The sequence below is a fragment of the Lepisma saccharinum genome, chromosome 18, assembly GCF_977018435.1.
Source record: "Lepisma saccharinum chromosome 18, izLepSacc3.1, whole genome shotgun sequence".
Taxonomy (NCBI): domain Eukaryota; kingdom Metazoa; phylum Arthropoda; class Insecta; order Zygentoma; family Lepismatidae; genus Lepisma; species Lepisma saccharinum.
The window spans coordinates 26,517,900-26,761,692 of NC_139246.1; the positions used below are offsets into that span (position 1 = coordinate 26,517,900).

A 243,793-nucleotide genomic window follows, 5' to 3' on the forward strand; every position below is an offset into this window, starting at 1 on the left:
GATGAGAAGACAGATGAGTGGAGAAGGTTACATAATTTAGAAGTACATAATTTGTATTCATGTCCAGATATTATTAGAATGATTAAATCAAGAAGACTTAGGTGTGTAGATCATGTGGTACAAATGGGAGAGGAAAGAAGAGTATACAGGATTCTTGTTGGGAAACCTGATGGTAAAAGACCAAAGCAAAGATGGAGGTATAATGTAGATATGGACCTAAAGGAAATTGGTAGGGAAGGAAAGGAGTATATAGATCTTGCTCAGGACAGGGACAGATGAAAGGCATGTGTTGCTGCAGCCATGAACATTCGGGTTTAAAAAGGCTAGAGAGTTAGTTAGTTATACATTAAATATCCATAATATTTCGATTGTAAGTAGAGAATGTAACAAATGTACAATGCATTGTGCGAAAACTGTCAACTTTGCATTATAAGCAGAAAATTAAACCAGTTTGCCCTAGAAATACATTTTAAGAATAGCCCAAAATAGCATGTAGTAATAGAAAATTAAGAAAACATTCTGATGCATAAAAGTACTGACTAATGCTGAATGAATCAAATACTGTAAAATATTATTCTCTGATTCAAGTAATTTAACTGTAAACATTATCTTTTGTGTGTAAAATATAATTGTTAGTTGAACTGATAAGTACAAATATTAACTTTATACGCCTTCATACACTCTAAATAACATAACTTTGATATATAAATTAGTGACAATTTGTTAAAATTAAGTTAAACTGTAGAATTGTTTTCTTAAATAAATATAAAGTAGTAAAAATACTAAACAAATAATTCCTTCTTTTCCTATTTAAAGGATGCCAAACAGTGTAAACCAGTTGTTAGTGGCTAAATAACATAACATTTGAAGGCAGTAACAATATTTTAAAAAAATACTGTTTTTTACCTAACTTTGTGAATTAAATACTAGTACATTTTATCAAATTATACCTATTTCTTTGGTATTTGTACTAAAGTGAAGAAAATGTTACTAAAACTTGGCTAGTACAGTAAATCTGAGAGTTTTAGCTTTATTTGTCCGTAACTGGATATAATTGTAACTTGTTAATCTTGCCAAACACAATCTTTACCTCAATTTTGGAAGCTAGCTGAACTTTAGCGTTTCGAATTACATATAGTGAAGGCCTCTATAGTGGAAAAATACACCCAGTCTGTAAAAATTTCGAAATGTTGTCTCCTTCTCTGTCGAACCAGACCAAAAGTGCTCTCAAATGTTTCAATATATTTCTTAACATAACTAACTTTTCAAAAAAAGAATACCTTGTGCCCAGATAGCTTAGTTGGTATAGCGTTAGGCTTTTAACCTATCTGTCCAGGGTTCGAGTCCCTGTCTGGGCGATTACAATTTTTAAATTTTGTCATCGGATCTTTTGCAGAATGGATATAAAATATGTTTAGAGTCTAACAGATTATTATTTATCTTAAAATTTTGCAAATAAGCTTTTAAGTTTCTCAAATATCAGCATCTTTAGCTAACAATACAGCATAACCAGTATTATTATGATAGAAAAGTTCTGGTGGTAGAACCTACACCTACTGTAATATCTCTGTGGTATTAACTTACATGCAGCCCATAACTTTTGGGACTGTTTCTCCTCCGTTACATTTCCTCGCCATTTACCCTTAGCTTCGCGATTAGCCTCAAAAGCAAAAAAGAAGTCAATAAAAATATACTTACATAGAAAAATCTGTTTTTCAGATACTTTAATTGGGTAATCTGCTTTTGCGTACTTCCTCAAAAATATACACAATCATAGTTCTTTATAAATTTAGCACCTGATATAGAATAAGTCGAAGTCTAGTTAGAGTTGGCCTGTAAATGCTTCTGGTACATGCAGTTACTTGAAAAAAGCAAATATTGGGTGTATAAAAAATAGCATTCTTGTAAAACAGTAAAATCAACCTCATTTCCTCGTAATTTTAGCTGTAAATGCTTCTTGCAGTTTAACAAACCTCTGGTGTGTGGTCCTACGTCACCTATAATCCTTTGTAAAATTCGTGTTTTCCTATAAATTGTAGATATACATACTAAGTTCCTAGTTACAGCCTAAGCTTTTAGTTTCAATCAGAGAATTTCAGTGTTCAGATAGTGATTGTAGCCTCGTATGATAAAGCAAATGGAAATAACCCAAATGTTGATGCAACCAAAAAACCAGTAATACTTCAAAAATACCTTGAAAAAGGCTATAAGGCTAAATTATTCTTCTAGCATAGAAAAAACGTTTAGCAACTGAACCTATGGTCCATATAGTCAGTCGTCTGTGAACTTCTTCTTGTCCTGTGAATTGTCAATATATTGAAAATGGTTATATTAAAAAAAAACTAAAAACAAAAAAAAACAATGTTGGTAAGCGTCCAGTTGTGGACCCTTCGGTAAAGGCATTTCAGTCTTTATAGACACACAATAATTTTCGTTACACTAAAAAATTAGGCAAATAGTCGAAATGTTAAACATTTCGTGTACTTTATCCAGTAAACCTTAGCTAGAAATACAATAACAGCGTTACAGACATAAAAATTAAGCAAGCTTAGATATTCTAGTGGCACATAATAAGTATAAAATATCCTTTAAAATAATAGTTGGGTTATCTGAGATCAAAATATTCAAGCCCTCTCTCCTACATAAATAGGCTCTAGAATTCACTAAGCCTCAAAATAATATTGGGTACATAAAATAAAAAGCAGATGGAGAGTGGTGCTGATCACATCACCAAAATATCAAAAAACAAAAGTATATGGAGCCCTATCTAATATATTTAGAAAACTTTTACCTAGTACAACAGTAACAAAATACTCAGCAAACTCTAAAATCAACAAACTTTCCGTGTTATTTGAGTAATATTAAGTCTAAACTTGTAAAATAAAAGGGTAAAACTTGCCAAAACATAGTTTTGCATCCAAAATATAATTGAAAACTCTTTCTTGAATAGACTAAGACGTCTTACTTTGGTAATATAAGCATAAAATTGAAAAATAAATGGTAAAACTTGACGAAACACACTTCGTGTGTACAAAATTTAATTCAAAACACATTTAAATTGTGTTATTTGAGTAAACTTGGAGAATAATTCTGTAAACTTGGAAATCTTTCTCTCTCTCTCTCTCTCTCTCTCTCTCTGTCTCTCTCTCTCTCTCTCTCTTTTTCTGTGTGTGTGTGTGTCCAAAATGTAATAAAAAACACGTTCAAATCGTGTTATTTGAGTAAATATTAGGCTAAACTTGTGAAATAAACAGATAAAAATTGAAAACTCACACTTTGTGTGTCGAAAATGTAACTAAAAGTCTTTCTTAAACAGATGGAATTGTATTATTTGAGTAAAAAATAGATATAAACGTGTAAATAATAAGTTAAAAGTTGAAAAATCTCTTTGTAAATGCAAAATATAATAAAAAATGTTTCCTGAATAGATAAAATTGCGTTATTTTGGTAAAATAATAAATTAAAAGTTGACAAGGCACACTTGGTGTGTCCAAAACTTGAAAAATAAACAATTAAAAATTGAAAAACGCAGTTTGTGTGTTGAAAATATAATAAAAACTCTTGCTAGAATCGTTTAAATTGTGTTATTTGAGTAAAAAATAAAAATAAGCTGTGAAAATGTTTGACATAAAGTCAAAGTTTGGTAAAAAATAAACTCAATATTATGTTAAATAGCACACAGTAACATAAATGTACTACCTAAATCAATAATCAAAGGGTCCTAGGTTCGATACCCCGTGATAAAAGCAAATGATGAAAACTGTAGGCCCCGTCCCTGATAGCTCTTCCTTCTTCATAGTACATATAAAAAACCTTACACTTCGTTCTCCTTGTTCAAAGTAAAATTCTCGCTCCAGTCTAATTGGGTATCCAAAAATCCTTTTCCTTGTGTTCTCGGTAACCTTGGCCTACTTAGACAGAAACCTGTTCTGACATGCAAGCGTTCTAGCCTAAAACCCACGCTAAAGCGTCCTATGCCTTGGGGCAACCCTGAGCGGAATATTAATTGGCGGGGAAACCGGTTCTACAAGCGACGCATAGCTTCAGAGATTTGACCTAGATCGCGCAGTCCCTGACATCCTTTGTTCTAGTGTTCTAGAAAATCTTGGCCTACTTAGACAGAAACATGTTCTAGCATGCAAGCGACGCACAGTTTCAAAAAATTTGACCCTTGCTGCGCATTCGCAGACATCCTTTGTTGTCTGGTTCAATCCCTCCCCTGCCCTACGGCATTGCATACCTTTCTCCTGTTCTTGCGTTATAGTTTACCTTGGAAAAAAACGGTTCTGATTGGTCAACCGGGTTCTTTCTTTGTTCTGGCGTTCTGACGTCATTTGACCTTGACCGCTTATCCCCCAAATTCATTTCTCCTCTACCTGCGCGGAGTTCACAGTCTCCTGTTTCAAACCATCGTCTTTTATACCATAATAACATACATTATTACATACATTGTACACTATAGGCCTAACCATTTATTACCGTTGCATATCGCGGGTTCGAGTACCTGGACCGTCTTCTTTCGTACCATTAACACCTTTCATAGCGGGTCATAAACCATAAACTCTTATTTTCATTATTATAAACATTAATTATTATCGATTGATACATTACATACTTTGCAGTAATGAATATAAAATCATATGCATAGCGTTTAGTACCTCTAATTACCTTCTATATACATATTTTTCATAAAATAAATAATTATATATTCATAAAAAGTTAAAAATAAATAATATACATAAATGTAAAGTATTATAATGATATGCAAATTTATTCATATTATGCAAATTAGTTCTTAATTATATGCAAATTAATTAACACCCGTGCACTAATTGCCACTGGCGGGGTCAACAACTACTTATGAACATTAATTAATTAGTACTTAATTTCTCTGATGCGTATGGAGTATTGTTGTATGTAACCACAGACTAAGAAACGGAGGAAAGACAACGTTAATACTATTTTGTTCTTTTTATCTTGACTAAAAATATTGTTACTACATAAATAGTAAAAAGACGCAATAAAATCACAGATAAAACATCAAATATTAATCATCTGGTTTACGTATAGTTAAGACCGATAAAATGTGTGTAAAAACAACAGTCATGGCATCGAAATTTATGTCAAAGAAGTATAAAATTGAATATTTATTGTATAACAAAAATATTGATGGTACGTACATTTGATGAAAAATAAAGTTCGTGATAAATATTTTATGTACATTATTGTAAGTAGTGGTGTACATAATTCTTTAGAGGGGCCTCTCTGATGGTGTAGCCGCCGCCTTGCAATCAATAGATCGCGAGTTCGATACTCCGTGAAGGCACATAGTGCTTCGGGTCTCACTTTAAAATGTAGGTCCAGTCCCGATTAGCTTATCTTTCTTAGTACTGTCATTCAAAGCCGTATGTTCCCAATCTAATCTAGGCGGAAATTATTGATTGACTGGTTCATTTGCTTTTTGTGCCACTTTTGGCTAATTTTGCGAAGATTGGGATGAGTGATGATGTGATGAAATTGATTAATGGACACCCCAAAACATCCATACCCAGGCCGGGATTCGAACCCTGGCGTTGTAGCGCGAAGTGCTAACCACTCCGCCACGGCCAGCTTTCCTCGGAAATAAATAGCCATCATTGGCCGATACCGGCAGTCACACGAAAGACAGAAGTGAAGAGGATAAGTATAAATTGCTGATTTCCCTTCGCACTTGAACGTAGATAAAACAAAGCTAATTTCACAGTGACCATTCATCCCTCTTTTCCAAGAACTCCGCAACTACCTGATCCGGCTTTAGCGTGGCGGGGTGTTAAAAACTTCCACCTATCTTACCACCACGAGCTTCAAGCAAGTATTGCCAATGCATTTCCCAGAGCGTTAACTAAGCAGATACATGCCTTCATGGTCACGTTTGGGTTCAGCTTTCACGCACCCATGTCTTTGATCTTACCATCTGCTTCTCAGGAGGTTGGTTATTTATAATCCAGTGTTTCTAGGAAAATCTATGGAACTTCTGTGCTGGTCTCCCAATCTGTCACAAGGAAGGGTGAACGAACTTTTAAAAAGAACAAATGTTGAGACGAGCTGTTTGGTATCGGATGGTATGGTAAGAGAAAATCAACCGATATTCACCGATGCCGATACCACCGGTATCGACTCAGCCCTATCTAAGGCTGTTGCGGAAATTCTGGTTTGGAGACTGAGAATTAATGTTTTGGAGGAGGCAATATCCACTCTTCAATATCTACAGTAAGTCTAAAATTGATTGAGTATTAAATTTAAAGGGGGAGATAGAAAGCTCTTTATAAAGTGTTAAATCTTAGATTGTCAAGGGATTTCTGTAGTGGAGAGAGAGAGTTCGAACATTAATTTTTGGAGACTGTATTTAGCGATATGGTATCCACACGTTTTCGACAACGAACGTGCCAAAGGAGAAGCTGGAAAAGACTAAGAAAGTATTGATATCCTATTAAATTAATGTTTTTGAAAGCCTGCAAAGAAATGGATGTAAACATTTTCTTGCTCGCTTCGCTCGCAATATTCTGTTGCTAGGATGCGTGTTTGGCGCTTTAATGAGGTGATTGTGGAGTTTTTATACCATAATTGCATTACAAGACAAGCTATATACTCGATTATGATGAACGATTTTAGGGGTGGTCTTGAATGTTTAGGGAGGAGGGGCAGATCAAGTGTAGTGTTTAGTAAAGCTAAGAAAAAAGTTACTTTGGGTAGACACGCTGTCGTAATTAAAAACTTTGTGTGGATTACGATATAGTTTGAGGACGCGAATGATATGATTCTGGGGGGAGGGGCGCATGACATGATTTTTTGGGGGATGCGCCATTGGCTTTGCGGGGGTGGGCACCCCTGTGACCCAAACTCATTCACAAAAAGAGCTTTGATACTATACTGAACGCAACTCCAAGTGGTGGGTGACCTTGACGGCTATTTCTGCCCCTTTCTGTCCCCCAATTGTCTTCGGGGGGGTGTGGCTCGATGGGTGTCAACAAACTCAGTTGCAAAGTAACTGAGTTTCCAAGATGGCGGATTTTCCCAAAACATTTGGATGGCGGATTTTTAATATATTATTTAATATATTATATTAAATATATTATATATAATATATTATATATATATTTAATATATTATTCACTATACCATTCCGCACAATCTGGCACAATAAACATTTGTGTTGCAATTATTTCCGGGTAAAACCGTATATTTCCTCTACTACCTTTGCTGATTTCAGTTTTAGAACCTAACATTGATTCAGTGGCGTGGCGTGACTTTTTCAAAAGTGTTACCTGCTATCAGTACAACAATTATGCCTCCTAGACGTTATCACCCCCCCCCTCCCTCCCGGTAAAGAAAACATGTCTTCGAGCTAGATATTTGTTCATTTCGTTCTTGTTTTGCAATCAGCACAGTGACTTAGCCACAAACACTTGTGGAAAGAACTACCACTCATGACACAGTTACCACGAAAATCCAATGAATAGTGGTAGACCCTTGTCAATTCTTCATCTGTCTCTGTTTCTTTGCAATGAGGTGCAAAGGGGAAGAAGAAGAACCACATTTTCTCGGGTCAGTTTGACGTTTGTGTGGTGAGCATTGAGCAGACGACAAAACTCCGCTCCTTTGTGGAAGGGAAGCGGCCAGTTGTACGTACGTACTACTGCTGTTCCCAACTTAGTATTTTGTAGCAAGGTTTGTCCAAATCACGAATCACACCAAAGAACTATATTTTCGTCTATTACCTAACTGGTCTCAGTTGTAGTTTAATCCAGCCTTGGCTCTGCAGTCTACTTCTAGTTGCTTCACAGAAATGGTATTCCTATTTTAAGCGGGATTTAGCTCTTTTCTGCCAATCCGATGTGACAACACTGGCTGATCCGGTACGTACGAACGGCAACAGGGCCCCTTAACAGGCATATGAACAACCCCATAAAGTCCTTCCCCGCTCTTTCCTTGCATGGGCGCCCTCTTCTCCCTTGTTGCCTCTTCATGGTAGCGGAACGGCCTGCCTCTTCGCTTCTGTCGGCTGCCGAAAAAATGTCCTAGGCAATATCTACTCGACGGCAACGGGGTTCATTAACGTATTTAACAATGTTGTTAATTTATTAAGAAAAAAAAAACGTTTTTAATTTCTTTACGTTTTGCTGTTACCTGCTGTAACACCGGCTACATGCACGCCACGCCTCTGCATTGATTAAAACAAAGCGAATGAACATGCAATGGAAAATTTGTCTACTGTTATGTATGCAAGCGACAGAAATCACGAACGTACACTCTTCCCTCATAATGAAGGAGAAATCGATGTCAAAAAAAAAATATATGTATATATATATATATTTATTGAATAACAAAAAATTAAGTTCAGTTGAGAATTAAAGTTCCTGATTAATATTTTATGCATATTATTACAAGTAGTCAAGTAGTAGTGTGCATAAATCTACATATTTTGGTACTGTCATTCAAACATGATCACAAACCAATCTCAGCGGATATAAATAAGCCTCGGCTGGCCGATACCAGCGGTCACACAAAAGACTTACATAGAAGGGAAGAGAACAAGAAGAAATTGCTGGATTCACTTCCCGCTTGAATGTAGATAAAACAAAGCTAATTTCACTGCGACCGTCGTCCCTCTTTCCCAAGAACTCCTCAATCGACTGACCCGGCCTTGGAGCGGCGTAATAGTAAACGTCCTCATTTGTCATGCCTCACGAGTTTTTGAGAAGGACTGAATGGTTTATTTTATTTCCACATAGCGTTTACCCAAGACCATCTTATACCCCGCGACAGGTTAAGTTTGCAGCAGGTTTTATGTATTAAACCGCGCGAGAACGGCGCTCAGCATCTCCCGTGCGAGTCTTGCCTCGATCGCCGAGCTGTTCATATCACAGACATTGAGAAAATCGGCAGTATTGCAGCGGAACTATATTCTGCGCGCACGTTTGGGTCTACATGGGCGAAAAGTTGCTGCAAACTTAACTTGTCGCGGGGCTTACAGACATGTCCAGATTGAGAAGGTACCAGGTTTACCAGGCAATCATATTACTTCACGGTCACGTTTGGGTTCAGCTTTCACTTTACCAGGGACACTGCGACGGATGGGCAACCGCCCACACAAAAAAATTTCTCTGCTCACCCGATTCCCATCCAAACATATTCAAAAAGCATTAGTAAGTAATTAGAAAAATAAATGCTTCAATAAAAATATATTCTTGTCTCGACTCCGACTATAGTTTCCTTATGAATATTGTCGATATGAGAAAGGCTCAAAAATTATCATCCCATAAAAGAAGTTTCGTTGCCTTTGTATTTATATTAGTTTACCGAATAAGATAGCGAAAATCGTAGCAAAATATGGTGAAGGATAATACCTATTATTTATAATTAATTTTATTCCATATTTAAAACATATTTATTCTTAGTTGTCGCATGAATTAAGCAATATACTCTAATCTGCCAGCTAAATCTTTCTTCCACGTTACACTCTGGACTGTATTTTGCAGACTAACGAGGCTATGGCGTCTCCTCTGTGTTCTTTGTTTTGTGATCTGCCCATGTGTGCCTGTCCTTTGATCTATTTCATCTTATCGCAATTCATGCTCACTTTCGCGATTAGCCAAAAGTGGAAGAGAAACCAAAGTCAAATAAATCAATTAATCTAATCTGCTTCGTTCAGCTAATTAAGTATAGTATTTGTTAAATTCCTTCTTAATTGAAAGGGATAAGACAGAATATCCACTGTACAAAGCGAAGCACACAGTGATCAATTGAGGGGAATCAGGAAAGGGACGCTTAAATGAGAGAAATATGGACGGTTATATCAAGATTGACACAGGGAAGATAGGAATAATAGCCAAGCGGCTTTACAACAGGTGACGACATGGCGAACGGATTACTCGTGCGCGCGCATTTATGTGTGTGAAAGCGAGAGAGCTTAATACGAACAGAGGAAAATGGTGGAAACAAGAGCAAAGAGAAAAGGCGAAAGATATACAAAAGAATGCAGGAAAGGGCGATAGAATATGTGTTTGTGAAAATCATACATTTTATATCTGCCCACCCTAATTCATCAATATTAAGATCCTGCTAAATTTTCTGGCGCCGCCCTTGCACTTTACCTATGCCTTTAATCTTGTCATCTGCTTCCCAAGAGGGTGGATGTTTACCCAGAGTTTCTAGCATAATCTATGGAACTTCTTGTGCTGGCCTCTCAACCTATCACAAGGAAGAGCGAACGAACCTTTGAAAAGGAGAAATGTTGAAACGAGTTTTTGATCTTAGCCTTTCGTCTACCACTCAAAATCATTTCGTATGATTCCATGGAATCAGTGGATCAGTATCAACCGATACGTTCCGATACCGCTGGTATCGACCGATGCATCGGTATCAGCCAAGCTGATATATTTACATTAAGGTAAATGCTATGTTGACTTACGTATTTGCACTTTAGTTCAGATTTCTCTATTTACAATTTTTCAGTATTTCTGTCATTTTTGAAAATTATAATTGGTATTAATGTAACTGCTGTTATTATAACCAGTTTATCATTACATGTGAATTTCTTTAGTTTTCTTTAGTATCCATTCGTCATTGTTTTCTTTGTTTATAGTCATGTCATTGTATTACATGTGTAACTCATAATAACTGTTAGGTTGTGCAGCAGTCTACAGTTGAACCTCACACACTAGGTAAGGGATTATTATTGCTAGATGTTACAGAGCTATGGCAAAATTCTCACAGCTCTTCATCATGCCTGTTCACGTAGTACACAGTTCCACCGGTAGATGCCACAGAAAGTCAATGCCTGAGACACCTATCGCGAATAGAGAGAGATACTTGAACGTGCATATTTTTACAGTGCAGAAGTCTATGGTGTAAATAAAAAACCCTGAGACCTTCTGTAAACAAACGGTCTCACCGATTCGATGTATCACTCCGCGTCAGCTGATTCATGACCGCAATCATCTGCTGTTACACTCATAGTTCGCCGCACTTATTCATTTTATATAAGAGCCTCTGAATGTGAGAACCCACTCTCAAAACATCAGACGAATATGCAGCCGCATACAATGTTACTCTCCCGGTCATTCTCTCTTTCATAACCCTTAAAACTGCAGACACTGACACACCACTGCACTGGGATACGAACTTAACCACTTCATTTACTGGTTTCTCAGGATACCACTGACAGAACGTTACATAAATATTGAGTAGAATCTGTTTCTCACCCCTTTTCAAAGGCTGTCCTTGCTGGTGTTTTGAAAACAAGCTCGGAGAACACGGAGACTTTCCCTCACGCATAGAACTCGGCATGTTATTTTTCTAACGATAAGTCAGGCAATATTACTAAGTTGCACTACTTCCTTGCTGTTCACATGATTATTTTTAGAAAATAACCAATGTTATAAAATATCATTATGTACACAAATCTCTGAGCTCATTGAAAGTTATATTACTACAAAATGTTCACACTTATCTTGCCTTGCCATGTCACCAAGTTATTTTACGAAGTGCACTATATTTGGCGGAACAAAAATCGTTATTAGGATGCTTGTCAAAGTTTCCAACCGCAATAAATTTACGAACTTTTTGTCTTGTTTTGATCATCATCAATATATTTATTGGACTTACAGCAATGCATATGGCTGTTTATGCCCATTATATATTTTATTTACATAAGATACAATTTACATAAAATGTACAAACAAATTTCAAATACACTCCTATCTATATCAAACCTTAAAAATATACATTACCATGTTATATCATTTTGTCTAAAAAATGCAAGTAAAATATATTCAAAGAAAGAAGCCAAATTTATGGGAAATGATTACTGGTGCAAAGAGTTAACCATAAAGGTGAAGCAATAACTAAAAAAAGAAAGAGCATTGGGTTTAAAGCGAGACGTCATTTGTGGCAGCGTATCCCATACTACAAATTGGCTGTTGTTTTACCTTACGTAATGAATCCTGTAACAACGCTGGATTTTCGTGTGGATTATTTTACTTCTATGAGTTTGCAATGCTTTCTGCATACAGGTGGTTTTGTTTACAGAAGGTGTCAGGGTTTGTGATTTGAACCATAGTAATCTCAGGCTATGTCCGAAAGGTACGACATATGTTCTTGAAGCATGGTTTTGGCGGAAGTGACGTCACCTAGTACAGTTCGAAAGCGCCAAGAACAGGAGTACGCAAGTGCATAGCTCGCAGTGAAGATGGAAGCTGACTTTGTCACGTGATTTCCACACTCGTTGTTCGTTTCTTTAAAATCGCGGAGGTAGAAAGCCAGCAAGACAGGTTAAATCATGGTTCTAAGAGTAGTAGGTTGGCTCATGCGCATCGCCGGGGGTTCCCCGGGGCCGCTGTGACGTCATCTGGTGAACAACTGGAGATTTCGTCCGCTACATTTCTTAGCGATACATTCATTGTCTCTTGATACCAAAAAATAGTTTGTTTTCCTTTACTAATAGCTTCCTTCACGGTTTAAATGTCTTGTACTGTCTTCGGGTGTAATAAATACATCAGAATGACTAAAGAAGGAGATATTATCTCAGAGATAAGTTGCGAAAACAATGGATTTCGCTTTGCTAGAGTCGACAATATTGACACTAACACAAGTAATTTTTCTTTGTTTTTTACTTTCTCGAATGCATAGAAAGACAGTATTTAAATATGATTTATGTTGTTCGTGAATGAAAATGCATTAAATATATGGGAGGTTCATACAAGTACAGCGCATGCACTAAAACAGTACATACTGTGTTTTGCACTGTGCCACCTAGTTTTCTCCAGTTCTCAATTGACTAAGTTGGTGCACAACCATAATATACAATGTTCAACGTAAGTAAACATTTATTTTATCCGTGTAATTCATAAATCTTTATGCATTTCCTCTTTTCAGCGCGAATGTGCTCTATTCACATTTCTGAAAAGTGTTTCATCAGGGAACGGATTTATATACGAAAAGTATTAGATATGTAAATTTATATATTTAGTTATTTTATGGGCCTCCCCGATGGCACAATGCTAGCTATTATCGTCGCCTCGTAATCAAGGAGTCCCGCGTTCGATACACTATGGCGGCACATAGTGGTTCGGATACCACTTTAAACTGTAGGTCCAGTCTCAATTAGCCTTACTGTGCATAAAGTGGACTTAAAACACAAACTCAATCCATTAGTTATTTTAATTAAAATATGGAGTTAAATATGGACTTACAATTGTGAAAATTGCAATTTTCAATAAGCAAGCGGCAAACCTGCTAAATGAAATGTATAAGGCTTATATAGCATTAATCCTAATGCAAAATTCAGTTACAAAATTTGCTTAGTTTACTGTTGCTAAAACAATGGATTACCAAACCAGGCTTAAGTGGCACAGTGGCATTTATTGCGTAATGCAAAATTCAAATAAAAAATATGCTTTACTTTTATTATCAAAACAATTCATTTTCAAATCTGATTTTATGTGCTGAAACGTTAATCTCCTCCTTTGATCCGAAGATTTATTTTCAGTAAACTATGTTTAAGACCATATGATGTAAGGGAGCATATTTAAAATATGCCACGGATTTCACCATGAAATCGTGAGCTTCTTTATTGTAGACAAGAATGTTAGAATAACGGATGCAGTGTCCATTGTCAAGATTTAAAATAAACAGAGTAAAGATGGATAAATATTACAGGAAAACTTTTGGTATTTGGCTAATCGCGACGGTGAGGATGAGTAATGATATGATGAAATTGATGATGGGACACTCACAAAGAACACTAATGCCCAGGTCGCGATCCCGGGTCCATTGGTGTCGTAGCCCGGTGTGCCATTTCGGTGGCCCGCTAAGAAGGGAACATGTAGTAATAACGTGGGTATGGTTCGGAAAATGTTTGAAAATAATGAAATTAAAAATTAACTAAAATAGGTAAAATCTTCAAAAATATATGGAAATTTGAATTTTCTGAGCTTACATACAACAATTCGCAAAAATATAGCAAAATAAATTGTTTTTAGCAATATACGAAAATATGTATTTACATATAAAGCTGTTCCCTGGTTTTTATAAAAATCTTAAAACAGTTATTGAATTAAGTCTTTGCTTTCCTGCCAACGAATGATCAAAAGATTCTCTGGGGCTATGGACTAGGTGAGTTGTGGAAAAGATTCCACGTTTTCAAGAGCTATCGTCACTCTCATTGAGAGAATATTTTCGTCAGTTATTGAATTATTCACCTGCGAAAACGAGAAAACTTAAAACTGATGTAGCGTTATCCTTGGTACAAGCCAGTGCTCAAAGTAGAAATTCCTGGTTGGAAGGATGCTTGGTCGAATTTGGGGATAAGAAGGGGATTTGATTATTGTTATTTAAGTTCATTTTGTGCACAGAAAGGCTAATCGGGACTGCACCTACAGCTTGTCTAAAGTGGGATCCGAACCACTGTGCCTCCACCGGGTATCGAACCCAGGACATCCTTGATTACAAAGCGACGCCGTTACCATTATTCCATCTGGGAGGCAGGATCAATATGGAGACAATGCAGCAGGTGGGAGAATGCTTACGCAAATTATTCTACTTCGGAGGATAGCATCCTCTCGCGTCCTAACCCCCCACCCCCCACCCCCAACTTCGAGCACTGGTACTACCGAAATGTAATTCAGTGGCAGTGGATGAAAGATGTTATCGTTGATATTTTAATATTTAATATTTCTTTCTTCCACCAGAAGAACTGTATCTGGGGATGACTACCGTGATAAAACCTGTGCTCAACTATCAGTGAATAATATTTAACGTTTTTACTATTGTTCAGAAACACAGACGTGTAAATCTGCAGGATTTTTCCAAGGAGGGGCAAGAAAAGTATTTTTTCCAGGGTGGGAAACTAGGCATATTCCCCTATAATAGTGTTAGTCCTTCAAAAAACACGCATCATGCTCCTACAAAGCCCTTAAAATAATTAACATAATTCAATGTAACTGAATTTAAATTGTATGTGTGAAATATAAACTTTAAGGCTGTCATTCGTTTTCCATTGGGTACCATGCCCTCTTCCTCCCCCTCCGGACGTCCGTGGTAACATTTATATTTTAGAAATATACATGGGGGTTTATTTTAAATGTACGTGTCATCGGATAAGACATCATGTAATAAACAGCAAGTAGTGTCTAGTGAGTTACGATGGTAGGGATTCTGGGTTTGAATGCAGGTTAAAACGTTCCTATATCTTATCTTTGAGAAATATAGAAGAAAACACCAACACCGAGGGTGAAAATACAGAAATATAACAATATTCAAACATTTATAAGGAACAATGCAACTTTGCGTGCTAACTTGAAGCACAGGTAAAAAGCAACTAAATTAGCTACAGGTTTTATGCCGCGCCATCCACTCATACCAGTGGCGTAGCAGCCGCCCCCGCAACCCACGCGGTGCGGGGGGCCCCGAGGTGTATGAACCCCGCAATGATCTCTTTGTGCTCTTGAAATTTTTAATAATCACACAAATTCAATAGATAGAACTATATACGAGACAGATGTGAGTCAACAATAACAATTCAAACTACCGAGGCGAGAAATAATTTTATTTATTTATTTACCGTTCGTGAACTTAGAATATGTATCCGCAGATTTCGCACTATTGTACGAGTCAACGGGCACCATAAATAACTTCCACGACTAAGTGTTCTTTATTATTAATTTTTAATGTGTGGTCGAATGGGTTTCCGGTAGAATATAAGACAATGTCTGCGTTAATAAGCAAGAATGAACTGGCTCGGCAAGAGGGGCTCCGGATAACTTGAATCCGAAAGGCTTAATTAATTTACTTACAAATAGCCAACGATTGAAAAAAAACAACATCCATACCTTTACACGCACTTTTTCTATATTCAAATAAGAGTTAATGTACAGTGGTGGAAAAAAGTTCTTCCCCATAAGACTTTAATGGCAGTAAATAATGCCGGAAGGGTAGGCAACACACATTGCACCATTAGGTGATCGGGTGATTCTGTCTGTCTCAAGAGCAACTCGTCTTTCATGCAAAAGCCAACAGGCACAGGAAATGTAAGAAAGTCACGTGACTTGTCAGGTGGAATGTTGTTAGTCAGATAATCGCCTTTTTTCAAGCCAGGTCGCAGAACCGACAAGAGCTACACGTTATATGTCCCAAAATGATTCGCCTAAAAACGTTGAACGAAACGTTAAAACAATTATTGCCTTAATTACATAGGCTACTATACTATATGTGCCGCAGTATCTCAGTCATTAGGGCGTTTTATTACCATGCGAGAGATCTGGGTTCGATCACCGACAGGGGAGAATCTAGATTTTGTCCACCTGTTCAAGCTGCTCCGGTGCCCACCCAGCGTCGTATAAAGTGGGTGCCTGGAGAAAACTGTGGGGAAGGGAGGGGGGTAAGGCGGCCAGGGGCGTGGTGCTGATCACATCATCCCCACCTTACGTCTGATGAAGAAAGCTTGGGGCCTTATTTCCACACTCCCTATACGCCTTCATGGCTTGGTGTAAAGCACAAGGTAGAACTTTGCTTTTTAATTTACTATACACCCCGATTTTGTCGGAACAGAACTTCCCAATCTCTACGTGGGGTTTCTTCCAAGTTCCGTAGGGATGTGAATAGGCTCCAATTTTTCTTGACACAATTCATACATGTTATATTTCGTTATAATAACAACAGCCGATATCTTTTTTGTGGGCGTGTGTGTGGGGGGGGCGGGGGGGGGTTATAATCCAAACATGTGAGGTGATGTTTCTCCCACTCAGAAAGAAATCTCAATTCCACAGACTGAAAATGTAGCACTTTCTACATCTTTGCATGCAAATATCTAGTAGCAAAGTAATGTGTGGAAAGAGAAAAATTAACGATTTGGAACGCCACAATGGAAATTTCGTATTTTTTTTTTCAATTTGTATTGACATTCATAATATTCATTAACAATCCCAATATTGACAAAATAATAGCTTAGTCGTTCTGCTACTTTCAATTCTTCATTACCGTAGTCAACGTAACTCTTTGTATAATACATATCGTTGTTGCAAAGTAGTTTCACGTTCACCACACTCTTCGATTGTTTAGAAATCGTAAGGAAGAAGGATCTCTAAATTTCTGCTTTCACATGTCAATGAAACTTTAAAATAAATTCAGTGTAGGTCACAAAAGAGATTTACATATTATTATGATATCTATTAAACGTCACGAAATCTAATTCCAATAGAATACGATACTACTCCATACGTTCCTGTAAATGTTCACCATTAGTCTGGCGAAAAAAGAAAGTAACGAAGATTTCCGTGTTTCCTTGAGCAGAGATAAGACGCCTGCTTGTAACAAGCAAGAACCAACTCCTTCGATCAGTGACCTTCATTGCCAGAGTGACTCACAGCAGGCCTCCGCTCGTTCCAGTGTGCGTATAAAACAGGTATTTTATTTCGTTCTTTCCAAACCACAGTTATATGAATCTAACGTTCTAATATTTTCGTAAAATATGTAGTAAACAAGTTGTATACATTATGGTCATCCAGAGTGTTGTTGCCTGCTATTTACACGCGGGAGATGGGGGTGTTGTAAACATTTCTGAACCCAAAGGTCGAGCACGAAGGAAAAATTGTGCAAGCATTGGAGGTAATAACAAGGTAGAAGTTGAAGGAATGCTGGAATAAATTATATCAGAAATTGAGTAGAAACCGTTCTCATCTCACAAAGGGCTATCAGATCAATCTTCAGCGGAAAGTAGGACAAATTGTCTCAAAATGTTGGACACGAACGTATTTGCAGTAAATATAATAGGTTACTAGGACATTGAAGCATATAACGAGAATGTGACACATCTTCAGCTCAAAAATTAATGTTGAAGTGAACGGTTGAGTTCAAAATTCCTCAACTGCTAATTAATAGCACGGCCTTATGTGCTTTCAACTTGTGTATGGAAGACAGAACGTTTTTCGTCGAGGCGGGGCCAGGAAGATAAAACAATTCATGAATTCGGGAAGGAAAAAGTTCACAATTTCATAAACAAAGTCTGGAAGTTCTTGTTTATTGAAATGTAAAAAACTAATATACACTGGGAAAAAACAGAATCGTGTGCCTTATTTCTCCAATAAGGACTGCTTATGTAATTTCTGGAATGAAACTTGTTACTTCGGACAAATTACCAACAGTTATAGTATCGATAAACCTTCACAAAGTAAGCATTTTTATACATATAACCGGACTTTTCCGGATCTAGAAAATCGGGAAGTAATTTCGGAGCTGGGGTTGTAATTATTTTTTCTGAACATCCAGTAGCAACCTTGCACACTCTTTGATTTAAACATACATCTCCAAGGAACCATGTTATCTCAAACTCCCCTCAGATTTTCTGTTTCTCCATCTAATTTGAAGTTACGTGATGCCCAAAATACGTATAAGACATTTAAGATTTCTTTCAAATTCCTTCCGGAAGCCAGACACAACTATAAAATCTAGGACACGTCCGGAAATAAGAATGATTCTTTTAACCTCTTTTTATTTTCTTATTTAGCGTCGTTTTACTTTCACCTTTTGCTAATCGCGACGACGATTGATGAAGGGCCACTCACAAAGAACACCCATACCCACGACGGGATTCGAACACAGCACATCAGACATCGTAGCACACTATGCTAACACTCCGTCACGGATGGATTTCTTATGTCCCTAATCGTTCCACAACAATTTTTCCTATCTTTAACTACACACGAAACATACAGAACAATCTAAATAAACAGGTGCCAGTTCACACTAACCGTAAAAAAACATATGCATGTGAAAATGCAAAATAATATTTATTTTTAGGTAGTTGTGATTTATTATTGTATATTAAAGAAATATATTAGTGATAAAATGACGGAAGTAGAGGAACATCTCCAATGGAACACTCATGCCTTATGGATATTTGTATTTTTTGCCGAACAAGGTTCCGAGTTCGAGTTTCGACCAAAACGGGTTCATTGCGTATGTTCATTCATGTCTTTAATGTAATCGTAAATCGTCGTGATGAATAATTTAACTTCAGAGGAAGAAAACTGAGGTAATTACTAATAATAACAAAAACAAAACAATTTTGATCTTAAAGCGCTGGGTTTGCACTACATATTCCATCACGGGGACCATAGGCGTGCGCACAGGGAGGCAGGGTGGGGGGCAAATGCCCCCTAATCATGGACGTCCGCAGATTGTTTTCCCACGAAGAAACAAGCAAGGTATTTTTCCATGTGGCATATTACCCCGATAATAGTGTTGCCCCCTCAAAAGACACCTCTTGAATTTGAAATTCTCGCATTCCTGCATCCTCATTACCATAATTAATGTAAATTATTATGACTGAAATCAAATTATACATGTGAAAACGTACTCTTTGGTTGACATTCGTTTTCTAAGGGGAAGATGTGGCAATTCTTGCCCCCTTCCAGACAACTATGCCTCTATATTATTATATTTTCACCTAGAAATTTAGGATAGATGAATCTTATCGCCGTTATTAAACGATATTATACTCTTAAACAAAATTCAGTATTTTCAAGGCGATGAAAGTTCAAAGCAACTACGGGGGAACGGGGTGCAGTGGCGCAACCACAGCCCCCTCCCTCAACCTTGAACGGAAATCATTTTTAAGGGGGCAAACATGGAAGTAAAGGAAAGCAAAACTAGCAGAATCTAAGAGTAGAAGGACAAAAGGATATTAAAGATGGAATTAGTTTTTACGTCTTTCTTGCATTATTTCTTCCAGACCGCCAAGAGCACCTGCGGGGGGAAGGGGCGAGGACAGAGCTGCAATTACCCCCTTGATTTCAAATTTTATACAAATATAAATACATTTTGTAAAATTCTCTTGTTCGCTTCGCTCGCAATGTCTGCTTTTCTTGCAGTCTTGTCAAGTTCAGAGCCGTAGCTAGGGGTCGGCGGGAGTTAACCCTGGACGCCAAATGATCTAAATGAAAAAAAAAGGTAAAGATAATAATATGGCGATTAAATCGATATTGTTGTCATTTTGCAAAAATTTGGATCTGAAAATTTATTGCGAGCGAATGCATTTTAAATTACCGAGGAGAGAAGTACTGCTGCTAAAAGGAACGCGCACATTTGAGAGACAATTTATATGATTTTTACTGTTGGTATATATGTATATGCATATGTGTGTGTGTGTGTGTGTGTGTGTGTGTGTGGGGGTGTGTGTGTGTGTGTGTGTGTGTGTTGTATATATATATGTATGTATGTATGTATATGTGTGGCGGGCGGGGGGAGGGCTGTATATATAAACACACCCATCAATGCAATAAAATTCAAACAAGTGAGATGAAATTACGTTTTTCTTTCCCGCCTGAACTATCATCAAGGCTCTTGACCCCCCTAATCAGTGGGTCTGCGCACGCCTCTGACGGGGCTGACACTTTACGTAGGTTTAGACACGCTTCGTACAATTTAATGATATCGCGATTACGTAATGGATGTGCATCCAGTTAACTGAAGCCCCCAAAAATTCCCATTTTATTACTAAATTCTAAATTAGCATAATATCACATAATTTACGTATTCATAATATGCGCTGCTTTGTTACACTTTGTGGATTGTTTCGTTGGTTGTTGTTTTTTTAATTAATGTTGCATTAATCAACATCAGGTTAATCGCGGCAGGCAAAGTGGAGGGAAAATGACAGTGAAGCAGAACGAGGGGGGCCCCTGGTTCCCGATTAATGAAACTTTGTCTACATGCAACTGAGTCGCTGCGTGAAATCGCTGGGAATGTTATTTATTAATATCTTAATTTTGTTTATTTTATATTGCTAGTCTAGCACTTGCGTCAACAAAGGCGATGAGGATGATTAATGAAGCTATGAAATGGATGATAGGACATGATGATCCATGCCTTACACAAAATTCTAAGTTGGGACTAATGAATATCGATTCGTCTTCTCATTTGTCAAGTAGTTGTTTTTAACTCCAATCTTTTTCAAGGACTTCTGGGTTGACAGCATGTGTGTTGCGCGATGATGATTCGATGAAAACCACCATTTCAGTGAACTTTCTTGACAATGACTCTAATATCAGTTAAGAGAAAATTTCCTTTCGAGTAGCTGTTGTTAAGAAACCAATTCCTAAAACTTTTTCTGGTAGTCTCACGGCAGTCAGCTGTTGTTTGTTGTGGCTGGGCCTGGGGGTGTGACTCACGGTGCTGTCAATACTCAATTGTTCCCGAGAATCCAGGTCCGCCAGGCAAAACTAAGCGACAATGTTGTTATTTGGGTTGCATAGACAACAGGCTTTAAGATGTTACGATATCGTAGGTCTCGTGGCCCAAGAACTACTTTCTCTGACTGTACATTTCCTACATATGCACACCTGCCAAGGGTTACACTTTATTCTCGATTCTTAGCTATAGTTTGAAAGGTTAGTTAATTTTTCTTTTAAACACTTCAAAGGAGTCCTAAAACTAAGTAAGATGTGTGGCCCATGGGGCTAGTACTGCATCTTCTGTCGCACAATACATGAATTAAGCGTAACCGTTATCTTAGGTTATTTTGTGAAGTTCATTTTACTTTTGCATTGAAATTGTCTGTCGAATCAGTTCTTCTTTTCCAGTTTGATATGATTTTGTAACGATTTACAGTCCTCGAAGTGTAATTTTTTTTAGCTGAGAGTATGCTTGATCAAGATTGGGGATAGGAGAGAGAATAGCTATTCGGATCAACATGGAGATATTGCAGTAGGTGGGGGATGCTTATGCAAATTATCCTAGCTGGGGGAATGCTTTATGAAAATTTTCTTAAATAGGGGGGAGGGTATAGCAACAACCTCCCTGCGTCCCAGTAATGATCTATTAAAAAATGACTTTGTTTAAAATAAAAGTCTAAAAAATATATGTTCAGTGGTATATCGAAAATTGCATTTAACATTATGATAAATAATATCGAGGTCCCTTAACATTAAACTTCCGTTACAACAATGTTTTTGGGCTCGTCTTTTCATTAAGTGACGCATTTTTAATTAACACATTCCCATCGGTGCTCAATTACCTTTCTCTCAAGACTTGGGAGTCCAAGATAATTTTTCTCTAGATTCCAACGGACCTTGGATCAACACCGACAATCTAGAGGTTCAGTTCAACACCCAAAACTTGAACTAGCTCAGCCACGGGAACTAAAGCCCCACCCACCTCGAAGTCCAAAGAGGAGTGTTTACTATCCTTTGAACATTTTCCCAAAACATTTTTTTTTAAATATCTGTATATGTACACATTTAACCTATCTGTCTTTTTAACAAATATGAAGCGAAAAATACAAAATATCATGCGCTACATATTTGCCACATGAAGCCTCCCTTATTCCCCTCTCAGTCTCCAAGAAAGAATCCTGTCTGCGCCAGTGCATTGAAAAGCTACCACACTGATACATTAGTGGATAACGAAAACTGAACGCCGGGTATTTGGGGCAAGAGCTAATTTCTTTTATTAGGTGACAAATACTTCAACTACCCAACCTTATAGTTGTGTGTACGTTAGTGGAGGGGGGAGGGAGTAGCTACTTTTCGCACATATTCCATGGTATATGCATTATAGAACTCTCGACAATTTTTTCACTGGGGGGGCCCCCGATATTTTACTTTCGGGGGGACCGCATAAAACTGCGCTACGCCGCTGACTCATACCTATGTTTTTTCTTTCCCTCTTTTACTGAGTTTGTGGACAAAGGACTGCCAGTCCTTTGAAGCCGTAAAGAAGGTTTTCAAACCTTCGCGGAAAGACTTTATTTAACAGGAAATGAACCCCCGCTATGTATTTCCTACCCTCTTGCTGCGACATTTGCTCACCAGATGACGTCATGTGCTGAAAGGAACGAAAGCCGTCCGCGGGAAGAGCCTACCAGGTAGTCTTTTAGTATCATGGGTTAAATATTCGTTATGGGCCAGCAAGCTGTTGGTTAGTGTTTCTAATGTGTGGAAACGTATGTGTACGAACATTTGAAAATGCAACGTGATTTCTATGGTGAAAAACAAGTGTTTAAAACGTGGGGAAAACAACGAGTACTCAGTTTTATCCACTGATCGTATTTGGTGCTGCAGTCGAAGTGCAATTCGAAAGACTTTCACTTCCAGTCCACGACTTGAAGACCGCACTCCAAGACCATACTCGGAGGATGCTCGCTAAAAGTACGGGCTTGCACCTTTCGGACACGGCCTCACACTCTGTTCCGCATTGGAGCAGGCGAACAAAAGCAAGTCTCTGCGCAAGTAGTGACGAGAGACGGCTCCATCAATGAACAAGTGGGAGGAACGGTATTGCGTGGAGTGGGGGCTGCAGTTGCCAGCCTTCCAAGTAGCATGTACTGCTGCTTCGCTCTGCCCACTCGATTTACCCCCTTCTCTGCCGCTATGTGTGGCCTTGCTCCAGAGATAGTTGGGACAGGATATACGCTGTGTGTGTAACGGAGACTGTAGAATATCCGTCAAACCGTGAGCTTAGCAGTGGCGTATGACATGTGTTGCCGCATTATACACTCGTTAAACCAACTTTTCTGATGTATATACGTATTTTCATGTACCTTTAGCTTTAAAATATGGGAAATATCTCATTATATATTATGCAAACTATTAGAACAAGCATTTATACTCGGATTTTAGTAAATTATTTAAGGAACCTAATACTGGTTTATGTACGCCACTGATCTTTCTCCACCACACCCTTCTGACCACCGGGTTTCCTCCCCTTCTGTGGCGGTGAGGGCGAGGGAGCCGAAGTTACAGTGTGCGGGTAGCTATAGTGTAACTAAGTGGTCAGTTCCAGCGCTTTCCTTTTTGTTTCTGTGTCGCGCTTGTCAGGGGCAGTGATGCTACACGAAAAGAACTTTTCCTTGGTGAAAATTCCAATTTTTGGTGAGAATGGAAATTTCTTAAAAAATACCGGAAATGTTGAAGTTCTGGTGCTCTAGCCTTTGTTTTACTTGCATGCCTGCGTTGGTGATTTATTTCTATTGTATCTAATTAATCTAGATGGAGCGTATATAAATATATACAATGAATAAATGTAACAATAATATTAAATTCTTACAATGAAAAATGTATTCGTCTCTGAATGAAGCTCAAGCAGACGGCGGAAAATTCATCTTAACTAGTTATAATTCTACAATTTCTTGCGATTAAATTAAATATTTCCTTTAAATACATTTTCAGAATCGATAGAACAAACATTTACATATTAATATTTCGAAAGCAGTTTTGGTTCTCGAAGTGGAAATTTCCAATGGGGAATGTTTGTTCGAGCCATCGGAAGGGGCTGCTTTGCATAAATTATCCTAGCCAGGGGGATAACACCGTCCATTTTTAATACCTAGAAATTAAAAAGGAAATATTAACCTCAAACAGCCTAATTATAACATAATCCAATAGGAATAGTCACTACATGATTGCAAGTGTTTTTAATACTTTTTAATGGGCAAATTTGTATTGCAGGTTCAAACTGTATGTATTGTAATATTATGATAGTAGCTATACTTGTGTGAAAACGAATAATATCAGTCGCTTACCTGACCCCCATTGTCACCACACGCCCCTGGATTCATTAGTAACGGAGGAACGAACAAATCTCGTCTGGGTGACGTTTTTGTTGTTGTTGTTGGTGTTGGGTTATTGTTTTCAAACGTTGTCTGAAACGTTGTCAAACGTCATATTTTCATTCTAATCATCAAGAAGGCTATCGTCATCCTTTCTTACATTACTTAACGACGTATCCTGGTTTTTGTGGAGGGTGCAATCCCCACCCTTCTTTCTCCATCATTTGTTCATGAAGCTCCTCTATTAACGAGCTCAAGTTCTATTAAGGCCTCTGCTAGAATATTCTTAACGGGCAAAGATTCGGACTCGTGCACTGCCACAATATAGAGTAATCGTTCTGGAAAACACAAAGTTTTCAGCTGAGAGGGTGTGGTAATCATCTCGCTGCTGCACCTTTATTCCATAGTGTTGCTCTCATGTATTCGCTGACGATATAGTCGAACCTCAGTTGCTCGTTGTTTTACATGCAGGAATCTGTGAGTCATCTCTCAACATTGGACTTCACAACTACCTATATCGTTATGGTGAGATGCAGGTGCATAGGCAGGATTTTCTTTCGGATGGGACCAAATATTCGATTACCTGTATAGGAAAATTGTAGCTGAAAGTGACATGACTTTGAAAATATTGCATTGTAGACTAGCATAATTTTGCAAAATTTCTGGCTAAGTATATGGTTACGCCAATAGCGAGATGATCCAAAAATATTAATTAGCGATTTTCTATAACAACACTTCCTACCATGTTTCATGTACACCTCTTTTATGTAAAATATTTTGTATTAGAACTGTACAAAAAAGATAACAAAAATTCTCCCAAATTAAATTTTAAAATATCCACTTCATTTTGATCTTAATATTATGACTTTGCTTCCATGTAAAATTAAATCTCTTAAGAGATGATTTTCAGAAGGGAACAGCGGTTCAGTACCGAAGTTACTGAACCGAAGTTACATGAATGTGGATACAAAACTAATCTTACCAAACTTATTTTGCTTAAGATATTAAGGTAAATGACGGAAATTGTTGCTATACAAGTAATTTATAGTTTAAAATAATCTAGCAGTGATATTGAAATACGTATCTTTTGTTCCAGAATCAAGTTTTGAGACTAGATGAAGAGATGAACGGAAACACCAGATCCCGAAAGCGGCCAAGAAAGAAGTGGAAATAGAAGGATAACATGCAACTCACAATACTCAACGTTTGTAAGAATAATAAGGAGACAGCGACACAATATCCACACTAACAGGACATGGACAGAAGAGAAAGTTATTCACAGATGAAGGCAAGACTCCTACCGAACACTAACATATATATAGTTTCAGGTGCCAGCAATATATCAAAAAATGTGAGTGGTGTGAGTTCATCAGATTTTGAGCAAAGACTGGAAAATATCGTAAGTCAAACAATGGGTCAACCCTTAGATGAAGGAAGACAGGTAGGTCCTAAACAAAGGTTGCTTCATAACGGATCAGATAACGAGTGTCGTGGAATCAAGACCATCAATTCATGTCGTAGAACACAAGAGATCAGAACGGGCATAGGTAGGGAGTGTGTATCCACTTGTCCAACCAAACTAAAAATACCGGTATATCCTGAAGATGTTGATAAGGGATGCAGTATGAGAGATGCAAGTGATTACATGTACTTTTGTAAAAATTCCAATGATTTTTACAGGAAATACCTCAACGACCATTCTGACTCCAAAGAGACATACATGCCTCCACTCAATACTAGCATGAGCATTGCTCGTGGCAGTGAAGATGTGATAATCAGGAACCCGTACATCAGCCCAGGTCTTGATGAAATTACTAAAATCAAATCCGCAGCTCAACCACAATCGACAGTCTTTCCTGCCTGCACAGGTATATTGAGAAAAGAAGGTAACAGTAACAATCTACAAGTCCTTGACAGTAGGACACTTCGGAATAAGGAATTAATGGAGGAACGTAGGATTCAATCTCAACCAAGAAATGAAGAAAGTTATGAGATAGCAGATTTACCTAGAAAGGAACTGCTTCCTGGTGATAATTACTTTACACTTAGGTCATATCAAAGAAATTTGTCGAGGCATTCAGCGAAATTAGCAGATGATTACAGTGTATCTTCTGATAGAACTACCTTGATGAGGAGTGAAGTAGAAAATGATAATGGTCAATTTTCTAGGTTTAGAGCTGTCCGGGGTAGTACAATTGTCAGCTCTCAGAATATTGACGAACGTACAATGGCAGGGGATTATATGTGTAGTTCTACTATAGACTTGCTGAGAGAAGGTGATAGAAACGAAGGCAGGAGTAAGAAGTTTATTAACCCCATGGCATTAGTTAGGATACTACAACCTCTCAAAGTTATAGAAGAATCCGATGACAATTGTACTGAGTATGCGGAAAGGGCAGATGAAATAATTCATGAGGAACGCAAAGCTGTAAAATCGGAAGCTGCCGATGGTAGAGACTTGATAATAGAGGAATGTAATGATAATGATTTTTGTAATGATATTGCATACAACAGAGTTGCATCCTTCAGAACAGGTCAGAACAAAATAGCTACCGTACAAGACAGGCGCTGCAAATATGAAAACATGATCAAAGAAATTGTATCTGATGAGAATTGTAGTGCTGACAGACCTGCATATTTGTCGTTGGGGCCATATGAAAGGATGGAAAATTATGAGAATGCAACTCCGTTGTGTAAAGACTATTTGAATGGAACCACAAATCATGATAATGGAAATTTTTCTCCGACGGAAGTTGCATACGTAAGAACAGATCACAACAATGAGTTTGTAAAGAGCAAAGTTAAAACAATGCCTTCAACTAGTTATAAAATGGAAGACGATTCGGATTCTTGTACATACTTGATAAGACCTCAGGTAAATGACGCTGATGACAAATCAAGAACAGACTACTATGACAAAATTAGGAATGCAAAATACAAGAGCAGGACTCCAAGTAGAGGAATTATGTTTGAAGGATCCCCTTGCATATCAGATGAAGAAATACGGGGAGTAGAACTGGAATGCGATGATAATTTAGTTCAACACGTAAATGCCTCATGTAGTACAGATCAGGATATGCAATCAGTAGTAAAGCTTGAAGGAAGAGAAAAAATGGTGAATTATGAAGACATTTCAAATGAACACATGCTCGACACGTTCAATGCGGACAAGAACATACTTAGCAGCAAACCAACATTGAAACATGCCATAACAGAAGCCAGAACAGATTTTCTGACAGAAGTTTCTGAATATGATAATGCTGCTCAAGACAATTATCCGAACAAAATGGCTAAGATCCTTCGCAATTCTTATTCAAGTTTGCGTATCGTACGCAAATCTCCAGTCAAGGAAAAAGCAATAGAGGACACTGATACTATTTCTTATGACAATATATTCACACAAAGATATGTCACAAGTAAAGACAAGAATCGAGTTTCTCAGGAAGTAGAAGTGTGTCCCAAGGAAGATCAGAATAACAGAACAAATAGCACACAGATTGTAGGCAAACCATTGAAGAAACATCAAACACTAGATGTTCATGAAATATATTCTGTGAGTAATACTGATGATGATGGTCAAAAGGAATATGAATACCATAGTAGTGACTGGGAAGGAGGCAACAGGAATACGAAGTCTACGGAGAAGCTTCCAAGCGCACTTGAAATGATATGGGGTTATGAGGATAGTTCTGATTCTGTGGAAGAAGATGATGAAGTTGATAAAATTCAGGGAAATAATAATGCAAACAAACTTCCAGACGAACGAGAAAATATGGAACATTCTTATTACAATTCTGAGAGTGAAGATCTCAAAGAGAATGACAGTTCAGAGATTTTCAATAAGTCATCAAACGTTCAAAATTATGAAGACTTTGACATCGAAAAGGCTTTCGAAAGAGAATCTGCTGAAGATGATCGCATGGAAGAAAGGAATAGTATCAATGCAGGCAAGCTTACGACGAATCGGAAGAATGTACATAATACAGAGAAAGAATGCAAGTATGATGGTTGTTCGTGTACAGATGAAGATACTGATCAGCTGTGCATTGGCCATGATGCTGCACGAAATGAATCGTTGATAGCTGAAGAAGATATTAGGAACGATCCTAATTACATTAAAGTACAAAGCGATAACAACAGAGACGACGAATCAGAGATTTTGCTTCAACCTCGAATCAAATTAAAACGGATAGATGAAATAATTGACTGTTGGGTTTCGACTGTGAATGTTCTACATCTAGAAAGTGAAACAAAGAAATATCGGAAAAGAAAGAACATGGCTTCACTTAATAAGAAGAAACCAGTACATGAGAAATCGGACAGATCATACTCAGAGAAATTTCCATTTTCGCCAAAACAATCTGAAGGAAGTTCCAGTAATACAACCAATGGAGTGAAACTGAGACTACAGGTGAGTAGCGCACAGATACATACTTAGACCCTACATATAGTGCAGCACGAAATTAATTTTACTGTAACATACGTTATGCGTACCACATGGCACTTTCCAATTATAAAGCACAGTTTAGCTGGGTATTCTATCAGACATCTCATTATCTGATATTTATTATTCTCATCAGTTATTTATTCATTATTTAAAGTTACTTGCATTGCAGTAGACGCCTCTCTCTCTCTCAATGTATTTATCATGGTATCCCTTGCACTATTTCTCCCATCACAGTAAAATAATAAAATACATTAGTTTTACGTGTATTGAAAGTCTTTCATCTTTTTTAATAAATTCTAAGAGAATATGGTAATGTAAAAATACTGATTTTTATAATTTTTATTGCTTTAAGCAGTCGACATAATTACAAAATTATTTTGAATTATAAATAAAAATAAGGACTTTCTAGATAATTATGTACATATTGTTGTTTAAACACTCAATTTTGACTTAAAGATTACAGTGCATAAACGATTCAGACTTGACGCTGTAAGAATAAAGAAATAAGTTTGGAAACATACAAACTTATGACTAACGATGATACATAATGGTAATATAATTTCCAAGAGCTTCAAAATATATTAGTCCTATGCCTAAGTTGTTTTTTTTTTACTCAAAGAAAAATAGAATGACACATACGTGCAAAAGCACGAAGTATTAAAACGTTGAGAATAAAGTTAGGTTGTTAATATACTTTTCCAAGTACGATTGTACTACGAGAACAAAATGTCAATAATTATACAAAGTGTAATTAAAATTGCACCCAATTTAATTACGCCCTGTGTGTGAGTGTGTATATATATATACACACACACACAAGAAATCTAATTTCAAAATATGGATGTGAAATAAATGTTTTCGGATGAAATGCATAAATGATAAAATCTCCCATTTGTGAAATGCAACGGATGATCACGTTTCTTTCGGGCAGTATTTTTTCACGTAGTTTCCCCTCTTACAGGTAGAAACTGACGATACAGGAGAAAAGGGAGATGATGATGATGATGCCGCCAGTTTCAAGGAGGACAAAGTGAGACGGTAAGAGTTCCTAAGTTATTGCAGGGAAGCTTTTCTTAATTTTTTATGTAAACTACCTTTGCTCAAAAAAAAATTCCCGTTCTAGAGAACTAGTTTTGGAAGCAGGTAGAGACGACTGTACTGATGTCAGGTAATCACCTGTACGGGTCCTGAAGTTGGAAAAACTGTGAGGAAGCGAATGAGTTGTGGAGTGGTTAGCACATTTCGGTACGACACCAGAGGTCCCGGTTTCGAATCACGGACTGGACATTGATGTTCTTTGTGAGTGTCATCTTTACACATCACTCATCCCCATCTTTGTGATTAACCAAAAGGTGGGAGCGAAACGAAATCAAAAATCAATCAATCAATGAGGTGAAAAGGGGTAAAGTAAAGTATTCGACATTAGGAAGCAAACAATTCAGGTCAACCGTCGTTAGATGTCAGTAACGTCGCCAGTGACATAGGCCACAGAATATAGCACACAGAGAGAGCAAATCTCCTTATACTAATTTATCGATGGCGAAGTGGTCAGTTTAGGTGAGATGTTGAGGTCTTCGGTTAACCTAGTTTACTTGAAGTTTCAGTTCAGTTTAGAGATTCATAATTTTAATTTTTCCAAAGGTAAAAAATACGAAGAAAATCCTAACAAAAAAAATTGAAAGAACTTTTGTCTTCAAATTAAAAAAAACACTTTTTCCGACCACTTCCAGTTCTACCTAAACTGGACGATTTTTCTGTGTAAAAAAATTTAAATATGTCAAAAGAAGGACACCATACTGCAACGCATCATTTATACATTGAAATGTATGAGCTTACTCGATTGGTAACAATCGAACTTGCACAGACAGTGTATTCACTGTATTTGACAATGCATTCTAATGTAATATATTCTGATTCTCGCCCCACCCACCTCGCACATATGTATTGCAGCATGGTGCCAAGATGTATACTTCTCTTTACACATAATTTAGAAAAAATATATCAGGGGTTTGGAAATAAAACTTGATAACCTACACTTCGTTCAAAATTGAGTTAACATTGTATGCAGTTGCCTGTAGGGTCAACGAAGTTAGTAATAACTTGTTTTATACAGCGTATATTGATACACTTGTATTTTAAATTGACTCTTCTGCAAATATGCTGTATAAAGAAACAAACTGCCGGAGTACTAATTGAGGCGAGTGTACAGTATAAAATTTCCACTGATGGTCAGAAACGCACGGGGACATCTGGGTAACCCATAAACCACAATGCAATGGACGAACTTTCACATGCGTTTTTCTCGGTTTCATAATTTGTGGTTTATCAAGTTTTAACCCCGAATCGCTCACATACAAGTTGATTTTCATATTATTTTAAAAATCTCCCACCCTCCTCATATTTTAAAGGCTCGTTCCGAACCCCTCTGTGGGCAGCACTGAATGTATCGGTACATTTTACATGTCTAAATGAAAAACGAATTAAATTATTAAATTATATTATAAAAATTAATTATGTGCTTTCTCCCTTTTATCTTTATCAGAACACCACCGAAAGTCCCTGCTTTGAAGAAGCTGATGTCGAAGCAGGCCAAGGTAGCCAAGAGAAGCCAGCGATCAGGTAAAATTTTGTGTTTTATTTTACATTAATTTCTTTATGTACGTTCAGTCATATTTAGAATTCATCTAAATACAACTAAACCAAACCGCATGGCAAGACAGGCCTTTGAGGGTCAAAGCCTGCCAAGCGATATTTATTTGGATGACGCGTCATAAGCCATCGAGTCCCATCGCCGCTGTTTCCTGGCTTTTGAGACAAGAGCCTGTCAACAAATAGTATCTAGTTGTCCTTTGGATGCTGGATCAACACTGATATTTTGGAGACTTCCACAGAGAATGGAAACCATTACCCTTCGCACGAAAGGCGAGAGTACTGTTGGTAAAATAATTGAACGTTACAAGGTAGTTGCGGACACTTGTCGGTTGTTACAATCCCTCTGAAGTGAAATGGATCGTTAAACCCATGAATGTCTGTGACTGTAAAACCATATTAAAAACAAAATTCCAAATCTCGCATAATTTTCTTGAGGCCGCTTGAAGTTTCCAAACACACAACACAGCAGGCAAAGAAAGACAGAGGGACAAAACAATATGTCAAATGCCGAGTCAATAAGGCTGAAAAGAAATTTGAAAACATTAGTACCAATTGTCTATCCAAAGCCATACACATATACATAGGGGACTTTGTAATGAAGTATACATCATCAGTGAATCCTTAAAGAAACCAAATCGGCTTAATGAAGCAAGTGGCTTTAGAGATTATGAAAAGAGTAGTTTGCACTGTGAAGAAACTTCGAAATTTAATGGTAAGGGTGAATCACATCAGATGAAGAAATACTGAATCAAAGCGAAACCCAGTCTGTTAAATATCGAAGGTATGAAAGAAGATGGTAGTCCAAGACAGAAGCATGAAGTGGAAGAACAAGGCAGAGAGAAAAGCAGATACGAATGTGCTCAAAAAACAAGCAAGAATTACAATTTGATAAGCTTGCATGCAAAGACACTAGAGCAGAGGAATATGCGATAAGATTTATCAACGAAGGACTTTCTGGCAAGACATTTGACAAGTTTTCAATTAAGTGAGAGGCTTTTCGAATTTGGAACCTGTTAACGGAAATTGAGTCAGAAATACGATCTCAACAGGCAACTTATATATAGCTTCAACGCACCACAGTTACACTGATGTGAAAAATCTACACTTGTAACGAATGCGGATAAAGCAACTGCTGCCTAAAGACAATCAGCCAAAAATCCAAACTTAATATCCCTCATGAACAGGGGTGCCCACAGGAGGGGGAGAATTTTATATAAATTCTATATATATTCACACAAAAATGAGGGGGTCGTATCGTTTGGTTGACTTGTTATTGATTTTTAGTTTTGGTTATTATGTATAGTTTTTCTACTTACCAGTGGGTGATCGCAGCAATAGGGTTGAAATGAAACACCACCTCTTATGTCTTTAGAATCGGTTTGGATGGAAGGGGGGCGTGGTATTCGCATTAATACAAGGTTAGTCGGGCAGACAAACTGTGCAGAATAAGGTTGACTAACAATGGTAGTGAGCCTAAAGTATCTAAAGTAATCATAAATTACTGAAATATGTCTGTATTATACAGTGACGTCACCACAGGGGGTCATTGCCCCCCTCCCCCCAACCTTCGACGGAAGTCAATTCTAGGGTAGCAAGGAGGGAAAACATTGACGGCCAAGGTCACCTGCAAGGGGGGCACAGAGGAGCAATTACCCCTTCGATTTCAAATTTTATGCAAATGAAAATTCATTTTGTAAATTTTTCCTGCTTTAAAAAGTTGTCACCAAGATTCCTTTGCACTGAGAGTCAGAGCGTTTTTTGGATCAATGTCTGACGTTACTAAAATTGCATTATCACTAAAAGGCACTACAGTTTTCATGTCATTTTTTTTTTCAAATTGAAGCTTAGAGTGTGTTCTAAAAGGCTATAAAATAAAATTAGTAGTTTTTCACTGCTTCTATTAATGAATCTTCATTAAAACAAATTTTATGTAATACATACATATGGGTATATTCCATGCCAAATCATCACACAAAAAAACGAACTTTTCAACCATACCATTTCAGATTTTCATGAAATTTGGTTGGATGGTAGAAGGCATGAAGTAACTTACATACGTAAAAGTTTAGCTCTCAGTGATACACGGTATTCATGCAGCAGGGTTACCAACCTGCAACCATTTTTTTTCTGTCTCCAAAGTAATCCCAAAATGAAATTTACACCAAACAGTGATTGCATTTAACTATGTAGCATACTTTTTCCTCCACGAAATTGAACTTACTGTGGTATGTGTGACGCTTATTGCGTAAATAGTCTGTATGGTTTATAAGACCTTTGAAGTTGTCAAAATGTAGGTAAAAACAGATTGTGTTTTGTCTTGTATAAATGGCGTTCATTATAGTTTGTTGAATGGAATTTTGTGATTAATTAAATAATGTTGATTTATGCGTGCATATCATTTATAATGTATTCGACACCTTGTGTGAGATCTGCGTGTGTTTCAAATACACAACAGATGTATTAAATGGCGACGAGAAAAATATTTAAGGGCGTAGTACAGATTTAGGTGAGTTTTGTCTATGATTAATTGGATTTAATCGTTGCTGTAGGCATCATGTCATATGTGCCAGGATTTGACAAATATGATCCAGATGAAGGAACCATTAACTCTTATTTAGAAAGATATGATAATTATTGCCGAGTTTTTAACATATCTGAGGAAAGCAAAGTTCCTAGATTGATATCTGTAATTGGCCCCAAACCTTATGAAGTGTTACGCGAGTTGTTCTCTCCAATATTACCAGAGAAGAAATCGTTCAAGGAAATTTCTGATAGGCTCATTTCTTATTACAATCCAAGTAGTAATTATATAGTGCAACGCCTAAAACTAAGAAAATGTACACAATTGGATGTGGAGAAGGTTGAAGATTTTACAAGAAGGCTCCGAAAGATAGGTGAAGCATGTGGATATGGTGAGTTTTTACCTATTGCATTGTTTGACACGTTCGTGAGCGGTTTAAAGTCTGACGTTATTAGGAAGAAAATAATAGCAGAAAATATCATGGAATTCCAGAAAGCTTTTGAGTTAGCTAGACAAATAGAAAAACTCGAGTGTGATATGAAGGATTATTGCCGTGAAGTGAACTTAAAAGGCACAATGAATAATATTAAGTGCAAGGGCAATGACAGAAGATTTCATGAAACGAATAACGTTTCACGTAAAAATGAGATTGATTCCAAATTTAGCAATCAGCAAAGTAATCTTCATGGTCAAGGTAATAATTCAAAATCATATAAATCAAAGTCCAAAGTGCAAGGGCATTATGAAGGAAGTTTTTGTTCGTTTTGTGGGAAGCAAGGACATAATTATTTGAAATGTTATAAAAGGATTAACATTGAACGCAGAAAATCCACAAATTATGAACTCAATAACAAATTTGTTGCTCATACAACTGAGTTAGAATCCGCACCTAACTCTGAAGCTAGTCCAACAAACACAGCTGCAACTCAAGATTTATTTATTGCCACTATTTTTACGCATTCTAATGATACTCAAATCAACTTTAATAGTAAAGTTGATAAAGAAGAAATCGTGGATCATGCATCCAAACTTCAATCATCACAACATGTGGTCAACGATTCGGAAAATGATATAAAAGTGTGTACAAGGGAACTAGATTCCAACATTAACCAGCGTACATATTTAATAGATATTAATGTACATGGTCATGAAGCCACGTTTGAGATTGACACTGGATCCTATGCATCTGTAGCTAGTAAAGATTTTTATCAAAAGTTTTTGCATAATGTACAAATGTCTGAACCTAACTGTACATTGAAAGGTGCTGATAATAATGTAATACCTTTACTGGGAAAAGTTAATGTGAATGTTGCGTGGATAAATCAGTTCTATTGTCTAGATTTGTACATAATTAACTGTCATTTAGAATATCCGCTTTTAGGAAGAAGTTGGATTCAAATTATGATACCCAAGTTACATTGTGAGTTGACTGAAATTTGTGCAAGGGGAACTTGTTCTCCGCAGTCTGATATTATTGCACACAATGTCACAGGAAATAATGCAATGAACTCTGATGTTCGTAATGTCAAGCATATATTAAATAAATGTGACAATTGTATAAAAACTAATAATGTACAAGGGATCGTTGATATTATAAAGGAAGAATTTCATTCTACATTTGATGGCGATTTAAGCTTGCCTATAAAAGATTTTAGAGCTGATATTCCATTAAAACCTGACGCAACTCCAATTTTTAAGAGATTTTACAATGTACCTTATGGAATTAAAGATAAAGTAAAATCAGAATTGGATAAATTGGTACAAAATGGCATTTATGAAAGAGTTGACACTAGTGAATGGGCCAGTCCGATGGTTGTCATTAAAAAGAAAAATGGAGATTTGCGCATTTGTTGCGATCTAAAAAGTACATTGAACAAATATGTAGAAAATGCTTCTTATCCCCTACCACTGTTAGAGGATATTTTCCAGAAAGTTAGAGGAAATGCCGTATTTGTTAGTTTGGATTTACAAAAAGCTTATTGGCAAATAGCTTTGAGTGAAAAAGCAAAAAGGTTGCTTGTAATGAACACGCCATGGGGATTATTACAACACACAAGATTACCATTTGGAGTTAAAATTTCGTCTCAAATATTTCAGAGAGTAATTGAACAGATATTGCAAGGTCTGCATTATGTAATTCCATATCAAGACGATATTCTAATTTGTGGATCTGGACTGAATGAAACGGTTAGCAGATGTATTGAGGTCATACACAGGTTAGCACAATATAACGTGAAGGTTAATTTGGAAAAGTGCAAGTTCTTTAAATCATCCATTCAATACTTAGGATATGAACTTTCTGCGGAAGGAATTAAACCTTTGCCAGTGCAAGATTGAAGCATTGCTTAATTGTCCACGTCCGCATGACGTGAAGGAATTGTAGTCGTTTTTGGGAGGCATTAATTTTTTTCGAAGGTGCATTTCAAATATGGCTATACTGATTCCAGCCTTGTACAATTTATTAAAGAAGAATGTGCATTGGAATTGGAGTGATGACTGTGAAAGTCAGTACAAAAAGGTTAAAGAAGCACTGAAGTCATCCGAAACTTTAACTCCGTTTGATCCTAGCAAGGATACAGTAATCATATGTGACGCTTCGAGCTATGGACTAGGAGCTCAGATGTGCCATAGAATTAATGGGGAATTGAAAACAATAGAATGTGCATCTACTACTCTTTCGCAACATGAAATGGCTTATCCTCATCATGAAAAGGAAGCTCTTTCAATTATATTTGCCGTGAAGAGATTTAGAAAATATATTTATGGAAAGCAATTTCAAATATGGACTGATTCACTACCCGCAAAACAACTACTTCAACATGGAAAGGCTAAACCCATTATGGCTTCATCCAGGATTCAACGTTGGTGTTTGTTCTTGGCTAATTATGAATATGAAATTGTGTACAAGAAGAATGTTGAAGTAGCGGATCTGTTGTCGAGGTTGCCATTGCAAGGGGAAACAGTTGATATCGACGGGATTCAGTTTGTAAATGCAATCAAACTCACGGATCGTCTGAAAGATGTCTTCCGAAGTTTGCAAGAACAAGATGTGATGTTGAAACAGGTCAAAAGGTACGTTATGGAAGGTTGGCCAGAATCTAAGATTAAGGATCCAAATATAGATGCAAGTGAATTCGAAGCGCTGAGAAGAAGAAGAAATGAACTACAATGTGAAGAAGATATATTGCTGTGGAGTTCTAGAGTTATTGTACCTAATTCTATGAGGCAACAAGTTTTGGAGAAAGCTCATGAGAATCACGATGGCGTAGTTAAAATGAAGTTACTATTGCGTGAAAGATATTGGTGGCCTGGTATAGACAAATGCGTTGAAGATCACGTAAAATCGTGCAACGTTTGTAATGCTGTAAAACCTGACACCAAAAAGAAAGAATACAATGATTGGAAGGAAGTAACTAAGCCGTGGGAGAGAGCACACATGGATTTTTTCTATTTTCAAGGAAAAGTGTTGCTTCTCGTTGTTGATGCATTTACAAAATGGCCAGAATGTGAAGTTGTATCTTCTACATCATTCAGGGATGTAAAAGGATTTATGTCAAGACTAAGTTCAAGGTATAATCAGCCATACACCTTAGTTACGGATAATGGTCCTCCCTTCCAATCTGCAGAATTCAAGAAATATTGTGAAGATCAAGGGATTGCTTTGATGCATTCACCAGCTTATCATCCGGCTAGTAATGGACAAGCTGAGAGACACGTACAAATTATAAAAAGTGCTCTGAGATGTAAATTGTACGAAACTAGAAGAGATGACAAGCATTTTGATTTAAATAATGCTTTGCTGGATGTGCTACATAGTATCCGAATGGCTCCAAACACTGTTAATTTGAAATCTCCTGCTGAAATGATGTATGCATTTGAGCCGAGACCGAAAGATGATATAGGTCGGTTGCAGGATATTCCTGATAAAAGCAAACGCGAGGATACCAGTGGAGGTGTCAAAGTTTTGGGTGAAACTTGCCAACCGAGATTCCAGTGGTGCATCCTATGTTCAAGGTGAAGTTGTCCGGAGAGCAGGGACATATACTTGGTATATTAAAGTTGGTAAAGATGTTAAGTTAGTGCATAGGAACCAAATAAAATGGAGAAATGTGATAGAAAATGAAAGAGGATATCATAATGCTAGTGATGAAACAGGCGATAAGAATAATGACGCATCTTCAGAAGTCCACGAAGGAAGATATTTAGATGCGAATGATACGTTTAAGGATTACGAGAGAGGAGACAATCATGAAGTGGTGGAAGAAGCTGCAAGAGGAAACATAGATTTAGATAGACGTGAAGCAGCAGAGTCAAGAGTGTTAAGGAGAAGTCAGAGGCAAAGAAAACCACCTGACAGATTGGATTTGAGTGATTATGGTTAAAAGAAGTAAAGACATAAAACCAAAATTTTGCTAATGGAAAATTTCATCGACGCGGGGGAATGTCGTATGTGTGACGCTTATTGCGTAAATAGTCTGTATGGTTTATAAGACCTTTGAAGTTGTCAAAATGTAGGTAAAAACAGATTGTGTTTTGTCTTGTATAAATGGCGTTCATTATAGTTTGTTGAATGGAATTTTGTGATTAATTAAATAATGTTGATTTATGCGTGCATATCATTTATAATGTATTCGACACCTTGTGTGAGATCTGCGTGTGTTTCAAATACACAACACTTACAAATGTTTATATATGCAAGGTCAAAGGTGACTTCATCTAACCTTGAAATTAAAATTTCCATATTTTCATATAAATATATTTTCTTATGGGAAATATGCTCCCTTCGCTTCAAAACAATCCCAAGATGAAAGTCATACCATAATTCTAAGAAAAGTTATGGATTATTTGACCTTGTAAACACATACATTTTACATTTGTTATTTAATTCAATTCAATGGTCTTTATTCTTGGGCGAGTTTCAGCAAATGCTCATCTACCACCTAACCCGATAAAGAAAGATGTATCAGAGTTCCTAGGTGCATTATTATACATGAAGATTATAAGACACTAAATAAATAAAATAACATAAAAGAAACTATATAAAAAACACAAAGAAAATCACAAAAGGAAAACAGATGTCGAAATACTTATATACAGTGCGTGTGTGCAAATAAATGAAAAATAATAATATACATGCATTATTACTTAGTTCCGGTCTAGTTTTTTTCAATAATTCACAGGAAACAGTTTTTAATCATATGTTGTCTTACTTTGCTTCTGATCATCAATCAGTGAATCATATACTGCCCTACGAAAGTGTTTGTAGTTCAGTAGTTTTATTTCGTTCGGGAGTGCATTCTAGATTTTAGTTGACGTAACTAAACGAAGATTGCGAAACAGAGGTTCTGCAGCGAGGTATGTGGAGATTAGCGGCGTTTCTGGTGGAGTATGAGTGCGTTCCACTCCTGGCTTTAAGCTTTACACTCAGATAGTCCGGGATGTTTTTATTTATAACATTGGAAGTAATGCAGGTCATGTGCAGTTCCCTCCGTCTTGTCATGTTGAGAATTTTGTGCTGATTAAGCACAGAGAGAACGTGTTCGTGATTTTTATCCCTTAGGTACTATGGACGGTCTGTCAGACCGTTTGTGTGTTATCTTGTTTCCATTTTTCTACCTTACCCCTTCGAATGAAAAGTGGACTCTTCCATGTACCTTTCCGTTGAGACGCAATCTACACCAGTTCAAAGTCTTGCATTGTCGTCTTTGATTTTTGAATACTTATTAAGTTTTGTTTCCGGTGAGCGGTCTGTCAGACGTGCCATAGTATTTACGTGAGTTTTTATATATAGTATATAAAAACAAGGAGATGCATTATCTCCATTGCTCTTTAATTTTGCCTTAGAATATGGTGTTAGGAAGGTAAAAGAAACTAATGAAGGACTAAAATTAAATGGTGTGACTCAGTTGTTAGCATATGCAGATGATGTAGACTTACTGGGGGATGATGTGAATACAATTAAGAATAATGCTAAAATATTTTTCAAAACTGCTAAAGAGATAGGTTTGGAAGTTAACAAAGAGAAAACTAAATATATGCTTACAGGCCGAAACCAAGTGTTAGGTAATAATCAAAATCTAATTATTTATAACAACTCGTTTGAACCAGTTTCCAAATTCAAATACTTAGGAGTAATATTAACAAATGAAAATTATATTAAAGAGGAAATAAAAAGTAGGCTTAATTCAGGAAATGCATGTTACTTCTCTCTTCATAAACTTTTGTCTTCTCGTTTAATATCTAAGAAACTAAAAGTTAAACTATACAAAACAGTAATTTTGCCTGTAGTATTATATGGGTGTGAAACTTGGTCCCTTACATTGAAAGAGGAACATAAATTGAGAGTATTTGAAAATAAGATCATTAGGAAAATATTTGGACCTAAAAGGGATGAAGAGACAGGTGAGTGTAGAAGGTTACATAATTTAGAACTACATAATTTGTACTCATGTCCAGATATTATTAGAATAATGAAATGAAGAAGACTTAGGTGGGCAGGCCATGTGGCACGAATGGGAGAGAAAAGAGGAGTTTACAGGATTCTTGTTGGGAAACCAGATGGTAAGAGACCTGTAGGAAGGCCAAGACGAAGATGGAGGGACAACGTTGAGATGGACCTAAAGGAAATCGGTAGGGAAGGAAAAGAGTATATAGATCTTGCTCAAGATAGGGACAGATGGAAGGCCTGTGTTGCTGCAGCCATGAACCTTCCGGTTTAAAAAGGCTAGAGAGTTAGTTAGTTAGTTAGTTAGTTAGTTATATATATATTATAGTTGAATTGTACTGACAAGAAGGAGAATATAAATATGTTACTCTCGAGTTGTAATATTATGAAAAAATAAAAAGCATTAATAATGGTATTTGTCACGTGCCAGTTCCGACGACACAATGAAAAGTGCAAAGAAAAAATGTTTTCCGAGAGCGACGATAGATGGCAGCACGCCATATAAAGAAGAACAGAGTTCATTGTATAAACTAGGAGAGGAGATGAGCGATTATATATATTGTAGTAAATGCAAAATACATAAAGGAAGTGTATAAAAATTATAGAAGGAGTGAATAAAATGTTGTAAATAGCCAATTAAGATAAATAAAAATATGCTCCTGTATGAAATAATTAGGAAAGTTAATAAGTGAGCAAATGAATTCAGAAATGTATCTCCTTTTTGATCCTAGTGATCTAAATTTGATTTAAAACCTCTGACGAGGAGAACATCGTCAGCTTTTGTATTTGTCCGTCCCTCGGTGGCGCTGTGTTCAATTAGACGCCCCGAAGCACTTACGGTTGGGCTCCTTATTAGACGCACTGGGCCATAGGCAGCGCTTGCTGTTAGCGATCCTGGGCTATTCCCCTTTTGGTCGTTACATAGGAGGTGGCGCCATACTCTTTCTATAAGTATAGCTTGTGTCGTTTGCCAAAGAAGCGGTGAAAACGAGAGCATATACCGTGCGTCCATTTCGATCTGCAGCCGAGAGATCGGGAGAAGCGTGGCGGGCGGCGCTGACGGAGATGCCGACATTTGCGGCCTGTAATGCCCGCTTATTTTTATAGACATATGCAGACATTTATATAAATATTGCAAAACGATCACTAACCTGTGTTATAACACGCAAAAGTTCTTCTGTAATTCATCCAAGTTCTGCTCTTATATACACAAATAAATACGCTATAGAAACGATGTTAAGAGCCACAGATAATAAAGCATTTTAATCATAGTTTTGACCAGTAACGTCCTGTTTAAGTTTATATCCTTGAAAGAGTTTTGTGGCCATGGGAATCGTTTGGAGGTTTCGAATGTGCAACACTGTATCAGGATTACACTGCAGACGTAACCGATAAAAGTGAATGGTTTTCGTGAGCTTCCTTGCAATCCGAAATATCCGAGCTCGAGTTTTTTGTTCCTTCGCGACTAGATGAAGACAGAGTTGTAAATATAGTGGCGAGCAATGTAAACCAAGAGCGCGTTAATTTCGTACTGTGCGCAAGAGTGTTATTCTTGGTTACTTGCAGTTACTTGTTTGTGTTATTGTAGTGTGTATGTGTGACGTGTCAGTGAGACGATTGGAATGCCAGCCGCAAGATTCACGTTAGAACAAAGATTATTTATGTATGACACGTACAGTGGGATCCATGAGTATTACCCTGCAAATTGTCCATGACTATTTTCATTAATTTTTCTCTTACATCCTATGTGTTTTTAAGTGATGGATTTTTATGTATGCTGGTGCAGAAGTTGTCAACAGCTTGTTTTGAGTTTTCTTTTAATTCTTGAAGCTCTTATTGGGTCAAATAAAGTGCACGAACATGGTGATGGACAATTTGCACGGTAATACTCATGGATCCCACTGTACGTGAAAACAAACTCGTGTCGAGACGTGTGTAGATAATTTGTACAGAAATTCCCATGCGTTTCAACTCCACAGAGAGATACGGTTAGACATTTTGTCCTTAAATTACGAGAAACTTTATCGTTAAATTTTAAAACACCTAAGCAAAAACGACGGATTCTAACCGAAGCAAAACTCGGTGATATTGGTGCAGCGTTAGAACGTTCTCCAAACAAACCTCTACGCCGTGTTTCACAAGAGGCGGGCGTGTCAAAATCATCGGCACATACAGTCACTAAGCTACTAAAATTAAAACCATACTCTTATAACACAGGTTAGTGCTCGTTTTGCAATATTTATATAAATGTCTGCATATGTCCATTAAAATAAGCGGGCATTTCAGGCCGCAAATGTCGGCATCTCCGTCAGTGCCGCCCGCCACGCTTCTCCCGATCTCTCGGCTGCAGATCGAAATGGACGCACGGTATATAATAAATAATTGATTGATTGATTGATTTAGTTTATTTTACTTCGCGTTTTGTGCCTCTTGGCTAATTTGCGAAGATGGGGATGAGTGATGAAGTGATGAAATTGATGAATGGACATTCACAAACAACCAAGCCCGACCGGGATTCGAACCCGGGACCCTTGGCGTCGCAGCGCGATGTGCTAACCACTAGGCCACAGGGTCGGGCGTATAATAAATAAGATTACGCTTTAAAAAGAAAGGCAATAAATTAGAAGGAAAAGAAGAAGTCTTTTCCTAAAATAGAAGGAAGAAAAGAAGAAGAAGCCTATTTCATTAATCAACGATAGAAAAGAAGAAGCCTTTTCACTAATCAACGATAGAAAAGAAGAAGCCTTTTCCCAAATCAAAGATAGGAAGGAAGAAGAAGCCTTTTACCAAAATAGAAGTAAGAAAAGAAGAAGAAGCCTTTTCCCCAAAATTGTGAGAAGAAATGAAGAAGATGATTTCCTTTCAATTATACATATATTTATAAGAAGAATATAACAGACGTAAATTTGGAATCAGCATATATATATATATATACAGGGTGTCGCAAAACTCTTTCAACAACGCTTGGGTGCTGGTAGATATCATAAAAACAAGTAACTTTTCCCTATAAAGTTTACCTCGAAAGCGCTTAGTTTCTGCGCTATAAGCGCTTAAAATCTATCCTGTACGTATGCAACCCAACACAGCAAACGCTTGCTCTGACATAACTACCAGGGGCGCGTGGCAGGGTTGCCACTAGCTTTCCTCGTTAAGAGAGACGACTTGAAAAAAACAACTTGGGAGTCTTGCCTGAGCAAAATCCAAAACATTAATGATACTTGCGATCTTGTAAGAAGCATTGACAGTATAAACTGACCAAGACAAAAAATGGGCAGACTGAAATTCAAGATTGCTCATTCTAAAATATCTCCATAATTGATTGATTGATTTGGTTTATTTTAATTCGTTTTTCTGCCACCTTTAGCTAATCGTGAAGATGAGGATGATATGATGAAATAACATATGACACCAATGTCTAGACCAGGATTTAAACCCGAGATACCTGGCGCCGTAGCGAGCTGTGCTAACCACATCACCACGGAGTGTTTCGTGTATCATGCGATATCAACAATTGCAAGGGACACGTGAGATATGGCAAATCCACGAACGAACAAATGTAAAACATGGCAGAAAAACGAATTAAAATAAACCAAATCAATTAATCAATTATGGAGATATTTTAAATACTGTCAATGCTTCTTACAAGATCGCAAGTATCATTAATGTTTTGGATTTTGCTCAGGCAAAACTCCCACGTTGTTGTTTTCAAGTCGTCTCTCTTAATGAGGAAAGCTAGTGGCAACCCTGCCACGCGCCCCTGGTAGTTATGTCAGAGCAAGCGTTTGCTGTGTTGGGTTCCATACGTACAGGATAGATTTTAAGCGCTTATAGCGCAGAAACTAAGCGCTTTCGAGGTAAACTTTATAGGGAAAAGTTACTTGTTTTTATGATATCTACCAGCACCCAAGCGTTGTTGAAAGAGTTTTGCGACACCCTGTATATATATATACAATGTATATACAAGCTTTGGTATATATTTTCTCTGTATTGTGTACAGTTTCCAGAATATAGATCCGCATTTAACTATATCCTCTTGGCTGTAAAACGCTTTCTTATTTGGAATTCTCAAATAAAGAACCTATCCCCTGAGATTAAGATATATGTAGCCGTGGTAAATAACATTTTAGTACTAACCCCCAGGGTGGTAGCATAGTGGCGCTCATTACGTGGAGCCTTACCTTACCCACGAATGAGACGTAGCATATTTCAAAGGTAATGGAATTGAGTATGAATAAGTTTTAGTATTTTCTTATCATTTACGAACTCGTTGTTATTAAGTTGTCTGTATTGTTTAAACTACATTATTATTTTTTTAAATTTTACATATACCTTAATAAACTAACCACTTAACATGACTTAACCCCTAAAAATATATATATATATATTTCTGTGACGTAAGTGTCCTAAAACATAGAAAATGACGCAGAGGTCTCGTATACCACTCCATAGTAGTTGCGTAACTATTCTCGTCATTGTATTTAAGGGCTAAATCTGTAGACCAGGGGTAATAGTGGTGCCAGGGCGGGTCAGGGCGCCGCCGCGGTACTTTTTTTTTAACCCCTGGGACCGCCCTGGTTCTTTATTTTTGTAACGACTATTTTTTTCTTTAAAAGTCTTCCTTAATATATGTAGGTATGCCTATATCGAAAACATATTAACTGATATAATAAAATACATCTACTCTGTTATGAATCCAAGAGACCAGTAAAGCAACCGTTATTTAGGCGAGAGAATCAATCGGCTGGATGCATTGTGTCGACAATGGAAGTTAAGACCGACGGCGCCAGCATTTTCGCTTTCAACAATGGATTTTAGTTGCGATAAGACGGTGAAGCATAAAAATGGGAGAATTTGTGGCTGACTCTCACTTGCGTCTGTTCTATTGTTTATAGCATTTGCATTGCAAGTTTTGAGGTGATTAGAACGTCTTTTCGGTCGCGCTCAGATTTTCTATTCAAAATGAAAAAAAGATGTGAGAACAAGGTTACAAATTATTTCCAAAAAGTACAAAAAACAGAAAATAAAACTATGAGTGACAATGGTAGTGATTCTGCAGTACTGGCTGTACATAGTGTTAATCCTTCGCCGTACGAATCACACGTAGCATCAGCACAGCAACAAGAACAACAGCGATATTCCAACATGAAGCCAATACAGTATGAGGGTTATTGTCATATGACATCATAAGATTAAAAGGATGTAATGAATGTTGAGAACATTTAGATAATCTACTTACGTCCGTAAACCGGTACAATACGAATTTCAGAAAAATAACGCTAGATGGCACCATTTGAAAGTCATTATAAATTGTAAAATTCTTAAATCACATTGTACGTGAATGTTATATTGAAGTTAAATTCAAAGTCATGGTTATACAAGTGCCTTTGTAACAAATTTTAATCTCTTGTTGTTGAAGATCTCATTGTCGTAAAATTTACCGCCAAAAACAGTTTGCTATCGCTATGCACAAGGACATTTTGATGTGACGGCGGCTGCACGCAAGGACAATTTGCAGTGATGGCGATAACCTATAAAACTTACAGCGTAAAATTCTCCATGCTATCGCATGAATAAAGATAGACAGTTTGTTCAAACATTTATTACAAAAATATCTTGGACATATACATCTTCAAGTATTGTGTTAACATACAACTATATAAACTGACAAATTATCCGAGTTAATTCTGTTGTACAAGAAAAGACGGTGGTAATGGTTAGAAGAAGAGAAAGAAAAAGCGGGAAGGAACTGGAAAAAATGGAGCGTTAGAAGCTTGTTGGTGAAGTGAGGAGATAATACGTTTCCATGAAATTTCGGTGGATACACATTTGCAAGACAAGATCTGAGTATTGTTTCCATACCAGTAACGGACGAGGAACGTCTGCAAGAATTGGAGAATGAAGATGCGTAAGTGATATGTTGAAAATATCGTGCCCAAACAGTCCGCAGAGGGACAGCGGCATGGCATCTTATCCCGGCTTCACAAGGTAAGCTGTCGTTTTCCAAACATTTTGCATGAGCTCATGTCGACGCAAATTAGGTAGATCTACCAACTTAACAGTGTATGAAAATGCATGCATTCGTGTGAGGCATGTGTAGCAAGATAATTTACACAAAAATCGTGTGGAACGTCATGATGGACATTAACGAACAGGTGACGTTTTCATTATCTGGTTCGAGCACTCTTTGATAAAGAAACAAGAATCTTGTATTTTTCTATGAATAATAGTTGAACTTTGTACAGTGTGATACTCATTGTTAGTACATTAAAAACCATAAATGGTAAAGGAATTATGGTAATTTAAATTTTATTCAGAGTGACCTGTGGGGGGCTTCCTCCAAAACAAGGAAAAAATACTGGTTGGAGTTCTCAGTTCTCCTGGAGCGTCATACAAAGATTACGGATACTCAGATTGGGTTTCTGACGTCATATTTTATTTGGGGTAGTTGATCCTCCCGGCAAATTTCCTCCCACCTGCGCTTTCAGGCGCTGCGAGAGTGACCTGTGGGGGGGCTTCCTCCAAAGTAAGGGAAAAATACTGGTTGGAGTTCTCAGTTCTCCTGGAGCGTCATAACAGGTAATGTTTCGTGTTCTGATTTTCCCTCTATATTCAATATATTGGGTAAACATTCGAACACCAATGTGTACACAAATTTTCTGTTACAGTTTCTGAAAAGTGCACTGAAAGCGATTTTTTTGACATGCGAAAGTCGGTCCCCCCCACCACCTGTTTCTCTCCGGTCCTTTGGATTACTTCCCTTGTAAAATCCTTTCTAATCTCTCCTTCCACCTCACCCTGGGTGCCAAGTGAGCAGATTATATTAACGCCGGAATTACGAAAGGGAGGGGACATTCACATAACCTTTATATTTTTAGTCCCTAGGTTCGATATACATGTACATAAAGTGAATAAACAACTGGTTTTAAATGCACAGTACTGTAGTGCTTAGAGTTAATTCTTAAATCAGAACATTTCGAGTAGGAATATATGGGTTTATTTTACATTGTTATATAGATACATATTTACATAGCGTTTCCATGTATGTCTTGCATAGACCAAATTAACAAAACTCTAAATCAACATAATTGCGCACCTATGGTTTACACCATCAGCACTTCCTTTACCGCAGAGTTAGCAAAACTATCTCTACGGGCCTACCCTCAGCTTAAATGATATTCCGTTCTTTTCAAATGCGTTTCCTTACGCCTTCACTCTTTCTTTTGGGCATCAATTATTCAATACGGAAATATCCAAATATTCAAAGCTTTTCTAAAGGAGTCTTGGGATATCAACAGGGGTTGTCTTACACCAAATGCTACATTCTTATAATCAGTCAAGCCACCAAAAGTGGACTAAACTCGAGGAAACATTCCTCGTCGTCAAAAAGATGGGGAAAACACTGTTTTCTCTAAAGTCCAACTGGCCTTTTTTATAGTCAGGGTAAACGTCCGTGAACGTGGACCCTGTAGCAGTGGAATTTTCCACTGCAACGGTCTTTTGAAAGACAGCTCCCTCAACTGGGAAGGTAAAGAGGGGAATCTAATATCCAGTAAAGCACAATCCATTAAGCACATACACTTACATGCAATAATAACATAAAAGTACACTGATGGAAACATATTACTTAACCCTACACCTTGTAGCTGGCCAGCAATTAATTAATAACACACAACTAGTAATAGTCAATCCGACCATTACAGACAAAACACGTTTATTACATAAGGAAATGTGAGGTTCACATATAAAGCTTTAAATATATTGTTCTTATTTTACGCTGCTACAATTATTACTTTAACCTTTGATTTATCCTCTATTTCGTAGTTTTTTTAATTATTAATATGCAAGTTGCATATCAAAATGTTCTTGTAATTTTATAAACCAAATTGGAATTCGGCATTGCTGCATTATGGGAGAAATTGGAAGGTTACGATAACATTTATTCAATTTATGAAATACTGTGCAGTGAATATGTCTCGAAACAGGCGCGTTAGTGACACGAGGATGTCTATTATTAGAAAACACCGAAGGGAAGGGACTGCCCTGGTACTATTTATTTTACTACTTCACCGCTGCTGTAGACATACCTCATGCATGCATTTTGGACTTTCTGAATTTTGCCTGAGAGCCTTTTTGTGATTCTTGACCCGTAAACAACGTCGCAATAGTCGAAAAGAGGATATATTAAAGATTGGACCAAATTTAATTTAATTTTGGGTGAAATGAAGTCAACAAGCGTGTAAAGGCACTTTAGCACTGAATATCCTTTACCACACTGTTTAAGTATACATGTTCAGACCAATTTAATTTTTGATCCATGGTCAAGCCCAAATTTCGTATTGTTTGTGAGAATGTTGTGTTCTGCGTTTCAATTAATATTTTGCATTCGCTGAGATTATTTTGTTTCAGGAGATTATTTTTTCCGATAATAGTAAATGTAGATATATTTGAATTTGATTCACACCAGTTGCTTATATTTTTCAAGTCCTGATTTAATAGTGTAATTGCATTTTGTAAATTAAATATATCTGTCGATATACACAATTGCGTGTCATCGGCATAACAGTGAACATTACAATATTTCACTGACGTAATGGAGTCAGCAGCTGGTAACGTGAATAATAAAGGACCCAGGATTGAACTCTGAGGGACGCCAGCATTCACTAGCAGAGGTGATGAGAGTATATCTGTTGATACACGCTGTTGCCTTCCACGGAGATACGTCTCGAACAATTTGAGTGCTATTGGGGAAAATTTGTAATATTGTAGCTTTGCAAGAAGTAGTTTATGTGGTAGCGTGTCAGAAGCTTTGCTGACGTCAAGTAGAACTAACATTGTTACATGGGATTTGTCCATTGCATGGAAAATCTCATCGGTCACTTTCAGGAGAGCGTTTTGCGTGCTATAGTGGGGACGAAAACCGGATTGTTGCCGGGGAAGAATGTTATAGTCGCCAATGTACTTACAAACTTCATCGTTTACTATTTTTTCAACGATTTTTGAGAGTACCGGCAAAATACTAATGGGGCAAATGTCATTTACAGAGCTCGGATTCTGTTTCTTAGGTATGGGAATGACCTTTGCCTCCTTTCAAGAATGCGGGAAACAGCCTGTGATGAGGGAATAATTAATGATATACGTTAATGGCGGAAGGATTTGGGGAAGTGAGAGTTTTATGATATTTATAGATATGCCGTAAACTCCAGTGTTTGATCGGATTTTGTACACGGATTTTCTGACAACGGATTCATCCACTTCATGAAAACTGAAATCAGCCGAAATCTCGCTGAAACAGCCAGCGTAATAACGCTCACACTGCTGAGAAACTTTCACGTGGTTTATTTTCAAGTCGCGGCATACGTTCAAAAAGTGATTATTTAGCACATTAGCATCATTTAATGTGGGAGGAAGTTTCCCGATTTTGTTTTTACCACTATAACCCCAATTCCGCATATGTTGCGATATGTGCTTCGAATCATTTGACGACTTTATAATATGTTCGAAATACGCTTTTTTCTCTTGCCTTACGACCGATGTTGCGAAATTACGTAATCTCTTGTATTCGGCCCAATGTTGAGAATTATTTGTCCGCTTAAATTTCAGTAGCTCGTTATCTCTTAATTTCATGATTAACTTAACATTTTCTGTTATCCACGGTGCTTTTCTCTTAGTTGCGCGAAGGGATTTCAATGGAACATGTTCATCAAACACCGCATTCAATTTTTCGGTGAGGAAACGCACTTTATCTTCAATCTTTGCAAATTTCATTAACGTATTCCAATTTATTTTGCTTAGGTCGTTTTCGAGGCTGTCTTTCACTATCACATTATAGTTCCTGTAAGTAATTGTCGTGGCCTTAGGCTTTGTTTTGCTGAAACGCAGAGAGACATATGCCATACAATGATCGGAGTTGCTGACTGGTACATAGACGCCAGAATTTACATCAGATAAGTTATTTACGAAGATCGGATTAATTAAGGTTTGAGTGTTACACGTTATACGAGTGGGTTCTGTTAAGATTTGGGAGAGCTGGAACTGTTCAGCAAGTGACCGGACATAACGTGCGTCGGGCTCATTTGGCTTTAAAAAATCTACGTTTATGTCACCTAAGATCACTAAGTGATGGACTTTGTGATATATATTCGATACTATATCTTCGATGATTGATAATTTAAAGTACGGAATATCACCGACCCTATAAATACCGCAGATGGCAATACTGCGTCGCTTTTGACGGATTATTATTACGATAAATTCAATATTATTATTCTCTTCAGGAATAATTGATATCTCTTCCACCGCTAGCTCCGAACGCACGTAAAATAAAATTCCGCCGGCACTTTTATGCTTGCGGTCTTTCCTAATTACGTTGAATCCTGGTATGTTGATTATTTGATCATTTGTGTGATCCTTAAGCCATGTCTCGGTTACAAGAAGAGCGTCCAAATTATTTTCTTCCATCCTGTGATGTATTTTGTCAATTTTCGGTACCAGGCAACGAACATTGACATGGGCGATAGTGAAGCGAGGAAGGGTTGGTTGGCAACCCTGCTACATAAATACCGTGTATCACTGAGGGCTAAAATTGTACATATGTAAGTTACTTCATGCCTTCTACCATCCAATCAAATTTCATGAAAATCTGAAATGGTATGGTTGAAAACTTCTTTTTTTTTGTGATGGAATAACCCATATGAATGTACATAAAATTAGTTTTAATGAAGATATATTAATAGAAGCAGTGAAAAAGCCATTAATTTTATTTTATAGCCTTTTAGAACATACCCTAAGTTTCAATTTGAAAAAAAATGGCATGATAACTGCATGTCCTTGAGTGATAATGCAATTTTAGTAACGTCAGACGTTGACCCCAAGAAAATAACATTATTTACAATACAATATTTTTTTTACTCGCAGTGCAAAGGAATCTTCGTGACAACTGTTCAAATTAACTATACATATATCTATGAACTATACAAAAAAATCAAAGTGATATGCCGATTTGATTCTGAGATATAACTTTTTCTGTAAAGCACTGTAGGCATGGATTGATACATGCAAAATTCTAAAACTTTAGCCTCCTGTTTGTCAGTAACTATGAGGTCAACAGAAGAAAAACATTGCATGTGTTCATACCATTGTAGTAAGGGGTGTCTCAGAAATATTTTCGTTTTAAAAACTATTAAAATAAATACTTAATTTTTTTGTATACAGATACATTTATTACCAAAAGAAAGCTTAAACATTAAATTTTTATTTGTGGAAAAGAGTATTGGACAAATGGTGACCGTTCATGTTTTCACATTCAATTATTCTGGAAGCGCTCAGAAGTTACAGTTTGAGCATTACGATGATCATCTTAAAAAAAAATAAGGGCTAAGGATTCCTTGGCTTGATAGGGCAGCCCAGACGACAACTTTAGGAAAATATAATGGCGTCTCATGAAGGTTTTTTGGGTTTTGCTCTGCTCAGTATCGGCAGTTCTGTTTATTGACATGCCCGTGTATGTGAAAATGCTCAAACTGTAACTTCGAGAATAATTGAATGTGAAAACATGAACGGTCACCATTTGTCCAATACTCTTTTTCACAATGTTTAAGCTTTTTTTGGTAATAAATTTATCTTTATTCAAAAAAATTAAGTATTTATTTTAATAGTTTTAAAAACGAAAATATTTATGAGACACCTTTTATTATCAAATACACAAAGTTTCATGAAAATCTGAATTGGTGGGTTACTTTTTGAAATTTTTCTGAGTGATTTGATGTGGAATTAGTCATATGTTTGTAAACTGGGGCTATCCAGGACTGCCGAACAGCCTCGGTACCTGGTACTTGATCCTGCAGAATGTCTGCACAAGACACCTGCAGGTAGGATCGGAACAAGCTGTAAAATTTAAACAGTGAAGAAAGGAAAAACGTGGGAACCGACATTCATGAAAATGACGTCCTGGTATTTTTAGGCACCAGGACATAAGAGCATACCTTCGAATGTATGCGGGTGGAGGCTGGGCATTTTCTTGTTAGTCGTCTCTCACTTTCTATGGGATGAGATGAGATATATGTGATGAGGTGGAAAAAACTTAATTCCTTTTCACATCCCAGAAAATATAAGATGATTTACACTGGCACAGGTTCTCATGAAGTTCAACGAATATCCACATGTTATGAAGAATGAGTGCGGATGGGTTTTCTACTCTAACTCCCGTTTGCCAACTTTGCACAAACTCGCGAGTTCGAAATTTCACGGGTCAGGGTACTCTCGAGTTAGGATCATTTTACATTGCACCAATCTGAAAGGCATAGCAGACCGCGCGGGTCACAAAACCACGATTTTACTCTACAATATTCTCTAGCCTCAAATCAAGTGCCTAAACGTCATACAGATGGAAGCACGTTACCTTTTTCGAGAAGGCGTGGTTCCACTCGTGGTGTAGATGAATGGCAGAAAAAGGAGAAAGCGTGGAGGTGACGTGACATTGATATATCTGGAAACATACACTGACAAGCAAAATTAAAATTTTGGGTGCGTCAGCACTAAGGCTATTTTGCATCCGTCACATTATGCTGGGTCCAGCCCCTTATCGTTACACATAACAACTCTAATGTTGCAGAACACAATTTCATATATTCAGGCAACACTTTTTTATTATATTTTACTCACAAAGACATTTTTTTCAACTTTTAACTTATTATTACTCAAATAACACAATTTAATCCATTCAGGAAGGATATTTATAATATTTTGGATTCACAAAGAGATGTTTTCAACTATTTTTACTGATTTTTTTTGCAGGGTTTGTATTAATTTTTATTTATTTTTTTTGTATCCGACATTCACTAATTTTTAACTTAGAGTTTAGTATTTAATTAAATCTTTTCAAAAACACTAAAGAAAAAGTACTTTTAGCTAAAATGTAAGCCACAGAATATATTATTATTATTATTATTATTGTTATTATGGTTTAGTGATTTCCACTATGCCATTTTTGTTTTGTATTTCTATATTAATTTAGGGCAGGTTACGCCTGCTACGTAGGAAAGTTTGTTTATTTTAGAGTTTGCTGAGTATTTTGTTACTGTTGTACTAGGTAAAAGTTTTCTAAATATATCAGATAGGGCTCCATATACTTTTGTTTTTGCTATTTTGGAGATAGTGCGATCAGCACCATTCTCCATCTGCTTTTTATTTTATGTACCCAATATTATTTTGAGGCTTAGTGAATTCTAGAGCCTATTTATGCAGGAGAGAGGGCTTGAAAATTTTGATCTCAGATAACCCACAACTATTTGTCAGATTATTTTAAAGGATATTTTATATTTATTATGTGCCACTAGAATATCAAAACTGGCTTAATTTTTATGTCTGTAACGCTGTTATTGTATTTCTAGCTAAGGCTTACTGGATAAAGTACACGAAATGTTTAACATTTCTACTATTTGCCTTTATACGACGCCAAATTTTTAGTGTAACGAAAATTATTGTGTGTCTATAAAGACTGAAATCCCTTTACCGATGTGTCTATAACTGGACGCTTACCAACATTGTTTTTTTTTTTAATTTTAAATATAACCATTTATCAATATATTGACAATTCACAGGACAAGACGAAGTTCACAGACGACTGACTATATGGACCATAGGTCCACTTGCTAAACTTTTTTTCTATGCTAGAAGAATAATTTAGCCTTATAGCCTTTTTCAATGTATTTTTGAAGTATTACTGGTTTTTTTTTGGGTGCATCAATATTTGGGTTATTTCTATTTGGTTTATTATACGAGGTTACAATCACTATTTGAACACTGAAATTCTCTGATTGGAACTAAAAGCTTAGGCTGTAACAAGGGATTTAGTATGTATATCGACAATTTATAGGACAACACGAACCTTACAAAGGATTATAGGTGACCACACGCCAGAGCTTTGTTAATCTGCAAGAAGCATTTACAGCTAATATTACGAGGAAATGAGGTTGATTTTTTACTGTTTCACAAGAATGCTATCTTTTATACACCCAATATTTGCTTTTTCAAGTAACTACATGTACCAGAAGCACTTACAGGCCAACTCTAACTAGACTTCGACTTATTCTATATCAGGTGTTAAATTTATAAATAACTATGATTGCGTATATTTCTGAGGAAGTACGCAAAAGCAGATTACCCGATTAAAGTATCTGAAAAACAGATTTTTCTATGTAAGTATATTTTTATTGATTGGATTATTTAACAGATCAAACAGGAAGACTGCAAAATTCATCAAATGTAGTTCTATAGTATAGGGGGTTTCAGAGATATAAAAAGAACAAATATAAGATTTCGCTTTTTTCGCTTCTGAGGCTAATCGCGACGCTAAGGGCAAATGGCGAGGAAATGTAACGGAGGAGAAACAGTCCCAAAAGTTATGGGCTGCATGTAAGTTAATACCACAGAGATATTACAGTGTAGGTTCTACCACCAGAACATTTCTATTATAATAATACTGGTTATGCTGTACTGTTAGCTAAAGATGCTGATATTTAAGAAACTTAAAAGCTTATTTGCAATATTTTAGATAAATAATAATCTGTTAGACTGTAAACATATTTTATATCCATTCTGCACAAGATCCGATGACAAAATTTAAAAATTGTAATCGTCCAGACAGGGACTCGAACCCTCGACAGATAGGTTAAAAAGCCTAACGCTATACCAACTAAGCTATCTGGGCACAAGTATTCTTTTCTTGAAAAGTTAGTTATGTTAAGAAATATATTGAAACACTTGAGAACACTTTTGGTCTGGTTCGACAGAGAAGGAGACAACATTTCCAATTTTTTTTTACAGACTGGGTGTATTTTTCCACTATAGAGGCCTTCACTATGTGTAATTCGAGACGTTAAAGTTCAGCTAGCTTCCAAAATTGAGGTAAAGATTGTGTTTGGCGAGATTAACAAGTTACTCAAGTTACACTTATATCCATTTACGGACAAATAAAGCTAATACTTTCAGATTTACTGTACTAGCCAAGTTTTAGTAACATTTTCTTTCACTATAGTACAAATACCAAAGAAATAGGTATATTTTATTTATAATTTGACAAAATGTACTAATATTTAATTCACAAAGTTAGGTAAAAAACAGTATTTTTAAAAAATATTGTTACTGCCTTCAAATTTTATGTTATTTAGCCATTAACAACTGGTTTACACTGTTTGGCATCCTTTAAGTAGGAAAAGAAGGAATTATTTGTTTAGTATTTTTACTACTTTATATTTATTTAAGAAAACAATTCTACACTTTAACTTAATTTTTAACAAATTGTTACTAATTTATATATCAAAGTTATGTTATTTAGAGTCTATGAAGGCATATAAAGTTAATATTTGTACTTATCAGTGCAACTAACAATTATATTTTACACACAAAAGGTAATGTTTACAATTAAATTATTTGAATCAGAGAATAATATTTTACAGTAATTGATTCATTCAGCACTAGTCAGTACTTTTATGCATCAGAAAGTTTTCTTAATTTTCTATTACGCATGCTATTTTGGGCTATTTTTAAAATGTATTTCCAAGGCAAACTAGTTTAATTTTCTGCTTATAATGCAAAGTTGACATAGTTTTCGCACAATGCATTGTACATTTGTTATATTCACTACTTAGAATCCAAATATTATGTTTATTTAATGTATAACTAACTAACTCTCTAGCATTTTTAAACCCGAAGGTTCACGGCTGCAGCAACACATGCCTTTCATCTGTCCCTGTCCTGAGCAAGATCTATACCAATCCCTACCAATTTCCTTTAGGTCCATCTCTACATTATCCCTCCATCTTTGTTTTGGTCTTCCATTTGGTCTTTTACCATCAGGTTTCCCAACAAGAATTCTGTATACTCTTCTTTCCTCTCCCATTTGTACCATATGATCTACACACCTAAGTTTTCTTGATTTAATCATTCTAATAATATCTGGATATGAATACAAATTATGTACTTCTAACTTATGTAACCTTCTCATCTGTCTCCTCTCATCTGTCTCCTCTTCTGTTTTAACCCCAAAAAAATTTATATTATTAGGTACAGTCTTTGATTTATAACTATATTGCTATTTTTATCAATTTATCCAAGAGTACACACAGACAAACACATGCGTACACACTCACTTTTATGTACATAGATATGCTTTTTTTCAATATTTTAGTATGAAGATTGCACTTTTTTGCTATTCAAGCAAGGGTAGAAAAGGTACGATTACTGAGAATATGTTGCAGGTTTTTGTTGTCCAAGTACAGATGAGAACTGAGCTTGGAGACTGTTTTGAGCCTTTTTATGATAGTTGCATGTCAACTGTATGCACATTGAGCACTATTGACTCTGCATGCTTCTAAGTTTTGCTGTTATTTTACATCAACTCTATGAGACTGTAGAGAGTTTTCCCTTTTCAAGTAGTTTTGTATTATTTGTATATGTTTTGGGGATTTGGCAGTTTTATGTTATGAGGCAGTTTGTTGTAGAATATTTTTACCTGATTGTTTTGAGACATTTATTGTCTGCTGCTCTACTTGTAATTTCCTTTCCTTCTTGTGTAGTGTATTTGATTATATTTTGTCCTAGTTCGTAGTATTTAGAATAATTGTTATTGACTTGTAGATGAAGAAGATGAGTAATAATCCTTTGCAAGATGCCCTATACTTTAGTCTGAACATTTTTCTTAGTGTTCACTTTTGAAGCCTTAGTATTCTGGTAGTATTATTAATGTAGAGGTAAATTAATCTGTAATGTAGGCATTTTTCTGATGAATTACACTCGCTTAGTTGTTTCAGCAGGTAGAAGTTGCATGATGGTTTACTGCTGATGATGCTAATTTGCTTTTCTTATGTACTACGTAAGTTGTAGCTTATTTGAGTAATTGGAATTTTGTACTGAAAATAGGATTGCTTGTCTATTTTATTCCTATGTTGTTGAGTTTGTCCATAAGCAAGCCAATTTTTTACTCTATTCGATGCCTTGGAAGGATCTAGATATATTGTGTTTGTTTTTTATTGTTTATCTTTAGATCTGTTTTGTTTTTTATTTGTCAATGTTTAACTTTATTGATATTTTAAATGCTATTTTATAATAATTCCATTGTTTTTTAATTTTAATTACTTTGATTTTTTAACTTACATAATTATAAATAAATACTTTAACAACAACAAATCAAACTACTAACAAATAATTCTAACAAAAATGTACTATTATAACTTTTAATTTTAGAAAATTGTACTTTTAAAACTTTAACTTTGAAAAATTGAATTTTAACATTTTGATTTTAACAATGTACTTTGAAAATATTTTATGTAAAGAGAATATTAAAAAAGTAAAAAATACTGAGCCCTATCTGATATATTTAGAAAACTTTTACCTAGTACAACAGTAACAAAATACTCAGCAAACTCTAAAATAAACAAACTTTCTACGTAGCAGGCGTAACCTTCCCTAAATTAATATAGAAATACAAAACAAAAATGGCATAGTGGAAATCACTAAACCATAATAATAATAATAATAATAATATATTCTGTGGCTTACATTTTAGCTAAAAGTACTTTTTCTTTAGTGTTTTTGAAAAGATTTAATTAAATACTAAACTCTAAGTTAAAAATTAGTGAATGTCGGATACAAAACAAAATAAATAAAAATTAATACAAACCCTGCAAAAAAAAATCAGTAAAAAAAGGTGAAAACATCTCTTTGTGCATCCAAAATATAATAAATATCCTTCCTGAATGGATTAAATTGTGTTATTTGAGTAATAATAAGTTAAAAGTTGAAAAAAATGTCTTTGTGAGTAAAATATTAAAAAAAAATGTTGCCTCAATAGATGAAATTGTGTTATTTGAGAAATAATAAGCCTAAACTTGTAAAATAAAATGGTAGAACTTGACAAAACATACTTTTGCATCCAAAATATAATTGAAAACTCTTTCTTGAATAGACTAAGACGTCTTACTGTTGTAAAACAAGCATAAAATTGAAAAATAAGAGGGTAAAACTTGACGAAACACACTTCGTGTGTACAAAATTTAATTCAAAACACATTTAAATTGTGTTATTTTAGTAAACTTGGAGAATAATCCTGTAAACTTGTAAAAAATATTTGTCTCTCTTTCTGTGTGTGTGTGTGTGTGTATGTATGTCCAAAATTCAATAAAAAGTCTTTCCTGAACAAATAAAATTGTGTTATTTGAGTAATAATAAACCTAAACTTGTGAAATAAACAGATAGAAGTTGAGACCACACTCTTTGTGTGTCGAAAATGTAACTAAAAGTCTTTCCTGAACAGATTGAATTGTGTTATTTTGGTAAAAATAAGCATAAACTTGTAAGATAATCAATTAAAAGTTGAAAAAATTTCTTTGTAAGTCTAAAATATAATAAAAAATGTTTCCTGAATAGATAAAATTGCGTTATTTTGGTAAAATAATAATTTAAAGATGGACAAAATACACTTTGTGTTCCCAAAACATAAAAATGAACAATTACAAATTGAAGAACACAGTTTGTGTGTTGAAAATATAATAAAAACTCTTGCTAGAATCGTTTAAATTGAGTTATTTGAGTAAAAAATAAAAATAAGCTTGGAAAATATTTGACATAAAGTCAAAGTTTGGTAAAAATAAACTCAATATTATATTAAATAGCACACAGTAACATAAATTTACTACCTAAATCAATAATCAAAGTGTCCTAGGTTCGATACCCCGTGATAAAAGCAAATAGTGAAAACTGTAGGCCCCGTCCCTGATAGTTCTCCCTTCTTCATAGTACAGATAATAAACCTTTACGCTTCGTTCTCCTTGTTCAAATTAAAGTTCTCTCTCCAATCTAATTGGGTATCCAAAAATCCTTTTTTTCTTGTGTTCTGGGCAAACTTGGCCTACTTAGACGGAAACCTGTTCTGATATGCAAGCGTTCTAGCCTAAAACCCACGCTAAAGCGTCCTGTGCCTTTGGGGCAATCCTGAGCGGAATATTAATTGGCGGCGGAAACCGGTTCCACAAGCGACGCATAGCTTCAGAGATTTGACCTAGATCGCGCAGTCCCTGAAATCCTTTGTTCTAGTGTCCTAGAAAACCTTGGCCTACTTAGACACAAACATGTTCTAGCAAGCAAGCGACCCACAGTTTCAAAAAATTTGACCCTTGCTGCGCATTCCCAGACATCCTTTGTTGTCTGGTTCAATCCCTCCCCTGCCCTACGGTATTGCATACCTTTCATCTGTTCTTGCGTTCTAATTAACCTTGGGAAAACCGGGAAAACGTCATTTGACCTAGATCGCACATCCCCCAAATTCCTTTCTCGTCTACCTGCGCGGAGTTCAGATTCAGAGACAGTATTCTGTCTAACGTGTCGTACCATCGTCTTTCATACCATAATAACATACATTATTACATACATTGTACACTATAGGCCTAACCATTTATTACCGTTACATATCGCGGGTTCGAGTGCCGGGACCGTCCCAAATCGTAATTGGACCTGTACCTACACCCATTACCACCTTTCATAGCGGTTCATAAACCATACAAAACTTATTTTCAATATTATAAACATTAATTATTATAGTTTCATACATTACATACTTTGCAGTAATGAATATAAAATCATATGCATAGCGTTTAGTACCTCTAATTACCTTGTATGTACATATTTTTCATAAAACAAATAATTAAAAATTCATAAAAGTTATAAACATGCAAATACATAAATGTAAAGTATTCTAAGTACGTGCAAATAAATTCTAAATACATGCGAATAAATTCTAAATACGTGCAAATAAATTCTAAATACGTGCAAATAAATTGCGAATATTAAATAGCAACAGACGTTATCTCATTTACCTACTACTTTCGTTTCTCTAGTGAAAAAGTCTCTCCTCCTGTAGTGATCTCATTATTGTTAGTGCTTTTGTGCATTGCGCTGAGATATGCCCTGCCAGGAAAAATTGGGCTCAAAAGTAAGGCCTAGATTTTTAACCGTTGATGCATAAATTATGTTTTGGTTTTTAATTTTGATGTTAATTGTATCATAATTTACTTTTTCAAGATAATAGTTAGAGCCTAAAATTGGGTATACGCATTTATTCTGGTTAATTGCGAGCCCATTTGCAGTGAGCCACTTGTTAAGGGTATGTAAATCATTGTTTAGATTGTCTATCTTTTTTAACAAATCCGATGGTGATGACGATATCATCAACTGCGTATCATCCGCATAACAATGTATATTACAATGGCTGATGGTCTTTGATATATCAGCGACGTATAAGGTGTATAAAAGGGGGGCCAGAATGGAACCTTGCGGGACTCCTCCATTTAATGTTATCGGCGATGATCCGGTGTCGGCAGGGTAAAAAACCCTTTGTCTTCTTTCGTGTAGATATGATTGGAACCAGTTTATTACAGGCTTCGAAAAACTGTAGTATTTCATTTTTGCGAGGAGAAGGTTATGATTGACAATATCGAATGCTTTAGAAAGGTCTAATAATACTAGTATAGTTATTTTTTTTATCGTTAATCGAACGTAAAATATTGTCCGTGACAGATAATAATGCCGTGGTTGTACTATGAGAAGTACGGAAACCTGATTGAGAATCAGGTAAGATTTTATATTTTGCAATGTACTCTTTTAATTGTATAGATACTATCTTTTCTGTGACTTTTGAAAATATTGATAGAATGCTGATTGGTCTTAAATCGCTTAGAGAGGTTACCGTCTGCTTTTTGGGGAGCTGAATAACTCGAGCTTCTTTCCATGCATTTGGAAATTGGCAGGTTTTCAGAGAAAAATTTATAGTATGCGTGAGTGCCGGAAGTATGAAGGGAAGGGCCAGTTTAAGCATTTTGCACGTAATGTTGTCCACTCCAACAGCATTTGATCGAATGCTGTATACTGCCTTTTCAACCTCAGAATCTTGAACCTTTCGAACGGATAATTCTTTTGCATCGTTTCGAAAGCAGTTCTCTAAGAAATACTTGCACTCCTTTGCAATAATGGCGTTGTCTCGAGGAACACTGTCGTATACATTTGCAAAATGTTTATTAATTTCAGAGGGACTGCTCAGGTGAGGCGGAAGTTCTCCCGCGTTCCGTTTGCTACAGATACCAATTGTTTTCAGGCTATTCCACATATTCTTTGAATTTCTCTTATTGTTATTTACAACAAAAGAAAAATAAGCTTTTTTCTCTTGCCTCATAACAGAGGTGGTAAAATTTCTTAATCTTTTATATTGGTCCCAATGTAAAATTAATTTGCTTCGCTTGTATTTACGCAGCGCACCATCCCTCAGTTTCATGAGCAGCTTAAGATTATCCGTTAGCCACGGTGCTGGCCCTTTCGTCACCCTAACCGTTCGTAATGGGGCTTTAACGTTAAACAGGTCGACGAGATTTTTCTCAAGAAATTCTATTTTAGAATCGATGTTTCCAAGTTTAAACGTTTCATTCCAATTGATGTTTACAGCATCTAGACAAAAAATGTCATATTCAAATTTCTTAAAATCTCGGTACGTAAGGTACTTGGCTTTACCCCTGGGTTTTGCGCAATGCAGTGACACGCTCGTCAAGCAGTGGTCTGAAGTTCCGATTGGACTCGCGATTTCGAAAGAAGATACAATGTTGGGGTTGTCAACAATTATTAAATCTAACAATGTTTCGGAAGATTCTGTTATTCTAGTGGGTTTATCAATCAATTGTGTTAAACTATACGATTTTATAATATCTTTAAGAAACAGGGTCTCCGCTTTTTGTGTGCTGAGCATGTCGCAATTAAAATCGCCTAGCATAAGGAAAGTGTCTACACTGGCATAGTTATCTGAAATAATTTCTTCTATGATGGCGAGATTTGTATAGGGTACATTTGGTGGATGGTAAAACCCGCAAATGCCAAGTTTTAAGTCACTTACACTAACTATCATGCTAATATATTCAATATCATTGGCTTCGGATGGTCGGAAGTCTACAACTTTTACTGCCAGCGCCGAGCGGATAAATATGGCAATGCCTCCGCCTTCTTTCTTGTTTCTGTCGTTACGGAAAACCGAGTAACCGGGGATGTTGATTTCGTTCGTCCCGTCTGCGCTACAGAGCCACGTTTCCGTTATTATTACGATATCGTAAGCACGTTGGCGTACCACGAACCTCAGTTCGTCTATTTTCGGAATTAAAGAACGAACGTTTGCGCGTGCTATGCTGAAGTCGGATAAATTTGGCAACCTCTGCTTCCGAACCAGGGTGTCGTGGGTCTTTGACCGAGTAACGGGGGTTGAAACTGTTTGATGGTCAGGCGGGTAGGGGTGGCTCTCTCTCATGACGTTTTCACCCATTCTTGAAAGAAAAAGGCGCTACTGTTTCTCCTTCCCACCCCTCTCTCTGCGGCCGATCGGAATACGTAGCTGTGGGGACATTCTTTGATCGAAAAAGCTAACAATATATCAAGGCAAGCACTTACCTAACTTACACGAAAATTTCTAAGAGACACATCTAGGTTATTTCTTCTCTTCATCGGGTGGAGACGAGTACACAAACAACGACACACACATTTACACACACTATTGCTTGAGACGAAGACACAAACACATAATAATTTAATGGCAAAATAGAATTAAACATATTTAGATTATTAGTTTTCATGGCTCTTGTAGAATACATTTCCTACGAGCGATATAGGAGGCACTTGCTGCTATTCCAGTTTTTTTCTTGACTTTTTTTTCGCGTATTACGGATAGATTGTTTTACAGGTTTGATAGTTATCTACACGATGTGCGTTGTGTTTCGTGTTACCTTTCCTGATCACTATTTTCCCATCTTCCGTGTACACCTGTTTTAGACCGATCTTCTCGATGGCCTTCCTGAGAAGCTGCAGCCGTCCACTGCAGAGATCTTCTCTTATGGAGATTCCAGAGATTTTTTAAGTTTTCTTTTGTTCCTGAAAACTAGCGACCTTGCCCTGTAATTGGTAAATTTCACGATGATGCCTCTGTGCGACCCGGGAGACTTCGGACCTACCCTGTGTGTGCGGCACAAATCACCGTTGCTTACGTGAACCCCTAAATGCTCCTCAAAAAGAGACAGGGCGATGTTGTCGGTAATTTCCCCTTCGGTCTCTGGAATTCCGAAGACTAACTAACTAACTCTCTAGCCTTCTTAAACCCGAAGGTTCATGGCTGCAGCAACACAGGCCTTCCATCTCTTCCTATCTTGAGCAAGATCTATATACTCTTTTCCATCCCTACCGATTTCCTTTAGGTCCATCTCAACGTTGTCCCTCCATCTTCGTCTTGGCCTTCCTACAGTTCTCTTACCATCAGGTTTTCCAACAAGAATCCTGTAAACTCCTCTTTCCTCTCCCATTCGTGCCACATGGCCTGCCCACCTAAGTCTTCTTCATTTCATTATTCTAATAATATCTGGACATGAGTACAAATTATGTAGTTCTAAATCATGTAACCTTCTCCACTCACCTGTCTCCTCATCCCTTTTAGGTCCAAATATTTTCCTAAGGATCTTATTTTCAAATACTCTCAATTTATGTTCCTCTTTCAATGTAAGGGACAAAGTTTCACACCCATATAATACTACAGGCAAAATTACTGTTTTGTATATTTTAACTTTTAGTTTCTTAGATATTAAACGAGAAGACAAAAGTTTATGAAGAGAGAAGTAACATGCATTTCCTGAATTAAGCCTACTTTTTATTTCCTCTTTAATATAATTTTCATTTGTTAATATTACTCCTAACTATTTGAATTTGGGAACTGGTTCAAACGAGTTGTTATAAATAATTAGATTTTGATTATTACCTAACACTTGGTTTCGGCCTGTAAGCATATATTTAGTTTTCTCTTTGTTAACTTCCAAACCTATCTCTTTAGCAGTTTTGAAAAATATTTTAGCATTATTCTTAATTGTATTCACATCATCCCCCAGTAAGTCTACATCATCTGCATATGCTAACAACTGAGTCACACCATTTAATTTTAGTCTTTCTTTAGTTTCTTTTACCTTCCTTACAGCATATTCTAAGGCAAAATTAAAGAGCAATGCAGATAATGCATCTCCTTGTTTTAACCCATCATGAATTGTAAATTTGTCAGACATATTAATACCCACACGAATTTTACTTTCTGTTTCACTGGTGCATATTTTTATCATACTAACAAGCTTCTTAGGTATTCCAAACTCTACTAATATATTATATAATTTATCTCTTTTGACCGAATCATATGCTTTTTTGAAATCAATGAATAGCTGATGGACATTTTGATTATATTCCCACTTTTTCACAAGTGTCTGTCTGATGTGAAAAATTTGATCTGTAGTTGATCGGTTGATAATCACCTATAATTTCATTAGCATATGGGGTTAATCTTGTTAAAAGAATGTTAGACAATATTTTGTATGTTGTTGAGAGCCTTTTAATAGCATCTTTAACTTCAGTCAAGTTAGGTTCTGGAACTAAAGGTTCTGCTGTGTGTACTTCATTTACTTCTGATTTATCTCCTACATGGACATTTAAAAGGTCATTAAAGTAGTTCTTCCATCTATTTAGAATATCGCTTGGGTCAGCTAGAAAATCACCGTCTTTATCTTTTATCAAGTTTACTTTAGGTTGCCACCCCTTCATTTACACCTTTATATAAATCTCTGATATTTTTATTTTTGCTGTTTGTTTCAATTTCGTTAATTTTGCTTTTCAAGTAATCTCTTTTTTTACTTCTAAACGTGCGGTTAACTTCTCGCTTTATTCTATTATAATAGCTTAGATTTGTATCATCAGAGTTATTTAACCATCTAAGTCTAGCCTGATTTCTTATTTCTATTAGATTATGACATTCATTATCAAACCATGGCTTACTTTTTGTTGGTTTATGGTATCCTATACTTTCTTTAGTTGCTGATTCTATTGCATTACGTATGTGCTCCGAATTCTTATTTACGTCTGTTTCATTTATATTTTCATCATCATTTAAATCCTGCAAACATCAAATCTATTTGACTGTTTAATTTGGTAATCTTTCTTAATTCTTTCATCAGCAAACTTTCCTGTATCAAATTTTATAACTTTTAGATTTTGTTGATTATGATTTATCACTGAGATTCTTTCTCTTAATTTAGCAATTATTAAATAATGGTCACTGGCACAGTGAGCACCTCTATGTGTACGAACGTCAATTATACAAGTATGCCTTCTCTTATCAATGAGAATATGATCTATCTGATTATGAGTTTTACCATCTGGAGAAGACCAGGTATATTTATGGATATCTTTATGTTTAAAAGTGGTACTTTTCACAATTAAATTCTTTGAGGTTGCAAAAGTAATCAATCTTATACCATTATCATTACTTAATTCATGAAGACTTTCTTTACCAATCGTGGGTTTAAATGTCTCTTCTTTGCCAATCTGTGCATTACAGCCACCTAACAGAATTTTCATATCATACTGAGAAAATTTATCAAAGACCTGTTCTAACTCTGCATAAAAATCATATTTAGTATTATCATCTTTATCTTCCGTTTGTGCATGTATGTTTATTAAAATAATTTTACACCACCTACCCTGTAAAGCTGCATATGATATCCTATCATTAATAAATTCTACTGTTTTAAGAGCCGAGATAATTCTATTGTTTATGAAAAAGCCTGTTCCAAAATTATGATTTTCAGTACCACCATAGAAAAAAGTATAATTTTTAGTTTTACAATTCCCTTCTCCTGGCCACCTAACTTCCTGGACAGCTACTACATCTAATTTATACTTAACTATCTCATTAACTGTACAGTCTGAGAAAAAAATACCTGGGCCACGGGACGTAGAATTTCGTAACGTCTTAAAGCCTGTTGTTTATGCAACCCAAATAACAAAATATTCGCTTAAGTTTGCCTGGTGATTCTGACTTCTCGGGAAGGATTGAGCTTTGATAGCATGAGTCACATGACTCGTGCCCCAGCCACAACAAACAGCTGGGTGCTACGATGCCTCCAGAAGAAAATTTCAGGAACTGGTTTCTTGACAAGAGCTACTCGTAAGGAAATACTATTCTATCAAGTGATATTAGAGTCATTGTCAAGAAGGTTCGCTGAAATGATGGTTCTCATCACAGACCACATGCCACACGTTAATTGTTTAAGTCTAGTTCATGCACTGGACCTACAGATTAAAATGGGATTCGAACCAAAGCCTCTCTACTTGGTATTGAATTCGGAAGCCTTTCATTACATGGCGAAGACGTTACTACTACGACATCAGAGAGGCAATGGAACCCCTTGAGAAAGAGATAAGCGAAAATTGCTACCTGACAAACCATATTTGCCCGTAAATTTTAAATATAAGACAATATTTTGTACTGACAGTTTCGAACCGTGGGAGAGGCATATATTTTTTTGTACCATCGTCCATTTCACGAGTTTATAATTCTTCCTCACCGACACGAGTAACGCGAGTGGTAGAAGAAAAGCGAAGTAAAATAACTGAAACAGAAATAAAAGGAAAAAGCGAAATAAATTTTATTCATAATATTCTGCAGTCACTTGAGTTGTATTCACGGGATGCTATCTTTAAAGAAAGCCGTGGTCTCTTCCTTGTCTCTTTCGCTTTCTTTGTGCTCTTGCTTCCCCCGTCACGATTGGTCTAAAACTAATTAATGCGACGTTAATTAAACAATCCAAACAACGAAACAATGCACAATCAACTGCACAAGACAACATTCCAAATGTTTTCGAATCGGAAAACAATTGAGATGCTGTAAAATGACTTAAGATGCAGTAATAAAGTGGGAATTCGGTACCGTATAGAATTAAATCGGTAGAGATGTTCGATTTGATTGGATGTTTGTTATTTAGATTTGCTATTCTTTCACTTTTGGCAAATAGCGACGATGAAGATGAGTGATGCTATGATGAAATTGATGAAGGGACACTTACCAAGGACACCCACGCCCAAGTCGAGATTCTAACCAGGGACCCATGGCATCGTAGCGCGCTGTGCTAACCACTCCTCCATGGAGTGGACATTATAGCATATTTTGTGTGCTCAATTGGGATCAATCAATGGAATGAATAGGCATATTATATGATTAATAAATTCATATCATAATACCACGTCATATTATTCGGCACGAAGTAACATCAGAGACATTCAATCTTGCATTTTTGCCTTTCAACTAATTCTTTGAATTCAGGTTAATCACAACAATAAGATAAATTATGAAGAAAATGATAGTGAATGTGGGATATTGACAGTTATTACGAATTTCCTGAGAGAAACAACATTAAGCAGGCTCGGTGGTCAAGCTCATTAAGTGATTGACATTCGATATCGTCGCCAAAGTTCCCGGTTTTGAGTACCGTCCTTGTCGGGGGTGTTTGACTATTTCGTCATCAATTTCGTGTAATGGTCACTCGTCCTTATCGTCGCGATCATCGAACAGGGAATAAAAATTATAAAAATAAATACGATGGAAGAGTACTTATTTCATCTCTCACGAAATCTCCTACAAAACCGGAATATATAAAATACATGTATATTCATTCACATACATTTTCGATTTCTATATTTAACTAGTCGAGACCGAGAACGGGAGAGCAATTTTCAATTCGACAAACCGAGAGGCGGAGAAACTGTCAAGTCTCGTTTCTTCTTGGCACCTCCGTAATCGAGTTGTTCTGTTTGTCATTGGCTTTGTATTGGCAATTATTGTCATCATTCTTCCCCTGCAGGTAAACCATAACGATGAATTATGATGAAATGAAGCAGATAAAAGGGCAAGAACAAGAAAGTCATACCTGTTCGGGACTCCAACCCAGAACCTTATGTAACGAGATTTGAAATTCTGGAGAAGGCGTCCGTGTTTCGCTTGGTTTTCTCTTTCCTCTACTTCTCTTATATTATCATACATGTATAATAAAAATGGATCTCATACGATATGTTGCGATTCATAATTGTGCTGGTTAGATGCTACAGATGTGAACTCCAACCTGCAATATATTATTCCCTTTTGTTTCGTATCTGGTTGAACATGAAATTTTCTTACACTGTGACAATTTCTTTCTTAGTTTTGGTTTGGTGCACAGATATGCTAATCTGGACTCGACCTTCAGTTTAAAGTGGGATACTAACCACTATGTGCATCCATCGTGTATCAAACCCGGGATCCACTGATTACAAGGCGACGACGTTATCACTACTCCATCGAGGAGGCCCCATGACAAAATGTTATTCACTCGATCTCTACCATAATTTATTTCAGCATTTACATTTTCGTTTTCTTCTTCTTTTTTCCTTTTGTTAACTACTCTTATACAACTCTTTTTGCGTCTTCGAATTTCTTCTTGTTTCAGGAAAAAATAATACATGCAGGCTCTATAAAAATCCCCCGTTCAAATAGATAAAACGTTCACTCTCGAGAACTAATTTACATGTTTATCACTAACGTAACCATTAGGAAACTATTGAAATGTTAACTGATATAACTGCAGATGAAACAATACTTACAGCCACTAACGAAATATCTATTCTTGTGTAGCCTCACAGACAACAAGTATCTGGTGAGTCATTCACTCTTGCTGACTACGGGCGAAGGTCACTGAACTAAAGGGTGGTGGCAAGCAAGCAGGCTTGTGCTCTACCAAAGACGAGGTCACGTGTTCCAGTTATCAATGGCGTACGAAATAAGGAGGAACACAGCTATCTGACGTATGTTTTGGTCCCGTCATTGCACGTAGACAGTGGCGTATGCTGGTTCTAACGAGTGGGTAATCTCCGACCTTTTGATCCTCAAACTCCAAAAGTTTCCGTGCAATTTATGTCACGCTCCATATTGGATTTAGGAATATTGTGTCGGAATGTTTGTCTTATTGCTACGATCACAATCAATTAATTCTCGTTATTGCAGTTTACTATACGCGTAGAATTTCAAATAATAAAACAAGACAGTATTATAAAGCTATAAAAAAACAGCCTGTGAAATATAAAAATGAAAGACGTGCACTAGTGAAATAAAAACCCGCAATATTAATTTAAGTGCAAAATTCAACTTACTCCAGGACCCGATTACTTGTGCTGTACTACATCCAAAGCACGCTGTTTGTCCAGTTGCACGTCAATACGTGTCTGGGCGAAAGATTGCAGCTTAACAAAGGAAGTTATGTGACTTTTGGATTTTTCATGTTTGGCACAAGTGTTGCAAAGATTACAGTCACGCGTCCATACATTCTTTTCAGCCCCGAAAAGTAAGCACGGCGAACAAAAATGCAAAGCTTATTAACACTTATACTTCCTGTCAACCATGGTGTTTTGTCATAATTTGCTTGCGAAAATGCCTCACATATTCCCGATTTTGTCTTTGTGTGTAGAAATAAGTTCAAGCGATGACACTGGCCTACCTGTATTAACAATTTGCAACTTCTCCTGAAAAGATCTTGTTCGAAAAGGTTTCACCAGCAAATCTTGTATCACATCCATTACCCTTTAACACAGCACTAACACGACAAACACTAACACCTAAATAAATAATAAACACGAAGCACAGCACGAAGCCAACGACTACACTTATTCAGTTTCACGCGCCAAACTTCTGTTGTTGTGTTCCTGGCTCAGAATGAAATTCCCTATGAATAATAAAAAAAATCCCTTTCCGAGCTCGAATTGACAGGTTTTTAAAAGTTCGAATCATTGCAGGTCAAAGTCAGAATTTTATTTCGGGATGGGGATCATCCCTTATTATCAGCCGCCACATAAATTTGAAACAGTGGGGTTAGAAGTCCTGAAGATGAATCTCAGATTATTAGAACGTATTAAGCAAAGTGTTTAATCCTGCTAATGAAGTAAAATGAATTACCACTATACACTTTTTAAATTAGATATTTGTAGGATTTCGGGGAGGGGGGTTTACCTTTAAAAAAATATTCAGTTCCGTGAGATAAGTATTCTCGCTGCTTTTGAAGATTAGAGAGGAGAAACAATCACTATTTTTGTAAATACAAGGATGGGGGGAGTCAGCAAATAGGTGCTTTAATTGCTTAAGCCTTGAATTTTAATTCAGTTTGCTTCATCTTCAATATTTAAGCTTTTCCCTTTTGATAAATTTATGTTCAAGTAACAGAAATCAGCAAGACAGAAGCAAATGTAAAGTGAAAATTAGCGTAGAATTGGTTTGCCCATGTTATTCAGTTTTCCTGTTCTTCGCACTCTACCGGGTATGTTTTCCCTAGTTGAGCGGAGGGAACGGAAAAGGCTCTCAAGGTTGAGAGTGCGACCGGTGGACTCTCACAAGAAGGAGCTTACCCTGGGCACGGAATCACCGCGCCTGAAAAGCAGTGTTTCCTCCCCCTCTTTCCTTTCTCCTCCCTCCTCGCCAAGGGTTGTAAGGAAAGCGGGAGGAATGACGTCAGGGTGAGATTCCCTGAAGTCATTCCACCGGCTGGAGAAAGGTTCCCGGACATTCGGTGGCAAACGATTGGAAGTATTCGCGCGCTGGAAGCAAGGAAATGTATGCATCGAAATTGGTTTGGAAGAATATTGCGAGGAAATGTGTATATATATATATATATATATATATATATATATATATATATATATATATATTAAAAAAAAGAAATACAGCCGGGTCATCTGCGATTACCTAGATGACCCAGAGTATACGCCGCTGCACGTAGAACACTTTATCGTAGTGGCCTTGAAGTTCCCTCAGGGCACTCCTACGTAAAGGCTTCTGAGCTAGAAGGATATCTTCCCCATTGAGTGGAGGAAAAGTGGGTGCGTATAGAGGTCCCTCAACTTTCGTATTCTGTTTCATTTCAGAACCCGTGCTGTATCGTCGACTTAATCCAATCTATCCGATGTAGGTTTTAGGTTCTGTTTCTGTTCGGTTATTTCATGTTGTCTTCCTGCTTATGTTATTCGCGACGAAGGCTCTGGATTCGATAATCTGGACAATAACGGGATTGTGTTGGTTGCTTGATTTGGTGTCTTAAGTTCACTTTATGTCCTGTTAGGCTAATCGTGAATGGACCTACAGTTTAAAGGGGGATCCGAACCACTATGTTCCTCCACCGAGTATCGAACCCGGGATCCCTTAATTACAAGGCGCCCACGATCCCACTCCGCCATCGGGGATTGTGTTCGCAACGAATGAATCAAATTTGAGTGATATGATATGCAACCATTGGAAGACTATTGAAAGAAAAGCTACGGGAACCTGCCAGTTTTTCTACTGCAGACAGGAAACCATAAACATGCAAGAGAAGCTTATATTCTATGAAACCTGACGCTATGTGCTCGAATACTGGCTATATATAATCCATAGAGGCATAGCAACGTTAAACAACCTCTTATATGATACATATAGGTTTAAAAAGGTCGAAATACAAAGATTGTGTGCGCCTCACTGATCGCGTAGTGGTAAGGCCTTGTAATCAAGGGGTCTCGGGTACGATACCAGGTGATCGCACATAGTGGTTCGGATCCCACTTTAAACTGTATGCATTTCAGATTAGTCTATCTGTGCCGGTGACTCAGTCGGTAACGCGTCTGACTACCATGCTATAGGCCCCGGGTTCGATCCCCGGCCGGTTCAAGCCCGGGAACTTTTCTAACGTTGGAAGCGGCCCCGGCGCCCACCCAGCGTCGAATGACATGGATACCTGGGGGAAACCCTGGGGGTAAAGGCGGTCAGGGGCGTGATGCTGATCACATCACCCCCCACTCACGAACGAATCAAGAAAGTATGGGGCGGCGTGATGCTGATCACATCACCCCCACTCACGAACGAATCAAGAAAGTGTGGGGCGTTACCCCCACACCCCCTATACGCCTTCATGGCGTAGCGCTAAGCACAGGTGAGAACTTTACCTTTATTTTTTTGCATAAAGTGGACTTACAACAAAATTTAAAATTGCGATAAAGATTATGATAAGGTATTAAAGAATTGGGTCTAACACATTTTTTTATTGTTTACCAATGACCTTGTTAACGGTGGAAGCGGTCCCGGCGTCTACCCAGCGTCGAATAACATGGGTACCTGGGGGAAACCCTGGGGGGTAAAGGCGGCAGGGGCGTGATGCTGATCACATCACCCCCACTCACGACCGGATCAAGAAAGTGTGGGGCGTTACCCCCACACCCCCTATACGCCTTCATGGCGTGGTGCTATGCACAGGGGAACACTTTACCTTTTTACCTTGTTAACTAATATTCTTAATTTCAGTTTCAAGATGAAATCGGCTACGAAATAAAAGGAGTGGGTTCATATTTCTGTTACGAAATTCCACTTTTGTAGTAGACCTGTGCCACACTAAGATGTGACATAATAAACAAATCTGAGACACTTTCAAAGTATTAAATTGCTATCTACGTATTTGGGAACAATCTTTCAATATAATACTTTTTTTGGACGCGTCAAATCATAGTATTTAATTCCTGTTTTAGCAGCTTTAAGAAACCTGATTTTTTGGGGGGTTACAAATGCCCTTTCTGCTCCCGTCAAGTTACGCCTATGAAAAAACAGGAATTCAAAGTAAAAGACTGTCCCGACTAAATCGGGAGACACGTCTGATAGATTTACAATTGGGAAAATCATAATTAAGCGTGTAGTTGAAAACAACCTATTTTCATATATTGCATGCAGCTCTACTTTTTCTGCAATGTGGATCAAGAACTGGGGACGTGGAGAAGCACAACACTCCACGTAACCAATAGTCACGTGACCCTCTTTGCTTTCCTGTCATGTTGACCTTCGCGTGGAACACATTTCTCGGTGTTAAGACAGGCAAAATCACCCGATCATCGAAGGGTGCAATATGTGTTGCCTACCCTCCTGCATTACTTGCTCCTATTAAAGCCTTATGGGGAAGAACTTTTTTCCATGACTGTACACTGAAATGCCCCAGGCCGGTAAAGGCTCAGAACATTCCAGGTGCCTAATTTAATATCCTTATTCCTAACGTAGATCTTATCCTTAGTCCAGGGACCTCCCAAAGTAGTCTCCACCCGGAGATCCGAACGGGGGACTATTTTACCTCCGGAATATTTTACCTTGGGAATTCCGAAGATACGTATGCTATTTCTTCTTTGGTATTTTTCCAGATCCTGTGTTTTTTCTTGCAAATTTCGGATATTTTCGTCTCTGTCCGCCAGTTCCGCGCGAAGGGAGTTGACTTCTTCCGAATTGAACTTCATTTTTCTGTCAAACGATCCACCACAGCTTTTGTGATCGATTCAATTATGGAATCTGTGATCAGTTTTAGCACTTCTGGGGTTTGCACCGCTGATTTCACTTGCTCGCAGATCTCCCTGACGAAGGCCGCTGTGTCCTGCAGGGGTGACTGACTTCCAGCTGCTGCTGATGCTCCGCGTTTTCCAGGCGCCATGGCTGCTGGCTGCTTTGTTCGCGTTCACAAGCGAGAGAAACTATTCAATATTTCGATAGAGTGACTGGGGTGGGAAAGTATATCTATACAGAAATCGTTCACACTATCACTTACAAAACAGTTTCTATGAAACAACACCGCTTATCCTCTTTACGCCTGCCTTTGTATAACGAAATTCTGGGAGCGCAACTTACACACGTTCACTCGGCCATGCAGGAGGGTGGAGTGTATTATACTGGCCATGGGTCCAGTCGCTAGAGCCTCATTAGTCAAGTACAGGGTGTACTACGTGGAAGTGAGGTTGACTATTGGGTGCACTACGTGGAAGGAGCACCCCTTACACCCCACTGACAAGCAACTGCCACGACAAAATATTCCACTACATAATAAGGATGGGCGAAAATATTTACGTGAATAAATCTTGATATAATATTGCAGCTTGCAATCCTAGTAAGTAGTTTTATAGTGATGTCTCTAGTACATTTCGATGCCGCTTTCATGTAGTATTCACGATTGTTTTATAGTTATACTCTACCTCTTTCCCCGCTACTGGGTGTACGTGTGTGTTTATGTTTGCATTGTACGTGCAATTTTACTAACTCTGTACTGCAGAATGTGCACAGTAAAGATCTACCAAAGTATATATATATTTATTAATTTTACATTTATTCACTTTTGAAATTCTGGAGTGATACATTACCGGTTCCAGATGGCAGCCATTACTCCGTTGCGCGTGGGTTAATTTCGCTTTTAGTCACCAATCTCTGGGAGTAAAGTTGACCCTCCGTTTACTCCCAGCTTACCCGGCGTTTGTATTAGTGCCGATTCGTGGGTTAATCATGAGTTTACTCTTACTCGCCAGTAAATTAGCATTGGTACAAACGGGCATCAGTGGATCATTGTCTAATGCACTAATTGACTAGGGTAAATGAATAAACCTTAATTTGTAATAGTTCGTTTTGAATTAGTGTTTGACACATTCAATTCTATTAAATGTACAAAATCACAGAATCCAATATCCAAATGCAATTTAATTCACTGTTTGTTCCTTTTAGGGTGGGTGAAAATGACAAGACAAGAGGATACATCAGAAGAACGAAAGAAGCAGAGCAACATCCTACGACAAGACCAACTTCGCAGTAACGCGAGAAAAGAAGATATAAATGTAAACACTTACACATTTCTCCAAACTGACGGTGATGTAGAAGTATCCAACAGTTATCCTGACGAAGAAGGGACCAGTTACAGCGAAGGAAATGAGAAACACACACACGTTATATCTTGTGAAGTTGACGTTGTCGCTTCACATCGTGAAGAAACTTCATGCCTCAGTTGCGTGGATGCACCAGGAAACCAATATATGTCACAATCATATGAAGAAGTTGTGAATCAAATTGCCACACTCTCCAATAAGTCCAAACTCACTACAAAGGTGAGTAGAGTTAATGCACGTAATGTACAACGAAGGCATTCAAGTCAAACGTATGAAGTGAAACTCCAAGATAGTTCTAAATACGAATGCAGTGTTTGTGGACAAGTTTTGGGATCATTGAATACATTCAGAAGGCATTTAAAGTTACACATGGCACTTGTACATAAGTGCAGCATTTGCGGCAAAGGGTTTCAACGAAAGTATGTCCTCAGAAATCATTTGTCAACTTTTCATGGAGGCGAAAATCCCCTCTTTTGTGCAAACTGTTCAGCGAAATTCGCCAGCAAACACCATCTGAAGAGGCACATTTTATATAACTGCACTCACGCCATTCTCAAACGCTACGGTAATTTAGGAGTATCTAAGAGTTATCCTGATAAAGGAAGAATCAGTTGCGGTGAAGGAAACGAGAAACACACATACATAACATCTTCTGAAGTTGACGATGTTGCTTCTCATCGTGAAGAAACTACATGTCTCAGATGTGTAGGTGCACCAGGAAACCAAGATATGTCTCAATCGAATGAAGAATTTCTGAATCAAATTGTTTCACTCTCCAATAAATCTAAACTCACCAGAAATGTGAATAGATCTGATGCACAGTCAAGCAAGAAGTATGAAGTGGAAGTCCGAGACAGTACCAAATACGAATGCAGCGTTTGTGGACAAGGTTTAGGGTCATTGCATAACATCCAAAGGCATTTAAAGCTGCATATGCCAGTTGTACATAAGTGCAGCATTTGCGGAAAAGGGTTTAAACGAAAGTATGTCCTCACAAATCATTTGTCAACTTTTCATGGGGGAGAGAAACCTTTCGTCTGTGCAAACTGTTCAACGAAATTCACCAGTAAAAATCATCTGAAGAGACACATTATATATAACTGCAGAGAAAAGATTTACCAAGATGTAGGATGTTCAAGAGTTAAGCTCCGTTGCGAACACTGCAACGTCTTAGTTATGACTAGGGATAGACTTGTTGGACACATGAAAAAGCACAGAGAAAAGTCACATGAATGCGCTCACTGCAAAAGGAACTTTGCGAGAATGAGCAATCTTCGGAGACATATGAAGGTTCATATTACAGAACTACATCTGAATGATAATATCGAAACACAAAATTTGTACAACTGCATCATGTGTGTGTACTCAACCGAAATAAAGTCAGATGCCATTAACCATGCGCAAATTCATCAAAGGAAGAAAGTGAGTGAATTTCAGCAAAGAAGTGAATGTGGAATTTCGACATCGGAATGCAGCCATGGAATATATAATGTAGTTATTCACAGAGAGATGAAAATAGAATTTTATCGTTGTATAGGATGCGAGCGTTTCTTTGAGAGCAAGAACAGTTTTGCTAGTCATGTTAAGATTATGAATGCGTGTGATGAATGTGGTGGAAACTTGAGTTCTGCCTCAAAACTCGCCAGACATAAATTAATTCACTCTGGCATAAGAGAATTTAAATGCAACGAATGTCCGTACTCTAGTATAACTAAATGCAAACTTCAGAGACACAGTTTGACGCACAAGAACGACAAACCGTATAAGTGCAATGAGTGCCACAAGAGGTTCATATCTAAGAGGTACCTGAAGAGACATGTTGTTGTGCATACAGGTTATAAGCCACATGAATGTAATGAATGCACGGAAATATCTCCTAATAAATCAGATCCTTTTAAAATGTTACAACTGCACTTGTCGAATGTTCTGCATAGTTGTAAGAAATGCACTAAGAAATTCTTCAGAAAAGATAGTCTAAATAGGCATATTCGATCACATTATGGGGAAAAGCAGTTTGCTTGTAGATTCTGCTACAAGTTCATTACTACCTCTGTACAACTTAAAAAACACATCAAAAGGTTCCACACTAAAGAAACGCCAACATTTGAAAATTGAATCGTCATGCTCCGAAAACCGATAGTAATCGAAATAAACATCTTTATTGTATCCTCACGCTTGTTACATGATTATCCAGTATATTTTATAACTTATACAGTTTGTGAGGCAATTTTGTCAGACTGGCATTTTGTACTTGAAGCATAAGTTCTGTTGGTAGACAAGAGATGTTATTTTAAATTTGGAATTAGATAATAAAATTTTCTGCTAGATTTAAAACGTTTATTTATACATTTTCATCTGTATTACTTTCAGCAATGTTATACTTATGACTACTATTATATTCTACATGTCACACCTCTGAATTGTTAAAATATCTTAGTTCTTGGCAAGTACTTATCAATGACTGAATTTAATTTAAAATGAGTGTATATATAATATAAGTGGAATTATCAATTTTATTATAACACAAAGCTTATGACGAACATACTACAGAGAACATTGATAAAGATTTTATTCAATTTACAAATGTAATCCACCACGCAGTGTACTTTGGGAAGAAACAGCATAAAGTCGGGCAAACAGATTCGCACGTGTTAAGGAAATCATATGAGAAGCCTTCTTACCGCGAGAAATTTGCTATATTTTATACGTGCACATTTCTCATATGATCATGATAATCATACCTTGAATCATTTCGGCAAGGATCACATGCACAATGCTAAACAGGTACTTTTCAATGCAGAATCTTATCTTTGTCCCTTTAATATGATTTCGCGCAATGAATTGTGGGAGAATAGTTCGTTGAAAGTGGCAGGAAAACAAAGTAAATTGAAACAAATGAAAGTCTTTTTTATAATGTTGTGCTCGATGTTGAGAGGGAAAAATTAAGTTTTTTTTTTACAATTATTAACTGCTTAATTATATTATATATAATAATTGAAACTCTGTCTCGGATTATGAAAATATTTAATTAAACACAATAATCTAATCATTAATTCGTATATCTGTATTATTCTATGAATTATTAAATGTAAAACGAAATGAAACTACATTTAGTTAATTTAATTTTTAATACATTTAAAAGCATCTAACATTCTCTTGTGCTTCATATTAATTGATAAATCCATATTTCAATGGGTTTGTACGGTGATTAGTATTTGTCAGTTTCTCTACAATATAATACATGGTGTCCCAAATAAAACTATATCCGGATCGAAGGATATTATAACACTGTGTTTATACGTTTTTCCATAAAGTATACACAAATTCAACGTAAGGAAATGCAGCATAATGTATTACAGTGTACATCTACATGTGCCACTACAGGAGATGTTGGAAGTGGCCTCTGCAGGCACAGGTCTATTCTTTAAGCATATTTTGGAATGTGTTCTGCAGTTGATGCTGTGTTAAGTTTGAAATTGCTGATGTGATGTTGACCTTAATTCTTCTTGACAATTGTTAAAGGAGATATTCAAGGGCTCCCGCAGCATTTTTTTCTCAGTGGGGGCAATCATAGAAACTTTAATTATTATTATTATTTATTATTATAATTATTAATATTATTATTGCTATTATTATTGTCTGACTACCATGCGAGAGAATCGGGTACAATCCCCGGCGAGGGAGAACCGGAATTTCTTCCACCTTTCAAGCGGCTCCGGCGCCCACCCAGCGTCTTATAAAGTGTGTACCTGGAGGAAACTCTGGGGGATAAAGGCGGCCAGGGGCGTGGTGGTGATCACATCACCCCCACCTTCGGCCGTGATCAAGAAAGTGTGGGGCCATAACCCTACATCCCCTATACGCCTCATGGCGTGGTGCATAGCACAGGGGAGAACTTTACCTTCATTGTTATTATTATTATTATTGTTCTTATTTTTATTGCTGTTATTATTATTATTATTATTACATTACTGTTACTACTACTACTTCTTATCTTTTTTAATATTACATACATTGATAATTTCCATATTCTGTATGTCTATAGACAATTTGCATAACTGTGTACTTAACATTAATTCAAGTAGGTTAAAAACTGTTTTATATACTTAGTTAATCAGTATAAAATACACTAAGCTTAAAGGTAACCCTACTTCAAATAATATTAATAATAATAAGAGTTGCTCTTACTTATGGCCTGTAAGTCACAGAAAACAATACTTTTTGTTATAAGATATCTCTAGAAATTTACCATTCGAATTACATTAACTCCTTCCAGAGATCTCAAGGGGGTGCAAGTGCCCTCCCCCCCTGGACCTTTCAAGCGCCCATGGAGGTATACCTTACATACGACTCGACGACAAAAAAGCTTTGCTTCAATCTTAACACCACCTTCACTGACTTGTTGTCACCTGTAAATAACCAAACCCACGTTAACAATATTGTTCGTTCACATAGAGATGCTGCCTGTGCAGTGACCATTATTTAGTAATTGTTAAATTAAGAAAGACACTCAGAAATAAATCACAAGCAACAAAATCTAAAGTTCTAAAATTTAATACAGGAAAATTTGCTGATGAAAGAATTAAGAAAGATTACTAAATTAAACTGTCAAATAGATTCGATGTTTTGCAGGATTTAAATAATGAAAATATAAATGAAACAGACGTAAATAAGAATTGGGAGCATATATAGGTAATGCAATAGAATCAGCAGCCATAGAAATATAGGATACCATAAACCAAGAAAAATAAACCGTGGTTTGATAATGAATGTCATAATAGAAATAAGAAATCAGGCTAGGCTTAGGTGGTTAAATAACTGTGATGATACAAATCTAAACAATTATAATAGAATAAAGCGAGAAGTTCACCGCGCGTTTAGAAGTAAAAAAGAGATTACTTCAAAATTAACGAAATTGAAACAAACAGCAAAAATAGAAACATCAGATATTTATATAAAGGTGTAAAGGAATTTAGAAAGGGGTGAGAGCCTAAAGTAAACTTGATAAGATATAAATAGATGGAAGAACTACTTTAATGACCTTTTAAATTTTCATGTAGGAGATAAATCACAAGTAAAAGAGATGCATTGCAGAACCTTTAGTTCCAGAACTTAACTTGACTGAAGTTAAAAAATTGTTTTAAAAAGCTGAAGAATAAGAAAGCACCTGGCATTTATTTAATACCAGCTAAGTTAATTAAATATGGTGGGAACTCGTTAATAAAAGAAGAAATCCCTCAACAGTGGAAAGAATCAAAAATTGTTAAGGTGTTTAAAAAAGGTGATAAAATTAACTGCAATAATTACCGTGGAATTATCTCTACTCTGAACATCATATAAGACATTATCTAACATTCTTTTAACAAGACTAACCCCATATGCAAATGAAATTATTTATTAACAGTGTGGATTTAAACGTAACAGATCAACTGTACATCAATTGTTTCACATCAGACAGACACTTGAGAAAGAGTGGGAATATAATCAAAATGTCCATAAGTTAATAATTGATTTTAAAGAAGCATATAATTCGGTTAAAAGAGATACATTATACATTATATTGGTCAAGTTTGGAATACCTCAGAAGCTTGTAAATATGACAAACGTATGTAACAGTGCAACAATTCGCGTGGGTATTAATGTGTCTGACAAATTTACAATTCATGATGGGTTAAAACAAGGAGATGCATTATATCCACTGTTCTATAATTTTGCTTTGGAATATGCTGTCACGAAAGTAAAAGAAACTTATGAAGGACCAATATTAAACGATGTGACTCAGTTGTTAGTATATGCAGATGATGTAGACTTAGTAGGGGATGATGTGAATACAATTAAGAATAATGCTAAAGTATTTTTCAAAGCCGCTAAAGAGATTGGTTAGGAAGTTAGCAAAGATAAACCTAAATATATGCTTACAGGCAGAAACCAAGTGTTAGGTAATAATCAAAATCTAATTTTTATTGATAACAACTTAGGAGTAGTTCTAACAAACGTCAATGATATTAAAGAAAAAGCAGGCTTAATTCAAGAAAAGCGTATTACTTCTATCTTCACAAACTTTTTTTCTCGTATAATATCTAAGAAACTAAAAGTTGAAACATACAAAACAGTAATTTTTGCCTGTAATATTATAGGGATGCGAAACTTGGTCCCTTACAATGAAAAAGACACATAAATTAAGAGTACTTGAGAATAGAATCCTTATGAAAATATTTGGACTTAAAAGGGGTGAGAAGCCAAGTGAGTGGAGAAGGTTACATAATTTAGAACTACAAAATTTGTATTCATCTCCAGATATTGTTAGAATTATTAAATCTAGAAGACTTAGGTGGGTACGTCATGTGGCATGAATTGGAAATTAAAGAAGAGTTTACGGGATTCCTGTTGGAAACCTGATGGTAAGAGACCAGTAGGAAGGCCAAGATGAAGATGGAGAGATAACGTTGAGATGGACCTATAGGAAATCTGTCAAGATGTATAAGAATGGATAGATCTTGCTCAGGATAGGGACAGCAATAAACCTACGGGTTTAAGAGGGCTAGAGAGTTAGTTAAATTTGCAATATTCCCTACCGTTCTACTACCATTCAATAAACAAAAAAATTACAAATTATTAGCACCAATCAAATCAACACACATTCGGGTTATGTAAACTTTTATTTGGGACGATATTTTCTAATAATTTTAACGGCAACTAAGTTACTCAAATACAAAGGAAATGGAATACTGACTATAGTGCGCGTCAAATCTCCTGCATATGGCGATAGCCAATAGCAGCGCACTGCGGCGGTGCCATGTCGAAATCTCACACGGAAAAGAGACAGCGTGGTTGAGCGAAACACCTTGTCACGGAGAGCACGGAACATTAGATAATATAACATATAATAAACTTAATGGGAGAAAAGAACATACCTGATTATGCCAGAGGGACTGCCAGGAGTTCCTCGTCACTCCAACAACTGCCGTCGTTGTCCTCATCGTCACTGACCGCACTACTTTCGCCCTCTGTGTCACTGTCCTTCAAATTTATTATAATTGGGTCCAAAATTTCATCCCGACCTATCTCCTATACAAAATCGTTTTCCTGTAATTGTTGTGCGTGTTTAACACAAGCCGCCCATTGTTCTTGTGTTACATTGTTAAGTTCTTCGTTAACAAGTCTTTCAAGTTCCACAATTTTGAATGTACTGTTTCTATTGGCAACCTGACGCTTTACTTGAGCCCACACAAGCTCAATTGCATTGTACTGACAATGGTATGGCGGCAGTCTATAATCTGATGCCCCCTTTCATTAGCAAGTTGATCGAGCTCATATATTTTGTCCTGATTTTTAAACGGCAGAACACGTTGTAATAATTCTGCTTTAGTTTCTGTTTGTGAAAAATTTATTCCGCGTTGCTGTAACCATTGTTGAATGTCAGTTTTGCGAGTAGAGGTGTTCGGAATTTTGTTAACTATTACGGAATGATAACTTGCATTATCCATAATAATTATGCTTCCTTCTTCCAAGTAATTAATGAACCTGTTCAGAAACCAGTCTTTAAATATATAAGCTGTCATTTCATTGTGATAATCTGATGTCAATTTTGATCGAAATACCCACTTACTCTCTGGTAAGAATCCCCTTTTCGCTTAACCTACACGACACACGATAAGACGGCTACCTTTCCCTACGGGTACCTTTAACCAACCATTTCTTGAGGTATCTTGCCAAATACTTTTTAATGTGTGGTTTTGATTTACCCATGTCTCATCAAGATAAAAGATTGGTCTCGAATCACCAGACACTCGAATTTCGTGCATTGTACGAAGGAATTTTACCCTTGACGTAACAATGTCAGTTCTCTCCATCAGAAATTTACGACCGTCGTTGGTTTTCCTGTACTTGAAGCCTAATTGTTTCAATATTCTCAAGGTGGAAGTTGTAGAGCTTTTGTAAGATATTTTGTCCCGTAAAGAGTACGTTATCTTTTTGGCAGTAGGAAATTCGCCACGATCGTAAAATTCAAAGACGGTTCTACGAACTACGTCTTTTTCAAAGTCATCTAAGTTTGTCGTTCTTTTCGGTACGTTAATGTGCTTTCTAGGTGATTGAAACATTGGAGCAGGCCCCGATCCATATGGTTTTGTCCCCGAACATATCCGAGAAACGGTAGCTTGATTCACACCACACGCTTGAGCTGTTAGAGCCTGGCACTTCTTAAAGTCAATTTTACTTTTCTCTTCTCCACTCGAACATTTTTTTTTAAAAAATGTACACCTGTCGTGCCTGGCTTCGTACAACACTGTATTTTTTCTCTCTTCTCTCGCTACCACTACCACTTGCAAACGCTCACTAAACACACGGAAAAAACGATCAGTGGCAGTATCCTCTTCGTCAACTTCTTATAACATCACCGGTAACGAATGTACCCTGTTCCCTTCGCTAATCGGAAAATTCGGAATGCAGCAGGAACGAAGGGAGAGCAAAAACGACACAATGCAAATACGTTTATAATAACATTGCTTCTACAGAGGGAACGGTATAAGCTACAATCACGCTTGTTTTTCGTACATACTCGCAAATTCATTATCCTTTAATATGTTGAACTAATGACACTTGAAATAATATATTTATATCCGAGCGCCAGGTACACGATTCAGTAGCGAGGTGAAACAGGTTCTGAACTAGGCAACGCCGCACGTCTGTGATTCGCTGGTGCTGTTCAGCCTTTCAAGGCCATATGCAGGAGATTTGACGCGCACTCTAACTGACGATACGATGAAATTAATGAAGGGACATTCACAAAGAACAAACATGCCCAGGTCTGGATTTGAACCCGGGACCTCTATCGTCGTAGTATGCTGTACTGTGTAATAATAAATTGCATTTTTTACTTTACTTCATACGAAATTTTATGTATCCCATTTTACATATGAATGGTATACAAGGTGATTCTAAAGGTAGGGTACAAACGAAAACCACAGATGCCTCCCATGAAATAGAGACGAAAGTGCCCCTTCCACTTTGCCGAGAGATGCCTCCGTGAGGAGCTAAACAACGCCGAAAACGTGTGAAAATGAACTTCACACCGCTGTACAGCCAATACCAGTGAAGATAGAAAGGCGGAACTAAAAAAGTCAAAAGGAACACCAAAGTCGCCCATCCGAGAAACACCAGGCGGCAGCTGCACAACTCATGCGCATGGGGTTCCACAAAGGAAATAGGAGTGTCCCGCAAGACAAGTGAAGGGAAAGGGTAGCGATCGAGAACGGTAGGGACAAAAGAAGCAATGAAGCATGAAGTAACAATTGCACAGCGGGAAACAAACACCATGACTGAAGCAGTGCAGTCGAGAAAAGTAGTGCGGGGTTGCAGAACCACGGGTGGACGACGTAGGACGAAGGAAGACACCGAGAATGCAAGCAAAGTGGTCCGTGACACTGGACAGGCAACAGACGCGTACATAGTTCGGGGCAGAAATGGCGGCGCGGGCGGTGCAGCGCATGGGGAGTCCCCAAACACAGTGGGGAGACACCGCAGCAAGAACAAAGCACGGTGCAACAAAAGAGAAAGAGGCCCGGACGGGGAATGGTACCTGCCAAGGAGACAACAAATGCGGGACGAGGGATTCCCCGTAGCAGCACCACCGAGGGGATGTCACACAGAGGTCGTGCGCCAGTAGGACAGACACAGCAACTACGGGCACAGGAGGTTATTGCCAATGAAAGGTGCACTTACAGATAGGACCACGTACCCCGTACAACCGTTGTTACAAACGTCGTGATTGGGCCCAATCAGGCTCTTAGAAATGAAGCCGGAGGCACATCGCTGGGTGGGAGGGGGCGAAAGGCTGCTGGACTGTCGTACGGACCTCACCACTCCGTACAGTGGATGACACCAATGGACGAGGTCGCAAAGTGTCCAGCCCGATCATCAGGTCTACCGTCCCTGGACCTGACGCGGCTGCTTGCTTCCGAGCCGAACCCCAGTCGAATCCCTCCTCGGCCGCACCAATCGTGGCCTCACACCACCGCAGCAGCACATTGCCGCGTGTGTCTGAGACCGGGCCGAGCGAGGCTGGACAGACAAACTGCGTGGGACAGCCGTGGAATGAAGCTACGTGGGGGTATGCACGTCTGTTCAACTACTGGGTCACCCCACATTAGTGTACACAAACACCACACGATCGTACGTAGTGCTCCTCGTCGGCTCGAGGAAGACGGACGAAGTACGTGTTGTGGGTGAATAGGGCAAGAATGAAGGACGATACATGTGTTCCACGATGACAAGCCCCCAGAGTACATGGCCCCACCTGACGGCAGTGGTCAGGTAGTGAAGAGCACAGGCACGGGTGGCTCGGGAACGTCAGCTGATTGTACCACAGCGCCGTGCGGACGTGTGAGCTGCAGGCGTCTGTTCTGCGTACACAGTGCCAGATTGGAAGTGCAGCGTCAGGGAGCGTGTCAGTGAGAGAGCCGTTGCGGTGGTGGTGTGCTTGACGTACGACAGTTGAGTACGTTGTTTCGAAGCCGTTGTGACCAGTGTGTGTGTGTGTGTGCCACCTGTGCACTGGAGTACAGTATTCCATAATTGGCACTGTCCTCACCGTACCATGGAACGCTACACATTTGTAGAACTGAGGGACATGCATTTTGTCTACGGCCTTGCAGATGGCAATGGTCGAGCAGCTGCACGCCTGTATCGCGAACGGTATCCGGACAGGCGACACCCCGACAGCAGGTTGTTTTCGAATGTGCACCGTACCCTTGGTGAATCGGGTGTGTTACGTGCAGGCCATCATGTCGGTCACCCAAGACATGTGCGCACCGCGGCGGTCGAGGAGGACGTACTTGCTCGCGTGGACGACACACCGTCGACTAACACCCGTAGCATTGCACGTGCAGTGGGAGTATCACAGTCGACAGTGTGGCGTGTCCTTCATGATGATCTGCTGTATCCCTATCACCCACAGCGAGTCCACGCGTTGCTGGCTGGGGATTACCCACGACGTGTGGAATTCTGTCAACGACTGTTGCAGTTTTGTACCGACGATCCCCGTTTTTTGCGCCATGTGCTTCTCACGGACGAGGCATCATTCACCCGTGAGGGCATCTTCAATTGCCGAAACAGCCATGTGTGGGATTATGAAAATCCACATGCAGCAGTCGAGGTGCACCATCAGACCCAGTTTGCAGTGAATATCTGGGCAGGTATCATCGATGAACAGATTATCGGTCCATACCTGCTGCCACCACGTTTAAACGGCCGCGTCTATCGCATGTTTCTTGCATCAGTCCTTCCAGAGCTGCTAGAAGATGTACCCCTCAATGTGCGACATCGCATGTGGTTTCAATTGGATGGAGCGCCTGCACATTTTGATGGCACAGTGTGAACCCTTTTGCACCGTACCTACCCACAGCGCTGGATCGGCAGAGCGGGCCCGTCATTGAGATAAATCACAAGTAAAAGAAATGGACACCATCTTCACTGACTTGTTGTCACCTGTAAATAACCAAAACCACGTTAACAATATTGTTCGTTCACATAGAGATGCTGCATGTGCAGTGACCATTATTTAGTAATTGTTAAAGTAAGAAAGACACTCAGAAATAAATCACAGGCAACAAAATCTAATGGATTTCTTCTTGTGGTGCCATGTGAAAACACTCGTCTACGAGACCCCGGTGTATGACCAGGAAACATTGGTAGCGCGGATACTTGCAGCATCGGTCGAAGTATGTACCATGCCAGGGATTTTTGACAGAGTTCGCCAGAATTTCATGCGACGCTGCAATGCCTGCATTGAATGTGGTGGTGGTCGTCAATTTGAGCAAGTTTTGTAACAACGTCAGTCCAGGGTACGACTACGTACTACGTACTATTTCTATCTGTAAGTTCACCTTTCATTGGCAATAACCTCCTGTGCCCGTAGTTGCTGTGTTTGTCATACTGGCGCACGACCTCTGTGTGACATCCCCTCGGTGGTGCTGCTACGGGGAATCCCTCGTCCCGCATTTGTTGTCTCCTTGGCAGGTACCATTCCCCGTCCGGGCCTCTTTCTCTTTTGTTGCACCGTGCTTTGTTCTTGCTGCGGTGTCTCCCCACTGTGTTTGGGGACTCCCCATGCGCTGCACCGCCCGCGCCGCCATTTCTGCCCCGAATTATGTACGCGTCTGTTGCCTGTCGAGTGTCACGGACCACTTTGCTTGCATTCTCGGTGTCTTCCTTCGTCCTACGTCGTCCACCCGTGGTTCTGCAACCCCGCACTACTTTTCTCGACTGCACTGCTTCAGTCATGGTGTTTGTTTCCCGCTGTGCAATTGTTACTTCATGCTTCATTGCTTCTTTTGTCCCTACCGTTCTCGATCGCTACCCTTTCCCTTCACTTGTCTTGCGGGACACTCCTATTTCCTTTGTGGAACCCCATGCGCATGAGTTGCGCAGCTGCCGCCTGGTGTTTCTCGGATGGGCGACTTTGGTGTTCCTTTTGACTTCTTTTGTTCCGCCTTTCTATCTTCACTGGTATTGGCTGTACAGCGGTGTGAAGTTCATTTTCACACGTTTTCGGCGTTGTTTAGCTCCTCACGGAGGCATCTCTCGGCAAAGTGGAAGGGGCACTTTCGTCTCTATTTCATGGGAGGTATCTGTGGTTTTGGTTTGTACTCTACCTTTAGAATCACCCTGTATATTGTGCTTTCAGTTAAAATAATAGTTTAGTGGAGTGCAATAATAAACTATAGGCTTTTCCATTTCCTGGTTTTTGGCAATAATTTTCTCTTTTTGTCCTTTTCAGAGTAATTTTTTCCCTTAGAATCCTGTCTCCTATTATAAGACACGAACATGGAACTATTTGACAGGATGGTGATGTGATTTGTAATATGACAGCAAGAACGTATTTTGGGATCCGCACCCCGCACCCCGCGCGAAAGTCTTATTAAGTACTAAAATTAAATAATTAAAAAAATGAAATAATAAAATAACCAAAATTAAATAATGAAAATATACTTGTTGCTTAATCCAGGGTTATTTATTTCCGCCGAACTTATTGGAAGGCAAGGATTTTACGACTTTGAATGACAGTATTAAGGAAGATTTATGCAAGATCTACTACTACTTATATTAATATGCATAAAATATTATCAGGAGCCTTACTTTTCATCAACTGGATCTAAACCATTTTTTATATTCAATAAATATTCAATTCTTTATCTATTTGACAATAATCTCCTTGAAACAGCATTTTTTACAAATTTTGCCTACCTTGCTTATACGTAAGCTAGATAATGATATGTTCTGTTATATCGCTATCCTTATACCATCATTTTACCTATTCATGTAATAAAAATATAATAATAATTAATTTGAATATTTTAATTAATACTATTTTAATTAAATATAATTATAATTATTTTGATTTAAATATTATTATTATTATTATTATTATTTGGAGACACTTGGTTCGGACCCTACCTCTCCAAATAGATTTCTAGATACGTGCTTGCATGGCAAGTATATTTTAAAGGCTGTGACAAAATCTTGTACACTGCTGACATGCTTGCATTCTGGTTGCTGGTCGTTATTTTGAACACCTGTTGTGAGGCACCTAGTTGTATGTTGTTAACATCTGTTTGTAAATACTATAAATACTATGCAAGAAGATTCAAAATGTAAAGCGTGTAACTAACTCACACGCGTAAAGTTTCATTCTCACTGACATTAAATCCATCCGAGAAGGAACCTCATAACGAGAAATTATTTCTTTAGTCATGTATAGAGACTGGATTTTAAATGGAAAAAAATTACTCTAAGGACGACAAAAAAGGGAAAATTATTGTCAAAAAAAAGGAAATGAAAAAGGACAATAGTTTATTTTTGCACTCGCTAAAAATATTATTTTGAATGAAAACACAATATATACCATTCATATTCACATGAAGTAAAGTAAAAAATGTAAGAAATTTAATGTATCCCTTTATATATATGAATGGTATACATGTATTTTCTGCTTTCATTGAAAATAATATTTTTAGTAAGTGCAAAAATAAACTACTGTTATTTTTCATTTCCTTTTTTTAAGGTAAAATACAGGGAACAATCTTACCATCCGTTTCAATGAAAACTTCCTTCAAACAACTTACAGCATTCCATAGCTTGCTGTCACTTGTACCTGGCTTCGCCATTTCACCGACACTCAATACTATCGTGACTGTCACACAGTAAAGATAATATTATTCTAAAAAACTTCATAATAAAAGTAACTTTCCAACCTGCACGAAATAAGACAATTCTTGAATGTTTTGTTTTGGGGAAAATACAGTCGTACAAAATATTTGATATCTTGTCAATAAAGCGACCAAGGAAATTTCTTTTTAATGAAAAAAGAGAATGTAGGCTGAAAAACTTATTAATAAAGGGACCAGAATGTGGACTGTAAAACGAGAAAAAGGGAAATCAAAACCATGTAATCTTGTTGGTGGTAGATAATTATCAACAGTGTTGTTATTTATTCCATGATTTGTGTTGAAAAATATAAAAGCAAAATCCGGTCTCTAGTCATGTGACTGTAGTCAAATGTTCTAATTTTCATTGCAACAGGTGTTCACAAAACACTAGCTAATTTATGAAAATATACGTCTCGAATTTGTTTATTTTCGGTAGTTTTCTGGCAGTTTTTGTTAATCGCGACGATGAAGATGAGTGATGATACAATGAAATTGATGAAGGGACACTCACAAAGAACATTCATGCCCATGTTGTGATTCGAATCCAGGACTCTCGACGTCGTAGGTCGCTGTGATAACCACTCTGCCACCGAGTTAGGCTGTATAGGAACAGGAAAGGGCAATCGTATGTAATTTTAAATTAGTAATAGATCCAGTCGACACCCTCTCTTACACACAGTGACATTATATAATCAGCACCAGAGTGTAATATAATAAGTGTACAGTAAGATCAATTATTTTGAGTACGTAGATAAAGTACACGAAAGAGACATGTATGTTTACTATAGTACGATTCTTACAACGACAGCCTCTTGTGCTTGCCAATGGACCATATTAGTGTGACGTCATGAGTCCAAACAAATCTACCACGTGTTTATTCATATCTGGAGCCATTGAAATTTCCACCGGAAGGGTTAGCTTTAAGAATTGTGATAGCAGTTTTGAAGCAAAATTATGATGCGTATCCTACATCAACGTAAATATGAGATTTCGGAGAACATATATATATGTAACACATACCTTACAGATAAGAACGTACAGAATAAATGTAGTATGAAATAGAGTAAAAGGAAAGCTCCTAACGACGTCCGATCCGGAATCGCAGCCAATGGGCGCCGCCGCTTCAGTCACGTGAGGCTGCTGGTCTCCCATCATTCATAGCGGCAGCGTTACCGACTTGAGATCGGGTGAGCTTCGGGCCTGCTTCGGCTGTGCTCGGAACTGGAACGTCCAACTTTTGTATAAATATGCATGATTTTTCTTACTCCGGTTATTCTTAACCTTATTCTCTGTAAGGTATGTGTGACATATAGTCGTATTCTCCGAAATCTCATCTTTACATCGATGTACGATACGCATTATAGTTTTGTTTCATAACTGCTGTCATAATAATTAAAGCTACCCCTTCCGATGGAAATTTCAATGGCTCCGAATTGAAAAAAAAAAACACAAAAAACACCTTTCCACTTTGTTTAGACTCAGTACGTGCTCCGTCGTCTGCTGTAACATCACCACTAATATTGTCCATTATGTGAGGGTGTGCAAGGGATACAATTTCTATCGAAGGGTTTTCTAAAATTTGCTGTTCTACTCTACCCACAATGCCCCTGTCAACAGTATCATCGTCAGTGGTTATTCTTCTCTTCAATTGATTGATTGATTGATTTTGTGTTTTAAGTCCACTTTATGCACAGTAAGGCTGATTGGGACTGGACCTACAGTTTAAAGTGGGATCCGAACCACTATGTGCCTGCACCAAGTATCGAACGTTCTGCTCTTCAAATCATCGATGTTATTCACAAGTGTTTGGTACACTTGATCTTTAACATTTCTCCATGTTAGTTTTATGACGTAAATGTAGCCTGATTTGATATATCGTATGAGCACCTTCCTATTTGAAAAACTTGGCCTGAACCCAAGATGGTGGATTTCAATATGGTGGTCATGTTACTGTTATATCCGGAAGGTCGATCTTCTCACGCTTTCTCTGCTGGTGTATTCAGATATATTGATTCCATTCCGTTTCCGAAGACAAAGGGTAACCTGTGAATTTTCATAAACCCTGTGCACACACACACACACACACACACACACACACACACACACACACACACACACACACACACACGAAATATGAATATTTTTGAAAATGTATTTAAATTTTCAGTTGAGAAATATTGATTGGTCTGTGAATTAACGTAAAATTAATATCTGAAATCTGTTCATTTGTTTTACTTTATTAGTTATCGGAAACTATCAACCCAGATGGACACCGATGAGGAAAGAGCGAATAACCACAGCAGCATAGCAGAGTCACTTAAGGCTACAATTATGGTGAAGAAGGAAGATGGAAAGGTTCGTCAAAATGATCCTAAGCTGCTGGAAGTTAAATATAGTGAGAATACCTTAGGAATGGCGGAATATATTGGTATCAGTGAAAATCAAAATCTTGAACGTGAAGTGATGCAAATACACCCAGGGAAAAATACTAAAGCGGTTAAACAGAAAGACTTGAAAAATGGAAAGAAATCTAACAAGTGTGGAGATCTTTTTAAAAAATCAATGGACCTGAAACAACATTCAAAGAAACGTGTAGGGGAACAATACATCTGCGAAATATGCAATATGAGTTTTATTCGGAAATATAGTTTTGAACATCACATGTCGATGTATCACCCAGGGGTGAAACCTTACGAATGTAAAAGCTGTTTTGTAAAGTTCGGCTCTAAAGCAAGACTCTCAAGGCATCAGCAGTATCACTGCTTTCATCGGATTTGCACAGGTAAGGCAATATTTAACTGCAACGACTGTGGGAAAGGATTTTACCGTAGAGATATCTTCATTCGACACACTAGGCGCCTTCATGAGGGCAAAAAACAGGATGGCAGCAATTGGTCGAAGATCGATTCCAAAGAGAAGCCAATAGATAAATTCTATTGTGCATGTTGCAATAAATCGTTTACATTCAAATATCATCTTTTTTATCACATGAAAATACACACGGGAGATACATATGGCTGCTGCGTGTGCTCTAAAACCTTCTACAGAAGAGACCACCTTAAATTACATCTAATTAGACATACAGTAGATGAGCCGACTAGAAGTAATAATTATCTTCGACTTGAAGACAAAGATGTTTTGGAAAATAACATCTACAGGTGCATCAACTGTAATTATTGTAATAACCTCAAGTCCGATGTTATCGAACACACAAAATACCATCAGAAGAACAGAGGGAGTGAGTTTAATGGAAGTAATGGTTGTGAAAGTTCATTAAGCCACGAGTGTAGTAATGGAGTTTACACCATAGTTCAGCATAAGGAGACAGAAAAAGAATATTACCGTTGTGCAGAGTGTAGATGTTCATTTGAAACCAATGTTAATTTTACATACCACCTTAAAGACCATGGTGGATTTACAACTTTTAATTGTGATGTATGTGAGCGGAAGTTCACTACCGCTAATAAACTTAAGAGACACAATCTTACACACACAAACACGAAGCCCTATAATTGACAACAATGCCCATACACATGCAAATTGAAATACAGCCTTCGTGTACATGCTAAAACTCACTCTAGGGTTAAGTAAGAAAAGTTCAATGACTAGTTCTAGACTTAAGAAATACAAAATTTTCCACACTACCGCAAAGTCATACAGGCGTAAACAATGTCCACATACACGTACAGCAAAATATATTCCTTGTGTGCATGATAAGGTCACACCAAATATAAATCTTATGCTTGCAATGAATGCAATAATACTTTTATATCCAATTTTAACCTCGAACGACACTTTCTTCTGCGCAAAACAAAGAAAATTAAAATGTAATGAAACATTCAAAAAATACCTTATCAAAGTATCACCACTGTATTGAAGGAAAAGTCCATATTATTGCGAAGAAATGCGACATGAAATTCTGCACATAACAAAATAAAAGATTCTACGTGCGATTCCATCATGGATAGAAAAGAAAACGATTGTTGATTCTGCTGAATATAAATGTCAAGATTAAGCATACGAGAACTGTCGATATGTATGGATCATTTGTCTTCATGATCAAAGTTCAAGTTTAACCTATATAATATTTGCTTCACGTAATACAATTGTTTACCAATATTTGTGAGTCACTTGTTTTATTGATATTGTACTGTTTCCATGAATAATACAGTATTGAAAATGTTATAAATGTTCAGTTAGTTATAGGTATTCCAATATCATAAATGTAACGTTCAATATAAGAAATATATTTGGAGAAAATATAATTTACTTTTATCTATGGAAAACCAAACGCTTTTCCACTGCAGGACTTCAAGTGAATATGTTGCAACAATACCCATCTAGATATTACTATTACATTGCCAACGTTAACTGTATCCTCTAGTTTTACTCTGTGAAAATTCTAATACGTATAAGACTTTGAATATCTACTAGCAGAACAGAAGTGCAACGAAAGCCACAGAATCAAGAGGAGCAATATAATGGTACTTCAACCTCAGTAACGAATCCTAGAATCAGTCTTCACAACAATGTCCCAATAAAGAGTCTCATGACTCGAGTTAGGATGTGTGTGTATATGTATTCGTGCAAATGTGTTATGTAATTTATGTTAGAAATAACATACAAACACCGTTCAATTTTCAATCAGTTATACAATTTATTGGTTAAAGTATGACTGCAAACAGGATTATTCAAAATGAACTGTTCGGATTTTACAAAAAATGTCACGCTTCAAATATGATAATAATTAATTTTATTTCACAGGAAAACTCACTCTCTAAGTGTGTTCATATAACTTTACATGTACTCTATATGTACACCGTTCCTCACTATCCATATATCTAGCCGATAGTCTATATCGCCACAAACTCTTTGTAGTGTCAATGGTGATGGTCCATCTGATTCGCCTTTCAGTTTCGGTATACTTACATAAATAAAGCAAGGTGTATTCATAACCAAAACCCAGTCTGCAGAAAAACATCTTCAAACGATAGTAGTAATCAGGTGTTAAATCTTCAAGCATCGTAAGGAGATAAAATTCTTCCAAGTATCAGTTGTGATATGGCAAGATGAATTCTGGCTGTTACAGTTGCTTTTCTAAGATTCATTTGGAAAATCTGTCATCTTGAATTTTTTGTTCACCTTACAGCTGTTGAATCTGCCTGTCGTGGAGAATGCAAGTCTAAACTAATTTCACATGCAACATATTTTTACCAAAGTGATGGTCCAGTTGTACTGCTCAACTTTTGCAGACACTACCACATTCTTCTTCCTCACTACAAATACAGCTCGAGACTCGAAAATTATAATATTCATAGTAGATGGTGTCATCATCTCGCCTTCTGTATGTCCAATTGCGCTATTGTCACGAACCGACAGCCACTGCTTTATCCTTTAGACAGGCACCCTCTCCATAAACTGTGTATACCACCCTGGGAATTGAATTGTCGGATGGTGGATCATTTTAAAAGTCGATCAAATTGGGTGTTCAAGACAATATCGTTAATATTAAATCTTCAAATGCAAACAACAATCAAAATTAAACTCATTACACTCAAAAACCTATTTCCTTCACCAATTCTACAATCCACAACACAATAAATCACCTTATGGTCAGTTATCTTGGGTAAATGAGCACAGGCCGATAGATATTTAAGATTTAACAAAGTTATTTATTTTCATATAAGCTTTCGAATGTTAATTTGTTTTGATAGGTTACGTAAGAATATATATATATACATGCGCTGTTGCCATGGTAGCGATGTTCTCAAATAACATTAATCTTAAACATAAGTAACATTTCGTTCGATCATCGATCTTTATTCCATAAAATGGCGTATTAAGATACCACGTACTGATTTTATCTAATTTTGCCTATAGTACGTTTCGTTTGTGACTCCTTTTATTTAATAAATTAGAATTTTTGTCCAGCAAAAATTACCTCCAAGACCAGTTAGTGTGTCTTACATATGTAATATTCTACCCATTAGGACCATAAAATGCTCAAACTTCAAAAAAGAGATGAAAGGGACAAGTTTGCTTTGCACGCAATTATATAACGTCGAATAACGTGATCTCGTTGCATTGCTATCTTATTTGCAATTGTGGATCGCCACAATTCCTTTTATTTTTTAAACAACGTTCACTTACACTTCAAATTTTGTAACTTGACATAATTTTAGTCTTTTAATATCGGGAAGAAACAATTTTCTAGCATTCGATTGAATTTGCTATACTGACATGCATTTATGAACGTTCGAAAATATGTTTTTCAGCACGCATAATTTTACATTAGTAGTTATAGGACCAGAATTACTTCGTTACGCGGAAATACGCATTTTACGCTGTAACAGTAATCGCAAAGAAGGTAGTATTTTGTGGTTTTGACCATTTGGCAATTCGACTGGGCTGAAACAATCAACAGCGACACAGTTCAAAATCCAAATCTAGAACACATGCACGTCACATACCTGTTATGTTCGTAGATGTACGCCGGTGTCACGTCAACTCTCACAGAATGGACCCTCGTCAAAATGGTAGCCTGGTGAATTACAGTATCCCTGTCTTACGGCAATGGTCACGTACTCTGAACGATGCGAAGACGTTGAAGCAACCCATCAAAACTTCTGGCTTCCTTCGTGTTGTCGTAGTCTCAATTCTGAGAAAAATTGGCAACATCGGAAACAGTCATCAGCCAAGACTCGGTCTGGAACAGGCTTCTCTGCGATTGTAGTTGTTTCAAAACGTAACTAGTTCTATATTCACGATAATGCTAATTTCGATGTTCTATATAGCAAGCGCGATTTCCTTCATCGAAAGTCAAATCATGTTGCAGGTCTGGCTTCCGTCTTTTCCTAGAACACGGACGGAGAGCTTGCGAATTTGAAGCCCTGCAACTGGACGTATCGCAACGAGCACTTCAGTCTTTCTGTACAGTGGGATCCATGAGTATTACCGTGCAAATTGTCCATGACTATTTTCATTATTATTTTTTTTTAAACCTATGCGTTTTAAGGGATGGATTTTTATGTATGCTGGTGAAGAAGTTGTCAACAGCTTGTTTTGAGTTTTCTTTTAATTCTTGAAGCTGTTATTGGGTCAAATAAAGTGCACGAACATGATGATGGACAATTTGCAAGGTAATACTCATGGATCCCACTGTACGTGTCTGGTGAGGGTTTATGAATGTGTGTGTGCTGTGTCTCTAGCAAGTTGTTGTTGTTGCTTTAAAGTGGCTCACACCGCCTATCCCTTGCGGTTTCTAGCCATCAGCACTGCTTCATTTGATCCTACTTTTCCGTTGTCTCTAGCGGGCTTTGCTCTCGCAAGGAAAATTCAAGGTATGGTGCTGCCACCTAGTGTTTGCGGAGTAAAACACATGCAAAAAAAGTGAATGCGAAGGCGCAACCCTAAACAGTGGCGGAGCTACTGAATTGTGGAAGAATTACGCGACAAATATAATTTGTAAAGTTCTTATCGCGAAATTTGCCACATGGTGCACCTATAAATTATATACGTTTCACGACCTGCGCACAAAAATATTGAAACCACGACAATCATTTTGAAAAATCCTGCATGTTAATGTCCGTATTTTCACACGTATATGTGTGTAGATTATTTGGCGGTAATTACTAATCGCACTAACATGTTTCATGGAATTTTTGGAAGATCAGCCACTGCATAAAGATGAACGGAATGAAATAAATCAATATCAAAACAGTGTAGAGTGTGGTCAATTAAGTGTGGAAACAGATCAACTACACGAACCATTAATATATATGATATTTAGATATTTCTCCAGAATACTACAACAGCATCTCTATTTAAGAAGTTTTTGTACAGTTTGAGAAAGGATAATTTTATTTGGAGCAAGTGTCTTCTTGAGTTGGGACCTGTTCTATGAAGACTGCTCCTTACATATGATCTTGCCTCTGATTCGAATGTTTGGCTAGTCAGAGGCTGCACGGCCTCGTTAGCCTGTTATAATGTAATTGTGAAGGTGTACTTTGAGGAGTGGAGGTTGAAATATTTGAATACTCACTCCCAAAGTACACACTCTAAAAGAATAAAAAGTGGAGATCAGAAAGTCAAAGTGGAGATCTCAAAGGTATCAGATCACGAATATAATTCTGGACTCGCCGATGGCGTAGTGATATCTGTCGTCTTGTAATCAAAGGTTCGATCGCAGGCGGAGGCACATTACGCAGCGATTTGGATCCCACTTTAAACTGTAAGTTTAGTCCCCATAAAATTATCAGAGCGTGAATATCCATACAAAGATTCAGATAGGAAACAAAGGATATTCAAATTGCAGGAATTCAGAAAATTGGCTGAAAATCTGCTGAATAAATTACCGTGATAAGAGGTTTCCCAGAAAATTTAATGTAAGAAACTATATATCTAATTGTGGAGAGAAACAGTCAGTTCGTAGATTGTTCTACAAGATATAGACTAACAATAGTGACCTTAAACAGCATCTGACAAAAACCTACGCAGCAGAAACCTTAACAGTAATTGACTGAATCACTACGCTTCAGATAACACTCTAAGTCAAATTCCAATATCAAACTGTAGAAAATTTTGTAAATTAGTTGAATAGACGAGATGAATGAAAGTATTCCGGCAGTTCGATTGCTTGCCAGTAGGTTTGTCTCATCGAAGCAACGCACTGGAAGTCCATTTATGGAAGGCAAAAGCAGGCTTGAAGTGTTGCCGCATCTAATTGATTCATTTGATCAGTAAAATTAGATTAGGTTAGATTAATGTCACTGAAACAGCGTTGAAATTCAGCTGTAGATACTGAATTCACAAGTTCTTTGAGTGAGGTACGAATGGTTTTGGATTTTCATTGCAGATTCGAAAATCTATAACTAGTGACTAGCATATGTTCTTTCGTTTATATTAAATGTAACCTTTTTACATAAACGAAAGATTCACATTTCACCACAAGAAACAGCTTCACACTCATCTGAAGTCATGCATCTGCATTTAATACAGGTACATCCCAAAACAAAACTAAATTTTCAAAACAGCTATTCATATTGTTCAGTCGCCGACCCCCTGGCGGAGTGGTTAGCACATCGCGCTACGACGCCAGGGGTCCCGGGTTCGAATCCCGACCTGGGCATGGATGTTTGTGAGTGTCCATTAATCAATTTCATCCTATCATCATTCATCCTTATGTTCTCAAATTAGCCAAAAGTGGCACAAAAAGCGAAGTAAAATAAAGCAAATAAACAACTTCAGTCGAGAATTAAAGAATAAACTTTCGAATGTATAGTTTTTCTTATTACTTCTGAACTACAATCCTCATACACGGTGGATCAAAACAGATATATTATCGTCGACGTGTAAGAGTGAACTTCATATGATCGACGTAACAAATATAGTTTCCGTTTTGTGGAAAGCGACGTGGACACAAGACATTCTTGAAAGTTGCTACGATGAACAACTTTTGATGAATTTCTTTCATGAAAACAGTCAGGACATTAATTCAAGGTAACAATCGTAACGTACTGTGAGGTTCGTGGAATAAAACCAAGAATCTTAACCATTATGCTTGGGTGATGTAGTTTTGTCATTCATTCATCCTCACTGGTGAGCACTCGCCCCTTGGCAGATAACTTGATGGTAATACTTTTCACACATGGAAATGGCACAGCACTAAGTATTTGGGTTTATATCTTCTAGTTTAGATCAACATTTTAAAGAAGGATGTTACCTGTCTATTCGATGATGAACAGTTGCTACATCTACAAATGTAACTTTGCCGTTACTATGCTTCTGCGACTCATTTCTTATGAGATTAATACAGAGAGCGTAACACAAATGTAAATAATTTTTGTGAGCTCTTCCATTTCGTCTTGTCATCATACATTTTATGGTGAGACAATTAGCCGAAGTTTGTAATCTGAGCATGAAATCTATTCAAATCAATAATCTGAGCTCAATTAAGAAATATGCAGGAGTCATACATATACAAGAAATCCCATCACGCTTTGACGAAGTGGGTAGGTCACAAATCCATTAGCTGGTTATTGTATTATTTTTTAACGTAAACGAAAATTTCCACCATATTACTATGGATGTTGGGCTACTTAATGTTACAAATGGTAGCATTCATGTTGTAAAGAACTTGGAATAATAATGTCAACCATTTTTGTACAAAATTAAATAAGGTACTAAATTGAGAGCCTTTTGGCTCCATAAGTATTACATACTTGCAATGTAATGCTATTGAAACTTCATGTTATCATAATCCTCTTGCAGTTTGTATTTGTAATGCAGCTTTCTTCTTTTTAATACACCTCTAAACACTACGCGCAAGCAGGTGCGGCTCACGATTACATATTCCCCGGACGACGTGGGTGTTAGTACCCTCCTATTATCTACCCAGAACCCGCAAGAATCTTTCTACCCTGATCCTTCTAGTTTTCACCGTCCTCCAATAAAGATTATTACCATTTATATATTTACTGTTTTAATTACGAAAATTAATAGCCTTATTTCTGAAATACTTTAAGTGTTACCGTTAAAAAAAAAAAAAAACACGATAAGCTATTGTAGGTATGTTTACACTGAATGCGTGCATAATGACTACAAAATAACAGTAGTAGCTAAGCTCTTAAACGCCCCAGTTGGGCCCCCAGAAAACGGCGCCCCGGGCAGTCGCTTGGCTCTCAAACCTTGCCTGCGCGAAAGGCAAGAAGACAAGAAAAAAACTATCAGTCGAAATCCCATCTCTTCGCGTGCGCGCGCTTTTCAACCGACAAGTCGCCATATAATCGTTAATGTGAATGAAATGTATACGGCGGAGGAAGCAACAAACAATGCGTTATCACGTGGTTCAACCGGAGGTATCAACCTATTTTTCGGTGGCCACTTTAACGAAACTATGGCTCTGTCCGAAAGGTACAAAGTACAGCCTTGAAGTATGGTTTTGGCGGAAATGACGTCACCTAGTACAGTTCGAAAGCGCCAAGAATCGAAGTACGCAAGTGCACAGCCCACAGTACAGATGGTTGGTGACTAGGTCACGTGGTTTCCGCACTCGTTGTTCATTTGTTTAAAATCACGGAGGTTGAAAGCCAGCAACACAGGGTAAATATACGTTATGGGTCAGCAAGTTGTTGGTTAAAGTTGTTTTAATGTGTAGAAATGTATGTGTACGAACATTTGAAAATGCTATGTGATTTCTATGGTGAAAAACAAGTGTTTAAAACGAGAGGAAAACAACGAGTACTCAGTTTTATCTACTGATCATATTTGGCGCTGCAGTCGAAGCGCAATTCGAAAGACAACAATTTCACGACTTGAAGACCGTACTCCAAGACCTTACTCGGAGGATGCTCGCTTCAAGTACGGTCTTGCACCTTTTGGACACGGCCTATGAACAAAATGTATAAAATCAACATATACGGCGACCGACTGTCGCTCTCCAAGCGGAGGAAGCGTGAACTAAAAAAGTATACAATCCAGACATTCTGCTAACCATTGTGGCATCAGGCTCGAATTTTCAAAGAGCGTTTATTATACTATTAATTAAAAATTATACAATTCTAACATTCTGTTATCATTCTGGCATCAATGACGTATTTCCAACGACAGTTTCGAGCATCAGGCAACCGATAAGCAGGGTTTCCTTTCTGGCAACCATATGCGGTCGTCCTAAATAGCCCGTTCGTGACTTTAAATGGAATTTTCAAATTGACGGCAGTTATATTGGTTGTCGGATATACGTATATATAATTTCAGAAGAGACCTATATTTCATTAAACCCATAGAATAAAAATATCCCTACATTTTCCGTCAATACCACCATTTTTAAAAAAATAGTATAGAAAAAGATTAACACGTCACGTTTGTAGCTTTGTTTGGAGCATCAAGAAAACTTCTGACGGTTCCTTTGCGTTTATTGCAGTATGGACGCAACAATGCTAATCTGAACTCGGAGTAAGATATTTCAAAACCCCGCAAAGTTTTTTTCCCCTACAGTTTACGATATTTTCTTAAAGTGTCATTCAAAAAACTTACCAAGGACACACAATATCGGTATCACAATATTTTTACACCAACGTAGATATCTGAATAGGTCATTGTACCTCTATCTGGAGTACAGTGGGATCCATGAGTATTACCGTGCAAATTGTCCATCACCATGTTCGTGCACTTTCTTTGACCTAATAAAAGCTTCAAGAATTAATAGAAAACTCAAAACAAGCTGTTGAGAACTTTTGCACCAGCATTCATAAAAATCCATCGCTTAAAAACACACAGGATGTAAGAGGAAAATTAATGAAAATAGTCATGGACAATTTGCACGGTAATACTCATGGATCCCACGGTACTATTATTATTCACCTTGAATAAATTGCAAAATAGGAAGTAACGCTGAGTTTCGAAAGAGTATTAAAAATAAGTTTAGGTATTCTGAGGAAATAAGTATTTGGAACTGATTGAATATTTTTCTTGTACTTTTTAAAAAATTTCAAGACGTCTTATGAGCAACACTAACAAATTAACATAACTCAAAAACAAAAAGAAAAGAGTTTCAAATAATTTTATTCATGAACCTTGTAAATACTTTTCTTTCATTTGTTGTTTAGTGTCATCTAGTGTGAGTAAGTAAATCTCCTTCCTCCAGTTCCCTTACGGGTCTATAGCAATCCCAGTCTCTGTTTCAATCCAGTCCAGGGCTACAGAAATGCGAGTGAACAAGTTGGGGAAGTTGAGATCAAGTTGTGGCTCTGTACAGCCTGACATAAGTTTGTTGATTCCGATGACGTAAGACTTCGAGTCCCTTTCAATGCTGGCAGGTCCTCCTTCGTCGGTCTATAAAGAGACGAAACATTGTGACAATTAGACTATTCTCTGTCCGCTAAGAACAAATACATGCTGCTTGTGACAAATTGAATTGAGTGTGCAGCACGTTGGATAAAAATAATAATTTTTATTTAAAAATTCATTTTTTGTTGATTTCTTATTTAAGTCGATTTTTTTTTTTAAAAAAAAACATGCTTGAAGTTTCTTGTATGGTTTTGGGCACCACATATACAGATATATGTTTTTATAGAAATACTTTTTCTAGTAAAAGTCCTGTAACATAGTTGAACATTTTGAGTAAACCAAATAAAAAAATATATGTAAATATATATTTTTTTGTTTCTGATACTGTACCTATAGTGGAAATGTTTGTTGGGTGTGTTAATGAAACTATAATAGTTTCAGTAACTATTCTTCCAGTGAAAATATAACATTCTGGATGGGAGTAACGACATTTCCGACACCGTCATTTGCGACACTAAGGCATAAACTGGTTTTTTCCCGTCATAAGCGACACTGATTGGATTTTCCCCTACGATTTCTAATTTGTTTACCAGAATTAGCGACATTTGCGTACGTGCAGCAGAAATAGCGTCTCTGAAGAAAGTATTTCCAGAGGCTCAGATCAGTGGTTGTAATTATCACTTTAACCAATGTTTGTGGCGAAAGGTGCAGGAGTTGGGACTGACAAACGATTACAAAACAGATCCAGACCTGCGGCTGTGTATAAGAATGTGTTCAGGTCTGGCTTACCTCCCTGTGGCTGACGTCGATGATGGATGGCCGTGTGTAATGGAAGATGATCCAAACCACGACATATTGAGAAAAAAAAATTGGATTATTTCGTTGAACAGTGGATGAAAAACTATGTTTTCGACATTTCCATGTGGAACTGCTCCCAACAGCGGCACAGGTCTAACAATGCAGTTGAGGGATGGAACCATACAGTTAATGTATTGACGGAAGAGTCAAGTCCTAACGTGTACCAATTAGTGAAGACTTTAAGATTAGAAGCTGTGTACAACGACTACTTATGTGAGATGAGGGCCTTTAATATTAAAGGGAAACGTAGACGACGTCAGTACAATACATTAGATGAGAGAATACAAAGAGCGTTTGCAGACTATGAAATGTATAGAGATCTTAAGCGCTTTTTGAGGAGAATGGCGTACGTTCAGAAATTAGAATGAAAATAGTAAGATGTTGGTTCACCTACCAGAGAAACGACACATTCTACATTTCTACATTGACAAGGGATTGCATTCTGCTCCTATACCGACAAGGGATCTAAACAATCCGTCATTGACAAAGGATAAATACATGACGGATAAACACCCAGCTTCCATGATGCCAGTGTGAAGGAAAACTAATAAAGGTTTTCAAAAACACCAGCTTCCATGATGCTGAAGTCCTAAACCTGGATAAAGTGTGACGGGAAGCTATTTACACTTTGTGTCGCATATGACGGTGTCGCAACTGTCATGGAATATATTTTCCATACAGTGTCGCATATGACGGCAGAAATGCTAGTGTCGCATACGACGGTGTCGCAAAAGTCGTGGATTCATAATTGTAACTTCAAATATTAACTCAAATATTTTTAGTTTTTGTGGCTGAATTTTGGAGATTTCTTTATACGATAGTTTGATAGCTGCTATATTTATTTTCAGTTTAATGATAATGACCCTATTTACGGTTTAACATGATTAGTATTTTTTATATTTTTCTACACAAAATATTTGCTATTTTTTCCTATAAAAAATATTGAATTTTAAATCAAGGGAAACGTGTTTACATTTCCTTTCGTATGAGCTTCACACCATCCTTTATTTTCCTATCTTGGAGCCTAATAAACACCATTAAATGATTACGAGATTAATGTACTTTCACCAAAAGTGATTCTGATATCTACAAAATCCTCATGTACATTATCGTATAAGTTATTTATTTAAAGTAATTTATATAAATTCACCTTGGGCGCAGCAATCTTGAGCATAGGAATATAAAGAATGTGATAGTCATACCACTTAATGTATCTACAATGTTGAAGTTTTCGGACCTTATAATACAAGGAATACCACATACGAAAGGAACTATTTATCGGGGGTGTTCATTTATATATATAAAACTGCGAATTTGAAGCATTTCCTAGAACTTACAATACAGGTCCTGGATGCATTTATTCCGGTACAAATGAATGTGGTTGGTATTTCGTCATAAAAGTAGCTGGCGAGGTCATTGCATTCGTCCTGGGAAATTACCGTCGTGGTGCCTTCGAGAAGAATAGGCGAGCTAGCGGCAGCTGGAAACAAAGTCAAAGAACAATTAGCCCCACATTAACAGGATGTCACAGCATGCTTCTTGGATTTTTAGCCAATTGGCAAGCACTGCTTTGTTGTCTGATCTTGAATGCTATTTTTTAGCGGACGTGTTTTAACTTGCATCTTGTCTAAAGCTACGTATACATTGGACGATTATCGCCCACTGCACGAAGATTCTGATCGTCGCCAAATCATCCTGCTACGACGACTGCGATCATGTGGTAGATTCGACCGATTGTGCGCGTCCACGTAGCAAAACGTTTTGACCAACGCAGATTCAAGATTTGAAACTCCGCTGGTGGTACGTACAGGAATAAACGATGGATCTGCTTACTGCTGGTGATGTTGCGGCTGCGTTCATTGTTATATATATATATATATATATATATATATATATATATATATATATATATATATATATATAACGCTGGATGAAAAGAGATCTGTCGGGGAAAACACAGCGATCAGTTTGTTGGCCGAACTCTTGCTACTAAACGATGGAACTTCGTTCAAAAACTTCGTGGGAATGTCGAAATCTGATTTTGAGGAGTTACGAAACCTGGATTTTCACAATAAATAAACAGAAGAAAACAATTAAACAAATTAAAGATTGAAGCACGTTTGTTAATTTTGGGAGCTACCAAACTAAGTTACTTAGTTTGGTAGCTCCCAAAATTAACAAACGTGCTTCAATCTTTAATTGTTTTCCTTTGTTTGTTTATTGTGAAAAACCTGGTTTCGTATTTTTGGTTTCTCAAAGATAACAAGAAGTGTACTTAACCTATCTTAGCAAATAACATATAGCAAGCCTCGTATAAAGTAATTACCGCTCACAATCTTTGATATTTTCTAAGTTTCGACGATAACATTTAACATGCTAAATAAAGATCGTGAGTACCAGTATATAATAATGTTATATAATTATATAACTATGAATAAAAATATAATTATGTCACTATTAAATATGCGCCACGATGTAAACAAACAATACCACTGACTGAATAGAGAAATCGCCGGTCGATGTTGACAAGCACGCGTACACATTGGCAAATGTTTTCCATTCGGGATGTGTTTCTCGACGACCGCGATTCTTTTTGATGTTTTGCCGCTCAAACGTCAGCCGATTTTGGCCCCGCCTCCAACCGACATTGAAATAGCCGGGCAACATCGTCGAACGACCTGCGTCGGCCTATTATCATCCAATGTATGCCTAGCTTAAAGCTCTTGCCCGGAGAACGGGGAAGCGACCAATCCAACGCGATGAGAAACACAGCAGTTCGTAGAACGAGGTGCGCGCAGAACCTCCTCCCACGACGTCGTAACTCTCGGCACCATCGCTCTTGTCTGGTTGGTCTTCAGTCTATTCCCCGAGCCCCACTTACCTTGCTAGCATGTAGACCGCCGCAGTAAGACTAGACAAGAGATGTAGTCACAGAAAGTGCTATGGGTTCGTGTTTGCCCATTCTACCAGTATGTCACATTTCTTCACTTCATTATGGATGGTAACACCAGTGTGCGAATTAACGGCGGGGAGGGGGGTTGCCGGGGATTTCCACCACAGAAGAATATATTCATGGCAAAATAGAATTATTTTTATCCCTTCCAGGGATATTTTTATTCCCCTCAAAGAAAATTGAATTCAAAGCTTATAGTACTACAGGGTGAGTCAAAAGTCCCAGGACAAAAGTAAAAAACGGAAGGAAGGAAAAATGAAAGATCTGAGGTGCAAGCAAAGAACGGGGCTGGGGGCGAACCTTTTGAGGCAGGTTAGAAATGTGGCCGCCATCTTGGAGTCCGCCATCTTGGATCCAAGTCAAAATTTTCAAATGGAAAGGGGGTCATGTGGCATATCAGAATGCATTAAAATTTTCTCAGGAAATCATTTCCCTACAGACATTGGACCTATCTGGTGTGGTACAAAAGTTAAGGTACAAAACATTATATCATTGCTTAACTATGTAACAAACACAATTCAAAAATCATTCGTGTCCATGAATAATGCTGGTAACTGGAAATACCGACAAACGAAAGAGCACCAGAAGAAATATGAAAGAGAAGAAAAAATAAGGTTTCACAGGTCAACATTGTGAATATTGAACATGTATCAATTAACTGTGTTTCATGGATGACAAATTTAATTCTGTTTTAGTTGATAATAAAATTATGTTTTTTTGACCGAGAATTGTGAATTCAATACTATTTTCTGTTCTTTTGCAAGAAAACGGTATGTGCTGGGTAAAAATGAAGGTCATATTCAGATTCAGCACACCAAAAAACATGAAATTCACTAAAAAGAACCATGCAGATGTTTTTTTTCAGACCTATTGTCTGAAACTGGACCTACAGTTTAATGTCGGATCCGAAGCACTTTGTGCTTCCACCGGGTATCGAACCCGGGACCCCTTGATTTTGTCTTATAAGTAGGTCAGATCATATGGACGTTACGTTTGAACTTGTCAATAGAAATTTGTTCAAGTTTCGGTGTAAGTAGTACGATAACTGTTTTCGTGCATTAGTTTGGGCAGGCGCATAGCTTGATAATGTTCGCATGAGCACGTGAACACTAATGTATACGTCATAAATTACGTACATATTAAGTACACACACACATACTTATATTTATTCGAAAAATCCTGTTTGTGTTACTAGTATATACACACAATTTACTTCAGACAAGACTTCTTTCACGACTGATAACTTTTCTAGATAGTTGGTAACACTGACTCTCACGGTGTTCCACGGAGGGCGTTGAACAGAATTGCTATGCGTGTTGCATAGAGCAGAAGCTAAGGGGCTGTTGGCCACTATACCCCGAAAATGTTCACTTCGATGTGCGAACACTGATGCAAGCGGAAATACTTCTTACATTCGGCACCAGAGTGCAGCATATTCAAGACACGTCTAGGGGGACTCGAAAATGTCTGTGCTACATAGTTGCAAACTTTAGCGAGAATTCGCTAAACCTGGCGGATTTTAAGGGGGAGAGGGACAATTTCCCCTAGGTTCTTCTTGTATTACTTCAAATATAGCGTGAATTTGGGGGAAAATTGTGAAAATAAATTGAACTGTTATTCCCACGTTTTCAATTGAAGATGAAGTTACAAGGGAGAAGAGTAAATCTGCATTCAGTATAAAAACATTATGCGAACCGCACGCGACGCCACTGAGTTTGCGCTTTCTTAGAATGCAAATACAGTGTTTCTAAATGTCACATAAATGTTATCATAAGATTTAATGAGCTAGGTTAGAACCACTTTTCTAAGGTACTTAGATCCGCAAGGCAATAGTGTACGTTACTGACTGATAACATATACAAATTTGCATACAAAAAAAAAAAAAAAATACCCTTGAAAATGAAATCACAAGTACGCCACTAAATGAGCACCCCTTAAGCCAAATGCTTAATTCGTACAGTGGGTGACACTAAAAGCTTTGTTTCCATTTATACTGGGCCTCCCCGATGGCGCGGTAATCAAGGGGTCCCGGGTTCGATACCCGGTGGAGGCACGTAGTGGTTTGAATCCCACTTTAAACTGTAGGTCCAGTCCCGATTAGCCTCTCTGTGCATAATGTGGACTTAAAACTCCAAATCAATCAATCCATTTTTACTAAAACACTAAATATAACACACTATAAGCGTAACGTTTCCACCCTCTAACAGCGTCTTCTTCAGACGAAGATTCACGCTAACCTATGAATCTCTGTCTGATGAAGTCCCTGTTAGATTGATTGTATGGTGTTTTAAGTTCACTGTATGCACAGTAACACCAATCGGAACTGGACCTACAGTTTAAAGTGGTAAAACCCTATTAGAGGATGGAGACGTTAGTGTCATATTTTAACATAAATTTTGCCTTGGTCAGCATCTTGAGTGTTTATTAATTACGGAGCTAGAATTTCCACTAGATCGCCTTTCTAACAACTAGATTAAGCGCCAGGCTAGAAATTTATTAATTACGGAGCTAGAATTTCCACTAGATCGCCTTTCTAACAACTAAATTAAGCGCCAGGCTAGAAATTTATTAATTACGGAGCTAGAATTTCCACTAGATTGCCTTTCTAACAACTAGATTAAGCACCAGGCTAGAAATTTATTAATTACGGAGCTAGAATTTCTACTAGATCGCCTTTCTAACAACTAGATTAAGCACCAGGCTAGAAATTTATTAATTACGGAGCTAGAATTTCCACTAGATTGCCTTTCTAACAACTAGATTAAGCACCAGGCTAGAAATTTATTAATTACGGAGCTAGAATTTCTACTAGATCGCCTTTCTAACAACTAGATTAAGCGCCAGGATAGAAATTTATTAATTACGGAGCTAGAATTTCCACTAGATTGCCTTTCTAACAACTAGATTAAGCACCAGGCTAGAAATTTATTAATTACGGAGCTAGAATTTCCACTAGATCGCCTTTCTAACAAGTAAATTAAGCACCAGGTTAGAAATTTATTAATTACGGAGCTAGAATTTCCACTAGATTGCCTTTCTAACAACTAGATTAAGCACCAGGCTAGAAATTTATTAATTACGGAGCTAGAATTTCCACTAGATCGCCTTTCTAACAAGTAAATTAAGCACCAGGCTAGAAATTTATTAATTACGGAGCTAGAATTTCTACTAGATCGCCTTTCTAACAACTAGATTAAGCGCCAGGCTAGAAATTTATTAATTACGGAGCTAGAATTTCCACTAGATTGCCTTTCTAACAACTAGATTAAGCACCAGGCTAGAAATTTATTAATTACGGAGCTAGAATTTCCACGAGATCGCCTTTCTAACAAGTAAATTAAGCACCAGGCTAGAAATTTATTAATTACGGAGCTAGAATTTCCACTAGATCGCCTCTCTAACAACTAGATTAAACACCAGGCTAGAAATTTATTAATTACGGAGCTAGAATTTCTACTAGATCGCCTTTCTAACAACTAGATTAAGCGCCAGGCTAGAAATTTATTAATTACGGAGCTAGAATTTCCACTAGATTGCCTTTCTAACAACTAGATTAAGCACCAGGCTAGAAATTTATTAATTACGGAGCTAGAATTTCCACTAGATCGCCTCTCTAACAACTAGATTAAGCGCCAGGCTAGAAATTCTTACTTTAAAACTAATTGGAAAACTGGTTTGGTAACTAGAACTAGTGTTGCCCACGAGACGAGACTTTGGCCTGTCTCGTCTCGTGGAAATGCTGTGAAATTTTGTCTCGTCTCGAAAATATTCGTTTGTCTCGGGACACATGATCAATCTCGTCTCGTCTCGAATTTTTAAAAGCCTGTCCCGTCTCGTCCCGTGGGCAACACTAACTACAACTTTTTTTTACACCCAGCCAGAGCCCACCTGCTCCCATGTACAATGTTTTAAAGTCAGTGTAAATCTTTACTGCATATACTGAATGTATCATTTGACTACTTTATCAGCGAATAATTTTTAATTGAGGAGAAAATACGTCTGGAACGAACAAGGAATAGAAAATTACCATTGTCGCTTTTGAAAAATTTTGGTAGTGTGTGCAAGTAAACCCGTATATAAAACATATTTTATTTCAAATAGAGTACAATTAGCATCCTACGAACAAACTGGTATGTGGCATTTAGGGGCGGTGCCAGAGGGGTATGGAGTATTGTTTTGAAGCATTGTGTTGTTTCCAAAATGAACAATAAAATTAAATTATTTGTCCCTTGCGATATATAATGCGTGTGCGCTGAATGTTTCAATGCCTGAAGTTATACAAGTGTTATCAATCATTGTAAGAGAATAAAGAAACGGAACTGCTCAAAGCAAATCACAACATCGTTCTACATTTTAATGTATTTCTATTTGTTATGAAGTAAGATTGATTGTAATAAAATGGATGCATTTATTGATTTGGATCAAGTGATGTTTCAATATGTCCAAAGATGCTATAAATGTAGCTTAGTTATTTTAATGAAGTTACGCCATTTCATAAAATCGTGGTTTAAATATTACCAAGCTGTAAGCACTTAATAATAATAATAATAATAATAATAATAATAATTTTTATACATACTTTCTGTCTCTCCCCATCCTATAATGGTCACATCCTGTCCTGTGAAGTCGGCTTCTGCGTCAGTTCGGGATGGAAGGCAGATTGGTCTGACGGTATCTGAAGTGAGAAACACAATTTTAGATTAATAACTGAGGACTAAAAGTGATAAACGTTGTAAGTGCCAAAAGCGAAAGTGTTGGGAAATCGCATCGTTCCGCACATCAGCCCGTAAGAACGTTCGCACTAGTGACCTCTTTACACGGCCTTTGAACTACTTAGAGGGCTACCAGCCACATTTCACGTTTACCACATTATAAAGCATGTCACATTTCACAGCTTAACGTGGAAAACGGTGTTTGAATTATTGTGGCACTTACAGCATTTACCAATTTTAGTCTTCAACTATTTAGAACTTTGTGTTATTTAATCATATTTTAGTTATAACTTAATGGACATTGTGGTGTTAGCTTAAGGATTGTATCATTTAAAGTTCCACCACATTCTCCTCTTTAATTTCTTACGAGGAGGTTTGCGTCATTATGTATGTTACGCTCCAGACTCGACGCCTTGCATGTAAAACCGGCAACCCTGCTCCTCCTAGCGGGACAATTATGTAACTCGACTGAGAAGCCACGCCCCCTACTCTTCGTAGCGGCCGAGGTTTGTCACGAGAGAGAGCAGTTTTTCTCCTCGACGGCACACCGGCGCAGGTGATCGGAAGCTGGCATGAACTGGATTTGACCGTACCGTTTTGACTTTTGGTGTGAACATGGAATAGTCAGGTATAATTACATACTTTGTTTCGTTTAGTTAAAGACGGGTTCATTCATTATATTTTCGATTTTTGTAAGAGTTTAGAATTGTTCATTTGTGCAAAATACTTACGTTAAATATTCTATGCCAACAAAATGTACGGCCAAGATTCGAATCTTGATGCGAAAATATTCACGTCTTAATAACTTAAGATTCCGATCACCCAAACCAGTGCCAGTTATAGAATACGTGTGTTACTGTTTTCAAAATTGATCTTAATGGTATGTATGGTAATCAGATTTATTTATACACGTGTGACTTTTACCATTCTCTACATATATGTATATTTGTTCTGAGGTACGTGTCAGTAATTGGGGGAATAGTTGTGGATTGTACAGGGTTCATATTGTTAGAATAAATTACACTGATAAACAATGAAATACTCCTTTAAATAACACTAAGTGATCTTTATGTATTCAGATGTGCTGATAACGAATATCGCATCCATTTTCCTGTATCACCTAAATTTTTTGCAGAACACCCACATTTTATAGTTTTACGGTTTCAGGTCTCCGCACCCTGATCCGCATCCGGCTTAACGTTTGGTTCCTAACAAATGGATAAGAACCTTTTAGCGACCTTGTGTGTTTATGACTGGCAGTTAATATTTCGTGGAGGAAAAATCTGGCAGTAGAGTAATTTCCTGTTTCTCTGTTAAAATTTGTTCTTTTGTGGGTTAGTCAAGTCTTAACTTCCTTTCCGATAACTTCGCGAGTAGCCGTATTTTATGTTTGTGTATGTTCGTGAAATTGTGAATGTAATATTGTGTATAGTGAAGTGTAAGTTGTATTTTAACAAAACGATAAGAACATTCATAATTGTTTTTTTCAAAGAAATATATTATAACTCAATTAATGAGTTCGCCATGTCACGCAAATGTGTGAATAACCTGAACTTGTTTTGTTATATTTGCGGGGAATTTACTTCGAAGTCACAGATAAATACTATCACTCCTATAGTGAAAAAAGCATATGAGTTGTATTTTGGAAGTAAAGTAGACGAGGGAAAAAGCTGGGCACCAGATAAAATTTGTTGTAATTGTTAGCAAACTTTACGTGGTTGGCTTAATGGCACTCACAAATCAATGCCATTCGGAAACCCGGTAATATGGACAGAACAGAAAGATCATACTACGGATTGTTACTTCTGTTTAACAAACATAGTGGGATATAGTTCTAAATCAAAACATTCTATATTTTATCCTGATGTTTCTTCAGCCAAGAAACCTATGAGTCATGATTTTATTCCTAAGCCTCCTAAAGAATGGACAGTGGATGAAACAGAACCAATCAGTGCTTCTCCAGATGACGAACTTCGACCCTCATGTTCAAACACCGATCCAAATTTTCCTGATCCAAATATACCTCACTTTATTTCCCAATCCGAACTAAATTATCTAGTCAGAGACCTCAACCTTTCTAAAGTTAAAGCGGAATTATTAGGTTCTCTTCTCCGAGGGTGGAATTTATTAGAAGATGGTGTTAAGGTGTCATATCGGAAACGCCAACAATCACTGACACATTTTTTTTCTGTTAGTAATGAGTTAACTTACTGCAATGATGTAGAAGGCCTTCTGCAAGAACTTGGAAGGAGTCACAACCCAAACGAGTGGAGACTATTTTTAGATTCATTTAAGAATAGCTTAAAAGTAGTATTGTTGCATAATGGCAATATATACCCATCAGTACCCCTTGCCTATTCTTCCACCATGAAGGAAACATATGAAAATTTGGATACAATATTAAAAGTAATAAATTATGAAAATATGGTTGGCAGATATGCGGAGACCTCAAAATGATTGGTATACTGTTATGCATGCAGTCTGGGTTTACAAAATTTTGTTGCTTTCTTTGCGAATGGGACAGCCGGGCAAAATATAAACATTACAACATTGTGGATTGGCCCATACGAAGAAACTTAATTCCTGGAGAGAAGAGTGTTAGGACTCACCCTCTACTTGAGAAAGACAAGATTTTGTTACCACCGTTGCATATAAAGTTAGGGCTGATGAAAAATTTTGTTAAGGCCTTGGATAAACACGGTGAGGGTTTTGGGTACTTGAGAAAAACATTTCCTAAACTCATTGATAGTAAGTTAAAAGAAGGCATATTTATTAGGCCGCAAATCCGTGAGATCATTCATGATGACAACTTTGTGGAATTGCTAACAGAAAAAGAGATATGCGCATAGTTAGCTTGCAGACAAGTATGCTGTAATTTTCTTGGAAATGTGAAAGCTGACAACTACAAGGAACTTGTTAAGAACTTGTTGAAGTGTTATCAGCGCATGGGGTGCAATATGTCCTTGATAATTCACTTTTTACATTCGCATTTGGACTCTTTCCCCCCTAACTTGGGTGCGGTTAGTGACGAATGCGGCGAGAGATTTCACCAGGATATTTCTGTCACGGAGAAACGATATGCAGGAAAATCGGTACAGAACATGTTAGCAGACTACTGTTGGAACCTCAAGAAAGAGGTTTCTGGTGGCAGTTACGAACGGCAGAGTTCAAGAAAGAAATTTTGAAAATGTGAGTAAAAATGTGTTTTTTTTTCCTTTTTTGCATGAAATTTCTTCATTGAACAGTCAAAATCGGTCCTATATATATTTTTTATTTTTTATAGTTATTCACTTCAGTATTTAAATCTTATTTCATGAGCAAACAAAAATAATTTCAAATTTTGATGTATTATTACAAAGGGAATTAAATTTTTATTAAAAACAAAAGATGAAAATCCAGGGAAAAGATAGGTGATACAGCATTTCTACTTTCAGATTTGGATTCAGCGGGGTCGAATTATAAATAATCACCTATTTTCGTTCAAAGGAGCAAAAAAAAGTTTGAATTTGTTCATCAGTGTTACCAGAAAATTGAAGTTTCGACGTGTTAATGTTTTCTTCTTTTTGAATAATGATTCCATCAATCTGTCTTCTATCTACGTACTGAAAGAAGAACGGGAGGGGCCTGCGTTAAAGAGTGCTTGGCTAATATAGACTGTTATAGTGAAGTCATTTTGTTTTTGTATTATCGGATCTGGCACGCCGTGGCTCGACGATCACAAAGGTGGGACCAGATAACTTAACCGCTAATACAAAAAAGGGGAGAGAGGATACTTCAATTTTTGGGATTTGGTACTTTTGGTCCATGGTATTTCGTAATTCAGCATAAGGGGTCCTAAATTAAAAATCTCTGAGGTAATAAATGGATATCTAATGTTGGGTGAATGGTGACTGTTTGCCACAGAGATTTTGAATTTTGAGTTGATTGGGATTGTATTTTACTCGCACATTTAGGATTAAGTTATTTGACCTTGCTTTTCTGTAAAATGGCCGATGCTGATGTGAGGTGGTTGTTGTCTTAGTGGTTATAAAACATTAGATTTTTGGCTTCCAAAATACCAACCACTTTTGTTTGAACGCGACGATCACGTCACAACATTCTATTTCATAAAAACATATCAATGTAAAAATAATTCATCTGAATGTATTAAGACAATACATTTTAAATACATTTAAAAATTGTGGGAAGCTAGATCAAAGACGATAATTTAACAATATAATGAACAATCTTCGTTTTGTATACAGGGTGATTGGTAATTCGACCTATTCCTGGAAAGGGGTAATACTAGAGCACATTTGCAACACATTTGACCCTATGCACCGGGGGTCGGAAATCAACGGGTTTCGAGATATTGCAGTTTGTAGATTTTCGTGACATATTCAGACTTGCGACCAAAAAACTACTAATTGTGAAAAAACTACAACACCCTGGGCACTTAATCGACATGTTGATAACAGCTGACGAATGCGTGACTACTGGGAAAAAAATTCATGCCCAAAATTCCCATACCCACAGAAAGAAACAGTCATTGGAGCACACGTTATGAAGAAATTTGGAAATTATCGTTTAAATCGAAGAGGTTTACTAAAAAAAAAAAATGATAACACACTTAGCGTAAAAATCACGGAAAAAACTTCCTCGTTTCATAAGTTCTCCAAAACTACGCAAATGTTGTCAACTGGCACGCGGGCTGAGGGAGAAATCTGAATAAAAAGCGGAGAAGGCGCGTTGTAGATCCCATCATCTGACAAGAATTCTGTGCGTGGACGAATCCAAATTCGATCGCGATGGTATTACGAATTTTCATAATTCGCATTTTTGGTCCCCTAAGGGTCATAAGCCCAGAAAATCTAAAGAAAAGGCTCACCAGAGAAAATTCTCACTAAATGGGATTCATCCACAATCATGTGATCGGGCCATTCTATCTGCCATATAACCTAAACGGCATTACCTACGAAAACTAAGGGAAGAATTGACGACGCTGCTGGAGGATGTGCCGCTCGCCACAAAAAGGGGTATGATTTACCAACATGATGGCTGCCCAGCCCACTATTTCCTGTTGTGAGACAGTGGCTGGATGACAATTATCCCATGCGATGGATTGGTCGAGGCGGCCCAACCCCCTGGCCGGCGAGGAATCCGGATTTGACGCCATGCGACTTTCACATTTGGGGTCACATGAAAGAGTTAGTCTACAGTACAAGAGTGGATTCCCAAGAAGAGTTAAGAGAGAATTGTGACAGCCGCCCAATACATAAGAGACTTGTGTGTCAACGCGAGTGACTGTGTCTGAAGTACGCCGCAGGCTACGTGCTTGCATACGTAACCGGGGAGGCAATTTGTAGTTTTCGTAACAGTTAATTCTGACAATCATGAATGGTAAATAACGTTATTATTTCACTCATTTTCGTTCCTTTGTTTCTCACAACTGACAACTTCCTTTCACTTTACAAAGAGATCTACAATGCGCCTTCTCCGCTTTATATTCAGATTTTTCCCCCAACCCGTGTGCCAGTTGACAACATTTGTATCGTTTTGGAGAGCTTATGAAACGAGGAAGTTTTTTCTGTAATTTTTACGCTAAGTGTGTTACCATTTTGATTTATCCTCTTCGATTTAAACGATAATTTCAAATTTCTTCATGACGTGTGCTCCAATGACTGTTTCTTTCTGTGGATTCGGGAATTTTGGGCATGAATTTTTTTCAAGTAGTAACTCATTCGTCAGCTGTTAGCAACATGTCGATTAAGTGCCCAGGGTGTTGTAGTTTTTTCACAATTAGTATTTTTTTGGTCGCAAGTCTGAATATGTCACGAAAATCTACAAACTGCAATAACTCGAAACCCGTTGATTTCCGTCCCCGGTGCATAGGGTCAAATGTGTTGCAAATGTGCTCTAGTATTACCCCTTTCCAGGAATAGGTCGAATTACCAATCACCCTGTATACATTGATTGATTTGGTTTATATTACTTCGCATTTCTGTCACTTTTGGCTAATCCCGAAGATGAGAATTGACGAAATTAATGAAAAGATCATTCACAGAGACCACCCATGCCCAGGCTAGGATTCGAATCCATGACACATGTCGTCGTAGCGTGCTGTGCAAACTACTCCGTCACGGAGGCCAGAAATTGTGTAAAATGTATGTATAATTCATGCATTATGCCACACAAATGAATGTCTACTTCTGAGATCCGAAGAGCACCTCAATATCTGACAATTGGAGAGAAAAAGTTTGAAGGAATCCTATGTTTCAAATAGTCCATTTCCTGCCACACTCGGGATAGCCTATCACGTGTAACACTGTTGATGGAAATCGTTATGCGGGTTTTCAGTTCCTCAATGGTAATGGGGGATAGTAAACGGTATCTTTTACGTATCTCCAGAGAAAATATCGAAAGGAGAAAGGTCAGGGGAACGAGGAGGCCATGATAAAAGGTTTTCATCCTCACCACTCCCGCGCCCAATCCAACGTTGTGGTAATTTTCTGTTGAGCAATGCTCGCACTTCACAGTGGAAGTGAGGTGGGACTCCATCGAATTGCATGATGAAGGTGTTACACACCGTTATGTATTTCTCATTCTATTAAAGCAGCAGGTTGTTTGTTTATATGAGGGTAATTTGGAAAGTAACTTCCGTTTGGCTATAAAAGAAACACCAGAACATTCTGAGAGTTTTTATTTTATACAATTGAAATACACAAATCTAAACTATTTTTCTACATAAGCACAGTTTCTGTTGAGAATCTTATTATATCGAAGAAAAAGGTTTACAATACCCATGTCAAAGAAAACTGCCGCCTGTGCATTCAGCCACGAAAAAACGCATGGCAATTGTGTTTTGGGACAGAAAAAGGATACTGTCGGTGGAGTTTCTGGAACGAGGCACAACAATCAACGCCCAAGTGTATTGTGAAACCTTGAAGAAATTGTGACGAGCAATTCAAAACAGGCGACTTAGCATGTTGTGTTCTGGCAGTGTTCTCGTGCATGATAACGCTCGCCCGCATACTGCTGCTCGAACCAATTACCTTCTCCAACATTTTCAGTGGGAATTATTTGACCACCCTCCTTACAGTCCAGATTTGGCCCCTAGGGATTATCACCGCTTTCCACAAAATAACTGGTTAGGGGTATAACACTTCAACAATGCCCACGAGTTCAAAGACAGATTACTGCATGGCTGTTTGCACAGACGGCAGATTTCTTTGACATGGGCATTGTAAACCTTGTTCGCAGATTTCATAAGTGTCTGAACAGAAACAGTGCTTATGTAGAAAAATAGCTTAGAGTTGTCTCTTTCAGTTGTATATAATAAAAACTCTCACAATGTCCTGGTGCTTCTTTTATACCCAAAGTTAACTTACTTTCCGAATGACCATCGTCTACAGAGAGGTATTAACTCAGAAGGGAATATACATTAAATGCTTACCTGATATTTCAAGTGGTTCGGGAAGGGTAATGATTGAAATGTCGTACTCAAATAGGTCGTAATCGGGATGTGTAACACCTGTAGTGGTGTTCAGAAGTGTGCCTTCAGCAACGCTCAAATCATTGGCGCCCACTATTATGTCCCAATAATCAGACCTTCAAAAGAAATGAGAAATTAAGGCTACAATTGCATGCAAAAATTCCGTGCAAACTATGACTTATTGTGAGAGAAGCGAAATTTACATCAACATTTGCAAAACAATCAGTATAATAACATACTTAAACTGCAAATACTGAAAAAAATTGCATTACTAAAAATATACTTAGGAAAAAAATAGAGAATTCATAACAACATTTTTTTATTGCACGACGGTATAGCGTTTGGATGGTAAACTTACATTTTAAAATTAATGATTGATGATAAGTAATGTGGCTTGATTAAAGCTTTTGCTAACTTTTATTTGTGCGCGTGATCTTGTAAAATAGATTAAAGTAAAATTTGTTCTGGGTAAATTTTAACAAAAATACTTTTTTATTCAAAACATAATATGACGATTTTTGAATTATATTCAAAATTTCATCTTTAATACCTTATACAGTAAAATCTCGTTAATCCGGACTAATGGGGGAGGATAAGTTGACCGGTTTAACGAAAGTCAGGATTAACTGAAATAACCTAAAGAAACAGTAGAACATTAGAACTCCGTTTATAGCAACAAAACACGTTTATTATGGTGAATTTGAAGGGCATAGGCCTAAATATACTATACAGTACAGTACAAAGTCTGCGGGAAACAGAATTTCATCAGTGGTTCACTGCCTTTTCTTTGGGAAGTTCTCTTGTTGACTTCTAGCCACATTTAAAACCTAGCATTCTGCTTTTTTTTTTGCCTTGTCCGGATGAAGCAAAGTCCGGCAATCGGGGTCCGGATTTACGAGGTTTTACTGTATAATCACGTATCATTACAATATATAATTTCAACAAATCAGCTGACAGAGATTGTGTAAAATTTCGAAGTCATGACAGAAATCGAAATTATGTTCACAAAAGGAACTAACTTTTGGTAAAGCTGCGCATCAACTGCACAATGTTCTAATTCATTTGTCCTTCATGCAACAATGCCATTCTTTAAATTGATAAATTTTAGAGATATCTCTTAACAGACACTACAGATTGTTCATGGCATTATGGGAATTTTAATACTGAATCCAAATTACATGAAAGCTAGTATAAAAACATACTAAGTAGAAACCATTGTATTTATTGCAATTTTCATGAAAATTTGCGTATTTCCACAAACAGACTAATTTGCAAGAGTACACAGGTAAGTTCGAATCGACACCTTAATTCAGCTGAAGCCTCACTACTTGCACCTTTGTGCAATTTCTGTTACTATATTTTTTTAAAGACTATCAATAAATAAATGTTACATTACTTACAGCCCAGCATAACCTGACGTCAGAATGTGTTGGTCGGAAATAAGAACGCCTCCGTACTGCAAACCATAACTGTCGCCCACGAGTACTTGCCATGGGTACTCGTGTTCGGAGGCAGCTTGTCCAAAAGCGATTTTAGGAGCTGCACCTTTAATTCCGCATCCTTCTGCAAATAGAAACTAAGTTTAGACAATACGTCAGCGCATTTCTGAAAAGATATTTACTAGCTTGTCACGTAGTATGGTTGGAATTTCGCAGTTCTTAGAATAAATTTCAAAATTCCCAAGTTTGATTTGAGACAATTGCTGTCTTTAAGACACGGAAGAGACAGAAAATGAGTCAAGTGTAGACAAAGACATGCAGGGAAACACGAAGAAAAGAGAGAATGAGAAACAGAATCGGAAAGAAAGAGGAGTGCAAAAAGAAGGGGACAAAGTGAGAGGGAGAGAGAATCTAAAGGAAATAGAAGGAAAACAAAGAGAGACAGCAATAACAGATAAATCAAGAGAAAAAGAAAATATAAAATAGGTAGAAAGACAGAGAAAAAGGGGGAATGGGGAAATGGAGAGAAGGATAGAGAAAAATTGAAAAAGAAAGGGAGAGAAGAGAGGAAGAAAGAGAACGAAAAGAGAGAAGGAAGATAGAGAGATGATAGTGAGAAAATCAAGAGAGATAGGAAGAGAACATCGGGAGAGAGAGAAAGAGAGAGAGAGAAAGAGAGAGAGAGAGAGAAAGAGATAGAATGGAAAGAAATCGAGAGAAGAAAGATAGAAAAAGAGAAATGGATAGAATTTGTGAGAGAGAAGGAAGAAAGAAAATCGAGAGAGAAAGAGGAGTAAAAATCTTGAGAGAAGGAGGAGAGAGGGAGAGATAGGAGAGAAATTGGAGAGAGAGAGAGAGAGAGAGAGAAGGGAAACAGAAAATCTATAGAGAGAAGGAAGAGAGAAAATCGAGAGAGAGAATTTGAGAGAGAAGGAAGAGAGAAAATCGAGAGGGAGAGAATTTGAGAAGGATGAAAGAAAATCGGGAGAGAAGGAGGAGTGAAAATTGAGAGAGGAGGAGTGAAATTCGGGGGAGAGAGAGAGAGAGAGAGATAAGAGAGAAATTAGAGAGGGAGAGAAGGAAGAGAGAAATTATAGAGAGAACGTAGAGATAAAAATCGAGAGAGAGAGAATTAGAGAGAGAGACAAAGGAGAAAGAGAGAATAAAGAGAGAAAAACACGAGGGAGATAAGGAGGAAGAAATAAAATTCGAGGGAGAGAAATTAGAGAGAGAGAGAGAGAGAGATAGAGTGAGTTGGAAGGAAGAAGGAAGACAAAAATCAAGAAAGAGGGATATACAGTAGGGAGAGAAACATCGATAATAATAATGCTAGAAGAAGGTAATAAACAAGAAGAAACAGGAGAGACGATAAGTTAGAAATAATATAGAATTAAAGAAGAACATAATGGTATTAGATATACAAATAATAAGAAGAAGAGGGTAAGAATACGTAGACAATTTTCCAATTCCAAGGGGTGGGGTTTAAGTGGAGATCCATGGGTTTACTGTCGTGGAAACTACTGGATAAGGCTCTATGAGAGAAGTATTTCTTTCCATGACGGTACATGGGTAAACTAACATATTTTATTTAGTTGGGTAATATGAATTTCTTCGTGATCTCGATGTAACTGGAAAATAAAGTATTGTCGGCAATATAAATGTTTATATTAGTTTCCAAAAAAAAAGTATATATATATAGATATTGATAGTAGTGTTCCAAATTTTAAAAAAATATAGCTTCCAGGGGTATAACATTTATATTGAGCATTAATATATACCCTACATTCAAAACGTTTAGAATTAAATATTTTACTGTTTAATAATACAATTATCATATTAAAAATGACAATTATTCACAATTTACTATATTCGTGTTACTTAGAGTTAATTCCTCCTATTTCTCTACCACCGTGCAAACAGCCAGTTGCGACGAGCTAAATGACATTCGCTCAATTTATTAATTTAGTTCAGTTATCCACGACTCAATAACTGAATCTCAACTTTGCCTGGTAACGCTGGTGACGAGTGCAGATCGCTGGAGATTAAAAGTTTATACTTTCAGATTTTCAAGTAGGATTTCAGATAATTTACAACTATCAATAACCCCTTTCCATAGCAACAGCAATAACCCAATTTACACATGCGAAATTCCCCCCTTCTGAAAGAGAAGAATTAATCATTTAAACATTTTCATAAACACCAAATACAAATGGAAGAAAATATTTTAGCACGTAAATATGAACATCAGAAACAGTAAACTTATTTATTGTATTCAATTTAACACATATTTCCTGCGTATTAAAGCATCAACAATCTGTCCTTATTAATTAAGAGACGTAACATAAAAACTGTCGATACGTGAACGAAAATTACCCATCATAGTCATATAGCATGCACCTTTAATGCCATATAAGGAATTACAAAGTCCTAATTAGTTCCTATTTTGACATAGATCCAATCTGGGAACATGCTCCTCGTTTATTTTGATTAGTGCTATGCGTTTCTTGCACGAAAATAAATCGTTTTACGTGTGCACAGAGCCCTTCTCAAACATGGCGTCGATGGCCATTTTGTAAATAACGCATGGTCTGTGACGTGTACTAGTACCGTTTCCCGTAAAATTCAACACACGCGAGATAGCTATCTCATAAACAACTTTGCTTAAACGTTGTAAACACGATCTTCGAGAATTTTCTTCCTCTCAAAGTCACTTAAGATAATTAATTTCCTCACCTGGTGTGTCGGGAACGACGAATCCAGCACGCACGAGTCCACTCTTACCTCTCTCTCCCCGAGAGCTCCATTCCTTTCCAACACTTATTTTTGCGATGTGCTTTCACTTCAAGCTATTAACTGCCGTTTTGTCCTAACTGCAGATATAAGATTCCTCCCTGAAGCACGGAAACAATTCTGATTTCCTCCACTGTAGTGACATTGCTCTGTTCACTCCATGTTTCTTCTTCCGGAAGTCCTTCTCCACCACTGCACACCCCCATCGATCACTGTTCGTCATTTTTGCAGAGCACATTTGTCTTTTCCAAACAACAATTTTTCATAATTTAAATACCACACGTTAACAGATATGTATATGCGTTAAGGAACCCAGAGTAATGCTCAATAAGATAAACTTTTTGCTGATAATTAACCAAAGGCATCTAGATCAAAACGCTGTATATTTTATTATTTTGCGCCATAACTGCGAATTGCCCATGCGTGCAGTGACCGACACATCAAAATGTCCTTGTGCATAAGGAAACCGCGAGAAAATCGGATCTTAAACAAAGGAATTTACAATTCAAATGCGCACAACGGTCAGAGCCATCTAGCGATTCTTCGCGTAACTATTAAAGCAACAAAGTTTTCATATTGCATAGGCATTCCACCTATCGTGAATTCTCTGCACTAGACGAGTTCATCGTCTTTGGACCTGAGTTGGGCTATTTTACCCCAGCAAAACACACACGAAACTTAAGTTTCCAGAATACCTTATGACAGTTCGTCATAAATGGCGCCCAACATAGGGCTGAACCCTCACATAATACTTTTGTTACAATACTAAAATTAGACTTTCATCAAATAAATATTCATATTATACATATTCACTAATATACATATTTGATATATACAGACATATTACTATATTGTTTACAATATGATACATCCCGGATCACCAACTCTGGTGACTCCATCATTCTCCAGAAAGAAGGAACCCCGCATGTGTTTTGGCGTCTTGTAGAACATAGTGGCTTGTATATTTTTGGTTGGAGCAGGAAACAAATGAATGCCTAGGCCCGCCGCAACATTATACTTACTTGACAATTAGCCCGCCGCAAGCATAACCTAACTTGACCTCTACCGCATCATACCTGCCCCCACCCGCAAACTCAACAACACCCCCATGGAGCTACCTAAACAACTCTTAATTCGCTTCTGGATTCATTCAATCTGAGCTAATCACTATTTAAAGGCGTAGTATGAGCCTTGTGTGCTACTACCCTAATGCGCTGCAGTTGGTATTTTCTTTGACCTGACCACAACAACGATGCAAATAGTGGTGTTCCAAATATTTATGAGATGAATACCCTTGAGCAATCTATCATAGAAAATGCCTTATCTTGTTTTGGAGCAATCAGGAAGATTTCAGGCTCATCTCGCATGCTAGTACGCCGCAGAAATTTCACCTACTTGGTCAACTCGCCCGCCGCAGGCTCAATCTCACTTTACCCATACGAGAAATTTTAACCTTGCTCTTCCCCTACCCCCTCTTTATTTACACTGTCCTTAACTACCACGTCTGATTTACAGCTAAACCCCATCGTCTGTAGCATTTCATCCACACCTTCCAAATTCAAATCTAGTAATCTTTTCACCCACATTTTTACCTTGTCCCCTGAACAATTCCAAACTTTACAATTTTCTATCGACTGGTGATCCAATTTTTCTCCTGTCACACAATCTATCAATGAAAGCGTGGAATCTTTACTGTTCTTTACACAAAGGTAAGGGCCTACAAAGAGGTCACAATATTTTCTTATCACCTTATCTCCGGTACCACTTAAGGTCTGATTCTTAACAAAGACTAGCTTTCCCTCTCCCACTACAGGTTTAGCATCCATCTTAGCATTATGTTGCTTCAATTTATTTTGCCTTTTACTAAGACTAGACAGATTCGCCATGACTAGCTTGTCATTCCACGTGACATTGTTAGCATCGACCCCCAGCGTCGGTATATCGGTCAAACTCTTTGTCATGTTTAATCTCAACTCCATTGGAGAATATCCTGTTTGTAACGAAATGGAACCATTCAGAAGGCGCAGAGCTTCAGGTACTTTTTCCGGCCATTTGTTGTGATTGGAATTACAGAGTATTCTCATCAAACGGTTCAATTCCGAATGATAGCGCTCTACCCAATTTGAGCTCGGATGGTACACCGGAGTGTAAACAAGTTGTACCCCCCATGTTTTCATTGCATTCTGAAAAATTTTCGACTTAAATTGTGGCCCATTATCCGAAACTAACCTCTGAGGAATTCCCAAATGAACAAAGTACACTTTTGACAATTTATTCACGATGGTATTGGCATTGCTATTAACCACCGGGTATGCCACCAAATACCTTGTTGCTGCATCTAGAACCGTAAACAAAAACCTTTCTCGCTTAGGCCCTAGCGCAAACGGACCTTGCAGATCAATAAACAAAATCTCCCCCGGCATGTCTGTGAAATGAGACCTAGCAACAATTTTAGCCGGATGTTTATTCGGTTTTGTACGCTGACACAACTCACAGTTTTTTACATACGACTTAATATCAGATTTCATCCCTTGCCAGTAGAAAACCCGATATAAGTGAGATAAAGTTTTGGCAACTCCGAAGTGTCCCATGTCATCATGTCCAGCCACCAAAACTTTATTTATCAATTTGACAGGAATACATATCCTGTGACGCGAAACATCATGGAAGTCTTTAATATAAAGAACATCATCATTTAAGCAGTATGTTCGATTCCAAGATCTTGAGCGAGAATTGATCCTTTGATTTACCCCCTTAAGATGATCAATAATTTCTCTCAAACCCACGTCATCACTCTGTAAATCAATCAACTCCTCCTTGGTGAAAATCTTCTGATTTAAATGCGTAACTACAGAAATATTTACTAAAAATTGAGAATCAGGTGTATCTGGAAAGTTTCTACTAAGGGTATCTGCCAAGAGGTTGTCCGAACCCTTGCAATATTGCACCACGAAGGAATACTGTTGGATCTGTATAAACCATCTTGTCAGCCTGGCATTCCATGAATGTGCAGATTCTAACCACGTGAGTGATTTGTGGTCAGTGACAACAACAAATTGTCTACCCTTAAGAAATGTGGAAAATTTTTCGATCGTATATAGTATAGCCAAAACTTCGATCTCAGTTGACGTATACGACTTTTCGTATGTTCTAAGCAACCTGCTGACGAATCCTAAGGGTTTCATTTCCCCGTCAGTAATCTGGTAACAAAAGCCCCCTATCCCCACAAGAGATGCATCCGTTTGAATATAGAACGTTTTCTCAAAATCTGGAAAGTTAAGGGTCACTTCATGGACTACCAACGCCTTCAGGTGCATAAAAGCTTGTTCAGCTTGTGTGGTCCAATGCCACTTCGTCTTAAGTTTTAATAGTTCATATAGCGGTTGTGCCACCATGGCATAATTAGGAATATACTTCGCTAACCAATTAAAACATCCCAGAACCCTTTGCAACTGTTTCAAGTTTTCAGGTTTGCGTAGGTTAACAATGCTTTCGACGTAGGAAGGATCTTTTTGGAAACCCTGTGTCGTGATTATATGTCCCAAAAACTTAAACTCTTGCACTGCAAACCTACATTTTTCTAACTTCAACGTAAAACCCGCGCATTTTAATCTTTCCAAGACCAGACTGACATGCCTTAGATGTGAATCAAAATCTTTAGACTTGATGATGATATCGTCTACGTACACCACAACAAAATCTAAAAACGATCCCAGTACCCTATTCATGACATCCACGAACACAGCCGTGCCGTTCACCGAACCAAACACAACTCTTTTAAATTGGTACAGAATACCCTCAAATGCAAATGCCGTGAATTTACGACTGTCAGTATGTAAAGATACTTGCCAATAAGCGTTACCTAAGTCCAGCGAGGTGAAGAATTTACAGCCTAAAAATGAAGTCAACAGATCGTTAATCTTCATTGGCGTAAGTTGCATGAGTTTAACGTGTTGATTAACCTTTTTCAAATCTACACATAATCGTATCCCCCCATTTGGTTTGGGAACCACCAGTAGAGGCGAACGATATTCGGACTGTGAAAGCTCAATCACATCCCAAGCCAACATTTGGTTCAAATGATTCCTAACTTGATCCCTGTAAGCATAAGGAATGGGGTAATTCCTCGCCACGATTGGTTCAACAGTGTCCAATACCATCCGATGTTCGTACTCTCTACATAATCCCGGTATGTCAGTAAACATCTGCTCAAAGGCGCTTAACATGTCTATGAATCGAGAATTTAAATTTTCTTCTAAGTTCAGCGAACCCTTCACTTTGTGCATGAAAGACGACTGTTCATTTGCTGAAAGATCTATATTCATTGAAACGTTCATCAAAGACAAGTCCGGTCCCAAAGAATCTACTTCTCTAAGAGGTGTGAACTTCAAAAGTGCTTTACCATTGGGAGTATGATAAAAGAAAGCATCTACGTCGAAGTTTAGTTCACCGTGAACCCCATATATCACATCTAAACCTAGCAATACGGGTACATTTAATTTTTTCACCACTAGAAACTGTACATAATAATCATGCCCCCCCAAATTGATCATCAATTTCGTGATTCCCTCAACAGATTTAGACCTCGAACCAGTATAATCTACTAATTTAATATTGGATGCTGGTTCCAATCTTGGTCTCGAGATCAAAGACGAAATCGATTTCCAAGTGTTAAATTCGAGGAGAGACACCTCGGCACCACTATCACATAGAGCATTAAAAACTTTACCTAATATGGCAATTTTAATCATAGCAGACGTATGCTGTTGGTAACCCACATTAACAGGTATAGTTGAACTCATTTCATCAAGAAAATCACTCTCCTCTCCCCACGTATCATTTATATTTACAAACTGTATAGCAGGAAATTTTACCTCACCCTCACCCCCTGCCCGTTGGTAAGAGCTCCTCTCCGGTTTTCCGAACTTGGACATTCCCTGGATGGCTCGTCCACCGCATGGATCTCCGCTTCAACTATGATTTGAGAGCCAGGCTCGGATACCCCTTGTCCTAACTTTCTTAAAATTCCCCTTTTCCTAAGGAAATTGAGAACCCGAGACATTCCTTCTCTGTTCCAATGTACTCGATCAACTTTTCCCCGCGAAGGATTTCCCAAATATTCTTCATAAAGGTCATATCGAATTTCACCTGAGCTATCAAAAAACAAAGAAGAGATATCGTGTACTTTGACATTTCTTGCATCATGAAACGAGGCTATGAAATCATTAATCCCTTTCCATTTGTGCCAGACATTGGAACTTTTGTTACGCATAATACGTGCTATGGGAGGTAGGGTCAACCAACTGATCTCCTTTGTCCTTCCTTTCAGCAATTCCAGCGTCTCCGACAAGTTGCACTTTATAGTTTCTTCCGTCTGGAAGTTAAGTATATCATTCGTACCTATCATGACTATCACTGAGTCAGCCAATTTTGAGCACGACTTTAACCTGCCGTTTAATTGCTCGGTAGTTTGTCCACTGACTGTTAATCCTATCCTGCGATTTCCTTGTTCATCGAAATTGAACTGATAATTACCAAACTTCTGAGCTACTCTGAGTAACATACTGTCGCCGATCAATTGTTTCCCTTCTATCAACGGTTGAATAGCACTTGTCTGTTGTTCTGCTCCCTTACTTCTTTGAGGTAACGCAGACGCAACCCTATTAACTGGAGGTTTATTCATGCCTAAACCCACATCACCTCCTACGATGTGAGTTGGTCTCCGTTTCCCAACAAGGAATCTTCGGCTGAATCTCTATTGTACTGAAAACGTCGTTTCGAATTGGGACTGAAATTTGTGTTCTTTCTAACGCTAGTGGGTGAAGTCTTTATTTCCCGCGACCCTGGTCTAAGTTTCTCTTCAGAGGCCTCAGAAGTGACTGAGACTTTGTTCACCCCACCCTTGAACCCTTTGCCTTTAGGAAGTGGAGCCACATCTCGTTTTACATTTACATCCTGTAAAGACTCATAGTTTTCTATTATGTGTATCGCCTCCGCGAAGGACGAAACATCCTGCATCACGATGTGTTCCCTCAACTTATAAGGCAAGAGCGTGCCAATTTGAGCCACGATATGAGAGTCCTCCGCCTTAGGTTGAATGGAACGTAACAACTTAAAGTTCCTCGAGAAGAATTGTAATACACTCTCCTCCGAGGTCCTTTGATAGGGCGAGTTCAATACCTTTGCAAGACAGGAGCTACGCCACCTGGAACTCTCGTAATGGTTAATGAATTCAGTTTTGAATAATTCGTAAGTGACTAAGTGAGCTTTCCTCTCCGAAAACCAAAGTTTCGCGCTATCCGTTAATAATTTCGGAACATACTTTATGTATTGCATCGAGTCTATACCATATAATTCTAACAGTTCCTCAACCTTTTCCAAAAATTCAGATGGAGTTATCGTGGTGATCAACCCATTGAATTTCGGAAATTTCAACAAGTCTTGAGGCTTTATGCTGTACACTTTGGCACGAACCGCGTCCTGATTCTGGTTACGATCAGACCGTTCTTTGACACCTTCTAACACCTTCCCCTCACTCTCGGCTTTTACTAGAGACCCCAAAACTTTAGCTCTTTTGTGCCTAGTCTTAATGTAGCTTTTCTTGCTGAAAGTGGAATTGACCTTCCACGGTTTTTCAGCATCAGATGTAGATTCGGTGCTCACCACATCATGACAAGGAAATGATTTAGTCCTGCTATTTTGCTTAACAGTAACAACGTCTGAGTCGTCCGTTGAGGTAGCTTTATCTACACAATCCACCCTTTCGAACCCAGACCCCAAACCCTTGAGACCCTTTTCATTCAATTGCTTGCCGCCACTGATTCGAAGATGTTGAGTAATACTAGAACCATCTTGTTCCCAGTTGGTCAGAACTTTACTGAACCTATCCATGGAGCTTTCAAGAGATTTCAATGTCACCATGACCTCCGTAGGCAACGTGTTAAGAACAGTAGTTCCCGAATCTACGTTCTGAGAGAATGTCTGTCCTACTGTCTGAGATGAAGAAGAACATTCCTTTTTCATCGCAGCTAACTCACTTTCATTGACAACTTTTCCAATTTGTGAGCTTGATGATATTTGATCTAAATTCCTATCCCTACTCCCTATCTTGTCTAACACTTTCTCTACAATTTGCCCTTCCAGTGACTTAATATCATTTGCCTTCTCAATTTTCATCTGATCCAAGGACTCATGCATTCCCAGAACTTCTGAATCCAACCTCTTTGCTAGTGCTTCATACTTTGCTTCCAACCCCTCAGCCCTATTCATACATTCTACCCTATATTGAGAGACCGACAACGTGAGATCATTTAAACCTTCACTTGTCTTTATAACATCTTGCTGCAGCTCTAATATGCATTTACTGGTGTCCTCTAGATCAGACTGCAGTTTACCCACTACCTTACTAGTATGAGCTGCAAGTTCTGTTTTGAGCAACTGATTGCTTTCATTAAGTTCTGATTTGAGCAACTGATTGCTTTCATTAAGTTCTGATTTGAGCAACTGATTGCTGTCTCTGAGTTCTGATTTGAGCAACTGATTGCTGTCTCTGAGTTCTGATTTGAGTTCTGATTTGAGTGACTCAGTGCATTCCTTGTTCCTTTCCTCACTCTGTTTAATAAAGGCGAACAAGGAATCTAATGTAACCGGTTCCTGCTCAGTTGCCATTGTTAATATTAGCTTTAACAACAGCAATTAACCAACTAAAGATTAACCTACTTGAAACCCAACAAAAAATTCAATAACGCAACCCCTCTGCACTTGAGTCCTCGTAATCTTGCGACGAGCTAAATGACATTCGCTCAATTTATTAATTTAGTTCAGTTATCCACGACTCAATAACTGAATCTCAACTTTGCCTGGTAACGCTGGTGACGAGTGCAGATCGCTGGAGATTAAAAGTTTATACTTTCAGATTTTCAAGTAGGATTTCAGATAATTTACAACTATCAATAACCCCTTTCCATAGCAACAGCAATAACCCAATTTACACATGCGAAATTCCCCCCTTCTGAAAGAGAAGAATTAATCATTTAAACATTTTCATAAACACCAAATACAAATGGAAGAAAATATTTTAGCACGTAAATATGAACATCAGAAACAGTAAACTTATTTATTGTATTCAATTTAACACATATTTCCTGCGTATTAAAGCATCAACAATCTGTCCTTATTAATTAAGAGACGTAACATAAAAACTGTCGATACGTGAACGAAAATTACCCATCATAGTCATATAGCATGCACCTTTAATGCCATATAAGGAATTACAAAGTCCTAATTAGTTCCTATTTTGACATAGATCCAATCTGGGAACATGCTCCTCGTTTATTTTGATTAGTGCTATGCGTTTCTTGCACGAAAATAAATCGTTTTACGTGTGCACAGAGCCCTTCTCAAACATGGCGTCGATGGCCATTTTGTAAATAACGCATGGTCTGTGACGTGTACTAGTACCGTTTCCCGTAAAATTCAACACACGCGAGATAGCTATCTCATAAACAACTTTGCTTAAACGTTGTAAACACGATCTTCGAGAATTTTCTTCCTCTCAAAGTCACTTAAGATAATTAATTTCCTCACCTGGTGTGTCGGGAACGACGAATCCAGCACGCACGAGTCCACTCTTACCTCTCTCTCCCCGAGAGCTCCATTCCTTTCCAACACTTATTTTTGCGATGTGCTTTCACTTCAAGCTATTAACTGCCGTTTTGTCCTAACTGCAGATATAAGATTCCTCCCTGAAGCACGGAAACAATTCTGATTTCCTCCACTGTAGTGACATTGCTCTGTTCACTCCATGTTTCTTCTTCCGGAAGTCCTTCTCCACCACTGCACACCCCCATCGATCACTGTTCGTCATTTTTGCAGAGCACATTTGTCTTTTCCAAACAACAATTTTTCATAATTTAAATACCACACATTAACAGATATGTATATGCGTTAAGGAACCCAGAGTAATGCTCAATAAGATAAACTTTTTGCTGATAATTAACCAAAGGCATCTAGATCAAAACGCTGTATATTTTATTATTTTGCGCCATAACTGCGAATTGCCCATGCGTGCAGTGACCGACACATCAAAATGTCCTTGTGCATAAGGAAACCGCGAGAAAATCGGATCTTAAACAAAGGAATTTACAATTCAAATGCGCACAACGGTCAGAGCCATCTAGCGATTCTTCGCGTAACTATTAAAGCAACAAAGTTTTCATATTGCATAGGCATTCCACCTATCGTGAATTCTCTGCACTAGACGAGTTCATCGTCTTTGGACCTGAGTTGGGCTATTTTACCCCAGCAAAACACACACGAAACTTAAGTTTCCAGAATACCTTATGACAGTTCGTCATAAGGTATGAAATCAGAGCACCCCTTACCAACTTCCTTTGACCCTTTCTTGAACTGGAAAGGAACCTGGGACCTCTTTAGTTGGCCAAACGTCACAGACTTCTCTTTTACAACATCTGTTGTAGGTCGAGGTAATAATTTCTCCTTCTTGGTTGCCTAAAGAAATATAAGATGATGCTCGCTTAGTGGAGTGTCGCTGTATCATCTGTCTACAATTTTGCTTCATTGAAATTCGATATCATACAACGTACAGTGGGATCCATGAGTATTACCGTGCAAATTGTCCATCACCATGTTCGTGCACTTTATTTGACCCAATAAGAGCTTCAAGAATTAAATGAGAACTCAGAACAAGCTTCTGACAACTTCTGCACCAGCAGACATAAAACACATAGGATGTAAGAGAAAAATTACTGAAAATAGTCATGGACATTTGCCGAGCAATACTAGTGGATCCCATTGTCCTTACTACGGAGTAACATTTAACAAGTTTGAACTTTCAATACAATTTTCAAAAACCATTAACAAACTATACAGTGATAGAACATTAAATTGAAGTTTTAAAGACAAGTGTAGCGATGTTGTGCACTACTTAACTTGTTTTTATTAATAAATGCTATTAAACATTCTTAACTTTCTTTTGACACACATCGGAGATATACAGTAGGATTTATGGGTATTACCAAGCAAATTGTCCGTCATCGCCTTCAATCTCTTTGCTTTACGCAGTGAGACCTTAAAGAATTGAAAGGAAATGCTAAGCAAGCTGCTTAACAGTAAAAACAATCATCAATTCCTTAAAAACACATAGGATTAAAGATAAAATTTAATGAAAATTGTCGAGCAAAACTTGTGCATCCCACCGTACAGTGTAAATATGGAACACACCACAAGTAGAAAAGTGGCAGCGAAAACACCATCGGCGTGCGCAGGTCGGCTGGAACTGGTGGGGCCACAGCCCCTCCAAAACGTTTGAGAAAATCAATATTTTCAAATAAATGCAGTAAGGAGATCGGTGGTAAATGCAAACTAAAGTTTCAATATCCAAGATTACCACTTTTGTCTTTGAACAACTTTTAAATGGTATTTAAAAATATCCCGTACCTATTTACAACGCAGCTAATTTTACAGCAGCAACTTTACAATTCCAGCCCTTTTCGTAAAAGAATCCTGCGTACGCTATTGAATGACACGGCATATCAGAGACCTGGAAGAATGAGTCAAAACTCTTAAACTATTATCTCTAGATCAAATCAGATTGCTGATTATGAAAGATCTATCTTGAACAAGCATAATAATTTGAAGTAATAGTTAAACTTGAAACAATTTGTTAGACATAGAATCTACACTAAAATAAACTATGTAGAACGGATCCGTTTTGTTTACGTATAGGATTTTATATCGTACTGGTTACAGTTTGAAAACGTTAGTACTTTCCGCACCACACTTTCATAATTGTGTCGTATGGGAAATTGACTTAAAAAATCGGCAGCAACCGTAAATGTCTATACGAGCTGCTACGAAACTAGGCGACGAAGAATTATTTCGCTGTTGCCAGATCGACCTGCTCACAGCTGAATTTTATTCGAAAGTTTATGACCATGGACAGAGTTGGCAAGGTAATTTACTCTTTACGTTTTTTACGTAAATTACGCGTTTACTAGTAATTTATTTCGCGTAGAAAACCAGTTTATTGACGCAGGTGTAAAAAACTAATGTTCTTGTGTAAAATAGTAATTTAAAAACTACTTTCATTATATTACATTTTAAACTTTAATTTTCTCACATACTTAAACAAAAAATCGTTATTTTCTGAAGGTTGTTTACACAGACACCTCACGCCCTTACTCTCACCAACAGAGTTTTGAAAACCGAACTATTCTTTCAAATGTTTTTCAAAATTGAGAAACGTGTTGATATATACGTCATGGACATAATATAACGATTAACAACAATTTATTTGGATTGGATTTTAAAGTTTTTAATGCGTATTGTACACTTGGTTAATTTTGTTGCTGTTTTAAGTCCGCTTTATGCACAGTCAGAGCCGGATTAAGACGAAATTGGGCCTGATTCTACGTCGCACTTACCGAACAATAATAACGTTGCAACAATCGCCAAGATATTGCAAAAAAGGCAGCTAACTTACTGAGTAACCTGTTTAACGTAAAATTGATAGCATTAACTTGAAATCTTCGGTGAACAATAAACACAACGACGTTATAGTTACGTCACAGTGCAAAAAATAATAGTAACTGTATAATAAGTAACGCTGAATAAGTAACGCGTCCGAAATTTAGTCTCCAAATTTCATTCCAAGATTTATTTTCAGGTTAATATAGCAAAAGAAAGCTGTTCAGTACAGTAAGGCTAATCGGGACTAGACCTACAGTTCAAAGTGGGATCCGAACCACTATGTGCCTCCACCGGGAATCGAACCCGTGACCCTTTGATTACAAGGCTACGACACTACCACTGCGCCTGTATTGTACAATTGCGTAGACTAATTATGATGTGAATGTTAATATGGAAGTTTGTAAAATTCCAATACACGAACACGTACAAAATGGGATGGAAAGTTTTTTAAAACCTCTTTTGTTTTCTACCAATGCCAACTGCCATACATAACAATAACCATCGCAAAGAAAAAGGGTTTCTTTTACTTTTTACGTTTTGTTCTTGTTTTTACGTATTTTACGCGTAATTTACGTGTTATGCAGAAATCCTTCTTTTACGCGTAATTGCACAATCCTGCTTTCGTTCTGTAGTCGGCCTTCGTAATATACACGAAACAAAAGAGGAAAAGATCAAGGAAGACACAGATCTATTCGTTTTAAATGAATGATTGACGCTTGAACTAGGCAACGCTGCACTGTCAACGTTGCCACATCGCATGCGGGAACCAGCGATTTTTGGCACTGGCTCGCTCCGCACTTTCCGTAAGTGGCACCAGCACACCACAACTTTCTTGCCGCCAAATTTCGTGGCTTCGTGTATAGAAGCAAACTTACCGACACTTAAGGACCATTATTTTTTTCACAATACAAGCACTTCAATTTCGCGAATTTTCCCGTGGTAAGAATTGTCGCACTACAACTGAATATATTTTTAAAAGATATCTTCGATATATGCAAATATAAAACTCAAAATTATATTAGAGATATTTGTAACAAAATACAAATTGAATTGTAAGCATACAATTATTCTGTAAAAATATTATTTATTTGAAATATTTATATCAAATTATTATTTTATGTGTGATAAAGATTATTATCATGGGATTTCCAAAGACTGTAAATTTGGTAGAGTGTATCGGGAACAAAGATAATCCAGAAACATTGACAAGCTTGTCTCACAATTTAAAAGACAGATTACGTCATTAATAAATTGATCTTTCCTGAATATATAAATCTCACCTCTGAAAATGCAGCCAAAGCAAGTATCACAATAAGAAACTTCATGTTGGTGATCGACTATTTTCCAACTAATCGCTTAACAACGAAAGTTGTATTTATGTACTGTAATTATCTGTCCGGCTCCACCTTTGACTTTGTGCTGCTACAATACAAAAAATATACACTACGATAACAATGAAATCCATTGATTGTTTTGTTTTAAGTACACTGTATACTTAGATAGGCTAATTGGCCAATAGCACTTCTTGAGATAGCAATTGAAAGAGTTTCTCTTGAAGGTAGAGATCTGTGTTTGTTCTGCAGATAAAGAGCCGGATAACATTGTGGAGTGTGTTTATGTCTGGGTTTTTTAGACGCTTCTGTTGAGTGACGTCTCTGTTAAATCTCACAATAAAGTGATATGTTATCCTTGCACTTTACAACTTCTATTTTAAGTATATTTTCCATAGAAATATACACTGTTGAACAGACCTTTATAAATGGCTTCTCCACAGCATTTCATGCATATATGTCGATGATGTAGAACATAAATCTACATACCGTTTATGGCTTCGGTAACAACATACAGGGTGGTCCAAAAGTGTGGACACACCCGAATAAAAGTTGAATAACATATAGAAATTTTCAGCGAAAAATGCAGGCTCGACCAGGACTCGAACCCGGGGTCTCTGGAATACCGTGCCATTGCTCTAACCACTGAGCTACCGGGCCGGCATACTGTTCCGCAGAACTAACACTGTAGGTATGTAATTGGGGTGGGTGAAATGTTATAGGGTATGTGATGATGGACACCATTTTGAAACCTGTCATATTGATTTTAACTTCAAAATTTTAAATGGTAACCATAGCTTGTGACACCTCAGTTGAAAAGTAATTTTTCTCACGACTAAAACGGTATGCTTATTGTTGCTCTTATTGTGTCATTCATGTTTTATTCGGGTGTCTGCATACTTTTGGACCACCACCCTGTACATTGATTGATTTGGTTTATTTTACTTCGCTTTTCTGCCACTTTTGGGTAATGGCGAAGATGAGGATGAGTGATGGTGTGATAGGTGACAGTCACAAAGAATACAGACATACCCATGCCGGGATTCGACGTCGTAGCGCGCTGTGCTAACAATATATAAGATAAAGGCACCAAAAATTGATCACTTGGTTATTTTATTACCCTAGACCATTGATTCCGAAACGGGGTGCCACAAGATCGACCTAGGTATGCCGCGAGATATTTTAGCGATAAACGAAAAAAACGAAAAAAGAAAATAAAATTGGAAGTAGGCAGAAGAAATATTAAGTCGAATAATTACTCTCAAGAAAATAAAGAAATTTTTAAAGTTATTTTTGGTTTGAGTTTTAAGTCCACATTATGCACAGTAAGGCTAATAGGGGCTGGACCTACAGTTTAAAGTAGAATCCGAACCACTATGTGCCTCCACCGGGTATCGAACCCGGGATCCCTTGATTACAGGGCGACGACGACGCTACCACTGCGCCATCGAGGAGGCCTAAGTGATTCTTGGTATTTGGAACTGTCGTATCTGGCAGATATTTTTAATGAACTAAGGGAACTGAATGTTTCAATGCAGGGGCGACAGGAAACAATAATTTCCTCAACCAAAGAAATTAATGGTTTTAAGGAAAGCTTAGTTCTTGAAGGTCTGCAGTTCAGATCTGTCAAACTTTTCATCTCTTCTTAATTTCTTGCTCTTTTCAACTTCATATTTGTGCAAGCAAGCCTTCTCTGCTAACATATTCCACTTCGATTTAAGATAAAAATTGAAAATAATTCTAACAAGGGTGCCCCAAATTTTTAAATATCTTTCCCAAGGGTGCCGCGAACGCCCCCTAGACCAATGACAAAAATATTTTTTCAACAAAAGGTCAAATAATCGCGTGAATATCGTGTAAGAATTCGTGTCAGCATTTGCCGCACTTCCAGAGTCCAAAGCCTTCATATCTGGAACAGGCTTAATGCCACTATTGCTGACGTCCACCACATTACATTCGATAGACTCCTCATTAGGGAGTTCCCGCATTTAGAGCATTCTTCTATCCTCCAGGCTTCTGTATTGACATCTTATTACTCCTGTACCTTTCATTAGCAAACTATATCGCTAAATTTAAATTCATTCCCATATAATTCCAGTTCGCTGCAAGATCTTGCACGTTTAACCTTCGGCGGACGGAAGTGACGTCATATCTTGCATTAGTAGATTGATGCTAGATACCTACTGAAGTAATTCTGCAGTAGCAGTGGACAAATACCATACAAATGCAAATTCGAGAATTGTTATCCTGTATTGATATAGCTACAGTAAAACCTCATTAATCCCGATCCCGATAAGCCGGACAGGCCAAAATAAAGAAAGCAGAATGCAAGATTTTAAATGTGGATAGAAGTCAACAAGAGAACTTCCCAAAGAAAAGGCCGTCAGCCACTGATGAAATTCTGTTTCCCGTGTACTGTATAGTGTATTTAGACCTATGCCCTTTAAATACACCATAATAAACGTCTTTTGTTGCTATAAACTGAGTTTTAATGCAATTTCTACTTTTTTGTTAGGTTATTTCAGTTAATCCTGACTTTTATTAAACCGGTCAATTTATCCTCCCCATTAGTCCGGATTAACTAGGTTTTACTGTATGTAATACATAAAATATAACTTAATTATTTGTCCTTGTTTAATATTAAAAACTTATACATTCCATGAACATTTGCTGGAATGACACTAGTTTTGGGCGACATATCGTCCAGACGATACATCGAGATATTGAAAAAATATCGTGCAGGCGATATCAACTAGACGATATATCGTCACGATATTTTGGCGATATATATCGTGTCGGCGTATACCGTCACGATATTTGGCGATATATATCGTTTTGGAGATATATCGTCACAATATTTGGCGATATATATTGTGTCAGCGATATATCGTCACGATATATACTGTGTCAGCCATATATTGTCACGATATTTTAGCGATATACAGTAGGGGAAGCGGGGGCTAGTTGCAACAGGGGTAGGTTGCAACACTGTTAATATCTCCTCAACTTGAAGAGTTACGAGAACGAACTTACCTTTCGCGCATGCGCATTTTGTGGAGGAAGAAACGTTCTAGATTGTTGGTGCACGCGATCTGATAACAGTTGCAGGAAAGAAGAATTGTTGGTTTCAGACCATGTGAGTAAAATTTGAAGACTTTATTTTAAAGTGACTGGCGACTAGGACAAGTAACTGTCGTTGACTATGTTGATATTAATGATACACATGTATACTTTTACCTGTAAAAGAATAACAGCCATGTTTACAATGAGATTCATGTTGAAGACATTTTCGTCCTTTTGTTAAGTAAAGTGGGTGAGGGGTAAGTTGCAACAGGTGGAAGGGAGTGGGTACAGTGTATAGAGTGTGACGGGTGGGCACATTTCAAGAAATGTGCGAAAGAAGATGCGTTTTATGTCTGTCTTCATTGTTTCTCAGATTGAAGAAATTGTTTCTTTTGTTTGCATACTCCTTTATCTAGCGTACATTTATAAACCACAAATATGCTAAATTTAGGTCTAGGCCTACTTGAAGTTTAAAATATTGTTACAATGTCAACATATGTTGAACAGTTTCTAACATAATATTCATATCGTTTTTTGTATCATTTGTTAAATAAATTAAGATTTTCGTTCTTACTTTCATTTATGTTTCCAAGTGTTGCAACAAAAGTTAGGTGTTTGGAAATTTTAAATTTCCAATAAAAGTACATGAGTGTCGAGGTTCTCAAATTTTCTGGGCAAGTGGAATGTATCCCGCCTTTCAACTACAAAGGTTCGTGCACGTATGTTGAAAAGCAAAAATTATACAATTTTTTGAAGTTGAAAATTTTAAGTGTTGCCCCCGCTTCCCCTACATCGTTTCAGCGATATATCGTCACGATATTTAGAAATATACAGTATATCGTGTTAGAGATATATCGTCACGATATTTTAGCGACATGTCAGCGATATATCGCCCATATCACGATACGGAAAAAAATCGTATCGTCTGTGGCAATATTTTCTTGACGATATATCGCGATATCAAATTTCCGATATCGTCCATCCCTAAATGACACCGCACAGCTAAAAATGCCCAAAAATTTGTCGCGACTAAATCTCCCTTAAATTTTGTATGTATGTACAGTTAGTAGTTTTTCGCAACATTTAAAAATTTGGAAACAGATACGGAATACAAATATCCTATCATCCTTGCTACCAAAATCATCATTCTATTTTTTGGCATTTTCAGAAGTTTCGTCTAACCTACATTTTTTAGCTAAGTACTTAGAGGACTGTTGGGACACATCACTTTCTCAGTAAATTTATAATAAAGCTTTTGAAATATAGTTCGTGGCTGAAGATAAGCCCGTGGCAAGTCAGCTAATCATGTGACCACGAAACTAACTTCGATTTAGAGCAATTTAACTGGAATTTTCACAAGAGATAGATACTTCCAGGAACAGGAACGAAATCGAAAGATGTGTTTCGAAGGAAAGGGAGCAACATAGCCAAGGATGTGTGGGCAAAGTACACTTAATAAGATGTACACCCGACGGCAAAAGAAAAATGGGGAGTTTCCCATCACCATTTTCTGTCAGTCTGTTTTCCACATTGCGATGTTCATTAATTGAAATAAAAACGTCAATAAGCGGAGGATATCTGCTTCACATCAGTAGAATTTCATATTTGAGAACAACACAGGAAGCAGTGATGTACAATTTTACCACCATTATCTTTGCCATTGACTGTACAGGGAAGGTAACAATAGGCGAAATGCCCATAACCATTTTCATTCACTCTGCTTTCTAGAATAATACGGTCATGAATTGAAAAAAAATGACGATCAGAGAACATTTGCTTCAGTAACAGCACAATATCATTCCTTGAAAAAACTTAGCTGAAAATAGAATAGTGCTGGATAATTTGCATACTGTTATCTTAGCCCCTGATTGTATCTCCTATCAGGTCTCACGTTATCTTGAAATGAAAAGGAGGAGGGGCAAAACCAAAGGTCTCCCTATTGTAGAATGTCTGCGGTACAAAGTATATACACCGATGAAAGTCGTACTTCTTACCAGGTATACCGTTATTTAAAATTATAACAGGTGTATACGTCGATCATTGTCGGGAAAAAGTAAGGGACGCCGTATATTTTGGATCAGCGTGCAATTTGGACCATGCTTAGTTTGGAGGAAACTTAATAGATGGCAGCACTTCTTGCGTAGTGGCCACCAAACGCAACCTCTGTTAGCATCGTGAGTTCACCTAGAGTAGGATTACGTCTAATTTATCTTCAGCTGCGGAAATTTATGTTGATGACTTCCACAGCTCAAATTGCAATGCCATCATAAGGCAAGCGTTTTCACATTTATAACTCATATGCTTTCGGATGCTATAGCTGCTACCTCTCATTCGTGGGTAAGGTAAAGCTCCACGTTATGGGCGCCACTAATGCTACGCCCTTGAGGAACGTACTTAAAATTGTTATTTACCACGACTACAGATATCTTAATCTCAGGGGATAGGTTCTTTATTTGAGAATTCCAAATAAGAAAGCGTTTTATAGCCAAGAGGATATAGTTAAATGCGGATCTATATTCTGAGAACTATACAAAATACAGAGAAAAAATATATATAGCGACATTGAAATATATCGAAAATTTACGTCGGTTACATTCTTCTTGAAAGGAAATCTTCTTTCTCTTCGTAATTATGGAAAGGCTTCTTCTTCTTCTCTCTCTTGATGATAGAATAGGCTTCTTCTTCTTCTTTGATTATGGAAAAGGCTTCTTCTTTTCTTTTGATTATAGAAATAAGATTCTTCTTCTTTAATTATGGAAAAGGCTTCTTCTTCTTTTCTTCTTTGATTATGGAAAAGGCTTCTTCTTCTTTTCTTCTTTGATTATGGAAAAGGCTTCTTCTTCTTTTCCTTTTGATCATAGAATAGGCTTCTTCTTCTTTGATTATGGAAAAGACTTCTTTTATTATTTCTTCTATATATAAGAAATCTAGTTGCGTCGTCTCGCTTCCTTTTATGCCTTATATATGTTTTCTTTCCCTTTCCCCGTTTCTTTGGCAAACGATACAAGCTATACTTATATAAAGGAGTAGGGTCGACTAAACTGACACTAGCGCCACCTCCTATGTAACGACCAAAGGGGAATAACCAGGATCGCTAATAACAAGCGCTGCCAATGGCCCAGTGCGACTAAAAAGAAGCGCAACCGTAAAGTGCTTAGGGGCGTCTAATTGACCACAGCGCCACCGGGGAACGGACAAATGCAAAAGCTGACGATGTTCTACTCGTCAGAGAATCAAAAAAAAATTGAGATGAGATACCTTTCTGAATTCATTTGCTCGCTTAATGACTTTCCTAAACGTTTCATATATGGCTATATTCTTAATTCTTTTAAATTACTATATACAACATTTTATTCACTTCTTCTATAATTTTAATACTCTTCCTTTATATATTTTTTATTTACTATAATATATATAATCGCTCTTCTCCGCTCCTAGTTTGTACAATGAGCTCTGCTCTTCTTTATATGGCGTGCTGCCATCTATCGTCGCTTCCGAGAAACCATTCCTTCTTGCAACATTCATTGTGTCGTCTGAAACTGGCACGTGACATAGCGCTACTTCTAAGTGATTCGTTTTATTCTTTAGCATAGGAATTCCGCACCTCATATTCACGTTTCATTTTCCGTGAGAAGGCCCTGTTCCCAATATAAAAAATAATGTGCTGATATTTTGTCATTTACATTACTAGTTTGTATTGTATTATTCGAAATCTGAAAGCACAAAATCAAATTTCAGAACTAACTAAAAAAATAGGTATTCTAAGAAATGAGTAAAGAAAAGTACAAAAGTAAAGTAAATTGTTCCCCTGCGCTTAGCACCACGCCAAGAAGGCGTATGGGGGGGGGGGGGAGACTGGTAGTCGGGAGTTAGGCCAAGGCCCTTACAGAGCTGTCGAGCCACGCGTTATTATTATTATTATTACATGACCTGGTAGTGATTTGCCTTAAATTTACTTATACAGAGTTCTTTAATAGATACTTCACTTCTTTGGATTGTTGAAATTTATTTGTTTAGTAAAGGTAGATTGCTCCGGGTCATGTTGGTCAGATGGATTTCATACCGAGTTGCAGTAGACTCGATAAAGTCATATTTCTTACCGACTAATGCACTGCTTCATTGATTTACGTGGAATGACTTTTCAATACGTGTTATTTATTCCTCCTGAATGAATGAAAATTGTATTTAAAGAAATAAAAGTATTTGGAGAATAATTCTTGTTCTAGTTGACTGTTATATAATGAGTTATACTTTTTTTTGTAAATTTGTGAGGGTTTGGTTAGAAGATTGTATTATTAATAGTTGTTCAGAAAAATCGTTAATAAAATTTTGTAGTGAAACAAAGCTTTTTTCCATTAGGTTGACCTTACTAATATTTTTTTTTTTTTTGACTGTGCTGACATGTTGCATGCTGGTTCAACGGCAGAGACGTTCACAATACATAAGAAGTGTGTTTATTACAATATTAATCAATCGTGGAGCGTAAGGGGTGATCTTCCACGTAGTACATAACACCCTGGACTGCTTTCTGCAGTCAAACGAGGTTCTGGCGACTGGCCCCATAGCCAGTATAATTGTGTGTGTTGTCCTGTTTTTCGTCTCTATGTGTGGTGAGTGCCCGTTTACAGCCTCAGCTTTTAACGGAAGTCAGAATATTTAAGATTTTAGTTATGCAACGTTAGAGTTATTAGTTGTAAAGGTAAGGGGCTGGACCCCGTATAATGTGACGGGTGCAAAATACCTAAGTGCTCACGCACCCAAAATTTTAAATAAATGATCAATCGTAGTTAGTAACCTGGTCTAATACCGTTAATCACCCAATCTCTTACGCTTATCCTGTAATGATGATCCCTAAGGAAGCTTTCAGACCGAAGCTACAAGTTACATGCGACACATGTCGCGTGGGAACGAACCAAACAACAATAACGTTTCACACCATAGCAGCATGACAACCCGCACAAGCTACTGAAATTCTCAAGCGACACGTGTCGCTTCCGTATGAAATCTCCCTAAGATTACAGTCTATTGGCATGAACTGCAACTTTACCTTTTAAACACAATCCTGGTAACAGTACAAGGAACGTCTCCACTCACACAGCATGCCGATAACTGAAATCCTTCCCTATCTTATCCCTGCAGTACGAGAAATACTTACCTGACGAGGGGTCCACAGGCCCACATTTTTTTATCACGAAAATTCAAGAAACTATTTTGATATCGAATCACTGCTTCCTTTGTTCATTATATATGTGCAGTTATTTATTAATTATAATAATTACAAAAATTACCATCATTAATAAAAATAATAACCAATTATTAGATAAGTGTCACACACATATTTTACAATTCACTAAAACTCACGAAAACCGTAATAATTTTTCATTACTGTTATTTTGTTTGTGAAGGTGCAGTTGTTTATTAATTACAAAAATTACTATCATAACAACCAATTGTTCACTGTCACAAGCACGAATGTCTCGTATGACACGCATTCAAATATGGCTCCTGGTAGGCCCGCCAAGTGCATTTTTCCTCCTATTTACATTATATTTATGATTTTATGAACAAAAGTAATACATAAATATTGGGAACACCCTAGAGGACAATGTAATTTACTTTCAATTTTTTAATGAAAATTTTCACAGTTGAAAAATAGAAAAAATAGATGAGGTGAGCCTGACAGCCCCCCCATCGGGTAAGCTAGGGTTAAGCTTCCCCACAAGATTTCTTTCAGATCCTAGTCTCGTGACTATTTTCAGCCAGTCAAACCAAGTTCTAAGAAGACTTCGCAAAGTGAGGATGGGACCTCACTCATAGGGGAGATGATATTTTTGACAATACTTGGATTCGGTGATAATTTGCTAGAACACTTTCACGGCCAAGGTCCTGCCCTTGGCTTGATTACGAAACCACAATCAACATCCTGCGTGTTCCACTTTCACATCTGCAGGAAGATTGTTCTATTTCTAAGTTCAAGTGCACGAGAAAAGTGTCAACTTCCTATAAACTACGTGACTGCTCAGTTCCTGACCATCTGTTACTTCCTTTCCTAGCCCACGTCTATGACATGTAGCATACATCATCAATACGTTACAACATTAAAATGACAAAAACAAATGATGGTCAAATAATTCTATTCATGAGTCTGGTAAATACATATATCTTGGTTGTATCTGGTGCTTATTGTGTATCTTCACCACCTTGTCGTTCATGGATCTATAGCGATTCCCGTCTCTGATTCGATGAAGTCCAGCGCAACAGAAATGCGAGTGTACAAGCTGGGGAAGTTCATTTCCAACTCCGTGTCCGAGCAGCCTGTCATGAGGGTATTAATTCCGATGACGTAGGACTTTGAATCCTTTTCAATGGTGGCAGGTCCTCCATCGTCATTCTACAAGAAGAAAGGAAACAATTTGACTAACTACTCTCCGTTTACTATAAGATCGAAGTTAGTGTAAACAAGAACATGTGGCTTCTGAAAAATCATATTTGTTGATCGAATGGCATCCGTGCAGGTATCTGGCGCGTAGCTTTATACCTAAGTATAAATATAATTCCTAAACAATACATTAGGAATGATATTTAGGTAACTGGTGTTGTGAAACTAGGTCTAAATGCAGTTTTGAAACTAATTTTCTGATTACTTACCACACACGATCTGGATTCGTTTAATCCTGTACAGAAGAATGTGGTTGGTATTTCGTCATAATAATCAGCGGAGAGGGCGTTACATTCATCCTGGGAAATCACTGTTGCGAAACCTTCGCGAAGAATATTTGAAGTGGTATGTGCTGGAAATAAAGGTAAAGCACAATTAAAATATTTTTAAGAGTCGTATCATCGCCATCCTAAAAGCGACACCTTCTTATATGCAAGGCCTGAACAGACTCGATTTGCTTGCATGTTACGTCATCAGTGGTAGGTCTAGGATCATAATGTGATATGAAAGTTACAGCAGCAAATGTGTGTTTCTACATTTTTCTCAACAAGCGCTAGAAACTAAGTTTAAACTAACATAAATTTCCGCCTATTTAACACACATTCGAAACTGTCATGCTGATATCGTACAACTCTTGACCTAACACTGATGACGCTGCATGGAAACACAGGCTTTGTATATAAGAGAGTATAGTCTCAGGTCGGCGACACTTCACGTTAACAGATTCATGGAGGAATTTAGGAATGTAAATTTGAATATCACGTGTGTTAGATCTTGACCATATTGAGGAGCAAACACGCCTATTGGCTGAGTACCCTCCTACATAGTATTCTACCTATATTAATATATTTTCTGCTATATAGTTATATACATAGATTAGGCCTATTTTAATTCGCATTAAAATTAGTTTATTTTTGGTGAAATATGCCAGGATTGCATAGACAAGAAAAGGTCTATACTAGACAACATAAGACTTGGAAAACGTGAACATACATAGATAACGTATTGATACATGTGGAAATAATAATAATATATAACATATTTTTATAACTTCTACACATAACCACACTATTACTGTGCTAAATTCGAATTATTTAATTTAACTTCTCGTTAGGGAGAACTAATACGATGTAATTTATTAAAATTTGTCTTGATGTTTAAATTTCTAGCATTCATTGTTAATTGTTATAAATATTAACATTGATGCAGACATACACTCACACACGCAGACACACGCACACGAGGTTCAGTTAATAATTATTATTTTGCTGTAATATTCTTTACGTTGGTCGTGGTAAATAGTGTGCATTTGTTGTAACTTTAACGTTAACTATGTTTCGTGCACAGTGTGAGGATTCTCAGTAGTCCAAAACCATAACAGCAGGGCCAAGAACCCAGACTGAAAGCACACGTCCGTACGATTGGCATTTAGCAGCAGAATCGCCCAGACGCACGCGCATACCCACGCAAGGACTAGAGATACTGGGGTGCCATCTCCAATGACGTCACCATGCTTCTCATACACCGAGGTATGTCCGTAGCAAATTCCATTACATCATGACATATAGTTTGATTTTTCTAGGCGAAAATCGAGGTAACACCCTGTATAGCCCAGTAGCAAGAAATCAACAATTTGTGTTTACCTTCTGTCTCTCCCCATCCCAAAATGGTCACCACGTCTCCTGTCAAGTCGGCTGCTGCATCAGTTCGGGATGGAAGGCAGATTGGTCTGATGTTGTCTGAAGTTACAAACAAAACAATTGTAAATTTAAATTAATAACGAATCTGGCATTTATGCCACGTAGTCATATTTTAGTTAAAACAATATGGATTCAAGACCTCACAAGAAAATGTCTAGGGAAAGAAACGAGAATTACTTCGCTATAGAGATAGTGTGAATACAGGATATTTTCAATCGTAAAATTAGAAATTAAGTGAAGGTGAATATTTCAATGACAGACCAAATCCAAGTATAAAACAACGTTTTCTCACAAAATTCAAGGCTAATTTCCTATATTTGGTAAGTACATAGTTCCTCTTCGTTGCACAAAGTATGTCAAATTATAGTATAAACTATGTTTTATTTAACATTGCCGCAAATAAAAATGATTCTAGCTGAGAAATATGGCAACTCATAGAGCTTTGTTCTACTTGTAGTAACACGGATTCAAAAGATTGCAATTTACTTCGATATTCTTAAATAGTAATTCCTATTCGTGTATCTAACGTTTCTTTTATATCATTTGAGTCCCTCGTTATGTCATTCTGTTCTTATCAATTCTAATGGTGCAATATATACGTTGCCAATAAAAGCGTTAAAAATTAAATTGGATAATTTAGACTATTTCTCTAAATCATACTTTCCTCATATGTCAATTGCTTTCTAGTAAATTGGAAGTGAGTGCATTTATTTACTTGACACTTCCAGTTTCCTTCTAATATATCCGTTGTGAGTGCATTTACTTACTTGACATTTCCGTTTCCTTCTAATACAGTATATCCGAAGTGAGTGCATTTACTTACTTGGTATTTCCGTTTCCTTCTAATATATCCGAAGTGAGTGCATTTACTTACTTGGTATTTCAGTTTCCTTCTAATATATCCGAAGTGAGTGCATTTACTTACTTGACATTTCCGTTTCCTTCTAATACAGTATATCCGAAGTGAGTGCATTTACTTACTTGGTATTTCAGTTTCCTTCTAATATATCCGAAGTGAGTGCATTTACTTACTTGATATTTCAGTTTCCTTCTAATATATCCGAAGTGAGTGCATTTACTTACTTGGTATTTCAGTTTCCTTCTAATATATCCGAAGTGAGTGCATTTACTTACTTGGTATTTCAGTTTCCTTCTAATATATCCGAAGTGAGTGCATTTACTTACTTGGTATTTCAGTTTCCTTCTAATATATCCGAAGTGAGTGCATTTACTTACTTGGTATTTCAGTTTCCTTCTAATATATCCGAAGTGAGTGCATTTACTTACTTGACATTTCCGTTTCCTTCTAATACAGTATATCCGAAGTGAGTGCATTTACTTACTTGGTATTTCAGTTTCCTTCTAATATATCCGAAGTGAGTGCATTTACTTACTTGGTATTTCAGTTTCCTTCTAATATATCCGAAGTGAGTGCATTTACTTACTTGGTATTTCAGTTTCCTTCTAATATATCCGAAGTGAGTGCATTTACTTACTTGGTATTTCAGTTTCCTTCTAATATATCCGAAGTGAGTGCATTTACTTACTTGATATTTCAGTTTCCTTCTAATATATCCGAAGTGAGTGCATTTATTTACTTGGTATTTCAGTTTCCTTCTAATATATCCGAAGTGAGTGCATTTACTTACTTGATATTTCCGTCTCCTTCTAATAGACTATATCCGAAGTGAGTGCATTTACTTACTTGATATGTCCGTCTCCTTCTAATATATCCGAAGTGAGTGCATTTACTTACTTGATACTTCCGTCTCCTTCTAATAGGCTATATCCGAAGTGAGTGCATTTACTTACTTTATATGTCCGTCTCCTTCTAATATATCCGAAGTGAGTGCATTTACTTACTTGGTATTTCAGTTTCCTTCTAATATATCTGAAGTGAGTGCATTTACTTACTTGATATGTCCGTCTCCTTCTAATATTTCCGAAGTGAGTGCATTTACTTACTTGATACTTCCGTCTCCTTCTAATAGGCTATATCCGAAGTGAGTGAATTTACTTACTTGATACTTCCGTCTTCTTCTAATAGGCTATATCCGAAGTGAGTGCATTTACTTACTTGATACTTCCGTCTCCTAATAGGCTATATCCGAAGTGAGTGAATTTACTTACTTGATACTTCCGTCTCCTTCTAATAGGCTATATCCGAAGTGAGTGCATTTACTTACTTGATATTTCAGTTTCCTTCTAATAAATCCGAAGTGAGTGCATTTACTTACCTGATATTTCAGTTTCTTTCTAGTCTATGGGAAATTACTGTCTTTACTTACTTGATATATATATTTGTTCGTAGCAAATCATAAGTGTCTATTTACTCAGTATCTGATATTTTAGTAAATCATAAGAGATCATATTTACGTACCTGATATTTCAATTGGTTCAGGAAGGGTGATAATAGCAATGTCGTACTCAAAATAATCGTAGTTGGGATGTATAACTCCTTGAGAGGTGTTCACAAGTATACCTTCAGCAACACTTAAGTCGTAGGCGCCCAGTATAAGCTCCCAAAATTCAGACCTTTAAAAGAGATATATGAAATTAAGGCATGCAGATTTCTGTATTTTCCTTGCATAAAAATGAGTTATTCCGGGAAAAGCTATTTTTACATTAAAATTCGTTGAAAAGTCACTAGAATATCATATAAAGAACACATTGGTGGAAAAGGGTGGAAAAATACATAAGAAAATAATATAACTGGAGGTTTGAGATAAGTCTAATTCTAAAGTTGGGGATTTTGAAATTTTTAGTATTTAAAGGGTTCTAAAAGGCTCATGTAGAATCAATTTATTGCAGTAGAATCCAATGTTTCTTATGTAAAATTGTTTTCTTTGACTTTTAAATTTCAATCTTTTCCCGAGTTACAATTTTGTAAATAGAAAATTCATAGGTATTTTCAACCGGTAGCCGGACAATTGCGATGGCGGAAAATTGCGATGAACACAATTAGAAGTGAAAGGACGGGTGGACAATTGCGCTGACATTCTATCAAATTGAAGGATGACTTAACACCACATATAATACCTTTTACAAGAGAATTATGTGAAATATTGATATTCGGCTGGGAATTTGGTTCAATCAAGTTTTTGAACATGGGCTAGAGCCAACAGACCACCTTTTGAAGTCACCCGTTTCCTCATATGTGCGAATACACTTTCCAACTCTCTCGACGAATTTAATGTCACGCTTCTTCCTTCCCTGACCTTCTATATTAAGTTCCATCCGCATGTACTTGATGCTGGTGTCTTCTGCTTGGCTCTTGAGGCAGGCCAGAACATATGAATTTTTGGATGCGGTCTTCCAAGCCACCTATTTATTTTGTTGTTCCAACCTTCTACAGCATTATTAGTTCTGTGGCACCTTTGGTTAGGTTAGGTCCTGATCGTTGCAGTCGTTCTACCATTAATTTGTAAAATGACCTTCACCGTCAACAATCATGGCAATTGTCCTAGATTCTTTTCAACCACATTGTGGAGGAAATCATATTGAGGAAAGTGAAAGTTGAAAACAAATAAGCAAGGAAGATTGTGAGTAAGGAGAGAAGGTGGCACAGAGAGAGAGGGGGAGGGAGGGAAAGAGGGAGGGGAGAAAGAATAGCGAAAGAGATACATGAGCTTTATTTTACTTCACTTTTGTGCCACTTCTAGCTCATTTGCAAAGATTGGGATGAGTGAGGATTAGATTTACATTAAAATAGAAATATATTCTAAAAAAGTATACAGTGGTATTTAAGATTACACTAATTTTGATTTATAGCTATAGGTACCTTGGTTGTTCTGGTTTCCAAAGTTTCCAAAACAATCAAGGTTTACATATTGTGAATTGTTAGCGATAAACGAGTAAGTAATGTTAAAAGATTAGTATCGAGGTTTACATATGAAGACTACAGGGGAAAAAGGAGGCAAGTCAGTTTTTTCATAATTGTACAGAATAGCAAATTTAAAGTTTGAAACCAAATAATCTTTATTCTTCATTACATGTATTAGCCTATAAAGCAAGAGTATATTTCTTTGTATGAAAATGAAATATGAAAGAAATTGATTCATGAAGAGTACAAAAGTTATGACAAAAACTTTCTAAACGTAGCAGCTTACAGCATTATGAAGTGGTGCACAAATTCACTTGTTCAGGTTTAGGCAGTGCTGTCCTTATTGTTTCTGCCCCTTAGGTCCATGTGGCAGGTTTGTGTAGTAAACCTGAGCCTCTCTTGTGCAGAACACTTTCAATTCCTGAAGATCTTGGAACTTTTCGTCTGATATTTGTAGAAGTCTCTTATAAGCTCTAGCAGGGTGTAGAAATTCGTTACATTCCAGATGAGGTGCAAGGCTTCTGTTATTTTTCTTCCCGCGCACGATTGTGCAAATCCATGCTGCATTGTAGTGTTGCAGATGCATGATCAGACGGCATAGGCGCCGACCTCTTGGGGCTTGGGGGGGGGGCTCGACCCCCCCAATGTTAATGATTAGGGGGCAGAGCCCCTCAAATAATTTTGCTTAAGAAGATCTAATGTAAAGTTTACTCTGAATTGTGCAACATGAACTTAAATTTAAATACACATTTGAAATGTTCTTGACCATCAACTTTGGGGGGCTGAGACTGCTAAACCATCAACTTTTGGGGGCGGGGTGCAATGACCAGAGACAGCAAAACGCATGACTTATTACTATATACTAAGTATATAATTATGAGTATTGTTAACATTTTTACTAAAAAGAGTTTCAAATAACGAGGTGATATGACAATTATACCAGTATGTTGTTTAGTGAATTCTGAACAATTTGAGGTCTTAAACACGACTTTCAAGCAATATTGATATGTATGATATTTAGTTATCCTCGAAATGTCTTCCTCTAGTACAAAGAATAAGGGGCAAATAATTCTAAAGTCTTTGAGTTTATTTAACACTGGCTTGCAGTAAAGTACGCAAGGAAAGCTTATGAAAAGTCTGTATTGCGAAAGCGGGAACGGCTATGATCAAAGGCATTATTGCTAAAGCACAGCGTGCTGTGTGTTTTTTTTATTATTGCAAAATTAAATTTAAAAAGTAAAATATTGTAGGAAGAACAAAAAAGTAAAACTAATTTTACTGCGAATTTGTATTAGCATTTATGTAAATAATTAAATAAAACTGTTAAATATTGTAAATATTCGTTATTTTTATGGGTACGTCAACACTAAGGTTATTTGCACCAGTCACATGTCCTTTCTTTACAAGTCTGTTGCGGACATTAGACCCATTCCCTCGCCGGGACTCGAACCCGAGACCTCCGGATCAAAGCGAGTTGAGTCGACCACCCAACACGCTCGGCTACCGATGCCGGCCTAAAACTGTTATGTTGGCCTCTTAATGTAAATACATAGCATACTTTTCAATAAAAATTTTAATTATCTAAAAAACAAATGAGCAGACACACGTTTTTCATGTTACATTTCATTTGCATGAGGAATATAGTAGGTGCTTAAAAACTGCTATACGAAGACGTAATTTTTATTTTAAAAAAAGGGAGGGAGTGAGTCATTCATTCATTTTTTGCAGTGATCAGAGACCTCCCAATAATTTTGACAAGTCGGCGCCCCTGTCAGACGGTGAAGTTACTTTCGAAAAATGACTTGCCTCCTTTTCCCTCTGTATTCAACCGACTTACATCCTTCCCCTGTAGGCGAAATCTTCAAGATTAAATTTCTCAGTGACTAACCTCCCTGTTGCTCTGACATTGAGTGCACATAAACTACATAATTCAAGCTACATGAATCTGTCTCATTTTCGACCAATTACTGACTTGCCTCCTTTTCCTTCTGTAGTCTTCATATGAAAAAGTTTGAGATAAAGGGTGAGTAATGTAAGTAGGAATAGGATATAGTAAGATATTGTATGTTGCCCATCATTTGGTTGATGAATGGACACTCAAAACATCCATGCCCAGGCCGGGATTCCAACCCAGGATCTCCGACATCGTAACGCGATGTGATAACCACTCCGCCTTGGGGTCCGGTTCAAATATTTTTAGACCAGAAAGTAATAGTTTTTACTCCAGTTGCATATTTAAGCTTGTGTATGCTGAACTTTCAATGTGTATATACGACGCACGCTTTTAAAGCGATATCGGGCGGGGCCACGCAGAGGGTGTGCGTGGCGATCAGCCAATGGCAGGAGTGCAACGTTGTACAGTTAGGAGACTGCGGCGCGGAAGTTAAAAGCCGTGTTCTGTATTTTTCTTGCGCGCAAGAAGTATTCATAAAATTCGCCACATTAACGTTCATCATAAGATGGGGAAATACATTTTGAACCTGACTGACCAAGTCCCATGAATTTCCGTCGCCTACAGCCGGAGTTATCTTTCTTTGAAAAAACAAGGGAAACATCACCTTTCATTTCCTTCCGCCTGTTTTTTCGATGCCACCGTGTTGACGCAGCTGAGTTGTTGTTGTCTAGGGAAAACTGTGGGTGTTAAATTCGCCTCGATACAAACAATGACCCTTCATTGTTCTGGGTATTCTCGAACATTGAAAGTCTGGGTCAGTTTGAGTTCAGCGTTTTAGTAGGAAGGCCGGTGTAAAATTATTCGCTTATCGTTCACTCGTGCGCCACAAAGAATAGTTTGTGAAAAGATTAAATACAGCCCTTTCGTGCAATAGTGTGTGTTCCGTGTGTTCTTTTTTTTTATTTTAAATAATGCCACTCTCAAAACCTAGCACCAGTAGTACAGGTACTAAGGATGCAAAATCTAATCATTAACCTCCAGGAGAGTGACTCTGAAATGAGTGAAATCTGTGACACGGAAACCGAGGAAGACGACGAGAGCGGTGATGAATAAATACCTTCAAGCTTCTTTCAGGTATGGGTTTCTCGTATATGCTACAGTGATAATGATATTATAATCCTGTGTAGTAATATTCACTATATTATTTCATTGTACTCATATATACTGAGCATGCATTATCAAAATAATGGACCCATCGCGAATTTTGTGCTTCCCTTGCGCTAGCAGTTAGTTTGGCAACAGCGCAGTAGCACTGGCTGCGTATTGGCCGAACTCATGTTCCTTCTAAAAGCGTGCGCCGTATAGTAGTGTGCTGGCCCGCATGGCAAGGGGCAATTACCACTACTTTTCTCTGTCTTTGCTATTGGCGTATTGTGAAAAATTGACCTGATTTACCGCAACAATTCTTATTTATTGTGTATATTTATTATACACCCTCATCTAGATTAATTACATATCATAGAAATAAAGCATCAATGCACATATCAGAATGTCTACCCAAATAAATCATTCGAAATTATTTCCTCTGCCTTGACCTTTTCTCTTCTTAATCTTAACATTTATTTAATCGCCCCCTACTTATATATATAGTTGGAAATTAAGACAATATATATCTATTCAATGTAAAGCCCCTACCAAAAGGCCGGTTAAGATGAAAACTGAATCTGTACTGAAGACGAGGAGGGACAATTACGCACTAGAGTGTGCGTCAAATCTCCTGCATATGGCGATAGCCAATAGCAGCGCATTGCAGCGTTGCCATGTCGAAATCCCTCACGGAAAAAAGAACAGCTTGGTTGAGCGAAACGCCTTGTCACGGAACTAGGCAACGCCGCACGTCTGTGATTCGCTGGCGCTGTTCAGCCGTTCAAGGACATACGCAGGAGATTTGACGCGCAGTCTAGTTGTGCATTTATTTCAATATCGTCGGATTTGGCACTTCTATTTAAAAAAGGGTTTAGTATGCGAGAGAGTATGAATTTCTCTCCATGTTGCAAGTGGAAACTGTTTTTCAAGTTGATTAGTAAGCTGGACACGATGTTTGAAATATATGATTAATAAGTATTTACAGAATCCCATATATTCCTTATGGGAAATAGAATTCATCTTCAAGTTACGGCTACTCAAATGGAAGTTTCGACTTTCCCTTCTACTATGACATAGTTCAAGTGTCCTTTTCGGTCCATGTGCTTTTCTACGACATTGGATGTTTGATATTCCCATGAGAACGAATAAAATAATGGTCCCATAAACCTAATGCATTTCTCCTTGCCTCATACGGCCATCCTGGCAGTGTTGCCAAACCTGATGTGCACGAAAGAGCTACATTTCACCATTAATAGAACTAAAGATGACTTTCAAGGAGCTAGATTAACGAAAACTGCAAAAAGTGCCTCCTAGGGTAATTTTAGGTGTCAGAGGGGTGGGGACGCTGCTATTTCAGGTAGCTTTAAAGTGATGGCAATTTTTTCTTAGTGTTTACAGCCTAGATTTGGCGGCATCACACATCTCAATAATCCAATGATGTCCATATGAAATCGAAAATAAAGGATTCCCGGATAATAATATTGTGATCTTCACCTTAGCCACAGCGCTATATATGAAAATACCTGGGGAGGAAAGAGGGGTGTGGGTGACGCAGCCTATATATGAATATCACGTCACGGCAAAATGTACACTCATGGCAAAGGTTGGTCCTTATGGGCCGGAGCCAGTGGTGGCATCATGGTGGGGCAGAGGGCGGGTGGCACGAAAGAGCCAGATCTGGATCCAAAAGAGCGAAGTTGGCAACAGTGATAGGCAGCCAGCTAGAAAGACCTAGGGGAAATTGTCCCTCCTCGCCTTAACAAGAGATCTAGACTTGGTTTAATTATTAATGAATGTAAAAAGTAATGCTTCAGACCTCATCCTAGATGGAAAATGGCCATATTACGTTATTTAATATTTTTACAAAACTTCACGCATACAAGAATTAAATTATTAAGAAAGGAAGTAAACAAATCTTAACCACAACTCAATACAATTTCAAACTTCCAAATATTCAATTTTATCAAATCTCAGAACAGGTATATAACAATGAAAACTTGCTATACTGTAAAAACAGCAAAACTTCTTGACCACAAGTATAATTTCTTGGGTTGATTTCTTTACTTTTTCTTGACTAGACACCCTGTATATGCAAGTAAGACGAAACAGAAGACAGACAGATTTAAAATTTCCGACAATTTCTATATTTTTTTATCAAATCTTCCATTTTACCTAAAATCGGATTTAGATTTCTCTGTACCAAGGTAAATTTCACTTGGTGTAGCAACACTGCCTCTGCCGACCGCGGCACAGAAAGGAGGAAGGAACAACCAGTTTTCTCCTGCCAACGCTGTTTGCTGCGGTGGAATTAACGCCGCAGTCCACGTGTTTTAAAATTGCCACTCGCTTCGGCTCCTTCGCCCTCTCTGCAGACGATCGAGGAGGAATCGCGGTCGTCACGACTCTGAATGGACAACGATCAGTGGAGTACATAAACCAATCTTTAAGTTCTTGGAATAATTTACTAAAATTGTGGCTTAGAGGATTTTTATAATACAGGGTGAGTCAAAAGACAGGTTACACAGGAAGTTTTCTTTTTTGTCTCGTTAATTGTCCGTGAATGGTTGAATGTCCAGTTTCCTGGTGCATGGATCGGTCCCCTTGAGTAGCCACCGCGGTCTCCAGACCTGACACCAATGGATATTTTCCTTTGAGGTCATTTAAAGTTAAGAACCAGGGCATCTGGAATCGGAAGGAACGCATTGTGCAGCCATGATTATGCCGGACGTTCTGCAAAAGGTTCTGGAGAACTGGAAACGTCGCGTTCAAAAATGCATTTATGTTCAAGGTGCACACATTGAAGATATACTATAAATTCCAATGTAACCTGACTTTTGACTAACCCTGTATATAATGAGTAATTTCCCATACATTAAAGCTACATGTATGAAGAATTACCACCAACAAAAGTAGAGAATTTGCATTTATACACTGTTGACATCCGCGATTGATAATTGTACTCGACTAAATCATTTACGAGTGATGAGTTAGCAGCTTCTAACTCAAATTGCATCTATTCAAAATATTCTTCCTTTCTCTTATAACCCCGATGGCGCAGTGTTCATGTCGTCGCCTTGTAATCAAGGAGTGCCGGGTTCAATAGCCGACGAAGGCACATGGCACAGTGGTTCGGATCTCACTTTAAATTGTAGGTCCAGTCCCAATTATTCTATCTGTGCATAAATTAAAGTTAAAACAACAAATCAAGAAAACAATAACCAGTCAATTACTTACAGAGCAGCATACGCCGAAGTCAGAACATGTTGGTCGGAAATAAGAACTCCCCCGTACTCCCAGCCAAAACTGTCGGCCACGAGTACTTGCCATGGGTACTCGTGTTCGTAGGTATCCTCTCCAAAAGCGATTTTGGGAGCCGCACGTTTAATTCCGCACCCCTCTGCAAAGAGGAAGAAAATTTAGAATGAACACATTCGCTCATTTCTGAAATAGCATTTACACCCTACAGTAACATTTGAAATCAGTTGAGGCGATTAGTGAGTACAAAAGGGGAAGCTGTCCCCAATTTTTGCCCCTACACTATGGTCTCTAAGCCTTGTCGGCCAAGAGAAAGTAAACTGTATTTGCCCCCCCCCCCCTTCAGATTTGGCTCCCAATTTCCCTGTTTGAAATTACAAATCTTTTGCGAGAAAAAATATAAAAGCCACCAAGCTCAATAGAGCATAGATATAACACCCGAAATAAACAGCTTCTAAAGCCATACTTCACCAGACTAACATTAGTTCAAGAAGGACCAGAACAGATTCCAATTAAAATTTCTAATAACCTTCGAAATGATATAAAAGCAGAAAATACGACAAGGCTCAAAAACAAATGGAAAAAAACAAACAATTATTAAATCAGGAATATTATAACTTTAGTGATTACTTACTTTGTAATTTTTTGTCTGAACTGTACTGAATGCTAATATCCTGTAATAAAATCCAGAGAAGTGAGATACTGAAAAACGTACGGCTATGTTACGTTACGCTCCACATGGACAGTACCACTTATTACTAAAGCTAAAGCAATGAAAATAGTCCAGTCAAGGTCACGACGCTCACCTCCAGTGTCGCCAATACAGCAACAACATATACGTACAACATGCGAAGTGGTGACTGAGGAGCTTAGAAGTAGTGTGGCAACCCTGGAGGGCCAGGGGTCTGGAGGAGGCAAGGGGAAGCTTCGACCTTGACTGGACTGTTTTCGTGGTGAGAGCAATAATACACAGTTGTCAGTTTTACATCTTGGTTTTATGCACTGCTCACAAAAAGTTTGAAACATTGTTACGTTAGACAATAGGTGATAGACACGGCCTTGGAATGCAACAACATATGGCATCTGTGTGGTGCGTTCTCGTCTTTTCTCCGACATATATCACCGTGCCTATCACCTGTTGCCTAATATAATTACATTCCAAACTTGTTGTGAGGAGCGTATTATTGTTCCAGCAACTGCTACTGACCGAAACTTCATGGATATTGGAAACTTGTTTCTTTCTTGTGGTAGGGGGATGTAAATGTTATTTGATATCGTTACAATATCCAGTGGCGCATCAACCCATTGAGGACCCGTGCCCACCTACCTACTGCCGGCTTCACTCCCACCTGATTCTACTCACCCCCCTCCCCTAGGTGGGAGATGATACAACCAGTTACGGGGTGACGTGCGGTCAGCACAACGAACCCCCAGTCAGTGTTGTAGGTTTTCATGGCCTGGTTACACTACTCATTCGTAGCTCCCCAATTTCCTCTCGATTTTGGGTTGCCACTGGTCCAATACACAGGCCATAGCCCAAAGCATGACGCCTTACGGTGCGGGATAGGGATGGACGATATCGGAAATTTGATATCGCGATATATCGTCAAGAAAATATCGTCACAGACGGTACGATACGATATCTTTCCGTATCGTGATATCGGCGATATTTTGCCTCCACGATATATATCGCCAAATAACGTGACGATATATCGCCAAATATCATGACTATATATCGCCAAAATATTGTGACGATACATCGCCGACACGATATATATCGCCAAAATATCGTCACGATATATCGTCTAGTTGATATCGCCTGGAGATATTTTTTCAATATCGCGATATATCGTCTGGCCCATATATCGCCCAACACTTGTGCGGGACACCAGATATCGTTAGAAGTTTCAAATCTTATCTCTTTACACCTTACGCTAATTGCTAAACAAGTTACATAAGTTTAGTGAGAATATTTAGTTTGTTGCATAATTTGTTGCCAAGCATAAAACAAAATTGGTTATCTTCATGTGATTCATGATCATCCCATCTGAACAAAGTCTAATGGGAGAGAGACAGGAATAGGAAGGTTTGATAATATTACACTTAACAACAAAATCAAGTCTTATACAATGATCTTATTCCTTAGAAGTTTCAAGTAGACACGTACGTTTGCATATGGAAGCAAATAGTAAATGTTCGTAGGTGTGTGTCGGAGGGGTTTAGAGATTGAAACAGGAGGCAGAAAAAAAATTCTGTGGTGCAACAGCTCTTGAAGAGCGAAGGCCTGCCACTTCAGAGAATCGAGTCCCATAGCCGCTGTTTTCTGACTTTCGAAACGGACAGACAGACTGAGAAAGACAGACATATAAGAGAGAGATAACGAGAGACAGAAAGAAAGAAACATGGATACCGATAAAATGGGAAAAGACAGAAGTTGAAGAAAAAGGGATACAAGAAGAAAAAAGAGAGAGAGGATGACAGATAAGGAAAACATGAAAGAGACCCATCAAATCCTGGATCTCACACTAACAAACACGCAGTGAAAGAGAGATTTGTAGTTTCCTTTATTTACGTGATTTATCTGCCTTTTTAGTCTAATCCAAACGATGAGAATGACTACCAACATAAGAAATCCAAAATTCTTGACTTTTTCTTGACCTTTCATTTCTTTTTCTTGGCATTTTTTTCATTTCCTTAACATTTATCGCCCCCTACTTGAGTATAGTTGGAAATTAAGAAAAAAATATTTTTATTTAATGAGAAACAACTAATACAAGGTCAGTTAAGATGAAAACTGAAGCTGTACTTTAACATAACAAGATATTTAGACTTGCTTTTGTAAAAATTAATGCTTCAGACTTCATTCTGGATGGGAAATGGCCACATTACTATATTTAATACTTTTTACAAAACTTCACACATGCAAGAATGTAATTCTGAAGAAACAATGAACAAATCATAACCACAACTCAATACAATTTTAGATTTCCGAATATTCAATTTTATCAAATCTTGACACATGTATATAACAACGTAAATTCATTATACTGTACAAAATAGCAAAAATTCTTGACCACAAGCATAATTTCTTGACTTTTTCTTGACATTCTTGACTGATAGACACCCTGATGAATTATGATTGATTGATTGATTAATTTGCTGTTTCTTAAGCCCACTTTATGCACAGATAGGCTCATCGGGATTGGACCTACAGTTTAAAGTGGGATCCGAACTACTGTGCAATGTGCTTTCACCGGGTATCGAACCCCTTGATTGCAAGGTGACGACGTTACCACTACGCCATTGGGAAGGCTCCCATTAATTTTGAAAATATGATGAAGGAACATTACACAAGACACTTGTGCTCAAGACAGGATTTTAAGCTTGTATTCTCTGGAGAGACCTTAAGTCGAATTTGACGCGCTTAATCACTTATGTAATGAACAGAGAGAGAGAATGAAGTAAAGGAATTAGGGAAAGAGGAACAAAAATGTGTTAGGTAGAAAATAATGAATAGAAAGAATGACGGTAGATAAAATAGAATGAAAAAACAGACGGATGAGAAAGAGGAAGAAGAGAATAGGGGAAAGAGAAAATTGTGAAAGAGAGAAGATAATAAAAGAGAAGAAAATTGGAAAGCGAATAAGAAGAGAATGGAGATAGAAAGGGTGAGAAAACATTGAGAAGGAGGAGAAGGCGGAAAGAATGAGGGAAGAGAGAACAGAATGAGAAAAAACGAATAAGAGGGAGGAAAAGTTAGTAGAAAGAGAGGGAGAGTAGAACGTGAAGGAGAGAAGAGAATGGAAGGAGAAAGGCGATAAAACCATGAGAAAGAGACGAGAAAAGAATGAGGGAAGAGAGAATAGAATGAGAAAGGAAAACGAAAAAGAGAGAAGAAGATAATAGGAGAAATATAGGGAGTGGAGAAAGAGAATGAGAGAAGAGAATGGAGAAAAAGGAGATAAGACCATGAGAAAGAGAAGGAGAAAAGATTGAGGGAAGAGAGGATAGAGTAGGAAATAAAACGGATAAGAGGGAGAAACAAGAATGGGAAAAGAAAACTAATAAGAAGGAGGGAGAAGGTAATAGTAGAAAGAGAGGGATAAGATAATAGTAGAAAAAGAGGGAGAAGAAATGAACGTGAAAGAGAGAACAAAATGAGAGAGCAAGAGAGAAGAGAATACAGAGAAACCCATGTGAAAGAGAAGATGAAGGAGAGAACGAAGCAGAGTCAAGAAAATGAGAGAGATAAGGAGAAAACAGATACAGGAGAAGACTAGCCACACATGATGTCTCTCAGGGCAAACGCCAGATTACCCTGTTCACTTACCAACTTCCTTCCAACCTTTCTTGTACTGGTATGGAACCCGTGACTTCAGCAGTTGGTCAAGCCTCGCAGACTTCTCTTTTACATCAACATCTCCTACTTCAGGGCGGGGAAAGAACCTAGGGTTCTTTTCCTTGGTTGCCTAGGAAGACGAAATATAAACTTTACCTTTTGAACTTAATGGAATATTGGAGAGTAATTCATCATTTGCTTACAACTGACGGGGAAAAAACTAATAGATTTTTTTTGGATGTGTATGCAAAATATATTCCAATATGACATTAGTGAACCATGGATGGATCATTATATTCGTCCATCATCAGTGCATCATTCATCCTCGTCGTCGCGACTATCGGAACAGATAGAAAAGAGACCTGAAAGATAAGAGGATAAAAAATTCAACTGAATTTTACACAGACACCTAGGCTGAAAATAGCAATGACGTAACCCTTTACAATAATTATTCTGTGCATATGACTTATCGGTATCATCATTTAATGTACAGCGTGTTCCTTTCAAACCTCCCATATTTCAATTCATCATTGTGAAACATAATGGAATGCGAGTGGTACTAGACGAAAGAGAAACTCAAAGAATGTTACTGCATGACCTCGAAGTTCAACGTTCTCTCACTATGCAGCGCCACAATCGCATAAAGCACAATGGCGACACTGCAGCAGCGCGCACAATCTGTATTTTTGTATGCAGAGACCAAATCAATCATTACAGTGCAAAGAAATTACCGGAGAGAATATGGAGGTGAAGCACAACCCAGACAGATGGAATATGGCCTCGTCAGAAAACAACATTTTTCCAAGAAGTTGAGGATTCCTGTCCATACGATCCAGCATTTCAATATCGAATTTCTGTCGTTGTGGCTTATCACTTTGCTTCAATTGTTGAACAATTTGCACCTTGTAAGGGTACAAATGAAGCCAAAAACTTCGCACACCTTGCCTTAATGGTTTTCGCATCAGGTGCTTCACCGCCATATTCTCTCCGGTAATTTCTTTGCACTGTAATGATTGATTTGGTCTCTGCATACTAGAATACAGATTGCGTGCGGTGCTGTGGACTCGCCATTGTTCTTTATGCGATTGTGGCGCTGCATAGTGAGAGAACGGTGAACTTCGAAGTCCTGCAATGAAATTATTTGAGTTTCTCTTCCGTCTAGTACCAATTCCATTCCATTATGTTTCATAACCTTTTAGCAATGATGAATTGAAATGTGGGAGGTTTTAACGAACACGCTGTATTACTTTTGTTTCTTGATGTGTGTAATATTTTAAAATATATCAAATGATAATTAGAAGCGTGGAAATAGCTATCAAATTTTCAAAGATTTTCAGATTTTCATTGAGTCTTTAGTAACCAAGATAATCTGGAGAAGTTTGAAAACATCTCACAATGTACACTCTGTCCGAGAAGTCTGTGGAGCAAGGGAACGAAAACAATTCTCTGCGCACTCGAGAATGCTCGACCAATGAACTAGCGAGAGGGAGAGTAGATACATGCAGGTAGCAACGTGACTGCAGCTACCAGCAGTTTGCAGCAGCGCGCACTGCTTTACTCCGCCCACTCGCTTTCTCTCATTCTCTACCATTATGTGCGGCGTTGCTTCATAGATTCCTGGGACAGACTGTACAAACAATTGATTACGTCACTTGAATTTCTCTTCCCTGAACATATAAATCTCACCTCTGAAAAAGCGGCCAAAGCCAATAATACAAGAAGGAACTTCATGTTGCCAATGAACCACTCAAGTCATCGTTTAACATCCTAGGGTGTGGTATTTATGTACACTATCTGTGGAGTTACATAATAGGTATTTTTGCCTTTGTACTGGTTTAACACAAGCAAAATTTCCCTTGATAATAGTAATCATATTCCTGAAGATAACAATTGAAGAGCTTCTGATGAGTAATAGATCTGTGATTGTTCTTCAGATAAACAATTGGATAACATTGTTGAATATGAGTTTACGTCTGAGCAATCCTTAGACGGTTGTGTTGAGTCATTTGCTTTTAGTAAACCTCGTTATCGTGACACTTTGCCATTTCTATTTTCATTTCAACCTTCCAATTTTATGTAACAAAGCCATTGCTTTGAAAGTTCTCTCATTCGTTCGTCACTACCAATTTTATATTTCTCTTGTAGTTGATGTATATAACGATTGAAATCTATACTTTGTCCTAGTTTTTAATCGGATTTTGTCGGCTATTTTCGGAAAAGGGGCGTTCTCTAGCCTCAACTGGAAGAACTGTGACAGGATCGGTACGCATGTGTGCTCTTGACGTATGAAATACTAAACAAGATCATCGTCTTCGGATTCTAGAGGGATGGGTTGCATCTGTCCCTAGCCTGGAATGAAATGGGTCCATGATAAACCGAACAAACACGAGAGTTGACGAACATACCCGAATGATCTACTTAAAAGTGCATACAAGGTATGTACAGTCATGGACACCTCTGGGTTGTAATAATCTCATTCACATTCAATTGGATCATTACAGCGCAGAAGTGTCCGTGACTGCAGGTTAAAACTGGTTTTAACATGATCATAACACGCTGATGTACCTAGGTACGCACCAAAGGAACTCTCTTAGTGATCACTCCTCGTAAAGTCAACTTTATGCAAGAGTTTTTGAACAGGATCCGTGCGACAGAAATGAGAATCGAAACGGTGATAGTTTGGCCAAAACGCGATACTGTATCTCCTTCCGCAAATATGTCCTATCAGTGAGTCATCATGATTTGATCGTCATGACAAAGTGAACATTTCACTTTTACACTTCGGATAAAAAGTCCAATCGTCGTAGCATTGTTTTTATTCTTTTTAGTTTGCTCTTATATAAAAACCTTCTTTCAGATTTCACATAGCAACTTGAGTGAATCCGTTAAGATACCATGAAGTACCTTCTTGTGGCTGTGTGTCTTTGGGCAATTTGCCAGGTATGTGATTGGTTGAGAAATATTTCAACAGAACATCCACTGGTGCGTTAGGCTGGAGGCCAAACAATAACACGCCTAAAACTATTAGTTGTCATTTCATTAAACTTCATGATGTGCTAGTGTGCTCTGGTTATAAAGACCGTAGTATAAGCATTGATTCATCACTTTGATTTGAAGAACACATAAATGAAACTTGGAAAATTAGGGTTTATTTTGTTAATAGAAATTGTTTAAAGTCTTGAGACTTAAGCTTGTACATGTTACAATCGTACCTCCAATACTCCAATATGATTGTGAATTTTGAAGCTCAGTCACCCAATACCATATGGTAAAAATAGAATGAATTCAGAAACTATTTGTCAGATTATTGCGCATGAAAACTCAGTTGTAATGTTGACTAAAATCTCTTACAAACTTTGAATTCGAGAAGGAATTTGAAAATAAGTGTATTTGTACAGAATACGTACAAATTGACACAGACTACTTTTTTGAAAGCCATTGCTTACAAGGCTGTTTAATACAAGACTAGACAAACATCTCGGTAAACAATAACAATAGTGGTGTATTAATAAACACTCCAATAGATAATTATCATTTAAGTGACGATATGTTGAGAGCAAATTGTTAGCGTGGTGCTTTAATCGACCATTCCCGTGTTCTGTACTAAGTATCAACAAACTATTATTCTTATTATCATCATCATCATTATTATTATTATTATTATTATTATGAGATATCGTTGTGAGCTGCTTGCTCAAAATCACTGACTCACATGGTATCTGCTTTACATTACAGACTACCTTTGAGCATATAGACAATATATATTTAAGCATGGTGAATTTTGCAAACAAGATTTCAGTGCTAAATTTATAACACAATCAAAACTACGAATACTGTGTGAACCCAAAACCCCGTGCTTTTAACATAAGTCAAATTATAGTGCGAGTTTAACAAGAATAAAGATTCTGTTATTAAGCTAATATAATAGGCCTGTAATTACTAAGTGATTGTTATTATTAAAATAAATTAGATTTCTAATTTGATATTTTCAATGTTCTATATCATTTATACTATCCGTAGCTGCCTTGATGTTATGAAGCTAAGACAAAATTTGGGACTGCTAGTGTTGCCAACCAATAGTGTATGCCCCTAAAATAGTACTTTTTTCATTCTTGTGTTGGCAACCAATATTGTATGCACCTAAAATGGTACTTTTTCTCTCTAGGGATACCAACCAATTATGTTTGCCTCTAAAATGGTACTTTTTCGCTCCAGTGTTACCAGCCAATATTCTACACCCCTAAAATGGTACTTTTTCGCTCTAGTGTTGCCAACCAATATTGTATGCCCCTAAAATGGTAACTTTTCACTCTAGTGTTGCCAACCAATATTGTATGCGCCTAAAAAAAATGGAACTTTTTCACTCTAGTGTTGCCAACCAATATTGTATGCGCCTAAAATGGTACTTTCTTACTCAGCCCAAACAACCAGTACTATTTCCGTACCCATCAGGTGTTGCACCTCACCAATATTGGTCGCATGAGAAAGATTAGCATAGAATCAGTCACGCAACTTCAACGTACGACCCTGCTAGAAATTCTCTCGTCTTCTTGCCCTGAAAATATTTTCTTTTAAAAAAACTCCTCTTTGATTTGATTCACTAATCCATTTCTAAAGCTTCCTGTTTATAATAAATTGGCAATGTAAGGTATTAAAAATATGACGAAGGACGAGGCTCCAAGACACAGGGAATACAATGAATATATCATGTGCGGTATTCAAGTCATTATCGATGAAAGTTCGCTCGTGTTTTCCTCCTGAATTTGGTAGCCAACGCACATTTAGAATCCGCTAGATTTAGCGACGTTTCTCTAAAGTTGGCAACAATAATCTCTGAATATGCTGAGTCACCACATGGTTCTTATACACATTCTGTTTCAGGCACTTCCTAGGGATGAATTTAACCACAACCACTTTCTTCCTGGGGGAAGAAAGTATGAAGATATTCGCGCTGAAAAATTTGCAAAACTTGCAAAAATGAAGAAAGCTGCAACAGAATATGAATATAAGAAAGGGACAAAGGAAGTAGGTATGTAAATATTAGTATAAAGCAGTGGCGGGGATTGGGTTCAAAAACTGGGGGGCAAGGTGCCAATACTAAGGGGGGGGGGGCAAGGACAGTTTACTTTCCCTTGGTAGACAAGGTTTAGCATAGTGCGGGGGCAAAAGTGGCAAAATATGGGGGGCAACTGCCCCCTCCTAATCGCTGCTACTGGTATGAAGTTATTTGTTGGGTAGTTGAAATTTGCAAGGTAGGCATGCTTTCTGTCTTTCCATAAGATTTTTCATGCGAAAAAATACTTTAAACAGCCATTGTCCCCCTTACAAAGTCATAACCAACTTGTCCACTGAAGTTTATTTTGCTGTGGGCCGGGTACACGTTAAGAACCCGTACAGTGGGATCCACTAGTATTGCTCGGCAAATTGTTCATGACTATTTTCATTAATGTTCCTGTTACATAAAATGTATTTTTAAGAGATGAATTTTTATGTATGCTGGAGCAGAAGTTGTAAACAGCTTGTTTTGAGTTTTCTTTTAATTCTTGAAGCTCTTATTGAGTCAAATAAAGTGCGCGAACATGGTGATGAACAATTTGCATGGTAATACTCATGCAGCCCACTGTACCTAGACAAACCAATTTTAACTTTTCTGCGTAACAACTGCCAGCAGGCAGCAGGACTTGTGTACATCAATGGTGATAAAGAAAGAATAATTGTGTGTTGTTGTTAATGGTAAAGGTTGTAGAGATTCGTGGTTTCATCATGATTTATGAATGCAGTGTTTAGTTCAGTAAAATTAGAGTTCAACCTGGACGCTCAAAAAACTGAAGCTTGCTGGAATACGTAGTACAGTGGGATCCATGATTATTACCTTGCAAATTGTCCATCATGTTCGTACACTTTATTTGACCAAATAAGAACTTCAGGCATTAAAAGAAAAATCAAAACAAGCTGTTGACAACTTCTGCACCAGCATACACAAATATCCATCGCTTAAAACACATAGAATGTAATAGAAAAATTAATGAAAATAGTCATGGACAATTTGCACGGTAATACTCATGGATCCCACTGTACTACTTGTGTTATTTGTCATACAAAGTCCCAAAGAATCCCGTTGCGGGTTTCGGAGAAATTACGTCTTAAATATGGCCATCAAGATGGCTGCCGTCAGAATTTGTAGTGTAATCTTTACACGCGCATAACTTTTCACAGAATAGAGATAGAAATTTCGTTAATAATAATTTATAGAATTAGTATATTATCTGTACTCGATAGTTTTTTCTCTGAAATATAATAACAAATACGTGGGAAAATTCGATTTTTTTCATTACCTGTTTTATTGTTTTAGTGTAAAATTACTTGATAAAGTATTATGGAATATTTTAACTTTATAATTATAGAGCGTTTTAAGAACGTTACAACTGTGCCTAGATAGATTTTTCTCTACGTTTAAACATAAGGGAGTTATTTGATTAATGCAGTGGTTGTTGGCTAAACTGACGTTCACCCCTGAATGTAAAACGCCCCAAACCACAACTGTTCCAAGATTTCATTTGTCTGGAATGACGTCACCAAAGTGGCGGTCATGACGAAAATTTGTATTCTGAGCCCTTTTTTCTTCTTTACAGCTATTTATCATTCATGGCATCTTGTTTTCATGCAAGTTGTGGTTTAAAACTCTACTGGACGTAAATATAAGATCCACTTTATCATATAACATTAAATATAGTGGTCAATTTGGCCGCCAAAAGTCTAACAATAAGCATTTCACCTGTACGAATTTGAATTTGAAATTTTGGGTGCGTTAGCACTTAGGCTATTTTGCCCCCGTCACGTTATACGGGGTCCAGCTCCAGACCATAACATATAACATAACTATAATGTCGCATGACTAAAACTTTAAAATATTCTGACTTAGGTTAAAAGCTGAGGCTGTAAAGGGGCACTCAGCACACACACAAGGACAAAAAAAACAGGACAACACACAGCATTATACTGGACATAGGGCCAGTCGCCAGAGCCTCGTTAGTCTGCAAGAAGCATTCCAGGGTATACCACGTGGAAGTGAGGTTGGGTCACCCCTTATAGTCCATTTCACCTGTATGATCAGGTTTGGAACCACTCCCTGTGTTTTGGAACTTCCTGAATTCAACAGTGACACCACGATTAATGCCATACTAACTAAGTCCAAGAAATAAGAATCGTTGTATTTTGACAATCTCTATATGTACAGGGTGATTCGAAAGTCCGACATCATAGAACTACTCCATTATTAGAGCAGATAGCGAAAAATGGGAAGAGGTGAAAGTTATTGGAAACGTGCGGATTTCAATCAAATCGACTCCAGTTACAACGCCGGAACCATTTGTCTCTTTTTCGTCTCTTCCCAATCATTCAAAATCGCCGCACTTTCGAAACGATCTATGAATTTAGTAACATCCTCCCCCGAGGCACCCTGAAACTGAATGCTCTCGAAAAGGAGGGGATGAACAAAAGGTAGTTGAGCCATGGTGGGTGAGTCGATAAGAACTGTGGGGCGATTATCAATTTGAATATTAGCCTGCGCGCGTGCGCGACTTCTAGTTAATGGAGGACTTCTAATGGGGGTGGATGAGGCACAAGGGAGGCCCTCCACATCAAAAGACGGACCAACAGCATTATTGGCTAGAATGATGAGCCTAGCTAAGGTGGTATCAAGCTCGTCCTCTAAGTCAAGAAATGACATAAGGCATTTCTAACAATGGTAACGTACCTTACTTAGAAGAAAAAAAAAACAGTTAGTAAAAAAAATCCGCGGAGAAACAATTCTAGCTTGGCATTAATGAATTTCAATTTTTATTTATTTCAGAATGAAATAACTGAAAGTTTCACAAGCCCAACGCAATTTCGATGTCTGTTTAAGAAAACTAAACTAGGACGATTCTCATTTTTTTAAAAAATGAAAAGGCCCGCATCAATCCACCACGTAGCGTTCCAACATGAACGCGGGGTTCTTAAATAGGGATGTAACTTGCTCCTCCCGACTAATACTGTTGATGGTAGAGACAGCCCTGAACGGGCAGGTACAAATATCTAACTTATCATTAAAATAGACTCATGATTCGTTTTAGACTGAAGTGAGCAATGCGAATGGCAGAATGGGTGTAGACTAGCTTACCCTGTTCGGTTTAGAAATAAGACCAGTAGCTCCTGCTTCTCCGATGATTCCAGATTAAAAGACCTCGTGTCGCTCTCATGCTCACCTATTTAAACCCTCGCTTGGCCTCTCGTCACCTCTCTCCAAAGGCCAGTGTTCTTACCATTTCCTGTAAAAGGCTTATCCTACACATTTCTGAGCAGAAGCTGGCAAGGTCTGCCTGGGTCAATATTTCTGAAACCGAACGGATATGCTACGTTCAAACCAGAGTACACCGTTGAGGTTTTACGCTGCTACACACAGCTACAAAACATGGAATTAAAGGTAATGTTTTCTGAAATGTAGGTTGTGTGCTCTCCAGGGTTCTCTAAGATAGACTAACATTTCTTCCAATCACAGGTTAATGTAATGAGATATTTTCTTAAATATCATTTCAGCAGTTGTGACTGTACTCTTCAGTACATTCCTTACACATTTACATGAACAGCATCGTTTTTTGGAACCACATTCGATCAGCAGTTCACAGTTCTTAGACGGAACGGTTGACCACTGCCAGATTTTACACAAAACCAGGTGCCTAGTTGGGAGAGGAGGGGGGAGGTTGCATGCAATTAGAAATGACGAATTACAATAAAGCGTGCAGGTTCTAAATTTAGTATGCAACGAAAGCCAGCTTCCATGCCTTAGGCGATTCCAGGATAATCCTTTCACCTGAGTATCCAGGGAAGACATAATTGGAAACAATTACCAACTGGCACTTCCCTTACGTTACAAATTTTCAAGTTAACAATTCAAGTGTCATAAAATAACAAAAAGTGACTCTATAACAATTACATCTACGTACTTTCTTTTAAAAGCAGCTAGTTATAGTTAGAGTTCCTGAAAAAATCAAGTGTTACTTGTACTTCCAAACATTGCGTATGTTATCAACTCTAAAATACTGTAAAACTGTTTATACAGGGTGTCGTAAAAGTTCCCGTGCCCATAGATTATATTACATAGTACATATTACTCCTATATGGGCGGAGTTTGAGCTCTTGCTTTGGGAGGGGCCAGACTCTGGGAGAAGCATATGATGTACCTGAGTGTTATTGAATATCCCCTAGTTTATAAGGGGTCCGGAGACCTTCCCCCGGAAATTAAAAAAAAAACATCTTAAAAAACACTGAGTTTTAGGCCTTTTAGATTTGAAAATGTTAAATATCCTCGCTTAAGTAAACAAATATTAATTAGTATATTTATTGGTTGTCAGTTTTAAGAGAAGCAAAACAGTACGATTATTGCATTTTGAATTTCATTATTTTTTATTGATGCAATACTCGTATTACTTTAAAAAACTTACGGTACAATAGTAAGCTTCAGATCTTTTAGAAAAATTAAATTGAAAAGTTCTTTTAATGCCTCAGCAGTAACTGTTGACTCAACACAAAGTCATTTTACGTTTTTCTTTCTTCAAACTGTACACATCAATCAAATCGTCTAAGACCCGCTATGCCATTATGCCAAACGTTAAGATTTGCGGTATGGCTTCATAACAAAAATGTAGTAACTGAACTTAATCATGTGTTATTATTTTAGTCTTCTTTACGTTGGGGGGCAGGCCCCCCTGGCCCCTCCAGAACTCCTCATTTATTATAACATAGTGTGTGTATATATATTTATTTACATTATAACATACTTGCGGACTTAACATTACCTTACAGTACCCCGAACGTTGTCGTTCGAGCACCCACACCCGCTCACATCAGCAATGGTGCAACAAATGATATATGAATTCGAGAATTCGAGTGAGCGTTCACAGCAGGGTTGTCAACAACGAAAACGAAATCATTCCCAAGAAACCTGCCCATTTTCAACACGGTCGAAACAGGATACATGCAAGGAGGAGTACGGGAACTTCTTGAACATACTGTATCTTGTGTATCACTACTCCTCGTACTTGATATAGGCAGAAGGACGTGTCGATATGATTGACTTCTCTTTGTTTTTCCAGAGGGTTGTGGAGTGACAGGCCCGAGCTCTCGAATAGCTGGCGGCACCATTGCAGAGAGGAACGAATTCCCATGGCAAGCAGTCGTCATGGACAGCTTTCTCGTTGAATATAGCGGCGTGCTGATTTCAGATAGACACGTGATCACGTCTGGATATGCAGGAGCGTGAGTTAATTTTTTAACATGTTCTTAAAATATAATTTTTATTCCTGTATTGCAAGAAAAATGTGTTAAAGCGGCACAACAGTGGTCCTAGGAGGTCGAAAGAACAGTTTGACCAACGTTTAATCTCAATGGTGTTCAAGTCAGTGGCGTGTCAAGTAACATGAGCCTGTGGGGCTCGAGACCTCCCAATAGTGTTAGAAATATAGCCCCTCCCCCTAGGAAAATAAAATGTTTCATTATTATATAGTACTTAAAGAATACATAAAATACATAAAAATTACATTTGAGAGAAAATACTTGTCTCTCTTGCATGATTTCTTTAAACTGTAGATCCAGTCCTGCTTAGCCTATCTGTGCATACAGGGGGCGTGCATTGCGAATATCTGTGAATATGCCAAGATCTATGGCCAGTAGTAGTTCAGCATCAGTCGTTCTACTGCTCTCTAACTATATGAGAAAATCTCTCTAGCCCTGTCGCCGAATGTTCAACCCTAAGAGCTGTTGCACACGTGCCGATCCTAAATGGTGATTTAAATCAATCTTATTTAAAGCAATCCAGCTTGCAGAGAAGTAAACAAATTACTGTGTACTGTAGTTCGCGATTTTGCCGCAGATTTTCTCTTGATGGTACGACTGCACAGGAGAAGGTTTGCGTGCTACAACTCGTGACCTTGAGGTGTAAAATAGTTTTCTGCTTCTCACCCTTTTATACCGTATCATTCCAAAGAATGATGGGGATCAAAACCAGTCACTCCCACAATAAACCAATGGGTGACGTAGACTACACTGTGCGACAATGAAAATTGCCGCAGAACAAAGACATGTGATTCCTATGGAGTTCAGTGCCCTGATGGCGATAGTGAAAACAGATTTTCGCTATCACCTAAACTTTTCTCTGAAAACGCAATTTTATCAGCGCACGACTGCATGTTATTGTTGTCGCGGCACTTATCAGCACAGCCTGTTACTAGGGCTCGGCAGTGCATAGGGGAGGGGGTGGAGAGAGAAGGGATAGATAGCCACTTGGTTGAGGAATAGTGGAGTTGCAGTTATTTGCATCAGTCAGTTGCTAGTGGGATCACGTAGTGTCTGTTCCTGCAGTGTGTGTCATGCAAAACTCCTAACGTGAAGAATACTGTTTGTGCGTGTTTCTTGTGTTCAGCTATGGCTAGGAAGTGTGTTAATTTACCAAACGTTTTCTGTTATGTGTGTGGTGAGTTTACGACAAAGTACCAAAGACAACCCATTTTCCCGCTTGTCAAAAAGGCGTACGAGTTGTATTTTGAATCAATGGTAGATGAGGGTAAGTGTTGGGCACCACAGAACTGTTGCTCACGTTACTCTTGCTATTTAAGAGGCTGGTTGGATGGAACCCACCCATCTATGCCATTTGCCGTACCACAGTTGTGGAGGGCACCTAGAGACCACATAACAGATTACTTTTGTTTAATGAAACTAACTGGAATCTCAAGTAAATCAAAACACACAGTTTCATATCCAAATTTGGAATCTGCAGTGCGCCAGTTCCGCATTTCGATTCTCTCTCAGTTCCAAAACCACCAACGGAATGGACACTGGAAGATGAAACAGACGGTGGTGGTGACCAACCAATAGATCACGAAGATCTTGATTACACACCATCTACATCACAGCCCCAAACCACAGCCATTGCCACAGGCAGAATTGGCATGAACCCGTTGTTGACAAAGACAGTGTGCTGTTACCACCGCTCCATCTGAAATTGGGCTTCATGAAGAATTTTGTGAAAGCAATGGACAAAGATGACAGGGTTTTAAATTTTTACTGTCCAAATTTCCTGCGATTAGTACTGCAAAAATTAAAGAAGGTATTTTCATTGGTCCTCAGATTCGTGACTTGATGAATGACATAACCTTTGAAGAGTTGCTGACAGATACTGAGAAGGCAGCTTGGCTTGCCTTCAAAGATGTATGCAACAATTTCTTGGGTAACGTCAAGTCTGACAATTACAGGGAACTGACGGAACATATGCTGGGCTGTTACAAGGCTATGGAGTGCAACATGTCTTTCAAATATATTTCCTACTTTCTCATTTGGATTTTTTCCCGCCTAATCTCGGAGATGTGAGTGACGAACATGGTGAGCGATTTCACCAAGATATCGCTGCCATGGAAAGACGATATAAGGGAAGATGGTCACCAAACCTTTTGGCAGGTTACTGCTGGACACTCCTACAAGAAGTTTCACCATCCACCCACAAACGGAAAGTTTCCAGGACATGTTTCTAACTTATAAATACATTTCAAGTTTTTTGCAGATTTCTCGTACCTTTTCCATGTTTTGTAATACAAACAATTAATTCTGTTCCATGATCTAAATTTTATCCAGCTACAGGTTCCTCCTGTACTGTAATGGAGTCGTTTCCAAGTGTTGCGAAAGTTGCAACTTTGTTTTTCGCGAATTACAATATATTACTTACTATATGAAATATAGGCTAAGTGGTACATGTAGCATATCTTTTCCAGAAAAATTGGTACGTGATGGAACATTTCTGATTTCATTTTCGTAATCAGTATTAGTAAAGAACACCTTGTTTCACCTCGCGGCAAGACACAAAGTTCAAATTTGTTGCATTGTGTTATTCATCATTCATCCTCAATGATGAGAGCACTCGTCATTGACATGACAAGTCAAATGCTTGGCAGTGCGAAAGGCACAACTAAAACTAAACAGCTTAACAACTAGAAAAGACAATGGTCACTCATTGGGTTTTATGAAACTTCGAACCTGAATCATGGCTGGGTTAGGATAATTACCTGTCTATCTGAAGAGTGATGGTTAATACAAAGTAACGTTGAATAAAATAAAACTAAGACCTCTCTAGTCTTCGTTGCTCGTTGACCAGGACTCACTTTCCCTCAAGTCCTTTCTCCAAGCTCCTCTCTCTCCTCAATCCAAATCAAAAGTCAGTCCCTTCTCAGTCTGTCTCACCTCTATATCACCCAGGCCATGGAGACCTTCCTCCATGCCGAATCGTGATTTTTACTACCTCTATTGCAAACAGCTGACTCCATAAACCTGATGGAACTTCCTATATCCTGAATACATCAGGAAGTTTGCATAGCACAACACTGTGCATTATTCACATACCACAGAGGTTGAGACAACTGGAGTAAAGAAGTGAATGCCTGGTCAACATGAAGCATCCAGAGAGAGTTGAAATAAAATATAATGTTATAGATTAATACGATACTAAATTTATTCGCAAGTTATTCGGAACAAACAAGTTTACGAAAGAGATATTTGTAAACAAAATGAAAGTCCCTTCTTTTAACACACATAAGCCAGTTGAGACTGGATCTGCAGTTTTACGTGGAATATCAGGTATAAACCTACAAACAGGATTTGGCTCTCAATGAAAACAAATTGGTTATGTTTCAGGTCTGATTTCTGGATTGTTCTGGTTGGAGGGTATGATCTGAGTACCACGGAAGGAAGTGATTTCATTGTCAACTCCACTCAAGGCGTCGTGCATCCCAACTACAATGGATTTGAGTATGATGTGACTATCATTACACTTCCTGTACCAGTTCCACTATCAGGCAAGTAAAATAGTATACTGAATATTATTCATGTTATATTTTTACCATTTTTAATGTAGCTCCTCTGACTCAGTAAAAGAAAAAGTAGGGTTTCTAATGTTGAAATACTGGAAGAATCATATTGAATACTACATACTTCCTTTCTTGCATGGGCGTCGGGATCGGGGGGTCAAACTGGTCCATCGACCCCCACCCCTTAAAATTGGCATCTATCATTTCAAGTTACAAATAAGCAGAAACCTTGTTATTTTTATTGTTAATAACATAAATAAATTTCTACTATTTAATTCAAAGAATAATTGGTTTCGCAGTGTCCAAAATTTAATAAAATATCTTTTTGTGTGACATAAACATGCAACATAAGCTTTATCAGTAACTTGTTGCCTTAACTTTTACAATTGTCTTGTTGAAGGAAATGTGTGTTAATAACAAAATATAATAACTATGAATTTAAGTGCACTAACAGTAAGAAATGTACAAAAATTATGGAAAACGGTTTTTGCCGGATATTCCAATTTACATAAAAAATAATAAAAGAAATATGGAACAAAATTGGTTTATTCTTATTAGCTTTAGTTGTTATTGTATAACAACAACTAAACCGGTAATAATTATTATTGTTGTTATTCTATCTACTAGTCAAGTTTTGTCAAGACAATGACCCTCCTACATTTTTTTGGTGACGTCTATGCTTTCTTGTACACTCGCCTCAATTTGTACTCCAGCAGTTTGAATCTTTATACAGCATATTTGCAGAAGATGCAATTCAAAATACAAGTGTATCAATATACGCTGTATAAAATACAACTTATTACTAACTTCGTTTACCCTGTACATGTATATATAGGTCATATTTTTATATTATTTTTATTTATTTACTTATAAGTTCCATATACATTACTGAGATAATTTTATACTCAAACTATAACAAGCTTAGAAAAAGGCTGAACAGAAATAATTAGTATACATATCCGTTGTTAGTGACAATCGGAAGGCAAGGACATGTCAATATTTCGGGCCCTACTACTTTTACCTTTGTAACCAAGCTTCACTACTATAGGAAAACAAAAGTTTAATAGTGCATAGTGGATATTAGGGAAGTATGCTTGGTTTCACATACATAGAACATCAATACAACATCAATATCAGCATCGTATTTTTTTTAAACCAGTGCATACTACAGTAAGGCCTCGTTAATCCGGACTCCGATAAGCCGGACTTTGCTTAATCCGGACAGGCAAAAGGAAAAAAAGAAGAAGAAAAAAGAAAAAGCAGAATTCAAGGTTTTAAATGTGGCTAGAAGTCAACAGGAGAACTTTCCAAAGAATTGGCAGTCAACCACTGATGAAATTCTGTTTCCCGCAGACTGTGTACTGTACTGTATAGTGTATTTAGACCTATGCCCTTTAAATACACCATACCAAACGTGTTTTGTTGCTATAAACAGAGTTCTAATGCACTTTCTACTGTTCTTTTAGGTTATTTCAAATAATCCGGATTTTCGTTAAACAAGGTCAACTTATCCCCTCCAACTAGTCCGGAATAAGGAGGTTTTACTGTATATAAAATACAATTAAAACTCATTATGTCCTAAAGAAAATATATTACTCTGTAATATATTACCTCTTCTGTAAGAGGTCCTCCCCGATGGAGTGGAGTTAATGTCGTCGATTTGTAATTCAAGGGGTCCAAGTTCGATACCCGGTGGAGACATATGCCCAGTGGTTCGGATCCCACTTAAACTGTAGGTCCAATTCTATGTAGCAGTTTTATGCATAAAGTAGATTCAAAACAAGAATTCATTCAAGCTCTGTAAGTGTAATCCATAAAAATAAATTATTATTTACGAAAACTTCGGTTGGGCATCTGACTGCCACACGGGAGACACGGGTTCGATTCCAGCGGTGGATATTTCAGGATGGAATTTTTCCAGCAATGTACAGATTGCTCTAGGGTTCACCCAGCCTAGAAAAAAGGCTACCTAGGGGCAGGGTTGTTAAAGGTCCAGGAATCCATAATAGTAATAATATAAAACTTCGAAATCCTACAAAAGAGAATCTGCTGTAGAATAATAACCTTTCACTGAAATTGTGCAAACGCTTTTCCGTTCACCGTAAATATTCTCTATTTTACAGAATCTATCAGACCAATCTGCCTACCATCGTATTCTGATGCTGAACAGAATTTTACAGGAGAAAGTGTAGTTATTACAGGATGGGGAGAGACGGAAAGTAAGTAGCATTGTAAACAATTTTTCCTGTTTGTTTTTCTCGGCGGGCCTTCTAGCCAGTTGCTCTGTCCCGAATCTGAAATTTGCAGCAGTGATAATTTCAATATAATGCGAGATATTTCTAATCGTGGGATCACACTGGGGCAGAAGCGTTATTGAGAAAAGTATATGTTATCCTGTGCAAGCTCGCACATTGAGACAGAAGCTGTACAGTGGGATGTATACGTATTGCCAAGCAAAGTCCATCACTATGTATAATCTCTTTTGTTTTACGCAATGAGAGCTTCAGGAATTCAAACATAACACCGAACAAGATGTCTCTATAACCAGGGGGTGCTCGTTCGGCGGCGCAGATCGTATGCGCAGTTGTCCGTGGATGCATGACGTCATCATCGAAACACTCGGCACGGAAAAGGCTGGTTCCTTATGCAAATATTGAGAAATTTGACAACGATTATCTTCTAAAATATAGTAGCAGGAGAAAAGTTACAACTTTTACTGTTAAGATTCATCCTTTCTAATCAATTTATCACAAAGTTAATTCAAATATGTAAAATGGTTTTCAAGAAATCGTGTTACGAAGGAACCCCTGTTTTGTTCTCTCCAGGCTTCCAATGTAAGGGAGTTTTAACTTAAGCGCGTTGGATTTCTTTTTGCTCTATGTTTTGAAATAAGATTATTTTGTTCTTGTCAACTCAAATCATGCCTAAATGCTATGGAAAGCTGTGAAAACTATTTTCAGAAAACTAACGGAAGAAATCTAAAATATCACAGCTTGATTGATATAAAAAATGCGGGATTGCTCATTTTTGTGAAAAAGGCATTGTGCGAGATCTAAAAGCAGAACTTTTTAATACTGTATGTAAATGTAAGGGTGTAATAAACGTGACTGCTTCCCAGGCGCGTATCCAAGGGGGGCTTAGGGGGCTCAACCCCCCGAAAGTTTTCGGTTTACACTAGATAAAATGCGATTTTTTGTTTCTTGTGGTATCAAATAAAATAATGTGACGTTAATTTAAGGAGAGAAATAACTATCGAGGCAAGACCGAGAATATTCTATAACCCTGTTATTGGTAACAGCTTGTATCCAAGGTGGGAATCAGGGGGCTCAAGCCCCCCTTCAGAAAATTTTCAGATTACGGTAGATAAAATTAGGTTTCTTGCTTCTTGAATAATAAGGTGATAATTTGAGAGAGATAATTATCTAGGCAAGACGGAGAATGTTCTATAAGCCTGTTATTGTTAATAGCGCGTATCCAAGGTAGGGATCAGGTGGCTTGAGGCTCCCCCCCCCCCCGCTCCCCAAGGAAATTTTTCAGTTTGCACTGATTAAATTAGGTTTTTGACTTCTTGAATAATGTGACGATAATTTAAGAAGAGGAATAATTATCGAGACAAGACGGAGAATGTTCTATAACCCTATTATTGTTAATGGTACGTATGCAAGGTGGGGATCAGGGGTTCGAGCCCTCCCCCCGCCTTTAGGAAATTGTTTTGTTTACACTAGCTAAAATTACGTAGGTGTTTGGCTTCTTGAATAATGTGATAATAATTTGAGATATATAATTATCGACGCGAGACGGAGAATGTTCTATGACCCTGTTATTGTTAATAATGCGTATCCAAGGTGGGCATCAGGTGTCTCGAGCCCCCTCCACCAGGATATTTTTCAGTTTACACGAGATAAAATTAGGTTTTTGTCTTCTTCAATAATGTGACGATAATTTAAGGAGATAAATAATTATCGAGGCAAGACAGAAAATGTTCTATAACCCTGGTATTGTTTATAGCGCGTATCCAAGGTGGGGATCGTAACTCGTGCCCCCACCCCCACTAGGAAATTTTTCAGTTTACACTAGATAAAATTAGGTTTTTGTCTTCTTGAATAATGTGACGATAATTTTAGGAGAGAAATACTTATTAAGGCAAGACGGAGAATGTTCTATAACCCTGCTGTTGATAATATTGCACGTAAACTTTTCTCCCGCTTTCGGTGTTGTCGTAGCGAACTTGAACACTATGTAGAGACTTGTCAGCATTCGGAAGCTGCACAACAAAGGTAGCGCCACAGGTAGGGCGATTCGGATTCATTGTCATTTTTTATCTCTGGAAAGCGCGAGAGGGAACGTTCTTGAAAAAGAAAAGTAGTCGAACTACTGGCAATATTTACGAATCGTTTTATCTGCGGAACGTTCTAGAATATAATAAGGATATTAATACGCGGCTTTAATTTCCCGGTTGATCTGTACAACAGAATAGGTGGAGACTTCAGAGGTAAGTATGACAATTCATACAGTCGATTAGTGATCAGTCAGTGTCCATTGGTTGCTTTATAAGTTCTAGTGATTCGAAAATGAAATGGACTAAATACCGTAAAGTAACGAAGTCTCCCACTAGTTCCAGTTCGGTCCCAAAGCTAAAGACATTGACGACAGCGGAACTTCGAGTAGTGCTACGAGTAGTTCGGGTCGAAAGACGAAGAGATCGAAGGTCTCTCTCTCTCTCTCTCTCTCTAAAGTGAATATTTCGGCAGTATCGGGCTGGGCATTTGAGCGATTTATTAAAAAAGAAATAAGCTGCACAGATCAACTGAAAATCAAAGTTTTGAGTGATGATTTGGTTGTGCCCAGACCAAATTTTGTGTATGCAGTCCGAGAATTTCATGGCATAAAAAATACTTTTGTTTAAGGTTACTGGGTTCGACACACACTCAACAGACAATTTTGAACACTTGCGAGTGCTTAGGCATGAATATGAACAATTTGGTGGGTTTCGGATTTTATAAGAGCTGCAAACATGGGAGGACAAGACACATTAGTGGTGTTCAGGCTCGAATGAGAGAGAAATATTCGTGAACTGTCTGCGTCCAGTTCCCAGCACACCGTTTGAATCTCGCGTTGTCGAGTGGATTGTGCATTCCGTGCATGTGTAGCACCTTCGTAAAAACACTTCTGGTACATAGATGTTTTGATGCCTGATGAGAACAAATGGACAAACACACATACTGAGATGGTTTCGGCACACAATGTTAATACATGGAAACAGAGGAGTTGAGTGGTAGAAAATGCCCCAATTTCACGCTCTGATTAAAATGACAGCCTTAAACAGTGGCGACGGTTTAGGAGATAGTTGCTCCCCATTTTTTTCCTCCACACTATCACACAATGGCCTCTTAATGCTTGCCCTCTTGCCCCCCCCCCCTACATTTTGGAACCCAATTGCCACCACTGACCTTAACCATACAATTGTGATCCTCCTTTAAAAAATGGTGTTCATTCTCGATATTTCAGATATATTAATAATTTTCATCACAACGTCTTGTAATAATTATTTGTTACTTCAATAACCACCTCGCAAATGTTTCTCGCATATTAAAACATAGATGCCATTTTCTGTTTATTTCCTTCTAATGCTGACCTCCGTGGCGAAGTGGTTAGCACAACGCTTTACGATGCCAAGGGCCCCCAGGTTCGAATCCCCGCCCGGGCATGGGTCTACTTTCCTTTCTTCAATTTCATCATATCATCACGCATCCTCATCTTTGCGATTAGCCATATGTGACAGATAAGCGAAGTAAAATAAACTAAACCTATTAATCAATTTTTTTAAAAAAACTCTTTAATTCTTCTTTAGCATGCCACGTTTTTGTCAAAATTATATTACGATTTGTAAAATGACGAAATTCTAAAGGAGAACACGCAACTTCGTTGTATCGCATCGGTCAGAAAGTTTCAGGAATATGTATTTTCAAAATACATTTTTTCACATGTACTTTGCCCCCTTTTAAAAGTAGCGCGTTTTCAATTATGTTACTAATCATTAAAAGGATGCCTCAATACCATCTTGAAGGATGACAATTATTATTTTCCTCCTCCTAAAAGTAATAATATACTTTCGCTCTCTGAATCTCCCATATAAATGCTAGTGGCCGTCTGCTTCAGCCGAGCTCACTGCTTCTCCGGTGAGGTCACGCGTTCGTGCAAGATCGGCAATCTTCGGATGGCTTTACCTAATCTCTATATACCTTGTCTATAACGTCTCAACCTTTAAAAGTCAGTATGGGCTAAATGGAGCGCGGCGTTGCCAGATCAACAAACGGAGGAGCATCGAGTCGCTGTTAATCGCTAATGATTGTGACAAGTTTACTTCCTTAAATATTGTAAATCTTCAAAATATATGTATTTGATGCATTTTGGAAAAAAGAAAGCGATCGTTATCTCAAGATTTGCATGTAAATCTTTATATTTCGACGTAACTATTTACTATTTTACATTTGCATTATATGTGTAATACACGCAACTATTGTTACTTCTTTCGTTGAATGTTGTATCTTTTCCATAAACAGAATTAAATAAATACAAAAACAAACATTAAGATATATTTTTTCCGGGAAATAAAGCACACTGCACTTCCTACGAACCGGGGCAAATGCCTGCAATTGAATTGTAACCTTAGTGGCTTGCAATGAATATGATACGCGAGACAGTCCGCATAAACAAACTACGATTGCGGAATAAATAACGGCTCTGTGAACTAACAATGCATTCTAAAAATAACTTCAAACAATTTTCAACACTTTTCTCGCTTGGCGTGCACGTGTATCGCGACAAACCGAAAAGTTTTTCGCTAACCAATTATTTCGTGTTACGGTCTGATGATTTATATAAAATATCCAATGTGTGTGTGTGTGTATATATACTATATATATATAACTCTCCTCGTAAGGAAATTAATTTACTCTGGCGAAGAATATCATATCTACAAACACCATAGATCCCATAGAAGAAAAACTGGCGAACTTGTTCAAGCGGTTTCATATTTATGGCTTTTGAAGTATTTACTAGAAAAAAATTAAGCGTTTTGCAAAATTATGGAAATTTCAGATCACATGAATTTATGACAGGTTATAAAATGCCGTCATTAAATAGAGCATAAAAAACTCTACAGAATAATGATTTCACTTTTTGAAATTTATGACTTCTACATTTTGTAAATTTTGTAACATCTGGCGAAGCAGTTGTGGTGGAGAAGGACAGAGCTATTGGCAAACTCATGTATTAGAGAGAGAGGGAAGTACTCCATTTACTTCCATACCGACTCTTAATGTTGAGACACACTTTACATCTGAATACGTAAAAAGAAATCCTTAACATGACGTAGAATGCAAGAGAAAAATGAGTGAAACTAGTCGTGGACAATTTGCCGAGCAATTCTTGTGCATCTCATTTTATAAAGCGAACTAGTATACGAGCATGCACTTGGTATTTACCTCAATGCCCATTCCGCACCAGTGGGCGCGCAAAGCTCAAAGCAATATCACAATGTTACGCAAACATAAATAAGTTAATGTAATTTTATGCATTGGCGCAACCACAGGGGGGCATGGGGTATTTTCCACTCAACCTTGGACGGAAATCAATTCTATGGGGAGAAGGGGGGCAAACATTGAAGTAAAAAAGGGCAAGACTAGCAGAATCTAAGAGTAGCAGAACAAAAGGATACTCAAGATCGAAAAATGTATGCTTTTATTTACAGTCTCGTAAAGTTCAGTAGCGTAGCTAGGGGGCGGCGAAAGTCGACCCTGGGGGCCGAACCATCTAAATAATAAAGAAATTAAAAGAGAATGCCATGGCGCCCGTGAAATTATTTGCGGCATATTAAATCAATATTGTTTTCAGTTTGCAAAAATTTGAATCTAAAAATTTTCTTGATCGTTTAGCTCGCTATATGATTCTTTTCTGTATTCTTACAATATAATTACCAAAATTATCATTGTGGTAATATTCTTAGGCAGTATGGTATTTCAAAAATTTCTACTGGAAAGAAATTCCACAGGCCTCTTTTAAACCACCCCCAAAGGCTAAAAATTTGGAACCAGAAGGAATGATGGCGCAGAAAGAGGAATTTCCTCTTAAAATTTCTGAGTTGACAATGTTCAGAAATTCTAGATTGTTTTAGTGAAATAATGTGTTTTAGGCAACACTAAATGCTGAAATTGGTTTAAAATTGTTGAATAGATAATAATTATTTTTTATTATTATTCTTTGTAATTGCCGGGTCATTATGGAGGAGAATAAAGAAATATGAAAAAAAATCAATGCAACAATGTAATTATTTTTGTGTTATTTACTAATTACTAATTACTATCATTACATCTATATATCATCGTTTATATGTAAGGTGAAGCTAACATGTTTTTCCTGACCTCACCTGTCAGGTAACTACTTGATATTTCTTTTCCATATCTAATCTTATATTAATTTTTATATTACTGTAACACATATTATCATAGTATTGTACCTTATGAAATCTGCTGATTGCATATTTTGTGTACCAAACAGTGTTATAATACAAGACACTGTAAGTGGGCATTCGCCTGTAGTGTCATATCTTTATATAAATAATAAAAAAATAAATTTGTTGGTTAACAAATTACAAAAAGTAAAATTGTTACATGTATGATAATTGTTTTTAAGCCTATATACATTGTTCAATGTAGTATCAACTTATCTCTTAACACACAATATACGAATGAAGTTAACAAAACAGAATTATTTTAACCTCCTTGGTTTCCATTAGTATAATCGCGACGATGGGGATGAAAATGATAAAGTAGCTATGACTTACGTGGGATTCGAATACAAACTTCTGTATCTTAGTACATTATAGCAGCCAATCCATCAGTTTGGTCGACGTGATAATTATATGACGGAGCCTGATATACTTATATCCTTCCAGCCCACCCCACTTCTGATATCCTCCAGAAGGGTGATACGACGGTGATCACCCAGAGTGAATGCAGTGAACTTCTCAGTGAATACCTGGATGAAGTGCCTGCCACGTTCATTTGTACTTCAGCAACCGGGGCAAAGACCTGTTTGGTAAGTATGTTTAGATATATGAAAGGTTCTGAAAGAAATATTCTGTAACTCTAGCCGACAAGGCCTATACTCGGAGCAGCAAAAATTGACGGATTGTGGCATGCGCGCTGTTGCCAAGTTTGCGTCTGGTCAACCAGCCATATTTGTGGGAAAGTTCTCTCGTATACAAGCGTGCGGTCCTGTACAGAGAGTAGCGGTGTTGTAGCGCTTTAAGGGCATGCGAGACAGTCTCCGGCCGGCTTTTCCTTCCGAGTCAGTGTTGCCAACTTAGCTCTCTTGGAGCCAGATCTGGCTCTTTCGTGCACTCGTTTGCCTGTGAACTGGAGCACCTGCCCCCTTCCTCAATTTGATATCACTGGTTCCAGTCCACATAGACCAACTTTTGCCCTGATTATACATTTTGCACGTGACGTAATACTGTTATATTGGCTGCCCCCGATACAAGGCCACTGCAGCGCGCAACGTGGAAATGGTGATGAAGAATCGTTGCCAGGCCCGGGGGGTGGGGACCACATTGACGCCACCCGCATAGTCGACGGTCAACTTGATGTCCGCCATCTTGAATTCAACTTCAGAATTTTAAATGGGAAGGGGGTGATATGATATATCTCCATTCCCGTGTTTCTTCATCTCTTCTTGGTCCAAATATTCTTCCAAGTTCTTTATTTTCAAAACTCTCAATTTATGTTTCTTTTAAACTTAGAGACAAAGATTCACAACCTTATAATACTACCGGCATAGTAAATAAATATTAGAATATTCAGACATTTTCCTGTAATGAGGACCATTATTAGTTATAATGAAACTGTGTAAAATTATTTTACAGGGGTGTGTGATCTACAAGCTCACCAAACCACTATTCAACACAAAACTTGTGTCCGAAGTGCTGCATGTAAAAATGTCCTCTTTTTTAAAGTTTGTCATCTGGTAATCCTCAGATATAGCATCCAGCCATTTTACATTGAAATCATCAACAATGAAAAGAACCAAAATAAAAATAACAAAATAACACACAGGATTAACATAAATAAGTCAAGATAACACAATTAAATATTATTTAGCAACATATTTTTTGATGCTAGACCGATAGGCATACTCAGCACTTCATGCGAGGTCGTTATTTTGCGTGGGAAGTCTGTGAAAGAGCGATCTTTTAGCTTCATTGCTTTCTTTTTGGCTTTTCGCAGGTTGACGAGGGCGGACCACTCAATTACGAACGAGATTCAAAAACCTATCTCTTGGGAATCAACAGCCTATTAACAAGTTGCGCCCCGGATCAGTTGGCTCTCACCTTACCCGACATTTTCACCAGAACCACTGCTGTGTTGGACTTCATTGAGACAACGACTGGAATCGCAATAGATCCATGAATCTGATTCTAACATCACCATTATTCTACACTGTTGCCTACGCGACGAAAAATCATGTATGGAACATTCTGTATTTATCTAATCTCAATTATACAAAACAGAATAATGAATATTTCTACAGCAATGAGCAATGTGATATGTGTAATATATTCGACAACCAAACGTAAAACTTAAAATTTTGTGTTGATCTTAAATTGAAGTTTAGATAAACAATGAAAAATAACTACTTGTGTATATATGGAAATGACATTTTTATAAAATGATTTTGCTGTGTTCGCATTGTTTATCTGGTGTCTCAGATTACATTTACATTATATATACCGAGAAAATACATAAACATCACACTTCTTTCTAGTTATAATATGCACTACATCTTCCTTTAGCTAATTAGCTAATCGCTAATCCAATATATATATAGCCCCAATCCCACCACTCACTCACTCACTCACTGACATAAATGTTCTCCATGAAGGAAGCCCCGGAGGCGAAAAACGCCCGATTACGACCCCCCATGAAATCGTCCCAAAAAGCCGAGAAAATTCAAAAATCTCTCAATCGGCCCTTCCTTAAGGGTGAAAATGCCCTTTTCTCACGTCCTTAGCAACCGTTGCCACGGGCATTTCTTTTGCACACATTGTTTCCTTCAATTCTTAATTGTCGAGATACATTATATTTCTCACAGATAAGTAACACACAGATGAATCAACTCCTAGTTTTGAAAAGGTGCCTAAAACAAGGGTGACATCTACATGATAAGGAGTTTCAGCCCAGATACAATTACGTATATATTGTTATCCTAAATGCGTAAATATCTACATCGTGCTTGTTTTAACTAAATATTTAGGGGGTATAATGACATGCAATTCCTTAGAGCTTGCCGTGCCTGTTGTTGTCCATGGAAACGGACGTTGCTAGGGAACTTAAAGAAAGTTTATTTTCACCCCGAAAACTACTGTAAGGGAATTATGCTAGACTTTTCGAATTTCAAAATACGAGCATCAGAATTTATTACAGAGGCAAGGTAGGAATTTGAGGGGAATGACGGAAAACAGTTATTATCCAATTACGTTCAAAAATGTGAAAATGACAAAAGACGTATATACTGCTTTTCCAATATAGTGTCGCCATTCAATTCGTTTATATGAAATATCTAACTATTTTGAAACTGACAATATTTACCCAGTTTATTATTATGAAAATAGACCATAATGTGTTGAATATTTGTACAATATTAGAGTACACACATAAAGTTACTTTCTAAACTTTTCAAACTTGTGCACATGTTCCCCATCATCCAATACGACATGCAGACATTTTCAGTCATTAAGATCTATGAAGAACCCCATCTATAACATGATTGCGCCCACAACGTGGCCGAAGGTCACGCATGTGAGCGTACAAGACGTGGCCAAGGGCCACGTCGAAAGTACGCGAGTCCAATATATATATAGCCCCAATCCCACCACTCACTCACTCACTGACATAAATGTTCTCCATGAAGGAAGCCCCGGAGGCGAAAAATGCCTGATTACGACCCCCCATGAAATTGTCCCAAAAGGCCGAGAAAATTCAAAAATCGCTCAATCAGCCCTTCCTTGAGGGTGAAAAATGCCCTTTTCTCACGTCCTTAGCAACCGTTGCCACGGGCATTTCTTTCGCACACATTGTTTCCTTCAATTCTTAATTGTCGAGATACATTACATTTCTCACAGATCAATAGCACACAGATGAATGAACTCATGGTTTCGAAAAGGTGTCTGAAACAAGAGTGACATCTACATAATAAGGAGTTTCAGCCCAGATACAATTACGTATATATTGGTAAATTCAATGCGAAAATATTATCTACATCGTGGTTGATTTAACTAAATGTTTAGAGGTATAATAACAAACAATTACTTAGAGAGTTTGCCGTGCTTGTTATTGTCCATGGAAACGGACGTTGCTAGGGAACTTAAAGAACGTTTATTTTCACCCCGAAAACTACTGTAAGGGAATTATGCTAGACTTTTCGTATTTCAAAATATGAGCGTCAGAATTTATTACAGAGGAGAGGTAGGAATTTGATGGGAACGACGGAAAACAATTATTATCCAATTACGTGCCTGTTGTTGTCCATGGAAACGGACGTTGCTAGGGAACTTAAAGAAAGTTTATTTTAACCCCGAAAACTACTGTAAGGGAATTATGCTAGACTTTTCGAATTTCAAAATACGAGCATCAGAATTTATTACAGAGGCAAGGTAGGAATTTGAGGGGAATGACGGAAAACAGTTATTATCCAATTACGTTCAAAAATGTGAAAATAACAAAATACGTAAATATTGCATTTTCAATTTAGACGTTATTCAATTCGTTTATGCAAAACATCCAACTACTTATCTTTATACGGTTATTACTTACTCAGTTCATTATTAAGAAAATATACAATAATAGTTTGAATATTTGTACCTTATTAGAGCCCATACACCAATAAAGTGACTTTCTAAACTTTACAAATTAGCGAACTTATACACATGTTCCCTATCATCCAATACAACATGCAGACATTTTCAAAGTCATTAAGATCTATGAAGAACCCCATCTATAACATGATTGGAACCACAACGTGGCCGAAGGTCACGAATGCGAGCGTACAAGACGTGGCCAAAGGCCACGTCGAAAGTACGCGAGTCTATTTATATCTTTCCATGCTGTACACACTGCTACGTTTTGGCAAAATGTGAACTTGTCCAATACTTGTACGCAATTTCTGACCATTCAAGATTTCCAATAGGAACGCTGTTCAACGACTTTCAATTGTCGATTTTAAGCTTCCGATTCAACGACTTGTTCGCGTTCATTTGATTGTGTAAAAACAGCTTTATTCTCTGCCAGCTAATAATAAGCAACGTTGTTAAAATTCCAGGAACACATAAATTGTAATGGGTTCTATTGACATCCGCTGCAGAACAGGAACCTTTTTTATCGCACAATTTAAATTCGGTACAAGTAGTGTATTGTTTAATTGAAAAAAGGATCGTGGACCGTATTTAAATTGATCTGGTAAAAAGGTTCCTGGACCGAATTAAAATACTTTACACATAAAAAGGTTCTTTATGGTCCAGAAGCCATTTAGGCTTTCTGATTTTCTCTCCTGGACCGGAATTGAATTTATTTAAAATTCCTGAACCTTTATCAACCCTGTTGGTAGGGAAGGATCTAAGTGATGTGCTTAAGAAGATGCAAGTTGGAACTTGCCTCATTCCTTGGACGACAGAGGGCGCTATACACTGTCTCTGGAGCGAGGGAATGATAGAAAGTGTCTTTGCAAGTGGTGACTTGAGAGGGCTCGACCAATGAACTTGTAAGGGGGGAAGTGGGTGCAGCTACTAGCCATATGAAGCTTTGCCACTGCATTGCTCCGGCAACTCACTTCCGTCATGCGTGGTCTTGCTCCGCAGATTCCCGAGTCAGTGTAGCAGAAATAGTAAGGCAAGACATCGCATTAAATTTGCCACAACAGAAGGCAATCGACTTTAACTTTTCCGCCCCTCTGTCCCTTCTACACTCGTTGCATAAACAAACTTTGTAAAATATTGATGGAAATATATAATCTGTAAACTTGATGAACGATAGAATTCTGCGTGAAGAAAGTATGGTTAACATATGCAACCATACCACGGTACAAAATTTCCACTTTTGATCTAATAAAAATTATCACTATGCAAAATTTGAGCTGTAGCTCATGAAGAAAGTGACCACAAAGCGTTACGGCTTAATCAAAATACCAAAAAGCATTGTGAAACAAGTTTCAACATGACGAAGAGTTAGGTGAGACAAGATAAAGATAAAATTATTTCTCACAGAACTAGATTAAGGTAACCATGGTTACACCAGATCTCCTGGTTTGAGTGGGCCAACAGATCACTGCTAGAGATTTGGATGGGTCACATCTACAAATCAACATGTGGTTTGATTTCATATTGCTACTTCTGATCCAAAGAATAATTTATTTTCCAATAATAGGAAGTGTAAGCAATGGAGTAGAAACAAATTGTATAAATTCAAATAATGCATTGCTTCGTCGCCTTATAATCAAAGGGTTCCGGGTTCGATACCCGTTGGAGGCACATGGTGATTCGTATCTCACTTTAAACTGTAGGTCCAATCCCGATTAGCCTTACTGTGTATAAAGTGGCAAACATAAAATCAATCAATCAAATAATGCATTGAAAGTGCGTAAAATTTTACGTTGAAATACATTTCACAACATTACATAGTAATAGTTACTAATTGTAATAATCTTATTAACAGTACAGCGTGAGTCAAAAGTCCCTTGCCACCCCTTATAAAATGAAAGGGAGTGTAGATATCAGCAATTGGTCATGGCAGTAATATGTTAGGCCTAGGGGGAAATTTCTTGGTGGATGTCATGACAACGTCCGTCATCTTGGTGACCGCTATCTTGGATCCAACATCATTTCATCATCAATGCCCCCTCTTCCCGTTTAAAGAAATTATGTTGGATCCAAGATGGCGGTCACCAAGATGGGGGACGTTGTCATGACATGCCAGGGACTCTTGACTCAACCTGTATAATGCGTTCATACCAAAGCAACAAGCAAACCATCCAGTCTGTAGAAAAAACATTCACTGCACATGCGCTCCAAACAGACCGAACCGACACGATGCACGTGCCTGAGAAAACGGCCCAGTCGTCCAGCGTGTCGTGCCACTTATGTGCGAAAGGTAGTATTCATTTCTGAAAGGTGGATTCAAAGTGACACGTGTCGCTTGTCGTTTCTTTCTGAAACGTACTTTTGATGTGTATCTAATACACAGACTCTGCAATGAAGAAAGTGTTTGAAAACTAATAGCTGATTCCTTTAAATTTTTGGCTACAGATTTCACAAAAGTATCAGAAAAGTCTCATGACGTAAGGTTTTGCCACAAAAGCAATGTAAACAACTATTCTGCAAATCTGTAAGGAAGTTTTTAACAGACATCATGTTTTCTTATTAAAGGCTTGTCCTCCAAAACAGCCTCCGTGCTGAAGTGCCTACAAAATCAATCAATCAATTGGGACTCAAGTGCCCGAACACCCAACAATTATTATATGACATAATGTGAATTTCTTTGCTGTGGCTGTTCACAACGCATTCTGGTATTACAGTCTCTCATTGACAGTTTTCAAGCAATACTAACAAATACATATATTAGACCAAAATTTTACGTGATCCGTGACTGCGATGGTTGACCTTCAGGATCAACACCGGAAGGCTATAACAAGCGTCAACTTCTTGGCAGTTATCACACATAACGGAAACCTAATTGACGTTTGAGATAATGACCAATTACCAGCGTCCTGTTGCCTCTACAGCCAGCCTTACATGACGTAATTGATTCGTTTAGTTGAGGACCATGACGAGAGGCATTACGTCACATCTATGCTACCGAGAAGTGGCTAGACGTGATATGGGGTTAACGGGCATCGCAAGTTATTGAACAGAATGTTTGATACCTGGTCAGGAATCGTGTCTTCTGGCTAGATATGGTCTATCAGAAGTGGGGAGGGGCGAAAGAGAGATAGGGGGTGTTTTCCTTAGGGGTTGGTAACATTAAAGATGCCCATTTGGAGTACAATCTCACTACCACCTTTACTCGTCTGTTTGGGTGCAAACTAGTTGACTAGTGGGCGATGTAAGATGTGGAAGTGGTGCTGGTTCTTACTTAGGGCTGTTTCAAGAAACTTCAGATCAAAATTGACATAAATTGTACCTTCGTGATGAGGACATTTTGGAGGTTTTACCGGATTTCCCAACTTAGGAACAATTTAAATCCCAATGAAAGCATTTCCATCTTAGGAACTAGTCTCCCAGTTGGTTATTTCATTCAAGGGCTTTCCCAACTCAGAAAGTACTAATTGCCTAGGGAGAGAAGTAACTGGCGTTTGAAATAGTCATTACCAAGGAACAGGTTTACACAGTAAATACATATTTATGTACGTATCAAGCTGAAATCAATTATATTTTGTATTATCTTTGCGCATCATGGCACGTAGATACGAAAAATTCAGATGTACATATATTAGGTTTTGGCTTATATTTTAGTTATCTTTTACATATTATTTCCATATTGCAGAACATTTTCAACATATACTCCATATTCGCGCAATAACTACATGTTCTCGTGTGACCGAAATAGTTGGGTGATTTTTTTGCGAATAACTGACAAAGTCCGAAGCGACGTTAAACAAACAAAAGTTTACGACATTTTCTATACCCTCTAATTGCTTTGACAAGTTTTCTGTCATCCGTACAATACTCCCCCCACCCCACAATTTTACACCTCCAAACTGTTTGGAAGTGGATGGAAATTTGACCAGCCTCCTTGGCATAGTGGTCAGCGTAAGGCGCTACTAAGCCAAAGGTCCTAGGTTCTAACCCAAATCAGGCATTTAGAGGCACTGTGACTTTCCACTCATCCTTTCATCAGATCATCAATCGTTCATCCTCATCATTTCGACGAATTAAAGATGTAGAAAAGTGACGTAAACTAACTAAAATAGAATAGAATAGAAGGGCCAGATGGTCGGGAAAAATTATTGTCTGACATTTAAAAAAAAAAAATCATTTATTTTGTTGTTAGAACCCCTATGCAAGGATAGTTCAAAGCAGGCGCTATTTCTTTCTTATATTATATAAGTTAGTTTAAAAATGGCGGCCATTTTTGTGTCATGACTTCCGACATTTTTGGCATTTGGGGACAGTTGCGATAAATTTGAAATGTCAGCTAAGAGAAATGACAGAAAGTTGTGGTAAAAACAACAACATTGTTTTCAGTCGGTAGTGGATGCTATAACTCAGGATGGGAGGGGCAAATTGACCCCCCACGCCTCTCCTAATCGCCGACACGGTTTTCAGTACATTTCAAGCCACATTTTATGTCATAAATTTGACAATTTTTGGCTAACTTCCCCCTTTTTTAACTTTGTTATACATTGAATATCAAACTCAAATTTTTGTAGGTACCCCTCACTGAGTACTCTCTATGCTGTAATCAAAATTGAATTTGAGATTGTAAAAAAAAAACGCACAGGATGTAGCTTCAAATGTATTGAAAACAATGATTTTTACCACCATCTTTCTGTCATTTTTCTTACCTGAGTTATCAAATTTATTGCACCTGTCTGCAAAAGTCAGAAGTAACGGGAGCCGTGAAACAAAATAGCAGTAATTTTACAACGAAGTCATATAAATAATAAATAATGGTTGTTTGGAACTACCCTTGCATAGGGGTTACAACAACTAGAAGTGATTTTTTTTTTTAAAAAATGGTCATGCAACAAGTGCTGGACCATTTGGTATGAATTGACCCAGAACAATGCGGCTTGGTCTAGCCTATGTGAGGCGTTGTGGATAAGAAGGGCGAAATCAACATGTGCTAAAAAAAAAGAAATTGTTCATGAAATCTGCAGCGAGGAATAGTGTATCATGAAAATATTTACGTCAAAACTTTGGAAATCACGCAGAAAAACTTTCCGACCTACAGCCATGACTAGGGCTCGGAAACTGAGGAAAAATCCTTTTTTTTCCTAGTGTCCGACGACGAGGTCCAACATAATATATGTTTATTTTGGGTCATTGTAGGCCAGAAAAAGGTGGGTTTTATTTGTCCTTTTTTGCCTTTTTCGGCGTTTTTTGGTTTATTGTTCATTTTTTAGCCTTTTTTGGTCTTAACGGCTTTTTTTTTTTTGCAACTTCACCTTCTTTCGACTACGTTTTTACTGCCCATTCTCAATTCGAATCATCATCAGTTCATCACCTCTTAAACATCCTTTCTGTAGTAAAGAAATAAAAAAGAGAGAAATAAATATATTTGAACCGATCCCTGAAACGAGAGAAAAACATTTTTGGACGACTGAAGCAGGTACGGTACAAGATCGTTTAACCGTAACTTGTCTGGAAGGTCGCCCTGTAAGTGACAACTTTATCTTGTTTTGAAGTTTTCAGCCAACACACGCCTGCAAAGATCTCAAGCTGCCGCGCAGAGGAAGGGATTGGGAGGTTAAAACTGAAGTTATTAATTAATTTGGATCACATTTATACGTCTTTTTTCAGTTTTTAGGTCCTTTTTTTGATATTTCTAGGTCTTTTTATAGGTCTTTCTTTTTGGCAATTTTGACCTTTGTGTCGAGTTCACCCTGTACATCACAACTTGAATCGCATTTTCCCCAAATGTACGTTTGTTGAGTTCGCCTTTCCTATCCGCAAGAACTCATATTTTTCGCTCAGTTCTGCAATTCAAAGTTATTATTTTGCATACTTCTATCCATATATTGCGAATGTCCCAAAGAACACAACTTCAATTTGTATGCAAAGGAGAAAAAAAATTAACCACTCACAGAATTCGAATCGTAAATACGTCACTGACAGGTTTAGTTGAAGAGAGGGCTGAATTTTACGAGGGAAAAAAAAGTCAAATGACGTAAAAAAAAAAAGGTTCACCAAACCCAGAGCCCCCCGTTATGCACAAAACCGCATGTGCAAGCCTCAACATAAACTGTGGACTGACCGGATATTTGAGAAGCAAACATGAGGCCGTAGGAAGTGGGGAGGAGTGTGTCTTTCGTCACTCCACCTTCTTTTTCTCTAGCGGCTCTTCTGGCGAATGTTTCGCGAAATCTGTTCTGATAGTTTGCTCTTTGTGTTCCTTGTAAAAGGAGTGGCGTATCTTGGCTGGATACAGCTGAGTGAATGGGAGACACGTAAGTGAGTTGGATTTCGAACAGTTTATTTTGTATATCTTTACTTATTGTTAGCGGATTTTAAGGTGCAAAATTACTGTCCGGAAAGGTTTAGAAAATGTTTTCAAAAAAGTGCAAAAAATGGTGCTGATAAAATGCCTATATTCAATGCTCTCTTTCTCTGCGCCTTCTGTATATAACGAGCGCGGACCGCGTAGAGAACTATAGTTCTGCCGAATAGGTTCTGTTGAAATTTGTGTCTTCCCTCGCGGGTTTTGCGGGTTGCAATGATTATAGTATTATAGCATTTTATAGCTCTCGTTGTGCTCTACAAAATGAGACTATAGGATTTTATGTAGCTGCTCAGGAAGAGTGAAAATCACTTCTTTTTTCTGTCCATCTTTTTTTAACAAAACATGAAACAAAAGGCAGGGAAAAGGTGCTGAAACATTAAAGAGGGGGTAAAAAGGGAATAAATGTGCTAATCTCACGAAAAGATGCAACAAAGTGTGTTCATTTTACTTAGTCCTAAAATACATATCTAAAACTATCGGTATGTAAACAGCCATATTTTGGGAAAGGTGTTACACCTTAAAATCCGTTCTACTTATTATTATTATTAATTTTTGCCTGTATTGTGTATACATCATCAAGTATCAAAAGGGTGCTGTTCAACAACGGTTTCAGTTGTGAGCACTGCAGAAGAGAATGTTATTCAACAACGGTTTGTACGCCGCCAGGGGTCCTGGATTTGAATCCCGAACTGGGAATGGGTGTTTGTGACGTTTTGTGACTGTTCAATAATTTCATTCAGAGCTCATTCTTTCACATTCGCGATTAGCCAAAAGTGACAGAAATACGAAGTAAATAAAACCAAATCAATCAACAACGGTTTGTGTTGACAGTACTGCGAAAGAAAATGTTATTCACCAATGATTTCTGTAATAAGCACTGCAGAAAAATTTGTTATTCGTAGCTAATGTTCAGAATGTAATTCCCCATACGAGACGGCCTTATAAATATCGAGATGAAAACGGGACCAGTGGCGGTTCCTAAATGATATTTAAGGGGCGAGAATTTCAGAGAACCTAAATTCTAAACAGAGTGACTCGAAGGTGGGGTTGCCAGGTATTAGCATGTAGTGTAGTGTAGGGAGTCACGTTAATGTTGGATGTTTGCATACGCTCACGATAAAATTTAGTTTTCCGATTCTGCGTAAAGTATTATTGAGAAAAAATGTTGTTCTTAATGTATGCTATGGAAGTTAGTGCGCTCACACGCTCAATATGCTGCTAATACGGGGTGTCTACAAAGTCACGGAGGTTTACAAGTAAATAAGTTTACATATTACATAATATTCGTATACATAACCATAAATATGAACATATACAAACACATAAAAGCAATTACTATATACACAAGTAATTAAATTATATAATGCCTAATTTCAGTTGTATGATACATACGAAAATTATATTCAGCATTAATAAAAATAATTTAAAATATAAAAGTATAAAAGCATAAATTTTTAGACAAAAACTAATTAAAAATAAATTGTTTAATAGCAAATAGCAAATACATAATTTTTATAAGACATAATAAAATCGTTGTGACCAGAAATTTGGTGAAGGGCCTTAAAGGACAGTATGAGTGTCTTCACTGAGCGTATACTGCAGCAAATAACGCCGTAGATACGAGGTCCAGGTTCCATTCCGTTTGAAACACTTCACAAAGTGATTGGGAACCTACTTTAAACTGTAGGCCCTTTCCCGATGGGTCTATCGGAGCATAATCCGAACTTCATTTGAAGGTTCCTGGACCGAATTTAAATTTATCTGGTAAAAAGGTTCATGGACCGAATTGAAATACTTTACGGATAAAAAGTTTCTTTGCGGTCCAGAACCCATTTACGCTTGCTGATTTTCTCTTCCAGACGGGAATTGAATTTACTTACAATTCCTAGAAATTAACAACCCTGGGGGTATTAAGGATCCAGAAATCCACACATTCTAATGGGTTCTATTTGGTTCCGTAACAGGGTGTGAACAATTTTTCTCGCACAATTTAAATTAGATCGGAGTTGCATTTTGTTTCATTGAAAAATAGGTTCCTGGATCGTATTTAAATTGAGCCGGAAAAAAGGTAAACCAAAAGGCAAAGAAAGCGAAAATTGGACTTCCAGAAAAGAAATGTTATTTCGCTCTACAAAATTTGGTGATGCGCCAATAATTAATTCACGCTGCCCTCTACCTATTGGAATTAGCAAATCTATTATTTTAATTCCTGTTTGTGTACATGATCTCAAGAACAGAATAACAATTTATCATTTACATTACAATTTAACCTTATTTAAAACATCTACTGTATTTAAATTGATCTGGTAAAAAGGTTCCTGGACCTAATTGAAATACTTTACAGATAAAAAGGATCTTTACGGTCCAGAACCAATTTACGCTTACTGATTTTCACTCCTGGACCGGAATTGAATTTATTCACAATTCCTGGAGCTTTAACAACCCTGCTTTTTATCTAATCGCAACGATAAGAATAACTGATGACGTAATGAAATAGATGAAGCGGAACTCCCAAAGGACACCCATTCCCTGTTCAGGATTCGAACGCAGGACCCCTGGCATGTTGTGCTAACAATGTCAAGAGTGTAGTATTTATTTATTTATTTCGTCTTATTTTATACGGCGAAGTTAAGGCTGTGGAGCCTTTTCTTCCACTTGACCATGTTTACAAAAAAATTGAATATGTAATAATTAAAATATTGAAAAAAAGAAAGAAAAAATATAAAAATTACAGAGAAATAAAAAAAATACAAAGAAAAATTACATATAAGAAAGAAAGGTAATATAACCTATAGATACGGACACACACACTCACACTCACACATACATATCTTTGCCCTTACACACGTATGTACAAGCAAATACATAATACTACACTTACTTAAGGACAGTCTGTATGTATTGTATGTAAACATATAAAAACATACAAAAAATATGTTTATAATGCACAACTGGAATTGATAATCGTTTAAGCAAAGAATATTGAAAGTTGAATTTGAAAAGTATTTTTCTTCCATACATGTTTCAAGCATGTATGAGTGTGCGTCTGAGTTTATTATTCCAAAGCGTTACCAATGTCATGTTTACATCTCATTGTAGACATAACACAGAGAGGTTGTGAATGCGCATGCGCTCAGGAACAAAAAGCATTGGGGTCCCTCTCTCTAAATTACAGACAAACTGTTAAATATTAAATGTATTGATTCTTGAGGCTTTAAAATCGGTTATTGTCATTTCTACGGTAGATGGATGGCAGCGGTAACTGACGGTCCTAACCCGTTAGTTTCCAAGCCAATTTTTTAAAGTGCAGAAGCACAATAGGAGTGATAAATGATCACGATAACCAAGAACGTATTTAGAAGGGGGTACAGGGGATACGAAGCCCCAAGAAAGTCTTGACAAGTACACAATTAAATAAACAAAATACTTGCTTACTGTTGTATAATATGTAGTTGATTTATTTTCACTGAACTTACATGAAGGTAGGGGTTAGATTGTGGCTACAAAGCTTTGTGTTGACAGCGCCCGAAAATGTATTCGTTCTTCTACTAATATAATATGCATATATATAATGATTAGGGACTTTACTTTCCATCAGGTTGACTTTGCGACCTTGTTGGTTTTCAATAAACAATCCATTTAAACTTTTTTGGCACTACTTTCATTTTGTAACACAGCAATTTTTTTATGAAAATTAGTGATCTTAACTGGACATAAGGCAGATATGGAATGCATATTGTTGAATCTATTATTTATAATCTCTTTACGATTTCATTGTTAATAATAATTATCCAATTTTAATAGTAAAGGAAGGAGGTCTAAATATGGGCGACGTTTTAAATATGAGTTTTGGAGTTATCGCCGCTCCCGGGTACTGCAACTTGGCAGAGGCTAAGGGAACAGGTTATCTGTCAAGGACAAAGGTTGCGGCGCCAATTCGCAAGAGAAAGTGGTGGTTAGTTTCGGCCTTGGACTCGGTTATAGAATTGCGACTTCCGAAAACTTTTTGCACGTATGTTTTAACTGAGCGTTTTCTGAATTCTCAGCTGCTTTGTATAGGTTATTATATTAGCGGTACATAAAACAAATGTGGGCTTTTATAATGCCATGATTTGTTTGTGAAATATGTACCACAGAGAGTGAAAATAAATTGAAGAAGAAAAATAGCGTGATGGTCTAAATATGGGCTATGACATGAGGTCTAATGTTGAGATCGAATTTCCACCAAATATTTGGATGTTTTTCTTAATTTCGATTTTTCCCATTCCGTGTGATTTTCAAAACAACAGGTTATTAATAAATATGAATTTTATAATGTTTTAGCGATAAATTACTGTCTTTTTTAAAATTGCAATTGCTTTTTGTGATATTGCCACTAGTAGCCCACATTTAGACCACAATTTTGAAATACTTCATTTTACCATTTTTTGGAAATTGCTTTTTTTTTAAAAAAAATGGAAACCTTCTATACTTTAGCATGCTATTACATTTAAGCATATATTTCATAGATATGCATTTTAAAGGCAGGTGCTTGATATTTTAATTTCTTTCCTCCGAAAATTTCAAAATATAAAGGGAGCCCATATTTAGACCTTTTCCTCTATTAATAATCATATTAATCTCGTTAACTTATAATCTTTATTATTATTAACAAACACTGTACTTAAGGACTAACAAAATAAATGTATTTGCACTACATAATATGCTCTCATAACAAAATGATAGCTTACCATTTCATAAGAACAACTGCTTACAAGGTTCCAAAATATAGAACAAAACTCAATATCCTTATTTCAGTAAATAGTATTTAACAATGGTGGTGAACTGATAAAACTTATCATAGATAATTTAAAGGATGATGCATTATGAATTGTAGAAATTGGATTTGGTAGTGCCTTTGATGTGCTCGGTGTGCCGACGAAACGTACCACTCAGATAAACAGCTTCCTGTGAAGGACCCACTAACAACTTCAAAATATTTACTCCTCGACAAAACGTACCACTTCAAGGAAAACGCTTGAACTTGCCCTTGACATGTCAGAGATTACAACACGTTGCGCTATCCAGCATCCAGCTAGGTTATTCGTTTTACTTCATTAGTCATTACGACTTTGATCTATCAGGTGGAATACTCAGTTGGGAGCATGAACATGGAAATAGAGTTAAGTGTTACTAATAAGGGCGGGTTTGTATGCTCATTTCGACGGACACGCTTACAGGGAGAAAAGAGTTATGTTAGAGGTTCATCCTCCCAAATTGGCAGCCATATCTGCGATTCGCCAAGTGTTTCCTTGGACAGAAATCAGTGGTGCTTCTTCCATTTCAAGAAATGCCTTTGGCGTAAAGTTCAAGATATAGGACTTTCGGTCGAGTATCGAGAGAATGAGGAAATCTGTTTGCATATACGCATGTGTGCCGGTCCAAAGCCTGGATAAAATGTGATGGAAATCAGCAAGACTAAATAGAGAGAATCGTAATTTCGGTAAAGGATTTTTTATGCCGCCCCATCAAGTGGTACGTTTTGTCGCATCGCAAATATTTTAAGACTCATTAGAAGTCCCTTCCGAGGTAGCTGTCCAGGTGCTAGGTACGTTTTGTCGCGTATTCGGTGTGGTCAGCATGAAGTAACAATATACAATTATTGCAATTAGAGATATAGTAGTAGATGTTGTTGAAAACAATAACTTAAGATGTAAATATGTTGCTCTCACTATATTATTCTACAGAGTGGCGCACGAAAAACCGGCCCGGGTCAGCAGCATATCTAAAATTTTATCCGAGCAATTTTGTACATTTATACTTGACGTAGTGCTATACAAGGATTTATACTGTGCTCAGCACTTTAAATAAATTACAGGGTGTCCCGTAAATCTGGACCCATAGGAATTTTCAACATAATGGCGCCCCTCCGCATTATATGCTGCCAGTACGACATTACCCTATCACACAATTCCCTGAACATTGGATTGGACTCCTAGAATGAATGAAGTGACCTCCTAAGAGCCCAAATCACACTCCGCTAGCTGTAAGGCCATCGGAAAGCCATGGTGTTCGAGGTTAAACATTCTCCTTCTTAAAGAATGCACTTTGCAGGCGTGTCAGCAAATTTCTGCGACTCTGATCCATAAAGTGTTGTAGGAGGAAGATTTTGTCCTTTACTGTATGAGATGTAATGGCGCACACTTTGAACAGACTCTGCAATTCTGTCTGTTTTTCACTTGGGACACCCTGTATTATTGTTATGATTATGACTAGGAAGTTGACGAAAAATCATATTATTTTCTGAGCTTTAAGAACAATGCTAAACCTGACAGTGGTCCATTTGCCTTCTATTAGAACCAGATAATATTGTTTCTATTTTTCATTTTTGCGGTTTATCTTGCCTTTAAGTCATTTTTCAGTATTTTGGGTAGTTTTCGTTCCATTTTTATCATTTTTTTAGGTTTCTTTATACTCTTCCCCTGTTGTTTTGTGAATTTGGAATGCATTTCCTAGCATAACCTGCATATTTACATTTTCTTACTACAGCATTAGTTAAATGAAAATATGATCAATTTAAAAGAACAATATATTTTTTTAAATTTAAATCTTCAGCAATGGATTAAATAATTGTGCTAAATTTATTTCTCCTCCGGAAAACTTAATATACGAGTACTTGCGATGGAGCCTACTTTGAAGTTCGCTTTCTGACCACCATTATGGCTGTAATTTGAAGCTTTATAGTAAAATTAGTTACCAAGTCGAATCTTTCCGGCCCTGTCCTCGCATAAAGCGACTTCGGGGCTCACCCATCCTCAAATCATGGGGGCTACCCTAGGAGTAAAGGCGGCCAGAGCGTGGTGCTGATCACATCACCTCCAAACTAACCTACATCGAGAATGTGTGCGGTCCTACCCCCACACCCCCCAAATGCGCCATGTTCCCCGGGAACTTTATTTTTTTTACTTACATAAAAACAATTAATCAACCGGATACTCCTAGAAGGACAAGCACTAGAAACTATATGAACAATCATACCAGCAATCACCCTATGAACACTGTTAGTTACCGTAAAAGTTATAATATTCTACCGTTAAAAAATTAACAGTTTGTCTGTTAATTTATAAAAACAGTGAACACCGTTATTTTTTCTAATTTGAATATTTTATCATGCATGAAGATCAATAATGATTATAAATTACAGTTGCTTATACCATAAATATATTGCTTAAAACTGAAACATTCAAATTACTAAAACATTAAAATTCTGACCAAGGAAAACTTTTATGATATAAAAAATATACATAAAAACGTAACAAGAAGACCCTGTTAGAGGGTGAAAACGTCACGTTTTTATGTATATTTTTATAACCTACTATAAAAGTTAGCCTAGGTCTGCATTTTAATGTTTTATTAACATGAAAACAAGGCTTTAAAGTTTTACCATTCATATTACATTAATTATGGCAACTATGTAATGGCCATTATTGCATGAAAAGCTGTCACGATCATTTTTAACGGTAGTTGGATGGCAGCAAATATTGACGGTCTTAGACAGTCATTTTCTCAATTAACTTGTTACAGTGTACAATTAGGAGCACTATGTTTTTGGATGCTGACCGCTTAGTGTATAGTGCAAGGGCACTCAAAGGAGGTCAATGACTCATACAGAAAAAAATGGTTGTGTATTTTATGTAACCTTGATGTATAAATAAAGAAAACTACATTTGCACTTAATTGCCAGCCCTTTTCGCTTCATAGTTTCAACCACTAAGCAACGAGTTTTATCGAATTAATCAACGACTCTCTTGTGATTTATAAAAACATCAAGCTTTCATTTTAAGAGAATTATCTAGGTCGTTCTTCAAAATTTTTAGGTCTTATTTTAAGAATTTTAAAAGATATTCAATACGTTATTTTTTTTTTAGATTTTTAAGACCATTAACTTCCGACCCTTAGTTATTGTTAGCAGGGTTGTTAAAGGTCGATGAACCCTTAAATTCTAATGGGTTCTATTGGGTTCCGCTGGAGGACCGGAACCTTTTTCCTCGCACAATTTAAATCCGGTCCAAGTTTGGTATTGTTTCATTGAAGAAAGTTCCTGGACCGAATTTAAATTGATCCAGAAAAAATGTTCCTGGACCGTATTTAAATTGATCCAGAAAAAATGTTCCTGGACCGTATTAAAATTGATCCAGAAAAAATGTTCCTGGACCGTATTTAAATTGATCCAGAAAAAAATGTTCCTGGACGGTATTAAAATTGATCCAGAAAAAAATGTTCCTAGACTGTATTTAAATTGATCCAGAAAAAATGTTCCTGGACCGTATTTAAATTGATCCAGAAAAAATGTTCCTGGACCGTATTTAAATTGATCCAGAAAAAAATGTTCCTGGACCGTATTTAAATTGATCCAGAAAAAAATGTTCCTGGACCGTATTAAAATTGATCCAGAAAAAAATGTTCCTGGACCGTATTTAAATTGATCCAGAAAAAAATGTTCCTGGACCGTATTTAAATTGATCCAGAAAAAAATGTTCCTGGACCGTATTTAAATTGATCCGGAAAAAATGTTCCTGGACCGTATTTAAATTGATCCAGAAAAAAATGTTCCTGGACCGTATTTAAATTGATCCAGAAAAAAATGTTCCTGGACCGTATTAAAATTGATCCAGAAAAAATGTTCCTGGACTGTATTTAAATTGATCCAGAAAAAATGTTCCTGGACCGTATTTAAATTGATCCAGAAAAAAATGTTCCTGGACCGTATTTAAATTGATCCAGAAAAAAATGTTCCTGGACCGTATTTAAATTGATTCGGAGAAAAGGTTCCTGGACCGTATTTAAATTGATCCAGAAAAAAATGTTCCTGGACTGTATTTAAATTGATCCAGAAAAAATGTTCCTGGACCGTATTTAAATTGATCCAGAAAAAAATGTTCCTGGACTGTATTTAAATTGATCCAGAAAAAAATGTTCCTAGACCGTATTTAAATTGATCCAGAAAAAAATGTTCCTGGACCGTATTTAAATTGATCCGGAAAAAGGTTCCTGGACCGTATTTAAATTGATCCGGAAAAAATGTTCCTGGACCGTATTTAAATTCAGCCGGTACAAAGGTTCCAGGACCAAATTGAAATACTTTACAGATAAAAAGGTTCTTTACGGTCCAGAACCCATTTACGCTTACTGATTTTCTCTCCTGGACCGGAATTGAATTTATTTAAAATTCCTTGACCTTTGACAACCCTGATTGTTACATGTGAAGCACTTGGTTCTCACTCCTCCAGAAACATAGTTCTAGATATGTGCCTGACAATAACTGCAAATTCTCGACCTTACCCTGGTGTTATTTTCGTCTCGATCTATAAACGACGTTCATGCAGGTCGAAAGTACCACGAAGTCACCTTTCAATTAACTGTTTGTTTCTTTCCAGGAGCATGACCCTCCACAGCCTGCCTGTGCGATTACTCTTCCTCTTGTGCACCTCGGTTCTCGGCGAAGTGTTTGTCATTCGGGAGAGGTATTCTTGGAACCAAGCCTTCGGGGAGTGTCGGAGGGACGAGGCGTTCATGTCTGGACGAGATGTGAGTAACGCAGGATTCAGTGTGTGTGGATTGACATTAGGGGTGGATGAGTTCAAAGAACTGGGAGCAAGATTTCTGTTCTGTCATGTTTGTTAGCTGGACGTACATCAGAAATGGAAAAGAGAAAACAGTTTCCATTATAAATTTACTTATATTCAAGGAGATTTTGTTTAAATCAGGTGATTTTTAAAACAAATCACTGATTTCAATAACTTTAAACAAAAATTTACATAATAATAAACATAAGGTTTGGTTAGGTTAGGTTTTGGTAAAAGTACATCTCGTAATCTCGTAATGATTGAATGGTGTTTATTAGGCTCTAAGAAAGGAAACAAAATACAGGTGAAGCTCGCACGAAATGTAATGTGTAAATTATAAACACACTTATATTTCTCTAGATTTAAAATTCAATAATTTTTATAGGCAAAGATAGCAATACAATTGTGTGGAATGATATACAAAATACTAATCATGTTAAACCGCAAATAGTGTCATTATTAGAGCCCGGAAGTTCAGGCATTTATTTTCGTTAAAATAGGCAGTCAAAAAGGCATTTATAATGTGGTAAATAGGCACTAAAAATAAAAAAAGGCAAAATAAACCGAAAAAAGGCACATTTAGAAGTCGCTTACTTTTATCTATAATTTCTGGCAAAATGTTAAAATCTAAATTGGGGAGAGCATTTCAATTTTATCCGTCTTGATTGCACATAACTACAAGGTGCTTTTTAAGGTCTCAACATTCATTGATAGTCGTCTGTCAGAGAGAATGTTTTTCATAATAGAAAATGATCTTTCTACTTCGACAGAAGTCATTGGAGCATACATAAAACAAGCTAATGTAGCTGGACTCATTTTGGTAACAGCATTTTCACCTTTTAGAATATCACAATTTTTTTTTCAATTGTTTCAAGTCCTTATTTGCACTCACTACCCGTTAGCACTTTTCCGCAACAGCTGACCCCTTTTCTCCTGGCACTTCCATCATCTGCTACATAGATTCCTCGAAGATTTTCATGGATGCTATAATTGTAATTGTCTCTGGCAATGCACCATAATGTGCAAAAGTAAACTTGAATAGCACAGGAGTTTTTTCACTTCACGAATTGAAGCCGCTTCATTTTCTGGAAGAGCATCGATCACCTCACTGATTTTTTTAAGGTTGTTAGCATAATATATAGCTGCTGATATCCAGGTTCCCCATCTGGTCAAGACTGGTTGCGGAGGTAAACTAAGCTCAGATGCAACTTCCTTAAATTTTCGGGTTCGAGAGGGAGATTTCAGAAATATTTTCTTTGTGTTCGAACACAACCTGTCCACTTCAGCAGTCAATCATGCACAAGAAATGTTAACTGAAAGGCAATATCCTGACTCAGCATAAAATACTTTTTTCTCACACTTTTCTCCTTCAGCAATGTTGAAACATGCGTGAGTTCAATATTACTTAAATAAGGCGAAAATTATTCACATAATAAACGGAAGAAAAATAAATGCCAACAACGTTTCTTGGGAGAAAAATAATTTATATACACATTTTTTTAAAAAAAAATGTCAAATTTCATTGAAAAAGGCAAAAAAGGCATTATAATTAAAAATAGGCAGTGGGGTCCCAAATAGGCAAAATGAAAAGGCTTCCAAAACATTCGAAACAACATAAGAAACGTATATCTGGAAAAATTTTATCAATATATGCAGTAGATAAAAAGAGGCATTTTGCCAAACTTCCGGGCTCTAGTCATTATCATTAAGCTAAATCGCCAAAAATCAAGTACTGAGACTAAAAATATTTTAAGTTACATACAATTAATACATAATACTTCCAGAAAGTTTTATTTTCAAGGGAAGAAAAGTTACTGAAATTACTGTAGTTTCATTAATACACTCAACAATGTTTTTCATGGTAGGTTCATATATACCCTGTACCGGCTATCTGTTGAGTAAGGCTGCACATTGCGGCAGATAATGGGGTAAAATCGAGTGGACAGAGCGAAGCAGTACACGCTGCTGCCAAGGCTGGTAACTGCAGTCGCTTCCCCCTCCACGTAATCCCATTCCCTACATTGGTGGAGCCGTCTCGCGCCACTACTTGTTTTCGTTCACATGCTCCAGAGATAAGCGCGACAGAGTATACCTACGTATATATCAGAAATAGAAAAATGTATATTTACATATACTTCTTTTTTGCTTTAATCAAACTGTCAAAATATTTTACAGTGCTGTTTACCAGAAAAGTCCGCAATATCGGAGGCCAACGTGGTTCTGGCGCTTGGACCCGCAGCCAGTAAAATGGCTTGTGTTCTGTCGTCCATATGTGTTTGTGATTATCACGTCATGCATCTCATCTTCCCTATTAGCTAAAAGTGGCAGAAAAGAGAAGTAAAATAAACTAAATCAAATGAAAATCGAATCACATGACCATTATAAGTCTTCGCCATATGCACATGTTATTCCACCGTGCTACATAACTACAGTAGTCATGGCATACAGCTAACGTCATATCGAAACCGTGTTGCAACAAGACAACCACAACCGGGAAACATCTGGTAGCTCTTACTGGAAAACCCTATAGGTTTGAATTAACACATCACGAGCCCAGGGGAAGAACCCGATAAGTCACATTTTCCTGTTCGTACAATATAACAAATATAATAATCTAACTCTCTAGCCTTCTTAAACCCGAAAGTTTATGGCTGCAGCAACACAAGCCTTCCATCTGTCCCTATCTTGGGCAAGATCAATCCAATCTTTTCCATCCGTAACGATTTCCTTTAGGTTCATCTTAAAGTTATCCGTCTGGGCCGTCCTACAGGCCTCTTACCATCAGGTTTTCCCAACAAGAATCCTGTAAACTCTTCTTTCCTCTATCATTCGTGTCACATGGCCTGCCCACCTAAGTCTTCTTGATTTCATTATTCTAATATTATCTGGGCACCAGTTTCCCCCCTTATACACCATTTACAAACTTTCACATTTCTCAGGACTTATCGAGTTATTGTTATTGGTTTGCTTTTATTTTACTTCGCTTTTTTGTGCATTTTAAGCTAATTTGCGAAGATGGGGATGAGTGATGATATGATGACATTGATGAATGGAAACTCACAAACATCCATGCCCAAGCCGGGATTCGAACCCGTGACCCCTGGCGTCATATATTATCGACTTTTTGGTGTATACACCTTACGAAACTACACTGATTGAGCTGATTAATTCCATCAATAAAACTGGACTCCTCAGGTTTCTCCCCTGTACTCTTCATATATGTAAATGTATTAGGAAGTTATTTATTTACAAATGTTTCGGTTTTCCTCCAGTGCAATTCAACGAATTTGTCCTAATTGGTGTTTTATAAAATGATAGGCTAATCGGAACTGGACCTACAGTTTAAAGTGAAATCCGAATCACTCTGCAATGTGCCTCTACCGGATATCGAACCCGGAATCCATTGGTTACAATACGATGACGTTACGACGACGTCAAGTCCTCTTTCTTGATTTACATTGAACAGTGGCGGCGATTGGCTTCCAAAACCAGGGGGGAAGGTGCCAAAACTGGATAATGTATAGCATAGTAACAAAAAGTGGGGGGCAACAGGTACCCACGCCCCCTTAATCGCCGCCACTGACAAGTAAATAATTTATCTTTCTACTCTGTAAAAAGTAAAGTAAAAGAAACAACATCAAGTGTTCCCCTGTGCTTTGCACCACGTCATGAAGTTAAGACCCCACACTATCTTCATCACGGCCGAAGGTGGGGGTGATGTGATCAGCATCACGCTCCTGGCCGCCTTTGCCTCCCAGAGTTTCCTCAAGGTACGCACTTTATAAGACGCTGGATGGGCGCCGGAGCGTCTTGAACAGGTGGGAAAAAAATCCCGGTTCTCCCCCGACGAGGATCCAACTCGGGTCTCTCGCATGGTGGTCAGACACCATACCGCAGCTTCCCGCTGTGTTCAATATTCAATTTCACAACTGAAGTTTGTAATTCCTAGAAAAAGTGGCCTGCATATTTGACAATGTGGACAATGAAAAATTGCAGCGGAAATAGTAAAATGATCATGTGTAAATATTACCGTAATCAGTTGTAAAAAGGATACGTATGACGTAAGGAATTGTAGTTGTATAATGTTGATTGTAAACAACTTAATATTTAACTATCCTCCGCTCCTTCCTAGTTTCACCTAACACTAGAAAACAACCACTGATTATGTGTTTCTCATAGGTAATGAAAACAATAGACGGCCAAGAGATTTCCGCCGGATCCTATTGGTTAGCCCTAAGACGTACTCCGATTGGTCGTATTCAGTGGATTGAAGAAATATCAGGTAATATTCCATATTTGACATTTCTCTGTTACTGTGATAATTTTTAAACTTTTCTTCTTTCCAGAATGCAGTAATTGATGTTTCATGTCAACAATGGCAAATACAAATATTCAAGAAACGCTCAGGTCACGCTCCGCTCACGGTCCGGTCAAATATTGTCGAATTATTCTTAAATAGAAGCATTCACACCTAGCAGTCGGGTCAAGGTTCGCTCCGATCACCTGCATCGTGAGCGGAGCGGAGCTTGACCGGGCCGAAACTTGATCGCTGATGTGAACGTGCAAAACGCTCAACCTACGATCCAGTAGCAGTCTTCAGCCTGCTTGCAAAATACACGAAGCTCAGTTTGGTGCTTAGAAGATGTGCGAACAGATGTCAAAGACTATTGGAACACCGAGAAAGATACGGACAGATAAAATTCATTGATGGGACAACGAGCAAGAAATACCGAAATATTTTCTTCTCAATTCTGTTTGTAAAGTAGCGGTCAAAATATTCGATTTCATTAACCTCCACCCCCCCCCCCCCAAACAATTTGACTGAAACAAAAAAATTATAAATACAGTCAATGAAAAAAAATTTCAATGTAGTACTAGTTGTTGCAACCTTTTCCCAAGCTGTCGCATCAATTAAAATCCTCAAAACGTTAAACTATTGAGGGTCGGACAACCATATTATCGTTTTTTATGTATGCAAAGGGGGGTAATCCCTCTTCCATGGGGAAAATAGTAATTCTTTATATCTAGCTCCGAATCGAGATTATTTGAACTTATTCTTCGTTTACGGAAAAGGATACAAAATTATTTCTTATTTTTGTTTAAGTCGAGGAAGTATAACAATTGGGTCCTTGAAACTGAAGTATAGTTGTCACGTGTTGTCGTCAACTTTCAAATAAAACAAATAATCAACAATGTCGATATAAAAATTTTCATGCATACATTTTCATATACCGGATCCACTTTCATCAATAATACTTTCTACATCTCTCCACTGAGTTTTTATTTTTTCAAAATGTTGTCAACCTCCGTGGCAGAATGCTTAGCACAGCTAGCTACGTCGCCATGGGTTTCGGGTTCGAATTAGGGCCTGGGCATAGGTGTTCTTTGTGAGTGTGCCATCATCATTATCGATCCTCATAGCCAAAGTGGCAGAAAAGCGAAGTAAGAATAAACAAATTAATCATTTTTTTTAAAAAAAAAATGTTAGGAATTGTCTAAAATTTCGTTCTACTTTACAGATTTGCTCCACGATCCGAAGCAGGGCACCATGCAACTCTACAATCTGACCTTACGAAACCCTCACTGGGATCCACAGAAGGATTGCACCGTGGTTCGGCTACCGGAAGGTGTTGTGGAACCAGAGAGCTGCCTCAGCGAACACAGGGCCATCTGCCGATCGTCAACTAGGAATGCCCTCGCACCTAGTACGTAAGCATTCTTTTCTACCATGCAGAATAACAGTTTACAAAATCAACACATTGCAATGAGTAGCTAATGAAACATCACAAGAGGGGAGTGCACAATAACAATTGAATCATGGAATTTCTTAATGTTATTTTCACAAACTGAGCTCGCAGGGTGAAACTATATTAATACTTTCTTTCTCTCGAAAAATCTCACGAACAGTCCAAATTTACCTGACTATTACAGTGTATAACGATAAAAAGGAACATTATATTTTCTTTTTTCCCGGTCTTAAGGCACAATGTAACAGTAAAAGTTGGTTTTGCTAGAAGCTACAATTCGAATGAGAGCAACTGATTTCCAAGTTTTATTCTAAGGTCTAAATCACCATCCCTGAGACCTTCTGTAAACAAACGGTCTCACCGATTCGATGTATCACTCCGCGTCAGCTGATTCATGACCGCAATCATCTGCTGTTACACTCATGGTTCGCCGCACCTATTCATTTTATATAAGAGCCTCTGAATGTGTTCGAATTGCCAGGGGTCCCATTCAGCCCTTGATAAAAATTGCCCAATGTGGCACAAAGAGCGTCAAATCCAGGAACGTATGGCTCTAAATAATTTATCATACCGTGAAGCTAAACAAATGATAGAAGGGACTTATATTCCACAACCTAGCATAGAGGAAATTTTGAAGCCCACAATTAATTTTAAAGAGTTTCCACCTATTCAACAATATTCCAGATCACCACCCACTGACTTAAAAAATAAAAGCTCACAAGAACAATCATCTACTAACACAAAAACCATTACAACTGTGGAGCCCATTTTCAATAATATAGGAAGACAACAATTTTCTTTGGAACACGACACAGTGGACCCAAAAGTAATTCCACATCCAGACATAGTTGAGATACCTAATATTGCACACACAAAAAACAATGAACCTACAAAGCACAAAAGAAAATATCATAACAAGGCGAGACATATGGTTCCCAATAATCCAGATCACATAACATCAAAAGCAGAAAGCTCCTCAACGGAGTCTGATATTACTCCTTCCTCATCTATAGGGAAAAATATCTTCCCTTCTGCTAATTCTACGAACAATCGACATTCTGAATGGTCGACAAAAATCATTGATCAACTATCGGTAATATTCACGAAGTTTACACCTCACTTCTCAAAACAATACCACTCCTATGGTCAACTCTAGTTGAACTCAAAGATTTACATCAACAAAAACAGCTTTTACAACATATCAATGAACTATCCATAAATCTATTAAATGTGTTACAAAACCTTACTTTCAAACAGAACAAGTAGGATACACATAACAGAAGATGTTTCTCATTCAATGGAATATTATTAGCTTTTCTACACGAAAATTGGACTTAATGAAATTAATAACGGAATGTCATCCTTTAATTCTTTGCTTACAGGAAACTAAGGGTAGACAGTACGAAACATACAAAATTGTTCATTATAATTGTTTAGGCCCACCCTATTCTGAAAATGAACGAGGTATTAGCATATATGTCCACGAATCAATATCATATCAGGAAATTCAGATATCCAAACACCATAAACTCTTCCGCGATTATAAAGTAGAAGCACGTGCTATCCAAATCTTCATAGAGGGGAAAAAAAATAACAATAATCAATATTTATATCCCATCAAATTACAATTCTCAGAATATAAAACCGTCAGATTTAGAAGCATTGACAAAAAATACCCCTAGCCCATACATCATTGTTGGAGATTTTAATGGTCATCATAACATTTGGGGCTCACAATCATCAGACAGACTTGGGTCCAGCATTGCCGACTGGATAGAAAACAACTCATTTATTGTTCTAAATGATGGATCGCCCACCCACGTCCCACGCAACGGAAATAATCCCTCATCAATAGACCTCACTATAATATCAGAATCATTATTACCAAAATTTCAGTGGACCACAGCGGAAGAAATGTATGGTAGTGATCATTATCCCATTTATATTCATTCACATTTTATATCCTCACAACCAATTCAACATATCTTATTTCCCATAAATCGCTGGAAAATTTATAATATATCATGGGAATCATATACAATTTTAATAGATTCTTATATACTTAAAGAACAAATAAATTCCTCTCAATCGGTTTCATACTATACACTACTCCAATATATCACAGAAGTTTTAGACATTCTCAGTTCACGAAAAAGAGTAAATTTTTCACGACTAATTTTTCCAAAAATTCATTGGTGGACTTCGGAGTGCGAGACAGCAAAAGCCAACCGAAAAAGGAGTGAGAATCATTTTGCTTCATATCCTACCCTTGAAAATCGAATATTATGGAAAAAATCAATAGCACAAGGAAAAAAAATATTTCTACAAGCAAAACGTGAAGCGTGGATTAAATATTGCAATTCAATAGACATGCAGGAATCATCCCGAAATGTGTGGCATAAATTTAATTCCTTACGTAAACCATGTCCACCTCGTAGAAAACCTATAGATAATAGTTGGCAAGACCAATTTTTAATGCTTTTGGCTCCACCATCAGTACACCTTCCATATAAAAAAATAGAGGAAAATATTTCTAACTTTTCACTTGAATTCCCTCCCATTTCTACAGAGGAATTAAAAAACATAATAAATAATATTAAACCCACTGCACCAGGTCTAGATGGAATACCATACCAAGCCATAAAATATCTACCTAAAGCAGGTTTAGATATTCTTGTATCTTTTTACAATAACATATTCCGTACCGGTATAGTACCGAGGGAGTGGAAAGATTATATAGTTCTCCCAGTTTTAAAAGCAAATAAATCACCACATTGTGCTACATCTTACAGACCCATAATGTTAATTTCAGTTTTGGAAAAAATATTCGAACGAACGATATACCTCAGAATTACCTGGACACTAGAACGTCAACGTTTCTTTTATCCTACTCAACTTGGCTTTAGAATCAATTACGGCAGTCAAGATGCAATAGCTATCCTAAGCACTGCAATTCAAAATAGCAAAATTAGTCGTTCACACTGTTTTAGTCTTTTTATAGATGTGGAAAAAGCATATGATTCTATCAATTTACATATGCTTTGTAACAAATTAGAAAATCTTTTCATTCATCCTCAATTATCGTTAATCATATGGAACCTATATTCCAATAGAAAGATATATGGATGGTTCTCAGAAACAATTAGTGACCCTCATTTCACTAGCATAGGAATTCCTCAAGGTGCACCTTTAAGTCCTTTATTATTTAATATTTACACAAATGAAATTCACTCCTTACCTCTTTATCCGTTCCAGTTAGTACAATACGCAGATGATTTCTGTTTTTACTGTACTACAGATGATGCAACCCAAGGTATAATTAAAACACAGAGATTAATTAACACCATTAGAGAATGGTTTCATAATGCAGGATTAACCCTTAGTGAAAATAAATCCAAAATCATTTGCTTTAATAACAAACGCAAAGATAGTTATCCCAATAATATTTTACAAATTTCTGACATCCCAGTGACAGATTCTCACAAATATTTAGGTGTACATTTTGATAGACGTTTTACATGGAATACACACATTTTATATTTATTAAACAAAGGTCAAAAGTTTTTAAACATAATTCGTAGCATGACAACAACAAAATGGGGAGGCCACCCAAAAATTTTACTTCTCTTTTATAGAAATTGCTTTCGTTCATTTTTCGACTATGCAGCTTTCAGCTACGGGGGAGCAAAATCCAATCTACTCGACAAAATAGATATATTACAAAGAAAAGCATTGAGAATTTGTCTAGGTCTTATGCAATCAAGCCCCAATGTAAGTGTTTATATGGAGAGTAAAGAGACTTCTTTGAGTCACAGGCGGATTCAATTAACAATAAAATTCCTCCTTAAATCATGGGAAAATCATCCTCATCCATTTAATAAATTGTTTGAAATACAAAAACAATGGGCTGAAGCCGATGTAATAAATCCTCATACCACCTCATATTTCCTTGTATACTGTCATTACTTATTTCCAGAACTTCGATCTAATACTTTCACTCTCTTACATCCTTTGATCTATCAACTAGATATTCCATTATATACTCAATGTTCAATCCACTTCAGAGATCTAGGTTTACATGCATTGTACAGAGAAAAATGGCCAATGCCTGTAATGATTTACACCGATGGTTCTAAGAATAACAATAGTGTAGGATGTGCCTATTACATCCCAGAGAAAAACATTTATCAACAATTTAGATTACCTATAGATTCATCTATTTTTACTGCGGAAAGTTACGCCCTATACAAAGCCTTACAATATGGAATAGCGGAAGACTTTAAAAAAATTCTTCTCCTTACAGATTCGCTGAGTGTTCTTCAAGCATTATCTACATCCTATCCCAAATTATGTCACCAATCATATCTTATTATTTTAATTATTCAACAAATTCAACTTGCTTGCAAAAGAAACATTGACATACAATTCAGTTATGTCAAAGCACATGATATTAATGTAGGAAATGATAGAGTGGACATATACGCTAAACAGGCCAGAGATTTACAACTCATAAGTTTCAATAGGTTAATGTATACTGATTTATTACCACGAGTAAAAATCAAACTTATGGAACAATGGAATAAATGGTGCAAAGATCAATTTAAGTTTGTGGGCAACACATATAGATGGATTGCAGAATTTAAATCTAAAGTCCCTTGGTTCAATTCATACACACTCCCACGGCAAGTCATAGTTTTTATTAATAGATTAAGAACAGGACACGTACGTACACCAGCACATTTAGCAAAAATAAAAATTAAAACTCAAGAAAATTGTAAATGTGGCAATAATAATCCTGATGCTCAACATTTAATTCTAGAATGTCCAATCTATTCAGATCAACAAATCATACTCTACAAAGGTTTTCAACGTTTAAAAATTCCATTTCCAATATCACTATCATCCATTTTAACAGATTTATCCCCTTCATTAATATGGATGCTGTATGCATATTCTCGAAAATGTAGACTTGAAATATAAAGTGATTTTTAAGAAACAGCAAAATGGACAAAAAAAAGTGAATTATTTATAATAATTGTTATATATTTGTGATTCCGATTAATTTGTGAGACTAACTGCCAACTTTAGAAGAAAACATTAAAAGAAATAAAAAAAAAACAATAACGATGTCCAAAGTCGACAAGATAATGCTGACAGGGACAAAAAAAAGAAGAAGAAGAAGAACCTCTGAATGTGAGAACCCGTTCTCAAAACATCAGACGAATATGCAGCCGCATACATTGTTACTCTCCCGGTCATTCTCTCTTTCATAACCCTTAAAACTGCAGACACTGACACACCACTGCACTGGGATACCAACTTAACCACTTCATTTACTGGTTTCTCAGGATACCACTGACAGAACGTTACATAAATATTGAGTAGAATCTGTTTCTCACCCCTTTTTAAAGGCTGTCCTTGCCGGTGTTTTGAAAACAAGCTCGGAGAACACGGAGACTTTCCCTCACGCATAGAACTCGGCATTTTATTTTTCTAAGGCTAAGTCAGGCAATATTACTAAGTTGCACTACTTCCTTGCTGTTCACATGATTATTTTTAGAAAATAACCAATGTTATAAAATATCATTATGTACACAAATCTCTAAGCTCATTGAAAGTTATATTACTACAAAATGTTCACACTTATCTTGCCTTGCCATGTCACCAAGTTATTTTACGAAGTGCACTATATTTGGCGGAACAAAAATCGTTATTAGGATGCTTGTCAAAGTTTCAAACCGCAATAAATTTACGAACTTTTTGTCTTGTTTTGATCATCATCAATATATTTATTCGACTTACAGCAATGCATATGGCTGTTTATGCCCATTATATATTTTATTTACATAAGATACAATTTACATAAAATGTACAAACAAACATTACCATGTTATATCATTTTGTCTAAAAAATGCAAGTAAAATATATTCAAAGAAAGAAGCCAAATTTATGGGAAATGATTACTGGTGCAAAGAGTTAACCATAAAGGTGAAGCAATAAGTAAAAAAAGAAAGAGCATTGGGTTTAAAGTGAGACGTCATTTGCGGCAGCGTATCCCATACTACAAATTTGCCATTGTTTTACCTTACGTAATGAATCCTGTAACAACGCTGGATTTTCGTGTGGATTATTTTACTTCTATGAGTTTGCAATGCTTTCTGCATGCAGGTGGTTTTGTTTACAGAAGGTGTCAGGGTTTGTGATTTGAACTATAGTGTTTAACGTACGAAGAAAACAATAACGATTACCGTTTCTTTCTTCTATTCCAAGGAGAACTAAAAAATATAACTTCACAAAATAAAAGGTTTGCCCTGGTTCTTGTTGGCCCTTGGTTTAAATGGGTAAACCCAATACAAAAGTTGACACCAGAGCTTCGAATTTTCTTAGTAAAAGATAATGTTAAGAAAAATCAAACTCTCAGATATTAATCAAAAAACAAACATAGCATTTACTTAGGCTAGCCGACTTTTAGAAGAATTAGCACTGCGCAAATCACTTTTCAAACTTTAGAGGAGTTTCTCATCAAAACCAAGCTTGTGGGGGATTATAACTTGAGAGCTCTCGACGGATTTCACTAAAAATCCTTGTTGTTACATCTTTCCTTGAAGTTCCTCGAAGTTCTATCACTGAAGTAACTCCCTCGCCGCAACCTCGGCTTCACGACCAACCTTGGGGTGCTTAGCTGTCACAGACGACTTCAGTCTGCGAACACAATAAGGATACCGATCTGGATTCAAACTGTCTCTACCTTTACCATAATTGCTACGATGACAATCACGATGAGTCAGGAAACACAGGTTCTGTAAATTACTTGGCACAAACTCGGCAAACTGCGCGAACAGTTATCACTCTATTCAACTAATAAATTCTTAACTGCGACGCATTTCACATTTCTGTGATTGCAAACTCTTCTTTCAAACGTCCACTGAAGTTTGCTTACTTCCACAGGCCACTCGCGAACTTGTATGTTTACCGGCAGAAACTTAAGGACTGATATCTGCAAAACTGCTGCAGACAGATTCAACTTCTAGCGTTTTTGCAAACGTTGCACGAACTAGCGTGGTCTCCGACTAAAGACTCTACTGCAACCTAGCCCGAAAATGTCCACTGAAGTCTGCAAAACTAAGCAGGCCGAACACTAACTAGCGCGAACACCTTTCGTTCAGAAATCTCCGCGCCAACTGAAGGGACTACGCGCCAAAATCCACGAGCGCGTCTTTTTTCTTTGTCTACGGAACTCAGTCTATTTTCTTTAAAAGGGGTGTCCTGATTCCTTTAACTTCTTTCTTTCCGCAAGGATCTGTAAACAGTCGGTTACATGCTGTTATCGAAGTTTTGGACTACAATTTCAAACCATGAAATCAGAGAATAAATTAACTGCAATGGGTGGAATAATGCAATAATATAAATAATGTAATGCAGTTGAAGAGTTAAAAGGTTTCACATGTCTAAAACATGAAATATCGTTCATTTATATTCAGACCTTGGAATATTAGTAACTTACAATGACACATTCGGGATCTTAAACTGCAAAAATGGCTATCAAAAGTTAAGTGTATATGTGTGGAGGTAGTATGCATACAGTTTCTAAATTACACAACTGAGCCATATTTCATGTACTACATATTTCACAATAACAATGTATGGGTCTGTGTATTTCTAAACAGACTATAGGTCACATCTGATCTTACGGCGGGCGGCCTACATGCTGGCCAGAAAAGTGGGGAGCGGCGAATACGCCTCAGACCAACCAGACACAAGCCGAGAGTTACGACGTCGGGGGAGGAAGTGCTGCGCGCAGCTCGTTCTACAAGCTGCTGTGTTTCTCGTCGCGCTGGATTTGGTGCTTCCCCGCTCCCCAGACAAGTGCTATAACTTTAGTTCAGTTGGGACATCTATACAAAGGCGTGATTATGGAAAATAGCAAATTGATAAAGAAAAGAATAATTTTTAGGAAAAATAAAACCAGTAAAATATTCGTTAAGAACTACATTAGTTATTTTAGAGCACCATAAAACCTACAGTTATTAGTAATTTAATGAACGTGAATCCATTTTTATTGCATGTCGTCCATTTGTGTGGGAATAAGATAGGCATTTTCTCAATGAAATCCCGAGGCCTGTTTGTGTTATATGAATTAGTGTTTTAAGTCCACTTTATGCACAGTAAGGCTAATCATGACCGGACCTACAGTTTAAAGTGGGATCCGAACTACTATGTGCCTCCACCGGGTATCGAACCCGGGACCCCTTGGTTACAAGGCGACGGCGCTACCACTGTGCCTTCGGAGAGTGTTATAATATAGTACATAATATACAACAGCTTAATGTATATTATAATATATAGGCCTACTACTCACAATGTCATTTTTCTGTAGTTCAAAACATAGTACTAATTTTATGAACTAAACACGAATTCAAATAAAATTCATAATCAAAAAGGGATAGAAAGATTATAATGTGTTATATTTTATTTCAAATTCGATATTTGAATATAGTTCTTCAAATTCTCTTTGTGTACTCTTACTGTCACTCGTTAATCGCCTATTCTTTTTCAAGTACAGATTCTGAGTTGAACTTCATCGTTCAAATTCCTGAAGATCGTCTTGATGTGAAGAGCGTCAGCTTCGTTACCAATCAAGATCTGTCAGTCATGTACTTGAATTTCAAACCTTCCCCAGTTCAGAAGACAGGCGTCTCTCTTAGCTTCTACTGCAACGTGAAAGGAAATCTTGAACATCCTTGGTATCTAGTTAGAGACGAACTTTACCTTGCTTCTAGGTCAACGTTTAAAGTTACCACGGAGGGACTGACGCAAGACAATCCTATTAATGTAACGCAGGTATGTTCACATTCATTGCTTGTTTCACAATGAAATTCCATAGAACATTTTCTCTCACGTTCGAATTACATAATAAATTTAAATTTGTTGGAAATGTAACAATGTGTTTTGTCCATCTCCGTCGCTGAATTTCCGAGAACTTTACTTACTGCTTAGATTTGAAAATTTTGATTGCCGTTTTTAATTTCGGAAGGAGTTGTAGCCCCATCAGCTAGCCCCTGCGTACGCCAAGTGTATTTTGAACATGTCAATGAATCATCTAGTTGGAAGTTGCGTTAAGCGATCAGCATTAAGTTTTAGTCAGACATTGCGTTGTATGTTCTTTACACTTTACCAAGTTTCCAAAACTTTGAAAAGCGTTACACACACATATTTATTTTTCAGGATGCACCATTACTGGAGGCTGGTACCTACTGGTGCGAAGCATGGTGTCCAGGTGAAGCTCGAGCGTTGACGTCAAACAAAATAATTATACTTCCTGGTTATGTACAAAGCTTTCTGTACACTGCTGTTCTCCAAAGAGATGATAGTCTAGCCTTTCTGCTGAACAATTCGTCAAAGGATCTGAGGTCTGCATTGATACAAGGACTTCTAACTAAAGCAACAATCGTGTCCTCATCATCCTCGTGGAAATTTCTATCAGCTAATCAAATTAATCGACTGACTGAATTGAAGATTTTGCTGTTTGTGGATAAGAAAATGGTAATAATTATTATTACGTTTGTAATTAATAACTTTATCCAATAAGTTTCCAGTTCATTTCCTAGTTAGGGCACTAATAAGTTGATTGCACTTCACCTGGGTAATGGATATATTTCTCGCTAACTAATTCCTTTTTTGAATTAAGTTTTGTTTCATTGCTTGGGTTCCTTTGATTTGTTTATTTTACCTCGCTTTACTGCCATTTCTGGCTATTCGCGAAGATGGTAAGTGATGATATGATGAAATTTATGAAGGGATACTCACAAATAACACTCATGCCCAGGCTCAAACACGGCACCCCTGACCTCGTAGAGGGCTCAGCTTACTAGTCAGTTAATTGAGATAATGAGGTAAATGAGGTAAACAATAATGAATAAACATAATTACCTTACGGGATTGATAAAAATACTCAAAGTTCATGCCTCTCTCACTATTAAGGTTGTCTGAAGTTAGTTTTCAAAACAACCGTTTATTTTCATAAAATATTTCGTTACTGTACAAAAGCACAATAAATAAGAAAAATATTATAATTAATTTCCACATCATATACACATAGTAAATCTATAATAATCGAATAAATAAATTATCGATTTTTTGAGAACTTTCAATGTAACGTAAAATCATTCATTCTTTCAAATTGCTACACAATCACATACTATTTTTTCTTTGTTTTGTTGAAGAAAAATAGTTATATCGTTTTCTTCATGTAATGCTAATCAAGTATTCAGCAATATACGAGTGTATTTTTCAGCTTCAATGCAAAAGCAGAACATGAAATATTGCGACAGGGATCCTCGGTATTTGTGGTAACTGCTAGAAAATAGTAATAATACCATAATTACTTATAAAGTCAAATACAGCTTTTCAGAATTTTCTATAAATTATCTGTGGTAAATAATGTCTATTCTAATTAACATTATGATTATCTTTTCAGAATGTTAGTGCGTACGAGAAAGAGGCAGGTGTCCAATCTCTGGATTATTGTCTACCTTCAGCGAGTCCGCTGCAAAATATGGTGCAGTCACAAAATCCAACATGGCCGCTTTCTCCGGTGGGTGACGTCACGTTTTCAGAACCTCTTTGTATCAATAGAAAGATGGGGCTGGTTTCGAAAGAGTGCACTGTGAACATAACAGCTGGTTCCAAATGGATTCAGGTAGATGGAAACGATGAAGATGGTACGAAATGCCACTTTGTGCAAGATTCCTTTGTAAGCTTGAATCGTTGTCCACCAGGATTTCAGAATTTGTCAAAATTGTGCGTCAGGATTGATGAAGAGGTTAACTGGCTAACGTCGCTTACACTGTGTGCGCAATCAGGAGCTACCAGAATGTTCATTGACTATTTTGCTGAAAACACTTATCTTAAGTCACCTCTGACGAAGAGCGGATCAGTTTTGGCTTGGCTACAAACTAGACGAGATTACAGATATGGTCCTATCAACAACAAGCTTCCTGGAAATCTAAATTATCAAAACAGTTTCAACTGGAAACACTATCCAAATGTAAGTTGGACAAAGAATCAACCAGGAAGCGAGTCTTGTGTTTCCCTGAATATTACGAGCCTGGAATTGGAAACAGTTGATTGTGATTCCAAACTAACTTCAATTTGTGTCCTGTCCGAAGACGACATTACACTTAGAACCTTTGCCTGTCCAAAAAATACTTACACAACTTCTTTCCACGATCTACAGAACAAGTGCTTTTCTCTACTAACACCGTCTAACAACTCCATTACATCCCCTGAACAAGTGTGTTATTATAACGGTATGAAGCCAATGACCTTGACCTACCCGTATGAAAACGATCTTTTAAGTAAGCTTCTCGAGAAAAATCCTGGCTGTGAAGGTTCAGTTTTCGCATTTAGGACAGTAGATGGCAGCACCAAATACAACTGGGGCAGTAATGATCTGGACTTGAAGTACGTTAACTGGAAGCCCGAAACTAATTTCCATCAGAACTGGACACCAGTGTTTAATATAGATGCAACTTGGAAGCTAGCTAATGTGACAATGGCGTGGAAATATTATTGTTATGCTTGCGTTTTGGACATTGAACTACCTCAGCCTAAAATGGAGTTACGATATGTTGATGAAGAAGATAGGTACTTCTTGGACATATACAACTATAATGGACTGTGGACAAGAGACGATGTATCTTCACCTACGTGTATACTAAATGGGCCAATAGGAGAAGAAAATTCAACTGTCCTCGTCAAGGTTGGTGATTACAACTGGACCGAGAACAGCTTACAGAAGATTGGCAATGTTAAACTAAATTTTAGAATTCAGAAAAGAGTGTACAAAGTCATTCTTGAGCATGATGGCTATTTAATGTGCTCAGGTTATAACCTACATACGTTTAAAACAGTGAGTACAAAGGCTCACTTGCATAAAGGTACAGAATATGATTTTTCATTAGGGCTAAGTTATGATGCAAACCCTTGCACAATTGATAAGTGTGAGTCAACATATTCTGGTGCATTCTATTATCAACTCTCACAAACGGTCGAGTCTGTGTTCAAAGACACTCCTCTTAAAGTGCGAGTAATTATGCTTAAGGTAACAAACAGGTCATCTGATGTATTGTCTTTGCTGTTCAGGCTTCAACTACGTTCAATAAACAAAGATGAAGCAGAAACTCGGAAGGAACTTCGAAACCTAGTTCAACAATCTAATGTACTTGAAGATAAATTCTCATTTTTGTATCTTAGGAGCGCATATAAATGTTTTCGCGAAGCTATTAATGCATCCAATGAGATACTTCATTGGCCCAGCACCATTATTGGACAGACCGCCACCACAGATGAGCTCTGCATTAGAAACAATGGGGAATTTCCAACCAGAAGCTGTAAAGGTGACTACAACGAAGGTGCCTATTGGGTGAATTCATCCAATTTTAATTGCAATCACGACATTTCTCCTCAAACAAGAAGATTGTACCAATTATCGATAGCCAACAATACTAGTGATGACATTGAAGAATTAAAAAATGTTTTGGATAGTTCATCAAAAGCAATGGATGCTAGCGATGTACACTATGTTGCTCAGACCATATCTAAAATTGCACAAGGCTCTTCCAGGTTAACTTCCAAACACTTACAAGGTGTTGCGGACATAATGAACGTAGTACTAGAAATCAACAGCACTGTTTCGAGCAGATCTCAACAGGCTCTGAATTCTACGAATCTAATATTGGATTCTGTGGAGAAAATTCTGGGTGAAGTCAGGTTAGAGAACAAGTCCGACATTTTAGCTGTAACTTCAAGATTTGCGGCCCAAGTTGTTGACATTCAGGATAGTTATATTCGTGGATTGGCTGCTATTACAAACACCGAATCAAAACTCGAACGCCTTTGGTCATTACATGAAAATGACTCTATTAGTGAGGTTTTGTTGAATGAACCTGAGGTAGCTTTTCTGTTACCCTCTGGGATAGTTGACGATGTATCTTCAAGTGATGAACTGCCCAGTCGGCTAGCTCTGGGAGTCTACCAGAATGCTCTTTTCCAAGGCGACATAACTCTTGATGACGGTGACGTGTATCAGGTTAATAATTACGTCATCACTGTTTCAATAGACGGTAAGCACTTGAACGACCTGGCAACTCCAGTCTTGATATTTTTCAAGTCTAGTGGGAACTCTACGAAACGCAAACGTTGTGTATTTTGGGACTTCACTCTCCAGAACAACACGGGCGGTTGGTCTGAAAGTGGATGCTCATTCGTCGGTACTTCCGGTCACACAGATATCTGTGCATGCACTCACTTAACTCACTTTGCAGAACTCATAGCTGCAATGGATATGTCCGATGGAGACATCGTAACTTTCACGTTGGATATGATCAGCGTTATAGGATGTTCTATGTCTCTCCTTGGTTTGGGAGTTGTCGTGCTGACAGGACTATTCTCTCCAAAACAGAGGATGGACATCGGAAGAAAAGTCCAGCTGCAACTGTGTGCATCTCTAGCAATCCTGATGTCTTTGTTTCTGTTCATATCTACAAACGACTACCACACCAGCACCTCCTACTGCATAGTGGCTGGAGTGCTCCTACACTACTCAGTCCTGACATCCTTTTGTTGGATGCTGGTCGTGGCCTGTCTTCAGTTCTTGCGCCTGGTGAGAGTTGTAGGGTCTAGGACAAACCATCTCCTGATGAAATCCACACTGTTTGGTTGGGGAATTCCTCTGATACCGTGCGCGACTTTGCTGTCAATAAACCCCTCAATGTACGAATCAACAGGTTCTGCTCTATGTTACCCTAGGGGGGTTGCGTTTTATCTTACTGTCCTTTTTCCAGTTGCAACCATAGTAACAATCAACCTTACCGTTTTCCTCATGATAATACGTTCCATAACGTGTGGACAGTCAGTCAAACTAAGAGCTACGCAGAGAAAAATAGCGATATATCGACTGAAGATGACCATCTTCTTGTTCTTCCTTCTGGGATTATCCTGGGTCTTCGGTCTTCTGGCAGTTGGTAGCGTCACCGTAGTCTTCGCCTATTTCTTCTGCATCAGCGCCACCCTTCAAGGCTTCGTCTTCTTCATTTTCTTCGTCTTGTTCGAGAAGAATGCGAAAGACATGTGGCAAATTGTCATAAGAAAAAGCAGATTACTATCTCTCAACGGATCCGGCACAAAGAGAGATACAACATTTTCACTGTCTGATACGGAGAAAAAAACAAGGTTCTCACTAAAATTATGGCCTAATGGATTCTATCGCCATAAGACGAGTACCATGAGAGATAGAGACATTCAAACAAAATATGAAAGATGTTGAAATGAGGAAGGATTACACAATCGTAATGATAAAGAAAGAGAACGGGACCATTGGTCAGAAACGTGCCATGAAGACACGTATGGGAACTTCAAATAAGAGATGTTATCATGGTTACCATATACCATCATTCAGAAAAAGGTTAAACCGTAAGAGAATTGGATAGGATCAAAGCCAAGATCCGAACATCTTCTAAAGCAATACCGCAAAACAATCTGATGTATCATGAGTGCTGTCTAATATTAATCACCTATTGAAAAGTACAAAATCTCCTTTTTTTGCTATTGAATTAATATGTGCATCAGACATTATCTCACTCGTTCTAGGTGCCTTTAGATCAGTATGTTCTAGTTATTATGATCTAAGGTACAGTGGGATCCATGAGTATTATAGTGCAAATTGTCCATCACCATGTTCGTGCACTTTATTGACCCAATAAGAGCTTCAAGAGTTAAAAGAAAACTCAAAACAAGCTTTTGACAACTTCTGCACTAGCATACATAAAAATCCATAGGATGTAAGAGAAAAATTAATGAAAATAGTCATGGACAATTTGCACGGTAATACTCATGGATCCCACTCTAGAGTGAGGTCCTTTTAATTCAAACTTGGATAATATTACTCGGTAATTCGAACAGAAGTGTATTCCCTTTAAATCATCTCTAATGATACATGCTTTTCTTAGTTCTAATTTTGGTTAATTCTAACCTTGTGATCAATTTGGAGTTAGAATTAAAAAAGAGTCCGCTGTATATCAAGGCAATAAGAATAATGTTCGAACAAGGTTCTATCGTATATACTCAACAAAAACTAAATGAATGCTAAGTGCTAGTAATTTGCATATATATATATATATATATATATATATATATATATATATATATATATACAAGAACTATAAAACCGATAATATTTTTACGTTAATCTTAAGTGACATTGTACCTAATGTGAAGAGAGTGCCGGTATTTATTTGTATATAGATTTCTACGTATTTATCTGGTATAACTACCTATGTAGTGTAACTATCATGAATGCTATTTTTTTTATGTGTAGCAATTACTAGCAAGTATTTTTAAAGCAATACTCAATTACCTAAGTACATCTCTCTATGTTATCTTATAATTTGATTGCTATTCATGCGATAATTTATAAATAAATTAATAACAATAAATTCTATATTTTTTATAAAAGTGTCAATATGGATGTATGTACAATTTATAGTCAGCGGCTTGACGAAACTGTGAACAAACCTAGTTATAATCCTATCATTGCCCAGTGCCTGCTCAGGTACTTCAACTGCCCTAACCTGTTGAAAAATAATGAATTTCACAAAAGCATACATTAGACGTGCAAGAATATAGATCTTTATCCATATTTACCTGAAAATAGACAAATAGATTTCATGTCCTCTTTTCACAATCAGATGCTTTCGAGCAATATCGGATTTTAAAATATTTATGTATTTTCAAAAGTATTACACATACAATAATGATTGATATATGAAAATACTAAACTCACCAAGTTTTCAAATGGCACACAGCAGGTGGCAGCACGAGTGCAGTGCCGTTACAAAATTGCGTCAAACCAGGGAAAGAGTTTTTGTATGTTGTAACGTGCATTCAGACGAGATTACCGAAAGAACCGCAGATGAAGACGTTCTCAGAAATATTGAACGAAACACTAAAAGCTAAGAGCATTATCATTCTTCTTCCGGTTACTTACACGGCAGATTACAGTATAAGTCGTGGAGCTGGCTGGCAGACAGCAATGACCATTATCGTATCTGACCGGAGCGGTAAGTGCGTTGCTTACATGTGATTTAACACGGCATATGTTGACATATTGAATGCTAGGCCCACAACACGATTAGCATTTGAATACTTTCATTTCACCCTATAGGATTACGCGGAAGATACAATATTATTTTTTATTTGTAAACATTGCTTACAATGCTTAAATGCACACTATGCTGCTGACTTATACATTAAAGATATTAAGTCTATATTTGTGCACGATCATGATGAGAAATATTCATGTTATTGCACACCGACGTTTTATGAAAACAGATCAATAATGAGAATTACATGAAAGTGATAGATGATAAAACTGTGAGCGGAATTCACGAAATATAGAGATGAATATTGTATGTAGAAGGGTAGTAGGGTTAGATATATGTGAATTTTTATCTTAATTTGAAACTTGATATTGGTTGTTATTGTTTCAATCTAATGATCATACACGGAGTATTTATTCCACATGGAATGATACGTAAGATGGACGTTAAAATGTGATATGTATATAATAGGTTAATCATTGTCATGAAGTGAAAATGTACAAATATATTATTTTTATTTGGAAACCTGTGTGTATATGTAGAAATAAATATTGTCACAAGCCTATTGCTGCCAAACACAAATGTTATTCTTTTTGTGTTAAAATGTGAAAGTTAATTTTCAGTACACTGTCAACACTGTCCTTAGAATTATTTGTTAGTAGGTATGTAATGTAATAATATAAGGTTAAGTTTCTCCTAGGGTTTATCTCAGCAACAAGTTCCAAATTCTAAATTCAGTTTTTATGGAAGATCAGCATGAAGTTGCTGTCACACCTACCGCTTCTCAACATTGGCTTCTAAGAACCAAAACTGATACAAGAAATCCTGGGAAATCATATTCTATAAAATACTGTGGAGAAATTCAAAGTAGTGACTCGCTTAACCTATTGTCTATTACTGACTAACATACAACACCAAAATATTCCAAGAGTATTTGTAGATGGATCTAAGTTTTTTGAGAATATACAATATCGACGTATTTTCATAATTAAGAACCATTTTAGAAATAAGTAATTTTTCAGACAGCTGTGTTTGTTTCTTGTAACAAAAAGTGTTTTTTTTCACACTACCATTACAATTCCTATTAACCGTCATGCAATTTAAAGCCCTTTGATAATTCTCTGTAGTGCTCATTCCTGTGGCATTGCTTAGAATTATTTGTAACACTCGTATCAGCACCATTTATTAACCCTCGCCTGGTAACATAAATTTGACATCTTTCGTTGGTAATGGGGGTTATTCGTCACCCCAAAGTTTTTGTACGCAATTTAAGTATGATAACACATGTCAGTTCGTTTCCTAAGTATTAATATATGATGCATTAGTTTATTTTATTGTCATTTATTTAATTTTTTTTTTACAATTTTGAGAGTAAAATTAAATAAAATTGCTCAGTTAAACGAGGCGTGAGGTTACGACCGGATCCATACACACTTCGAGAGAGTGTTTTCACATGCTCTTCTACATTATTGTCCTCAATTTCAGAATCTCTGTAGACATTATCATCATGGAAGTCATCCTCTTCTTTCAAAGTTTTACACACAAAAGTAGTGAATTCATGATCAGTAACCTTTTTGAATGGCATTTAGCTAGAACCAAATTTTTGGACACTTGTAAGGTAACAGGGGTGATACACCACCTCAAGGACGTCCGCAGAATTTTTCTATGGAAGTCAAGCAAGGTAATTTTTTTCCAGGTTGGGGGGGGGGGGGCAAAGGAAGCATATTTCTCCCCATAACAGTGACGGCCTCAAAAAACACTGCTTCAGTCTGAAATCATCATGTTCCTTCAACGCCCTTAGAATAATTAAAATAAATTACTGTGACTGAAACTAAATTATGTGTGAAATATATACCTTTTAAGTGAACATTCATTTTCCAGGGAGGGCCCGTGCCCCCCTCCCTTCTGGACGTCCATGCCAACAATGACGTTCTTTCCAACAATTGACCGCACCTACTAATAAAGCTCATTACAGAGGAAGATTACGTAATCGTGCTTGAAAGTTTTCGCAGCAACTCTGGTGCACCACCCGTGTTACCATCGAAGGGTTAAAAATGTCTACACTGTTCATAGTCGAAATTTTATAATAGAGCACTTTACACTCATAAAACAAATACAAAAATCCAAAGAACCCAAAGATACGATACGAGTATATAATATTTAAAGTGTTAAAATTCAGCCATGAAAAGTATGATATTTTCTTTTGGGAAATAAATCAATATTCTAAATTAAGTTTATTACAAAAAAGAATGTGAAATGAACCTTGGTTATACCTAAACCTGATTTATGTTGCATAATTTTCAATGGCAAACGTAAAAATTTTGTTCCTTATTTGCAACCTTAATAGCTGTAAAAAAGGATGGCGGAATGAAAATTTAAAATTAAATTTGCAACTACATTTTTATTCTGAACAAAGACTTACATTTTGAGTCAGTGAATTACTTTAAAATAACTCCTTGTATTCTAAAGATAAAGTCAAAAGAACGTACTACACATTAATACTGATGCATAAGAAATATTGCAAACATAACTTTACACCAAGAAATTAAGGAAAGTTTTAAGAATATATATAACTGCAAAATTTCCGATTTTTTACTACATAAAACCACAAAGAACCATCTACTAATATTTCACTGTAAGCTCAATGTATGATAAAAACATTGATTGTAAGTTGTCAACTTCAAATACCGTTCATGACAAAGAATAATTTTAAATTGTATTGCAGAACTCTTGTGAAACGTTTATTGTTAACGCGAGTGTTGAAGATTGATACTTGAATGTAAAATATCTAACGAAGAATTGCATAACGTCGCCTTGTAAACAAGAGGACCTGCGTTCGATACCCAGTGGGGACTCATAGAGGGTCGGATCTACTTTAAATTATAGGTCCAGTCCCGAAAAGTCCATATGTGCGTAAAAGTGGACTTAAAACAAAATGTTAAAAAAAAAAACAACTCAAAAACAAGGGCATTGCATGTAAACAAATGTTAAGAACACTAAAGACGTTGCTATACCTTTGATTATTGTGTTATTTGTTGTTTTTGCAGTTAGTGTTTCATTTTCTATGAAAAAACTGTAAGTTTACTGTATATCAGTGACGTCACAATAAATTAAGATCATTTTTAATTACAATCTATGCACGAAATACATAATTATATGCACTCCAACCACTTCCAGGCAACAATCAATGTTTCTGTGGTTATGCATTTCTAAACCTATTGTATGTTGGGACGAACGAACCCGCTGCTATAGAAACAAACAAATGAGCTACCGCAAGGTTCTGTGGTGAGTGTATCGACTGGCAGCAGGGTTGTGCTCTCAAGGAAAGCGAAACAATACGATATTTTAAGAGCAAAATTAATTAATTTTCCTGACGTCGATACAGTAAATGAACATTTCAAATAATGGCTCACTAGAAACATCCTTTCTCAGTGCTCAGGTAACGTTTCAAAAATTTCTGTCGACCGGTTCTCGAGAAAATCATGACCATACTTACCCCATAAGATTACACAAGCTTGACGAGGAAAAAATCAAATTTTCGTCAGGGTATAATATCACCTTAATAATGGGTTATCAAACATGTTTAAACCTATAGGAGTGAAAGTGAGGAAGGTGCACACTTACCATCAAAAATGGTCGAATTTTGGGTACTTTTGTCTCTTTATTTGTCTCTGCAGGCCTTCCCGCGCACAGATTAAAAAAATACAGGACAGAACCCTGACCCAACAAGATTCATTTCCCATTGGCGTATTCTCGGTGACCATCCTCAGGTGAGCAGGAAGTAAAAAGGCCTGGTACGACCCACACCCATCCAATTTGTCGCGAGGGAGACGCTGATTGGCCACTTCCTGTCAACATCCGACACTTGACCGTCCTTGTCTTATATCCACACGCGGGAGTCCGCCATTAATATCACGCAACGGGGAATTTTCGGGAAAAACCGAGACATACATTAACTCTTATTTGCCGTGGGATAAAATGAACGAGCAAGACGCGAAAGTGTTCTGTGGATGCAGCATCTCAAACTATTGCATTTCTGTCCAAGAAATTTCTGTCTGAAAAATTCGTGCAACATTAATCATGTTGGCAGTAGTAACAATTGTAGTGCTGGAGATTTTCTTAGTAAGCGCTCAGGGTGAGTAGGTTTACAATCTCTTGATATTTTTATGTTGTTTTTTTATTTTGGTTTTACGTATTTTAGGCTGATCGGAACGATGAGGATGATTAATGATTATTATTAACTTAACTCTCAAGAAGTTCTTTGTCACACACGTTGAGAGTTCCTCCTCAGGGGTTTTCATTCTCACAGTACTGACATTACACATTCATCCCCATAAAAAGCCTTCATTTTCCGATGAATGTCAATTTGGGGAACATTTTCTGCAGTTAGAAACTCGGTCACCACACGCAGTTTCAGGTGCACTGGCATAGTATGGTTACATGCTGCCATTTTGCTCGCTGTAGTTCAGCAATCCCTGGAGATAGAGGTTTAAAACTTGGATTGGAGAAGGGGAAAAGTCTGATGAATACAATACATGGTTGCTCAAAATCCAAAATGTCTGTACACCGTAACAAAAAATAGAAGGCATTACTTTTCAGCAGGCCCTCGTACTTGCAAAAGTAGTTTTCTTTTTAAATGGAAATCATCGACACAGAGAAAGGGAAGTCTTGTGCTTTGTTCGAATACCCCTTTGTGCCAAAATAGACACGGAACTGCTCCAAAAGAAGGAGCCGGACTAATAATGTAGTGGGGGGGGGGAATGGAACCACAAAATCAACAGTGTGAGCTAGGTAGGCTACTGATAGAGGAAAAGGTTTAAATATGGGCCCCCTTTTTATTTTGTCATTTTCGGAGGAAAAAAATTAAAATATCAAGCACCTGCCTTTAAAATGCATATCTATGAAATATATACTTAAATGTAATAGCATGATAAAGTATAGAAGGTCTTCATTTTTTAAAAGAAGCAAATTTCCAAAAACTGGTAAAATGATGTATTTCAAGATTGTGGTCTAAATATGGGCTACTAGTGGCAATATCACAAAAGGCAATTAAAATTTTAAAAAACAGTCATTTATCGCTAAACATTATAAAATTCATATTTATGAATAATCTGTTGTTTTGAAAATCACGCAGAATGGAAAAATCGAAGAAAAACATCGAAATATTTCTTGGAAATGTGATATCAGCATTAGACCTCATGGCATAGCCCATTTACACCATCACGCTATTTTGCTTCTTCAATTTATTTTCGCTCTCTGTGGTAGATATTTCACAAGCAAATCATGACATTGTAAAAGCCCACATTTGTTTTATGTACCGCTAATATCAAAACCTATACAAAGCAGATGACAATTCAAAAAACGCTGAGTTAAAACATACCTGCAAAAAGTTTTCGGAGGTCGCAATTCTATAACAGCGTCCAAGGCCGAAACTAACCACCACTTTCTCTTGCAAATTAGCGCCCCAGCCTTTGTCCTTGACAGATAACCAGTTCCAATAGCCTCTGCCAGGCTGCAGCACCCGGGAGCGCTGATAACTCCAAAACCCATATTTAAACTTTGGCCCATATTTAGACCTTCTCCCGTAAGATTCTTAGGATGGAAATTAACATGGACAGTGTAAAGTGCAAGAAGAAATGCGCTTTATTGGACGAAAAGATAGGGAGGCGCACTAACAGGTACTAGAGAGTGGTGATATTCCTCATATTTTAAGAACAGTGTCATAAGTTCTGAAATTTGAATAAGTAATTATCAATTAATAGGGCCAGGATTTCTATGCACCTAAAACATGCAAAATGTGTACATAAATATGTACAAAATATCGCTGAAATATGTTTAAAAATATGTAAATGTACTGAAATATGTAAGAATATGTGGAAATTTCAAAATTGCTCTGGCGGAGATTTATTACTACATTGAAATATTGCACTCACTTATTGAAGTTGTATGAGATCAAATATATTTTAAGAAGATATGCACACACCAAAAATTCGCCGTTTGTCATTTTTGCTTGGTGACATGCAAAGGAAAAAGATATGTAATTACATAAAAATCCGGGCCCTAATAATTAACGAACCTTCTTTTTGTTACGTATTGTTAAGTAAGTATATATAGTCGCAAAAAAAAAAGTAAGCCACACTTTTACTACATATTAAATTGTATATACTTCGACGGTTGCTGTAATCATATCGGATTTTCTTTATGTTCTAACTGACATCCTATAATTTCTAAGCTTAAACTTTAAACAACAAAAAAAAAAACAACTTTAAAACGAACAGAAAAGTTCGATGCACTTTTTTGCAAGGAAATGACGTTCAACCAAGCAGACGGAAAGCGGTGTTCAAGGTCAGAGGATTCGACAAATGCCCGTCTGCTGCTTTAAACGTTCATTTGATTAGTTAGCACGCACCACGCGACCATACACCACACACTACACCGCTCTAGAACGTAGTGCAAACAGTGCAGACACCAAATACTATACTTGACACCAAACAAACAGAGTAGACGAGTCGTTGTTGCACCGTGTAACCAACTAGACAAGTGAGTGCGGAGAGAGAGTCAAAAAGCAAACTAAACCCCGTACCAGCTAACTGTAGACCAGGCGAACGAGAACAAGTCTCTGCGCAAGTAGTGACGCGTGACGGCTCCACCAATGAACAGTGAGAGAAACGGGATTGCGTAATGGGCGACGCGAGTTACCCTGTAAGGGTTGCAAACTTTTGAAAAGTATAATACCGAACGCACATGGCAAACGGGCCGTATTTTTATCTCCACGTCCGTACGATTGGTTTAAGAATTTCTTAGGGAAATATTACGGATAAAACTGCATCGGAAATTTTGACAAGCCGTGCATTTAGCGTACGGACTAGGGTCTGGACCATACGGTTGGCAACGCTGCGCTTTCACCATTCGATTTTCCTCCTCCTCCTTTGCCGATATGCGCGGTCCTGCTCTACAGTTAGCTGGGACAGGGTATAGACGGGGCTATTGACTCAAGGCACTGAACAGTCTCAAGTCTGGAACTCTGTCCTTTTTAAATTTCGTTCAACAGACTCAGGAAGTGTGACAGAACGTTGTACGTCCCAAGTTAAAAAAAAAAAATATGTTCGCAATTAGGACGTAACCCTTCCATCGTGCTCAGGTAGTAAGTGTTCGCAAATAGGTCTGTTCGGAAAAATGACGACATTTTTTCAAGAATGTTAGCAAAATACTAAATGTTATGATTGTAACAACGTTAACCAACAGGATACTTATACTCTGTCCCGGGTATCTATGGAGTAAGCAAACGAAAACAAGTCCGCACAAGTAGTGACGCAAGACAGCTCCACCAATGAACACGTGAGAGGGAATGGGATTGGGTGGAGGGGGAAGCGCCTTCGCAGCAGCATGTACTGCTTCGTTCTGCCCACTCGATCCCTCCCTTTGTCTGCCGTTATGCGCGGCCTTGCTCCAGAGATATTCGGGACAGAGTGTAGTACAAGCATTTCTTTCTTGATCAGAGGTGGAGTTTCCTAGTCGCCTGAACGACATGTGTGACTGCAAGGCGAACACAATCAACGCCCTACTTCCGGTGAAATGCGTGCAGGAGAATGCCCCAGGTGAGTAAGAAATTAAGTTATACCTTTAACATGAGCAGATTTCATTGTTAAAATTCAGATGTTGTGGCGTTTGTTAACAGTTTTGTGAACTAAGTAGTGTGTTTATGAAACGAAGTTTATAATCACAGAATGATCCACGAGTAATGATCAAAAATCTGTTTTGAATAGTTGAGGAAATATAAAATACAAGGTGATTCAATAAAACTGACGTTTATTTTCACTGTGGTGTATAATTTCCTTCATGGTTTTGGCAACACTTATTTTGATTGACAAGACTGTTTTTCTGCTCTCTCTCTCTCTCTCTCTCTCTCTCTCTCTCTCTCTCTCTCTCTCTCTCTCAGCATTCTCAAATTTTCTGACTTATCCACAGTTTCCATGCATTTTCAAAGAACTTTCCAGTACATACGTTGACTATCCAACTTTGTACACCAATCAAATGAATTATGTTCATTTAACATTTTTCAAAATCACGTTGAAGTACAAATAAAAATATTTCTACACAAAATATTCAACGAAGGAGCTTGTTAAGAAATGTTTCTTCCAGTCTCTGATCGTGTCAAGAAAAAAAAAAACTATGCAATTTCTCTAACTTTTCAAGGTCAGTGGCAACCTGTTTTCGCTCACTTCTCTCTCTCTCTCTCTCTCTCTTTCTCTATTTGTCTTACTTTCTCTTTTCCTTCTGTTTTCTTTTCATTTCTATTTTTCTCTATCAATTTTCTTCCTCATATCTGCTTCTCTCTCTCTTTCTCTTTCTATTTCTATTTTTCTTTCTCTTATCTGTTTCTCTCTTTATTTTTCTTTTTTGCTCTCTCTTTCTTCCTTTGTATCTATTTTTCTCTACTTTTCCTCTATTTTCACTTGCTCTCTCTCTCTCTCTATTTTTCTTTTTTGCTCTCTCTTTCTTCCTTTCTTTCTATCTCGCTCTACTTTTCCTCTATTTTCACTTTCTCTCTCTATTTTTCTTTTTGCTCTCTCTTTCTTTCATTGTCTATATCTCTCTCTACTTTTCCTCTATTTCCTCTTTCTCTCTCACCATTTCTATATCTCAATATTTCAATAACTTTTCTTATTTCTATTTATCCTTGTGTGTGTGTGTCATTCTGCACTAAAAATATTTCTGAAAGATCGTACACACTAAGTAAACAGAAAGATGAGCTAGGACTATTTCGCATGGTGATAGAGCTCACCCATTAAAGACATTATTATTTAACACAAGTTCACATATTGAAAGAACCGAAACAATTGCATTATTGTAAATTATTATTACATTTTTATCATTTTGCAGGTCTTTTCTATTTCGACAACATTCCTTATGACACCATCACCATTCAGCCTGTGACTAATATTAAAAGAATGGGAAACTGTTCATCTGAGGTGCGTCTGTTTCAGGTGAGAACATTTATCTCTAATTCTCTCTCTCTCTCCCTTTCTGTGTGTGTGGCTACTGGCGTGGCCACACACGGGTCATCGGGCCTGGGCCCTATCCAGAAATTTTGCCACATTACATGGATCCACAATGAAATTTCTAGAGAAACAAATATAGGAATTTGAGGTGCTGAAATGACATAATATGTTATGCAGTGGCGTATACTGGGTTAAGAAAATGGGCTATCGCACCATATCATAGTGTTCGAATGGACAAAAATTTGCTGGTGGGGGTGTTTTTGTTTCTTTAACTCATTTGGGGTGGCGGGTTGAAGTGATGCGACTCTGTGATAAAAATATATACCTCATAAATAAAACATGGAAACGTACACTGTCAGTAAGGAAGGGGTTTCAAGAATTTCATTCTTATTTGCATAAATAAGAGGCCCATATTGTGAAATATTATGTAGGTCTATATACGAGAATAAAAATAAAATTTCAACCTACCTATTTTCATGATTTTAAGTTTGGGTACTCCTTGTTGGCGCAGTGGGTACGTAGTTTCCTTTAAACTAAGGGGTCCCGGGTTCGATACATGGTGGTTTAGATACCACTTTAACTGTAGGTCCGATCGCCGTTAGCTTATCTGTTCATAAAGTGGACATACAAGAAAAATCAACAACGATTTGGAGCTTATCGTCATTCGTAAGCTGAATGTACAGCTTGTTAATGATGTCCCTCATTTCAGTTCACTACACAACACAGCACATATCATTCACAAAAATACAATCCACTCACTACTGTATTCACACGCTGCCTCTAAATAAATTCCACGCACCAAGACCACTCGACGCGATCTAGACTAGAACTGGTCCATCATTTCGGTAATTTTTAGATGCACTCATAAACCATTCCCCGTCAGCCAACAATTTTCTACTCCCCACTGTATCTCTAGTTGTTCGAAGGTCAACGACCTCTTTTTTCAACTCCTCTGCAAGCGTTCAATGATGTTCTTGACCCTGCATGTGACACACTTCCCCCTTGCTGCGATAATTTGGTTTCAAAATTCCCCATTCCTGGGAAAATTGCATGCTGGGAAAAATTGGTTTACAACATTGACCCAGACTGTTGAGGAAGTTCAGAGGGTTTTTCCCCCGCCATATGCAACCCTGTTCCCTCTCCTGTAACAGTTTGGCTCCACAATTCCCCGATCCTGGGGAAATTACATGCTGGGAAAAATTGGTTTGCAACATTGATCGGGGTCCTGTCAAGCTTGACCACGGTGACCCCCGTGGAGTTGCTCGCCGGAGTAGGGCCAGCCGTCTCGCGAATTCAAAGAAAGCGGGCAATGTTTCCAACTCCTATAAGAAATCAGGTTCATCTTCTTATTGAAATGAACAATTTTATGCACATTTTCTGATAGATATTTTTTGTGTATTTTATTCACTGAGTCTGGGCTTCGCAGATAGCCTAGATAGCCCCGAATATACGCCTCTGATGTTATGTAATACCAGGAAATTTTACTGAAACCGCACGCAAATGATGTATCGTATGTCCTATTGTGTTTCACCTACCTCACAAACAGTTGTATTGTGGCTTCGAGCAGCCATGATTGATGCCAGTACTAGTAAGCATACGGAATTCAAGGGGGGGGGGTAGATGCTAACACACACATTCCTGATTCAAAACAAACGTGAAGTCGGTGTGTGCAGATGTAACGAACGCTACGTCGTATATATTTTCATGCAAACGACAAATAAAACTGGCCGCAAACATGGCGGCTGGGCGCATCCTGACGTCGCATGAAACCCACCAATGTGTAAAAACCTTAGTTTGTGCAATAGTGACAACTACGAAAAACGACAATCATGTAGTGTGGTATTGTTTGTAAGTGAATACAATGATACGCGAATTATATTTTTCATGCGTACTAGAAATAATGCACAAGATATACAAACATTTCCGAACACACAAAACTATCTGACTGACTCACCTTTCACTTATACACTGTCCCGGCAAGCGAACGAAAACAAGTCTCTGCACAAGTAGTGACGCAAAACGGCTCCATCGATGAACACGAGAGTGGGAATGGTATTGTGTGGAGGGAGAAAACGACTGCAGTTACCAGGCTTCGCAGCAGCGTGTACTGCTTCACTCTGCCCACTCGATCCCCACCATCTTTTCTGTCGTTATGCGCGGTCTTGCTCCAGAGATACCCGGGACAGGTATATACAAGGTGTCCAGGCTAGAGGTATACAAAAATATATGCTTATGAAGAAAGAACTATACATTTTACGTTGTTGGATAAATGGTCAATCGATAGAAAAAGCTCCCCGAGAAATGTGCAGTATGCTATGGTTAGCAGAGTTCAAATCAGTAACACGTGTTACTCTGTTCGTTGTGGCGTCCACATGTTGACTCAATGTTGACTGTCAGGCGTACCGTACGCTACTCGACTTGCCAGAACGCGTCACGTTAAACATTTGTGCGCATGCGCGATCTATACGACTCTGTGCTGACCTTGAAATGGTGACGATCAAATCTCGGGGAGATTTTCTATCGATTGGGTATTTACCCAACAACATAAAATGTATAGTTCTTTCTTTATAAGCATATACGAGTATTCGTGTATACCCCTAGCCCGGACACCCTGTATATCTTTGCTTTTTCAAAGATGATCTCAAATCTGAAAAAGGTACAACCAAATTACAAACTTACAGATTTTGAGCCAAGTTTATACGATAGTATGTCGTGTTTCTTTGTTCTTTTCAGACATGCATGGAGGCTAATTACCAGGCAAGCACTGTTCAGTTAACTCTGACATCAAGTCTGCATCCGTCAGTCGAGCCTGTGTGGGCAGTGACTGACAATTCCACCTTACAGGTGCTTGTGATGCAAAGCATCTTTGACGAACGGGATGCTTACGCGAGTTGCAGGATTACAAAGCCAGGTAAACCTTAATATTTTACATAGTTATGTCCTATACACATGAATATACACTCCTCACAAAACGTTTGGAATATTGTTACGTTAGACACGGCCCTGTCTAGTGGACGTTCTCGTCTTTTCACCGACACACATTATTTTATTTTATTTTTCCTAAACAGTATACAAGATATGGTTACATGGAAAGATTATTATTTTTATGTATACGGATGGATCAAAAACTACTTTCGGAGGTATGCGCTAATGCCCTGGTACCTGAAAATTAACCCATGGCGTCAGTTCCTCGAATTTTTACGGATTCATCCGCTTTTCTTTGATTCATCCTTTATTTTCCATGTTTTATTACAATAATTCACTGTGACATTGGCATGAATGCCCCAGTGTGAAGAGGAAAAATTGTTCGGTTTTCCTGAACAAAGTTGGTTTTACACCATTCTACAATGTAAGAAGATTAAGATAAAGGTTAGTAATAGTAGGAATTAAATATGTGTTTGTGTTTAACATTAATATTATTTATGAATACAGATACGAAATTACATAAGTGTGTAATTGGGTTGGTAATGTTTTGTTAGGATAAGATTTATTGTGTGTCGTGTACATCAGTGTTGATGAATGAGATGGGGGATGGACATTAACACGATTCTATGAATGTTAAGCAGGGTCTAGTATGTTATGTTTGAGGTAGTGAGAGTATTATTGGCTTTGAGATGGAAGTATTAATACTAGGAAGGGATATGAAAGAACGAGTGATGCTTGATGTAGGGAGACTTGCGGGTGACCAGCAAGAGTTGGTCGGACTGGGATGAACATCGGTACGACGGTTGGTACCCGGGACATCATCAGCAAGTGAAGAGGTAGGGAGGGATTTCCTGGGAAGTATCGGGTACTTTAGTACGTTCGGTAGTGGAAATATGGAGAATTGTCAAGAATCAGTGAGAGAAGTTTGCAGAGTGTTTAGTAAAGAGAATAAAGAAGGGGGTGTAAGATTACAGTTTAAGAAAGAAACGAAAATGAAAAATCTGGGTTAAATTCTGTTGGTTCCTGGGTCGAGTCCTTGCAGTGTTATTCTTTGCCTTTCTCCGGGGAGGCGTAACCTTTTTTCTTTCTGCCGTATCACTGTGTATTAGTGTCTTCTTCTTGATGTTCCTGTGGGAGGTTCTGCTTCATTATCCAATTGGTGATCTTAGTCTGAAGTAGGGATGTCCTGTTGTTGTTGTTGAGTTTGTCGAAGGTGGATTCGATTCTTTGTGATCTTCTGGGGGGTATATTACATTCCGGAGGTAGGGGTTGAATGGGGAGCTGAGTAATGCCGGATTTGAAGAGGGAAAGTTTCTCTTTCCGCACCAGGTTTGTTAAAGTCGTTTAGTAATGTAAAGTGCTAGGGATTTCTTATTAACTGGTACGTGTTGAAGTTTGGTAGCTTTAGTCTTAAATCTTCGATTTGTTTGTTCGATGTGTGACAAAATAAGGTTTTATGTTCCGGTGTGTCCGTCTCGGTTGTACATTTCAGGCAATTATCAGTCTGTCTGAGATTGTGCTTATTTAGGTGTTGACCGCAGGGACCGTGTCCCGTTAGGAAATGTATGAGACCTCTCGTGGGGTGTAAATGGTCCATCGATATTCGCTGTTTTATGTTTGGAAGGAAGCTGTGAAGTCTCCTTCCTTGCGTAGCCTGTGTCCATTTATGTTGCCAGACGCTAAACAAGTGGTGGTAAATTTCTGGTACCGTGGCAGGGCGTATTCCAATTAGGTTCTAGATTTCGTCCTCTTGTCCATTTCTAAAGTAATATTTTGTTGCTCTAGTTTTAATGGCAATTTCAATAGGCTGTAGGCCCCTCAATTATCAGAAGAGCCAGGGTTGAGGTTGTTCTGAATGCACCCGTAAGTCGAAGTATCACTTTGCGTTGTGAAGATCTAAATATGTTTTTAATGTACTGTTTAGCGGTTTCCATGGCCCACAGGAGCGAGCCATAGGAAATAATAGCATTATATATAGTAATGAGATATGTTTTTATGTGTGATAGTGGAAGGTTGTAGTTTGCGGAACTCAATGTGGCTAGACTGTTTATAGTTGTTTCGGCCTGGGTTATTGCCAGGGCTATGTGTCTGTTAAAAAACATCTTCTCTTGAAGAGTAATACCAAGGTATTTAGCTTCTCTTACTCTTTTTAAGTTTCTTCCTCTGAGTTTGATTTGAGGGTTTCTTTGTAACTTCCCCTTAAGGATAATATAATGCGTCTTTTCCGAAGCTATTTTGAGTTTAGCATGATCACACCAATCGGATAGCATATTGATTGCAGTAGATGCTTTATCTTCGATTTCCTTTCTTGAGTTACCGGAAGTGAGCATGATAATGTCATCCGCATAAGCTATGATCTGGTCTATGTCTGGATGGTCTTGTAGTTTCATAAGCGCAGGCTCCATGATAATATTCCAAAGCTCGGGTCCCAGAATGGAACCCTGAGGACAACCTTTTGACGTAATCTTATTCATGTGATGCAAACTTTTCTGTTAGAGAAATAACTTTTCAGAAGTAGGAAGAGTGTACCTGGGCAGTTCATGTTTTTTAGTGTTTGAAAGACGCACAAGTTTTCAAATGCCCCGGCAATGTCCACCATAATTCCCACCATGTACTCGTTTGGAGTGTTTTGTGTTGTAGACGATAGCAGGCGTAATACATCGTCAGTGCATTTACCTTTCGTGAACCAAATTGTATCCGTGATATGGGCTTGAGCAGGCGAAATTATTTGAGTCTTTTTAGGATAAGTTTCTCGAAGAGTTTTCCCAAAACGTTGAGAAGGCATATTGGTCTGTATGAATTGACCCTGGTTTCATCTTTATTTGGATGTTTCTTGATTATTATTAAGTTTGCTTCCTTCCAGATTTCTGGGAATGCCTTCTGGATAAGGCACTCATTAAATAGTTGACTAATGTAAGGCGTAAGTACTGGGGTGATTTCTTGTATTATTTCCACAGGAATTCGGTCTGGTCACGGGGACTTCTTCCTTTTCATACTGCTTATTTCGTTTTCTGCTTCCTGGGTAGTGAAAGGTAATATCGGTGATTCAGGATATGGCTGGTGATAATTTTTTCTTGTATCCTTATTTTCATCGCTGTCGTTTTCAGGTTTGTCGTCTGGTATGAGATTCTTCATTAGAAAGTTGATGGTTTCTGCCAAGTCCTTTGTCATATTCGTGTTGTTCTCGCCATTAATTAAGGTGGAAATGGTTTGCGGTTTTTTATTTTTCCGGTAGTGATTTTATACGGGGTGCCTCATTTATTTATTTCCAGACGTTTATCGATGAAGATATTCCATTGTTGTGTCTTAAAATTTAGTAGCTCGGTTTTGTATTGCCTTTTTGGCACGGTAAATCTGGAGGTTAGCAGTTCTGTGTTGTGCAATGATGGATATTTGATATAGTTTCCTGGCTTTTTTCATTTGTTTCTTAAAGTTGGTTAGTTGGTTAGGTTCTTAGTTTCCTCTTCATTTTCCTTTGGTTATTTCTGGGTGTTGAATTTTCAATTGCTTGTCTGATGTTTTCAAAGAGTTCCTCTGCAAGCGTGTTGAGTGATTTTTGTTGGTCCAATAGTTCAGGGATAATGAGTTTTTCTAGGAATTTTTGATGATCGACTTTTCTCCAGTTTAATATGTTCTCCTGGTCTGTCTGTTCAAGCTGATGTTGCCTGTAGATTAATTCGAATAGTATTAAGTTGTGATCGCTTGTTGTGGCGAGATCTATAACTTTCCAGTTTTGAACATCGCCCAAGGCCCTTGTATTCGTGAGTGTTAGATCAATGTTGCTTGAGGCGCCCGCCCTTCCCCTGTAGGTGGGGGGATTATCTGGCTGATTTTCGACTTTTAAGTTGTGCTCTGAAATGAATTCCTCCATGACTACTCCCTTGGTGTCGGTTTCTTGGCTGTACCACCACAGAGAGGAGGAGTTCGTGTCAGCTGTGATTATGATATTGTAGTTTTTGTACACATTGCAGATCAGATCGATTTTTTTCAGATATGGGTCTATGTCATGGCTGAATTGAAAATAGCTATTTATTAGGATCCAAGAACCATGCTTGGAAGATATTTGAGCGCAATTTATGTGTGTCACAGAATTGTGTTCTTTTGGTGACTGTTAGATTTCTGTTTAGGTTGATTATTGCTGCCATGGTTTGATTGCGATCCTGAATTGTGTGTACGTTGAGTGGTATGTAGGGAATTTTGTTTTTGGATGTGTATGGTTCTTGCATGAGAATTATGTCAATGTGTTGCTCTTTGCAGTAATTGATTGTTTCAGGTGTTGCAAGCTTGCTTCTTGTGGTGTTGATCTGTGCAACGCGTATCTTGTCGTTTTCTATGAGTGCCGTACTAATTGGTGGCATCGGGGCCATTCGTTTGTTGCTATGAACTCCATCCTCCCGTGTGCCCTTAGAAAGTCCGCGTAAACATCGTCAAGTACCAGGGACTCTCCGCGACGTCCGAAAACTGTCTCGGTTAGCCGGAGCAGCTCCTCTGTGTCGGTAGGAAGGTTGTAAGTTTTTAACATTATCCTGTCCACTGCTTCTGGTATGGGGAAGGTAATAGATTTGCCCTTGCGGTGCTTCTTCCTGACTAGTAGTCTCAGTGCGGTTATGAGAATGTCTCTCTCTTCTAGGCGTGAAAGTTTCAAGTTGTGTTCGAAGTTTCTATATATTAGGTACGGATCCGAGGGATGGGATGAGTGTTCTGGTGAGGGTGATGGAGGTTCCGAGTCAGTATCGAGATCGGTGTCATACAAGTCAAGTGTATCTTCTGCAGTAAGTTAAATTTTCTTGAATGTGAGAGGGATGTGAGATGATGTGTCAGATGTAGGTGTTGCTGTCAGAGCGGGTTTTATTACCTCAATTGGGACAGAAGGAGTTGAAAAAGGGTCGTTGAGGATGGAATGGGTGTTTGTAGTGGATTTTATATTCTCTGATGGGTTGGACGGTTCAGCAGAGAGGTCGAGAAGGGTTGGGGGATAGAAGTATGTGCTATATGCGTACATGAAGGGGGGAGCTTCTGGGTTTAGCGTGGAAGAGTTTACTAAATCGATTGCTTTTCTTAGTCGGTATGCTGACGCTCTTTTAGCGTTTCTTTTTCTTCTACTTGGTGGATTTCTTTTCCTTGTTTTAGGGGTGTTCTCCATAGTCTATCTTGTTCACTTGTTCACCAGAGATTCGCGGGATAAAGTATAATATGAAAAAGCACATCGAACTATCCAACCCTCCTTACAAAATTTTGATGACTTTTTCCTTTGCTCTGATCATTCCAGGATCATTAACACTCATCACCAGCAAGAAATCGACAAATGCTAAAGCAACAGTTCACACGAGAGCACAGCGCCTACTGCAATATGCCTACAGAGCACTGCGATGCGCTTTGAACGTCACTTGTTCTATGTTTGGGAAGACCCCTCCACCCCCCACGCCACCCCCGCTGATAGACCCCAGGGCGAGGCCTGTGAACCTATTGTCAGAGGGAACGACAGCTGCGGACGGGGACGGGGCGGTGATTTTCGATATTTTACTGTAATTAAAAGCTATTGTGACAAATATTGAGTAACTGTACAAAAGGTGTAATAAATAAACAAGATTCATACACCATTCTGTTTTTGTACATACACACATTGCATTTATTCTTATTCTTATTTCCACTAAATCATCGAATTGGGCTCATTGAATGGATGAAAACTGGGGAATAATTCAGTAAGGTTAGATTTATACTTAATGAATTACAATAAATTTAAATGTTAATATGTTAATTGAAAAATATTAATGTTTCAAAGGCAGAATTTAAAATTAAAATTAAAAAAAAATAATTATATTTGGGGCATATAGTAAGCGAAAAACGAAGAATTTATTTCACACCTCATTCACCTTGACTTTATGAGAGGTCCGCGCAGGCACGTAGCCATGTCAGGGGGACTCGGGAGGCTGAAGCCCCCACAGAAATCGTACAAATATCTAATTTTAATAGTGTATAATGATAATTAATTTTGCTTCCTTCGCAGGATTAAACATATTGTATAATAAGTTGTAGTATAATAAGAATTCATATTCAGGGTTTTTTTACATCCTAACTTTTCGCCTTTAGATGGCGCTGCTGATAAGGAATGCGATCCAACTCCGAAATAAAATAAAATTCTGGCTTCAGACCTGGATCCATGGATCTTGAAGTCTATAAAAATCTGCCTAAATTTCCCTGTGCTACAGATGCACTTTTGGTAGACAGTTGACCGGAAATTTTTGTTT

At 37.5% G+C, this 243,793-nt stretch overlaps 6 protein-coding genes across 9 annotated transcripts; 4 read left to right on the forward strand and 2 right to left on the reverse strand.

Moving 5' to 3' along the window:
• Positions 1-102,005: 102,005 nt before the first annotated feature.
• On the reverse strand, positions 102,006-135,360 carry LOC146001926 (trypsin-1-like). Its single transcript, XM_083139645.1, has 7 exons — positions 135,240-135,360; positions 131,853-131,979; positions 119,641-119,803; positions 118,202-118,356; positions 110,637-110,732; positions 104,442-104,584; positions 102,006-102,291 (listed from the first exon to the last, which is right to left on the reverse strand). Exons 1-7 carry the CDS (start codon positions 135,282-135,284, stop codon positions 102,109-102,111), a joined length of 912 nt encoding a protein of 303 aa, XP_082995771.1. The 5' UTR covers positions 135,285-135,360; the 3' UTR covers positions 102,006-102,108.
• LOC146001925 (brachyurin-like) lies at positions 111,129-185,574 on the forward strand. Of its 3 annotated transcripts, XM_083139642.1 has the most exons (8): positions 111,129-111,397; positions 163,807-163,889; positions 165,831-165,978; positions 171,083-171,245; positions 174,666-174,826; positions 176,962-177,057; positions 183,795-183,937; positions 185,125-185,574. In XM_083139642.1, the coding sequence occupies exons 2-8, from the start codon at positions 163,845-163,847 to the stop codon at positions 185,305-185,307; spliced, it is 939 nt and encodes a 312-aa protein (XP_082995768.1). In that variant the 5' UTR covers positions 111,129-111,397; positions 163,807-163,844; the 3' UTR covers positions 185,308-185,574. The 3 variants fall into 3 exon arrangements, with proteins under 3 accessions (XP_082995768.1, XP_082995770.1, XP_082995769.1); XM_083139644.1 differs by lacking the exon at positions 163,807-163,889; XM_083139643.1 differs by lacking the exons at positions 111,129-111,397; positions 163,807-163,889 and adding an exon at positions 111,423-111,649.
• Positions 143,870-162,724, reverse strand: LOC146001924 (chymotrypsin B-like). The gene is made up of 7 exons (XM_083139641.1): positions 162,636-162,724; positions 160,941-161,079; positions 156,590-156,752; positions 148,873-149,027; positions 146,436-146,531; positions 145,002-145,144; positions 143,870-144,744 (listed from the first exon to the last, which is right to left on the reverse strand). Exons 1-7 carry the CDS (start codon positions 162,678-162,680, stop codon positions 144,562-144,564), a joined length of 924 nt encoding a protein of 307 aa, XP_082995767.1. The 5' UTR covers positions 162,681-162,724; the 3' UTR covers positions 143,870-144,561.
• An 8,425-nt stretch (positions 185,575-193,999) lies between the features above and the next one.
• On the forward strand, positions 194,000-209,427 carry LOC146002172 (uncharacterized). Its single transcript, XM_083139889.1, has 4 exons — positions 194,000-194,056; positions 203,526-203,676; positions 207,894-207,996; positions 209,234-209,427. Exons 1-4 carry the CDS (start codon positions 194,046-194,048, stop codon positions 209,425-209,427), a joined length of 459 nt encoding a protein of 152 aa, XP_082996015.1. The 5' UTR covers positions 194,000-194,045.
• A 9,319-nt stretch (positions 209,428-218,746) lies between these two features.
• LOC146001928 (adhesion G-protein coupled receptor G6-like) lies at positions 218,747-224,112 on the forward strand. Its single transcript, XM_083139647.1, has 2 exons — positions 218,747-219,004; positions 219,939-224,112. The coding sequence occupies exons 1-2, from the start codon at positions 219,002-219,004 to the stop codon at positions 223,785-223,787; spliced, it is 3,852 nt and encodes a 1,283-aa protein (XP_082995773.1). The 5' UTR covers positions 218,747-219,001; the 3' UTR covers positions 223,788-224,112.
• Positions 224,113-228,917: 4,805 nt separating this feature from the next.
• On the forward strand, positions 228,918-243,107 carry LOC146001929 (uncharacterized). Of its 2 annotated transcripts, none has more exons than XM_083139649.1 (5): positions 228,918-229,057; positions 233,118-233,216; positions 234,502-234,605; positions 237,354-237,531; positions 242,815-243,106. In XM_083139649.1, exons 2-5 carry the CDS (start codon positions 233,147-233,149, stop codon positions 243,072-243,074), a joined length of 612 nt encoding a protein of 203 aa, XP_082995775.1. In that variant the 5' UTR covers positions 228,918-229,057; positions 233,118-233,146; the 3' UTR covers positions 243,075-243,106. The 2 variants fall into 2 exon arrangements, with proteins under 2 accessions (XP_082995775.1, XP_082995774.1); XM_083139648.1 differs by lacking the exon at positions 228,918-229,057 and adding an exon at positions 229,598-229,753 and having other exon boundaries at positions 242,815-243,107.
• Positions 243,108-243,793: the final 686 nt, after the last annotated feature.

Excerpts from the sequence above, each read along its gene's own strand:
- LOC146001926 (XM_083139645.1), bottom strand. The coding sequence starts at position 135,284 with ATGAAGTTTCTTATTGTGATACTTGCTTTGGCTGCATTTTCAGAG. Across the intron at positions 119,804-131,852 it reads GAAAGGGTCAAAGGAAGTTG|AAGGATGCGGAATTAAAGGT; the intron begins GTAAGGGGTGCT and ends TTCTATTTGCAG. Across the intron at positions 110,733-118,201 it reads CGAACCACTTGAAATATCAG|ATACCGTCAGACCAATCTGC; the intron begins GTAAGCATTTAA and ends TTCTCACTTCAG.
- LOC146001924 (XM_083139641.1), bottom strand. The coding sequence starts at position 162,680 with ATGAAGTTCCTTCTTGTATTATTGGCTTTGGCCGCTTTTTCAGAG. Across the intron at positions 145,145-146,435 it reads GGGATGGGGAGAGACAGAAG|CACATACCACTTCAAATATT; the intron begins GTAAACACAAAT and ends CTTTATTTCCAG. Across the intron at positions 144,745-145,001 it reads ACGAATCCAGATCGTGTGTG|AATGACGATGGAGGACCTGC; the intron begins GTAAGTAATCAG and ends TTCTTCTTGTAG.
- LOC146001925 (XM_083139642.1), top strand. The coding sequence starts at position 163,845 with ATGAAGTACCTTCTTGTGGCTGTGTGTCTTTGGGCAATTTGCCAG. Across the intron at positions 177,058-183,794 it reads AGGATGGGGAGAGACGGAAA|CCCACCCCACTTCTGATATC; the intron begins GTAAGTAGCATT and ends ATATCCTTCCAG. Across the intron at positions 183,938-185,124 it reads CCGGGGCAAAGACCTGTTTG|GTTGACGAGGGCGGACCACT; the intron begins GTAAGTATGTTT and ends GGCTTTTCGCAG.
- LOC146002172 (XM_083139889.1), top strand. Across the intron at positions 203,677-207,893 it reads CGTTCATGTCTGGACGAGAT|GTAATGAAAACAATAGACGG; the intron begins GTGAGTAACGCA and ends TGTTTCTCATAG. Across the intron at positions 207,997-209,233 it reads GTGGATTGAAGAAATATCAG|ATTTGCTCCACGATCCGAAG; the intron begins GTAATATTCCAT and ends TCTACTTTACAG.
- LOC146001929 (XM_083139648.1), top strand. The coding sequence starts at position 229,699 with ATGTTGGCAGTAGTAACAATTGTAGTGCTGGAGATTTTCTTAGTAAGC. Across the intron at positions 234,606-237,353 it reads CTGAGGTGCGTCTGTTTCAG|ACATGCATGGAGGCTAATTA; the intron begins GTGAGAACATTT and ends TGTTCTTTTCAG. Across the intron at positions 237,532-242,814 it reads TTGCAGGATTACAAAGCCAG|GATCATTAACACTCATCACC; the intron begins GTAAACCTTAAT and ends TGATCATTCCAG.